The sequence below is a fragment of the Buteo buteo genome, chromosome 5 (genome assembly GCF_964188355.1).
Source record: "Buteo buteo chromosome 5, bButBut1.hap1.1, whole genome shotgun sequence".
NCBI classification, from domain to species: Eukaryota; Metazoa; Chordata; class Aves; order Accipitriformes; family Accipitridae; genus Buteo; species Buteo buteo.
This window is the reverse complement of record NC_134175.1, coordinates 31,485,312-31,729,104: the sequence shown is the minus strand read 5'-3', so window position 1 is coordinate 31,729,104 and position 243,793 is coordinate 31,485,312. Positions and strand designations below refer to the sequence as shown.

Genomic DNA, 243,793 nt, shown 5'->3' with positions numbered 1-243,793 from the left:
TCTACCTGAATTTATTCTCATCAGGCACCCAGAAACAACCTGAAAAATGGCTAAACCAATAAAGGCTAATAGTTATAAAAGGAGAAGCCCAAAGATGGGGGGAGTCCTCCATGCTCACACCCACAGGGGGAGAAGTGCTTTATAACATAATTTCCTCCACCAGGACCCATTTCTCAGAGCACAGATGGAGCTGCACTCGCAATTCATTGTTCTGGACAATAAACCGAAGGCACAAAGACAAGTCAGGCGTTTAGTTTCAGTGAAAGCTATTTAACACTGACTATGCATATATAGGCATCAATTTTATTTCTTGCTCCTAACTATTTCTTTAAAAGCTCACCAACCATTACTCTTCTTTTCGGTGTTTAACCGGCCTGTTCTGAGAGACCTCGGCCCTTCCCCTCCGGGCGCGGCGCTGCCCTTCGCAGGCAGCAGCGGTGACGGCGACCGCCCTGAGGCAGCCGCGCCCGCCGCCACAGCCGCGCGGCGCTGCCTGACAGGACGTGGCGCCGCCCCCGCCTCCAGCAAAGCCCTGGGCCGCTCCCGCCGCCTCGGTGCACGGCCCGGGCGGGGCGCAGCTGCCCCGGCTCCTCAGCTGTGCCTGGTTGCACACCGTCTCTCCCTGTCCCGGCGGGGTGAGGCTCCGCTCCCACCAGGTCTCCGGCCCTGCGGGGCTGCCCCGCCGCCGTGTGGGGTGGGGGTCGTGTCTCAGCGGAGAGGGGCTTCGAAATGGCGGTCGCCATTTGCCTCGCAGCCCGCTGGCGCTCGGAGCCGGGCAGGGGCCGTCACCTCTCTGAGGGAGTCGGTGCCGGCAGGGCTCGTCGCTAGCGCCGGGAACTTGTCTTTTCCCCGAGACCCAGAGAAGTCTGCTCTCAGCCCCGGGGATTGCAGCGGGGAGGGGAGGGATGGCGACCTCTGCCCCGCTGACAGGCCGTGGCGCCCGCTGCGCTGGGGCTGGGGGTCGTGGGCTGCCTGGGGTCCGCTTGTGCAGCTGAGGCTGTGCGGGTACCCAGCCTCTGCAGGTGGTCACCAGCTGCACCGATTTTTCCAAAATCTATAGGTAAGCAATACTCAAACAGAAAGAAATCTCCATGATTAAATGATTAAAAATGGCAGAAGATACTACAAGGCAAGAAGTAAGTAGGCGTGACACAGGATTCAGGCACATCGGGACAAAGCCGTGAATAACTGAAGAAAAGTCTCTGTAAGTTCCCTGAATACCAAGATAGACCTGGCTCTAGTATATAGTACTTTAAGTGACCTACTAGTAACTAGTGAACCATAATATACATTGCCAATACTATAATATTTGATAAATTCCTTTAAGCAAATATATGTGTCCTTTTCTCCTTCCCTGGTACATACAGGTATGAAATTATCAACAAAAGAAAGGAAGAGGTACCATCACCCATAGACAATACTGCACAGAAATCAAGAGACTAGTTTGAAACGTCTTTCTAGTTATTTCTCTGAAGCAGTGCATTTAGTTCTGTGTAAATACAAAACATTTTTTAATTTTCATATTTAAAAGTTAGGTTTTTTCACTTCTTTCTCCCCTTTAAATCTCCACTCTGGAATTCCGATTTCACTGCACTGTGAGAACCAAGGATCAGTGTTTTGTTTTGAGGTATTTTGAAATTATTAAGTGGGAAACTATGTTCTTGTACAGAAATATGTGTTAGTATGGAGATATATAATAGTACTGATTTGGTGTCAGCAAATCAGATGTAGTTACTGAGGATTTTCTGGTAAAAGCAGTGAATTGGTTATATCTTAACCTACTGTGGAGGCTTGTGGAACGTGTTCTGAAAATACGTGGAATCCCTTTCTTAGATGCTTTTTGTACCCCCAAATTGAAGTCCAGCTCTGTTCTTAATGTGCAATTTCAAACTGTAATGCATGTATTTTTCAGATATTCTTTAATCCTCTAGTGTTTATCTGAGTTGCTGTAAATTACTGACATTGTAGCACATAAAGTAAAAATAGAAGAGTTCACCCAAGTTTTATTTCAAACATAAAAATGTGACTTGAACCAAGCAGAGCTATTTTTCTCCTGGGCTGATTTTCATATGGTAGTCTGGCTGGAAGGCAAAGTTGATACAGATCTCTAAAAGCTGTTTCAGACCCTTTTAAAATGGAAGGTCAGTTTAAGTGCAAATGGATTGTTTGGGAAACAGGGAAAATATGAACTTCTGCACTGGTACTTGCTGCTCCATGGTGTTCCATGGGTAGGAAGCTGTAGAACAGTATCTGCAGCAATACATTTGTGCAGGTTGGAGAGTGAGGGCCACTGTGTGGTTCCTTCCTCAGAATGTTGTGCTGCCCTGTTGATGTATGTGCAGAGTAAGTGATTTATCCAGTACTATCTAAAATCCCTGATTGGAAGAAATATTGTACCTGTATTATCGACTTTCTAACTGCAGGGAAGAGAGATTTAGTGAGCAGTGCAGTGGCTGTTTGGTTGCTTTAAGAGCTGCCAGGACCAGTTTTGCAGTGTTTTTGCCAAATGCATTCAGAATAAAAAGTTCATTGGACAAAGACAATGATTCTTGCTGTCCTAATGCCTGGAGAGGCTCATTAACAAGGGGCTCCTGAGCGCGGGCTTGTCTGAGGAAGAGAAACATTTTGTGTCGCAAAAAAAGAGAAGTTACTGTCTTTACCAGCCTTCTGCCACTGAGGAATTGGAGGAGAAGGTAATAATGAACAAAGTGCTGATGCACTGTACAGTGCTGTGAGGGTAATCAAAGAACATTCATGTTTAGGGAAGGGTTTTGAAGTACTGAAAATTATGGTATTGATTTGCTTTTGTTCTGCTTAAAAAAAATGGTTGGTGGGTTTTTTGGGTGGTTTTTTTTTTTTTCCCCTCCCCTAGCCCTAGTTTTAAGCTGTCATCTGAACACACTTAGTGTGATACGTTGCGTGTCTGTAGTTTCATGCATTAGTTCTTACAAACTTCCCTTCCCTAGAGGTGAGTTGTAGTGATCTAACCCAAGGAAATATAAGGGAGGAGAAAGTAAGGTGAGAGGATAGCCCATGGATCAGCAACAGAAAAGGAGAAGGGGAGAAAAAGCCTCGTACAAACCCTGAGCATAACTGGCCAGGTGAGCACTATACTTTTTACCAATCTATTCTACAACTGAACTTCAGTAATGTAGAGCCAGAGAAGAGAAAGGCACCTTTGGCTTGGTTGTTTCAGGGAAGTTAAAAATGCTCTGCACCTGCAGGAACAATCACCATGTCGGTCAGTAGGAATTCTTCTTTTGTTCTTGTTACTGTTTAATTTGTTTTCACGAGATTGAACGGATCTGTACTGCAGTAGAATAAGCAAGCTGTGGTATTTCCGGCCATCATCCAGGACACAAGTTCAGAGTGGGCATTTTTAGTAGAGACTCCTGCGTTACAGACTGAATTATGGACCCACGTTCCTCATAGTGCTAACAGGAGGAATCAAATATGTGGACTCATTTGCTGTGATGGATTATCACTGTGCTGTTTGATAAAACCGTGTAGCTCCTAAAATGGGGAGGGGAGATAGGAAGAAGGTAAGGGAGCTGTAGCAGGAGAACCTAAAGGACAGAAGAGTGCACAATGAACGTGGTGGTCACCCAAGGAGTTACGGTGTGCAGCTGAGGAAAGCACCTGTTCTGCTCTTTGTGGAAAGTGGGGGGACTGCTCTGGAGGTAGAAATGGAGAAGGAGCAACTATCTAAAGCATGAAATCAGTCTCCTGCTACTTCTGTCCTAGCTTGTCCTGCCTTTTCATGCATCTTTCACATCTTAGCTCTCGTTTTGGGAGTTGGACAAGTGATATAAATAGTGGGGAAAGGGTGGTTTGTCTGGAGTGATGAGATGTGACTGATTTGTGTGGTACTTCAGCAAAAGGAAACCCCACAATGAACCTGATGCAGCATTAACAAAGCAAGGCATTGGGATTGATGTGCCACACCAGAAACCTGAAAAATAACTTGATAAACTGCCATTGTTTAATTGTGCAAAATTTCTGCAAGGAATTTTCCCCACTCTGGGGAAGAGAAGTTCTTTGAATAATGCATTGTGTAAGGCCATACATGCTCTCCTTGTGTCAATGCTGGAAAGCTGGATGGCTGTGGCTAGAATGCCACTACTCTGGGATAAATGTCTGACAGTGTAAGGCTGAGCTTTCCCATCTGAATGCTGCACAGCAGGCAAGAAGCTCTGCTCAACACAGCTGAGAATTGGCCTGTGGTAATGGCACGTGATGAGGGGGGAGGAAGTATGAGATTTTTCATTCTTTGCTGCTGCTTTGTAAGGAACAAGGCATGTCAGTAGCCTCTTGCTGGCTGGTCCTCTTTTTCTCCGCCCCTCATCCAGTTGTTCCTTCCTCAGGCGCTGACTGTACCCTGCTGTGTAGAGAGGGAGTACTGATATTTTATATGGAAAAAGGAGATGTTTGCAGAACTACACATTTGAAAACACTGGACTGAGTTAATTTTACAATGTTTCTTATGAAATAGAAGAAAATTCAGGAAAATGAATGCATCTCCTGACGTAGCATGATATGAATTAATAAAAAGAGTAGCTTTTAGTAGTAGAGCACGTATGAGATACAAATATCTCAGAATAAGGGAAGAGTTAAAGCTAATACATGTCCTTTTGCATCTTTCACTGTTCCTCTGCCCTTGTACCCACTACTTTCTTGGTCAGAATATGAAGAGAAAGTATAAGACTAGGGCAAATGTTTCTTTGTTTGCCTGCCTATCCTGATGGCAGGATTATGGTTGATGACAATTAAAGTAGATGGAGTCAATTTTCTTTTCTTTCTTCCTGTGCTGATGGTAGCATATTGAATGTGGAGAGGTGCATTTGGTACACTGGTGAATATGTTCAGCCCACCTGAGATAATGGCATAATTACTGATATGACTGTATTCAGGCAGCTGTTTGTCTAACATTCTACATGGACACTATACTTTTTGGCTTTGCGTGGGCCTTTCTCACCTTACACACAGTTTCCATGATTCACAAGAAAATGCCATCTCCTTCAGTCTCCTGGTCATACCACTACTGCAGCAGAAACAACAGGGAATCATTTACCCCTCCAATTCACAGAGCAATGCTTGCACTAAGCCCCAGAGATTTCTGTGGCAAGCAGCCTGAAACACTTGAAAGGGATGTAGTTTCCAAGGCATCAGTGTTCATGGCTGAAAGCTTCAACAATATATTAAGCTGGGCATTTTGGTGAAAAAAAGATCTGCTTGTATTTAATCTGCGTTGAATTACTATTCCCACATTGTGTGCAATGACTGAAAATTATTTATTCAATAGCAAGGTCGACTCTGTAAAGCAGATAGCACCTCTGTTAATAAATATATACTTTCTGCCTTGTATTTAGGTGGGTTTTATTCATAGAAGACAGGAGCTAATTGTCCATCTTCCTTTGTGTCTAAATGCAAGAGCCAGCCACTTGACTTTTGGCTTCCTGAGATTCAAACCTAGAGGAGTTCAGGGCGGGGTATAAGAAAGAAAGCTGAATTCCAAGTGGGAGGAGGTACTTCAGTGGAGTAGGCAAGTTAAGGCCCTCAGTCCCAGTTTCACAGGGACACCATGCAGACAAAGAGAGTTTCCGATATGACCTTTTCCTTTGTGATGCCCCCCTCTGGGCTCCACATGCTGGTCCTACTTTCTTATTGTTCTGAATGTCAGTTTAAATGTCCAACTTACATGTGGATATTCACATTTGAATACTTAAGATGAGTCCTGTGTCTCCCACCCCTAGAATTAAGAACCTAGGATTTAGAGGGAGCAGTGTGAAGTGTCTGAATAGATAATGTCATTTTCTGAATGCTGTCCTAGTCATTGGTGTCTGCTGCGTGGCATTGCAAGTAATAATAATAATTCTGCAGAACAGAATACAGAGCAACTAGAAAATTTTCTCTTGAGAAATTGATGTCAATTTTTCCTTTCATCCTGGCGAGGTTTCCTATGTTGATTGGTGCTTTCTAATTGCTATCAGCAGTATCAAAAGATGCAAAGTTATGCAAAAGAAGTTCCAGCCTTTGCCCAGAAATCTATAGATTTCATTCCTGCTGTGCTGTGCCATATTCAAAGTTAATTGGATGACCCAATTTTAAACCTGAAATACTGTATGAATTTAGAGACTGTATCAGTGCGATTGTAAGTTGCTTGAAGAGCACATCTGTGGTCTTGGGTACAAAATTTTGCCTGGAGGCAAAATACAGTGTTGGAAGCACCTTAGCAGTTAATGACTGAAAAGAGAGGTGGCCAGTGGAATAGGAATGTATACAACAACCATATGATAGAACCAGATATTTCTATTTTGGTCAAATTCTACTTTGTAAGAGACTGGTATGGAGGCAGTTTAAGGGACGGTGTTCATCATTCCCTTGCATTGCAATAAAGCATCATCCTGCTTCTTTCTATGTGCCGTTTAGCGTTTGAAATAGATCAATTGAGCAAGAGTTCAGGAAACTTTTAAGTTCCCTTTACAAACTAAATCAGGCTGTAAGTTTTAAATTTCTGTTTCATTCATCATGTGCTTTTGAGACCTCCTCATGTTCTTGTTAATAATTCAGCCTTTACCTATTCTAGGTTTATTGCTGAGAGAGACAGTACCTTTTGCTGAGTCCAGCATATGGCCAACAGGAGCTATGTCAGGTAAGGAATGCAACCTTTAATTTTTCACCTTATTCTCTTTTGTTGTTAATCGGCTTTGGAATAGAACTGTAGTGCATGCAGCTGGGTTCATGTATGTCAACAACTGTTAGCTCTGGTAGCCTGTTACTTTGAAACAGTTGGAGAAGTGCCAAAGATCTCAAGTGTCTCCAAGGCTGTCAAGCTTTTGCTTTTTATGTTTGTTGTTGCAGCAGCTGAGAACACAGCAAGTCTTGAAGCAAACTGGATTAGGTAAGAAAGAATTTTTAAACATCATCTTCTATGGCACCCTGGAGAAAAAAAAACAAATGTATTTTTCTGACTTCCTTCCCATAAAATAGATAAATCCTTGTCTCATTCTGCTAACATGTCATAATTATCTTACTGATGGTCAGCTAGTAGCTGCTCTGCTTGCAGCTGTATTTCTTAACCTTTTCTTTTTTTCTTTCTCGAGTAATGAAATTAAAGCTATCAAGCTAGGCAAAACAGCTGACTCCTGATTTCATCATAATACCAAGAACATTGTGAAAGAAAGTTACTCACTGAGAACATGTAATTAAAAATGATGGTTACCAGCTGTTGTTGCTTCTCAACGTGGCCTTCATACATTTGTAGCAGCACAGCTGTATTTGACTCAGGTTGCACTAAGAGTGTTAATTCCATTCACAAACATTCCCTAAGGGTAGAACTGCCCTTGGAATTGTGGGCTTGTTCAACCACTTCTCTTTCTACTGCCGTTCAGAAACTACTTGCTAGAGAGGCTTTTGAACTGAGTGGTGCATGGCATGGTGAAATACAGATCTCTGTGACTGGTAAAATTCTTAGTTATATTTATTAGGGAGCTCTTCAGCCTCATCTCTGAAAGAAAATACAGTGCTTAGTTTCTACAGGCCTTATCTATTAGCTTTCTTCAAAAGAGTGATTGTTATAAATTGTACCTAAAAAGCTGCTAGTCTTGAGTTACAAGTTTGTAGTTTTCATGGTTTTGATGATGGGCAGTGCATACGGTATTGGAAGAGGAATAAGCTTTTACAGCCTTGATACTATAAGAAAGACTGGATTGTGAAGAGTGCAGCCTGTACTGCTTTCATTTTAAGTCATGTCTGAAGAATTGACTCATGGAATACTTTTTGGGTTCTTTGCCAAAAAAATAAAATGGTAGCTCACTCTCTCATCAGGATTTATGGCCCCATCAGTGTCAACCTATTGTGGAATGAAACCCAGGGATTTCATTATCAAAAATTTTAAAAAGAAAAATCAATTCACTGAGAATATTAATGCTGTAGGTAACACAGTTTCCAACTAAGGATTTACATATCTAAGTGTTAGCTCTTTAAAAAAAAAAATTCTCACATGAGGTTCTTATGTATGTGTATAGTAACAAGAGTAGCTTTTTCTAAGTCATTGTGGTAATGGAGCTAATGACAAGACAGTTGGCACTGTCGTGCTAAGGTGATCTTCGCTCTTGCAAGACAAAATATAGTTAGATTAGCACATTCTTGCAGAGATCCGCAGTTATCCATGTGTATAAAAGATTTGACTCCTGTTAGCCAGCAGATGCTTGTGTCCTTGACAAAGCTGTTTTTGCAAGATAGATATATCTATAGAATGCACAGTGATCTGTACTATATGCCGCAGTTTCCTCTCCAGAATGCTTTGTGACTTGCAAATATATAAACCTTTTCGGGACTAGGTGGAGGGTCTTGGAGTGATACAATGATACCTGCTCTGGTAAGGCTGCCCTAAGGCCCAAGTGTATCAGATTGCCACAGTAAACCCTCTACTCTGTCCCTGACACAGTTCCAGCTCTACCATGGAGGCTGTACTGAACTTGTAGGTATGCAATTATGCCTTATCTTTGCTGCCTTCCCAGCCTTTCCTCTTTCTTACATTTGGACCCAGGTGTGCAAGTCTCAAATAGAACTTGCTAACTGCAGTCCTGCATCTCCTTGTTCCAGGTGTATGGCTTTCAGGAGAGAGAAGTTTTTTGCAGAACAATTTTGGAGGACTGTGTCACTGATAAGCAGCATACTGTAAATGCTTTGGTAAAGGCTTTATAATATCCTGCAGTGGGGGAGGTATCCTGCAGAGGGGGAGGGCACTTGTTTTACCATGGGCTGCTTGAGGCCAGCTGTAAGGCTGACACTAAATATAGATTTGAGAATCATATGGAAATGGTGTGTTGTATGCAAAAATAGATTGGGCTCTTATTTAGGTATAAGAAGGTAGAGGCATCTCTGGCATTTTTTTGTGGATAATGAAGAAGATAGGAATATTTAGGGAAAAGTTTCTTCCTGGCATTGAAATCTGAAACAACAGAAAGTGCTGCTTAAAACTGTTTGAAAGAGTGCTGTCTCTGCTCTTTTTAATTTCCTGGGTAGGCATAGAACTAGAAGAGTGATGCTGATCCTGAGGGGGATCTTGTCTTTATATTTGACTACTACTTGGAAAAAGAAAAATCCCATTCATTGTTTCATAAATATTTCCCTGCACAGGCAGAATTTTACTAAAGTCTGCCAGGTGGAGAGTTTCCTGATTCAGTGTTCTCTGCTACTTCTATCCTCAGCTTAGGCATTAAGCAGATGTCAGGAAAAGAGAGAAATGGTTTATGACAGTACAGCTATAAGAATAATTTCTTCTACTATTCTTTGGTGACCAATACTGTTGCCAGTTCTTGTCTCTTCCATGGTCTCCCTACTTCTACTCTTGTCTGTTACGCAGCCTAACATGAACTGAAAGGTAGAAGGGAACTGTAGTTAATTTGAGCCTGAAAGACAGGCGGGGCTACAGGTTTCAGAAACACTTATTTCTTCAGGATCTCTCCTTTTTTTTTCCTCTTTTTTTTTTCTCCTGAGTAAATGTATCCAGAATTATCTAATTGGCAGTAAATTTTAAGGCAAAGTAAGAATTACTATAAACACAGAAAAAATGGAAATGGAGGAATAGCTTGGTGTGGTGCAATGATTTCCAGAGAAAGCATTGCCCCATGGGGTTAAGAGGGCCTGGGCGTCAGTCCACTGAACACACCAAGACTCTGGCTGGCAGAAAGTGGCTTGCTTTCAAATGCTCAGCAGCTCACCCCAGATTTTGTGGGATCTGTCATCTTATCAAGGCATTTGTTCTAAAAAACATTTTTTAACAGTTGTTCTCCAGTATAGTTGCCCCTTTATTTAGAAAAAGAAGAAAATATTGGGAAGTTCCCTGTGCCCGTTATTGCGTACTTTTTAATACATTAACTTTGAGATGAGCCAGCAAAACCTGGAGGTATAGGGACAGCAGAAGCTGTTCTCCTTCAGGTTCCTATCTATAAATATGTCAGCTAGGCAGTCTAGATACCACCTATGTAACCAATATCCAGTTACTTCACCTCTGCCATGGGACAATCCTGTCGTGTTTGTAGCATGTCCAAACAATCTGTCATTGAGCTATTTGTTACATGGTTGCATTTGCTCTAAAGAATTGGTATAAAACCTGTTCTCAAAGGAAAAGAAAAAAATTAAAAGCCCCATTTCTGGTATTGAAAGTATGTAATATTGTTGTTGCTACCAGTTTTCCTGGATGTATGGGGAATAAACTCTGACTAAGTGCGTTAAGCAGAAGGAGTAGTAAAAAGTGTAGAGTAGGATGGCAGTTTTCATGTCTCCTTGTACATTTTTCACGCTGTATTTTAAACTTACTGGAGGGCTGAATGATAGATGTGATTAATTCCATCTCACTTGTAAGAAGAGGGCATGTTTGGTGCACATCTTGTTGTATTCACTTGTTCTCTCATCATTCTGTCAATAGTTACATGGATGATCTTTATATTTTGTGTGTAGTCTGTGAAGTGGATATAAAGACCTGTCAGACTACCTTTTCTAATACATTTTCTTCTGAGGAAAAAAACCTAATATAAATGTCACCTGCAGTATGAGCAACTGTAGCAGATGGAGCATTGAATTAACGGCTCTGAGAGGCAAGCCAGCAAAGATTATGAGATGAGATAAATATGGTACATGATTCAAAAAATTTCCTGTGATTAAAAATGAGTTCAAGAAAGAAGATCAGATCTTCAAAAAGTTGCAGAATATTTAGAAGTCACCTATCTTTTGACTTTCTGGAAAAGTGTTAAAAAATCATTTGCAATTATGTTTATAGGGAAAATCCCCCATTAATTTAATTAAAAGGATATTTTTCAGCAGGGGGTCTTACATTCTTTTGTAACAAGTATTTTGAGTATGCTGAAAGGAAGGGAGTTTGCTTATAAAATGTATCTGGTATAATGCCTCGTGTTTTGTGGCAAGATCACTATCTCAGTGAAAAACAATTATAAAACTAAACTGATTGCTGTATTGAAAATTGTATATATTGTCATCAAATATAGAGGAAGGACTGGTTTTAGTCAAAAAAATGACTTGAGTTTAACAATTGATAATAAATAGGAAGGTGACGTTAATGCAGCTCCCTTGCTGGTGTTCCTTTCATAGGTCCAGGGAATAGAAGCAATTTATATGCTGGCAGAAGGTTTGGAGGGTCTGCAGATATCAGCTAACAATAAACTAAAGGTGTATGTCAGTGACTCGTGTAAGTAGGCTTAAGTTGCTTCTCACTAGTGGTAGTTTGGCCTCTTACCAGTTTCAAGAGTGAAGGACTGTCATGACTAACTGTAATAATGTATATGCTGTAATACAGAGAAACTAGCTGGTTTAATAGCTGGATAAAAGGTGGTGGCATGGTGATTTGTGATGGCATAAGGTTGCTTGGCTAAGAGCTTCACAGAGTTCAGCAGCACTGCTGAGAAAACATGCTTGGTTTCACACTCCCTCATAGCAGTGAACTGGCTGCTGTGAAATGAACACCTTCTTTTGACCAATCTGTGAAAAGGCATTTGGAGCAGAAAATTCATCCACTCTCTGAGCTGGAAGGTGAGCATTCTTCGTGACAGGCTGAAAGACTGGGGATGCAACATGTACAAGGAACAGCTAAGAATGCAATTTAGAGTACTTGTTAAATCAGATAACGTCCTTTCAGCTGTAAACAGTTGTGAAGAGTCCACACCCTGCTCCCCACTTCATAAATTAGGGTGATCTTTCCACATGTAAAAGTTTGTGTGTCCAGGGGCACATCTTCTGCAAACTGATTTGCTCCACGAGAATCAAAATGGGAAAAATGGCATTTTAGCCTTCAGAACTGCACTGTGGACAAGGAGGCTGTGATGATGCTGGTTCCTCAAGGTATGGTTCCTGGTACAGCTGTCTTAAGGTTTCCTCATATTTGCTTCCACATGCTGCAGTCATTCTTCCTGATTCCTGGCAAGGTGTTCCTGAAGTGGGAAGTCATGGAGTGGCTGTAGCTGCCAAATACTAGTAGGTTCCAGTTTTCAGAGAGTTCTCTGGAGATAGTTAATCTGAGTGTCTCTTTTGGCAGTATAAGCTTGCTCTGACATCTGATGAACACGTACTTACTGCTGATAACACATGCATGTACAAACTCAGGTGTTGCACGAACTTGGGTATTGCAGCAGAGTTTCTGTTCATTTGCATTTTACCATGAGCTGACTGAAAGCAAATAAAGGGAATATTAACCCCTTGGGAAGGAAGGACTACAAACAGCTCCTCAGGGAGCAATGACAGAAGCTCTGATAACAAGCACATGAGGCAGGAAACTGGTAGTATAATCTTAAACCAAAGTGAAACTGGAAACCCCCTGGGATCGAGAGCTAGCAATCAGCACTGCACAGTAAAGCAACACAAGGGCCGCAAATGAGGTGTTTGAAAGTCAGGAAGCTGGCAGTAGAGTGGGACCTGCTGAAGCAGCTGGAGAGGGACCCAGCAATCAGCACCAGAGTGCTGCAAGGGCTCAAATGATTTTTTTACTTGGTGGGGCTCTGAAGGAGGTGTTTGCCTTAATTACTGTAGTCCCTTGGAGGCACAGAGGGAAAGGATTGGCTGCACACAAGTGTTTCTAGATCTGTAAAAAGTCATGCTACACTTTTCTTCTGAAGCAGATTTATTGCTGTCTTCCCCACCCCCATCTCCCATGATAGCAAGCTCTTACAGAAATATACCATTCCTGGGGCTTTCACCTTTCTTTTTCTTCTCACCATCCAGTTGGTTACTGTCTCCATGCTCGTGATCTTTCATGAGAGGGACCATGTTCATTGGTGTGTTGTCCTGTGTCCACCCCCCCCCACTACCCACGTTCTTACTGTACATTTGAAGTGGGTTGGAGAGCAAGTTTTGTCTTTTCTTCTAAGTACTCAGCTTTTTTGTCATGCTTTCCTGTGTGTTCTGAATGCAGGCAGTTACAGATACATACTCTGCTTGTCCTAATCCAAATAATTAAGTAAGAGTCAGAAAATTAATGGAAAAACTACATACAGTTGTGCTTCTGTCTGTATCAGTAAAAAGTGCATGGGGTGATGCCACAGAGTTACACCAATATCTTCATAAAAAGAAGTTGCAAGAATTGCTGCTGCTGGGACTATTTCTTGTAAGGAATGTCATGAACATTGTGCTACCTCTATGAGAAATTTATTGTAGTCTTTTTTTAATAGTTGTAAGATGACCTATGTTGTAGCTTTATGTCTGTATTTAATCTGACTTTTCTGAGTCTTAACAATGGTACATCTGGAGAGATGCAGAAAAGATAGTAGTAGTGTGAAGTTTGAAGGATGAAAACTTCTGTGAACTTTGGACGGTGCAAATATATAAACCTTATTTGTTTACCTGAAATATGGAGTCATCTGTCTAAGTAAATTTTAAGTATCTCCTGTACTGTGTTGTACAGGAAAGGGAGCTTATTAGGAGTGTTTCAGGAGGCATCTTACTCTAACATTCAAAATTAAATGAAGGAAATATCTTTGCCAGTTCTTTACTGAATAAAAGTGAAAAGGCTATATATTCCTTCTTACTAATGTCTTGATGACAAATGGGTATGAATATTCCATCAGCCAGAAGAATACTTTGTTACCATTCAAATTTAGTCTTATGCTTTCATGAACTCCAGAGACTTACAAATTAGAATCATTTTATAATCTGTGGCAAAGACTAATTTTGTTAAATAATATATACTAAATTGCCAGACTTTTGCAAGAGCTGTTTATTTAATAGAAGGAAGAAAATAATTAAATTTGAAAATAGGTTTTAGGAGAGAGGATTTTTTAAAAGCAGGTCCTGAAATAGGGTTCTGCTTTACAGTGTGAGCTTTTGTGTAATTAAGTATTGGTTGTCTTAATAGTTACTCAGGTAATTAAGAACAGTATGTCCTTATGGCCTTAAATACTTGCTTACTCTGTGTAAAGGAAGAAAAGAAAAAGAAAAAAGAAGACAAAAGCCTTGCCCTACAGACAAAGAAGAGTTTGTTTACCTTAAAATATTTGCCTTACAAGTTCCACACATTGCTCCTTTTGATTTCAATGAACATTCTCTGTGTAAACAGTATCTAATGTAAGATACGGACATTAAAGTTTAGGCTAACTATGAACCCTAACAGTTATCACCAGGCAATACTGTAGCATCTGTATCTTCATCTGTCTTACTTTAAGCAGGTGAAAATAGTGACAAATGTATCTGGCTCATCTGTTAATAGGGCTGTTGGATCTCACTGGGTTTGCTTCTTGATATGCACTCAAGGATCTGTAGATCTGTAGGTCTTGTTACTCATTGGTTTGCAAAATGTGTAAGTGTTTGCATGTTCTGAGGGAGGCTAGCCTGAAAAAAGGCTTGGGTAAATTGCCAGTAGGCACTCTGCAGCGAGGGCTAGGCTGCCCTGCAAGGGCAGGTGGGCCGGGAGCCATGAGTGCCAGCGAGGCAGCAGGGGCAGTGGCCTCACTGAGCATGGGGCATCCTGGCAGGACCCAAGTCAGGTGAGGGGGTCAAGCCCAGGGATGGCAGCCAGGGTCGGCCGACAGTCCACTGACTGCCAGATGTGTCTGTAGCAACAAGGAAGACTCAAGGTCTGGCCAGGAGATCAAGTCCATGGGTTAGGGTTTAGGTGTGGATGAATGGGGTACATGCTCAGGCAGAGTCATGGCTGTAGGGTAGATAGCTCGGGCAGGGACCAAGGGTGATGGCCTCAGGTTAAATGCAGCTCCCAAGAGAAGCAGATGGCCTGACATTGCAAACTTTTGCAAAATTATGTAATACATTGTGCTGCTTATGTCTCTTTGCATGTGCTGGGCATTATTTTGTGCTGGTTGTTGCAGTTGATAAGCAGTTTTCATGCTGATCCTGCTTGAGGCAGAGCTCACATGCAGGTCTGTTTTCTCCTAATATTTTGGATTCCTGAACACCTTTGTTATGTCAGAGTACAGCCTGCTCAAGATAAGAGTCATTCTGGCTTGGATGACTTCAGTTGCTGACACAATCTAATTGCCTTGTCAAGGATTAATTCTGGATTTTGCAGTAGGGTTTTTTTCGAGTGATCATGATAAGATCTTTTGTCAGGGACTTAACTCATAAACTTGCACGATTGTCTCTTCATCTTTTGACAGTCACATTTTTTAAGTGTTTTCTTTATAAACATAGCGAAAACCAAACCTCTAAAGGATTTAATTTTACATGCAGTAACATATTCCTTCTGGTTTTGTGACATTGCACTGTACTTCCTTTCTACATCTGAATTAGTAAATGCATCAACTGCTCGCTCCAGAATCTGACTGTCATCTGAAAGTTTTTCTTCCTTTTTCACTGGCATCCAGTAGCTAAAGGTCCAGAATGAACTGTGGTTTACAACTCCTCCTTATGTTTCCCCCTCCTTTTTTTTCCCTGGAGCCCAGGAGGCCAGTGAATCATTTCTGAAATCACTATAAGTCTGAGGTCCTTGAAGGAGAAAGTTATTGTTCAGAGAACAAGTCCAGCAGAACATGGCTTTCTCTAACCTGTCCCTGTCAGATGGGTATTTTTTATTTTGTCCTAGAAGCTAAGATGCGTGAATCTGCAGTTTCAAAATCACCAGTCTTTGTAGTTTGTGGCTTTTTTCTGGCTGACCTTTCTCAGTAGGAATAAGAGGAAAGCAGCGTTCATAGTCTGTAATGTTATTTCCTAGCGTTTGCAGTAGTACCTCTGCTTTCAGACTCATGAGAGCAGTGTTTCCCCTGTGTCCTGGACTGAACTAGACAAGGGATCTGTAGTCTTACCTTGGAAATGCTTTGTTACAGCATCCCGCAAAAATAGGATTGCATGTTAAAGCAGTATCTAACTCCAGCAACATTCATTATTATCACATACAGCCTCTATTAAAAGACTCAGTTAAATGAGATGCATGCGTTGATCCCAATTATATGTCTGCTTAAAGTATGGTTATTCATTAACAACATAACAAATATATCAAAATCTAAATGTTAATATATAGAGAGGCTTTGTCTCTGAGGTTTGACCATTTTCCAGCTAATGTTATGCTTCACAATGGACTAACAGATTGTGAAAAGTTGAGCCAAATGTGAATAATCACTGAAGTGTGTTATGGGGCAGGTGAGACTCTTCACATAAGGCCTGAAGCCATCAGCCTCTCCAGAAGGTGGCAAGCAATAGTTTGATGGAGGAACAGATTACTCCCTTCTTAGGTTAATGACTAGTAGTTTGTGTTTTAGGGGAGTGGACAAAGGTGAATTGTCCCAGAGATGGGGATGGATTATAAAGCAAAAATGGTTGCCAAAGTAGGATCCCCTTCTGTGAAGGGGATATGAGCTGAAAAAGACCTGTGAGTTTATTAGATAAGATGACCCTTCAAGGCCAATCTGAGTCTAGATGGATGTAGACTTGTTTCTTTTAATTTCCATTCTCTTGTGACTATAAACCTTGGTAAACTGCATTGTCTATTGTGGATGTAGTAAATAAATCCTTTTATTAGCCGCTTACATTGACCTGGTTTGGGTGAGATATGATATCAACACAGCCAGCTAACTTCAAGGAATTTGTGCCCATAGGCTTTTGCAATCCATAGATGGTACTGAACTACTCTCAGGCAGCCAGCAGCCCAAAACATTTCTTAGAGGCTGTGAAGGATAGTGGAGTTGCACAGGCCAACACACAAGCCAGTAACTCGGTGCCTAAGAAGAAGAGATATTTCCATTGCTGAAGAGGAAATCTCTCTGGAATGCTAGTGAGAAGCCCAAGGATTGCAGAGGAGTATAAGGGTAGAGGACATTATTGCAAATTTTACAAATTGGGAAATTAGCGATAGAGAAAAGTGAGATAATATTTCTAGTGTACACGCAAAATTCTTCTGTCCTGATACCTTAGCCCATTCCTATACTATGCTTTCAAGATCAGGTTTTTTTCCAGCTCCTGTTAGTTGTTTCCCATATGGTGGTTGCCTTCACTAATGCAAAGGTTAAGCAGACTGTTAAGTCAGCATGCCTCTGAGATAACATCCCATTTTTAGAATTAGTTCAGTTTTCATTAGTGAATTAACTGGACAGATAAATATTTATGACTATCTCAGATGTCTGATTACAACAGGAAATAAATAATTCATTATAGAAAATTGCCTTTGTCCAATTGATACCACAAGGATATAAATCAGATATGGCAATTACCAAAAAAGCAGCACGATATATTGTTTTTGCTGGAACACCCTCAATAAGCATCTTTTAGGTGCAACCATTGCTGTTCTAAGCTGGGTAACAAACCTTCCATTGTGTGAATAGCAGTGGTGCCAGAAAGTCTATTTACAGAAATGTGCATATATTGTAAGTATAATGACGGTTGGGACAATTTAGGCAATCTATATACAGTATATGATTTCTGTTTGATATTGGGAAGTTTCTGTGTGTAAATCTGTCAGACTGCAAGCATCATTTTGAATGGGGGTGTATTTGCCTTCTCTGTTGTAATTCTACTTCTGTAGGCTGGTTGAAATAAACTTTGTATCAGCCAAAAGCTAACAAAGAGGAAAAATTAAATTTTGTTGGGTGAATGGTGTTAAATAAAGGATTGAATACTCTGTGTGACAAGCCAGTTACCAAGTTTTAAACTTAAACTTGAAGGCTAGACTTCAGTGGGAGGTTTTGGTCACATAGTGGGTTTGAAGAGGAACCGCCTAACAAGGAAGGCCAGAAGATCAAAGGAAAGGGATTCTTACCAGCCATTTTAAAGGAAAATCAGCCTCTCTTTCCACAAAAAGGGTGCTTGCTGCAGAGATCCGGGGGGATGACTTAGAAAAGAAGTGCAACTGTGTTCCAGAGTAAATGGCACAAGCTTGAAAGAAGAGATTGAGGACTTCTGGCTATAGCAAGTTAGAAGCTGAAAGAGTTTGAAATGTCAGGAAGCTGAGACAGTGAAGTCTTAAAACAACATGTTTATTGTTTTAACTGTTTATTTATGCTCCTTGTAATAGCTTGTCGTGGTTTAACCCCAGCCAGCAACTAAGCACCACGCAGCCGCTCACTCACTCCCCCCCCACCCAGTGGGATGGGGGAGAAAATCAGGAAAAGAAGTAAAACTCCTGGGTTGAGATAAGAACGGTTTAATAGAACAGAAAAGAAGAAACTAATAATGATAATGATAACACTAATAAAATGACAGCAGTAGTAATAAAAGGATTGAAACGTACAAATGATGCGCAGGGCAATTGCTCACCACCCGCCGACCGACACCCAGCCAGTCCCCGAGCGGCGAAAATCCCTGCCCCCCCTTCCCAGTTCCTAAACTAGATGGGACATCCCATGGTATGGAATACACCGTTGGCCAGTTTGGGTCAGGTGCCCTGGCTGGGCATGAGAAGCTGAAAAATCCTTGACTATAGTCTAAACACTACTGAGCAACAACTGAAAACATCAGTGTTATCAGCATTCTTCACATACTGAACTCAAAACATAGCACTGTACCAGCTACTAGGAAGACAGTTAATTCTATCCCAGCTGAAACCAGGACATAGCTAAATTAAGGGGGTTTCAGAAACCTTGTTAAGGCTCTGCATATATCTATTTCACTCACACATTTTTAAAAATACCCTTGTTGTGGAACTCTGAGAGAGGGTTTAAAGGCAGTGGAGAACAAGCTGCCAGCATACTTCTGTGGCTAGCTGAGCTGGTCCACAAAGTCACGTGTCTGAAAAGAGAAGCCAGAAGCATGTGCTCTGAGCCTCAAGGGACACTTATAAACATAGCAATCAATGGAGTTGCCTCTGCACTGTTACCTGGGGACAGCTGATGAGACTTCTGTGAGGGCTATTGCAACAGAATATTGCTGTAATGTTTGGAGAGGTGTAGCTTGGGATGCCTATGTAGGAGACACCTTTCAATACAAGGTATTACTATTGAAAGGTACTTGTTTGTTCAATTTGTAAACAGAGAATCTGAAGCATGGATAAAATACAATTTCTGTGGCACAGCAAGTGAGTTACAGTCAAGAGTATCTCTTGAGTTCTCCTAACTCCTGGGATTGTATTTGAAATGTAAAGTCTCTTTATAATGCTATCTAGTAAAAGGAGCATCCTAAAATAAGACAGTAAAATCCTTACACCACATCACTCATACCTTATAAAGATACCTTTCTTGAATGGATGATATCAGTTGCTGTTTTGCTCATCATGCTTTTATTCTACTTCAGGCTTTGCTCTTTCAGTTGGTACTCTCTGCTTAAACAGAGAGGTAGGAACTGGCGTTATTTGTAGAGGGTATCCTCACTGAAGAAAAATGGCCCATTGCTATATGACGTGATAGAACATTATGTAGGTTAAAGCATTGTTAAAAATTTGATGCAAACATATTGCTGTAGATCCTGCTTCATATTGTGTGTACAATCTAATTTACTTACTTTTATGGTGAAAGCCTTAACTGATTTCTCAGTTCAGTGCTGCTTGTGGTGACGTACAAGTATATTATCTAGTCTCTCTCTTTTTTTTGTTTGTTGAATGGTGTCACAAAATGTTTTCCTCTTTCAAGTTCTGAAAGCCTGCAGACCTGTTCTATAAAATGAAAAATATGTAAAAGAAAACTGAATAGCTGCTAATGAACTGCTAAAGGCTGGTTATTCCAGGTCATAGGTACTGTACTAGTGCATGGTACAGCATCCTTACCTGCCATGTTTTCTCTTTGTAAATTAAGTTCAGGCATTCTCTTAACTTTCTTCAGGAGCATCTGCAGCAGCCCAAGAAGTTAATCTGGGAAAAGGGGCCAGTTTGTTACTTTATTCTGTGTTTAAATTCTATTCTGAAAGTTCATGGACATTTTTTTGATTGTTGTTATTAGATTGTTCTCTCTTCAAGATCACAGCTCTTGGAGCTGTTAATCTCCCTCAAATCCCCTCAATCAGTAGGGGGATTCTCAGTGTGAAATACCTGGCAGGAGCAAGCTCTGAGAATTTTTGCTTGGGTCTTTATTGGCATCTGTAGTTTCTCCCGGGGTGCTTGTACCTTTTCCTTTATTAGGATAGCTGAGTACTTTGGTAATGTGTTTTTGTATTAGTGGACATTAGGCCTCTACTAAGTTGTGTAGACTTTCAGGCATCTTCCCTTGTGCAATAAAGACAAATCAGATCTTTCTTATTGACGACCATGTATCAGAATGTATAGTAAAGTGTACCAAGGTCTAAATTACTCTTTGAAGTTACAAAGCCAGACTTTTTACCAGATCAGTATCTGAGAGAATCAGGGTACTGCAGCAATGTTGTTTGTTATGCAGGTCACAATATACAAATGCATAAGTCATGAAGGTACGAAAAGGTCCCTCAGTTATTATATTATACTGTGGAAAGCTATTTTCACTCTTTTTTTTTTTTTTTTTTTCTTTCTTAAACTGGCTTCCCATCAGAGTTTGCTAACACATTAAACTTTCTGCTTGCCTTAAATATTAACAAATAGTAAGGTCTATTTTGGGGTTCAGGTCAGCAAAAAACAGAGTTGTTTTCGTTCCTTTCTGTAGATTAAAGCATTATTAAATAACATATACAGGCATAACAGCTCTGAGCAGCTTCTATGTGTATCACTATCTGTCCTTTTCTTCTACCTATCTGTACCCCAAAATCCCTAACTGATTTTCAAGTTCAATAATTAACTGTGAGCAGCAGGGGACATTGGCATTGTTCTGCCACTTTTTGTCAGTCTTTTCAGCTGGGAAGATGTCAAGCCAATTGCTTGTGGATTTGCCTTGGTCTTTGTTACTGAACTCAACTTAGATGGCTATAGGCCCAGACAGCATAACCCGAATAATACATTTATAATTTATTAAACTTAATTCTTTAAAGGTTCTTTTGATAACTGCTTCATGAAGATAGCTGCTGAAGGAAGTTTAAAATTAATGGATTCTATCTCATATGCCTATTATTATTTTTGAAGCCTGTTAGAGAAGAGAAATTATGCAAATTGGTGTCACGCTAGGCTACTGCACGCATGCTGGTAATGCATAACAACTAGCTCACTGATGAAAATATTTCATCTTAAGCAAGAGTCATTGTCAGCACTAAGAGATGTTCTTTGTATCATGGTTAACAGATTATTATTATTTTTCTTATGGATAAAGAAGAGTTCTTATTAAAAATCCTCAGTAGAATAAAACTGCTGTAAAAGTAATACTGGAGAACTATAGTGATGAATTATAATTGATTACATTATACAATTAAGGTATATTGTGAAACAATAGGAAGATCCCTTAAAAAAATTAAGCAGTTGTTGCTCACTCTCTGTGAATGACTAAGTGGCTTTAATTCTTCAGCTCCTGCATGTAAAAGACTTGATAAATAGATGAGGCTCAGGATCAATTAGTGTCACAATAATCTTTAGTATTAATGAAGCGAAGCTGCTAGGATTGAACGAGTTTATCTCTATCCTTCATGACAGCATCTTAAGCTAACATGCACTGCATTGTCTGTCTAGTACTGGGCATGGGAACCAGTACGCAGAACACACAGTTCTGTGCAGTGCTGGCTGATACAAGTGCTCCCTGTAAGGAAGCTGTCTTAGTCCTGAAGAATTCTGATATTCTTAGTGGGACAAAAATCCAATATAGGATAAGCTGGTTTCAGAAAATAGGTCGCTAATGTAAGTTTGCAGTTATTTTCTTCCCAGTTTTATCCTACATCTGTCTTAGATTTTCTTTTTCTTCATCTGTACACAAAGTGTATCAAGCTTTTCTGATTAGACTGCAGTGAAGAGCCTGGGTTTGGTCTAAAGGTCATCAGTCTGTTATAGCCCTTCATCCTTCCATTTTAACACTAACACACGCATTTTGTTTGCCCTGTTAAATTGCTGCCAAAGGAGGCAGAGAAAACCTTCTCAGGTATTGATTTTTCACACATGGGGACTGTAGCTCGTTGTCACTTGATTTGCCACCTGCAGTTTATAACTGAATGGGCTCATGGGATTATAAACTTCATTTTAGCATTGAGTTCCCAGCCTGAGGTGAAATTGATGTGTTAGCTGTTAGTCATTTGTAACTGCTTTAATGTATTTTGATAGTTGGAATTCTATTTAGATGGCTAGTATAAATAGCATTTTTGCAACAGAAATGCCACTGATCAGAACCTCCTGTCTGAGTTGCTGATCTTAACTAGTTTTCAGATATTTGGATCTGGTCTCAGATAATCATTTCTGCTTAATATTTTGGGGGTCTTTCTGGTTTTCATTCTTACATTTATAATGTAATAATTACGAACTATATTATGGTAACTGACTAGGTGCATAATTTTATTCAACATTTGGTCCTCTGAATTGTAGATATACAATGGATTAATTAGTGGTCAAACAAATACAATGTATTATAGTTCCTCGTGAATGATCAGGGGCTTTATTTTCAGTGATACTCAAAGCTTCACTAAAAGTTTCTGTTGATTTCTATGTTAGTAGCAAGGTACCCTTTACCTCACAGGATAAGACAGCTCTGCAAAAATACTTGGTTTACCATATGCAGGAAGTGATTTTTTGCAATAATTTGAATCTCAGCAAGGCATTCAGTCTTTCATCACTGAATACAATTTTCTCTGTTGGTCCCACCTTCCCTTATAGGTTTTCTTAAATACGCAGTACCTCCCAGAAACCTTGGAAGTGTCCTTTTTCCATTAAAAATACATTTTGCTAATTTTGTGAAAACAAAAGTAAAATGTATTTCTTGCATGTTAGTGAGAAGTGCAGGTTTGCTTTACTAGTAATCTTTGAGAATTATGCAATCTTTATATGCCTTGGCTTGACCATTTTTTTGCTTAACATCCCGTATCCATACTGATCTAAGGATATTTATGTTATACCTTAGTGAAAAAGTTTTTTTGAAGTTCTGCGAGAAAATCCTTTCTTACAGAAGATTGCATCCATATTTGACAGAGAAGTAGAAATCCCCCAAATAAATACGTTTCTACAGTTTTTATAAAAATCTGTGTCAGGCTAGAGGAATGAATCGTAAGCAGTGTCCCCTCTGAGGGGGATACAGGTTGAATTTTGTCCTTGATACATTCTGCTTGGGTTGTTCCACTCATATGCTAACAATTCCAGCTTAGCTACAGCAGATGTTGTCTTTGGGGTGTATCAGAGGAAAGAAAGAATGATTATTATGATGGTAAGAAATTAAAAAGATGCAGATTTATCAAATTCATTAGTTTCACTGTTCATGAAACAAGTTGCTTTGTGGCTTTCTTAGTTTTGTGAATTACTGTTTACGAATCTTTTCACTCTAGCTACATTTCAGCTTTTGCGCACATTCAGTTAGAGAAGTTCAGCTATGGTAGACCAGAATAAAGCATGTTGTATCTATGAAATCCTATGAAAATGAGTGGGATTGAATGATTCTAACAGAAAGAAATGTGATTACTAATATAATACCATTGACATCAATGAAGATTAGATAGAAGAATCAAAGCAGCAAGTGTCATGACCCAGACTGGACAGACCAGGGAGTCATGTTTAATTCAAAATTCCCTTGGGCTGAATTAAGGTGAAACGACACCAAACGATCAGTTAAAGATTTTATTCATAACAGGAGCAAACGGAACTGGGGAGGCATGGTAGTAGGTGGCACGATTTCTCACAATAGGACTTGGCATAAGACTACTTCTGTAAACTGTGTAACAATATACATCAATTCAGGGAATAAGGAGATCCCTCCCGTTGAGTCACGAGGTTAAGAGCAGACCCCCTTGCTTTCCAGACTCCTCCTCAGAGAAGGGTCTAGGGGCGGCTGGATCTACTCTTAGTCTCAGACTTGGTCAATGGTTTATATCTTGAAACTACCTCAGTAAACCAGGTAACCTGGGGTAACCATATACATCGATTCTGGGAATAAGGAGATCCCTCCCGTTGAGTCACGAGGTTCAGAGCAGACCCCCTTGCTTTCTAGACTCCTTAGAGAAGGGCCCAGAGGCGGCTGGATCTACTCTTAGTCTCAGACTTGGTCAATGGTTTATATCTTGAAACAGATGAGGTGTAGGGATTGTGGAAAAGGAAAGAGGCAAGACAGAGAGAGAGAAGGGGAGAGAGAAAGATTTCACCAGTCCTGGGTCCAGCGTTGGTTCAGTCAGGCGAGGAGTCCAGTCAGCCGACGGGTCGGTCCAGTTACACTGGGCTTGCGCACCCGCGGCTTCACTTTGTTTCCTTTTATCATCCTTGCCCCTCCTTTGGGCAGGCACCCGAACTCATCAGGTTAATGAGCAGTTTGTGAACCTTTGGGTTTGTGGAGTAACTTCTCCTTCCCTGCAGACACTGCCATTGTTTGATCTTTGTATCAGAACAGCTTATCAGAACAGGGAGCTTCACACCCTCCAGCAAGCCCTCCCCCTCCTGTTGCTGATGTCTGAGCTGATGGGCTTTTCACATTGGTTTCTTGCTGTGCAGGGTTTGTCTTTAAGCAGAACTTGCCCCACCACAATGTTTGAGACATTAACTCTTTCAGTCTCTCACAGCAAGAAATTTTCTAAAGTAGTAGTGATCATTTTTATTAAAAAAGATGGAGTGGCTTGAGTTCACCACATCTTTAAGACCTTCCTACTCTAGGAAACCCCAGTGGTTGCTTGTTCGGTTTTTGGGTGTGGAGTAGATTGAGGCAGTGTTTAATTTAACTTAAAGTGCATGGTCCCATTCTGTGCATGCTAAGCAGATCTCTTTAAGGCTAATATTACACTGTTTGCAGGTCCCATTCAACTAGAAAATGGCTTGACGTGAAGCAAACTGATTTGACTGTTGTAGACAGCAGATGATATGAAGCCATGGGTCTGTGGTAGGAGAGAAGCAACTTCAGAATGAGCTCTTAGGAAGCAGAAGAAACCTGATTTTTGAGGGAGATGCAGTTATGAAGGATCCAGGATGCCAGCAGCATTACCTGGACCCCATGGAAGATGGAATTTTATCAAGAGTGTTGTGGCACTTCTTTGGGAGTCACAGAATGAGGTGCTAAATAGTTCTGGAGTAAAATAACTTCTTTGTGACCCAGCAACAGTCAGCAGTGCCTCCTGATCTGACACAGGCCTTCAGGAAAGACTGAAAATGCATACAAAGTAAGAAAAGCATTAGATTTACAGGGGAGCTGGTCAGGGGCCAAGCTGTACTTTACCTTTGTCTGCATGCATCCTAGATCTGTTTGTGTATGAAACTGGCTGATCGCAAGGATATATTTGCCACCCAGAGTAGTCTTCTGTTTGGCTTATATGAACAATACAAAAATGACCAATCATTGTTGAACAAAGGTTAATGTACTCATAAATGTAAAGGTGCAATAAGAGTTTACTTATGAAAATTTATAATGCAACAGATTATGATGCAATGAATGTAAATGAAAATGTGCAACTGGATTGTCTGGACTAGGCACATACATCTTTCCTACCATGCATTTTCTAGGACATTAATGGGGAGTTTTCTGGTTTAGACTCAAAACATTTGATCTAAGAATTTGAATTAAGATTATAATCTTAAAAATGCTTGTGATTCAGAACCAGTTTAGGAGTGGTGGTGTGAAATTTTCACCATTTGATTAAAGTGTTCAAAAATCAAGTTGTTTTTTCTCTTTATTTCTAGAGGAGGTGACATTTAGATTTCTGTGCCATGATGTCAGTAGCTGTTTTGTGGGCAGTTTATTATGGTTGGTCCTAGGAATGGGGTTGTGTTTCATGCTGCGATGAACTGGAAGCATAGACAAGACAAGAGAGCAAACATTCCCAATGCTTTCCTCAGAACTAGCGTCCGATTACAATCCATTGCCACTGGTTATCACTCTATTCTGACCCTGTGTCTGATATTACAAGTCTAAAAGCTTAGATTATCTAGTCCATCCATATAAAGGAAGCAGAAGGAAAGAAATTAACAAAGATATTCCTGAATTTAAAGGACTTTATGGAGAGAGAGTGTATGTAAGAGCAATTGGTAAAAAGTTTAAAAAGTTGAAGTTGGAGTACGTGGAAAGGGAGAAGGTGTTTCCCAGTTACATTGTCTCCATCTCCATTTTGAACACCCACAGAGTCAGTTTCATTATTTGTGTATTCAACAGAAACTTGTTCTGTGAACTGAATTTAGCAGGAGTGTTTTCAGAGCTCTACCTTTCATCTATAAACAATAGCAGTTCTGTTCCTGATTGTCCTATTTTTCCCTTACGTTGGCCTAGTGAAAGGACATGATGGGTTAAAGTATGGTTCTTTTTGTTTGTAAGTTTTATAGCATCAATAACAGCTTTTCAACATACTTTTATTCTTCTCCTTCATCTCCTTCCATCACTGACCTTTATCCCAGAAAGAACTATGCACATCACATTCTGCAGTTTCTCTTTCTGAGACCAATTGAGAACAGTTATAGGATGGTGTGTTGATAGATTCTTTGTATGCTTCATTTCAAGATATTGACATCCTCTTTGTTTTAACCTAGCCAGTGAGAAACAGCAGGAGGAGACTAGCAGAGGAAGATGTCCTGACTATTGATTTTCTTATCCCTTTCGGTGGTTCATTAATTCCTCTAACAATTGCTTCTTAGGTAGCTGTCTGGGTGTGACCATTACTAGCCAGCAGAATAGGGGCTTTCATGGCTGGGTGAAGCCATAGCTGATAATGTCAACTTTACCTTCCAAATTCTTCTATCTATGAGTTCTTCATTTAGTATGGAAGCAATATTGAGCTTCCTACAAATAGGGAAATACCTTCATTTTGAATATGACATTCTTATTCTTCCACAATATGTGTAGGTGCCAGAAGAGTGTAAGCGCTGTTTCACAAGAGAGACAAGAGGGGTTAAACGAAGAGAACATTGCAAAAATTAGGCTTGTGCATGAATTGTTCATATGGAAACAGTATGTTCAATTTTGTTTCGCTGGTATTGCCATTATGTGCCTACCAGCTACAATTGTCTAGTACTGTATAACATGACTGTTAGAAAGCACCTGGCTGGAGTGAGGCTCTTACTAATTTCAAAACCTCTGTGAATGTCCCGTTTTACTGTGAGCTAGAAAAGGGTGCATTTTGGAAGGCAGTAGGCAGGCAAATCACTGTTGTGTAGGAGTAGGGCAGTACTGCAAATAGAACAGTAATTGTAAAGCTATTTCTGGCACTGTTTTTCTTTCTTACAAGTCTCTCTTGTCCCTATAATTTCTGAGAAAGATAGCTGTGATAATAAATTTATAAGAAAAAGTTGCTGATTTTATTCCGGAAATAATTATATCATAAAACCCCCTGCATGTAGTTAATCTCTGTAGGGTTTGGGTTTTTTGTTTTGTTTTCACAACATAGGTGAAGATCACAGTAGAACTTATAATACACCACATAATATTCCAGATGGCTAGTTTGAGGCTTTTTAGAGCCATGGAATACAATTGGAAGGCTGTAGTTCACAGAGGGAAAAATGATTTGTGCACTGTCTGTAACCCATATTTGTTTTACGTTATCTTTTATATCAAACAATACATGTAGTCTCTTTGTCTTAGGGATACTGTTAAGGGGTGATAATGTGCAATCATTGGTTCTAATGTTGATCTTACAGAGAAATATTTTCTTTAAATGTAGATAAATGTTATTTGCCTGACTGCCATCTAAGTTAGTCTGTCATGCCTGTTCTGACTGTTAAAGGTTTTCAAAATAGAAAAATCCAGGTTTTATGAAGAAACCCGTGAAATTTACTTTATTGATGGAGAATATCTATTTTCCTGGATAAATGAAAGAAACCCTGTCAATGGCTGAAGCCTGTTAGTAATTTTTTGTCTTACCCTATTGTTTGTCTTGGTTGGTCAACTTTTGCAAGATTTATTTTAAGTTAGTATATTATCTCTGCTTTAAAAAAATAAAATCATGCTATTTGCCCCTATTTTAGCCTGAGTGCTTTGACTAGACTCCATCAAGTTGTCCTTACTCTTGCTTTGCATTCTGTCTCTTCCCAAGTATGCAAAACAGGGCTTGGTAGAGTGCTACAGGCTTGTTGATAGCATGTAGTCATTCCTCAAATAGCATAAGCGTGTGCAGTCCCAAATAGCTTTGTGTCAGATGTTCCCCATCCAGTAGAGTTAATTGCCAAAGTGTAATTTTTCAGCATCTGGTGTGGACTATTTTGCTTGCCTGCATGGAACAGATTTAACCACTGAGAAGGTTTCTCCAGCTGGTGGCAGAAATCGTGAAATACTTGTAATCAGTAGGTCTGTAATAGGTTGAGGCTCCCTCTGGGGAGAGCATTGCTAAGTTTTTCACAGCTAGAAGCCGCGCTCTGTACATCATTTCAAAGCCCAGGGAGGTGTGAGGCCTGATGTGGGGGGAGTGAAAGGAGAAATTTCTTCCTTAAGAAATTTCAGCTTCAGCATTTTATTTAGTGTTCAGGTCTTCTGAATATGGGGTTGTTGTAAAAGTGGTTGCATTCATATGTAACTTTTCACTGTAGAAATAAAAAGTAAATGGCAGTCCATGTTAAAACAAGGGCATTTTATTTTCTGAAGCTCAGCAAATCAGGAAATAGAAAAAGAAAAGCACAAATTCACTTTAAAACTTCAGCTTTTTCCTTTAATGTTTACATTTTGTGTTTGGTTTTTTTTTTTAAAACCAAATTTTACTATAATGAAGATAATAGCAGATACTGTTCTTTTGCTTTTTTGTACTGTAGAACATTCACATCTATCATAGGAATGTCGTAAGGATTACTATGTTGTGTGCAATGGGCACTTTTACTGATGGCAGATGTAGAACCTCATTTAGATGTGTATTGCTTGAGTTCAAGAAGAGGCTGTTTTAGTTTAAGCAGAAGAGGTTTATGGTACGTATTTGGCAAATCTCATTCCATGTAATGCATAAACATGCTACCTGTAAATGCTGCCTTTTTATCAGAGTGCATAGAAGTGCTCATTCACTAAAATTTTTCTTCAGTCCTCCACCAGCACTCCATCTGTAACAATTTTGTGTTAAATTTTATGTTGTCAACGTTGTCTTCTGGTATAAAGAAATATTAGTGTATTCCAAAAATTTGGGAGATAACCATTTTAAAGATTTCTTAATAATCAGAACAAAAGCAGGTAATGACACTAGATTATTTTGTTTTCAGGAAAAACATTTATCCTCAACAGCTGCTTGGAGAGAGGCGCCATAATAAACATTACATCTGTACAAAGAGTGCCATGCATCATTTTGCGGACAATCTGTGTGATAGGGTAGTTTTTACAGTGACAGTGAAATAAGTATCAGTCTTTTTTTTTTTTTTTTTTCCTTGTAAGGTTGCATCACAGCTGTTTGCAGCCTATTCTTCTCTGTTTCTTTGCACATGAACATCTGTAGCATTTCTCCTAAAGCTTTAAAATCATGCATGTTCAGTATGTTTTTTTTTTAACCTGAGATGCAACTGTTCCAATTTATGTTTGTATTCACCACCCCCACAGCCTGCAAGCAAACCTTGCTCTTAAGGTTGGCTTATCAGGAGCTACATGTCTGTGGCTGCTGTCTTCAGTGCATGTAGTACAGTCTGTTCACTGATTTCAGAGAAGTCTTTCACCTGACCTGCTTCTCTGTTGAGGTGCTAACTGTATGTGCTCAGAATACTGTTCTTTATTTGCAGCATGCTATATTGGATCCAAGTAGTGAGAAACTGTCCTAATAAATTACGTTATTGACCCACAACAGATAAATGACATTGACTCTAGCTTTTTTTTTTTTAACCTTCCCTTCTTTTTCCTTCTTTTCTTTGCCTTTTTTTGGTCAACAGACCAAAGCAATTCGGTATATTATTTGGCACTATCTTTGGTGCAAATATAGTTTTAACCAAGGAAGGAAATAGAAGTTTTCTCTAGATGTGCCTGCCATTGTTTAAAAAAAACATTATACTTCTTCTAACCTGATGTCAGTAACAGCCGTGTTTTGTGCCTGCTATATGGTAAATTACTTCAACAACATGTAAACATTTTGTCTTAGAGTCTAAAGGAATTTAAAAATTTCTTCTGGAAAGGAACAAAGCATGCAAATTAGTTTATACACATACTTCCATTTTGAATATTGCTATACAGACCTGTGCTGCCTGTGAATTGCATACAGGTTATTTTCTTCTCTATCATGAACAGAAAGCACAATTATTTCTTTAATTACATTGAAGAGCTGCTGCTTCATTCCTTATTAATTTATCAGTTTCCCCAGCCAGGCTCACATTTCTTTCTGACTAAATTTCTCATGCCAGATAGTTGTCACTGCTGCTGGAAAAGGTGAAGAGGTAAATAAGACAACAGGTTTTTAAAATTATTTCAAGTAGTTTTGGAGATATCAGACATGCTTAGAAAGAAATGGCTCAAATCTTAAAATTCAAGTGTATGTTTGAGATGCTAGTTGATCCATCTCCAAAAATCAAGAGCTTTTGCAGTCAGCAATGGTGGTGTCTTCAATTGCTTTTGTCAAGATCACTTTCTTATTTTCTCCTTCGGTTTGCTCATGGATCTCAAGACTTTACATCTCCTAATTAAGTGTACAGACAGCTGAAGGGGTCTACCTACTGACAGCTACTAAATGGGCAAATAATATTCTTTCTTAGAGAAACCATAAACCAGTCAGCTTCCCTAATGAGGAATTACATAAGAAGGTTAAGTTAGTCTCATCTTAAACTTCATCTTTCCTTTCTCTAATTCCAGTTCAGGGGCAAGATCTACGTTCTTACTACTTGAAATGAAATCCTAAAATGGTATTGTTGTTTTCCTAATCACCAGAACTTGCCATCTATGTAATTTTAAGGGTGGGAAGGAGCCTTTTCCATAGGCTGCAGTGATCCATGCATCACTCAGGAATGTTTGGGGCAACGACTCCCCTGACCAGGAGATCTCCTGAAGGTGGAGGTGCAGTCAGCCTGTGTACCTGACCATAACACACTCTGACTGAAATACAGAGATAGACAAGTGCAATTGTTGAGAAACATCTCCAGTGATGCATGTCACCCCAGTGGTGTGCCTGTTGCCTATTATCAAGTTTGTTTGTATTTTATTATACCAGCCAGCCCAGTCTTAACTTTTATTAAACCATGAAAAATTTAACTTTTATTAAACTAGTAATACATAGCCCTGTTGTAGATGTATCAGATATGATGAGGTGTTATACCTACTGAATGCCTGTCTGGCAATTATCCAGGGAGCATCAGACAAAAATGTGTTAAAAGCATGACATGGTGTTTTAATCCACAAGAAATAGGGCGTCATTTCATGAGCAGTGTTAAACAAATTGTGTAAAATGTCCATTAAAAGAGTGTGCAGTAGAGGGAGGATCAGATTTTGTGATAACTTGTTAAAATGTGTTCAGAATGATGCAGCTTATGGGGCAATGTTTGAAGCAATTAATACATACAGCAAAGTAAGTAAAGAGAAGTAGTCTCCAGAGTTTTCTTTCCATTCCTTCATTTAGTGATCTTATCTTTCTGTCTGGTTTTCATTTGTGATTCTATCTGTATTTCTTCTCAAATTAGGACAATATTTGGTTTCTTTATCAGAAGGTGCCTTTTTTAGTACAGAGTTACTTAGGGCTTCCCGCTGTATGTGTGTCTGCTTTGTTTTCCAGGAAGCCATTGTATGGATTGTTTCAGTATAATTCCACTATGATTGGACTAGAATCATTAGCTGATCCCTCAGATACCTGGGAAATTATAGAGACTATTGGGAAAGGCACTTACGGTAAAGTCTATAAGGTTGCCAATAAGAAAGATGGGAGTCTGGCAGCAGTAAAGATTCTGGATCCTATCAGTGTAAGTAAAAAATATTAAACTGTAACTTCATTGTTAATTTGAAAGAATTCTCGGAGTTGACATATAAATCAAATGTGTAAGATATTGAAAGCATCCTGAAGGGAACAATTTTGCAGAATGCATTGACAGAAGGAGTTTGGTACCAGCACCTGAAAGCTGCAACTTACAATTTCATCATCTTGTATTTTATTTGAAGACAGCATTTGCGTAGTTTCTTTTTTAGGTCTATGTAATTCTTCTGGTACAAATTTAGATACCTGTGCTCGGAGCATGCAAATGATAAGGCGGCACAGAGGCATTCCTCTTAGGGGCCTGCTATAGCAGGGAAAATACAAGATGGTGTTAATCTTAATGTTCTTATTTTATTCTGTGTACTCCCCAAAAGAATTACTTTTCCCATCACAGAAGTACTGTGAACTTTAGGGTATTTTATAGTTATGTTTTATAAGTGGATAATACTGCAAGGCAATAGTTAAGATAAAAACAGAAGAAGAGCACAGCCCAAATTCTCAGAGGTAGTTCTGTGCCAGCTGCAGTTTTAGTGGGTACTGAATGCCTAGCTCCCCTTGAGAACCAAGGCCCTAGTTTTCAATGGAAGATTTAATTGGCAGCTGCTCAGGTTGGATCAAGCTGGAGTGTGGTCATGACAGCTGGGCTAAAATATTTGCTAAAAAAAGTTAACGTTTCTGTCATCTACCACTACTGAAATTCATCTTGGTTTTTTCTTGTATAAATCTGAAGAAGGTAATAAATTACATCCTTTTTAGCAAAATGCAAAAAAAGGAAAATGCATGTAAGAGCTTAAATTTTCTAATAGTCAGTCTATGCAGAAACAAAAATTCAGTGCTTAAATACTGTTCTGAGTTGTGGCCTGTGTGCTGATATGAAACAGTATTTTGTAAGTGTCACAGAATTCTTTCATTTAATTACATTTGCTTATTTCATGAGTTTTGTTTTGTCTCTCTTTAATTGTTTCTGGTATATGTCTTTTCCTCATAAGAATGTGTTTGTTTTTACTGATGTCACCTTTGAGGTTTTGTTAAATTGTTCTCTGGTCCCATCTGATGACCACAGAAAAAAGAATGAATCAAAGGTTCATGTATTTACATTTAGCTTACACATTAAAAATATGTGTATTTAAAAACAAGTTAGAAAATAATACACTTTTAAATTTCTTATTTAGAGAACTAAGCAAGGTTAAGTATAATTTTTACTTTTCTGGTTAACTGTGTTATGCACTGAAAGAATCCTTGAAGAACAACTGCTTGCTTTACACAGACTTCACATTTCTGTATGTAAAAAAAGCAAAAGTAGCATGATTTGGTGTGGCTTAAAGTTACAGTATTGAGAGTACTTTCAGCTACATTAAATTAAAACCATTTAAAAGTACAAACTAATTAAAAAAATGGTTTTTTTTAATCCATGAGAGTTTGCTCTTGCTTTGTACAGGCTTACTGTGTTTATATGTTCTATATGTTTGTGTTTTTTATTTAGGATGTAGATGAAGAAATTGAAGCAGAATATAATATTTTGCAGTTTCTTCCCAATCATCCTAATGTTGTTAGATTTTATGGGATGTTTTACAAAGCAGATCAATATGTGGGAGGACAGCTCTGGCTAGTACTTGAGGTAAAAACGTTTTGATAACATTACATCTTAACTAGCAAATGTTGTTGGGTTTCTGTTTTTTATTGCTAGAAGAGTCACAGGCTTTCATGATTCTCTGATTGGGGCCGTTAATCAAAGGACTGGTGAGAGATGATGTGTGGTAGCCTACTGTTGAAAATCACATCCAAACTTAAAAGTTTAATAGATAATGTCCTTGCATTTTATTTTTGTTCAAGTTGCTACATTCTGCCTCCAAAACAAGCAAGTTCTTTTGATAAGAATGGTTTGCCTAAAAACAGCCTGATTTTTTTCATATTGGGGGAAACGTTAGACAAGACATTTCTCTGAACTTTGGAGAGCTCAAGCACTTGAGAGGAATGCAAAAGATGATGTAGTCACAACATGGAGGACAGTTAAACATGCTGCCTACTGCAAAAATGAACAGGGAAAATGTAATGGGAAAGTCTGTTTTATGGTAATTTAAAACTAGAGGCTGGTTGTTGTTGAAAACCTAGCAACAGAAATGCCTTGTTAACTCTTCATGTTCAGTAGCAATTAGTAGTCTTGCAATGACAAAAGTATTTTGGTGATCTCGTTGACAGTTAAGTGACTGCCAAAGATTGTTGCAAGATGAGAATTTTTTCTACGTGTTTTCTAGGCTTAATTGATAGAGAGCTTTGCACAGACTGATGAGCAGTAACAGACCATTCAAACATTCCTCTCTTATAACTAGACAGGTAAAAGTTAGCGTTCACTTTTTAATTACTGATCATTTTAGAAATTCCACTCCCAGTTCTTGAATGGTGACTGGAATCAGAGTAGGGAATCTTTATTTCCACTTTAAGCTGTGAAATCTCAACAATACATCTAACTTATATGTACTGCAGAATTATGTAGCTTGAATGAAAACTTTTGGATGTGTTTCATCTTAAATTTCAGTAACTATTAAAAAAGAAGCTTTAGAATTTTTGTTTTGGTGTTGTTTTTTACTGTATGCCTGCTGGCTTTGTGTTGAGTTTGGGCTTGGTTTCCCATGTGTTTTCTTTTTTAATACAAGTGTAGTGTATCCAACAGATGCATGAGATGTGGTATTACATATAACATATTCTATGTAATAAAATTGAATGTAGAATTTTGAGAGAGTTAGGTGTTTGTACAGACCTTATAAATTAAGTATGTTCATTTCAGGTGTGTTTTGGTGGACATTATCCAAAGTTTTAAAGAAATTTGACATTTTAAAAATTGTGTTTTCCTTATACGGATAAATTTAACAGACAAGGCAAACTATTTCTTGCCTTGGAATTTATGTGCAAATCTATGTATGCATAGCAGTTACTTTTTATATTATAAATTAATGAGACTTTTTCAGTAAAAGGGAATACACAAAGTACTCAGACTTTGATCCCTGAGTCTTTGATGAAATATATTCATTGGATGTGTGACTTCCAAAATACGTAATAAAAAGGTGGATTTTTTTTCTTTTTTCCTTTAGGCACAATTTTGCTGTGTTTACTCACTACAAGCAGGACCTTTGATAAATGTCTAGGATGAGGAAGGGTAGCAAAAGTGGACACCTTAAATATTTTTATGGTGATGCAGTTCTCGGATAGGTATAGCACAGGCAACTGTAAAGCAAGCTTCCCTACTTTTCCATCTAAATGTGCATCAGTCCACTTTTTGAAGTACTACCCTTAGGTATAAAGCGGTAATGAAGTTTACAAGTTCATTTTGTCCCAGATCTTTGCTGACTGTCAAGAACAGTGTCACTGACAGCTGCAGTAATGTTTGTGGGATATATTTATTTTCAGAGTCAGTCATTCATTTAACATATGCTACCAAACAGCTGTCAGTCTGTACCATTTTTCAGTCACAACCAGCTTGGGTTTTTTTTGAAGTGAGGGCATGCTTGTTGATTTTTTATTTGCAGGCTAGAGATAAGTTTACTACAGCCTGTCTCAATAGAACATTTAGTGCAATAGAGGCAAGAAACAAAAATCTTTGACTTAATGGCTTGTCAGCAAATGGTTAAGCATGGAATGAAAAACATGCACTTTCTCTCATGAGATGATGTTCTCTTGTAAATACATTTGATGATTGATATTGAGCTGAATGCTTCCACCTAATTTATTTAAAAAAATAAATAAATTCCCTACTAACTATTTTTAAAGTAAAGTCAAATTCCTGCAGAACCCATCAATATTTTCAGGGATGAATTTTTGCTTCAGGAACTTATTTACGTAAAGGATGTCTTTTTTTTATCATGTGATCTGGTCCTTTCCATGAACTAAAACTTTTAGTCTAGTGAAATTTTTTGATGCAAGGGGAAGTTATTAATAAATTGAAGGATAATATCGACATATCACAGAAATTAGTGATTGAACTGATACACAATTCATAAAAGCTATTTGAAAGATGCAAAACTTGAGGGTTTGTAGAACTTCTGTTTCCATACCATTCTCCTGATTTATGCTGTAACATTTTAAACTTAATACTGATAACATAAAATGAATTTGTGTTAAAATGTATGTGATTTCTGTATGGCAGAAATGTTGCTGGCTACAAAAACAGGTCTAGAGGAGGAAATTCAATGAAAGAAAGGCAGTCAATTCTCCCATCTTTTTTTTTTTGTCGAACAATTGTGAATATTAAAGTAAGTAAGAAAAGGACAGAGGAAGAAGAGAAAGGAAGGAGGCAAATAGCTGCTTAGAAGGGCATGGACAGTAAACTAATGGTGTGAGTGAAAATGTATTTACAAGGATTCTAATTTTACTTGTTTCTCCTACTCTTTTGATGTATGGCAGCCCATTAGTGGGAAATGCTTGCAAGAAGCTGCTTTTCTGGATCAGAATGTTTCATCTCAGTTGTTGGCAGCACATGCCATCAAATCTGAGTATAGAGATATGACTTCTGTCTACTTTATATTGCCTGCCAGCAGGAGCATTGATGGAGTGAAGGTTTAAAACGACTGTAATTTGTTGCCTCCCAGTTATCAAGAACATCAGTCTTTTCTGTCTGGCCTTTTCTTTGCACAAAAGCAGTTTTTTGAAAAGACAATGCACGTATTATTGTGAAAATACTCAAATAATGAAAATTGGACTTATCCTCTTCTAACAACAAAATATAGTCCCATTCGTAATATTTTGATTTTTAGTTACATTTTATAAATTACACTTTATAATCTTTGGTTTTCACTTCCCTCCCCCCACCCAGGCTGCTGTGATTTATTATTAACATTGCTAATAAAATATGTTCTAAGGTGGGGTGACAACATAAATAATTGCAAGGTAAAAATCTCGTTGTTCCCAGACTTGTGTTGTAGTGCAGTTTTGCATGGTAGGTGTTTACAGCCTGAACAAGTATATTGAGTAACTGAGGACTTGCCTTGCTCCCCCCCCCCCCCCCCCCCCCCCGCAACTCCTCCCTTCACAGCTGTGCAATGGAGGTTCTGTCACAGAGCTTGTCAAAGGCCTGCTGAAGTGTGGCCAACGGTTGGATGAAGCTATAATCTCATACATCTTATATGGTGCTCTCTTGGTAAGCATGTTCATTGGGCTTGTAATGACAGCAGAGGGTGCAATTTACTCATCTCATACATACATTTTCCATTTATAAAGTATGGTAATGTTGACAATATTATGCGGGCTATTATAGCAGCAGGGGTTGTATCAAGCATGTAATCTGGTGGACAGATGTTTCTATAGAGTATGTACAGATTGTCTTCATTACATTCCCTAATAGTAGGGTAATTGTTTTTAAATAAGGGAGTAAACTTATTTTTGTTACTGCTGGTATATAGGGCCTTCAGCATTTACACAATAACCGGATCATTCATCGTGATGTGAAAGGGAACAACATTCTCCTGACAACAGAAGGTGGAGTCAAGCTCGTTGACTTTGGTAATGACCACTTCCCATTTGTTTTCCTGATACATGCAGTTTAGCCAAAGGCATCTGTTTACTTTCCCCTGGGAAGGCAGAATGCCGTAGTGAGAGACTTTTTCAGAAGGATACTCAGAATTATTTTAAGAAGGAAAATAGAGAAGGGACCTGGTACAGCAAGAAAAAAAAACTCTAACCAAAAATCAGTAATAGACTTTTAACTTGTAAGCTTAAACATAATAATTTAATAATTAAAAGTAGTTCTGAAGGTACCATTTTATTTACAAAGCTCTTTTGCATTTCATAAGGAATGTCAGTTTCAGGGCAGTTGTCCTCCTAATTTAAATTTAGATATTCTGTCTTTTGCATATGAAAAGGAAACATTCTTCTCTCTGAAGTGGCTTTTGCTAGCCTTAAGCATATTTTTTTCCCTCTGAGCAGAAGTTAAAATGGTCCCTTGGGTCCAAAACCCAACATCCACTTAATTTGTGATTATTGCTGTTAGATTTGAGCATTGCAATTCTGGAAACATTGTAAGAAAAGGGGGGGAGAGAGACAGACAGGTAGATAGGTAGATAGACAGGGACTTGGCAATAGAATTTAACTCAGTTCAGCAATTTTTTTTCCCTTTAAACAGTCACTTAGAAAAGTAAAGAAATGCTGTAGTCCCTCAGATATGTATGCAATGGAATGGACAATTTTATTAAAGGTAACAGAAACAGATTATTAGTAATATGATTTATTAATTAAACCATATAAAGTGATCATCATTGAGAATAGCGTTGTATGACTAACAGATGTTTGTTTAGCAGTGCATGAAGGTAAAGAAGAATGTTCACAAAATGAGACTAGTGTAAAACGGCGTGCCAAAAACTTCTGCAAATAGTAATATTTTTTAAAAAATCCAAAAATATTAAATTTATGCAGTGGAAAGAAAATTTAATACTATGTTGCCATGGTATTATAAATTTAACATTAAAAAATCTATTGGCAATGCTAAAGTAAGTTGGGAAACAGGAGACTCTGTCCCTATCTTCTAGGGACAAAAATTCATTATGTTGAATGTTAAAGGCAAAAATTAAAAAAGTGCTGGGAGAAATATACAGCCTGAAGCAAAACTTGGAGCGAGTCCCTGACCTAGTACAAGGTAGGAAGTTCCCTTCTCATTTGGGGGAATTTTGGCAGTATGATCTTTGTTTATAACGACCACATTCTGGGAAAAGTTGGCTTTTCTTCCCAAAGCAAAACAAAGGCCTTAGCTGCAGTGGAAGCTTAGCTTGGAGCTCTAGCTTCCAAAGGTGGATCAGCGTGCTGCAACTCCAAGTGGCACGTTCAAGGAAACTGAGAGTCCCAACCTTTGTGGTGTCCCATGGATCTCTCTGATTCCACATTTAGGCTTTAGGATATTTTCCTACTTTTTAAGTTACAATAGGAATTCTAGAAAATCACAACAAATATGACTACCTCAGAAAAAGACATGAGTTAAATCTCGAGTGTTTCCTAACACTTAATTCTGAGGAAATGCCAAGAAATGCCCACATATGTGCTTTAGTCAGGGCTTCCTGACTAAAGAAGCATCAGGCACCAAGCTTTCATTAAGTTGCTATTTTTCCCCTCTAGTCCACTGCCATAGTCACAGAAGGGACTCTGGGAGTGAATTAGGACTGAGTCACAGGTGATACTGTTTGTAGAACTGTTTGTCTCATTTGTTGCAGGAAGTGGAAGATATATAGTGAAAAATGCAGGGAGTTCAGGAAGAGAAGGGACCAGCAGTTCAATTGAATGGCATCAAATTGGTGACTATTCTTACTTCTGCCAGTGTTTCTCTGTGACATTGGCAGGTCGCTTGCATCAGACTTTTTAGAACTGGCCACTCTGTTCCTCATTTTCCCAACAGTTTGAAACATCTTGTCTTCCTTTGCAGAAGAGCTAAGTGTTCTCGAACTGCAGCTGAGATCTATTACAGCTCTACTTGAGGCATGTGGAGTGCCTGAAATCTGAAAGATCTGAGATTAAGTACCCCAAAACAGTGGATGCTTTGGATATTTTTAGGTTAATCACTGGAACTAATAATCCTCTCCCATTCTGCAGGAATGTTAAGGAGATTTATTGTTTGATGAGGAGGGAAGGAAACATGTCAAAAGAAAAAGAAAATAATAATATTAAATTTAGCATAGGATTGGATATACTAAATAAGTAACTAGAACTTAAATCAATGGGGATAAAAAAAAAATTAATTTACTGCCTATTCAGTGAACGCGATCCATTCTGTCCACAGAATGAGACAGAATCTTGAAGAAAAAAAAAGTTACTTCATATTCAAGGCTGCACGTATAGATATTAGGTCACAGAGAGGATTACACAGATATCCTTAATTGAGGCTTTTTTTTTTTTTTTTTGCCTTTATTGCATGACTTTACAGCTTGCTTTTTCAATGTAACACACGTTTCTTCTCTCAAGTGCTCTCGACAGCATGATATATTTGAATAAATGTTGGTAACAGTGTAAGTCGACCCAAAATGTCTGCAACTTATCATTCATTTATGCTCATGCTCTCTCACTCTCTCCCCCTGTCTCCCTCTCTCAGCTCTTTGGTATTCTACACTGTTTTAGAGTGTCCATAGATAGCAGTTACAAATTAAGCTAGCTGAAGAGAGATCAGAGTTAAATGCACAGAGGCTTGCTGTAGGTCCTAGCCATTAACTGTTTCACAGCAGTACTCGGGAAATCACTGAAGACTTGCAGTCACACTGGAAAATGAAAAATAAACACAGGCTTGAATGTTGGAGCCAGCAATCAAATTATTTAAATTATGAATTATGAGTCCCAATTTCTTATTTATTGGCATCAGGCAACATGTGTTATATCTGTTTCTGCCCATTTTTGTCTCTGGGTAATGCCATAGGAGCAGACCACTGTGGGTTTTGGTTTTAAACAATTTTAAGGTGGAATATGTTTTTAAGTCAATATTGGTTTTGTGTCAACTTATTGGAATGCTCCTGAACTCTACAATTTGATTATATGTTGACTGGAGCACAGAAGAAGATTTGCTGCGGAAGTTCATTCTGATTTGTTAACGTTGTTTGATTTCACTTTAGTTCGTTCTTCCTTTTTTCAGTTGTGCTTCAGTAGTCCAGTCGCAGTCAGCAAAGCACTGAAGCACAGGCTTTGTTTTAAGCATGTGCTTAACTCCCTGAGTACAAGCTGCAGTGTGAGCTTGATCTTCCGTGCTTTTCTCAATAGGGAAAGACTTAAGTAAGTGCATAAATGTTTTGTTGAACAGGAGCCTCTGCAAATACTCTAGGGAACAAGTTTCCTGCCAGTGGTGTTCAGGGAGTAAATTTCTGAAACAGAAGTTTTAAAGTCAAATTGTAATTTGGGTAGTTACTGTTTATACTCATGAAAATAGCAGAAAGAAGACTGTGATATTTAGGTGCCAATTGAATGTTTGAGTTTGAATGAAAGTGCTTCAAACTGAGAGTCATTCACAAAATACCTCTCAGCAATCCTGAACTAAAACAGCAAGCTGAAATTAATCAAAGAATTCAGTACAAATGCTGCACCTACTTTGGCCAGGCATTCTGCAGCTGTACTCCCAGGCTTGGGGTTTGTTTTCCAGGTACTTGAAATAAACGGGCTGAAATGACAGAATGAATTTGAAGCCAAGTTTTTTCGATCTCTTCTATTGCAGGTGTTTCAGCCCAGCTCACCAGCACTCGGCTGCGTAGAAACACCTCAGTGGGAACACCCTTTTGGATGGCACCTGAGGTAGGCAAATGTTCCTATCTGGGTTGTCTCCATTCATTACAATGCACACTTTGTTGCCACTTCCACATAAAAGGAGAAAAGGGTATGTTTTCTTCCCTCCCCCATGGCTGTGTTTCTACTTTACATCTAGGCCCCTGTAAAGTAAAATGAATGTACTATTAGAATATACAAAATGGATTTCTGATAATCTTCATTCTTTTCTTCTCTGTAATGTTTCCGTAAAAGTACAGATAATCTGCAAATAACTGAGGGCCTCCTTGAAAATTTCATGACTTTCCAATGAAATACTGTATTTTTTTTGTGTTCTTGTCTGTGCTCTAAATACAAACTGGGAGGAGAAGGAGGAATTCCCACAGTCCTGTCTTGCTATAGGACTCTGCAAAAACCTGACTCAGCAGTGTGTTCTTTAACCTTAATCATTGAATGGGAACCTACACACTTATAGACACATGGACTAGCATAGATGAGAAAAATAATCTACAGGCAGCCTAGCCAAGTATCTTAGACCATATTTTTACATACTACTCCCCAGACATAACCCTTTTCCTCCTATTTCATGAAGCTCTAGAAAGTTTTAACACACTGGTGAACAAAAGTCCCTTATGTACTTTCCCTAAATTTGGGGTGAAAGATGTTAATCTTCGCCGTCCCCACTTTGAGAAACAAAAACTACTTTTGTAAGGTATAGATTATGAAATTAAAAAAATAGGGAATGAAAAGGGAGTGGTCTGTTTATTTGTAAGCTGTTAAACCTTCATAACAGTAGTAGCCTCATTTCTGTTGAAGGCCATTAGACTTATTTGAATTTGGGGGAATTTGGGATGGAATTTGCATCCGTTACAAATGCACACAGGTCTCTTTCTGTGTGTCAAACAGTTAAAAGTATTGTGCAAACATTTGTTTTAGAACATTTTATACTTTTTTTACATCTGTTTCTGTTGCTAAGGAAGGCTGATTGTAGCTGAACAGAGAAAGAAGCTGCAGTAACAGATCCAAAATTGATCTTGCACAGTCTCATAAAGAATGGTTGATATTTTACCATCTCCATAACAACCAGTTTACGTCACAAAGGAGACACAAGATACCTTAGAGACCACTGTGCAATCATTATTTATGGAATCACCTTGGTTGGAGACATTATGAAACCTTTATAAAATACTCCTCTAGACAGTAATGGACATATTAAGAAATACTTTATTGAACTCAGATTATTAGAAGTTCTTTTTATGGTACTGTTTTGCTTGAATAATTGCCATCAAAGGCAGTAATTGTACCAAATTTATTTTCCCATCCTGCTTGAAAATATTCATTCTCAAGGTAAAAAGCCAAAGAGATATGCAGAGATTTTGATCTGAAAATTTTTTACCTGAAAATACAACACACATGTAACCAAGGTATGTTATATGCATAGCACATCAAAACAGGAATAGAAGTAGCTTTGAATGCTTCCTGTTTTGAAAAGATTTGTCAAAATAATCAACCCAGTACCATAAGCATAGTAACTCATATCACATTTGCATGCCTGCTTGAGCCATTCCAGTCAGGCTTCATAGATGTACCAATCTGCAAAATAGCTGTAAGGTGCTCAGATATCTGTTATGCTGTTGTTGAAATGGCTTTTAAATGACAAGTTGCATAATGCTCGTGCTCAAGTCACTACAGTTGCTTTCTTCATAGTTCATATGAATGACATATTTCAACCAACGTGCCTTACTTCTGAGGAGATCTTTCTGGTATTTTTAAAATGTGCAGCCAAATTTTTGTGTGAAAGATGAAATATTAGGACTGCAATAAGCTGAAAAACTCTGCTTGGGTAACAGCTTATTAGGAACAGTGTCTTCTAGATGAGACTGGTGAGATCAGTAAAAACTAGAAAAGCAGTTGCAAAAATCTTGCTGCCTGTAGGTTTTGACATAGGACAGAATCTATGTCAAACCCCAAAATACCGTAAAATAACTGGACAGGAATGAAATGTTGCTAATCAGGGAAATAGAAAGCATGAAGATTAGGAATTTTTTTTTTTTAATTGGACTTTTACTATCTGTGTGTGAAACATAGGAGCCTCAGTCAATGCATAAGGCAATCATGGGACCTCATCTTATCTAAGGGTGAGAAAAGTGGATTTAATCTGAAGGGGGAGTGGAGAGAGTAGATGAAAAAGCCTGCCTTGGAGAAAGAGACTGCAGGAGTGTTTCAGAGAAGCAAACCTTGTGAAATGAAGCTGATGGGGAATATTTTCCAGGATAAGCCCCAGGAAAATAAAACCTGGAGAAGAACGATGCAATATCATTCAAGCTGACGGATAGGAATAACTGGATATAAGCAGGAGACAAATGTGCTGGAAACTAGAATCACTAGATCAGCCTGGATCAGGAGCAGTCTGTATAATGAGGAAAACAATCGTATTTTAAGATGAGGTTTGCAAAATGTATCAAAAGGATTGTATGGCATGGTCCTTGCAATAACAAAAGTTCATAGGAAAATAGCAGTGACTGAGTGTGGTGTAAGGTGTTCTGTTCAGCTCAGTGTTGTTACTGGCTGCATGAAAAACAGCAGCTTAACAGTTCTGAGAGACTTGAACATCTTAGAGGGCTCTTTTTTTCTCATGACTGTAAGGCTTGTTTAGCAGCAGCAGGACAAATCAAAAAGATTTGTCCTTGAGCATTTGTTTTGAGCAGAGCATGTGATTAACAAAAATTTTGCTGAAAAATGAAAATACAGGGAAAAACTAGGCTGTGTGGAAGCAACAGAGGAACTTGGCAAGGATGAGTCAGTTTGAGAGCAGCTTTAAAGTAGACTCACTGAAAATCCATCATTGCTGTTTAACCTAATTAGTATTGTCTCACACTTACAAACATGGACATGCAGAAACTCGAACACTGAATACAGGTATGCCAAAAAAAGATAAATAAGGCAGGATAGTTTAAGTATGGTGGATGTTTAAAGCTGCCTGTAGCCAAACACTTAAGTTACCTAAAATCTGCTTCTGTTATGCTGAAATAAATTGTGTTGAGTGCTAGCAGGAGGAATCCGACTTGAAACTTTTGAATGGAACGCCTTTACATCTCAAGTTCTAAACCTTAACGTGTCTTGTTTTCCAGTGCAGAACTGAACAAAATCTAGTTCAAATAGAATTGCAGTTTTCCTTTTTCCCAAATATAATTATAATATCATGATATAACTGGAAACTTGACTCTTGAAACTAGCTCAGTTAGAATCTGTATGTGTTTTCTTTGGCCCAAACCTAGTTTTAAGAACAGAAATAGAAAAAGATACTTCAAGTCAGAAAGAACTGGAGAGATGGTGAAGGTAATTTAAAACTGCAGGGAGTATGCTGTTATATTTTACTGATAACTGCTAAAAAATGACAATGATGCATGTATACTTATGTTTTAAAAGGAACATAATTAAAACATAGTTGATCCTTTGAAGAATGATGTATTGAAGTATGACATGTGACAGTAGGAAAGGCTGAGACATTGGTAAAGGTATCATATGAGTTAACCAGAGGTAAAATCTGTTTTGCTATTGATTTTAGAGGAATTTCAGATGTCATACTATTATTTAAAGCTGTGTCAACTCTGTATTTTGGGTGTTTGTTATTGTCCTGCCAAGATGAAGTAATGATTGGTAAGACTGCCCCAGAGACAACAGATTGTTTTCCTTCCCCCTGCTGAATCAAGGGATTCCTTCCCCCTGCTGAATGCTGGGATGAAATGAGCATTAGAATAAGTTTCTGATATGTTAGAACAATAGGTGACTAGTTTAAATTGTCTTTCTTTTTCCAGTGTTCATTTGTATTTTTTTAAACTTTAAATCTGGTCATATGTGTGTGCAATAAGGCAAATCCTGAGACAATTAATAATATTTGCATTTTTTCAGTACGAAGCTGTGTCTCTGCATAATCTAAAGAAAAATCAACCAAACTGGTAAAAAAGTACCCCCAAAAGTCATTTGCATTAATGTAATTGAAAAATATATAAAGGGAAAAATCTAATTTTGCAAAGACTCACAGCAGCTTTTCCACTGAAGTAATTATTCATTACAGTAAGGGCTGTATTCAAGCCTTAGAATTTGGTCAAAAAAACTTCTTCCGTTTGGTAATTAGGGCTGATTTCTCTTATTTACCTCTCTATTGTAGGAGACATGAAAATTTACAAAAAAATCCATTTAATAGTAAATACATTTCATATGTAGTTAAATACTGAGTTGGAAAAACAGCATAGAAAAGATAACCCCATCACTAACCTGGGCTTATGTTTTTAATTAAATCTAAACAAGTACAATGATACATTCCCCTGAAACTATTGAAGATATTCTCATTTTGTCACACTTCAACCTAGTTTATTTGCCAGCCCTTTGCTTACATCATGGGACTCAAGGTCAGTATCCTGTTAATAGCTCTAGGTCTCTTCACTTTAATTCCTTATTAGCTAAAATTAGCTCTTCTGATACATATATTTTCACTAAACTTTTAAATGCCAGCTAAGCATGAAATTTTGTAAATGCTGATTTATAATGAACTGTAGGAATCCACTGCTTAGTATAAATAGAATATAGATTTCAAGAATGTATATATACTCATTTTTCTGCCTGAAAGCCATTTAAAAACAGTTGTACAGTGAAACAGTATGCATATTTTGTGATAAAGAAACATAAGGAACTATGTACCTTCTCTAATAAGAAAATTTTGAAAATATTTCCTTATAACATCTTCCACGAAGGTGTAATAACTGTTCTTCTACAGCTAATGATAAGATAGATTGCTGAATTAGCTCTTACTAGGTTTGCTGTTTTTTGGTTTTTTTTTTTTAACCTCATGAATTACAGATAAGGTTGAAAACATAATTTACAAAAAATAACTGATTGTTCTTAGGAAGAAACTTCACAGTTGGGAATAGAGAAAACTTATGCTGCTTTTACAGAATTTATGTTTATCTGGCATCATGATTAATTAATAGTGAAATACTTGAGAACCCCACATATTTAGTAGGTAAAAACAATAAATGAGATAAATGGTAAATATAAAGAATGGTAGCACTAAATAATTCATAACAGATTTTTGTTACATTGTGATTTGAACAATTGCTTGTTTCTAACATTAGTATATTTATGATAGTACATTAAGCCTAGGGTGTAAAGGAATTCCCTAATGGGCATACATTTTGAAATGACGTTGCTGCTTTCGGGAGGTTAAAGCAGTGGGACACCATGGTGTGTTAGAAATTATTTTTAGGGAATATTAACTGTCCTCTTGAAATGCAGCACTGGGTTTGAGTGCAGTCCTGTGGTACGTGTGGTAAAGAGGTATGGGCATGTGAGAAAGGAACTCCTACAGTGTGATTGTGGGAAGGCGGGGGGGAAGAGCGGGAGCCATTGCTCTAAATAGATGGAGCAAGACTGTATGGAGAACTGGCAGACATAGAAGTGAAATGACTTGCTTAAGGACTTGGAGCAGGTCAGTGGCAGAATGTGGGTTGGAATTAGGTCTCTAAATGTCCGCATATGACTAAAACGCCCATGACACTGAGGTGCCATCTTCTGAGAGTTGACTGGCATGATTTAATAAACAAGTTATCTTTTTGGGAACACAGATCTTTGGGAATTGAATAAAGAAATAAAAGAAATGGTGGTTTCTGCCCTGTTTGGTTTTTTTTCTCCCCACTTTTTCTGTGGCTCTCAAACCCAAGCTTTAACAAGCTGCAGTAGTAAGGAGTTATGCTGAAGTTGCTTAAAGTCCAGAAGGAAAGCAGTGGAATTCAGAAAGCTGAGGTTTCTTTAAAGGAGATGGCACACAAAAGAGGCAGAGGGCACATCAGGACTTCACCAGTGAGCTGTTCCCTGCAGAGCGGGGTCTGGCAAAATGCATCACCTCCTCCTTTTGCCTCCAGGAGAGCTGACCTCCTCATGGGCTAGGGTGACAGGAAGGGGTTGAAAAGGATGTGGCAACTGGAGGGAACCTCAAGGAACCTTGCCAGTAGCTTTGATAATATGGCCATAATCTTGTCAAGGGATGTGGAGGGGTTGCAGATGCTTCTGTTCTGTTCTAACATAAACGGCAGCTATGGAGGGGTTGTAAAACTTTCATGTTTAAAGATTTAAAAAACAAAACAAAAAAACAAAGACCAAAAAACAAAACAAAACCCAAAGATGTAAAAAAAACCAACCCCAAACCCAAAGATTTAAAAAACAAAACAAAAAAACAAAGACAAAAATACAAAACAAAACCCAAAGATTTAAAAAACAAAACAAAAACCAAAGTAGAGGTAATTGTTTCATTACCTCGCTGCCCTGCACTGAGATTCCTACATGAAGTGTTTACTTAGAAGGCTGGAGTTGACTCTGAGATTTCAGTTTCTGTATGAAACACCATTTACAAATCTGTGTGAGGTGTGTAGTGTTGTATATCCTTACTGATGAGGAGCAGATCTGTGGGCCAGAAACAAAATGTGTCTGTGACATTAGTAGTGCTTAAGCCACGATGGTCTCATGGTAGAAAGCAAAACAGATTTGTGTGCTCGAAAGCTTATCTGTTTTTCCTCACTGTATCATTTCTTCTATTAAAAGGTATTATGTTTCCCTACAAATGTAGCCTGCTGTCAGAGCAGTCTAATGGTCTCAGGAATATTTCACTTGGGTGAGTTAAAAATAAAAACTGATTACTCACAGCTGTTAAAACACAACTGAATACTTGACATATAATTAATTTTCAATGAATCAATATTAATTGTGATAATTATAAGAATTATTTTAAATATTCATTACTTCTTATTTTGATAACATTTCTAACAATATAATCATTTTCTGATACACCATGAAAAAATGTGTGTGATGGTAATAAATAAGGAACTGAAATCCGTATTAAAAAATGGGGGAATGTGGAACCAATTTCAGTCACAAATTTGCTATTTTTTTTAATTATATGAACGTGCTTGAGGGGAGAGAGGGAGGGAGGAAGGGAGGGAAGGAGGAAGCGAGGGAGAGATAGAGATGGATAGATATCACTTTGGTCTGGATATATCAGTATCCCCAGTGCTGCTAAATGCTATCGTGAAAGATGACTTTTTATTTCCCCCCCAATGCATAGGAATTGCAAGAATATTTAATATTATATTTATTGTGTAGATAAATTAAGTCAGGTTACATAGTGTCAGGTGGAGCACAGAATTTCATTTGACTTGCATAGCTAGCAATTTTGTTATCCTTGCAGCAAGGGTAACAATTTTGTGCCGCATTTGTTTTACATACGCAGTGTTTTTCAGCATTGTGCTCGCACACTTCATAAGCTGCTTAGTTAGCTACGTCAGCTGAGTACAGCACCACCTTTTTTCAGGAGCATCAACCTTTTTAAATCCAGACTCTTTTCAGCGGGTGGGTCACCAGTACTAATTGTGTAACAATCATCTCCAGGTAGCACATCTATACTGCTATTATTGGTATTGTGTATGCTTGCAGCTATACTTTGTGTATGCACTGTATATACTGAGGCAAAATGAAAGTAAGTTCACTTCTGATAATTCTGGGTAACCTTAAAATGGTTTAATGTATTTTGCTTCAGCTAAACATATGTATATCTTCCTCTCTGTCCACAAGTCAGTGTGACCGCTGTACAAATAACAGGTGTAGTTATCCGTATTACCTGTTTTCCTTCTTTTAAATCCACCTGTGATCTACTTACGGGCTTGCTGAAGTTCAAGGAAATCTTTGCATTGATTTTGGAACAAGTAGAATTATTTCCTTGAATATAGTCTTCTTGTCAGGGTGTGAATCATCTTGTGTATCTCTGTGGAGTTTTGTGTTTCTGTAGAAGTGATAAATCACACAGAATGCCTAATCACTGGCTTCTCTAAATTCCCTCCAGTTAGTGTGACTGATTTTTTTATGTGCCGTCTTTGCCAGACCAGTGAATTCCCCCCCACACCTCACCCTGTCCCAGTGTGACCCTCAGCACAGTTAGTGTTGACAACTACCATCACATTGTCTGTTTCTCTGTGCGGTGTTAGGTGCTTTTCATCCTATGGCGGTATGGCTGGGCATGAAATCATGATGAAATTACAACTAATACAAAAGGTGACAGCCTGTCTCCTTAGCAACTTGGGCCACAGCGTGCATGTAACCAGCCCATGCCGAAGTGAAAGTCTTGGTGCTTATTCCCATGGTGTTTACCGGCAAATCTCAAGATTAACTACATCACCCCCTGAAGCTTTGGCATGAACATAGAGTTTGCAGCAAAGCAAACTACCTCTTCTTTTTTGCTTGTACAAGCAGGGGAGGATTTTGCTGGATATAAAATAGGTACAGATGTGATGATGTCTTTGCACAAGGCAGAGAAAGGAGGTGGTATTTTCTTCAGTTTCAGATAATTTCTTCTGGGGTCTCTGTCTTCATGCCCCACTGGGAAGAGCAGGCATCAGCAGTGCTGAGAGGTGCTCTCAGCTCCAGAACTCCGGCCAAAAGGGACAGATGTTTCAAAAAAATAAGTATCTCTGAGTTCCCGATAGAGACAGGAACATAATAAAAGACAGGTCAATGGCATTTTTCCTTTTTGCTCTGTAGGGAGTTGCAATAGTTTTCAAGGCAAAACAGGACTGGAGCATTCCCAACAACTTAGCTTGTAAACTACGAGTGAGAGAACTCTTTTTTCTTCAGATTTCAAGTTAGAGTGTTGTCTGCTAGCCAACATATAAAGCAAGCTGCTGATGTGTACCCTTCATCCAGCAAAAAGCTGTAAAATTTGATTCTTGCTTCAAAAATAAAAATTAGTGGTATTTGTGTTTCTCGAAGTAGTGCATAAGTGTCGTGGTTTAACCCCAGCCAGCAACTAAGCACCACGCAGCCGCTCACTCACTCCCCCCCTTCCAGTGGGATGGGGGAGAAAATCGGGAAAAGAAGTAAAACTCCTGGGTTGAGATAAGAACGGTTTAGTAGAACAGAAAAGAAGAAACTAATAATGATAATGGTAACACTAATAAAATGACAACAGTAGTAATACAAGGATTGGAATGTACAAATGGTGCGCAGGGCAATTGCTCACCACCCGCCGACCAACACCCAGCCAGTCCCCGAGCGGCGATTCCCCTCCCCCCCCTTTCCAGTTCCTAAACTAGATGGGACGTCCCATGATATGGAATACACCGTTGGCCAGTTTGGGACAGGTGCCCTGGTTGTTTCCTGTGCCAACTTCTTGTGCCCTGGCTGGGCATGAGAAGCTGAAAAATCCTTGACTATAGTCTAAACACTACTGAGCAACAACTGAAAACATCAGTGTTATCAACATTCTTCGCATACCGAACTCAAAACATAGCACTGTACCAGCTACTAGGAAGACAGTTAACTCTATCCCAGCTGAAACCAGGACAGTAAGTTTGCAAAATTCTAATAATAAATCCCACAGAAATTGAAAACTTGTTTCAAACCAAAGTGATCATTAAATTCATATACATGCTGCGTACTCAGTGTCAGAAGAGCAGTTCATTTTGTATGTTTTCTGTGAGGCTGATCTCACTGTAGTCAGGCTAACTGTCTAAAACATACTGGGTTGCATGGTCCATTGGCTGAATTTTTGTAAACAAAGAGAATGCAGGTTAAGGGGAATATTTTTCTGAAAGAATCACTGCAGGCTCTGATATTAGAATGGAGGAGAATCTGACAGTGTTTAATTCCCCTTGGTTAGAGTGCCAGTATTTTGCCAGTATCATTTTACTGCCATGTACCATATTTACTGGAGGTATAGCTGTTACTTGTGGAGCAGAAGACATACAAAGATGTGTTATACATTCCTTTCTCTTTGTTTGGCAAGTAATACATTGTGAAGCTCAGAAAAGCTCAAAGACCTTTTTTTTTTTCTAAAACAGCAGTTGCAGTGTACTTTTTTTTTTCCCCATCCATTATGAGTGCAAAGCCCTCTGATGCTCATATTATTTTAGTGTAGCTTGTTAAACTTTGTAAGACTGAGATACATAGCAATTGTGATGTGCTTACAGAGGAAGAAGTAGTGGTGTGTTTGAACGTGGGAGACCAGCTATGTTTGTAGCACTGCTGATGAAGTCCAGTGTGCTCTTGAGCAGATCCTTCTTTTCCTTCCCTTGAAAATGAAAATATATTCCTCTGCATCATAATGTTTGAGAACAAATAGACAGGTATTTGCAAAAGACTCAGCACGCTGATGAGAACCAGGCAACTTCAGAGATAGTCACTTCCAGGAGATGGGCTCTAGCAGCTTTTTAACCAAGCAGATAAATATTTTTCATATGTTAAAAAAGGAAGAACACAGTGCGTTTAATTAGTCACATATGGATAAGCTACTTGCAACTTCCGAGTCATGGCTTTGAAAGCTGACTTGCATGTTTTTTTGGTTTTTTTTTTTTTTTTGGGGGGGGGGGGGAAGTGTCCTTGAGTATAGAGATGATTTGGGGAACTGTTTAAAGAAACAAAAATAATCAAGAAATGCAAGCTTTCCTTTCAATCTCTGAGCAAAACTGCAGTGAAGGAAACTCCAGCCAACACCAAGTATGGCCTCTTTCAAATCTATTATTTAAGTAACTCTGATTGATCTCCACACTGACTTTCTTACAGGTTTTTACATCAAATTTGATTTCTTTCCTTGTGTTTAAGTCATGGTATAAGGAAATGAAATTATCATATATTATCAATTATCTGAAATAAGGGTGGTGGTTTAAAGCGCTCTGCTTGAGCTTGAGTTGCATAGAATGTATCTACTGCACAGTAAAACTTACCTTTTTCAAGAGATAGAGGGATCTCTGGGATGAGATCAAGACTGTAATGAACTCTTTGAAGAACTAAGAAATATTTCAGAGCTTTCACTTAAGACATTCTGTTGAAGAGAAGGGAGATGGGAAAATGATCTTCATGTGACAACTTTTAAAAACACCACATTAGCTAACAAAACTCTGTCTCTTCAAGTTTGAAGAAAGAAATCCTCCCTCTTTTGCAGTGCTTACGTTCATTTTTTCCCATTCTGTTTATTTGGTAGTTGATGTGTACGGGAATGTGTATGTATGGTTGTCTCAGATGGTTTGCAGACATTTTGCTGACCACTTTATCATGTCTTACAGACCACCAGTGTTCCTCAGACAATAGTTGAGAAACACTGGTCTAATACTCTTTCAGAAGATTCTTTGACATTACAGCAATAAAGGGGAAATACCACTGTCAGTAGGATGTGAAAAGAAATTTCTTTGGCATACTAACCTGGAAAAACTGAGGAGGAAGAGAGCGTTCTCAACACTTGTCAAAACAATGATAATGATAGGAAAGGTCTTAATTTTTCTGGACTGATTTGCTCTAGAAAAAGAACCAAACTGTTAGTACATAGTAAAGGAATTAACTAATGTCCAACTTTACTGCCCCCCAAAAACTCAAATATACATTTCAGTATTATTTTAACCAGTATGTTCAACACCCCTGGTTTCTGATAAAATAAATGATGAGTGCTGTATGATGGGGTCATGAGTCCAAGAGTAAAAGATGGACAGGTCCTGCGGGCCTGTTGGATAGCATCTCTACCTGAGACAGGAGTGCCTCTTTTAGGTGCAGCTTATGGAGAAAGTAACCAAGAGGTTAAGCTGGAATCAGCAGCTTCTTCAGGAAAGGTTTTCTTACAGCAGGCTGTGAGTGGCTCTCTGCTAGCAGCTACCTCAGGTCCTGACTTGCATGTTGGCGTCTCTGCAAAGCATTGTCCTAAATTGAAGCCCTAATGTAAGAACTCAGAAGTAGTACAGAAGTAAAAAAACCAAAAAACCAAAAAACTCCTAGAACATAGACACAGCCATCCTAGGACATGCTGTCAGAAGTTCTGTTTATTTTAAGTACAAATTAGTAACAATACTTAAAACAACGAGAAAAATCATGGAAGCTGATACTAGCAATATGCGGGGATCTGATAAATTTTAAAGTAGTTGGTCTAATTGTTGAGATTTGGGAAGACAAGCTTGAGTCAGGATTCCAAATCATGACAGAATAAAAGGCAGTGAAGCCTTTGTCTCATCCCTTTGCAAAGATAAGGGCTAAATTTAAACTTTAGTTTGAATCTCACATTTAAATGCAGAATTGTTTCCAGCTTATGTGAATACTTACATTATGATTAGAATGCAAACAGTGGGTTAGCTGGAAGTGTGCATCAAGTTTGTGATGTAAAACAGTTCTGATGTCCAAGGAGAGATTCCTATTAACTTCAGTTTTTCTTAGGCGAGGTACATGGTGTGTTAATTAAGATTTTTTTTAAATTACTCAAATCTAGTAGAGACAAAGTAAAAAAAAAAAAAAAAAATTGGCAGAAATGACTGATGGAATATTCTTATCTAAAAAACAGCTGTGCAAATCAGTCTATCCTCATGAATAGTCAGAGAAGTTAATAAAAACATCAATAGGTTTCTCTGCTATTGTAGTACGTTTCTGTAAGAAGTGTTTTCAAGAACAGAATTTAGTAGAGTGATGTTCTTTGGATAGATATTTGAAGCATCCCATAGAGCTTTAAAAAAAGAGGGAGATTGTTTTTAAAGAAAATAAACCTAAGAGAAGTTCTAATTTACTATTATATTTTTGTGGGTTTTTTCCTAATTGGGATATACAGACAAACATACAGATTTAAAAGCTACATAAGATTTTAGACATGACTCAAAGTACTTTCATGTCATACTAGGATGATGTGAATTGTACATTAGGTTAAAGCATTGTTTTCTCTGCTTTTTTCTGATAGGTCATTGCTTGTGAACAACAGTATGACTACTCGTATGATGCTCGTTGTGACGTATGGTCCTTGGGAATAACAGCTATTGAACTGGGGGATGGAGACCCTCCTTTATTTGACATGCATCCAGTGAAAACCCTTTTTAAAATTCCAAGGTATGGCACTAGATGGCTGTCTTCACTCACTAGTTTGTTCAAAAGCAATCTATTCAAAGGAGAAAGAAATATTTGGTAAATATTTGTGCTTCAAATCCTAAGAATCTCTCATAGGAAAAGACATCAAAAAGCTGTAATGTTAAAGACCTTTTTTTTCAGCCTGAATTCTACAATAATTTATATTTAGAACACCTTGAAATGATAAAGACTTACATATTTATTTCATTCTTATCTTAGAATATAAAATCGTATAATATCAAGGTACCTCCCTACAAAAGTACTTTTCTTAGCTACTATTGATAAAAACATTTGTTTTGAAAGAGGAAGAAGCCACCATTTGTAACTGTTGAATAACATTTTAAAATGTTATTCCCCTAGAGTCTTAGGCTTGTTTTGCTGTGGAGAAAACCACGCAATTTTGACAATGCTATGAAGCAGTCTGGTAGTTTCAGCAAACTGTAGTCATAATTTATTTTTTCATTTACCCAAGGATGTTAAAATGTGGAGATTTGGATTGTCATACATGGATATGAAAAAGGGATAGAAATTCCCTCTATCTATAGTCATGTAAATTAGCTGTATTATTTCATGCTGTCTGTTTTTGGTTTTGTTTTGTTTTCATGTCATTGAGTCTTCCTGAATAAGTTGAGATTGACAGTGTAAAATGGAGTTTAACAACAGAACAGTTGTAATAATAGAAGAAATATAGAAAGAATTTGTCCATCATTGATTAAACTGGCATATACTTCTCTTTTCCACATTTTGCTCATAAAGAATCGCCACTGACTGATAACAGTTTAAAACCTTCAGCAATGCAAGTGTTTGACCTTTTGTTATCTGCACAGTTATCGTAAGCTTTTAAAATGTCTTCTGATTGCAATTTGCATTTCTGATTAAGTCTAATTATATGCAGATGCAGTTGTGCTGAGTTCTATGTCATATACTTATCTCCTTCTACCCAGCTCAGACATGAACTGCCACCCCTCTTTCCAAAATTATTCATACTGAAGCAGTGGTTCATCTTGTTGCCTTTGCACAAGTATAAAACAGGTCCTGGCAATTAAGGCAGCAAGGGAGACTTCAGGTTACTAAAGCAATATCTATACATTTTATCAACGCTCCAAACAGTTTAAAAGGACAGAAGCCATACCAAAAGTAACAGCAAGCAATAGGAAAATACATAGAATAGGACATGTAGAGGCTTTGATTTCTATCTGTAGTTTACCTCTTTCCCTATTTGCTGTTTCATCTCTGTATGACTTAGCAAAACAAAGGTGAAGTACCTGTCTGATGAATTAAATAACGGGTACATTTACTAAATAAAATGGTAGCAATTTTTAAGTCAAGAGATTTCCCTCTGCTTTGCATTTTATGAGCTATAACCCTGCTGCTGTTAACTGTGCGTTTATATTAGATAAAGCAGACTACGATGAGTGTTGGATGGCATAAGGGCCTGGGGTATAGGAGATAGACCTTCTCTTCTGGTACTTGTTTGAAGTCAATTCAGAGGGATACTAAATACGACGAAAAGGTGCATTCCTCTCTTATAGTAGTTTGACAGTTCAGAGGTAATCTTTAGAAGTGCAGTTCCTGATATCTGTGCTGCAATTCACACATTTTTAACAGCATTTTCAACATGAGCATTGAGGCTCTTCTCAGGTTGAAAGTGGTTCTTCCAAGCACTGGCTGTTGAGTGCTCAAGCAATGGCATACAGAAACATCACAGCTCACCTTCTGAGACTGTTCAATCCAAAATCCTCTGAGTTCAGGGATCTGGCATCTTTATACTTTCTGCTTTCATGATAATATCTGTGTCTGAAGTTATAAATGCTAATGTTAAGCCATTTGGTCATTTTTAAGTAGTTAGTATCCTTGAGTATCATCTCTGAATTTATCCAAAACAAATTTTCACCTACTATACTACTAGTAACATCTAGTAGCAAAGAAGCCTACAGGGTAGCTGTATTTTATTGGAAGAGCTCTCTCCTTTTATGTGCCACTTGCTAGCTTTATTTGGTAACCCTTAGCTGCCCTGTGAGAAGAGGAAAGGCACAGTCAATCCCTATTTCCTCTCTCCACATGACTTGGTGTCATTGTAAGATCCAATCAAAAGAAAAGGAACCCTGCTGGTTTTTTTGGTTTATTTTTTTTCTTTTTTCTTTTCTTTTTCATTACTGCTTCTCATTTTCTTGCCCAAGACTTTCTCTGCATCCATCGTGCATTTGAGCCAAAGCTCTCAGCCCTAGTTTTTGGCTCAGTGAGACTACAGTTAGACTCTGGACTCAACAAGTTTTTTAACTGAGACTAGCACTTGTCACTTCTTCAGAGACATTTGTGTGGTGCACAGGGATCTTCATGTCTTAAAATTGCTCTGCTGATACCTGCAATCAAGCAGCTTAGGTTAGGTTGGAGTGAATGAGAGGCAGCTTATTCATGCAGCTCGAATTCTTGTCTCAGCTGAGGGATGGTAACCACTAGCGCCTGCTGCCTCCTGCTTTCTGTAGGAGGCTGCCTGCCTGAGCTGTCCCTACAGCGGGCTCTGCTCCACCCATTGTTTAAATCAAGATGTCATTCTGCACATCTGGTGAGATGGAGGAAGGGCTCAGTCAGCTGACTGCCCTCAGTTCACGAATGGTGACAGCAGTGATCTCAAGTGAAGTCTCGAGCTTAGGGCCCCTGAGGGATATAGTGAGGAAGAACTTACTCGGCTAGGTTTTGCTTTCACCTGGGAAATGGCCACTAGCAGGAGGTTAGCAGTTTCCAAAATTCTCTCACAACTGTGATTTGCCATTCAAACCACATTAATAGGGAAGTACAATGGAGCTGAATACTAAGGTACACACTTCTAATTCTGGGATTCTGGAGGTAGTTTCAACATCTGGGTTGGGAAGCAATATAATCTTATATAACTCCAGCCTTGTGTATGTACCCATACTCTAATTTCTGACAGAGACATACATAATTTAATTTGTTGATAACAGCTCCTCTTTCAGCTGTGGTTTCTTGTGGTTTGATGTGAAACTGGCAAATCAGGTTTCAGATACTGTTAATTGTACTGAATGCACTAATACCAAATGACACCAAAGTGTGTTGCACAGTTATGGTGTGACTGTGGTACCCTACAGTCAAGCTCCTTTTTATCTAGAAGTGTAAAAAGCTACTGCAAATAATGAGCAATAAGTGTAGTGGGCTATTGATTTACTGCATATATCTGCTTTCTGTATGTGTTCTCCCAGGATATTTTTTGTTGATTGGGCTGATTTGACTTTAGTTTGGAGAAGAAGAGGTAAAATTGGTATTCACAATAAATGACACTTGGACATCACTCAGGCAGAGAGTTATCAGGAATTATTTCCTTGTTCCATTACATTCTTGACTACACTTAATCCATATATTTCTATTTATACTGCCTTCTGTGTGCTAGGGTTGTCTGTTTTGTGTGCTGCTGATTTCTTTACATTAGCAGAAAACTTTGCGGTAGTTTTCAAGTTTTGTTACCAAGCACTGAATAATCTGTTCTCATTAATGTAGTTTAAAATGTTAGTAATAGAAAAATTGCCAAAGCTAGGTACAGAAAACTCTGTGTGTGTTTCCACAGAATTCTTCCGTTCTCAAGTAGGGAATAAAGTAGTTAAGTTTCCATGTCAGTTTAGTCATTGGCTTTTTTCTAGAGACAGCCAGTAATTGTGCCATTAGCCTTGGGATTGAGTTTCAACTTAGTGAGCTGTGGAGCTAGGCCTTAGTCTTAAATTAATATAATTGAAATCAGTGAGTCTTTATTTTGACTTTATAGGGTTTGAATCAACCACTTAATGAATGATTTTGTACTAACAGTCACAACAGTTACATACCCCCAAGATCTTTGGAGATGTCTTCTTGTGTAGAACTCAAGTCAAGGATTAGGCTTTTACTGTTTTCATGTGCTAATTTAAGCAGGAAAATGGGAAAAGCCAAACATCCTACACTACTTGTGTTCTCTAAACAAGAAGCAAATCAGGTATTAAATTCAGACAGTACTAGTTACAAAGCCTAAATGTTCTTCCAGTAGGTGAGAAATTACGCTTCTCTATACTTTCTATACAGCAGTTATAACCATGGAAGGGAAGGTCAGAGTGACACTGCTTTAGAAAATTAAGTATTCAGCAAAGCATATTCAAAATTTCAGTCCCCAGGAAACTCTCTGGGGGAATGAAGACTTTATTCCCAAACTTAAGACTTTTCTTAAACTTACCACCTCCAGCTAACACAGGTCAACGCTTGAATTATGTAACTTGAACCAGGGATGGACTGAGCTCCAGGTTGAATGGCTTGCAGATCTGCGAAGGAGCATGTCTGTGGATACATGATAGGAACCCAAGATGTTTGGATCATATGACATTGCTGGAAGAGGAGGCTCCTTATGCCCATTTAAATCCAGATATATCTTCATAATTTTTCTTTGAAATATTTTACATTCCGCTCTTTGGACGACATTAGTGGAAAACAACATATCTCACAATGAAACATTCCAGTTGCTATGAACATTCTCTCTATCCCATCCTAGGTATATATCTCATTGGAAGACTGTTGAAATTAGGATCTTCCCAGTCATACTTCTCTGCACAGGCTAGTATTTATATAGAAGTGACAGAACTTGTAGTGATAGCCCTGTGAACTCTCAAATAAGACTGGAGGCTGGTCTGTAAGACAGAAGTTGATAATATGGAAAGTTCTGATGGCACCAAGATGTTTGATTTTTGCATTCTCCATTAGTGCTCTGAGGTTCCTAGCTCTGTATTTTTTGTAATTGTTTTTATTTTCTAGTTTTCACATCTCTGTCCTTTCAGCATTGCTGGAAAAAGATTCACATACTTTGATCAGAATCCTGTCTGCTGAAAGTGTTTTGTTTGAAGACAGTTCTTAACAGGACATTGTAGTTAACAAGGCCCCACTCATGTCTCTGTCTCTCTCTTTGTCTCCTCCATTTCCTCAACACGAGCAGTAACTGTCTTGTCTGATTACTGTGCCTTTCTAATTAAATAACATGTCTCAATCCTTTCTTATTTGCAGTTCTTTTCCCCCCATCTTGTTCAGGATAAGGATTTTATTACGAAGATTCTAGTGAAAGACCCATAAATGCTTCTGTTAGATAAGTAGCATCAGTTGAAAGACTGCAGACAGATGTGTTGCTCCCTGTCATCCATTTTTAGTGTGTTTTAAACTGTATCTACAAACTGCCTGCAGTGTGAAGTGGGTGACATACATGCACTGGTGATCTGACATTGTTGATCTTTGTCCTGAATCAGACACACTTACACTGTTTCTCAGATCTACAATTCTGTCTTGCAGCTACCAGAAGTCTCTGTTTGAATAGAACAGTAAAAAGGTTTCCTTTCATTGAGTCGAGCAACATAAAACGTGATTAGAGATTGAATTTATCTCAACAAAATAGCTGATTTCCAGAGGGGAGGTGAACCGTCAGAATTCACCGAGTGTCTCAAGTCAGGCATGAAAAATACGTGATCCCACTGTGCTGCACTCCCCTGAAAACCTGACCAGTGTTTCATAGCAGGAGATGCTGGATGCTGAGCACTTGAAAACACTGTGTTTTTTGAAGTGTGTAAGTATTAACTTGGTACTTTTGATAATATGGCCTGAGCTGTGGGCCAGATGCTTAAGCATCTTCCGGTGGTTAACCACTTCTTTTTAAGTCAGATATTTCATTAGACACTAGCCTTCTGGACCTTATATCTGTATGGTATTATGTGGATTTGGAAGAGAAAGGGATACAAGTTCATAGACTAATGCAAATTTTAAAAACCTCTTTCATTCATGAACATTTTATTATATGAATGTGTAGTGTCTTGGAAACAGTTGTGATACCACATGCATGAGACTTATTCTTAAAACTGCTAATGAGAAGGAAGCATTATCTTAGAGCAAATGTTAATGATCCATTTTGCAATGATGCACACATTCTCCCTCATCAAAATGAATTCTTGGATCTAACTCATAAATCTCCTGAAAAGGGACCTCCAGTGCCTAGAGATAGAGATAAATCATACTGCGAAGACACTGAACCATGAAATGATTCTGTTAACATGTCATCTGTCTAGAATATATTTTCAAATCTCCAACAGAAGGGTCTAAATTATGAAGGGAAGGTGGCCTAGCAAAGTTGGTAATTTGGGAGTTGATCCTTTTAACCTCATCCATCTGCTGCTGCTACTTAGGTGTGTCTGTTTTGGCAAAATATTACAAAGTAAAAGATTCTCAAATACCATTACACCTAAGCTTTTTAAAGTAAAATAGGTCCATAAATTCTTCAAATGATGTTATCTTGTGAGAAATGTTACATCATATCAGTACTATCTCTTAAGGTAGCAGTGATTTGAAATTTTGAAAAGAAAAGTAGTGGCTATGAAAAGTAGTGTGGCAAAGAGGAGATAAAGATTATATACACTGTAGTCTGGAAAGGGTGGGTATATATACTGGTGTAAAGTGAGGATTTCAGATCATGTTGCAAAGATCCTGTTTGAGGATCTGCCTCTTTACATCCCTGTTTACAGGGAGGTGGTAAATCAAGAGCAATTTTCTAGGTTACACTGTCAGCTGTCAATAACAGACACTGAACCAAATTCTCTTGTGTCTGTATCAGTCAAGTGTTGCTCTTCTAAAAGCAGTAGAAGGCACCTGTTTTAAAACTGATTGGTGATAAGAAATGGTTATTTAATTTTCTAACCTATGAAAACTGAGAATTAAATGAAATTTCATTAAAAATCATTATGCTTCATTAATTCACGTAAAATAGCCAGGAGTGGGATGGAGTTGATCTTGTAAGTATTCACTGAATGGTGTAGTTCTTCACCTGCATTGTACTGTGTTGAGACCTAAAGCTCCTGGGAGTGCTTATTAGTTTGAATTTAGTGATGTTTGACTGCTTCAGGAGCTGACCTGGCTCTAGCAGAACCAAACCTGGTGTCTCCACCTCCTACACCATCACAACTTCAGCTCCCTGGTAGTTTGAAGGTAGGCAGTATAATTATCTTTGTACTTTCTGTGCAAACATACACTTCATCTTTAATGTTGGTAATGATCTCTGAAGAAGTTCTTTAAGAGTGCTCAGTTACTGTCATTTTTAGGGTACGATCATGTCAAGAGAAAAAATAGACCTCTTTCAGTTCTATAGATAGCGTGACTGCGGGCCAGTCGTATGAGGTAGAGGAGCCAAAATATTTGCACCTTCACTGGCTTTATTGTATACAGTGTGGAGCACCTGGTGTACTACAGGTAGTTTCATCAATCTGAACAGGTAAGAATGGTTGTGGGGACATTATTTTTTGGAGGTAACATTTAAATATTAACATTTGCTAATGTAGCCTTTCATATTGCAGCTGGCTTTACCAACTTTTTTGTAATTTTGCCATCTGCATTGGTACTGACATGATACTGATATATCAGGTAGTGTACACTTTTACTGCTTGTCGTGGTTTAACCCCAGCCAGCAACTAAGCACCACGCAGCCGCTCACTCACTCCCCCCCCACCCAGTGGGATGGGGGAGAAAATCAGGAAAAGAAGTAAAACTCCTGGGTTGAGATAAGAACGGTTTAGTAGAACAGAAAAGAAGAAACTAATAATGATAATGGTAACACTAATAAAATGACAACAGTAGTAATACAAGGATTGGAATGTACAAATGGTGCGCAGGGCAATTGCTCACCACCCGCCGACCAATATCCAGCCAGTCCCCGAGCGGTGATTCCCTGCCCCCCCCCCCCTTCCCAGTTCCTAAACTAGATGGGACGTCCCATGATATGGAATACACCGTTGGCCAGTTTGGGTCAGGTGCCCTGGCTGGGCATGAGAAGCTGAAAAATCCTTGACTATAGTCTAAACACTACTGAGCAACAACTGAAAACATCAGTGTAATCAACATTCTTCTCATACTGAACTCAAAACATAGCACTGTACCAGCTACTAGGAAGACAGTTAACTCTATCCCAGCTGAAACCAGGACACTGCTGTTGCTTGGAACAGTAAAGAAATAGAAGTATGCGTTGTAGGACAGTAAAGCCTAGAGTTGATTGGTTTTGTGGGGAAAAAAAAAGCCAAAAGAATTAATGGAATTGTACTTACTTAAAATGAAGTGTTAAAGTAATTAAAGGAACATGCTTGATAAAGTCTTATGATGAATAATTTGACAGTAGGTATACAAGTTTCAGAGCACAGTATTGTTTATTTCTTAATAGGAATGTGAAATGCAGTTACAGCAATGTGACTAAACTACTTCAGAAGACCAGGTTCTGCCTATGGTTATAGGTGGGGCATCATGATATCCATAAAAGCTATGTATACTTGTCTAAGGAATAATTTGACTCTTACACATTATTTTATTGTCTGATACATTGGACTTTCATTAGTGATCATATTTTTATAGAAAATCCCAAGTACTAAAAATGTAAGGTGACACGTTACATCTAAGAGTACTGTGGAAATATCTAATGAGCAGAAGTGCAAGGTCCTCGGGATCCTCCTTGCTTGGTATATGAATAGCAAAGCAATTAAAGGATAGAGTCTTATCTGTAGGTGGAAAAGAATACAGATCAGTGAGTGAGGATTGGGAAGACCACTACTAGTTCTTCAGCAGGTTACACACTTATTATATAGTCTTGAACAAGTCAAATATGATTAGATGTTCAAAATTATTTAGGTCCCTAAGCATTTTGTTAGGTAGCTGGGGAATTTCTGAGAAGCAATTCTGTGTTTCGTTTCTGTTAAAATTCTTTTAATCTCTATTCTGTGTTTGATTTTTCCAAAGAGTTCAGAATCACTGAATGTGATTTCACAGAAAGTGAACCACTGATGTGCTTTTGAAAATGTCAGTAAGTGTGTGTGCTTGGTTGTGTCTTCTTCCACAGAATCACAGAATGGCTGAGGTTGGAAGGGACCTCTGGAGGTCACATCTTGTCCAACCCTCCTGCTCGACCTGTGTCACCTGTAGCAGGCTGCCCAGGACCATGTCCATACAGCTTTTGAGTATCTCCAAGGAAGGAGACTCCACAACCTCTCTGGGCAACCTGTGCCAGTCCTCATTCATCCTCACAGTGAAAAACTGTTCCCAGATGTTCAGGCGGACCCTCCTGTATTTCAGTGTTTGCCCATTGCTTCTTGCCCTGTCACTGGGCACCACTGAAAAGAACCTGGCTTAGCCTTCATTACACTCTCCCTTCGTATATTTATATATATTGATAATATCTGTCCCTTCATATATTTATATATATTGATAATATCTGTCCTGAGCTTTCTATTCTCTATGCTAAACAATCCCACCTGTCTCAGCCTTTCCTCATGTGAGAGATGCTCCAGTCGCTTAATCCATCTTAGTGATCCTTTGCTGGACTGTCTCCAATAGCTTTGTATCTCTCTGGTACTGGGGAGTCCAGAACTGGACACAGTACTCCAGGTGTGCCCTCACCAGTGCTGAGTAGAGGGGAAGGATCACCTTCCTCAACCTGCTGGCAACACCCCTCCTAATGCAGCCCAGGATACCATTAGCCTTCTTATACCGCAAGGGCGCATTGCTGACTCATGTTCAACTTGGTGTCCACTAGGTCCTTTTGTGTAAAGTTGCTTTCCAGCTGGTCAGCCCCCAGCATACAGTGGTGCAGGACTTTGCACTTCCCTTTGCTGAACTTCATGAGGTTCCTGTTGGCCCATTCTCCAGCCTGGCGAGGTTCCATCCCTCTGGATGGCTGCAAAACCCTCTGGTGTATCAGCCACTCCTCCCAGGTTGGAACATGAGCAAACTTGGTGAGGGTGCACTCTGCTACATCTTCCAGATCATTAATGAAGATGTTCAATGGGACTGGACCATTTTGACCCCTGGGATACACCACTGGTGATGGATGAATGTCCTGGCATTTTGTTTGCAGAATCTGTCAAAGCATGTATTAATTTGATGGGGAAAGAGTTTTGTGCTACAAGGATAAGATATTTTAATGTTGTCACTATCACATTGTCTCACAGTTTGCAACAGTGCCAAGACATGCTGGGGCAGGGGCTCTGCCCTTATAAAGATGTAAAAGTCAAATGCATCCTAGGGTTTGAATATCAGACTTAAACAGATTTGTGCCAGGGTTGAACTGAGTAATGAGTGACTGGTAGTAGTATTACTTTCATTATGTCACCTTTGTCTAAAAGGCAGAAGCTGTTTGTGTCTAAGACCATACCAAATATGTATGGATAACTAGTCTTTTAAGTCTGGCAGTAGATCTAAAAATTGAAGTGTATGCAGTTAGCAGCCATACTGTAGCAAAATAGGGTCTGTTCCCTATTACCTTATGACATTTTAATATATTTGAGAAAGTAGTAAAATATTGTAAATATTTTTATATACTACATAAGACAGTAGAGAATCAGTCCTAAAATTAAATCATCTTGGTGCAATTTCCCTCCTCTCTTTCTTTAGCTATTCAGTTACATGATAACTTATATACAACTACATAACTGTTTCTCATTGATTTTTGTCTTTCTATTCCTTTTTGTAAATTGTGCACAGATAGAATTTGATTTTGCAGATGCATTCTTTGTTCAGATGTATTCATAGCCTAATTTCAGCAAGTAATTCATGCTCTGTGACTTGTTGTTGAATAGTCTGTTGTAAGCATTTACTATTTCAGCTGCTGGGGAAGACTTTGCCTGCGTAGTATATTGCTGGTTTTTGATTTGTGAAGAGTCTCTCCTCCAACTGCCTTTCTCGTGAATACATGCAATTACAAATAGAAGGATATTGTTTTATATGTATATTCTTCGGTGCTTAATTTAAAACAGTTTCAGCAAACATTCCTGCCAGTATATTTGTTGCTAGAACATTCATGAGAATTACACATAGAAGAGCTAAAATGTGTGCAGCTGAACTGAATTCATTGGGAAACTCAAATGAATAATCATGAAAATAAACATGCTCAGCTTTCAGCCATTTTCTGAGCAAACAAAAAAGAACCACCTCTGATATTCTGATTTATTCTCTGTGCTGCACTCTAACACTCTCTGAACTCTAGGTAGAAGCTGAGATGCCTGACAGTTGTTTTTAGTGACTCCATATGCAGTTCATTTCATGCATTAAATGCACATGAACTGTTTTAGTCAACCAGTTTCTAAAGTAAATTATTACTTTTCAAAATCCATTACATAAGTAATAACAGACTGCTAAGATACAGAAAGTGCCATTTTGTTTTGCTCTAGTGGAAAATTTCATGCTGACAAGGTTAAGCCCTGCAGTCTGAGAGCAGTCAAGTGGTGAAAGGCACATCCAGCAGGAGGAGAGGTGGTAGATGGACATCTACTAACTGTTGTCTCCTTTAGAAGTGAGGATCTAAAATGTGGCTTAGTTAGATTTAGGGGATAGAGCTGAGCTACAAAGTCTTGCTTTTACCATTGTAGACTAAAAATACATTTTTTTAGTGTGTTTTCAAAACTGTTCCCTGTTTCTTGACAGAACTACAGTAGTGAACAGCATTGTCTGTAGTTGTCCTGAGGCAGTAATACTGTGATGGTAGCAGAGTAATCCTTACATATAGTAGTTACTGATTTTTAAGGAGATTCATGCTACAGTGCACCGTAAACTGGAGGTTGCAATGGATAAGATATAGCATGGCTGAATTTTTTTAGTGCAGCAAAATACTTGTGCTCTGCATTTAAAATGAGTTTGAAGACGGTGGGAAAATCAGTCAGTTATAAATAGTTAACAGCTAATTTTCCACTGTTCAGCCAAGAGGACAGCTTCCTTCCAGGTAGATAATTCACATGTAATATTGCTTTGCAGTAAGACATTTAGTGTTCAGATATTTTTATATGATTGATTAATATACTTTGTTATGGAAATAGATTCTGAGGATAAAAATAATTGAGATAATCTAGGAGTCAAATTGTTCAGTAAAGAAATAGGTAGCTACATTTTCAACGTATAAATCTACATCATTACCAGAGGTTGCTGAGAGGCTGCTGATGCCTTATTAGATAAGGTTTAGATAGATTACCTGCAGCACTAAACAATTTACTGAGAACAGAAAATGGACTTCCAATACAGTCTAGAAATGAAACATCACAATTATTTGAGGTACTCTGTAACCTTGGAAACAATTGGGAGCAGTGACATCAGCAACAATTATGTGCAATTTTTGTCTTTAGTTTATCACCAAGGTAACCAGAGCAGGTTTCCCTGCTTGAAATTTTAAGAATGTCTTGGTTCGATATTAAGTGAGCACGCATGAAGCAGACTATTTAGGATCTGTTAAAATTGCATTCTGCTTCCCTTTTAAAATGGTCCTTCAGGATTTATATTGTGTAAACTCATGAATTTGGTTGGGTTTTTTTCCTGTTCTTTTTCTTTTTCCTTTCTTTGAAACAGCTGCAGGCAAATGAAGCCTTAGTTACTGTGTTAAATTCTCTGAATACTGGAAAGAAGGAGAAATGAATTCCTTTTGCTGGCCCCAAATACCAAGTATTACAACTGCACATAGAGGCAGCAAATTGCACTATGTTGTTTTGGGGGATGGGACTCACCCACAGTTTGAGGACACATGATGTTACCATATCTGACTTCGTTGAAGGAAGCTTTGCATTAAAGTCTAGGTTCACAAGAGGCTTGCTGTCAGTGCTGCCTGAGGAGTCCAGTGGATGAGTGGTTCCCTTAGGCTTCCTGGCTATGAACCATCTTTAGTCAGCCTACCTCACCTTGTGGTTGTGCCAGTCAAGAATGGCCTAGCACGACACCCATCTTTATGCCTAATCCAGAGAGGGCGTTTTTTCCTGCATGGGTCTCGGGGAAGGTAACGTTTGAATTAAAGCCTTGTTGCATGGTGGAAAAACCTGTAGTCCCCTTCATAATTGCTCTGTGATGGGGAAGTTATGTGGAGTTGGAGCCATAAGGCTGACAAGGAGGTTGTTCAGACCACACATTCTCTCATCTATGTGTGACTCAATTTTAGAGATACTTTACTATGAAATAGTGATAATGCTTATCCATCATTCATGAGGTAAAAGGGGGGGGCTGCAAAAAAGTTGCTTTTTTGTTTAAGTCTGGAACACTATCTCAGGTTAAAGCCACATCAGTTGGCAACCTAGAAATGCATGTATAAATTTGTGTTCCTAAAACTTGCATATTTTACCTGTGTCAAACACTTCCTTTTTTTTGCATACATCTTACCCATAGGTTGCCGCACAGGCAAAATACACACTTAAGTTCTGAGAGTTATTGCGCATTCCGCTTATGATTTTGCAGGGCAGTTGGTGTGCAGGCAACTTGCCATACTTATACCTTATAGATACAAGTTAGAACTTGATGTTTGAAGGAAAATAATAAAATTATGTTCTTGTTTGGAGTGCAGTCCTGAAGAAGTGAAACTGCATTTCAAGCCATTAGCCCTGTGGGTTTCCAAAACATACGTTATAGCCTATGGTTAATGTTGGAGTTCAGTAGCCCACATCACTTATAATGAATTGAGCCAAGTAAATTAAATTAGATTTTTGCATGAAAAAAAGATAATCCCTTCACATAGTTTGGTATTGCAGAGAGAATAAGGCACCTCATACATTTCACAGTACCAGAGACTTTCATGGGATGTAATTGAAAAACAGATGCCTTTCTCAGAAATAGAATATTGATGTTCATATTTGTTAAGAAATTAGTTCACTGACTGATAGAAGCAGAAAAAGAAAGACGAACTTTTTAGATACTAGTCACATTCTAGCAAGATTGTAATTATCCTTGGGATTGTAATGAATGTGCGTTGATTATTTTATTTTTGTAATAAAAAGTCACCAAATGCCTATGTGCTTTGCCCTCTGAAGTAGTTTCCAGAAATATGCAATAACAAGTAATTACACTATTTGCAAACATATTTGGTGAAAAGGAGCTGTGCTTTGAAAAGTATTGATTTGCTTGTTACAGTTATCATTTTGATTAATGTTAAAATTCTATGCAGTATATTTAGCCATTACTCATGATTAGTGCAGTAATAATGCACTACGCATATCTATCTATTTACTGTTAACAATTAGTGTCATATTTCTTTTCTATCACAGGTGTAATCATAAGTTAGAACTCATAAAAATTTTAAAGAAATATTTATTGGAGTAGACATTGGTTATAAATCTTTATAACTGCAGTATTCAGGGAGTTAACAATTATTTCAGTGGGTTTATTTTATGATAATGAAAGGCCATTTAGATTACATTTGTATTGCATCTTCTCTCAAGGTTCCTCCAGGAGGTGGAAGTTTTTGCTACTGTTGTGAGGCCAGGAAAAACTCCCAGGCAAGACAACAAATACTGCATTCTGTGCAGAGAGACCACATTTTGCATATGAACAAACTGAAATGTAGTCAGATTAAATGACTGTGCGATACTAGGTTCACAAAGGTTGCAGTAGCGTTGTTTCAAGAAATAGCAGGCAGGGAATGAAGAAGAAGAGAAGAAGAGGAGGAATAAAGTGGTAAATAATGATGAAGGCATGCTGAATTGGTCTGTAAGTCGGTTCTGTGATAGCATCAGTATTTATATGGAGCTAAATGTGATCTTGGGCATGTAGGGAAACAAAGCAAAGGCCATGTTCAAGGGATGTGTTTCAAAGTGCTGACTTTGATGATAACTTAAGAATCCTTCTTGAAAATAGACTGAAAATGAATTCACAGTGTGAAGGCCTGAGTGGATAAAGCCCTGAGAAACCTGACCTGAACTCATAGCTGACCTTGCTTTGAACAGGAGGTTGGAGTAGAGACCTCCTGAGGTCCTTTCCAGCCTGCATTAGACTGTGCTGTGGTAAAAAGGTTCACTTCATCCATGCAGGTTTATAAAGGGGAATTCAAATAGTAAACAGGATAATTCACTTCCCCAGTCTGAATGAGACAATCGCTGGACTAATTTGTCCGGTGTTGTTAGTAACCCTTCAAAAATAGCATTGAAGGCATATAAAAGGTATAAAACTAGGTTAGAAGACTGAAAAAGAAGCTGGTAAAACTGATCAAAACCAAGTGAATTTTCCAGGAGAGGTGTAATTATTTTTAAAGAGCATTATGTTTGTTTTATTGAAAAAGAGTGTCAATATTTTTATAGTATTTCCAAAAGGAAGTTAGAGGCAACTTGAGCTTAGCCCTGATTATCTCTAGGGGTATAAGGTATTTAAGAATGGCATTTTAATCTACTTGGCAAGTGAATTATGAGATCCAGTGACTGAAAGTTGTATTTACAACAAAAAAGTTAAAAGATACATCTATGGGAACAGGGGAAGCAACTCTTGTGCTTTTGGAAAGGGAGCACTTAAGTTTTTTGCTGTGCAAACCTTGCTTCAGTAGCCTGGGGGGGCAGGGAAAAGGAACATTCCTCCTCTTGAGAGAGTTGGTATCTGTGCTTTGGCATCCAGCACCACAGTCTCTGAGAATGTTAGGAAAAAAATTATAGTAACAGCTTTCATCTTTCTACCTGGGTGACTAAAGTGATTTGACTTTATGCAGTTCAGTTTGGTTAAATTAGCTAAATTGTAACTTCTAGGTTTCTTCATTCACAGGATAGATCATTTCAGATTCCCTCTTATCAGACTGTTCACATATTAGAACAAGTGCTGGGTAAAGATGTTCTGAATTACAATAAGATAGCTGTATTGGGGCAAGTTGATGATCCATGATCTGTTGCCAGCATGCAAACGCGTCAGACTTTTACAGGCAGCATCTGCTTGAACTGTCTGGGGAAACAAAAAGAACAGAAAACATCTTACATTGGAACAAAAACAGAGATCTCACTTGATGGAAGCCTAATTTTCTTCTACGTTTAGCCATTCTACAAGTTATTTAAAATCTAGTGCTCATGTCCTGTCAACACGTATATAATCACCTCTTAGTTCCTCATAATTAATTACTGAGAGGAAATTCAGGAAAGAAGGAAGAATTGTGTTCCATATTATACCCTGTATTTTTTTTGGTGTAAATATATTTTACTTCTCAGCTAGTTTATTTTAAAGGTTTGGGTGGGGGGTTGTTTGTTTGTTAATTTCATTGTTTCTTTCATTGAATATTCACATCTTGCAGAACCTATTACGACTTTTTAAAGACTCCACAGATGCAGACAGTGCCCACCCAACTCAAACATACAGTAAACGCTCTTTGTGAGAGCTCCCTTTGAGGAAGGTTTAACTTCTTGGTCTATTCAGTTGGCAGGATCTCAGTAGACCTGTGTCAGAACTCTGCACTCCAGAAAAAGCAGGGAAGACATGACTGTATAGTTTTATTGTTGTTAGGTGCCAGAAAATTTCAGTCTTTCCGAAATGACACAAATGCTTTTTTTCCCAGATTTGTTGAGGAAATAGAGTGCTTGCTTGTTGATACCACCTGACGTTATTTGGAACATAAATAGCTAATATTTTTGAATGTTTTAAAGGTAAAACAGTGCTATGATTCAGATTCTCATTCAGTGTCTTAATACTTACTATGGAAAAAGACAGCTAAAAGACATTTGTGTATCCTCAACACTTACTGCCATTGCATTCTATACATTGTTTATGCCATGGTTCTGATTGATGCCCACAAAAGATGAAATCCTTTCCCAGTGGCAAAAATCTAATAATTTTCAGGGCATTCAAATTTCACCTGAAGTTTTGCTTTTTGCTTCAACAACTTGCTTTTCTCATAGCTGCCTCTTTAGTCTAATGTATTCCTTCTACATTACTCCACCAGCAGCAACTTTACAGTTTTTGCCCACTCCTGGATACGCAGACTATCACATGGTAGTGTGCCTTCTGTGGTAAACACAATCTGTCTTCAAAACATAGGGTTTTTTTAGAAGTCTGTATTGCATTTCAGTTTCCTAGATTATATCCTTGGTTATTGTCTTGTTTCACCTCCCCATGCCAAATGTCAATGCTGTCTTACCCACACAGAATGATTTATGTCAGCTGTTTTCTTTCTTCCATGTTTCATTACTCTCCTACTTCAAATATTTTAATTATCTCTCTGCTAACCTTCTTACTTTCTCACTTCTGTCCTCTTTGGTCTTCTCTAAGTGAATGGTGCTTATGAGATTGGGTTTGGGGTTTTTTTTTGAGAGAATACACTATTTTTGCCTTTGGGGATTTTCGTTTGCTTGTCTTCATCTTCTTTTTGCCTCTCATTTTTACTTTTTGCCTCTTGTTTTTACTTTTCCTCTTCTAACTTTTTTATTCCTTTGATATTTTTCCCAATCTTGGCAATGTCTTGTCTTTCCTTTTGCCAAGATGTTGCCTCCTACATCCAGAACACTCCCTTGTCCTATGTCTGTCATTTACCATTGCTCCTTTCAACTCTTCCTTTTCTCTGGATGTGTTAACTTATCCAGGAGATGCTTCTTTGCAAAGCTTACCCTAGAATATTCAACATGAGGTGTTGGTTAAATCTTGCATTCAAAAAAAACCAAAACACAAAAAATCAAAAACCCTCTTGATGTTAACATGTTCCATGATGTTTTAATATTTCAGCTTTGTAGGGGTTGTCTCTCATTGCATCACTAATTGGTCTGTTACACATTACGTGCACTGTTAGTGTTTCTTGACTTAAATTTAACTACCTTCATCCTTTCCTAGATTCCCTAGCTTATGTGAATCAATATTTTTCCCAGGGTGTTTTCCACAGTCTGCCCAATTGTTTCAAGAGACGCATGAGTTTTAAGTTAGCATCATACAAGCTTATTGGGATATGGTCTTATTGATATTATTGTCATTTAGTTCTGCATAAGAGAGGGTTTATTTGAATTGCTGTCATGGGAATTTTTTTATAATTAATAAATTCTTCATGTTTATCGTACTATGTTTATTAGTCTTCACTCCGTCATACAATTTTTTTTAAAAGCAGCCAAAAATTCAAGTGTTTTAGAATAAAGCTTATTGGATGGAATAGGAGAGGGAACAAATAAATTCCATTCTACATACAGTCGTCATGCTCAGAAGGCATATTACCTTAAATGATAATTCCTTTTTTAAAAAATGGTAGCCTTACACGTCTTGTACATTTCTTTACGCTTCAGCATTTATTCAGTCTATTACTTCAGAATTTTTATAATGATCCTTCTAATGGTCCATTGGAAATATACCACCATTATCTAATGTATTCCCTCTATAAGTATTCATTTCTGAACCAGACTGGTAGGGCTATCAGAATAGTGTCAGTTCTTGCAATGCTATGAACCAGACTAAACTGAAAACAGTAAGTAAGCTTTGAGTCATAAAGTACAAATAAGGAGTAATCCTTGTTTCCTCTTGAAAATGCAGAGTTTAAGTGCTTGCTTTTGTCAAGCGTAATGATTGAATTCCATGTTCAGTACCAGCCATATCAAGCATATGGTGATATACTTCTTTTGTGGGGTTACTGTTAGGTTTATTTGTATTTCTGTAGAGCCTCAGCTAAGAATAGGCTCCTCTCTGTGAAATGGAAGGATAAGAAGGTGTCATCCTCTTTGAAAGTAAGACCTAAGTTAGTCAGACAAAGAAATGAAGGTGAAGAAGAAGCGCAAGTGGCAAAACCAATTCTGTGGTTCTGTGAAGCAATTCCCCCTTTTCATGGGAGTAACATAATGAAAACATTTTATGCTTCTTGGAAAGAAGGGCCCCAAAAAGCATGTCTCAGCCAGCTGGAAAATCACAGGTACCCTGTGTTACCTTGTGTGTCCAGGACAATATGAAGTCTGTTGGCAGACTGACTGTGGTATGACAGGGCTTTTGCTGCTGTGTGTATCCTGGGCAGAGGCAGGTCTCAGCAGGAGCACAGAACTGTGGGACCAGGTTCTGTGTCAGACTCCAAATTGTCTAGTTCGTCCCTTGGCAATCTTCCTCCACTTCTTAAAAGAAACAGTTTGTGGCATCCCCCTAAGTCTTCCTCTTGTTGAGCCAACTTTTAGCTTTCCAAGAGTGGATCTGCTCCACTGGGCAGTGCCTTCAGGCAGGTGGCCTACTCAGTCCTTTTAAACTGGCTGATGCATAGTGGGAGATTGAAACACGTACAATTCAGGACCTGCCTTTAGAAATTTATCTTTGGGATTTTCACTTTCAGATTTTACAGATATTTTACTTTCCCATACAAATCTACAAATTTGTGGTGTAATTGCAGTATTTTAATATTCCAGCTACAGAAGTGTAGTGTCTAGACAATGCCATGTATTTCAGTCAGGCACAGAAGTATTACTGTCCCATTTTTATTTCTTTGGCAACTGACAGTCTCCTACTTTGCAAATTCACAGAGCAATGGTTTTAATAGAAAAGCAAAATATTACATTGCAGTAAAGATGTGAACTGGTTATAAATAAAATTCTCTACTATTACTTTCTCTGTTTCAGTTGCTGTTAATTTGCTAGTGCCTCTTCAGCTCTCTGAAACTTTTGTGAATAAATGAGATGACAAAGCATAATTACAATTCAATTATGCTAAATATTTGTTTTGAAGCTTGACCACTGGAATGCAAAGCTGTACATTTTCACCTCCATCCAAAAATATTTCTGAAATGAAATACTTGTTTCTGTCTCAGTGAAGCCAGAAACTGAAACTGGAAACTGAAGAGTAAATGACAGAAACAAATGATGCCTTGTCAAGTCCTGAAAAAGGCTAATGAAACCTTGCAGCTGCCAAATCTGACTGAAACCAGTAGCCTGTGAATTGCGATGTTCAAGGGAAAAAGTCAAAGATAATCCAGATGTTCCCAGGCAGAATACTTTGCAATACTTTTTCATCCATTTTCTTTCTGTCTGTATGAACTAAGAAATTAGATGATTGAGATTTGTTTTAATACATTTTCTGAAGGTTATTATTTGACCTTCAAAATAATTTAATGTGCTTAGCACGTTATTTCTGTCCATACTCATTACTTTAAAGGTGACTTTTAATTTATCAGATATATACCGTCTTGAAACACAGGATTGTTCATTTGAAGGAGGTTTCTTTAGAAGGTTTCTTTTGACAGCTTCTTTTTATTCTTCCTGAAGTGCTTTTCTTTTGGCAATGCATAAAGTGAATCTTGAATATCAAAAGGAGATTTGTGCATAATTCTGGAACTGACTACCTTTTACCATTTATTTTTGCTCATTATTATACTGGCTGATGAAATATTCTAAGCTGGAGACTTGTGAATAAATCTTGATTTAAGTGCGTTTTAAAGAGGTAGTTCATATTTTGTTCATTTGTGGATTTGTATTTGTTTTGTAGCTGAGCCCATATCCCATTGTTAATCTACTAAGTCACCTACCTAGTGGCAGCAAAATAAATAAATAGTCACATTTATGGCAGCAAAAGGGTGCAAATGTGTATTATGTGTTACAAGATATATAGCCATCATTCTCTTCTGAGAAAGAGTGAAAACATACCCAATTTGTATTTTACTAGATCAGGATCCTATATTACAAAAAAAAAAGATTTAAAAGTGGATTGGTACCCTCAACTCTTTCAAGAGATTAGGATCCTTAGGTTAGTCCCTTAGATGTATTCATCTGTTTAACTTTCAACTCAATATAAATTTATCGTATGCTGTTGGATTCAGTCTAGACTTCTGTAACTGTGTACAGCCTATGGAAAATAAAGAGCATCCCTTCCAGTAAAGAGAGAAATATCAGATAATTCTGTCTCTGTAATTAAAAGGTAGTAAAATACTTAAGCAAGAAGAGTATTTTTGTTTCAGCAGTGAGGTGGTAATGTATTGTGTTCTGCTTCCTCTTAACCGATTCTTTTCCGTCGGTAGGTTTTGATCTTGGTTTAAAGCAGCATATGCTTGTTAGAATTAAGGCACTTACACATTATTTGAATAGATATATACCTTTGATATTGTAGAAGATAAGAAATTGAAGTTGTATGTTAACAGGTTTGAACTAGACATTTACACAAGGAAAACAGACCTTCCAGAGAAAAGGAAGGGGGAGTGGAAAAGGAAAAACTATTTAGAAGTGAAACAGTTGTTAGCGAGAAGGTGTTTGGAGAGTGATTTGGCAGGAGCATAGTCCCCCTTCCCCCTTCCCATCAAATCTTTTCCTAGGATGTACTGTACCCTTTGTTCTTACAGAATAATGGTACTTTTGCTGGTGCCCCCTAACTCTATTAGAGTACTATGATCTGGCATTAGTTTGTTCTCTTGCCTGAGAAAGGTTTATGTAACTGTGCTGAGCCCTAAGAAGCTAAAGATGATGTGAGAAGCTACCACCTTTTCTAGCTGTCTCATATGCTGTGATTCGGTACATACGGTCTCAACATACGGTTCATGCCTTGTAGGCTGGATAGGCATGGGAATGCCTTGCTTATAGATCTGGTTAAGAAGATTTAAGGGAGATTGGTGCCCAGTATGGTCAAGACTTGCACAATTCTAGGTGTTCTAAGGAAAGGATGTTCAATTGCCTTTGGAACACCCTAGATCAACTCAGTGGGCAGGCAATTGCTTTAGACCTGGAACCATTTTGCCCAGATCCTGTGCTTCTGACATTGCTTCCAGTTTTATTGTAGATACTGTATTCTTTCTGATCTTCTTGTCTCTTGAGGCAATGTGCTGCTGTGGTTCCCAACCAAGGAGGCTTCATGCAGCAGCATTCAGATTGATGACAGCTTTCCACTGACCTAAAAAGCAACTTCAAAGGCCTGCCTGCATATGCACGGAGGATTTTGTGCTGATTCTCCACTCCTGCAGGCACCTAAATTCTACAGTTTCTATCTTAAACTTACAGAGCTGAATACAGTACCCTGCTTCCTGCTGAGTGGACTTTGGTGGAATATATTACTGGAAGTCGGTCAAACTTGAGCAGTCTTTAGTAGGAGACAGATGCATGGGAGAGTGTTTAGGATCTGAATTTTTGATTCAGATAAGTGGAACCCTCTTGCTGATTTGAATGGGCCACAAACAGTGCATTAGGAAATCCTCTGATCCCTGTTGAGAATTGCCTGGTTATGTTTGGAGGATTAACCAAGGTGGGGATGCTCTGGAGTGGTAGGACTTTAAACTTGTAAGAGAATTTATCAGGTATTAATTAATGTCAATTATTCACATATTTTAATAGAAACCATTTGTTTTACATAACCTTTTGTAGGGAAATCTCATTATTATGCATGGTTGACTTGTGCTTTTTCTATGGCTGTTTCTCTTAGGTTTTTGAAATATGCATGAATGGTTTAATTTCATGTAAAAACTGCCTATGTATAAACCTAGGCAACTGTCAACAGAACTATTGTCTCTTAAGTCTGCTAGAAAAATAATTCACACCATGCGTGTGTGGGGCTGTGATTGCCAGAGCCTGTTCATGGTGACAGGTGTTGGATATTCATCTGCTAATTTCTCATTAGAAACAATGTGGTAGGCTGATGATACAGTTTGGTCATTGGAGGCCCTGTCTTGATTTCTGTTTATAAAACATATGGCTATGTTTACTGAAATAGTTCAAAAAATAATACATGCATTTTCAATTTTGTAAAATTTGTCATAGAATTATTTTAAGATGAAAATATTTATTTTCTCATTGCCGACAAATATCTATTATCTGTGATCTGTAATTAGGCTCACAGCTTAACGTAAAGGACAAGTGGTGCTCACTGAGCTGCATCATTGGCCTTATTGTGGTAAAATGACCGATTTTGTTTTACCAGCTGTGACTTTGGAGGCAGGCTGAATGACAGGGAACACATAAAGCTCAACAGATTAAAATATTTCCGGCACATAACTTTGTCTATATCATTCAGAATTCAGCAGCAGTTCTTGCTTGATAAGCTTGCTAATGTCTTCATGTTCTAAGGAACATTGTGCTCCTGGATGGGGTGTCTTGTACAGGCTCAGTCCTGCAGTCCTCACTGAAGCAAAACTCCCAGTGAAAAACAGTATTAGTATGACCATGGAAAGCACTGAATACAAGGGTAGAACAACTCCTCACAAGAGCAGTGTATCTGCCTAAGGAAATAGAGCATGTAGTTCTGTGACTAATTATGAATTATAGAAAGAACTAAAGGAAAAAAGACACAAAGTTGGGAAATAAATTGTTGATTACTCATCTTGCATCAAAAGAGGACATTTTCAAAAGACAAGCCCAATTATACCCGCTTTTTGCAATAATATTCATATCTACTTCTCACCATTTCCATCACTTTATAGTAGAAAATAAGACTGTATTGTCCTTCAGCTTCTTACATATGTGGCAAGGGTGACTGAAAGGTTGCATGCAGAGCATTCTAATTTTATATGAAAAGAGTAGAGTAAGTTATGTCAGCAAGTTAACAAGAGGTAGCTTTTTAGTTTTTCTAGGAATGTGTTCTGAGTACTGCAGAAACAGCTAGATGTTGGTGAAATGCAGTGATACAAGTATACAAAAGCCATAGGACTCCATGTGTTGGATTTAATATAGTCTGGAATCGCAAATGGCCCTAGTTTGATCTTTGAGCTGAAGTGGTGAGGCAAGTGTTGCTTCTTCGTGGTTTAGCATCTGATAATGTATGAGTTGCTTTACCTTTTCTCTTTAATGCGATATGAATTGCAGATATCTTAATGGATTATTAATTTCAAACTGTAAAAGACTTAGTGTGCTCACAAAAAAGCCTGAAGTGAGTTACCCTTGCATATCCGGCTGTTTTTGTTACCCTAGAACTTGAATTTGAGTTCTTACTGCAGAAATCCACCTCTGGAGTGCTATGGAAGCAATGGTGTTTTCTGCTGTCACCATGAAACAGTTTAGTGGTGTCTTAGGCAAAGTGAAGGTAGGAAGCTGACCCTCTTATGCCTCTTTCTGGAAATCCTTTATGGATATGATGCCAGAAAAGGGTGAGCTGATTTTGTACTTAGTAGTTAAGTAACACCTTTCATCAAGGGGAACCAAGGTACTTTACAGATGCTAATGAATTAAGGTTCTGGTCATGTTTATCAGCTCAATTTTATAGATGGGGTACCTGAAGCATCAATTTAGTGACGTAAGTGCAGAGGACCACTAGTTCTTTTTACTACAAAGGTACTAAGAATAACATAGTATCTTCTGTTAACAAATACAAAATTATCAAGCTCAAGAAAACATCTGTAGAGTTATAGATTCCTTGGTTGTGTTGATTGGTACATGGCGTGCTCAGCCACCTCCAAGAGAGTAGCTATCAGTGAGAGCTTAGCAGCTTAGTAATTTGTTGGACAAAACACGTTCTGTATGGTTAAAAATATGACTTTCTCCATTAATCATTAACCCACAAATGACTAAATATATTTCCCGAATGACATCTGCTCTGCTGGTCTTTTCTTCCATGGTGAAATTGCACCAGTTTCCATCATAACATCGGTGACTAATGTAAGTATCTCTGTGTCTTTTTTTCAAGAAGTTCCTTGTGAGATCATTAATAGAACCTCCAAATCACAATGATTTTTGTAAGCATCATTGTTACCGCAATGGAAAGACTTAAAGAACAACATGAACGGAAAAGACAAAACTATGTATTTCATGAATAGTAACTGAGCTTTGAAAAAGCAAATTACCTTGCAGTGAAATTCAAAATTTCACAGCAAATATTCAGTAGACAGCGCTGGTATAATTCTAAAAATAAATACACTGTACTTCACAGTACAATAAAAGGTGGTCTTATCAGAATCCAAATTGTCAGATAGAGTACCATTCCTGCAAAATAAAGACTAAAAACATATACTAACTTCAGCTGGCTGTCCCTTAAAGCTGTTTGCAGAGTTCATGCATGTGGGATGTGTGGACTGCTAACCATTTTCATTATAGAGAAAGAGGTTTTAAAGTTCACCTTTCTTTGATACAGGTTTTTTTTCTGGGAGTACATTTAGAAAAACTTTTCAACATTTTTTATATGCTTGTAAAAAATCAGATTCTGTATGTGCATGAACATATGAGCCTGGTAAATGGAAGACAACCCTGAAACATTATTGTCATTGAAAGTAACCAATCATATTTTTTTCCTAATGATAAATTTGATAAGTGATGCACATCTTGGACATTCTGAATTTCCTCACTTCATGAAGAAAATTGTGTTCCCTGAGGCTTCTGTAACAAAAGAGAAAAGTAATAACATATTAATCTCAGAAAACATGTCAGCCTGCAGTGAAATTAGATGACTGCATTTGTTTCGAATAGATACAGATGAACAAAAATGGCCCATCTATTACAAAACCACATTGTAATATTTTTTTTTAAACCATTTGGTTTGGATTTTTGAGGGTAACTGTTAAATGCAACTACTCTTTGAATGAATATGCATGAAAAACTCAAGACTACTAAGGAGATCAGCACTAATTTATGTTGTTTATGCTGTTTGCCTTTTTGTTTTGTGAGATGTTTCCAAGCAGTGACATGCTGTGGAATGTGGCCCCAGTATAAACGAGGTGATTCATGATACAATCCAGAATATTAGTGAGTGTTTCTGTTGTAGAATAAGTCTTATTGTAATCTTTTTTTTTCTGCCAGTTCAGTAATATGTGACCCTTTGCACTGAGCCCTCAAATGCAGCAAAAGGCAAATCATTAAGGTTTCACAAAACACAAGTTTAATCTTAAATGTTAAATAGACTTCAGTACTTATCAAATCTTAAGTTGCAGAAGAAACCTCTGGAAGATAACAGTATAATATGTATAATGATTCGTGAACACTTCCTGCTATAGGTTGGTCCACTTAAATTTGAGCCACTTAAAATTTGGTCCACTTAATATGACCTATAGGCCTTGCCCTGTATGTTTATGTAATTTAACTGTAACAGTAACAATCAGAAAGGAAAGTAATTATAGGCCAGCTAACATGGAACCTATCAGAGTTTAAAAGATTGATCTTATGGAAGGCTGTCTTACTATGCAATATAAAAATACTGTCTGCTAAATGTCACTTTAAAAATAAAATCTATTTTTAAAGTGTCATCCAAACTGAATACAAATTGAAATCTGGACTAAGATCCTACAGATTGTTGACAGTTTGGTGGTTCTTTTTTGATCAGAGTCAGTGATCTGGGATAAAGGGCTAAAATGGTGAGATGGCTGGGTTAATATTCCAGTTTCAGTTGATCCTTCCTGAGTCAGGCTGAATTGAAAGCAAAATATTGGGAAGCACACAGTGAGCTATACTGACTACCAACTTCAAAGGTATTGACATAAAAGGAGAAGGACATGAAAAGAGGAGAACTGTCAGTGAATAACCAGCAGCAAGAAAAACCCAACAGACATCTGAAGGGGACACAGACAATTCGAGCATTGCTTTCTCAATCATCATTTTCTCCCTAGTGGAACCAGTATCATCTCTGTTGACTCTCTGTGAGATAATTCCAGCAAACATTAATATTTTAAACCCCCAAACTTTGTATTTTTTCAGAAATCCTCCTCCTACTTTGCTACATCCTGAAAAATGGTGCAGAGGATTCAACCATTTCATTTCACAGTGAGTTTTATTTTCTTTTAAAAACAGCTTATTCAGCAAGGCCTACGTGTGTCAATCTGAAAACAGAATCTGTCTATGGAGTTGTTGCTTTTGCAGGTTTTTAACTTCAGTTTTCTTTTCATAGACTCTAGACTATGCTTCACTTTTTGAAAGCTATACAGCAGTTTGATCTTCTCATGTAATTTGCTTCACAGCCTCTCTGAACTCCTTAGTTGATTTGCTTCTTGACTTTGATGGACCTGGGACAGGTTTATATATATACCTGATTTCCTTGATGGTTTTGCAGTGAAATTTTGTGTCAAGAAGAAAAAAGTGTTAGTGAAAATGACTGCTGGTCAATATAAAATAAGAATTTGAAAGACAAGAAAGAAAAGAGTTGCCTTTTACCACTTTGCTAATACTAGGTAGGTTGTATACCCAATATATGTAATTGAGCACCAGTTATGCTCTTCCAGTGGAGGTAGTAGAAGTACATTCCTCCAGAGCAGATTGACCCTAGTTCTGTTTCTCCATAATGCATGTCCTTGTTTGCACAGTAGTGCACATTGTGATATATAGTGGAATCAGTGTGTAATTACAAAAGACGCTCGGTGGTGGATGAATTCCATTCTATTATAGAGAAACATTTTTACAGTATTTATGCTCTGTAGCCTATATTCTGGGGGACTCTAGCACTTCTGGGTTATATTCCACTTGTGCTTTAGAGAGTCAGTGCAGCTGGTAAATAAGATTACATTCCTTTCTCGGAAACATTGTGCATTAACCTTCAACATAGTTATACAGGTTTTTCTTACTTGGTATCTTCCTTTTTAGAAGTCCCTGCTGAGCTTGAGAACAATACAAAAACCTAAACATTTCTTAATGTTTGTTCAGTCCTTTAGTTCAGCATGCACTGTTCCTAAAAGAAATCAAATGTTAGTACTTTATGGCTATACTTGTTTTTAATCTTGTCCTTTGGGTTTTTGATATCTTCAAGGTGTATATTTTCAACCACGTTGATTTTTAATTACTTTTGCTTAATTACTTTCTCTCACCAGCAACATCTGCAGGTTCTCAAATCTTGCTTTTCATTTTTACAGTAATATGCACAATGAAGTAAGGAAGTATGCTCATATGCAGTCTCTTAACATGGAGAAATGCAACAATTGTAATAAATATGCTGGGTTTATAGCTACCTTTAAGAGAACACTGAAATGGAATTCTCTGTGACATTGCTTCATTCTTGGGCATGTATTGGTGAGATTGTTATGATGCAGAGGTTACAAGATGTTTTTATGGAGGCTTGGATTTACATTAGTGGATTTTCTAAAAAAAATTAAATAATGAAATATTGGATCATACAACTGCAAACCTTTTAGCTATTACTGATAATTGGCTCATTTATATGCATTAGTTATGCATTTGTTGATGCCCACCTTGTGACAGCTTAGTTATGATAAATTAAAAGCAGTGATTGTATAAACTCCGTACTGCCTTTTATCCATATGTTAGGACCTTGCCTAATGTTTCTGTCACCCTTGTGATGAGTGGCTAGCTTTCGAATAATTTCATTATCTATCTCCTTCCTGATGGCCAACGTAATTTGCATAACAAGCTTATCTGGTTCAAGTTGTGGGCCAGACCTGTGTACTGACAAAAACCAAGCATGCAGCTTTGGCTAAGCATACTTTTGACTTCAGTTCTGTTTACACAATAATTTTATTTATGCTAAGATTGCCAAACCTGGTCATTGTAGCTTTTTTCACCCCACATTCTGGTCCCTTGAAATGCCACTGTCTCAAGAGGCATTTTTGTTGTAAGTGTTCTCTCATGTATTATAGTGACTTACAATATGCCTGAGCTGCAAGTTTCAATGTACTTTTGTAGGTAACTCTTTAAACTGTTAAAATAGTAATAAAGTATTTTTCAGAAATGAAGTCTGTATTTTTAACTATGATTGTGCTGCCCCAAGAAATAAGATTTTGCAGGAGCATTTTAAAGTTAGATACATATTTACAAAATCTGAATGGAGAAAGGGTCAAGATAGTTCTTAGCTTGGTGAATTTATGTTTCTATTCCCAGCATTGTTGACCTTGACTTGACATGAAGACTGTATTGTGTTGTCCTCATAAGGATTTTTACAATGAGATAGCTAATCTAAGTTAGATACTTTGTTTAAAAAAAATACAGACAAGACACAATTTCAGCCAAGTCATCTCTGGCAGCAGCCTAATTTTGTATTTGGTATCTACTGAGATACGCACAGCACATACATACTTGTAGATGGTCAGTAAAATTCTATGTATGCCTGTTTATCTGTACTACTGTAATTGTCCATGAAGAACTTGGCTGCTCTGCTCATAATGTGAGAAAATTAATTATCTGTTTATTTTATCTACATATTAATATGGTTTACCATTCCTATAAGGCCATGTAAACAACCACATCAGTTGCTGGAGGATTGGCTCCTAAAAGTAATATACTTTTACCTATGTTTATTTCTATGCTGAAATAAAATAGAAGTCATGCCCATGAATGTTTATGAAGGTTTTGGGTTTTTTTTGATAGCTACAGCATAGATGACATTGATCTCTTAAGATAACAATTTGTGTCCACCACTATTTTAGACACAGGGCTTCAGAATTCATTCATAAAATAATACAGGGTATATTTTAAAATTAATAAAAGAAATACCTATTCACTGAAATTATCTCACATACTGCAAATCATTTTTTTGGCAGTTTAAGCCTTGACTGATCTCCAGGGGTAGATAGAAGAGTTAATATGTTCTTGGAGCAGAAGGATACAATAACCTTTATTTACATTACATCACAAAATGGTAATTTTAATTAAAATGAGCAATGGTATCTCCAGGGACAGACATTCTCCTTTTAAATTTATTTAACCAATGATTAGCTATTATGGTTCTTTGAATTAATTAGTCATTCTTGAGCTGGAGGGAATTAAAGAATTAAGAAATTCAGGAAGTACTGAAGTCAAAATGTGAAGTTACAGGATTTATGGTTGCATTTATCACTAGAAAGTAACTTTTATTTTAGCAATGACATTGCAAATACAATACAAATATAATTTTTAGTCTTGATAAACTCAATTTTTTTGTACTCAATTTAAACACAGCCATGCAAGCTGAATTTCATAGTGATGAGTCTACATTCAGAGTTATTCAATTAATAGATCATTGAGATATATAGGTTTTAAGTGTTCCATTCAGATTTAACTTCTCTGAATGCAGATAAATTTTTTTCAAAATTTAAGCAATTGTTTAGTGACATTCTGTTCATGTTACATAAAGAATATTTTACTGTTTCTGTCACTGAGATCATGATATGTGTTTGACATAATGCATTAATTTCATAGTGTCTAAGAAGACAAAGAGGTTTGCAAATGTCAGAAAGATACAGATTGTGATGTGTAAGGTTATCACCAAATCCGTAAGTTCTCGCATTTTATTCATTGATGTAGACTCTGAGAATCTGTCTACAGATGAACTTGAAATACTAAATTGTGGTACCTGACAAAAGATCTCCACCACTTTTGAGTATTGCATGAGATGTTTTTATACAGATGAATGGGCATATATAATGGATACAATGATCTTCAGCTTTCTAATGAGAAGTTGTAGTAAAAACCTGCAATTTTAGGTAGAGGTGAGAAACTTCCATGCAGGTTTGAAGTTCTGACCCTGTAAAGAATCGTGCTAGATTTTACAAATGTCACAGTATCAAGGTCTTTCATTCAGTGAAGTATACTGTTGAGTTCCTTGCCATTAGTGATAAGCACTCATTCTTCCTGTGGTTCCCATGGTTTGTGGGTTTATTGGCTTGCTATTCTCAATTGTAAACACTAACAGTAGTAAGTATAGTGCAGTGAGAAAGATATGTATCCATGGTGGAGTGGCAAGTCTATTTGGGAAACATTAGCGGTTCTAGGATGCTGCATAGAAGATTATAGTATCAGAGAGAGCACATGAAATAATTGTCTGATGAGACAAAGTTTCCTTGCTCCCTTCTTCAAGCTCCTATTGTCATTAAATGCCAGTATTTCTGTTTCTCAAGTAGTCTCTGCCTATTGCTTTTTCACTGGGATGTTTTTTAAGCTTAATTCAAAGCATAGATGCTTCTGGAGCTCTAACGTTATTACCATTTTTTGGAAGGAAAGCCTTTTGTAATATCCAATGTTTGCCATCTATCTCTCTGCTTTACTTGAAAGGAAATGTAAAGGCAGGATGTTACCACCTGTTGTTACTGCATGGTTTTCACTCCCATAATATTTGGTGAAAGTGAAGGCTGAGCATGGCAGAAGACTGAGGACAGTAAGACAGAAGTGGTAGGCATGAACACTAAGATGCAGGGTGGGAAGGAAGGAAGATGGCAGGAGCGAAGAGAAGTGAAATATGTCTGTGCTGATCTTGTAGTAGTTTGTTTTTAGGGGCGGACTTACTCCTTCCAGTTAAATTATTCTAGTTCTCGAAGAAAGGATGTGTTCTAGATGATCCAGGTTTGTTTGGAATGCATTTTTGATGGTATGAAAGGCAGAAGTATGGAAATAGGAAAGCAGTAAAAATTGGAGTTGCAAAAAATATAAAACAAATAATAATCCACCATTTCTGCCTGATAATAGTACCTTTGCACTGGACTGATGAAGCAACAGTAGAATAGTAATGCTTTATTCCTGTCAGTAGATTTTTAAGTCATCTGTACTTGTAGAATAGAGACAAGAGTTCAGTTCCTTCTTTTCCAACCGAAGAAACTGAGACAAAGGGAATCTTTCTCAAAGTCACTCAATAATCAAGAGCAGAGCTGGGAATGAAGCAGTCCAGCATACTTTTAGATTAGGGGAAGCTCCAGGAAGCGCAGACATGGCTACTGTCCTTCTGTGGGCCATGAGGTACAGGTCAGGTCTGGCACACAGTAATGGGAAGAATGTTGCTAGTGCCTGTGGACTCCCAACTAGTAGAACTAACCTGATCTCAGCTGCCCATATATTTGTGAATTACTTCAGATGAAGACATCATAGCGTGGCTGCATTTGGGGTTTCACAGCAGGGGGCATGGAGCAGTCAGCTTAATGGTGTGTGAGTGAGTAACTTCCCAGCTGCTCTGTGATTATGGCATAGTGGATCTACAATTGCCTTTTTAGTGGCTGTCCTTATTTACTGGAAGATAGGAAAGAATGCACTAAACAGCAAGGGAGAGAAAAATATCTCTGTCCTTAGCTGCCTTTCCAGCTATGACATAAGATGTGAAAGAAATAGTCAGTAGCAGACTATGCTTTCCTTATCTCTTACCTTCTGCCTCAAATCAGGATCTGCTGTAGTGTCAAAGGGAGATGGATACCTAAAGGGAGAACGTTTGGTACAAATGCAAAACATACTGTTTCTAATAAAAAGCTTCAGCTGTAAAAGGTTCTGAAGGCTATTTGTGTTCCTGGGTCTTCAAAGACAGGCCAAAGAAATAGAGCAGATCCATTCCTGATAAAAGGCTAGGAACCCCTCAATTTTGTCATACAATAAATAAATGTATTTGGTGTTTTTCAGATGCTCCCTAGAATTGTTCTGACTGAATTTCTGTTGTCTCTGGTAAAATTCTAAGGGTTTCAACATGAGCAAAGTCTGATCCATTCTAAGAGCTGCAAGAAGTGCCACTCCATAGCATTTGCATTGTTTGTTCTCTAAAACATGTATATGAGCCAGAATAAATTGTTGTGTCTACTTAGCCCAAAGGAGGCTGGGAAACCTGCTGTAATTTTTGAAGCTGTAGAGGAGGTAAAGCTATTTACTACACTTAATTTTACAATTTCAGTGTGAGTGAACCTTTGTTAGGTTTCAGATGTGTGCTCTAAATTACACTGTATGGTGCTTGATGTTAAAAATTAAACTTAAAGAAGATTTATTAAGAAAACAGGTGCTGGTGACATTTCAGTGTTAGAGTATTTCTCTCATTGTTAGGGAAGATTAGTAATTTACAGCATTTGCTACCAAAAGGCAGATCAATAAAGATATAAATGTGTTCTGACTATCGGAATTTATATTATGCATGTGATGATTGAGTACTTTGTCATAAATTCAGTCTTTCATCCTGATATCTGATTGTAGCAGAAGGAACAGTAAAATCCTTGTTATTTATCGTGGGATGCTGGTTCAAGACAGGAGCGTATTTAACCTATATACATACCCTTAGTGCTTCAGCATTTGCTTTTTCCAAAGGGGAAATTATATATAGTTCTGAAGATAAGAATATTTGTATCCTATATGTCCTGTTGAATTAGGACTGAAAACGGAAATGCTGTTGGCAAAGCTGTCACAGTTTTTTAGTTAATTTTTGCAAACAGGTGACCTGCAGCAGTGGGGGATGGGCAGGCCTGGGAATGGGAAGCAGGGAGGCTTCAGGGAAGCAGGCACATCCCTGCATCATTATTGCAAACGTAAGTCATGAAATGTCTTTTCTTCTCCACCTTTCTGCTGCATGTGACTGACCAGTGTCTGCCACAGCTACGTGTGGTACAGAGGTAGGAGGAACAGAGTGACAGATAGGAACAGAGCATTTTAACCACTTAAAAACAATCTCAGAGATTGTTATTTTTCATTCGTTGACTGGAAGGTTTCTGACCAAATGTACCTGGCCTAGATTCATGCTCTTGATTTCATTAATCTTCCACCGTGAAACAATCTGCTGATGGAAGTAGCCAGGAAAGTATGCAGAAGAAAAAATAAAAATCTCAGAATCTAGAGACCTCCTTATCTCTGCTTGGTGAGAGGATCAAGAGAATATCACCTTACTCTTTCTCCTCTCCGTCTGGGAAATCTCTGTTCTAGATTCCCCAGCAGAGCCGTCTCCACCTTTAGGGGCAAGCTGGTAACTGTTTTTTCTGAGATTGGAGGAGAGTATCTCAGCACCTCAGGATGACCTGAAGTCCTGTGCAAGACCCTGGAAAGCTCTTCTGTCCCAATAGGAGAGTCCTGGAAATATTCCTCACTGCTAGGCAGCAGGTACTGTCTGAGTAGTAAAGTATTTGGGGGGCAGGGGGAGTGGTGTAGAGTTGTGTGAGGAGCAGGTGATGGGGAGAGCAGCCTGGTGGGGCAGGCAGTGGCAGAGAGATAGGGACTAGAGGAGTGGCAATGAGGACTTTATCTAACCATTTGTTGAACAGATTGGAGACTTTTTATGTCTCTTGCCCAGAGGCTGAGGTGTGGATTCCCCAGCTCAAATACAGAGTCTGATATACAGTCATAATTTCTTCCAGATAATAACCTATGCATCTTCTGTGCATGTAGATGATAAACAGTGACTAGATGTCTAGTTGGATATTTGGTTTATGAGACAGAATAAGTTCCAGCAATCCACTGCCAGCAGATGAGAAATCATCAGAAAATGTGGCATACACAAAATGTAATAATTGAAGAAAACAAAATACTGGCGATAAATCATAATGTAACTAAGCTATAAGGGTTGGAGCTGCTTGGTTTCTTTATTTTTAAAGAAAGTACTTGTGGCCAAATAGGTCATAATAGATCTGATGAAACAGAACTTCTGAAAGAAAGAACTGCTGCTGCTCTGCTTAGGTTTGTCTGCAGTAGTGAATGATGTTAGTAATTGTTTTCTATTTCTGAACACACAGGAGACTTAGACCACCATTGCAGTTCTTATGAAACCTATTTCTTTCCATTTATTCATTAGTAAATATTAGCTCATGAATGCTGATAAATATCTCTCCTTTTCAGTCATCTGATTTGCTCCTTGCAAAATGGCAGTTTACATTGTTGAGATGTAGCAATTCCAACAATGTTATCGTCCAAGTGCAAGCAGCCAGTGCATTTTTAGAGGCTGTCTCAGACGGGCTTGTGTATATGGGAGCCTGCTCTTATCCCCTGCTAATAAATGCTTCATCTTTGCCTGTAATTGTGGCAGAATGGAAATGGTGCTTAGGAGCCTGGCTGTGAGATTGCAGCAAATGGCTGCAACCTATGTTTAATGTAGTGACACTAATGAATTCTGAGAATTAATTTTCAGCTAAGAAAGCATGATAGAACATACTAGAATTTCAAATTAGGTAATGGATTGACTTTCATCAAGGCAAGCATGTACAGCTTTTGTTTCCTTTTCAATCTCTACTTACTTAACCTTCCCATTATTTTAGATCCAAAAAGTAGCAGACCAAATATGATCATATTTTCATCATACCTTATATGAAACCCATCTTCTAGTAGATTTGCTAGTCAATTTGCTCAATGAAAGGCAGTCTCACTACGTTGGGTTTTTTGTTTTGTTTTTTGTTGGGTTTTTTGTTTTGTTTTTGTTGGTTGGTTTTTTTCCTTTGGGTTTTTTTTCCTTTGGGTTTTTTTTTCCTTTGTTTTTTTTTTTTTTTCCTTTGGGGTTTGTTTGGTGGTTTTGTTTGTTTGTTTTAATCATTTCCATGGGCCAAACAAATTGGCTTAATTTGCAGGTGCAGCACATTTGTTAGTTTTATATGTAATTGCAGCATGGTTGATGTTTGGCAGTGCCTAAGCTAACTGTCCAAATTGGTCTTAGAGGAATGCTCAAATGAACACCTGAAGATATTTTAGTTTTCTCCATTCCTCAGAAGCAAATGTTTCAGTGATATGACTTCTTAATATTGTTTTTTACTTGCACAACGCACACACTGATTCTGTTGGCTGCATTGAATAAGAATATTTGCTGATAAGTGTCATGATAAAAGCTGGTTTGTTACTGTACTCTTCCTCTTTCAAATGTTAATATTGCTGGATTTTTGTGTATTAATTCTTCATTTCTTTTTTCTGGCCTTTACATGGAATACATCTCCTTACTGAATGTACTGGCAACTTTGGCCTCAGGCACCCATATGATTAACTTTTTCACACATTATAGTTCTATTTCAGGGTGCAGGTCAGTAGAAAACACTGTGATAATGCTCACCTTCATGCTGGCTTTAGCATTGTAAGAGCTGATATTCTATATTAAATTATTTTTTTCTGAGGAGCAGTATGGCGTCAATACTGCTTCCAGTGTAGGAGATGATGCCTTACTGAACACCTGCAGTGACACTGGCAGTCTGATGCATCATTTTTCACTAGCCCATAGTTAGTGGCCCAAAAATTGTTACTTTACAGGTAACGTAACTAACAGCAGCAGCATGCATTCAGCGTGGCACCAAAAGCGACACAGTTGAAATGACAGTGTGTAGAAGCAGAATATGTAAATATACTTCAGAATACTAATAGGTCTTGTCTACATACAGAGGAATTAGTACAAAGGCATATGCACCAAGAGGAGAAAAATAAGGACTATCTTTTCATTTTCATATGACGGCTCTCCATCCTGCACTCCATTGCAGCAGGCCTGGTGATACACCAACTTGGCACTGAATATCTGAGTACGCACTGAGCCCACAGTACCTACTGTGACTAAGCTGCGAGCTGGTTACTGGCACTTGAAACATAATAACGAGTAATTTCTGCAAGTGACTGTGTCGACACTTCTGCTGTTTCAGAGCAAAAGGAGAGTGTATATGCCATACACACTTCAATTCCCTATGGCCTGCCTGGTCTTTCTGCTGCTGTGTTCCTAATGTGCTAGGAACTTGCGGTTTAACTTGATGAATTAAACCAGCTTCAGTGGAGATGTACATTTTCCTGTCAGTCTCTTCCCTGAACTGGAGTAGAAGTACTCCATACATGAATTTAAGCAGCTGTCCCTCACCCTTGCATGGCTGTTAGTTACTAGCTCTCTGCTGTGTTGTGGTATCTCACTAACCATCTGAAAGGGCTCTGTTCTTCCAATATAGGCACAAACTTTTGGCACAGTAGTAGGTGTGCTCTGTCTGAGCTTGGAACAGACTGATCACAGAATCATGTGGATGTGTCTTGTGCCATTAGCTAGGTCATCTTACAAATTCATGAAGTTTTACTTGTGCTTCAAGTGAAATCCTAAGTGACCACAGATTGCAATAACATCCTACTACCAGAGAATGAAGGCTGCATATAGAAGAAACAATATATAAGCTTTGATAGTTGCAAAGCAGAAGAATAGCATGCATGCAAAGTGAATAGTCAGCAGGGGATTGGCCGGAGTATGCAAGAGAAGCAAAGGTAGTCCTAAAGTGGTCTTCAAGACTGCCTCCCTGGCAGAACTTATGCTCATTAAAACACCTGCCAGACCTAAACAGCTAGCATTTCAGGCACATAATAAAGAAGCTAAGAACTTTTTTCCCTAAAATGTTTTCCTTCTGTCTCTTCTTGTCGGGCTTCCTTAATGAATGCGGTATCCTGGACATTTGGATATTTCACCTATGGGCCCTATATGGAAAAATTTCTCTTGCAACTTCTGGATCTTGTCAATAGAGTGTCTTTGGAGGTGCATTGCTCCAGAGCTCAGACTAGAATTCATATTAATAACTACATACCATCAGGTAAAAGATTTGTATGTTCTTCACATTTTAGTAAACACAAGATATTCTGTCTGGAACTACCAGATTTCTTGAAGAGAATCCATTTAAACTCTAACATTATTATCTGAAAAGCAACTGCCATGACATTGGGGCCTGTTGCGATAGGACAAGGGTTAACGGTTTTAAACTAGAAGAGGGTAGATTCAGACTAGATATAAGGGAGAAATTTTTTACACTGAGGGTGGTGAAACACTAGAACAGGTTGCCCAGAGAGGTGGTAGGTGCCCCATCCCTGGAAACACTCAAGGTCAGGTTGGACAGGGCTCTGAGCAACCTGATCTAGTTGAAGGTGTCCCTGCTCACAGCAGAGGGATTGGACTAGATGACCTTTAGAGGTCCCTACCAACCCAAACTATTCAATGATTCTATGATTCTGTGACACGGCTTCACTTGGATTCAGTTATATTACTGAAAAATTCCTGATGTAATCAAATTTAACAAGAAAATTTATATATTAACAATATAGCATAAACACTATAAATTTGTAATTATTGTTAGAATGATAAAAATCAAATGAGTTGCATGAGCTTTTCTGACTGAAATCTCCACTTCAGATACTCGCCATCAATCTGTGATTTTGTATACTACACAGTTTTTTGTTGGTTTGGTTTTTTTTCCTCTGCCTTCCCGATTAATGTTATCTTTCTTTTCAATGCTTTTTTCCTTTCTCTCTGGAAACATATAAATTTAACCAGGATTGGCATAGACCATATTGACCGTGTGGGTGTATTGACTTCTAAAAACCATGGATCACAAAATGAAAGGGGGGGGGGAGATGACACACGAGACACAGTTGTCAGAACCTGTTGAAGGCTAATGATGGATCTCTTCTTGGGGAGAAGGACAGTTATTTATAGCCCTGTGCTCAGAGGGATGGAAATAAAGCTGGTTCTGATACTTTAGTCTTTCTATCAGGAGGCTACAGTTCTAGCCTACAGCAAAATTCACCAAAATAGTTATAAAACTGGTAGCACATTTTACAGACTGTCTTTTCTGGACCAGATGTACCAAGAAGAGGTTGGGAAAATGGTTTTCAGGAATCTAAAGTATAAAAGTTATGTTTAAAGATATGTCAGGATCATTTTAAGACCAGACTTTAGGCTTCAGTAAAGTATTTGAGGTGAGACTAAACTTTAATTATTTTGCTAATGTGTTTGGTAGTATTTGAAATCAATTAATGTGTATGTTGGTTTTTTTAAGATGTAGTTTAAATTTTGCAAATTGATACTGATATAATATAGATTATTCTAAAAGGTATTAAAGTTTCATTGAACTTTTGGCTAAAAAGATAATCTTTATTTGTGATATTTGGCCCTGCTAAGGAAGTACTTTAGATGTATTGCTTAATATCAGCAAATATGAGATGTAAATGTAAAGTATGTACTACGAATGCATCTCATCACATAAACTCATCTTGGGCTGTAATTCATTGCAATGGTGGGTGCTAGAAGGGAGATATATACTGAATTGCAGCATTTCTTTTTCACATTCTCAAATAATGTCAATATTATTATTTGAGCAAGATAAAAAGATTACATTAATATAAAGAATTAGAGGGTACTTTACAGCAGTCTAATCCTGTTAGATCATTCTTCTCTTTGGACTATTATTTCAGCTTTATTGTACAGAAAAGAATTAAACTTTAACGATGCCTTCCTCAATTTTAAATTGTGATTATATAAATTAGCATGATACTTTATTTTATGCTAATTTAATAGGATTTATCTCTTTACTCATTACTAGATCACCTGTTCCTATCACAAACAGAACTTTGATACTCTGGCTAGCATTTAATTCTGACTCATTCATTTCTCTTCCAGTCTGAATTATGTAGGTCTGCAGAATTTTCTGTGATTCTTATGCTAGCACTTATTATTGCAATATAGAAGATCTACCTAAAACATTCATTTTAAAAACAAAACAAAGCTCTATATCAAATTGTTCTGACTAGTGTTCTATCATAGGTTTCACTTGTGGTTTTTAATAGGCTATATACTACAGTTCCTAGTCAAACTCTCATTGGAGAATAGGTAGAAAATTAAAGTGAATGAAGTATTGTCTATTCAGTTTAGGTTATGTTTAGTGTATATTAACTGTACAGCACATACAAGATACGATGCCATTTTTTCATAGTAAGCTAGTTACAGTTAAAAAGAGAGAATAAATAAGCTCAAATTCATAGCCTTTGTACTAGTATACTTGTAGGGTGAATTCACTTAGTTAAGTATTTTATGCCAGATTTATTCCAATGTAGAGAAGGAATCTTGTTGCATACTGAGGAACTCAAATTTGTGGAAAAAGAAACTACTGTATAATAATAGCCACACAGTAAGCCAACTCAAATCATGCTGTAATGAAATAACATCATTGTCTGAGACCAGTATTTCTCTGTCACAGGTGTCTTATAAAGGATTTTGAAAAGCGTCCTTCAGTCACTCACCTGTTGGAGCATCCATTTATTAAACAAGTACATGGTAAAGATATGTCTCTGCAAAACCAGCTGGCTGAGCTCATCCAAGAACAACAGCAGCTAGGTTCCATAGCCAAAACAAGGTACAGTACAATATACATGCTGCAATCCTCCTTCCCCACACTAATCCTGGAAGCACAAGTTGAAACTTTGAATGCACAGACATTTATTGTTCCAAATGATCATATTAATGCATTGACTAGCAGTATTATTAGCAGTAAGTGCTGTATGCCATGTGAATGCGAGAGACATGTTTTCCCATTCACACTTTTTAAAGCTAATTTGATCAGCCGTAATGCAACCTTCTCCTTAGCCTTCTTTCTCCCACTTAGCTCTTTCTATATGTTCACTTCTGGATCAGTCACAGAGATGCTAATAACTCCAGAATGTTCTGGTTTGTTGAAATACATATTGGCATGATGAAAAATTATATCATATTTTAGTAGCAGATCTGTAAAAATACAACTGTGAATAATGAAGTAACTACTAGAAAAGGTTAAGAACAGAACACTTTAAAGTTTGCTGTTTGATTAGATACTATTAGTAACAAGGCTATTCAGTACTTAATTGTTTTGTCTGTAGTTTAATAGTAACTGCTATTTTTCATTCAGCCTAGTAATTCTAAAATGTGCTTAAAAAGCAATAAATGTTTATCAGCAGCAGTGGGATTTTTTTTACTTTTGAGGCTGATTGTAAATATGTCTTAGTTGTTGTCCAGAGGGTGGCAGAATTTCACTGTTTCAAAAGAGAATTAAATGCAAATGAACACACCTTCCCAAGCTCAGCAATCATCCTGTAATAAGAAATTTGTCTAGAGTGAGATAAGCTGTGGCCCATTATTATAAACAAACACCTACTAATGTTGATGAAGAAAATTAAATGTCATAAGTCATAAACATGTATATACTTATATGCCATAAGACTCTGTAGCTTAAATGCTAAAAGCCCAAACAAAAATGTACAAGTTAAAATAAAGGAATAGCTATATGAACAGTTTCAAGGTGAAGTTGACTTCTGTGGGTTTGTTGGTTTTGTTTTTTTTTTCTTTTCTGGAAAAACATACCAGGAAGTGCTTACTGTGGGTGAGGGAGCTATGCCAGTGTTACACTAGAAATTTCTGCTTATCTAGCCTCCTAAGCAGACCTTTGTCGTGTAATACCTCACAGATCAGATTGCCTACAGCTGTGGGTTGGCTGGCCCAAAAGGTCTCAGAGTTTTCGCAGCTGTTGACCAAATAGAAGATAAAGACAGAGTAAAATGATCCTTGTGCTAAGAGGAGCTCTGAAATGGATGCCTCATGGTATTCCAATACATTCTTCTGGGATCTATCTCATAATGTAGAGTGAGAAGGAAACAAGACCAAGACAGCATTTCTTTCCTCAAGCCTTTCCATTTATTGACTGGGAGTGCTGTGACACTTCTGTACCTTATGCATGACTGGAATGTAGGAAGGATTTTGCTTCTCAGCACCCCCAGTATGAATCAGTGCTCACCTAAGGGAGTTTAACTCTTTGTCCTTCCTGTCACCACCTAACCCATCTTAAATATTTCGTTTGCCAAGGGTGATTATTTGCAACTTGTGTGCAGTAGTACCTGCAGATTGCAGTGGTATAGGTATAGGCAATGGGTTTAGTACCAGTCTAAGTTCTATTACTGTCCCTGCTGCCCCCAGATTTACTTGGCCAACTAATCCGGGGTTCCCTGTCCCAGGTTATCTGACCCATCTTTCCCATCAATCTCCATTCACTGTTCCTTCTGTTTGTCCTTAAGACTTTGTTCTATTGTTAGTCACCTTCTTGTGTCTTCTTCCTCTACCACTCCAATAGCTTCTGTTTCTAATCTCCACCTTCTTCAGCAAGTCCTAGTACAGGTGGTTCTATTTTTCCAGCCATTTCTCTGTTCTTGGTGTTTCTCCTCACCTGATAATGTAGCTTGCAGCCCTCTTGTTCTTTCTTATAACTGAATTCACCTTTCCCAGGTCTGTTATAGTTTCTCTTCTACTCTTAAAGCTCTACTGTCAGCAGACTCTTTCTACCCATCTTGTTCTTTCCTGGACTCTTGGTTTGCTTTTAGCCATGCCCCTGAATTAGGTGGCTGCTGCTTCTGCTAGTGAATGATGAGAGGGGAGACATGATTAGGCTGCTGGAGAAATAGTCATCTTTACCTTCACTTTGAAGCCTATGGGCCTTGCTATTGGCTTCACTTTGAAGCCAATGAGCCTAACTGCTATTAAAGAATGTCTTTCTGATTGTTGTGGCATTATACTGTGGTATCCTTACTTGTTCTTTGAAGATGAAATTTAGTGATCATTTACCATTGAAATCTACAACATTGTTCAGAACGATGAAGTGCTGATTTTCCAAAGATTTGAAACTTGATCAAATTGGTACAAACTTTAATGAGATTGCAAAAGCATATCCCTGCAAAATATCAAGTCTGTGGGCCAGACAGTTAATACTGGACTACAAACATAGGATTATTACAAGAGAACCAACCACCAGGACCATCTAATTATAATTTTCCCCAGAGGATAGACATAGTCTCATAGTAGTAAAGAGCTTGGCTCTGTAACAGGGAGATAGTACCCCCTAGGAAAATTGGTACCAATTAAAAGTCTTTAAAAACTCTGTAATGTGTTTATAAAATAATTTTCAATACAGAATCTGACATGCAGAAGGACACTTGACCAGATGGTACTGTAAAAAAATTTACTGGCATTCATTTGTGGTGATCTTTAGAAGTCATCTGAATGTATAGTCACCACTTCAAAGTAAATAGGCCAATTAAAACCACCACTGAGTAAAACCTTTCTATTATACCATTGGATATATGTGCATGCTTTTTCTGTTTATTGATGTGCCCACGACAGGTACAATGAAATGTGCGTTAATTCCCTGGTGTTCAGAGATAAAGAAAAGTAGATGCCCTTTTTTAAGAGTACAGCAACACTACAGATCAATCATTTAAAAGATAAGTAAAAGAAGATGTTCTCAGAGCACAGGCTGAAAATTTCCAGGAACTGGAAAATCATCAGGATGCTGGTGTTAACAGCACTTCTACTGTGAGGGAACCCAGGGAGTCACTGGTGATGACAACTGATGAGGAGGTATCTGGGTTTTGTCTCATTTGAAAGTCTTCCAGCATCAGTGCTTTGCATTTGCATCTTTTGATTCTTTATTGACTCAGCACCTATGTTTTTTTTAATAGGATTCTCTTTCCAATTGAGCCATTCCAGTTTTGCTTATTTTGGGACATCACTTAAGGTCATTGTGCCTGAGAGCAAGCCTTCAGACTAGAAAGTCAGTACTACTGATTTAGAGGGTATGATGGAGAGATGTGGAGCTGATCTAACAGTTCACTGCTACTGAAAAGGAGAGAACAGGCTTCTTTCTCTCATTTTCCCATAGCTCCCAGGAACAAGCTCATGGTGATGTTTTTATTGCAGCTCCAGTGATTATCAAAACCTCCTGAGCTAGAACTTCTAAAGTAAGAGGGAAAAAAACTAAGCCAGCAGAAACACACAGATAATTTTCTACTCTGTTAGTGATTGCAGAGGGGTGCCTCAACTGATGTAGCTGAAGTAAAGGAAGAATACTTGCATGACTGAGAATAACGGGGAGAGGGGTAGAAAGAAGAAAGCTGTACCCTTTTGGCAGGATCATCTGGGTTGACCTCTGGAGCCACAGACTGAAACATCTCCTTAATTCAGTTTCTTTCATTCTTCATTTATAAACTTTTTTGTGTGCAGTATAGCTAGACTTAACTTCAGCACAGTTCTTCATACCTCTGAACTGAAGGGGCACTTCATTGTCCTTGCTGAGCTCAAAGGAGCCTACTAAGGCACACATTTGTTGCTATCATCAGTTTGTTGCTGACAAACATATTGTCACTTTGTCATGAGATAACTTACTAGAGAGCTTTATACTCTATTATTTCCTTTAGGTTAGATATGAATAAGAAAAGGGTTATGCTAGCAAGAGATGACTTTTAAAATGAAAAATGGCATTAGCAATTGCTCCTGCTTTTTTTACTGAAAAAGATGGTTTTTGAAACTTTTTCACCAGCTTTATTTTTCCCTAAATTATTTTCATCAGTGAGATGCAGGTATCTCCTATCCTTATGCAAATAGGTGTTTTCAGTTTCAGAAAACCCAGCCAGGTTACCTCTCTTTCCACACTTCTAATGAGGAGGAAGATTCTTTTTTCATCTGTTGGCATCTTTCATCTGTTGAAATCCTTGAGTTTTGCCATGGTCTTGAGTGAAGTTGAAATTTCAGCATCAGCACTCCACTCCTGCATTGCCTGTTTCTTATAGTATCATGGGGAAAAACTTTGTGAGAAAGTCCAGTGTCATGGCTGCATAAGGATAAGCTCTGGGTATTATCTTTATCTCTTCTCCGTATCCCTTTTGTAAGCTATCAGTTAACTAGGTGTATGTTTTGTCTGGTTTCTAACAGTACCAGGGCATAAATGCTAATTAACAACAATATACTTTTCATTAGCAGCTTTGCCATAGAAGCAGTTATATGAAGTTTAATTTTAAGAAGTGTATTTGGTGTTAAATAGTCCACTAGTTCTATTTTTGTAAAAGTTCTTTTATCCTTAAAAAATAGAGGTTAGTACATCAGAACATTGCTTCACATATATTTGTTCCAGCAATGCTGAATTTTGCTTTCCCGTCTGTTCTAAAGTCAAATACATCATTACTTTTTAACACATGGATACTGATTTGTAGTTCATCTCAGGAGTCAGAGCAGTCTTATTCCCATCAATATATAGCTGCCTTTAGGCAGGAAGCATTTCTTAAAATCAGAAAAGATGCTGTCACAGGCTCTCACTCAGTTTTTTTTGTTTTCTTCTTTTTTTTTGCTTTACCAATCCTGTACTCACACAAGGACAGTGAAATGCTTTCAGGTTATTCAGATAGTGTCCTCGTGCATAATAACATTGTGAGAGCAAGAAATGTAATTAATTCCTAAAGACTTGTACCTCATGTAGCATTAAACTGAACTGGAAAAAAGTAGGAATTTAAGTTACAATAAGGTGTGGACAACAGAACATACAAACATTGGTCAGGAATGATAAGCAGAGTTATAAAAACATTCTTGGTACAGTAATAATAACTGAGTGTTGATAAAGAGTTTGTGGCTAATTCTGTATTCTCTAAGAAAGGTACACAAGTCGAGTTGGTAGTAATCTTGCTGTATTTCAGGGATAAGTTCTTCAAGGTAGAGATTCATGCAATTATATGTCAGTAAAATACCAAGAATGTTTAGGCACCCTCTGAATTATAATACAAAAACATGGTAGAGGTTTGTGTTTTATTCCTCATTCTCTCTCTGAATTACTGTGTAACCTCTGTTACATACCTAACATCAATATTTCTCTGTCCCTCCACTTACAAAATGGCTATTAATAGCTTTACTTAATACATGATACCTACAAAAAACAGATAGCAATTTCTCTGAGGCAAGAACTTTGTCTTTTGCTTGTTCTATAAAGCTCTACTATACCTTTGGTCACTGTAAACCTGTCAATGAAGATCACCTTTTGATCTCTTGAACTCATTCATGTGGTCGGTTGCTTTTTTGATTCGTAGTACAAGAGATTCCAACATAATACCTGAAGCTCTAGCCATTTTTTCTTTCATTCTTTCTGCCCTAGAGTCTGGGAAGACTCTAAGCAAAGGTATGTTACAGATTATGGATATTGTTAATTCTCACTTAACAGTAAGCATTTGCTCTGTTTGTGTAGATCATATTTTTGTTAAACAGTGTTTGAATGTGTTTGATAATCTGTTAAGGGAGAGTATAAGAGAGAGCTGCTCACTTTCCAAATACACCTTTTGATCTCTTGAACTCATTTGTGTGGTCAGTTGCTTTTTTGATTCGTAGTACAAGAGATTCCAACATCCAGGCTGATTGCCAGCCTGCTGAAAGAAGTCGTCAGAAGGGATTTAGTCTGTTTCCTAATATTCCTAAATGTTAAATGACTCTTTGTGCTGTCTACATTGGCAAAACATACTGCAAAAAGTGGGCGTGTTCTCTGGAGTTTATAAACTTATAAACATCAAATATTATCCCCATTTTTTTGTCCTTGTCAGGACTTAATCTATACCTGGCAAAGTTGGCAGCTGGTTCAGTGTTGAAAAAGTTGAAAAACATGTCAAAACTTCCAAAGTCCTTTAAGCTAGGCAGTATCTCAAGTTCCATAAAGAATGTTTAAAAATACCATGGAGCTTGTTATGGAGACATTTAAAAGGGAGACTCAAATTTGGAACCCCAATATTCTGTCTATTGTGCCAGCCCTTCCTTGCATAAATTTTAATGATAAAATCTTGCATCTTTTAGGAAGACTTTCTCAAAAAAGTAAACTTTCCATTTTATTTCATAAAAAACAAATTATAAAATGTTTTAGTGGCTTGTGAGTAGTAATGGAAAACTGAAGGATTTTTAATGTTTAACTGAAGGTTTGAAAAGTACTGGCCATCAGCAAAAGTGAATAAAATAAACATGTTCTGAGTTTTTTTCCCCTTTGAATGTACAACAATTAAGAAATTATCTACTTATGAACAATCTTAAAATAACAGGTTGCTCTATCCAGTATAGCATGCAGGAGAAAATCTAAAAAAGTCAAATCACAACAGCACGTGAGATGGAGAAATTCAGATGTAGTATGAGATCTATTAACTGCCTTTTGACTGTGGTGGAGGAGCAGGACATCAAGGAGGAGAATACGTGATTAAAAACTTAGAATTGGAAACAGGGAAGAAGAGTCTTCACAGAATGCATTCTAAAAATGTTGCCTTTGGTAATATTCTTATAAACCATCTTTCAAAACTTTAGATACTGTTGGATCCTTGTGTGGCATTTGGCTGTTCTTTAGGGGGAGTTCATGTGGGGCAGCTATATGAAATGCAGTAGATAAGTCTATAATAATTTTAAGGTAACAAAAATATTTAATAATCACCAGTTGCCATCTATCTTAATTTTGTTAGCTCTATCTATCAAATATCACAGTAGCTGAAGTTGAGCAAAACCATGGTCTTCTATATTTCCTCAAGTGCTTAATAACTCCTGGCCTGAAAATTCTATAATTGATTTGATGTTTGAGAGTTAATGTTGATCAAGTATCAAATGGTTTTGGTTATATGGTTCAAAGTGGCGGTTTCCCAGCTATCAGCAGCTTTGAAGAGCCCAACTCCAGATGTGGCTCATTCTTCTCTTGGATGTTTTCCTATAGACCAGGTAACTTATGTTCCTGTAATGGGGAGCAGACAGTTATGAAACCTTGCATTTTGAAGGATTAAACTGTACATCAGGAAAAATCAAACTTGAAGCAGCTGGGGGGGGGGGGGGGGAAGGAAAAAAAAAAGGGCGAAAGGAAATCTAAGCATCTAACAGTTTGAGAAGGCCAGGTATGTTCAGGCTACCTTGTCAGATATTAGGATGAGACTACAGTGGCTTGGCAGCTTCCCCCTTCTTATTAGCCAGCTGGATTACAGCAGCAGTCCATCCAAGGAAGTAATTCTTACAACCAGATATCTAGCTTCTCTGCCAGCTCACATTTAGTTTTGAAAGCAATTAACTGCAAGGAACTTGATTGCATCCAGCCAGTAATTTCCTTTGGACTCAGAGATAATAGCAGAAACAGAAACAGAAATAGTCCTCTCATGCTACACGCAATGTAATTTAATGCAATTCTTCTAGCCTTCATCTAAATGAATATTAGGCAAGTGAGTTTAAAACTTTCTTCTTCTTTTTCTTTTTTTTTTTTTTTTTTTAAATTGCAAAGCTGCTGGAGCCCCCAAAAGTGATCCTTGGTCTGATTATAGCGTATGTGTTTACTGGAGGTTGCACAGACTTTCGTTGTAGCTGCAGCGTTTATATTGTAATTAAGGCTGTGTCAGTGTTTCTATTATGTCCTTGCTTCAACAAATTACTCCAGGCTGAAACTTGATGTACATGACCAAAATTCACTCTTTGCAATGCACAGGAAGTAGACTGTGTTTCTCTGTGTGGCAGTAGCACACTCTCCACTCTTTTTTGTTTCTCATTGTGTTGAGTATTTTTCTTGTAAATCTCAGTTTAGGTGCAATTCATTTTAAAATTGGCGATGATGTAAAGAAGAACAAGTACAGAAACAGTTTTTCCTATGTGAGTCCTAGAAAAAAAACAGTAAACATAAATGCTTAACTGCACCAAGAGGCCAAAGGAAAGGCATTCAAAAAAGAATTTTAGGGGTGGAGGGGCAAGAAGCCGGAGAGGAAGCTTCCCAATGAACATAAAAATTCTTGGTCTATGCTGCTTTCTTCCTCAGGTTGGACCTGCCAGCAAGATGACTTTCCAATCTCAAAGTCTATGTGGTCTCTCTAGTTTTTCCTTCCCCATCATCAGCTTGATAGCAGGGTTTTATGAGCATATAGCTATTTAGACTGCACTTCGGTTACTATGGCTGGTGTCTAGTACAAAAAGAGGTTGTTTTCTTTCAAGCTATCTCTTCCCCACAAGTAGAACAAATGACTGCTTCCCACGCTCTTCATGAAATTGTTCTCCCAAGAGAGAAATGCTTCTCGCCTTTTGCTTCTCCTTCAAAATCCAAGAAAGCTCTGTCCCTTCCAGCTATTCATGCCCGATAAAAAGGCAAAGGGAAGGTGCTTGGGCGGACAGAATCTTTTTCAATAGACATTGCTCATCACTGGAGTTCTGGAATAAATCTAATACTCCTCTTCAGGTTTGATAAGGTTAGGTACCTTGAGTGACTGGCCCTTTACGCCACTTTTTTTGTCAGTGAAGAGACTAGATCCTCCAGGGGATAATTCAGAACATCGCTGGAACCCTAAAGCAAATAACCCAACACCTTTTATTTTCCTTTTGCTTAGAAATTGTACATTTTACATGTCATCAGAAAGGAAGGCTAATTTAAAAGAATGGCTGATAATTCTACTTTTTATGCAAAAAATATAACAATTATTTCCTCAATTAAGAGTGTTTCCTTCTGCTTTTTAAGATTTTTTTATATATATATTTTAAAAACAGATTGTATTTCTGATATAAAATTGTGGAAATAATTAAAGGTTACTGTCTGTATTCTTCCTTCCCACTCTGTCAGTATATTTGCAGGACATAGGGTCAGTAGAAAACTGATGAGGCCAGCAGGAGATTTGAAGCTAATGTGATGTTATGCTCCTAATATCCCCTTCCTAATCATGTACTTAGGAAAATGAGTTAAGCACAAGAAAATATGCACAAAGGTACATATGTTTTACTTATATTTGACTAAGACCAGTTTTCTTATTTATTTACATAGTGTTAAAATAAACCCCTTTCCAAGAAGAAAAATGATTCATTTATCATTTCAGGAGAACAAACAGTGGGAGTTTAATACACAACCAGATAACAGATTAGTTTACAAAGCCATTCTGCAATTAGAGATGCTTAGGTTTGAATGTGCCCTCTTCCCCCTCCTCCCTGCACCTCTGGTAGATACATCCGTACTTGCAGCTTGTTGCAACTTAATATTGTGGCTATGATGGTTTGCTCCAGGAAAAAAAAAGCCTCACAGGTGAGTTATGTGCTATAATGTCTAGCCATCTCTTTGTTAGTTACATCTCCATGAAGAAAAGCAACTGTTAAAACAGTAGTACATTAGGCCACTTACATGCATTCCTACTCTTTCGAGGAGCTGGCTTGTCAGCAAAGTGTAATGTTCTTGAATACAGTGACTGCTTAAAAAAAATAGCCAAAAAGAACCCACAACCCGCCACCTAATCAAAGATCTGAGAATGGAAAATTTAATTGAATGGAACTATGAACAAATTCACGCAAATCACCATGCTGCCCACTGGAAATAATACCCATTGTAACAATTTTTCTTTCATAGTTTCATATTTGTATACTACTACTTTCATTTCTTCATATGTACAATATCAAGCAAACTACCATCTCTGGGAATGTAGGATGTAAAATGTAAATGGGACTGTCAGCAAAACCTGCTCTGTTCCCGCAATTTTATTTCCTAGCTGACAAAACAGTTTGCACAGTTTTATTTAGTTACAATTCAAGTAAACCATTACAGAATAGTTTACCAGAACTCATTGAGTAAATAAGGAAAATGAATAAAAATAGATATAAAAAATTAGGATCTTTAAATGTGATTCACAATTACTGTACTCATAGCTAACATTCTTTTCCTCCTTCCTCTTTGTTAGAAGCTTTCCATGCAATAATTCTTCTGATGATATAATAGCTCTGGGATATGAAAACATTCTCTTTACTGAATGAAAGCTGACTAGCTTCAAATGTAGAAGTGTACATAAAGGGGAAAAAAGCAAAACCCTCAATGCTCGTTTTTGAAACAGGAGTCCATGAGTATATGAAGATATGATTAAAGAAAAAAAGGCCTGCTACATCTTCATATTAACTTTCAATGTTATAGGTAAACTGTTTCCTGCCAAGTCACAGTACCATTCTGTTAGTGCTTGATATAATATTTAGCATTGTTTTGGGATGTGTGATCATGTGATTCCTACTTTCTATGTGGCAACCAATGCAGAAACAATCTGTCAAGGACTGTCATTGAGGATCAATGCTAAATGTTACTCAGCAGGATGCAGACTGTATCTCGGTGGGTGTCCTCCTACTATGCTTTGATTATGTTTGTTGTAAAGAAAAGCCTAGTTGTGCTTACAGCATTCATATTTCACCCCCACTGTGGAAGACATATTACAGCCTCTTGATTTGTCCGTGTTTCAACAGGATGTGTTGTTTAAAAACATATACACAGCATTTTCAAAGATTCCTTCAGTATAATCTGATTATAAAGGGGTTATGTGACAGTTTGTCTCTGGTGCTTATTGTGTGGCTTAAATCTCTGAGGACAAGCTGACTGAACATCCATACAATTTAGAGTCTGATGGCAGCTGTGGTTCAAAAATGTTGTTTTGGGCCAGATCTAGGGTCATCTGAGGAGGTACTTTGGCATACACCAAGGTAACAGAAGGATTTTATACTACTTATTGCTTCTTATAACTTCGTTAGATGACAATATGGTAGGCTGGGTATGTGGGGGGAAGATTTAATTAAACAGAGTAGTGGTTCATTAACTTAGAGCAAGAACGGAAGGGAAAAGAGGGAGAATTTTTTTTATACTTTACTGTGTGAGTGGGGAGTAGTAAGTCTACAGATAAATCCTTATCTCTGAGCATTGATAAATAGGTAGGGTTATATATTGTGAAAGAGAAACAGATATTACACTGGATAGCAAGCTGACATGTTTTTATAAAAGGATATTTCAAGCAAAAATATATATTTCAGGGAGCATGTCTGTGTTTTCCATATGACAAAAACACTCACCCATGACTTCCCATTGCCTCTTAATGTTTGTTGTCTTTGATATGGTTTTATAACACTGGTGCTCTACTAACAAACTTCCAGGCGTGAACGAATACATACTAGAAGACCTTACCATGTAGATGAAGCTGACAAGTACTCTCTAGATGATGATCTGGTAAATCTAGAAGTTCTAGATGAGGTACTGTACTGTCTTGTATAGCAGTTTCTGACAATTGTGCCTCACATTTTGCCTGTTTCTGCTTTTTGGGCTTCTTTTAACAGAATGAGAAGAGTTCCTTCCTGCAAGCTTTTTTCTCACCAAGGCTAAAGAATTGTCACGTGACTGATCTGCTATCATCACTTCGTTAATATTCTATATAGTGACATAAAAGCAGTAGCAATGAATTGTATTATGTGGAAGAATTTAATTATGAGTGATGCTAGTTTAAGTTATTTTGTGAGTTTCCTAAAATGTGAAGTTTAGTCATGAAGATCTAGATTTAAGTGTTTTTTTTCTCAAATTGATGAATTTATAGAGAGTAGTATGGTATCTACAGCTTCTGGATAAAAAGTGATAAAACAATATCAGTTGCATATTTCACTATATCACCTATATGCAGATTATCTGTAAATTTTTGTTTTGATGATCCTTAAATTGCATGCCAGCAAGAAAAAGACATAATACTAAATTGTGCTAGTGTCCTGTTTAAAACAGTCTCTTACTACCACTTAAAATTTAATCCTTGAAAAATTATTATCCTTGTCTTACGGTCAAATAAAAAATTAAATAGAAATGTACTATGAAGTGCAGCAATAATGTGCCTGGCCATTTTCTCTTCAGAAGGTTTGCTTCTCAGGCTGGTATAACAAAATATGTACTAATCTGGAAATAGGAGTTACCATTTAATTTAGTTTTATGGCATTAGCAAGAATTTTGAAAATATTTGTTTGGTTTTGTGGTGTTGGCATTTGAAAAATAATTAGTAGCACTTACAGTAAGTATTTCTTAATCTGTGTTCTCAGTATATTTACAAAAATCTTCCTAACTGGGAAAATACTGTTTAACTATGAAACTTTTTTTAATTTTCTCAGGATACAATTATCCATCAGCTGCAGAAACGCTATGCTGACTTACAAATTTATACTTATGTTGGAGACATTTTAATAGCCTTAAACCCCTTCCAGAATCTCAGCATTTATTCTCCCCAGGTAAGAGAGATTCCAAGCTGTGGACAGTACTCACTTTACATCTTATATTAACACCACTGGCTAAAATACTAAAGTGATGTTGGAAGCTAGGAGCACAGACTAAACGCCAGCCTTTTCTTCTTCCAGAAAAGTCTTTTTTTTTTTTCTTTCTTTCTTCTTTTTTTTTTTTTAAATTTGGTCTCATTTGATTTCACTCCTTTCTGCTTGGTGGCACAAATTCCACAGGAGGGGTGAAGATTACCCCAGCTACAGCTGTGCCTCTTGTCTGGCATTTAGGGCTTTCTTCTGGGAAACAGAAGATGGTTATATGAACTTCCTCATGCTGAGGCTGTTGCTTCCTGAAGAATTGCTCTGACTATTGGGTTACTACATGTCCTGTGCCATCAGCTGCTGCTTTAAAAGAAACAAGTAAATCAAATGCTGTAAAGATAGAGGCAGCTTAATTCCCTACAGATGTGAAGAGAGGTGGAGCCATAAATCTTAGTCTTCATGGGTGCCTAAATCAGGGTTGCAGGTAGAGGGGCCAGATTTCAGATTCACTGTTGTCTTTGAAGTTTCTTTTGTATAGGTTGGGTATTTCCTTGGTTGAATGCTTGTGTTTGAAATGCTGTTCCTTGTGATACAGTTGTCTTCACTGTCTTGTGCAGGGAAACGTTGGAGTGCATTTAAGCGTTGTCATTTGTATTCTGGAAATTGGGCAGCACCAAGAATTACCACTCTTCTTCCAGGTGATTCAGTGGAAATTCTGTGGTAAAACAGGCAACTACCTTCTGTTGAACAGGCAGAAGATAATCACTATCACCTTTTCAGTTCTTAATTATGTAGCTAAGTTGCGTAATTTAACTATCGTGTGTTCTTTTTTAAATTTAGTTCTCCAAGCTTTACCATGGTGTGAAGCGTTCATCAAATCCCCCCCACATATTTGCCTCTGCGGATGCTGCCTACCAAAGTATGGTTACATTCAGCAAAGATCAGGTAAGAATCTGTTCATTTTGTTTTATATTTCATATTAATTGTACTGCCACTATGCTACGTGGCTATGGCTAATGTTCTGTTACGTTGTACTTTGGGAAATTTTTTCTTTAAGCCGTTTATTCCTACATCAGGAAAACCATCAGGTTTGGGAATTCTGAAGAGGACACAGTGGCATAAAAGAGACTAAAAGGTCAAATAATGTGATAGGTTTACCTGACCAATCTAGTTTCTTGGACACCCATGAAGTCCTGGCAGTTGACACAAGCTGCAGAGTGTTGCCGCACACTCTGATTCTAGCCTGTCTTGCACTAGGTATTGTAATGATTTACACCTGTGTAAAATAGGAGAGTCTCAATGCCACAGCAGATTAACAAGAGTTTGAACCAGTTTTCTGTTGCATAAAGACACTATCAAGCAATGGATAATCAATTACTTTAACTACAAGTCACAAAAAATAGGAACATTAACTAATTTTTTTAGTAAAATTTATTAAGGATAGGTCTAATATAAATGTAATACGGACACAAATCCAATTATATAGCAATGATTTTAATGAGAATGAAATACTGTGCTGTAGAAGCTAGATTTCTTTTTATTATATGCTTAAGATTCTAACTTTGTACTCTTTCAAATTTGATATGCTGTATATACAATAAATATTGAGGGCTAATAATTATTTTTATTTATAAAAACCTCCTGATTTTACCCTGCACATCACACAATAATTCATAGAAAATGCTTTTTTAAAATCACAAAAGCAGAATAAAATAATAAAAAACCTGCAATCAGAAAATACCAAGCAAAGATGACAAATAAAAGGGACATTGATAGTGAAGAAAAAAGGAGTTCTACTGAGTATGTGGAAGTACACTGGCCTGAGAGATGGCTAGTACTTCTTTAATGACTTAAATGCTCTTTGATGGAGGCATTAACTTATTCTGCAGGAGTACTTGTTTTCTTTATGTAAGAACTTGTTGTCTGGGGAAAAAAATTAGTTTTGACATCAGCCCGTCATGCTAACTTTGTACCTATTTAATATTGTATGTTTCATACCCGTTTAAGAATTAATTTGCATTTAGATCTAAATCAGGTTCCTGTTTTCTGTTTGCAAAGAATTACAGGAACATGTTTATCTCCATTACCTGGCCAATGTTACGTTGGTTCTTCAGGTAAAGGTGCATTAGAGAAGCACTGTAGCCAGACCAAATATGTATTGATTCTGTTTGTTTTATGCATTGAGCTTTGCCTTGTATCTTCCTGTGAAACCTGAAAATTGACTCCACGTCTAACATTACTCCTGAAACTAAAGTCAAGTTCTGGCCAATTCTGCAAGAGTTTTATGAAGAACTCATGGTCTTTAACTGTATAAACTGTTGTATATGACTTGTCTAGTCACACAAAGGTGATTAAATTAGGTATCATAACCCTGTAAATCTATAATTGGGTTATCTGTTTCCAAGAAGAACAAAAATACCCAACAAGAAGCAAATAAATGAACTGCAAATATCATATTGCACACATTATTGAGTCAATCCCTGCACCTGCTGTCAAACACCGCAAGACACCACCAAAGTGCTGCTACATCTTTCAAACCTTTTCACAAAGCTCAGTTCTATATGAAGTGTCATTGCATCAAGTATTTTAGGATCTTGTATCTTCTCCTAGCCAAAAATCTTGTATGTTCACAGTGTGGTGCAAATAATTTTCAGGTGTTTGCAGAAAAACACACAAATCTATGCAACTGCTCAGTGTTAACATTTTAATTATATGTCAGTTAATATTGTACCTTAAATAGACTAATATTTGTACTGGTGATCCATAGAACTCATGAAAAAATGGGAAAATAATAAATGCTGTTAGGATTCTTATTTGCTATGACCTGAAGTGTTCATGCTTCAGTGTTCGGGTGTGAACTGGCCTTCAAGGTGTACTGGCCTTCTACTTACATCTTGTCCATGAAGTGTAACAGCAGAAAGGAGGATACCAAGTGATTTAGACCATTCTAGCTAATTCCTGAGTCTGGAAGCCATTAGGAGAACCTATCAAATACCATGTGCTAAGGACTGCTGACTCAAGAAAATGGATATGTTCTCCCAGAATTATCCAATGAACACATGCATATTTTTCTGAAATGTTTAGGTGTTAGTTTGCTGTTCAAGCTTGAATACCAGCATCACCTACAGAATAACCTCTCTACACAGCAGCAATAATTTAAGGTTATTTTTAAAGCCAGGAGCAGACTTTTGGTCAGTATATTAAATACATCTGTATGCTGTGTTTCATGTTCCTATGAAGACAATGCAGTGAGCTCAGATGCACTGTTGAATTATGTCACATCAATGGAGCTGTGGCAATTTTCTAAATTTTAAGCATTTGAAACAAGCTGCATATGTGCATAGTGTGTGTTAGCCTGTAGACGTGGTCACTCATTTATGTGTTTTAGCCCTTAGTAATTCAATCACTGCTTCACACATGCACATTGCTATCAGGCATTGCGAGACACATTTTAGTAATCTAGGGAATAAATTATTATACTGAGCCTTTGCTCATCTTTCCTTTCAGAAGGGAGTTTAGGGAGTTGACCCTTGCAGTATTTTGTAGACTTGGTACTTAATATTAAATAATGGATAGAAGCAGTAATAGCTGAAATTGACCATGTGGTGAGCTGTGCACTTAACTATTTTGTTTTGTGTGTTCAGTGCATTATCATCAGTGGAGAAAGTGGTGCTGGAAAGACAGAAAGTGCCCATCTGATCGTCCAACATTTGACTTTCTTGGGAAAGGTATTTCTTAGACAACCATGTAAAACTATGAACAAATCCTCCAAGATCCACCCTCAATTTCCACTTTATTTAGTCTTTATTACTTAAAGTTGTTCTTGTGAATTGTCCCACTTGAGTTAGGGACAGAGTAATCATGCATGTGAGAGTATTGAATTAAGATAGTGCAGTATGACCCACACTAAGCCATTCAATATTTTTTTAAAGAGAAGGTGCCAGATCCTGAGTGTTCAGCACCTGTAGTTACCTACAGTGTTTATCACATATACCGTTGTTCATTTATACAATAAAGAATGACAGATCTTGCTATGGCTCTAATCTTAGAAGCTCTTACACATTAAATGTTAAGAGTAATGCTGTTAGTGCAAAACGATGGCAAAATCAAGTGTATAAGGTTAACCTTAGATAGATGTGTTTAGTTTTTTATGGTTTTGGTACTCTAGCTAATTATATGACACCACAGAGGCAGAACAATTGCAGAGAAAGAAGAATCTGGGTTTTCCTACCTGTGGGAGACTTCCTCATCAATTTGTTGGTCCTGTTATTGTATAAGTAGAAAGGTTAACACAGTATCTAAGTCCATACAAGCGTGAGAAAGGGATGCTATGCTTCTGAAGCAAGAATTTGATTGTGGGTAAGCTTTATATTCTTTTAATGATCCTTCTGATCTGTATCTGTTTTGTCAAGGCCAATAATCGTGCTTTGCGTGAGAAAATTCTTCAGGTGAATCCTCTGGTTGAAGCATTTGGGAATGCCTGCACTGCCATCAATGACAACTCAAGTCGCTTTGGGAAATATCTGGAAATGATGTTTACGCCCACAGGAGCTGTAATGGGGGCAAAGATTTCTGAATATCTACTTGAAAAATCAAGGGTCATAAAACAGGCTGTGTAGGTATATTAATTGTCTGTCCTTTCACATTTATATAATGTCTGGATTCTGTTTAGTTCTCTGAAATTCTTTATTTTAAATGCTTTTGTGTCTCCTGCTAAAGCAGTGATCCTTTGTACAGTGCTATGATGACAAGAATAATCAATTAGGTTCTTCTGGAGTGGAAGCCAAAGCTGCTCCATTCTTTGGAGAAATACTGTGGTTGGCTGGGTTTTCTGTGTTTCACAGTTGCTGATCCTACACCATTAAAACAAGTGGGAGATTTGCCATCTACTTCAGTGAGCTCATGATAAGAACTTCTACTTTTACATTGTACAAGATGCCACAAGAATAAACATGTGTGCTTTAAAAGGACACTTTTTTCTTCCAGGGGAGAGAAAAATTTCCATATATTTTATTATATTTACGCTGGCCTTTATCATCAGAAGAAACTTTCTGAATATAGACTTCCTGATAAAAAGCCTCCTAGGTAACTATCACTCACTTGTTTTAACTGCTTGTTGTAATTAGCTATTGATCAGCTCTTGCTTTCAGTATGATGCCTTAAAATCTCTCTTAATCCTACTCCATCCCTTAAGGATCTTTTTTAATCCTCCCAAGCAAAGAAGAGGATGGACAATAAAGCATTACATTATTTGTATCTGTTTGAAAACTTGAACTATTTCAAGAGGAGGGAGGAGGAAGAATCAACCTTATTATTATGTAGCTATTCTGTCATGCTTGCAAATCAGGAAAAACACCTTATAATTTCTTACTGTAATGCTTCAGTAAGAACCCAGAATATGCTTTGGAGTTGTGTTTTTTAATTGGTATTTGTAATTTGGGTGCCTCTGATATGTATCGGGTGAGGGGATGTGTGTGAAATGTCGGTAACACTATAATAGATAATTTAAAAGTGTCCTGATTTTGGCTGGGATAGAGTTCATTTTCTTTCTAGTAGCTGGTATAGTGTTATGTCTTGGGTTCAGTATGAGAAGAATGTCAATAACACACTGATGTTTTCAGTTGTTGCTAAGTAGTGTTTATACCAAGTTAAGGGGTTTTCAGCTTCTCATGCCCAGCCAACAAGAAGGCTGGAGGGGCACAAGAAGATGGGAGGGGACGCAGCCAGGACAGCTGAGCCAAACTGGCCAAAGAGGTATTCCATACCATGTGACATCATGCTCAGTATACAAACTGGGGGGAGTTGGCCTGGGGGGACTGCTGCTCAGGAACGAACCGGGCATTGGTAAGCAAGTGGTGAGCAATTGCATTGTGCATTACTTGTTTTGTATATTCCAATCCTTTTATTATTATTGTCATTTTATTATTGTTATTATATCGTTATTAGTTTCTTCCTTTCTGTTCTATTACACTGTTCTTATCTCAACCCACAAGTTTTACCTTTTCCCTTCCAATTCTTTCCCCAGTCCCACTGTGGGGCAGGTGGTGAGTGAGCGGCTGGGTGGTGCTTAGTTGCTGGCTGGGGTTAAACCACGACACAAAGAATAAGTAAAAGTTAGTGCAACAGAAGCAAAAACTTCTTTTGGATTAGCATCAAAGTATATAATTGGAAGATACTGAAATAAATGTTCTTTCCAGTTACCAAGGTACTTGCATTGAAGTCACTGGAGGTTGTACTGGCATATCTGCTAGTGTTGTCCTTTCTTTCTGCCACTCTGTTTAGATACATTGATAATGAAACTGGAAGAGTAATGCATGATATTATTACTAAAGATTCCTATGGAAGACAATTTGAAGCGATTCAGCATTGCTTTAGAATTATAGGATTCACTGACGAGGTAAGAGATCCAGTTGCTAACCCATTATTGACCTTCTTTATAAAAACCACTTCCAGTGCTGCCTGTGCACAGGCTGCCATTTGGTTTTGTGGATACACACCTGTGCCACAGAATCTCTCTTATGACAGAAGTGAACTGTGAAAACATAACCACACACTCTGAAGCCAAGACCAGCCTAAGGTCTTAGCTGGTACTCAGGCAAGTCCATTCCCAATTCTCTATCACACTGTTTTCTGTGTCAACAGCAGCTTACCTGAATTTGTAGAACTTGGTCTCAGAGCAAGCTACAAGCTTTGATAGCCATTCCAGTGTCCACCTTTTTCTTTCATAGCCTAAATATGATCTATATATGTAATTGGATTCCTTAAAAGTGCTTCTTGTCGTCTTTTACAGGAAGTGTACTCAGTGTACAGAATTCTGACTGGAATCTTAAATACTGGAAATATTGAGTTTGCTGCCATTTCTTCACAACACCAAACAGATAAAAGTGAGGTTCCCAACCCAGAAGCCTTAGATAATGGTAAACACATTTTCACATTGTCAGTTCTGTAAATGCAATATGATTGTATTTGTGAGAATCTCTAACTCATGGTAAAAGTTGGGCAATGCTGGTGATTTCCACTGCATAATCACAGTCATGTATCTTTTTCCCACTGTCTTTCAGCTGCTGCACTACTGAGTATTGGGTCAGAAGAACTTCAAGAGGCCCTAACCTCCCACTGTGTTGTAACACGAGGGGAGACTATTATCCGAACAAACACCGTGGACAAAGCAGCTGATGTGCGAGATGCCATGTCTAAAGCACTTTATGGCCGACTCTTCAGCTGGATTGTAAATCGTATTAATACGCTGCTTCAGCCAGATAAAAATATATGGCAAGTTACACATCACTGAATCATGTGTATTTACTGTGCATAGGTCTTTGATGGGTTCATCCATTTGTATATTTTTGATTTTGCAGAAAGGGTGCTGTGTTTATTTTGGCTAAGACTTCAAAATGGCTTTCATGCTGTGATACTGAATTCTGTTTCCAGGACATTAACCCCAACATTTTCGAAGAGCTGAGTGGAATTTAGCTGCTGATCCCAACAGAAATTGGGTAGTTAAAGTGCCACACAATTCTTTAAAAAGATGCTTCCTATGTAGTGAACATTAAAATCATACCAAAGGCTGGTAAATAATTGGAGTACACGGAAAAATATTCATAGTCCTTACAGTCCTGCTTTTGTAAACTGATCTCAGATCTCAGATTATTATTACAGATCTCAGATTATAATACAGATCTCAGGTTATTACTGTGCTGCTACTTGAGATGTAAGTGATGATTTTTTGGTTTTCGTAATTACAGAAAAGTTCACATTGTGCATCCTTATGATTTCATTGCCAGGTACTGATCTGGCTGCTTTGGTCTTTTCAAGCAGCTGTAGAGATTTTTAGAAACAAGAGAACCCCTTAGGTGGTGTGAAAATGCCTCTGATCTGAGATCTCTACTTGGCACTTCACTATATCATATAGACATGTCCTCATCCATACTTGCAGTTCTAGTGGTGACTGTGGTATACTTGAGCTAGCACGTGGGCTCTTAACAGTCCTGCTTGTAGCAGCAGCAGACTTGGTAATTACCCTTCTGACTGACTACAGCAAAAACGTACTATTAAAGCTTGACACCTTTTGTCTACCTGGAGGAGCAGACAATAGATTTTATTTGGAATCTGCCTACTGAAACCACTTGTTTTAATATGGCTGCTAAGGGTCTGTTACTATGTAGCTATAATTCTCCTGCCTTCTTCACAGAAATCTGCAAGAAGCAAGTGGAAAACAAAAGTGTTAATGGTGCTGAACAATGCACAAGTTGTCTTAGGTTCAAACACACTTCTTTTCCTCTCTTTTTGCAGCAGAATGAATCAATTATGCAATCTTGGTTACCGTGTTTATTTTTATTTTAACTTGGTGTTGCCCGTGATTAATTTTGTTTGTGTTTTCACATGCAGTAATGCTGAAAATGGGATGAATGTTGGGATACTAGACATATTCGGATTTGAGAACTTCGCAAGAAATTCGTTTGAACAGCTGTGCATAAATATTGCTAATGAACAGATACAGTTTTATTTCAATCAACATATCTTTGCACTTGAGCAGGTAATTCAACTCTGATGAGGTCTAGTTGAATCAGCCATCCTGAACCATAGATCATATTCAGGAGTACATTGTAAACTATAAAATGGGTATGTGATTTAAATGCAAGATAATGACATCTTTCAGTTGAAGTTTTGTAAATAATGTTATTGGGGCCTATAGAGTATTGCTGTGCATCATAAATGTCCTAATGACGGTGTTGCTTTTACTGGTTCAATATTAAAACTGTGCTGGTGACTTTGTAGATGGAATATCAGAGTGAAGGAATTGATGCTACTACAGTGGAGTATGAGGATAACCGTCCACTTCTAGATATGTTCCTCCAGAAACCCATGGGTCTCCTGTCTCTGTTAGATGAAGAAAGTCGATTTCCTCAGGCGACAGACCTTACTTTAGTTGGTATGTGCAAACAAAAATTCTGGGAAATAACAAATATATTTTGAGAGGGCAGAATGACATCTTTACTCAAGTTTTACTAGCCTAGTCATCCTGCTGAGCCTGTGCCATTTCAATTGACATCATTGCACTTCATCATTTTTCTTTGCTTATGTATTTTCTGTTCTTTTTATATTGCAAAAGTTATCTTATATATCAGGTGTCAAGGGGTTATTGTATTTCCAGTGTTACAAGGAAATAACCTGTGTCTTGTCCCTGTATGTGGGGTACAATAAGCAGCCTTTATCCCCATTTACTGAAGGGAAGGCTGAGACATAGTAGAATCTTGTGCCTAAGACCACCCTGTGAGCAGCATTAGTGTTGAGAGTAAAATTTAGATCTCCCAGGCTCCTAGGCCCATGTTTATCCAATTAGAAAATACTGCTTCACTCCAGATTATCTCATCATAAATAGAAAGTGTGTGTTATTTCTGGTGTGCCATCTGGCTGAATATTTCCTTTCCTTCATGCATATTTTATGTATATCTTAACAAATCTTGGTGCCAACTTTAAAAAGTGCAGCACATGCCATATTTAAAACTGTTGTCTTGCTTTTATTTACTAGAGCTACATTCTTCCCTGCAACAGGAAACAGAGAGTTCCAGTTCCTTCAATGGAATGTGCAGCAGAGAGTCAAACTGTTAGTCAGAGAAAAATAACAGCTGCCTGTTAAATTGCATGATACATGTATGAGATTTTTCACTTCTGCTAGGCTGAGATGAAACTTGAATTTAGGTCGCAGATAGAATGAATGCTATGGTTTCATTCCAGTCCTCATTTGTGTACTAAAGCTGTATGCCTCCACATGGATCCTGTAAATCAGTTAATACTGAATATTGAACTTACACTTTCACAGAGGCACTTTCCTTAGTCTATTGCCGATCAGTCTTACTGCTGATCTTTACACAGTACAGCAGGATCCCTCAAGGAGACAGCAAAGTTGGGATATTTAGCCATCTCCAGATGTGCCAGACAGTCATTAATTCCACCACCCTCCACCCCCGCCCCACCAAAATTCCAAACTTAGTTCTTTTTGCTTTAAATAGAAGCTTGATTAAATGTTAATAGAAGGAAAAACCTAACACAAAATATTAACGAATTCTAATGTTAGAAAAAACATTTTGATAATATTTTCTGACCTACACAACATGACAGAGAATTTTATTAATTGATTCTGGCCTCAGGTCTCCAGTTGCTTATTCAGATAAAGAAATATAATAGCAAGCTTTACAGTATCAGCACTAATTTAATTACAAAATATTAAAGAGCATGCAAAATATCACAGGGCATAAAAGACATTTTTCTTAGAAAGTGGTGTTTCTTTTTCTGTCCGCTCTTTAGAGGTAGTCACGAGAAAAAGAAAGCCTCTTTAGAAGAGGTTTTAGATAGAAGTCTTATTTTCTGTGGAAGTCCAAAGGTAAATGAGAGATGGTCCCAGCCTGAAGACATTAACGTATACTTAAAACATGATGCACAAAGTGAAATGAATGGGGAAAGGAAGATAGGGAGAATACAAATAATAGGTATTTAAGCAAGCGAGATACATGCACAGCTTTGAATGTGCATAGTTGAAGTAAACCCACTCCAAATCCTATATATGCATATAAGCAAATTCATAGCAAAATATGAGAAGTCGTCACACCTTCTCATTGGCCCCTCTTATTTGATAGTTTTCCATGCACAAAATTATCCAAAGAGTGGGATTTGAAAGACAGTCTTACTGGGCTGGTTTAGAATGGGCTGTTCAATTCAGAAGTGACAGCTTTGAAGAAAGCACAGAGAAGCTGTTACACAGCTATTTCTGAGCAATCTGATGATATATGTGTTTATAGTAGTTCTGGCTTCTTGAGCAGCAAACTGTCCCTAATTAGGATGAAGATTTTACTTGTCACTCTGAGTCACTTATATCAACGTCTCTTCTCAATGTCTAGATAAATTTGAAGATAACTTACGATGCAAATACTTTTGGAGACCAAAAGGAGCGGAACTGTCATTTGGTATTCAGCACTATGCTGGAAAGGTAAGGTCATGTGATTTTTATGTAGTTCAAATAACAGTGGTATGGTCATTATTTGTTTTATCCAAAGTTTCTGCTTTGATTTTTTTTTTTTTCATTTTAAGAGACAAAATGATAAAGTTTATGGAAACCTAGAATCTACGATAAAATTTTCATGTGTAGTAGTCCATTTTAGAACCTACCCTTAGGGCTCTTTCACAGATTCTGTAGACAGTAACCACCTTTTATTCTGAAAGAAATCTGGCACCAGAAGCACCATTATTACAGTCATTTCAAACGAGCAACTTTCTGGAGCCAGAACAAGCTATGTGATTGTAAACCATCGTGTGAATGCCACAGTAGTTCTGTGTGTGTGTATATAAGTATGCAGATAAAATACAATGTAAAACAGCATCTGTAATAGAACTTAAAATCCTATAGAGAGTATTGGAAAGACTAGAGCTAGCTAGCACAGATGTTTTCTTGTACTCTGCAGCACCTAACTTCTTTTGTTCTCAGCAGTTCACATGTTATTTTATATGGGGAATAACAGTCCAGTTGTTTTACATAACATGAGCTTTGCTTATGATTTCAGGTCCAAAACCTTGTTTATAAATAAAATCAAAATGAAATAGCCATGTTTTATATAATTATCAATTAAGTCTCATCTCTGGCTCATTATAAGACTCCAGAATTTTAACATATGTTTTAGTAAACTTTGTGCAGCTTTCTGGCTTTTTAAGAATAACTGTAAAATTTCACACAGGTTTAGTAAATTCTTTGTACCCAAATGGCCAAGTCATAAAAGCACTACTGGCCAGTTCTCTATTGCAGGAGAGCATTCAGCTTCTGTGTAAACTAATGGACTCTAGTGGAATTAGGCTATAGAGGAATATTGCTAGTGATAATAAAACAGCAGATCTAAAAAATCACTGCAGTTTAAAAAAAAAAAAGAAAAAAAGTTAAGCATAATTAACTGATTCTTACATGAATACAAATAGCCAGGCATTAATTTCTAATAAAAACAATTAAAATAATTGAAATAGATGAATGTTTTGTTTTCTTACTATCATTTTTAAAGCAGTGAGAAGCCTATTTTAATGTACCTAGATGTGCAACTTACCCCTGTTCCTCCACAGGTCTAGTTCTAGATCACAGGTTTGGTGCGGACAACACAGAGATGATGAGCACCTGAGAACCATTTCTTATTTCACACTTAAACTGTCAACTTAAGCTTTAATTGAGGTACTCTGTTATACTGCATTATGCATACCATAGTTTCATGTGACAAAGAATAATACAACATGATTTAAGCCATTTAACCCAATTTGATGTGCAATGACATGCTGTGAATATAGGTGCTGTTTATATCCAGTTCACGTTCTGAAGACACTGCTGTAACTGTACAATTTTAAGTCCTTTGCAGATAACTCATTGGCTTGTCAGAGCCAACTGGTCTACTTGGTCATCTTGACTGTTTACATTTTAAGGAATAGAGTAGTTTTTGGGTAACCCTGTTTGGCAACTTTTCTGATTCTGTTTCCCATGCTAGGTGTTATATGATGCCTGTGCATTCCTTGAGAAGAACAGAGACACTCTTCCTGCTGACGTAGTGGTGCTGTTGCGAACTTCAGAGAACAAACTTCTTCAGCAGCTGTTCTCTAGCCCGTTAACAAAAACAGGTATTCTCTGCACAGCTTTGCTCACATTGCAACCTCTTCAGCTACCCGCTCCTCTAAAACTTAAATTGATTCTGGACAATTTTTTTTTTTTTTAATTCTTTTTCAGCTCTGCTGTTTAAAGTTTCCTAAGAGAGAGAGAACATTCCTAAAATGTTATGATCGTATTTTTTTTTTAAATGTGTGGACATGAATTCTTTTAAAAAACCCAGGCAGAAAGATTGATCCCTCACTCCAGAGAAAGGAAGATTATCTAACATGTAGGGCAAGAACTCATTCTCAGAGCAGGATGAGAATATGGGAGTTTCTTGGTTCTTAGTCCTTTACTAACATCAGTTCTCAATTGATAGATTATTGTGTACCATGTCTTACAGTTCATAAATCATGCCATGTAGATCAAGTTGTTTTGGTGGTAGTATCCATCTATTTAGATGGATTTGTGCAATACATAAAGTTTCTTACAAATTATAAAAACCACATACTAATCTGCTAGAATTAATTCAGTTGATTTAAAGCTTGTTGACACTAACTTACACAAAGTGCACACATCTGTAGCTAAATAAAACAGCAAGATGAAGTTTGATTTCTCCATGAATAGATGCCAGAATACCAGTAACCTATGCAAATGATAGTTCTGCAGTATACATGCAAACAAGCCAACAATGTACACAACTCTCAATACTTCCTACATTTTAAAAGTATCTTTTTCATAATGGGTAAGAAAAAGATGTAATACTAAGGAATAGTCTAAATACGGTGGATTGTATTAGATTGCAAAATTCTTGGGATCTGATATGACACATGCAAATGAGGTTGTTGTGGTTTTAGGTAGAAACGTGTACATGCACTAAGTAGTGCTGTGTAGGCTTATTGTACATGGGCTGTATATGCAATTCTGTGCCTGTGCAACAGCTCTGTCTGGGATTTCTGGACCCTCAGTAGCCCAGTTATAGTCTCTGGTGATGCCTTTAACCTCTTTTGAGATTTCTATGTAGAAAAAGAACATCTGGAGAAAAACATATATTGGAGCCTTCTGTGCACATGTAAAACTGATAGCAAAATATCTGTTTTTCCTACATAGGATAGATTCCTGTTACAATGTCTCTGTTCTTTTTCTGTAATTGGAAGGTTCTAGATTACCCCCCTTCAAATTATGCTTTTAGAGGTCCCTGAGAGGTGAGGATCCAATGAGGAATCTGCCTCTCCTTTCAGCTATGACAAGCTTAGATGGAGGGGGCTATAGTTTAAGAATGAAGTAGTATTGGTTTGTGCCCAAGTAGGGAACAAAGAATCTTTGTGTCTACTTCTGACTTTTGAGGCTGTATCAAACTGGTAAAAGGGATTCTTTTACTCATGCTGGATGGATCAAGCAAAGCAAAAAAGAAAGCTCACATGTGGTCAAATGTGCCTCCACACCCCATACTAGCCATTTTGTACCTTGGAGCTATTGTCAGAATGTAACAGACTAAGTGCTTTGTCCTGGTTATCAGTCCCAATTATTGTAAATATTATACTTTTGATTTTATTGCTATTTTTAAATCAGAATGCTGATGCTTTCATGCAAATTCATCTTCCTCTGGCTTTTTAGAGATATTTTCAGTGGCAGCAGCACTGAACTTGGGTATTTTGCCCAAGATGCATAAAAGGTTCAGTAAGAAGATACTTCTTGTTGCAGTAATGTATAGTTACCAAATTGGTGTATTTCCATTTTTTTTGTTTTGCCTCTTACATTGCTTCTTTGTTTCCTGTTTACATGAATTGCCCGCTTTCTGCCTCCCAATATAGAACATATACCTTTCCATGAAGAGCACACAGCAAGTTGAGTGTTGTCTTTATTTCTGTCAAGTTGGTACAGGACATCCTGTTAAAAAAATTATTGTGCATATGCTCCTGTGCATGGTGTTACAAGAATAGCTTAAAACCCTTATGTCATTTTTATTTTTTAAAAGTCTTTGTGATTTTGCTCTATTTTTTCCAGCTGTCTAATATAATTGGCACTCACATCCTGTCTTGGGGCCTCTGTGTTCTAAAATCAGATTGTTGCCAGGTTTAGTTTTGGCAGCTTGCAAGATAAATGAAAGGTTTGGCTGAGAACAGAAGGTATTGCTGGCAATGCTGCTTCATCTCTGCTCAGTGAAGAAAGATAATGCTGTTCTCTTAACTTTCTACAAAGAGGCTTTTGTAAACAAAAGAACAGTGACTGAGTAAATGTCCCATCATACTCTGTCCTTGCCTCTTAGCCCTCTTCCCTCCACTCAACATGTGCTTCATTCCTAAAGCAAACCAGGAAAAATACAGATTAAGATTCATAAGCCTGATACAATTTTCTCCAGTTTTTTGTAGATTACTGACTGGTGTGAAAGTTAATAATTTACATGGAAGCTATATTGCATCTTTCCAGGTAACCCTGACTTGAAATGAGCCTTCTGCCAGTATCTCTGGTGTTTTGTTTGAAGATGAGTGACAGCACATTCTCACATCTGCTTGCAACTAGCTCTGGAATTTGCAGCGTAGGTGGTTTTTGCCAAGCGGCGATCTCCAATATGTGTAGTAGTCACTAGGTGGTGCTATCCCAGAAGCAAGAGGGAATTTGGGACTGGTAACATGGGTCTGACAATTACTGAAAATGTGGTTCTTAAATACCAGTAAGAACAAAAAGATGCCTTTCCCACCCCGAGAAGATCCTCTGTTTGAAGTATATTTATATAACTGTCATGTCTTCCGCTGTCAAAAACTAAGCAGCAGCAAGAAAATAAATATTAAAAAGACTAAGTTCTTTTACTAATTTAAGATCATGTTAATCCCTGTAATTTATCAAATATACTTATCCCCTCTTAACAAATGCTTCTATTTCACAGTAGCAGACTGTGTAGTTTAAAGGGCCAGGAATTAACAGCAGGACATTAAATATACATTTGTAACAGTAATTTATAGTTAAGAGAGTGCACAATTACTGATACGAGACACCAGAACTTAAACATTCTGGCACTAATTTTGTAGTGTATATGCATGTTTTGTCATCTTTCAGTGGAAAGTTAGGCACCTTCGGCATGTTTTGGAATCTGTTCGCACTTTTTAGGGACCTTTAACTTCAAAACTGAATGAACATAGTCTGATTTAACCTACCAGTTCTCCCAAATGCTTCCGTATTTGTCACTTTTTTCTACAGACACAGCTTCTTGTGCTGAGAATTCTGTATATTCTGAAATTAAAGTAGAATTTACTCCAAATACAAGAGAGAAGTTGAGCATTTTAAAAATAAAACAACAAAAAACGTTGCCACTACTCCAGTTGAATGTACATGTTCCCATTCAGATATAATGCATTCCTGTTTGTCTCTAGTTTTAGTTTATTACTGTTGCAGCTAAAGCATCAGAAAGAAAAGGAATCATGATCTAGAATATTAGTCCCCTTCTAAGAAAAGAGGGCTTTAACTGGAAAAATTAAGGAGAGCCTTAGTACATTCACTAGTGGTATCACTGAGGAGTCAGACCATTTGACTCACCGTCCTGATATTTAAGAATTTTTGCAGCATCACCTTTAAGTGGCGGTACCATTGGACTGCTTGGGCAAAGCACCACTGGGCCTTTTTAAGACTACAGTTCCCTCTTCGACTTTTCCTCTTTCTTACCTTACATCCCCCAGCTGACTAGATCATGCTGGAGGGATAGAGAAGTGTGCCAGAGGGGCTTCATCTTCTCAGAAAAGCTGCAGCACAACATGATTCTCTACTCTTGAAACACAATCTCTGCAGACTTTTTGCCCTTCTGTGACTTACAGACCTTTAGAGCTATTGTCAGGGTTGCTCTGCTCTGCCTTAGGTCCTTGCTGGAGAGAGGGGGAAGAGTTGGCACCTGGAGGGAGGGAAGGAGAAATCCTCCAGACTTCCCACCACCAGAGTAGAGATGCTGGAAAATGTCCCTGTCCTAGCTCTCAGGATCTGTAGTGGCTGGGCTTGACTGAGTAGAATAAATACAGAGCTGAGTACCATTACCACTACAGCAACGTCATGTCGAATAATGTTGGTAGCATTTGGTATTGCTCACATATTCAGAGTGATATAGTATCAACATGTCATCCATTGCTAATAAACACTCCTTGTTCATGGTGCCCAGATATTTGAGCATAATCTGTCACAGAGAACTGGGATGAAAGTTTTCATTACCTTCACTGAAGACTTAGGATAGTGATGTTTTAACAAGGGAATTTTTTTGTCCAAAATAGGAAGAAAATAGATTTTTTTCAAAACCAAATTAATTATAATTAGCCTGCCTAAAGGTCATTTCCTCTCGTCAGTATTGATTTTTAGTCTGTGTTCTTTGTGCCTTTGAGTCTCCAGCTCTGCTTACAGCCCTCAGACAAAAAGTAATTATAAACAATGTATGTCTCATATTAAAAAAAACAAAACAAAACAAAAAACCCAAAAAAACTAATGGACCATGTGTTAAGACAGAATGTGAAAAAAATGTTTCAGGCTTTCTTTATGCACACTAAAGAACACAAGAACTAGAGCCTTTTGCAAAATCCCTTTAAAGAACTGCTTTTTGCTACTCCTTGGTGACAAGAGTACTATCTCAATATTTATTTGTCCATAACTTTGATAGCAGCTGATTCCTCATGAAGAGTCAGAAACTGAGGGAAACAAATGGATTTTCTTGCATTTCAGTCCCATGAACAGATACTACTGGGCATGGAGTGAAATCTTGGCCAGTTGAAATCGTAGATGCTTTGCCATTGTTTCAGTGGAAACATGATTTGACTTGTCATGTTTGTGACTGTGCACTTCTGTTGAGCACAAGCCCTTCCTCTAGTGATACTTAGTGGCAGGCCTCTTGGCTTGGTGTGTGTCATTCTTATGCCCTGAAATATAGTGTGTTTCCATTTGGGCTTAGCGGATTTTTTCTCTTAATTCCACACATCACAATAGAGCAAAAGACTCAAATACATCTTAATTTTACTAATTTATTCTACAATAAAATCTTTTTATAATGGTACTTCTGTGTTAGTATTTTCACCTCTAAGAGATAACTGTAGGCACTCTAAGTCAAATGAATCAGAAACAAAGCCACTGTAATTATAATCTAGCTACTTAAAGATGAATCGGAATTTATATTTTGTAAGAATTTGGGTCAAGTTAATGGAAGCTATATATTATCAGTCGGGCCACAGAGGCTTTCCTACTTCTAACTGGTCCATATGTTAAAAGCATATAAAAGTTAATCAGTTTTGCTTTGGTGCCAGTGTGTTGTGTGCAAAGAGAGGCTTTAAACCACAGCTGTGCAATGTAACAATTGTGAACTTCACTGGGTTGCAGATGTGGGACATGAGTAAACTAAATTAATTGTAGCTTAACTGAGTTTAGAGGTAGAGTGTTGGATTATGTTTTATTTAGTTTTTTAGTTGAGCATTTTACAGTTCAGTGTTTCTTTCTCTTCATATCCTAAGGTTTTGTGTCATAGGACAAATGCAGTACGCTGATGCTTATAAGACTTGCTGGCAGTAGGATGCAAAACATGCCCTAAAAATCAACTCATCTAGAAACAGAACCATCTATCAGATCAAAGTTAAGGTCTCAGTCCTGCTAAAGCTTTATATAAGACATAACAATTATTTACTGTGGAGATTAACTCCCTATAAATATAGAGTGTCAGTGAATCTCTGGAATTGCACATGGCAATAAGCACAAAAGCTGAGGAGGGTCAAGATAGATTTATCCTCTTTATGTTTGGTACAGGGTGTTGCCCAAGCACAAGTCCACTGTTTTTAATATGAGACTTCACAGATTACATTGTACTGAAAATGGGCAAAGGGCATAGATATTTTTTTTTTTTGCCTCCAAGTGCTTGCAAACTGAACCCTAAAAAAAGTAAAAGTGGGCAAGTTTAAGAACAGGTCTTGATGAGCTTACTGATTTGATTCATAATAGGCCGTTCTCTGTAGAACAAATCCTGAGAATAATTTTTCTTTACCTTTCTCTCAGAAGAGAGGAGGTATCTTTTCAATTTTCATGTTTCTGGCCTAACTTCTCAATTTTATAATGAACATTATCTCACACTAGTGAACAGTAATTAATCTTAACAATTCATTGTATACTAATTAAATTAAAAATGTGTTGATGTTGAGGAATCAAAAGATGTATTAGAAGATGATACTGTTTTTAATATTAACTAGCAGACTGTGGGATCTCACTGTGGAGCATATACAGAATTTAAAGAGAAATATTCAGAGAACATTATACAGTAGTTGTTTTAATGAGTAGTTTACTAGGCAGTTTCTACAGGCACCATGTGCTGTAAGGTCAAACTGTGTCAAAGATGCTTGGTACGTTATTGGAAGCATTCAGTAGCTCTCAAGATCAAATCCTAGAAGAGCAATTATTTTTAAATTTGCTAGTGAGTTTGTAGAGGAGATAAATTTGTTGAATATTCAGATAACCTTGCTGGTTTGAATATCCATAATGGTTTTTGGTGTGTCCTTTACAAAGAATGTGTTTATATTTCCCACTCTTTCAAAATAATTTAAATAAGGCTTAATGTATCAGTGGAAGACAAACCTATGAGTCTGTGCTGGATTTTGTATATTTGTTTCAGAGTATTTTGTACTCCAAGTGTGCTGTCTTACTATGATTTATACTTTTATCCATTTTCTTTATTCCTTTACCCTACAACAAACTGTGAAGGTCAGTACTTTACTAAACCAGCATTATCTTTTCTCTTATTATTTGACTACTTCTTATGTATTCCAACCTGATTTGGCCTGTTTTAGGAGAGCTTATAACTGAACTGCCTGGACAGCAGGTCACAGTGTGTGTCAAAGACAGAAAATGTATTTGTGGGTGTTTGTATGAATGTGTATTTGTTTCATTAAGTGTGGAGATACAATATAAATGAGAATAATGTTTTGAATTGCCACAAAAATAACTGATTTTATGCTATCTGTGATAATATGTGGAAGTGCTGAGAGCCAGAGGAGCAAACATTCAGTTGAGAAGCTTTTGAGACTTGATTAAATTAGTAGTCAACATCATTAATGCCTAGATTTAAAAAATAGGGAGGCCCGGGACTCTGATAAAGTTCTGTCACCATGTTTCATCCTAAATTAAGACTTTTAAAAGACAGCTTTTCTCTTGAAGTATCAAAACCTGGTTTTGATGCCATTTTTATCCTGTCTAGCTTAGGGTCTTAACTACTGGAAGACTGGTAGTCATAGTGAGGTCAGAGAAAATGTTCCTCCATTTTATTCCATGTGCCTTCAGTGACATCTTTATACCTGAATTTTTACCACTGAATTCATTGGGAATCTTCGCTGGCTTTAGTGGGATTTTGATCAGACTGTGTATGTGTGGAGCAGCTTCAGCAGCAGGTCCTAAGCAATGGAATATATACTGTAAAATGTTTTATACACTGTATGGAGAGATAGAAACAGTGGAATAGAAACAGTGGGCTGGAAATCACAGTTCTTTACTTCTCCTGGATTTCCTGTTTATTCACTGTTCTTGTAGAAAATTATTTTTGCCTCAGGTTAAACTGAGTACTGTGAAGCTTAGTGTTTGAGGACGGTCCTTAGATCGTCAGAGACAAGATGCTGAGGTGTGACCTACCAGAATGCTTGCTGTTGGTTCATGTTGGTGGGGGAGAATAGATAAAATACTGAGATAACTACTATGTTCTTCATAATCAAACTTCTACTTTTCTAGATAAAGCACATATGATTGGGGGGGAGGTATGTTACATAACATGCAAGAGAAAGTTTGTCAATTACATAAAACAATGAGGGGAGACCAGATATGAATCAGCATGTGTGGTAACCATATTTTCAACCTGATTATGTTTTTAGAAGTATTCTTTCACATACCTCTGGAAGAAGAAGTAAACTTGTTATGTGTCCTGAGTTGAGGTAATTAGAATAAGGGGGGTTTGGCTAATGCTGAAAATTAATGGAGATTTCCACAACAATGAAGTCTTCACGAAAAATACACCTCTGTAGTTTTCTTGTAATCTCAGTTACAGGTGTGGTACAGGAACCAGGGCAATCTACTGGGGCAACAGAAAACCTCGTGTTGATGGTGAGGTGCTTTGTCGATGACACAGACTGCAGTGTTCTGTTACTGTCTGCTGTTCCCCAGAGATTTCAAGGTTTGTTGTCCTGAGTTGATTACACACAACAGCATCAAATCATACGCTACCAAAGACGTGAACGGAAGTTGCTGAGGACCATATCTGAAAGAAATGGCCAATGTCTTCTGGCAATGTATAAATCATAAAAAGCTGAGCCACTTTGTTCTGTAACGCAGCAGCTGGGAGACTGACCAGATCAGGCTGTGGCCAGCCTGCCAGTCAGTCTCTGGCCAGTTAGTCAGGTCTCCAGCTAGGCAGGCTACAAACCTGACTAAAGAAAATGCTGGGCATCAAGCAGCAGAAAACTCCAGCATTGTTTACACTATAACTTCTCATTGCTTTTTCCAAACAATTTTTCCTTTTTTTCATTTTTGTCTAGATTCAGCTTCAGTTAGCTCTCAGCTGTACTTAGTGTACCACTCCTATCATTAGACCTGTGTTTGGACAGAGGTGCCCAACCTATGCCCACCGGCTGTGGCCAGATAAAAGAGTTTGTCCAGCAGGCAATTCACTCCCCCTTCTGCCACCCTCTTTTCCAGAGCCATGTGACCCTCCATTGTCCTGTTCTTGGGAACCTGTCTATCATATGATCAGGCTATGGCATATGTGCTTTGCCTGTTGTCTGTAAGTTTGGGACTATGATGTTCTGAGAATCACATAAGGTTTGCTTATATATCCTATGATCACATGTATGCCTCTAATATTTTCAGGAAATGTCTGCATTTCAGTGAACACACTCCCAATCAAGTAGATGGCTACATATGTCTGATTCAATTTAGCTGGAAAATTGGGCATGTTGCTTAAAGTAGCCATTAATATTCAAGGTTGTGTTTTAAAAATACCTTGGGCAGTACCACTAACTAATTATGTACCATAATCTGTTCTTCTTTACTAGGTAAGGGTAAAAGTTAAGACCTTTCTTACTGAGGTCATACATTTACATACCTTGGAATATAGTAGGCAGTTTGACCTTCGTTTCATCTCAGCTGCTGTCAGTGTCTGTCTTCCCTTGCATTCTAAAAAGTCCACTAACCTACTGTGTTAAAACGATATTTAAACATAGCTGTGATGATTGCAAGCAAAGTTTCATTTGTTGCTGTAGACATCACACTATGTGTTTGCCAGTGCGTGCTTTACTAACGTGGGAAGTGGCCACTGAAGTGCCTGCGATGTATGCGGTAGAAAGCATAGCAGCACTGAATTTACACTCAGGTTCTCCAATCCCAGTCTAGCAGTGTAAAGCCTCTAAGTATATATAAATATGATCTGTGTCTGCTTCATGCTAGTAAGACTAAAGAAGCCTTTAGTCTAATTGTGAATCAGGATTAGCATTTGTCAGTTCACTATGGCATGGATTTTCCATTTCAAATAATCTGGGCCAAAAAGTGCATCTTTTTTGCTTCTGAAGCAATTACTCATAATTAGGTTATTCCCAGGTGGGCAACACTATTACTAAGTTTTCATGGTTAGCAGATTCTGTTTTATAGCATGAATCTGATTTTGGAAATACTATTTCTCAGTTTTTATTTACTTACTCTGAATAGGAAGTAAAGTGATTCTCTTTTCAGAATAAGCAGCAGTGGAAGTGTGTCTGTATTGATAGCTGTATTCTACAGACTATTTTTATAAATATATTCTTGTGTAAAATGTGTGGTATATGAGAAAATTGGATTCTTAGCTTTTTATTGCACAAGATCAGCTTAAATTACTTCAGTGACTCAAAAGAATAGAGTTTTGATAGTCAGTGACCAGATTAGAATTAGTACCCAATAAAAAAGTACATGTATTCATTTATAGTCGAGTTAAGAAAAGCTTAGTCTTACAGTAGCAGAAGATGAAAATGCATTATGGAGATAAGCAGTCAACTTCCTTAGGCTAGATAAAATATACTGAAAGGAAAGACAGAGAAGAATCTGTGTATGTCAAAGACATTGTCTGACTCTGTACCTCTTCTGGAGTGCAAGTGCTTAGCTGTGATTAGAAGTAGTGTCAATGAAATATGAATGCATTGTAGCATTTCTGACCATATTATACTGTATCTACATGGTGTTTCAAGTAACCCCTCTTTATCTGAACCAGAAGCATGAAAGAAATTAATAAAATATATGAGGATAAGGAAGGAGCTTGTACTGTGCCCTCTCTATAATAGTAATATCCCTGGTACAGCTTGTACAGTAAGGTGACTTTGTCATTAGGCTCTTTCTCTGTAAGTCATTTGCACTTCACAAACTAAACGTTATATCAAAGCTTAATGGAATTCTTACCTGGCATGCTCTTACTTTGGGAGGAGTGATCTATTGCAGAGATAACCAAAATGAGGTTATAAATACAGTGCTAATACCACTAGTATTTGCTTGATGCTACTTACAGAACCCATCACCTAAAAATAATGAAGCACTGACAAACCCTAAGTAACATCAGAACATCCAGCCAGAGAGTGTACTTCTCCTAATTAGTATGGAAAGTCAACGGCTGGACAAATCATTAATTCGGCCAGATCACACAGTGAGTAAGTGCCAGGGATGCAAGTGGGAAGCCAGGAATGCTGACTAGCTCTTTCTGAGATCTAGAGAGCACTTCCAAAGTCCAACCTGAAAAAAAGAAAACCCATTCCTTCTTTCTGTGCTGTGTAAATACTTTCAAAACCTCTCCTGCTTGGCTTTGCATAATAGAAGAGATACAGTACTTTGACAGTATGGTCTTTCTCACCTAGCTGAAATGAGGTATCAGTGAAGAATATGTTTGCAGAGATGTGAGATCTCCTATACAGCTTCAAGACAAAAGGAGTTTTGCTGGGCATTGGCACAGTGAACTTAGCCAGTGAGTGCATAGATTTTTGTGCTGCTACTTCTCTTTCTGTTGGAAGCTCTCAGAGCATTTCACAAACTTTAATGACTGAAACTTCTCAAAGCATTAATGATATTCCTAACGTTATTGAACAGAGGGAAAAAACACTGGGGCTGACTGACTACCCCACTGACACAAATGAATCCCAAAGACCTTAGCCTCTGATCCAGCAGACACATAGGTAGGTAGGAGCCTTAATTTTTCAGATGAGCAGTGCCATTGAACTCAAAAGGAAATGCATGTGAATAAAATCAAACATGTACATGTTTAAAAGATTAATCCTAATTTTAACCATTAAATTCTCTCCCCTCCCTCATGAATGTCTTTTCCAAAAAAACCTAAGAAAATTTGGAGAGGGTTTTAAATCGCTTAATTGGTCCATTTTATGGAGTTGGATTAAATATAGGTAGTATTTTATTTAAGACTACATGGATGTAATTTGTATTTTCTCTAAAGTGTTGACCATATAATAGGTGTGAAACTAGACTTCTGAAAGGCACAGTGCAATCTTTTAACCTTTAACCGGTTTAACCTTTCAGGGAATCCATGGCAGTTTCAACTGGCTATGTTATTATCTAAAAATGTTTGTTCTTCAAATATTGATGTTCTTCACAAAGTAGAATAACATTTAATTATTTTTGGTGTGTAAAATAATAAATGACCTTGTACATGAAAATTGAATGCAAGGACAGGTACCAAATGTTTACTGACTATAAACACCATGCTAACTCTGGGTAAAACATTTCTTACTATGTAGACTAATTTTCAAATGACATTTGTTCTGTTCATTAGTTTTAATGGCTTAGAGATGTTAAAGATAGGTAGTTATTTTCCTGAACATGAACTAATTGAGATGACTAATTCACGAACTTTTATTGAAACATCATTTTGTGTTTGATCTGGAAAAGAAAACCCTAATAACACTTTTTCTATGGATTTCATCTGATGCTACTATTCAGTAGTTATTAATTACATAGGAGTTCACTTAACACATGAAATAAGCACTGATAAGAATCCATTCCTAGAAGGAAGTAACTAATGAACAAAATCACAATATGTAAAGCTTTTCTTTTTTTAAGTAGGAACTGACCAGTTTGGGGTTTTGGGTGGTTTGTGAAGTCATTAAAGATTTTTTATTAATAAAGAGGTTTATTTATTTGCTTGGGTTGCCAGATCAGAAATGTTAAGTTTAGTTTTAGTTTTGCATGAGGTGCTAAGGGAGAGCTCAGGGATATTAATTATGAACCCTAGAAACCTAATGCCAGCAGTGAGTGTGGTGAACCTTCAGCAGCTATCCGAAATTTTATTTGATTGTTAGAGTTTTGTAACTTGTTATAAAATGCAACAAAATTTTAGTCATTTTAAACAATCTTATTCAAATTTGTTTCTTTTCCCAACTCCCCTCTTCTAACCCATGTTGCGTTATCGGTTCTCCAGTGCAAGGCTCTCAAGCTTTAGACTTGCTAATCTGAAGCCTAGCCAAAAACAACCTTTCCAGGTTGTCTACTTTAGCAAAAAAAAAGGCACAAAACAGTAGTTTCTAACATACAAAAATATCAAAATTACAGCTAAGAGAAAAATAAATTCACTAACTAGTTGCTCATTAAAGTCTTCATTTTAACCTTAGAGAGAAACATGTATGTACCGTGTGTGTATAGATATACAAGATTTTCAAAACAGAGTTGCAGTTCTCATTGACCTACACAGTATCGCCTAAAGCAGTTTCCAAAAAATGTGGACATACCTTGTGTTCTGCACTGTGATTTTAGACTGTCAGGTAACATACGCTGTTAGAGCTGGAAATGACGTGCCAGTTATGCAGCATAGTGTCAATCCCAATGCCAGCAGCTTAAAAGAGGAATACTTTTTAAAATTAATACAGAATGTTTGAACTGCCCCAGAGAACATCATTGCTGTGTTTGAGTGCCGGTCCACAGATTGTTTTCAGGGGATTGGTATTTTTCTTGTTCAGAGGAAAGTAAGAACAAAGTTCCTTTGAGTCTTATGTGGACATTGGGTTTGCTCTGCTCCCTTATGGAATAATTACCAGCGATTAAGTGTTCTTGGTTTTCGTTTTTCCCATCCTGTCTCCTTACCAGTTATGTAATATATAGTTTAGCAAACTCTGAAGACTGTTTAGAGTTACCAGCTTTCTGTAAAGCAAACAGCTAAACACTGGAGTTGATGCAAACAAGGCACTTAGCATCTGAAAGAAGTGTTAACACTTTATTTACATTTAAATTAAAATGGACACTTATTTATGTGTTCTGGTTCTGAAAGGTGTGTGGTACATCTGCAGAGGCCTATTGTTTATTCATGCTGTAAATCCTTTGAAATGTGTTAAAATGCTTCCCACTCATTATAAAAATCCTGCCACCCATGGATTAGGGCTTTGATGTCACCAATCCTGCTTCAAAGGGTTCTTTCAATGCTATTAATCACAGTTTAGCCTCTGAAGATATAGCCAGAGAAAACATTTGGACATCTTGTGCTAGACTTGCTAAAACTTTGAAATATACAGAGTGTCTTGCATATGCACAGTCCTGTATCACTTCCTCTCTCTTCTCTGAGCCTTTATTTTGAAAAGCTATTTTGTGATGACTTTGGCTTTCTACAAGTACAGAGGAAAAAGTTTAAGACACGTCATACTGTACATTTAAAAAGAGGCACTCGTCTTTCAGTTGACACCACAATATGTTTTTGCCTGAGGAATTGAGTCAGTCTTTAAAAACCCCAAGGGACAATAAGATTGAGGATTAAGCAGGCCTATATGTCAAAAGGTCAAAAAAAGATACCGTCTTATCATTTTCTCATCTCTTTCATTAGTTTGTGAGCTTAAGATGCTGTCTAAACACTTCAGGATCCACATGATTTCATAGAAACAAGATTGTTTCTGCTGTCTTTTTCTCTTTTAAATCTCTCAATGAGTCACAGAGAAATTGATTACTAGTGATTGAGTTGTATGCCTTTGTGCTCTCGTTGTTTTCATCAGCTCAGTAGCTAAGGTCAGTGACATACCACCTTATCACTGACTTTTTCCTCCCTTTTAAATCAACACTGCACTCTGTCATGCCTGTGCTGAATGCTCTGCAGGCACAATTGGTAATGAGCACGGTGTGGAAAAAGTGTGGTGGTGTCTGCTATTTTTAGTACTATTGTACAAACTGATTTTCCACCATACAAATTTTTTTCCCTACTAAGCTTCTTGAACAGTTTTTGCAGTATGTATTTCTTTCTTTTTGAACAGGTAACTTGGCACAAGCAAGAGCCAGAGTGACAGCAGCATCTAGGTCTTTGCCTCCACAGCTTAGTGCTGGGCGTATCAAGGTTAGTAGTGTTCCCTTTGAAGACAAGCAATTGTTCATAAAATATTACAGCAAGACCATGGACACAATGCTTAGCTGATGTAGGTATATAGTAAGGTTCTTACCAAATGAGAGTCTGTCTTAATATTGGAAAACATGCACCTCAGCTGGGAGCACTGTTTCCAATTTTGGTGAGGACCCTATTGTAGAATCCAGTGAAGAGTCAATTTACTACTGGTTAGTCTTTAAACTTGTGGAGTGAAACCTCAGTTGCACTGATATTGATAGCAATATTTCTCTTTATTTCAATGGGGTCAAGGTTTTAATCTGCCAATTGTGGCCTAGAAAGAGATTTAATTAGGTTAAATTTGAATAGTGTATTTAACAGTATGAAAGGTAAAATTAAAAAAATGATCTGTTCCTTTTTTATTCAACTTGCAAATGAAAAACCAGGGGACATTTGTGACTGATAGATGACAAGAAAACAACAACTCGGCAAAACCACTATTCTTTATAAAGAACAACTGTAGAATTTAAATGCTGCTGAATTTTGCCATAAAAAATATGTGGCATAATTGCAAAAGGATGGGATAATTTTATGGCAGTTAATAGGATGTGTTGCCAACTGAGTACACTTAATTTGTGAGGAAGACTCTTGTGCCTCAAGCTGATAGCATGTACACCCCCCCCCCCCCCCCCCGCTTCCTCAGTAGTACTGTTGGAGTTATCTTAGTTAAGGGTTTGGTGGTTTGTTTTGGGGTTTTTTTTGCCTCCAAAGCAAACAATAATAATTTTTAAAAACAAATGTGGTAACGTTCAAAAGTCTACAGAATTTTATGTTCTAGGTTTTCTATTTCTTTTCATTCTCTCTTGTTATTAGGAGTTTATGAGCAAATGTTGATAAAGTAATTCATGTCACCCAGACATCTATATTCTTCACTGTACCTGCAAATACAGGTGTGGATTTCAAAGATTTATTTTCTCTCTGGTATAAACACTTTCAGTGCTGAAGGACAGATAATGGCCTTTCCAATTTTCTTGTATTATACACATGTTGTCTTCCACATCCAGTTATATTCAGCATAAGCTTTCTAAGCATGCATCTTATTGATACAGCTGGAATGGAATAGAGCAGTTGTCTCTCAGAGCTTTAATAAATATAATCAGTTACTAAGTAGTGTTTAAGTGGTTTTTCCTCACCTTTCAAATTTTTAAAGAAGGAGCTAAAAGACATGCATAAGTGCAGCACTGTTCAGAAAATGTTAACTGAAATAGGTTTTAGCTGAAAAAAAAATCTTTCTTATAATTTCATAAAACTTCTAATTAAAACAACTTAAGGAAAAAGATTTAAATTACTATTTTACAATTTGTTAAAAAAGTCCAAACTTAATGATTTTGTTTGGAAGTTTGGAAATTTTCATTTATTGTTTAATTTATGAGCTTTTTTGCTTAATGTATTTTTTGGTTTTACAGTATTTCATACCATGCCAGCAGCAGGTGTGGTCAATATGTGAAAGTAATAATTTCCAGTGACTTTATAAGGTGACATGATGTCATAAATCATTCTTTTAATATTATTTCAAAACTATTATAAGCAATTTTTTCTAGTAATGGAACATTTTTGTCTTTTGTAGGTCAAGCTGTTTTCCATTTCAGTTGTAATTGTATAGATGTTTATTGTACGTCACTCCTACTGTCATGTAAAAATGTGACTTAACAGTTGAAATATTCTTCATTTTAATTTAAGAAGAGTAGCTAGTGATTTAAAACGGAAGATTATATTATGACATTATGTTCTGTTGCTTTCTACCAAGCCAGTTGTGATAAAGCCTATTGCCTGTTGTACATGCAATTATTGCCTTACCATAAAACTGCATGGCTTCATAGACACCCAATGTTATAAATTAACTGGAGACAAAACTTCTAAAAATTCTTAAAGAAAAAGCTCCCTAGCCTCAGGGTCTATCAGAATTTTTCTAATGGAAATTTCAAATGTCTCGTCAAAAACATTTGAAAATTGATCCTAGCCCTTACAGATTGCACAGATCTGAATTTACAACTCCATCCATAGAAAAAGGAATCTTATGATAGTGGTTTTACCCTGATTTTCTGAGAAAAAGTGTATTACATCTCCTTTGTGAGTGTTTCTGACCATCTGTCTTTCTGTATGTTCACTCCCTTCCCCGCCCCAAAAACCCAAAACAAAACAAAACCCTTTTGAACCCAGCAGGCTGTAGTAAACTATATTTGACAGAGTGGCAATCTCAAAGATCATAAGATTCCACAGGTTTGGTGAAAATAAGCAGCTGTGAAAAAGAGATGCTTACAGTATCCTACTGCCCAAAAGGTAGAGCATAAGCTCACCTTTTATTGGCCAGCAGATATTCCAGATATGACTGAGAGATCATGACTGCTGAACCTCCAACAATATCACTAAGAGTCTCTGCTTTCCTAGACAGACAAGAATCCAATTTAGAAGCTCAAATTAATGGGCATTTGGGTTTCAGTGCAGTCTTCAAACTATTTGCTTTTGCTCTTTATTTGGTGTTCTTTATGATTAAATTGCCTGTATTTAACATTAAATGTTACCAGTTATTCTGAACTTACTGTCAATATTCACAGGCGTGGCTTTTGTCTTCTACCTGACCTTCACCAGAGATTTAGATATCAATTCTCAAAAAGCAGTTGTCTTGCCGAGATTGTTTTGAAACGTTCCCATATCCTTCCCCATGGACGTGCCTGCTATTCTGATTAGGTCATTGATGTTTACTTTGTCAGGTGACCTCCTAAGGTGTTTGATGTTATCTGTGGTGATAAGGCATTTTTCCTGGGATGTATTACAGAGTTTTCTGTTAACATCCTTAAAACTGAAATCAAACTGCATTTACCCCCCCCATGTGTTAGTTTGAGATGCGTACTACTGCATATACACGACTCTGGGCTAGAACATTACAGATTACAAAAACAAACTGAAATTTTTATGGTCACGCTTATGGAAATCTGTCTCCCTTTGCACCATCTGTATTCTGAATCTTGTCTTCACAAGTTTTCTTTTGATTTCTTCTCCAACACAAAATCCATTTCCTTGATCTATTACTACTTAGTGCTTCATTTCCTTTATATTTTGCATGCAGTCTCCTAAATATCTCCTGAAGGTAAGAGGCACAGTTACCTTATTGAGAACTGTAATCTTTCAGCAATTACTTTTAGTGTTCAGAAGAGTGGTCTTAAGTCAGTGAGTGTTGGAAATGATCGTATGGAGCAAAGTCCAGGAAGTGTAGCACAGGTGCTGACAACAGCATTATCTGGTTTATACAAATGCCACCTGGTCAGAGCAGATGGTAAACTGCCACAAAGCAAGTGAATGCTAAAATGTTGTTAATGCTCCATACAAACAGGATGCTAGTTGATTTTCTTTAATTTTGTTGAGCTGTAATACAGCAACACAATCTGCTTGTGATTGGTAACCATGGTTATAGTCATTCATAAATTCTGGTTTGATTTTGATAAGAACAGCTGTACTGACAATATAACTAAAATATACAAGGAGCAATATGTTTGCTGTCCATGTATACTCTCTAAAAATAACTCTTCTGAAATGCTGAAAAAGCAGTATTTGAAGCTATGGCAGTTCAGCAAAGTAAGATTGCTGAAATTATTGGCATCAAAAAGGCAATTTAAAGTAATTAATAGTAACCACAACAGTAAAAAGGAAAAGACTTATACATTCTGAGATTACCTACTTTGTTTGCTGCTTGTTACCTGACAACATTTTTTCCATACGTGAGCAAAATGAGGCAGCTCAATTTACTTCCTGGTCATTACAAAAATGGTAACTGTTCTTATATAGAAAATAAGACCTGACAGAGTTCATTGCGGTAGTGATAAGAGGAATGCTTTATAGAAATCAGTTCATAAGGTATTGCATCTCGACAGCTGCTTCATTGGCTGAATGTTATACTATCATAACAAAAGTGTGAAATCATTCGGAACGTTTACAGCGCTCTGAAATCAGTGTGTGTCCTGCATCTGTTAGAAGCTGGCCTTCCTACCTCTGATAATGTATTCTGAAGTACTCACACCTGAAGGAATGACCATAACAAATACTGAAGCCAGCTTTCATGGGCTAGGTGGGGTGGGTCTGCAGTATTTCTGGAACAGCTCTAACATCTGAGTTTTGTCTTCCAGGTTGACACAATGGAGGTTATGCGACACCCTGAGGAAACAACTAACATGAAGCGGCAAACTATGGCTTCCTATTTTAGGGTACAGAAGTTAAATTGTAAACAAACATTTTGGTGAAGAACAATAGATATATCTAAAATATTTCTGCGATTGTGAGATCAAAGAGAATAATAAGAGAATTTTTTTATTCTGTCGTGAGGCCTTTGTAGACTCATAAATTTTCTTTTGCTCCTTTTCTTTTTGTTTCTCATACTTGTACTTTTATAATTTTGCTGAGTACATTGATAACAGAATCTAGAGTCTAGACTAATTCCATCTAAAATGCTGGAGGTCTAGAACAGGCCTCTTTATGAACAGAAGACTGATTTTGTGCAAATAAAGTAGCTGTCGTTACTAAAGCCTTCATATTTTTTCACAAGCTCAGGCATACCTACTTTTAAAGATTAAGATTTGTCATTTGTGCTAATAAGTAAAAACAATCCATCTTTTGGAAGTACTGTTAGAAATCATATGAATTGCCATTTTATCTGTAGTAATCCTGTCTGGGGTAATGTATATTCTGCTTGTGTGTTTAAATCAAACAGGTAAGGAAAAGGCATTGAGAATATTAGAACTGGAAGGTTAAGAGTCAGAAAACCCCCACACCAATCCAAGGCTGTTGGTTAGTGTTTTTTCTTGTGGTCATTGGAGAGTGGAAAAGTTTTGAGCAGCTGGTCCTCAGGCTGCACTTGTACCATGCAGAATGGAAGTTCACAGGGCTGTGCTAGCCAGTGTGGGTCAAAGCTTCATGCTGTGTAGGAATACCTGTTTTCTTTTTCGTGCAAGATAGTGTAAGGAAAGGCAGAGAGGAAGCTGATGTATACTGAGATGTTGCCCCAGTGTGGAGGGTACAAGGACACACATTCAGACTTGTAATACAAGTGTGGATTTAGAGTGGTCTTGCAAAGAACTATGCAGATGTCAGCTGTGTAGGAACGGTAAAAAAAAAAAAAAAGGCGGGGGTGGGGAGTGGGGGAGTGAGTGTGAAACTATGCCATAATATGGATGCAGCCTACAGCAAAGTGACCGCAGTCAGCTTGGAATTGTACGTGATTTTGAGATTGAGTATATTTGCAACAAATACTTATCGTACAGTGGATTAATGAGGTGAGGATGGAGCAAAAGTATCAGTATTCAGAGGAATCATTAGAAAAGCAGATAATGTGATCTGATCACACTTTTTCATTTTACTGTAAAATGCAATGGAATAAATTGTTTTCCTTGTCCAGAGTAGACAGGAAAAGAAGTAATGGGCCTATGTTTCAGCAGGAAGCTTTTGGTTAGATATTAAGAACATTATGAATAGTCATGATAATGTAGCACTTCAATAGATTGTCCAGGCAGACTGTGCAGTCTATATCCTCAGTGATTCCGAAAAATGGATTAAACAGAGATGTTCCTGAAATAGTAGAGATACATCTAGTGTTCTCCTTGGGCAGAGGACTGAACTGATGACCTTTTGCAACCCTTTCCCCATGATTTTCTGTGATTGTTTCACAGTAAAGCTTGTTCTTCTGTTGGGGATATTTGATTTGTCAAATGTGCCTACAGTAGAATTATAGTTAGGACATTTTTCAGTTAATTTTTTTTTTAATATGGGCCTTCTTCAACAACAGAAATGTGGTATAAGGAGAGACAAAGAGAAAGGTGTAAGAAGTAAGAAATAAGAACTAGAATAATTTAATTTTTTTTTACAATTGAAAACTTTTGATAGGTTCTGGGTTTTAGCCAAAAGCTTCAAAATTATTAAAACGTCAATGCAGGCTAACATTACAGATTAAAATATAATCAAGCATTACATACTGTTTACAAATACATATCTCCTGCTTAAGTAGTTGGATTGCAGTTTTGTGTGCATCTTTTTTATTTTCCTCATTAGTATTCCCTCATGGATCTTTTATCCAAAATGGTTGTTGGACAGCCTCACTTTATCCGCTGCATTAAACCTAACGATGATCGAGAAGCACTGACATTTTCTTATGAGAGAGTTCTACTGCAGCTACGATACACTGGAATTCTGGAAACTGTCAAAATACGTCAAAAAGGGTATTCTCATCGCATCCTCTTTGAAGAGTTTGTGAAAAGGTAAGGCTTCTATAATATGGCTGTTGTTTTAAAACTCCATTCAATAAAATATATTCTATTTTTAAGTACAGAACGTTCTACAAACATTGGTTTGTACATGGTCTGATTCTCTAATGAGAGCAGTGACTATCAGAGATAAAGACTACATGAGATATCTGAGCTCTAATGGAGAAAAGTCAATGTGAGACCAGCAGTGAGCTCTTAGTATTCAGTAGCAAGCCTGTCCCCATGGTTCACTCAGCAGAGGCAACAAGTGCAAATCATGCATCACGCTCAGGTAATACAAGGCTTTGGAATGTCAGTGACCTTCAGCCATTGTATGAAGAATGTATGCATGCTTAAGAATGAACTGATGTAAAAGCTTTAGATTTAGAAATATTCCTCATAATAGCTTTGTAGCCTCATAGTCATTTCTCTTGGAGATACCACGAATTATAACCAGATCTCTGTTCACTTGAACCCGTGTCATGGCTACTATTACTGACTTTAATACTATTCTCAATCTCAAAAAGTTATGAATTTCATTCAGGAAATGCTGTTGTCTTTATGATGGCAATATGTTTATATGATCATTATGGTTTCCTCTAGATTTAATTTTTTTTGTGTGTAGTATTTACTGTTTTCCAGTCTGTAGGACTGATAATTCAATAATGGAGCAGGAGCAGAAGCAGTACCGTTAAGCAATCAACTACTCAACAGTAGGAACAAGTAGTGAATGGCTAAATCAAGCATTTAGTGCTGTTTTCTGAACTGGAGGTTGCTCATCCAGACAATATAGAGTTAATGAATCTACTGAAAGCAAGTCATACATATGATGCTAGAGGGAAGGAGCTGATTATGTTTTTGAGAAAGAGGAGACACAAAGTTTCACAGACCTTTCTAAAACCCAGAGATTGGGTAAATTTGCGTGTGTAAATCAGTCATTTGGGTTTGGAAATCTGTGGTCCTTTTGTAGAGAGATGTTGAACCATAGCTTAATTCATTCTGAAAAATTCTGAAATTTTCTGATTTGTAATATATTAGTATGCCAAAGGAATATGTAATAGGAAAACACTAGAGATATATATCCCAGGAAGGATAACTAACATGTTTGTTTGTCCATAAAAGCAATTTAATTTTCAGACATGATCTCCCCCAATTTTTTTTTTGTTATACATGACTAATCTTAGTAAGGTCACACTATTCTAAAGCAGGTTTAAGAGAGATTAATTTTTGTGATCACTAACACATCTTTGCAACATCTTTAAAAGGCTGAAGGCAGAATTACTAACCTTAACTTCTATCCAATTTACACATAAGTGAACTAAGATTAACTCCACTGAAATTAGTGTAAATTGAGAGGAAATTAGGCCTCCTCTTATCAGTAGATTCTTTTCATTCAAAAGTACACTGAACTTGAAAAGTCATGGTAATAAAAGCAGCGCTGACTGTAGCTTTTCATTCCTGCAGATAAGGGCAAGTTGTGTTTAACATCTTGTCAGATACTCCCCAAGTTTTTAGTCCAACTTGATGTAATTCTTTCAGGAAAGAAAGTCAATGTGACAAGGGAAGTGGGGCAAGATTTAGCAATTTGCCCAACAGCATAGAAGACTTCCTGAGTTCAGAATATAAATGGGGGGCAAAAGAGGAGATGTTCTTGCTCCTTTGTTCGGTTCATGCTTCATTTTTAAACAAATTCTATTCTGTTTTGCTCTTGAAAACAAACAAACAAACAAACAATGGTTAATAAACCTATCAATGGAACAAGAAACATTTTACTTCAACTTACAGCCATGACTAGTCAAGTGTTTTTAGGAAGCAGTTGAATACATAAAAATGTTTGAGAAAACAGGTCAAATGCTAAACAGATTGGCACATCTTTGTTCATAATCAAAAAGACATTAGGCAAGTATGAACAAGAGTTTCAAAATGTCAGTAAATGTGAGGATATCAAAGATTTTCTAAGCCAGCAAGTTAATTGGTATTTTGATCCTTTTGAGCAACTGAACAACAAAATGGATGAGCCAGCACTTTTTCTCCCTTGATGTTATTAAACAAATAGGTGTGCTTCTTATCTGCCTGTTCAATAATGCTGTTTTGTAAACTCTTAGCAGGAAATATGAGGACAAAACAATCAAAGGCAGGGAACAGAACCATTCAGGGTTTATCAGGTGGGAGGTAAACAAAAGATAAAGCTCTGTCTAATGTTACTCTTTACTGTCTTCTGTTTTCATGTAGAACAGATTATTTCAGTGTTGCAAACCTGGAGGTAGTTTATTGGGTTAAAAAACAGATGGTGAGAAGAGGACTTAATTGTAACTCATTCACACGATGTTTCTTCAGCCAAGTATACAACCATCTGTTTTATGTATATAAGTATACATATTCTTAAAGTAGGAAATTGTAATCTGCAGCCCCTGTAAACACTGTACACCTCTCAAGTCTTAGGCACTTTGTCTCTGTTGGCCTTGTCTCAAACTCCATGCCATCATGTGTCTGTCTTTCATGTTTGCTGTGAAGCAGCACAGATGCTTTCTCAGGCTGGAATCCCCAGGTTTCAGACACAGGTTAGTAACCTGATCAGGCAACCAGGTGTGCCTGGCTTGTGGGGCCACATAGTGACCGTGCACTGCACGGCAGCTAAGGGAGGTGTGCTTTCTAGCAGGGACCTGCACTGAAAGTCCCACTGGATGGGACACTCCTTGCTATATCTGAGTGCCCAGGCACCTGGAGCTTCACATGACTTGATGTTGTATGCAGGTGTGTCCTCACCACATATTCCCCAGCTGTATGTACCTTTTATGTAATGTGGCATATACTGTACCATGGGTTGAAAAATAAGGGACTTGAGAGTCTGCTGGTGCTAAATGCTTGAAGTGCCTCATTAGCACATGGGAACGTGTTGAGAAGTTTTGTACAAGTTTCATTTAAGGATTGGCTTTTTAATTCTTCTCTGCCTGTTTTTCTGCATTAAAGTTCTTTGCACTGCATTAGGATGCAGGATACACTTTTCATATAAGCACTGCCTCCTCCACAGGAGCCAGATGATATTACTGAGATCATACACTCATGGCAATACCAGTGCTATTACTGTAACAGTGATCCTAGTGAGGTTTGTTCTGCTTTTTCAGTCTCACAGTGCAAATTTGCATAAGGTCACTGTTGGTACACCTGGTATACACAGTCTCCAAACTGTCAGTGTTACATTTCTCATGACCATATAAAGCCTCATTGACCTTAATGAGTCACATTCTGTGTTGAGTGGAGCTAGGAAAAAAACCTGGTCGAATATTGCAAAATCCTGTAAAACTTGTTACCTCAGTACATGCTTTCTTATAACCCCCAAAATTCAGTGGTGATAGACTTGTTTATTATTCGAAATCAGGGAAGCACTGAATTAAATTAGAAGTCAACAGGTTTGCTACAGAGAAAAGAAATGCTTGCTTTTCAAATGATATGTTTTTAATGCAAGCTTACTTTTAACACAGTGCACTCTACCAAAGTCCTTAAGTGATTTCTGGAAACAAAACTGTAACATCTCCCATATTTTTATTTTACTATTATGCATGGAAATGATTGTTATTTGTTTCAGTAGCCTTAAGATTTTGCCAGATCTTTATAATGTTTCTGTACATTTTAAATATGGTAAGCTACTTTACTTTCCACATATACTTTCTAGACTTTTGTCATTCACAGACCACTGGTAAACAGCTGCAGGATGGAGAAGATAGGAAACCTCTAGGGGTGAAAAGTCTGCTAACCCCTTTTGAACTGTATATGCAGAATGGTCCAAATTATGCCATTCTGAGAGTATTTTTGTGATCTGTGATCAGATATGTTTATCTGATGATTTACAGCATGAGTGTTAGGTATCTGTTACTGAATTTCAAGACTATCTTAGATGTTTTTCCATTTTTCATTTACATTTCTTCATTCATACTCTCAATACAGAGTCAAATGCAGTTAGTTGTATGAATTCAGATGTGAAAGTTTCTGAAAGAGGTGAGATACAACCAATACAAGTTAGGAATTTTTGAAAGTTATTTAATGGCTCTTTCATTGCTAACTAAAGAAAAACGTGGGGTTTTTTTAAATTTTCCAACTCCAGGGATGAGGAGGAACAAACGTCTTTTGGAATGTTGAGAATCTCTCTACTATTGCTGGGGGTCTGGCTAGAAAGGGATTTTGCACTCTTGCACCTCATGCTTTTCACATATCATTATCCATTCTCCACCTCAGGCCAGTATATTTTAGTACAAAGATTTATTTTAAAGAGAAAAAGGGTTAATCATTACTTTTTTGAGTTAATTGTGTAGAAATGATGCTGCCATTAAGTCTGGAATGTGAAGGGAACTTTACTAAGAGACACTGGTATAGTAGTTAATGGTGCTGTTTAAATGCTATTTATTGAACAGTTCCACAGTTCACCCTTTAAGGAGAGGAGAGAAATTGAACCATATGTTTACAATCAGTTTATCTAATCTAAAACCACCAACAGTAAAATACCTTGGCCATAACCAGCTAGTTAATGCATTGCATCATTCTGAAGTCTTCCATATCTTGGCATACTTGGATGTCTTTAACATTTAACCTTAACTCTGCATGTCCTAGCTTTGCAATTGTTGATGTGGGGATAAATTCAACTTTTAAAAAATGTTGGTTTAAGCCTAGCGACTACTAAGTACAGTTAATCCCATTTTAATGTATGTTTTGTCTGGAATACTATTCATGTCCATGAAGTTTGTAGTGCCGTGTAAGAACCATTGGTTAAGAAATATGCAATTTCAGAGTTTCATCAGCTCTGAAAAAGTAGTTCTTCTGAGGGGAAATTACTTTTCTCTTACTTAGTCTTACTGCTAGTGAGAATGTGATTAGTCAAGTACTTTTAGGAAACGTGGAGATGAATATGTGTCACGTGTAGGAGATTTTCAAGCAGGATGTATAACCTGAGAAAATAACGTATTTTTGCACAAACATGAAACAACACATGAAGGACTATAAACTTTATTTTTAAAAATAGAAATTAAAGCATTGGCTTAACATAAAAGAGCACTGAAGTATTCCAGACTACTGCATTTTTTGCTGGAATAACAAATGCAAATATGGAAATAAAAAAGTAGAGTTGTGAAATTTTCATCTCATCAGGAAACAAATGTGATTTCTCGCTCTGCTTTTCTGCAATTATCTGGTTTCTTCTCTTGGTGAAATGTTATAGAGGTCACTGTGATCTCTGTGCAGGAGATTTACATAAGTATGACAGAAGTGAAATTAGGCCAATAAATCAAAATGAACAGTTGTAGTTGCATATACCCCAAAGTTTTGTGTGCATTCCCAGACGTTTTCTCTACCATTTCACCATGTACAATATTTGCACACTGTTACCAGATACATTAAGGTGAAACGTTTTACCTTCCTCCAAAATATCCCATATGGTCCATTGCTGTACAAAGATTTTAGATTAGGTAAAATAATTGGATGACCCTATGTGGCCCATGCTGTGCTGCCATGCAGTTATCCTGAGCACCTGGAGTCAAACTACTTGCGCATCTGTAGTTACATGATTCAGTCGTGAAAGCAGGCACCAGATGGAAAACAAAGTGTTTGCTTAAAAAAATGCATGGATTTGAGCTTTGGAACACTAATCTAGAGACTTTTTACTGTGCAGAATGCAAACTCTAAAAGCAGTTCTGGAAATTGCCCGTCTCTCAGTGCTAGACCTTATTTCTGATGAGTAGAGTCATTTCTGCCTTATTTTTGATGACATAAAGGAACAGGAAGACCTGATGTTGAAAATCCGACATCCCAGTGCGTTTAACCAGTTACAGGAGTTTTCTGTGCAGTGGTTGGATCAATCGAAACATTTGGAAAAACACCATTTAGAGGAAGTTTTTATGAAATACTGGGAGGCAATATGTTTACATACAGAAACTGAAGTTATTCCCGTAGTTTGTAAAGTTACTGTCATTCTGAATAGCTTGCTTTCTTAGAAGACAGATAAATGTAGATTTATAAAAACATTTGTTGAGGTAAGAAAAATGGACATTGCTTTATTTATGGGGGTTTTTTTGAGTATCAAAAGCAACTACATTCTAGATCATGAGAGTGTGCTAATGGAGAGGGTGCTACATTTGAAAGATATTGATGTGTGTCATAAACAAAATGGTATAGTCAGGCATGTAAATTGCATAGCTCAAAAATACTTTTTAGTGAGGTATTTGTCACAAATAAGAAGTCAACTTCTCAGTAATTAGAATGTCATTGCTAAGATAGTAAGATTCAAAAATTAAGAGATCCCCCTTGACTATTTTATTGCATCAGTGCTATCTAAAAACTTGTGTGGTTTTAAAACTCCCAACTACAACATGCCTTAAAAGATGTATGAACAACCAGAAAACTAATATCACTCACTTGAATCCTTCCTTCCTTCTAAGGAAAGGAACTGCTTAAGTTACATACACGTGTAAATAACATGGCTATCTGAACTGGCTTTTGAAGCAAACAGTAATTTACTTAGTGCAACTTCCCTGATGTGTCTGTCAAGTATCTGTTGAAATTGCATGATATCACAAATTGTTTGTGATATGTATATTTTAAATCAGAGTTTTATTAGTGCAATTCATAATACCATTTGTCTTGTGAAAACTGCCATCATTACATTCAGTAATAAGGTGGAGGAAACATACTTTTTTTCTTTTAAAATGCACTGTGTCTCTCCATATGTACTAAATGGCATGACTCAGTATTTTGAAAGACTTGGCTAAAGAATTTGCAATATCATGTTATTGAGAAAGTAATTGCATTAAAAATAACTCAGTAATACATAATCTCCTATCATTATTCAGAGTGGGCAATGTCTCCGGTTGGTGAATATCTGAGTCTCTGGTCCAGGACTGATGCCAATGCTTCTGTCTTCAGACATAATTTCATTCCCCTTTGGTCTTGTTTGACTATTTTACTGGTTCTTTTTTATTTCTTATGACAACTGGAGCTAATATATAGAGATAACTACAGCTAATATTTGAAAATCATATTCTCCCAATTCTAAAAAAAAAAAAAAAAAAAAAAAAAAGTCTTGCGCTATTCCATTCTTTCTAATTGCTTCTCCATATTTTCTTCAGTATGAGGTGGGATATTTTCTTGCCTTTATGTGGCTACAGAGGAATCTGTGTTTGAGGTTCACTGGTTGGATTCTTCTCTTTATGTTTTAAAGAACATCTGATGGCTCTTCCCCATGCTAATAATTAAGAGAATGGTTTGCTCAAACTGCCAGTTCCTCTCAAACACAATGTAAATAGAGTAGCACTGGTAGAAGTATAACTTAATAAAGACCAAGACAACACATGGTGGTTCGTAAATGAGAGCTGAGGTGGCAGTTGCTACCATCTGACAATGTACTTGTGCTAAAATAACCTTAAATTTGTAAACTAACTGGCACATGTTCTCGCTGTTACTTAATTTTTTGCAAGTAGAGTTACTTAAATACTATAGAACCATTCTTCATTAATGCATAGTGGCTTTACAGGTAGGGATTGGTCCATTCATTCTTAATTCAGTTGAAACATGTTTGCATCCCTTTTTCATTAACTATTTGCACAATAATGTTATTTCACATAAGTGTTAAGGGCTGTTCTTTGCAAGGGAATGTGGACAAAAGAAAAGTCAATGTTGTTTAGTATGGGCCGGCTCCAAAGGCCACTAAAATTGATCATAATCGTTCCAATTGATTGCTTATCCCAGTGAAACAGGAAAAAGACATCATGCCTAATGACTTAATCATAACCACAGAAATCCTTGTGAGTAAAGAAAACTATTACATTCATATCAGGAGTAATTCACTTGTTCTTTCTTTAAAATAGCTGCTAGTTCTGTTTAACCATCAGCACTGATAAAATCCTTGCCAATACAATAGCAGCGACAATTGCTTTAATTATGCATATGTGGAGGTGTGAAACACAAGTGGGTACTCATGAAGTCTGAACATCTTGCTGTCTGTAAATTAAGATTGATATGAGCGTTGTTTTTACTGTAAACCAATCTTTATTCTTCACACACAATGGCAGCCTTTCAGCTTCAATAATCAGTCAGTATCACTGTATCATTGTGCTGCCTACCCTCCTAGTGCTGGCCTTTATCTTCACTGACGGAGAACCCTCAGTCTTTCTATTAGGCATACTGAAAATGGGAAGCTCCCCTGAGTTCTGTTGATGGAAGTGATCTTGTTACAAGCTCAAAAGCCTTGGACTTCTTATGTGGATTTATGCTTCCCAAAGAATGTCAAGGCCATTTATATTTCTTTGTGGAAAATGACTGATACCAGTTACTAAAATACTGAATATTCTGAAATGCCTTTTTTGGCATGTCTCATAAGAAACAGGCAGCAGGTCATGATAACTTACTTTTGGTGCTTTTGTCTTTCTTTGGTGCTAGTATTTGACTTTTCTCCCACTCGGAAATCTGTAAAGGTCCATCGAACACCTAGGGGAGCACCTGCTTATTCAACAGAAATTGCAGACTTGCAGTGAGATGTAACTGTGCCAAAGTGTGTTATGCAGCTCTGTAGATGGTGTACTTATTTTACACGTTATGCAAAAGGTTTTATTTTTGCCTTCCTTTCTATTACTCTGATTTCTAGCACTTTTCCTTATTCTCCCTGTCCTTCATTCACTTGCTCACCTGAAAAATTCAAAGCAACCTTAGGTGTTCCCTAAGTTGCACTGGTTTGTGAAAGACCTTTATGGATGATTACACTGACTGGGGATTTCTCAAATGCAGCAGATTCGTCACCACTATGGTACCACTTATTGTCCTGTGTCATGTATATGCTTAAATATCTGTTCGTGATAGCTGTGTCATGATTTATGAAGAAGACTGAGTATAAGGGAGAATTTAGCCTATGAGTTCTAGAGATGCAGCTCTGAGCTAGAGAAGAGCAGTGAAAGTACATATTGATTGTCAAGTCAATTCTTTCTTTGTCATTTGGTTTTGCAGGTATTACTGCCTTGCATTCAAGGCACACGAGACTCCCCTTGGTAGCAGAGAAAACTGTCTTGCCATTTTGGAGAAATCTAAACTAGACAACTGGATTCTTGGGAAAACCAAGGTAGAGGGTGCCAACATTTTCTCAAGGATATTATCCTTTTAGCAAAACATGTCTAACAGCGTTTTGAAAAGTACTGCATGAATGAACAAAAGAGCAAGGAATTTGCTCCAGTTAGCCTCCCAGGTTACGAATGTGCCCTCCCTAGCTAGCTGAGTTAGTGCTGCAAGAGGAGGGGTGCATTGGGTACCTCCCCAAAGCACATTCTGCACAGGGCTGCCTTTATAAGGGCAGTACATCTGCTAGTGTCCCCACTGTGGTAGTGCCTCCTTGAAGTTCCTCCTGCTCTTAACCATAGCATGACTGAAACTTCACGTGCTGGCCCATCCAGTGAGACTGGTTAGTACATTATTAATTTGTGGAGTTTCACGTGAGATCCTTCTGACTCTGTCAAGAGCCTTTGGTCATGGTTTAAAATGGAGTGGGTGACTTTTGTAAAAAGGATGCTATACAGTATCTTGAGTTGGTTTACAGTGCACAACGGAAAAACTAGGAGAATTTTCTGCTCAAGACCCAGATAAAGTGTATGTAAGCACCCACAGGATTTGCCCCCCAAAGCAGTATGCTGTTAGACAATACTAAGTTTAAAAACAAATTCAACCCAGGATTTATCTTCTCACTATCAAGAAAGGCTATATTTCAAAATTGTTGATACCTGAAAATAACCCCCTGGCCAATTTACTTTGTAAAGGGGGTAAATATGTGATTTTGCAATGGGGTGATTATAATCAGTGGAATAATGAAATTCCACAAGCACACTGAGAGCAAATATTTGATGCACAAGATTGCTATGATATCAGCAACCAGTATTTTATCAGTTTTCTCAGCAACGGTGCCCTAAAATAGTCTGACATAAGACTAATGAAAAGGTAGAATACAAGAGGTTATGTTACTGCCTGCATGTAATACTGATATTTTTTTTTTGTTCCATTTCAGGTTTTTCTAAAGTATTACCATATAGAGCAGTTAAATTTGTTCCTGCGAGAAGTTATAGGGAGAGTGGTGGTCATGCAAGCCTATATCAAGGGATGGCTTGGAGCAAGGAGATACAAGAAAGTCAAAGAGAAAAGAGAAAATAGTGCTGTTACCATACAGTCAGGTAAATGTTCACATTCCCTATTTCATTGAGTGTTTTTGCATTTCAGGCTGTTAAATTGCATGTACATTATTTATTCATTCATAATAGTTTATTATGAAATCAAAATAACCGGAGGTACTTTTCTCTCCAGCTAATTGATGCAAATATTATTGATTTACTTCTAAGGTGTCATATTAGTATTTGGTAATGTCTTTATTTAAATATTTTAGTATTTTGGATGTGATGCCTGTGCACAAAATGAAAATGTTGTTAGGTATGTCTATGCTAGCATGCAGCACTTAAATGAAATGCAGTAGCATGCCCTCCCCCACCATGCATACCAGAATTCCAGATAACATACATTGTGGGGTGGCCCAAGAGGCTGGTTATCAGTAATTCAGCAGGCTTCCTTATAAAGAATTTGGGGAGCTGAGTGAGGGGGGGAGTTCTTGTGCTGACATGATCACGCACCTTTGCCTTTTGGGTTAGGACATCAGTGAGCACATGGTGACAATTAAAATTTGGATGAGTGAAGTGGTGTTTGAAGTTGTGGGGATATCAATACTACAGTTGTGAACCCAAAGTTCAACATGTGGGTGGGTGGGGAAGAGGCATTGGTGGTGGGGGCTGGAGTGGTTATGGCAGGAGGGATGAAAGTTTCAGCACATCTCTGACTCTGTAGACTCTGTAGCACTTCCTTAAATAAATGTAATTTCCAGCACATGGGTTTGTATTTTTAGCCTGGAGAGGATATGAAGCTCGCAGGAAGTACAAGGAAATAAGGAACAGAAGAACTGATGCCGCTATACATATTCAAGCAGGTAATTAAAACATTATTTCATTTGCCAACACCTATTTTGCTGTGGGTAATTTCATGTGTCAGTGTTTATAGCCAAGAGAAATGCAACTACAGTCCAAACAAAAACTATCAAAAACATTTCTTCTGATCATTTGTTCTTCAGTATCAAATGACATCAGTGACAGGTATCAGGCACTTTGGGCTTCTTCTAAGTACTTCTCTGGAAGCAAAACATACTGATTAAAACCTATTGAGTTAATTCTTTAAGATTCTTCTGAGCACAGTCTGTATGATTCAACTATATGTAGAGCTGATATGAAGCACTGGATTGATTTGACTAACAGTATGGATGGGAGGCACTGGACATACATTTCTCTGTCTTTGTGTCAAGCCCTGATCTTGGCAGGTTGCCAGGTTTTTGTTTTGACTGCTTGCTGTGTTTGCCAGCTTTGGCCAATCTTTTGACTCTCTGCCAGACTCCTATGCAGCCATATCAATATGAATTTGAATAAACTTTAAAGAGATTATTGGAAGAACAGGCCCATAGGGCTGTGTAGGTCTCTAGTAGAGAGCAGGGTACCATATGGCACAGAAATCTAAGAACCAGTGCCTCAATGGTGTTTTCAGATGCTGCCAATATGAAGCAGCCTCCATATGATGCAGTGTAATACACCTTCCCTGTCCAACCCCAGGTTGAAAGACTAGCCGATCAAAAATGAGTTGTGGCAAATATGTTTACAGATAAACCAAGGTACCACCTTTATTCTACCAGCTTCCCGTGCTATAATTCCTTAAGCTTTGTCACCTCTCTATTCTGTATCATATAGTCTAAAAGTCTGAAGTCTATAGTCTGAAAAAGATGTGTTCTAAATATTCGTTTACTTTGTTCTCAAGGCATTTCCAGTAAATTTGTTTTTCTTTTGTCTAAGTTTTCTACTCTGAAATTAAGCATTGCAGTGACTTTCAGCAGAAAACAGAATACCAGTCTGGTTACAGAAATGAACAGAGTATCATTAGGATAAAATAATAATTTATAGCTTTGCATGCATACTGTTTTGTAGAATCATAAACTATAGCTCTAGGGTCAAATGCAGAATATTCCGTTAAATGGAGAACTGTTAAGGAGAAATTTTTTCTCCCATTACAATAAGCACTGAAGGACTGCATAAGCACCCTCTCCCCTTCTTCCTCTCCTTTGTGTTGTCATTTTCTATTGTTTTCATGATAGCACAGACAGTAGATCTTAAAGTAGCGCCTGCAGCTGTTTTCTGGAGTATTTGCTACATTTACACATGGCCATACCTGCACTTTGATTTCCTGACTTATAACAGCCTTTTGCCATAAAATGGAAAGTGAAGCAGTTGACCCATCACTGTCCCACTATTACCAGTACCTTAAGATGAGAGTTATCTCAGGTTCAGTAGGAAGCTGGTGTATAGCAGTATAACTTGGATACTGGTAGGGGACATCCTGCCTTAGAGTTTTATCCAGCTAGATTTCTTAGGCATGTAGGAGAACTAGCTCTTTAGAGAAAGCAACTGATCTATTCTGCTCTTTGCACACATGGGAGAGATTCAGAGCTGTGTTCCTTCCTGCCATCGCTTAGACGCTGCGTTGAACATGGCAGAGCAGAGGCAGTGGGAGTGTATGCATACCCTTGAATTTGGACACTTCTATTGAGCCCTCTGGACCTAATGCTGGAGGAATGTTAGCACTCTTCCCACTAACACACATCCTGTCTTCCTTTGTAACCTGGCACTTGACAGTTTCAGTGATCAGTCTGGGTGAATAAGCATGAGGACTATAGGGTTAAGAGTGACACAGTGCACCTTTGTATTAATTAGGCTGTCTGCTCCTCCTATCTTTGGCATTGCATTTGAAGGGGTATAGTAATAATAATAATCCTCAACACATTTCTGTCTGCCTTTGAAAACCTTTATCTAGGACTTCTTATTTGAAAATTATTCTTGTGCACATTTTCTCTTCTCTACATGCTAAGTATTCTGTGTTTCAAATAAAAGCTCATGCTTGCTAATGGTGGCCATTTTCCAGGTTTTAAAATACACTGACAGTCTTTCTGTTGTTTACATCACACTGTCCAAGTGCCTAGTGACATGGAGACAAAAGCAGCTCCAAATCTCTCCCTTCCCTGCACATCTTATAATGTGAATGTGTAGTTCAAGGCAGCTTTTCAGTAAAATGGAGTATGATCACCTTTGTATTTCTTTTTTTAAATGAGCCATTTCAGGCAGTGAGATAGATTGTTTGCATTTGTCATCCAGACATTAGCAAAACCATATAATTAAAATATATGTACTTCCCTCTCCTTTCCCTCCCCCCCTGCTCAAGCAGGCCTTGAAATTTAGGAAGCATTTGGCTTACATGTTTCTACAGAACAGCACATATTGAAATTTGTTTTCCTTTCATCTCTTTCCCAATAAAAGCAGCCGCTCGGCTTATCCCTTTAGCTTCCTCAGAACTTCCTTTCAGAATTCCCGATCTATTACAGCACATTCACATACCAGAAACAAGATGCCTTTTCATGCTGTCAACCTTTTTCATCTGAAATGTAAATTAATTCTTGCTGGTACGCTTTGACAGAGATCAAAGTAGGGGTATTAACCTTATTGGGCCTTCTCTTCATCAGAATCAGTTCCAAAGACTGTGAGGGTAGTGTTAGGAGGCCAGTCTTCACTGTTATCTATGGCCCTCCTCCAGGCAGTCCTCTGTCTACAAGTCAGCATTTCAAAGGCGCTGATTTCTTTTGTAAATGACCTTATCATTACTTTAAACTGTGTGAAAAATGATTTGCCTGAATAATTCTTGCAGGATTATCCTGCTCATTTTAATTGTGGGGGGACTTCATTCAGATTCCAGGATATTGTTTAAGTGGTTTTGACAGCAAGTGATCATAGCCTGATACAAAGGAGGAACACAGCTCCTGATTGGAAACCTCTTGACTTGTTCAGATTGTTCATTTCTTGCAAGTCAGTCTTTGAGGTAGGCTGCATTTGCATTTTAAAAATAAACAGATGCCTTTCAAATACATGAGCTGGTGGTCTGGAGATCTCTGTGGGCCCAGCAGTTCACTATCCATTGAAGAAACGTTGGAAGAAAAAACAAACTTAGAAAAAAAACAACCCTCACAATATACATGAGGATACAATTCCTGCATGTATTATATTACCCGAAAAAATTACATTCTTTCAGATGGGGGAAAATACCCTTGCTAGGAAACAAAATATTTGTGAATTTAAATTAGGTGGGGAAGAAAAAGCTACCCTACTTCAGCGTATCTACATCACAGGTTCTCAGAATACACAGATCTTATTAGACTCATGGCTAAAATGGTACACAAGGTACACAAGGTCTTTCCTACTTCTTCCAGTCACACTTTCCCAAACTGTGAAGTTTCGAAAATGCTAATTTTTAGCTTAGAGGCAAATTGTAAAGAATGATTTTGTGTAAAGTGTTTGAGTTAACAATACTTTGCACTTCCGAGTATTTCTTTGTAATTGGGATTTGTATTGTTTTGATTTATATCTACATAAAAGGAAAAATATTTTGTTAAAATAAAGAATTTTTTAAAATTATGTTGTCAGATTCACAGCTGGTTTAAATCGGTGTACATCCACTGAATCATCTGACTGAAATGTTGCTGCACTGATTTACCTCACATGCAAGTCTCATTTAATGTTTCTTTGTATTAGAATAATGGACTAATTAGAATTTAAAACAATAGATAATACAATTGAAAAAGTATGTTTTTTAGTTATGATAGCATGTATTTCCATGCAGTGGGACTGTTGTCCTGAAAGACTTAAGGGAGGATTTTAATCTGGTTATTTCATTTGTGAACTAACATTGCCAATGCCAAATGAGTGGTGCATGCGATTCACTTAGATCCAAGGTGACATCACTGAATTCATTTTAATTAGGCCCACTTTAGCCATCTGGGATATACTGTGCAGCTCTGGTCAGGACTGAGTTTAACTATGCTTCCAGAGGTGAAAGGCAAATGACTAATCCATTGAGCCACCATCTCCTCCTCCAACACGTGCTCACACACTCACCATATGTCACATTGTATTGGAAAATTCTTTACCAAGAACCCAAGATTTGGGGTCTTTTTTTTTTTTTTTTTTTTTTTTTTATGAAAAGTGATGGATGTTCAGAAGGAAACCAGATGAAGCATCACTTTGTAAAATGCTTTCTTTCTGTAACTTCTGCCCATGCAGTGTTGCTCACTATTTACATATCTCTAACATGTGCTTCTGGCAAAATTTACTCCATTATAATAAAAAAAAAGAGGGCCTGAGAACAGCTGTAATTTACTATTTTACATTTATAATAAATGTAAGCTTTTAATAAAAGTGTTACCTTTGGGATTTTCAACAGCAAAGATTTAATGTTTGCTTCAATAGAAGACAAGGAAGTATTTCTTGAAAACCCTATGTTCACCTATTTATATCACTGTGTACATGTGTGTGTCCATGTATTCGGCTAATACTGTTGTATAGATCTAAGAATTACATGAGTAAAATGTTCCAAAAACTTCTAAGCATGTTATAAATCTATCTAAAAATATATTTTTTTTTAATTTTCCTGAAAATAACAACCACTAAGTAGCAGATGCAGTTTTACTTTTTTATATCACTAATTTTCTTCCTTTTAACTACGTTGTCAGTGTGAGAACCATTGAAGAGATGTACGTGTTTCTCTTAATGGCAGCTGAACTTACTCGTTGTATTACCTTGATTTCACATTCAGGGTAAACCAGACTGGTTTGTACAGGCTGCACAGCTTTGATTAACTTTACTCTTCCATCTCTTTGTGTTCTGTACTAGCTTAGGGCATCCAGTAATTCTTCACTTTTAGTATCTATCTCTCGTTACCATTAAAAGACTCCTGCCCTTGCAGGGAACATGTTAAGAAGAGTGAAAAGGCCTTATGATTTTGAAGTATGATGTCCTACATTCTATCCCCATCTCTGAGCTAAGCTCTGTCGATGTGAGTACATCTGCATTTCCTTTTGTTTTCTCTCGTGTTTTTGAGGAGTGAAAAGGAGACCATTCTTACTGGATTTCATGCCCTTGCTAAAATCAGGAAGGGACAACAATGTAAGTTGTCCAACAATACGTTGGAAAATCTATTCCATTCCCTTGCTGATATTGACAAAGAGTTTCGCAGTCATCTTCACTTTCTTTTCTTTGACCAAATCTCAAGATCAGAGGCTGTAATGCATGGTAATTAAAGACCCTATGTCCAAGTGGTGATGTGCATCAGTGACACCAGTCTTGATGGCAGCCTTGGTGAGTCTTCCTAATAGTCACTGCTTGTTACTGATAGTTACTGCTTGTACGTGAGAACTTGTGACTTGCTTTCTCGTAATCCTTCTGCCAGAGAACTTAAGGGGTTTTTTTCTGCCATTAAACAGGCATCACCCAATACCTATCCAGAGTGAGAGGTGAAAGAGGGGAGGTATTCATGGGACCCAGCAAAGGATGTGACTCTCTATCCCTTTTACTGTTCATTAGAGTTAATTTGGCAGGGAGTGAAGAATCAGATTCATGGGCTCCAAATCCTCTCAGATGTTGTTAGTTAAGCTGCTGAATGCTCTTTTAACTAGGCAAATTAAGAAAGTGATATGCTGTTCATAGCAAATCAACTTCTGATTACAAACTACCATGATATCTTCTCTTCAGCAAGCATGAGCTTTAATTTCCAAGTTGCTGTTATGTGCTATTTTAGGTGATATTATAGATTAAAAATGTGTCTGTGTAGAAGATGTCTGCTTAACATGATTTTTTATGACTGAGAATGAATCCTTCTGCTGTTTAAAATACGACTTCATCTCCTTTCTTCATACTTCTTGTATATAGACCTGTGATTGTTTAGTTTTGATCTTTCTACACTGTGCTTCACAGTTTGTTCTGTAACTATATATTCCCTATGGGAATCAGAGGGAAAATGCCTGGACTTTGCCTATCTGGAATTGTGCAACATTGTGTGTAATGTATATGCCTTGGTACTTAGACCTTAAACCAAAGGTTTTTAACTGCAAGACACCAAATTTCAGACTCGCTGAGGTAAATATATTCTTGGTTTGCTAGGTGCTGGAGCTGACAGAAAATGCACCTTGTGTGAGAATTGATCAGTACAAGAAGTAAAAATTCATGTCCTAAATTGTGGCACATAAAACATTTAACACTGAGTTACTAATAGTGCTAAAATTAAGTTCAGTTCCTATTTTGCTTTTCAGATCCTGTCATCTTTGGCTATGTAAAGATCAGGGTTAAAGATACTGTTGCTGGAAAGTTTCGAATATAGACTGGATAAGGTGAAAATGAGGTGACAGCTGGTAATCATTCTTCTTCAATGATGCAGTGATTGTTCATGGAGCAGTAGCAACATGAGTCTGCTAATTTCACACTCTTTGAGCCAAGTGCTTAGTGTCAAAACCAGCACCAGTCAGTAATGCAAATTGCTGTGATGGAGCAGCTTCCCAGCTTCTCAGACTCCCCCAGTAGAATTCTCTGCATATGCATTTCTTTTGAAACATTATAGATCCAGTTAATAAATGTTGAAAAGATGCAGTCCTACTAACACTCGATGAAGCTTTTGAGAGAGAGAGAAGTTTGTTTATCCTGCTGCTTCACTTATCCCATGAGTCAAAGGGAAAGTAGGAAAAATACAGCCGTTTACCTGTCAGATTCAAGATATTCTAGAAGAATGTTAGAAACCAGCTTGCGGAAAGGTTAAGTTGAAGAGGAACTGATTTTGAAAATATGTATGAAAACAAAAGACAGGTTAAAAACTATGTTTTTTAAATCAGATATAGTAGGTTTTATGTAGTGAATGAGGAAAAGACCGAAATGGTTATACTGACATTAATAAGAGTCTCTGGGAAAAAGAATTTTAAAAAATAAAATCACAGTAGCTATCAGGGTTGATTTTATAGACACACACACATGCAAACAACTAATAAAAGTTGAGAAATTACTAAGGATAAAACTGAAGTTTATCTTATTAGTTTGGTTGTTTCAGTGCTTCTTTATTTTTATAGTAGCCCATCAACTGACTGATACTCAGCATGTTTCAGCTGCAGAGAGGTGGCTGCTGGCCAGCTGTCTCTGCTGCCAATATCAGAGTAGGCTCCTTGTCTGGTCAGTAGGGGATAGTTAAGGATTGGAAGCCTGATCACATGGGGCAAGTGAATGCTTGCCTCATCTCTGCCAGACAGACTGACTTTTCCAGTCTGATTATTAAGGGTGGAAAGTTCCTCAGCCTCACGATACCTGAGCTCTGTATTCCGTACAACACCTCAGCAGGCCCAACTTCTGTCATGCCTTCTGTAAAGTGAATGGTTATTTTTTTTAGTAACCTCTCATTAAAAGGCAATTTTTGCAGCTTCTTACCCTGGAAACCTCAGTAACACTGAAACACTTAGATTGTTATGGAGCATTGCATACCACAGCTTGGACTGTTCAGGTGGTTTTCATTTTCTTATACTGCACAATTAAGTGCAACACCACATACTTTTGTGGAGGTAGGTGGCTGAAAAAAAGACCATTAACACTATACAGGAATTAAAATAGAAAAGAAGGGTTTAGTTACAGCCCTTTCCTAAGGGAAAGAGCAGATGCAATCAAGGTAGCTCTATTTTGTTTCCTCCACCATCTTTTCATTATGCAAAAAAACCCCACCCATGAATGGGGAGCTAAATTTATAAAAGTAGTTAAATGTAAGAAAAGTGAAATCAATTATCTCATAATTTGGTAATAAATGAGGGACTGTAAATTCCACAGGGTCTTTATTCTCTGTTGTGTAGGTAATGTCCACTTCTAGCGTTTTCATAAAATCAGAGGTGTGAGATACAGGGAAAACTTGCTAATCTTCTGATCAACTTCTTTGTTCTCAATTTATTCTATATTTATTCTGCCTCCTGATTTCCTTTTGTAATCTACAATGTTATCTTGACCCTGATTCTACATGAGGTTACCCTAGACCCCATTTCTATGCCTATCCTGCATCTCACTGTCATATTTAACCCTGGACTCTAGGAATCCCAATGAGGGGTCTCTTCTCCTCCTTTGGGTGATTAGTCCCCAGACTGACTCTGCTTTTACACGTGTTTAGTGTGCTTAGAAGCTTTCCTGGACGGGGAAGGTTTTTTCCTCAAAATCATAGTATTTCCTGATCTTAGCTCCAATTTTCTTTCACATATCATCTCACTGTTTAAGTTGCAGTCCTACTAGATAATAAACAACTCCTTTCCCTCACAACCCTCAGCCTTCTTATTCAGCAACTGCTTGTTGTACCCTTCAGCTATGGCATTGATACTGTACTTCATTTCTTCGTTATTCAGCCCTCCCCTTTTATCAAGGTATTTCTACTTAAATAATGCTTGAAATAAACCCTACAAAAAATAAAATTTTACAATTTCTGGGTTTAAGTGTACATTGCAATACATTTAGTCTTTTGACCTAAGTGCAGTATGTATTGCTATTTGTGGTTTGTGCTGGAGCTTTATTACTAACTGCTCACAGGTGTCCAGAATTCAAGCAAATTCATGTCAGATAAAACTACAGAAGTAATTAAGTAATTTAGGTATCCAAATTCAGAGACAGTTGATGGAAATAAAAGGATGTAGATCTCTTCAAAATGTTATTCATTGCTATTTTCTTTGCCATTTCATTTCAGTGCATGTTTGTTACTTCATTTAGTATTTCTAGTGATTGTTTTGTTCTGCTCTTTTTTTTATGAATGGTTTAAATTCCAATCTCTGTAGTTTGGGGTTTTTTTCCTGATTATTTGTATGAGAGGTATTTTAAATGTTTTATTATGGTTACAGTTAATTGAAAAATAGGAAAAGACATTATTAATTCTTCTAGTTTTAATTGAATATATCTGTCACTGGCTCCTCACCCCCCTACCCCACAATAAAAGCAGGTAAAACTTCTGATTCTGTAAAATTCTGATTAGCTCAAACCATGGGAGCTGTGATTAAAGAAGGTGTTTTGGGAGTGATTTTCTACTATGTATTTTGATACATTCTAAGCTGGATTCCTATTTAAATTAGACATGTTCTCATTTTGAGGCCTCTTTTCCTCACCTGGGCTGTGCCAAGTGGTCACTATAACAGTAAGAGTGTAAGGCCCTGTATGATTTCCAGTTGTTAACATTGCAAACATTGGAGCCACCCCTGTGAGGTGCTAAGTGTTCTTTCTGTCCACTGGTTCAGTAAAAGTTGAGGGCATTCACACAGTAAAAGTCTGTATTTCAGGCTCTGCAGAATTTTTCTCTGATTCCTAACCATGTTTTTTAGCTTTCAGGGGATATATTGTTCGTAAAAACTACACAAGATTGAAAAGCAGCACTGGCTGCGTAGCAGATCCTCAGCTTATGAGCAGCTGCTCTACTTCTGATTTTGGCTGTGAAGAGCACTGGTGAGTTGAATCCTTTGCTGTCTATTATCTAACAGAAGTCATTTTCCACACAATGAGATCTGAAAGGAGCAGGCGTGTCATCATGATTCAGCCAGCTCTTAGGGAATCTGCAATTTTCTGAGGATGAGCACCTGTAGGTTAGCTAGTCCCCCCACCAGTTCAGTCATCTCAATGTTCTCCCAGTTAGCAGAGTTAGATTTATTGCAGCACTGGTTGTCCTGGGTTGCTGTCCTGTTTCTGTGCACTTTTCAGAAGTACCCAGAATACCATAGATTGCAGACAGGATTGCAAATGCTCAGCATTTCAGAATTGACTGTAGTACGTGTTATTAAATTCTCAAGAGTAGAAATTTACCCTTCTGTGTCTGTAAAGCTCCATGCAGACCAGCAATGAGGTAGGGAAAAGAGCTGTAAAAAGCAGATGGACAAGTCACTGACAGAAAGCCTAGGAATACTGTCAACCATAATAGTGGTGTCCTCCTCTTTGTACAGGAAGGGTATTTTAACCTTCCTTACCAATGGAGTCACTCCAGACAAATGTCTCCGACACTTCCTTGGGTATGAGAGGCAAGAGGGATCTGTTACATCTTTAGCTGTTGCCAAAATCTGTCTCTCCCACAGCGTTCTAGGAGAGGTGGCTGCATTTGCTGGATTAATCCCTTTGGTTAGCAAATTTCAGTGACTTAAGAGTTATGAGATCTCTCCTGCTGTGGCGTGGGCACAAGGACATCTCAGTGCTTCTTCCAGTCCTTATTTCTGTTATTTTATATGCTTCCTATATAGCATATAAATACTGGTTCTTTTACACCTCTTAAGAGTTCTCTGAGGAAATAAATGACTGTAACTAGATTCTGTTATTCCATTAAGAAGGTTTTGGGGTTGTTTTTTTAAAATAACCATTAACTTCTCCAAAACAGTATTTCTTTCTCTGTGTATGCTCACAACATTGAGTTATGTTAACTTCCATGCTAAGTTTGGTTGATTTAGACTGAATAATGTCTGCTACATGCTCTGGTGCATTATTATAGGATTTTGTTCAGGTGTAACCACCTGCATTCTTGTGGGTTAGTAGTGCTGCAGGATCTCTCCCTTGCAGTATTCTGTTTTCAGCAAGGAAAAGGTTCAGGCCATTGGACAAGGACTAAATAAATAAATAAATGTTTTTGGTAATGATTTTCAGGGAAAAGAATGAGCCCACTGCAATTTACCATCATAGCTGTGTCTTTGGGTTGCCTCACTGCTCATTGGAGCAATGAGTTCCTAAATTTATAATTCCCTTCACATGCATGCAGCTCCTTCTGTCTATTAAATACTTACAGGGTATGTGTCTTGGGATCTCTTTAGAACTATTCATGATCGCATGGTCATTTGTTCTCCAGTCTGCACTGATGGTTAAAAGCAAGAGCTAATAAGCTGTCTACTATCAGTTTTCTTTGGCATCCCAAACTGTAATTATTTACAATGTAAATAGACTTTTTTTTTTCTTTTTAGCAATCTAGAGCTTTCACCTGGACTTGTTTGGAGGCACACAGCCTCTTTAAACTTTTTCCTTCATCTGTTTTATGTATAGTTAGCCAGGAATGGTTTTCTTCCCTTTTTGCGTTAGACTGTTTCTGGAATTCCTTGTTGCTCTCCAGACAAATGTATTTTTCTGGATTAGGTACATCTTGCTTAATTGTACATTGCATGAGGCTCACAATATTTTACAGTTCAGTAACTGTTGAGGTGAATTTGGGCTCTATGAAGCACAAATACACAGACCTTTAAAGATATTCAGCCACTGAACTTACATTGAAATCAATGTCTAAATGCCTTTAGATATCTGGCCTGAAGGTGCCCATGTAAAATACATTGGCCATTCAGGTCTTGCACCCAGTCCTTATTGCTATGCACAATCAGACAGATAAGTAAATTCATACCTTCTTTTGCCTGGAGTTGCTGAACTGCCATTATTGCTGGCAGTTCTCAAGTTTAACCCCAACAATTATTGCAGATTATTTGCCTAATCCTATAAATTTCTCAGCAATGGCCTCAGGTTCCAGTGATTTCAGTCGTGAAAATGTTCAGCATTTCACAGGTGATGTTGAGAATCTTAGGACTAAATCCAGTAACTTACTTCCCATAAATCAAGTCCCACTTCTACATGTAGCTGTTACTGGGCTGTTGTGTTTTAAGCATATGGCTGTTTGGTCATACAGGAAACTTGTAGGAAACAGGAAGGCTGCTGAATAATAGTACAGATGTTTAACACAGTAGCTGGTAATCTGTCCCTAGAGGAGGCAGCCTCACTGTGGCTTCACATACCGTGGAACTGAAGTATAGAATAGTAAAATATTCTTTTCTCTTCGTTTCCTTTCATTTCTTTTATTTTTGTTTCTTTTTTTTTTCCTAACTGGTAGTTATGGAAAATTAAAAATTAGTTTAAAGGTACTCAGGATCAGAAAGCAAAATCATATACAGTTCTGCTCTGTTGTATGCACAGGAATATAACTATACATTTAAATGTATGACAACTTGCTGCTTTTTCAAAGATCTGTTAAAAAAAGAAGTTACAGTATTATAAAAAGCACTCAGTTTTACTAAGTATTGAATTTCAAAGTGTTCAGAAGGAATGGGCACTTTAAAAAAAAATTGAATTCCTTCAAGGAAATGGAATCTCTACACCTAGTTCACACTCTTCATTCAGCAAATGCAGGCCATAAGCAAACTCAAGCTAATAAATGACATAGGATGCTAATTAAATGTACACATTAGTTCATTTAACATTGCATGTTAAATGTTTCCTGCATTTGAAAACCAGTATTAACTGTGTTCAAATGCAGAAATCTTTCCTGTATGAAGCTGATGTCACACGTACCTAAAGACACATTGAGAATTGGCAAATACCTCTCATAGGAATAGAAATAGGTGGAAGAAAATAATGTAAATGTTAGCAGGGATGTGGTTTTGTCGCACTGAAAAAATGTTTTTCCATTCAGTTCCACAGAGCTGTGGACTTGCCTGTGAGTCCTTCTACCAAAAAAGGGTCATGGGATTAATTGTACACCTGGGAGACTGATACTAAGTCTGAATTCCCCTCCCAAAACCCAGTCTGTGTATGCGACACTTGCCAAACCTTTTCTTGACATCATAAGCCACTGAGAGGAGGCCTGTGGCCATGCAGGCCTGCGTGGCATGAAGGAACTGAATCACAATCAAACCCTTTCCCAAAGTAGCTCAATCAAAACTTAAAAAGGACAGAGTTATTCTAAAAAGCCAGACATGGTCAAGACTAAATTCAGATGAGGAAACTGAAAACCTTTCAGAGCCCTTTTTACAACCCTGCTGAATAGCAGATTTATCCTTCTGCAGAAAGCCGAATAGGCAGCAGAGAAGGGAGGAGTGCGACATGGTCTCCCCTCACATGAGGCCAGTGCAGATATCAGCCTTGCCTCATGTCTGCCTCCACTTTAGATCTGGTCATTGCATGAAATCAAAGGTGCTGAATTTTGCAATGGCATAGCTACAATTTCAAGTTAGTATTGGGGATCTCTTGAGCTAATTAGGAATCATCTGTGGAGAAGGGAGAAGTAATTTTCTAAAACATCCTGTGATTTTTAACTTGTTAGACTGACAGTTCTCTAGTGAATATATTTTTCATAAAAGTTCTTGTTCTTAGCAGGATAAGCTACAGTTCAGTGACTAAGGACCTTAATCTATGCTACGTTGTTCATGTTCTTGTTCAGACAGAGCTGTCATCCTCAAATATCTTTAAATCCCTTTAGAATCTCATCAAAGCATCTGTAACCTGCATGTTCCACCATCTTCTTATCCATTCCCACCTAAATGCAAATTGTGTTAAATAATACTGATCTGATACTTACCCTGGAAGATACTTCCTCTATTGTTCTTTTTTTCCTCTAGCTCACTGAACTATAGCTCACTGACTGCTAAATATCATAATATAGGTTAGCTATATGTACATGATCAGTGGCCTTATACTATGTAGTAGCAGAAAGCATTGTTTCCACATAGTGACTTTGTTACACATAGTTATATCTGTAACTATAACTCCATGTCAGTGAGTATCCCTTGCTCCTTTGTTTTCTTACGGAGCTCTGTGTGTTAAGGATGCATGTTAGAAGATACCTGACATCAACAGCAGTTTACGCTCTTGAGTTGAATTCATTGCGATTTTTCTCCTTACATCTTTCCCCTTTTAGCTAGTTGGTATCATGTTCACGCTTTGGTCAGCATAGATTCTCAGAAAGTATTCATTTTAGTAAAACTCTTGACATTCACAGGAGACGTAGGTAATCAAGATTGGATCATAAAGCCTGAACAAAAGTACACAGGCGTACCAGTTTAAGTGTTTGGAAAGTTGTAGAAAAAGAATAATTACCAGTGTTTCTCTGTTCTACCAAAAGTATGCATCTGAAAGTCAAGTTCCAGAAATGGGTCTATTTCTACTCATTAATGGCTTGACTGATGAAGCAGAATCTGATTACTAAATTTGTATCAGTACTGAGTGAGTGATGGTTACAGGGGTTTAAGAGGGCAGAATTAGAATTAGGAACAGAGGTACATGGACTGTAATGAACCACAAAATGAATGGCAGTCAGTAATGGCACCCTGCTCCAAAGTTTACATTGGATAGTAGTAATGAGGATACACGCTACCTCACATGTGCATCGTAATATTTTCTCATCACTCTCAAGACCTCAGTTATGTAGTATATTAGACACTGCACTTCAAGAAAATGAGCAAGTCCCTCAGCAACAAAAATGATCACATGCCTATAAGCCATGATAAGAGGACATCTCTAAAAGAGATGGAAAACTGAGAGTACATGTGATATTGTTTCTCCAGTCACAAAAGGCTGATGTGAAGAGGAAAGGAACAAACTGTTCTCCATTGGGAATCAGGCAAGAAATAATGGGCTTGCATTGCAGTGCAGGAGTTAGGTTAGATATCAAGAAAAACTCACTGATGGTATACTGAGTTAAGCCCTGTGTAGGTTACCTTGGGAAGTTTTGACATCTCCATCGCTGTAGATTTCAAAAATCAGCTTAGACAAACTTCTGACAAAAAAAAATGGCTAGGTGTAGCTGGTTTTTCTCTGAAAATGGGGATGGCTTAGGTGATTTGCCAAGGTTCTTTTTATGATCTCTAAATACAGAGTGACTTCTTGAAATGTAACATCTCTGCGCCAGTGGGTTTGGTGTTGCAAGTCAGCTACTTTTATAGCATCTTAGTGCCAGCAGTCATTGCTGCATCAGTGTAGGGAGCAAGTATAAAAATTGTTCCAGAAGAATTCTCCTTGGGTTGGCTTTACTTGAACAGTGTTGTTGCTGTGCCTCAAAAATGAACAATGTTCATTTCTGAATGTTCTGCAACAACTGGAGGCCCACTGAAATAGCATGTAATGTGGATTCACCTACATGGTGGATTACCACAAAATATCCTGTGTATCACTGAAGGTGGAGAATAAACATGATTTTCAGTCACATGAGCACAGATCAGTTCAGAAACTGGCTTAATGTGAAGTAAACTGTTCCATATAAAAACTCTTCTCTCTTCTGCTATGCTTTCTTTGACTTGATCTGCAGCTTGACTCTCACTAAAGTGAGGTTCACTCAGTCAATAACAAAACCTTCTCTGGATTCTTTTGATTAAAAGGAGAGAAAAAAAATAATCACTATGTTAGTGTGCTTCTACTCCTCATGGATAGCTGCTTGAAAGGGTCATATCTCCACATTTTAAACCTTTTTTTTTTCAGGACCTTCAGATCAATGCCATCAGGTCCTGGTGATTTACTGCTTACACCTTTCTTACATTGCTCCATAATTTCCTCCTTGGATAATTTCAGTTTCTGTCAAGACCACACTGCGATTTCTTGTATAAATGATCTTTTGAATACAAATTTTCATTTCTTTCCACAGTAAAAGCTGGTATAAAGACATTCTGCTCTCCTTTAATTGCTTCACTTTCCTATCTGTAATCATATTAAACATTAAGTTTATTGCTTGTGATGGAGATAGGAGGTCTGCAATTCCTGTGGCATGCAGTGGAACCCATTGGGTCTGATTCTGCTGTCATGTGAGCTTCTAATTACAGTTCATAAGTTCAGATAGTTACTCATGATTTATAAGGTGTAAATGGAAATTTGGGCACAATTTTTCAGTGTCATCTTCTTTTTTTTCCCTCCTTTCCATCTCTTTGGGATTTTTCATCTACCCATGCTGGAAGAATTAAATTTATTCTGTTCAGGAATACATTCTTTCTGCAAAATGAGCTGTATCCTTTCTAGTAAAATATCTAGGAGTGTTTCTAACATTTTCAAAAGCGTTTAAATGATGAAAGTCCAAATTCCATGACTTAACTCATCATTGCCAGAATAACTCCAAAACTAGCTATTTTCCTCTGGCATAAATTAGTCTGTGCTACTAGTTTTATGCTGCTATGGTTTGACTGCTTTCAGTGCTAAGGATAGTGTGGCTATACACTACACAGATGTGTAGACAGACCCTAAGAATCGATGTTTCTCTTTTTGTCAATGTTTCTTGCTAATTGAGTGATTTATAGACAGTCCATATGTGAAGACTGAGGTGTATTATAGCTCAGTAGCTGAACATTCAGCAGCAAATTGTTGTATTGCCTGATTGAAACCAGGCAGATGAACCTGGATCTCTTACATCCTTCCCAGGTAAGTGGGCTGACTGGATCTCATCTCTCTGACCCAAATACTGCTTTCCTGCAAATGTGGAAAACAAAAATTTTTTGAAACCTTAGGAAAAGCAGTTTCTTCAAAGATACCTGAAAATACCCTGCACCTCAAAATCAGCCTCAGATGTCACATTTGAAAATGTTAGCTATCATCACTGATTGGCTCATATAACTAACTACTAACCTAACTTCTGCTGAGCTGCCTTCCTGTTGTTATTGCATTTTTCATATTGCATACTAGCCAAATTTTCAGAATAGCTCAGAGGCTGATTTCAAGGTGCTCAGCATCTACAGTTGATGCCATGTTTTCAGAAGTGTTCCTTGCCAGTTTGACATGGTGGTGGGTTGACCAGGTGCCCACCAAGCTGCTCTGTCACTCCCCCTTCTCAACACGACAGGAGGAGAAAAATACAACAAAAAGCTTCTGAGTAAAAGCTAGTAATCATGAAGTACATACTTATATCAGCAACAGTACATTCTGTGGAAGGATGGGGTATCTTGTGCCAAGTACAACCCAACTTAGGATTGTTCTAGTCATAAACACAGCATCACTGGGATCCTCATAGAGAGTCGGGGTCTAAGGGCTTCAGAATTCCAGAGGCTGATTTTTGCTAGTTTAAGCTGTACAGAACGCAAGTTCCTGAACTTTACCTTCATGCTTTAAATATTTGGACAATGTTCTAGCCCTGGCAAAGTTACAGTGCTGGCAAAACCTTACTAAATTCTAGACTGTTTTTTTTTAATAGAAGGTAGAGATTAGTTCAAGCTGCAGGTTTAGATCCAGATCCAAACCACCCCAAAATCTGAATATTTAAATTTCGGTGATGATTCAGTCCATTTTAGCATTGTAGGCCATTTGCAACATAATGATCCAACAGCAGATTTTTATTTTGACAACCACCACAGTGATATTGGAGGATTATTCATAATTTTTATTTCATATTGGGTTTATTTTCTGCAGTATTGGGGGTTGGGGGAATGAATCATGTCAACAAATGCTTGAATAATTTTGGGGGAAAGTGGCGAGTTACCTAACTGATCCTATTAAATGGTTATATAAATAATATATATACAAGATAAATAGTAATAAAGAACTTTACAGATAAAATGTTACATGCACAAATGCAATGTCACATACAATCCTAGACGTACTTTGTACTTTCCTGTACAAAAAAGCGTGCCAGTACAAAATGAGAATGCATTTTTAAAATGGATCCCTCCATTTCCTCCAAGGAAAAACCAGTTTAAATTCAAATTACAGTTTAGGCAGAATGTTTTCTTTCTCTTTCTTAGTGTTAAAGAATAAAGGGGAATTTAAATTCCCCAAACCTGACAAGCAAATCCAAACTTCATTCACGAAATCACAGCATTACAGGAAAGTTGAATGTTTACCATGTTCATGAATTCTTCATTTTGTTTCCACACCCTGAGGTAGCTTATTGACAACCGTGATGCCATCATTGTTGTGACTACTTTGAAACAATTCAAGTCAATGCTCTTGAGCTGGGGTAACACATTCAGACAAACTTAATTAATCTAAGAGCCTAAACCCTTTTGCAAATAAGGCTTGAAATACATCAGTAGCCTCAGTGGATGTCACAGAATAAATGTATTATCTAATACATATGCATGGTGATATACAGTTATCAAATTCTATACATAATAGTCTAAAATATTTCAAGTCCTTCAGTAGTGTTATTTTAATCTGAAGTATTTTTAAAGGGTACGTTTTAAAGTTGCATTTTGAAAGGTAAAATGCACACGTGGCCAGACATATTTTTAAAATTCCAATATTGTTCTATTGTTACATGAGTAACTTATAACTAGTGTAGTTGATTGAAATGTAAGTATTGACAGCAAATTAAATTTGAGGTAACATATGTTGTATTTTTTAATCAGTAAAGCAATTTTTGTTCTTTATATTCCCCCTTCCCACTGTAACTGAAAGGGCTGAAATGTATTCAGTTGTAATAACTGTGTAAAACTGAAAGAGCTACTTAGTACCTTGTAAAGCTTTTCCCCATTTATGAAAAAAGCTATGATATATATGTCTAAACCAAAATCTGTGACTGAAACTTAGATTTCAGATGTTTTCATCTATAAGTAGAAATACAACTGCCATTAATTGTATTTTCAGAAAGGTTGTGAGGGGGTTGGAGAGTAATGAAGCAATGGCTGAGGCGTGTTTTGATAATCAGAAAATCTTGCTTTTAATCCCAGTTTTAGGACCATTGGCATATCAAGTAATATCTATGAACCTCAGTTTTTTATCCAACACATGAAATTGGTAGCATTTTTTTTTTGGTTTTGCATAGCTAAAGATTCTGGAGCAAGTTCTATCTGGGTGGACTTTACTATTGAAGAGATCCATTGACTTCAAAGGCCTGCCAACAAGGATCAGGGCCTGCAGAAGGTTTTTATGATACTTTAATTAGCATTAATGAGAGCAGGAGTTGGCCTTTAATATTTTTATGGTGACATAATGTGATGGTAAAATAATAACAGATATAGACAAAGAATCTAAGAACTCTTTACTCCTTGTTCTGTCCTCAACACAAATGGCTTTAGGAGAACACAAAGCTGTGTGTTTCACTTCTTCCTCATCTGTCAAATTTTGAGTGCCTATGTTTGAATTCTGTGAAAACAGCTTTTCACAGCCCTGGAAAAAAAGTTTCATGTAAAATCTTCTCAAATTAATTTTAATACATGACTTCAATTTCATAGAATTCTCATAAACTCATTTTACACACATGCACGTATCCACAAATTTTTAATGACACATTCATTGCTCATAGCCTGCTACTGTGTTTAATAACATGCACTTCCTTATAAGAGGAAATGGAACTGGTCTGTGTTTTCTCTGAATTGATTGTATGTGCATATTTAGAAATTGGGGGAGGGGGAAAAGGGAAAACCAACAAAAAAATGTGTATGCCAGTAAACCTTTTATAAGAATGAAGAAATTACAATATTTAAACTACATATTTATTTTTCTTTGTTTATAGGCAGCAAACCAGTAACCAGTCTTCTCCTGTGGTGCCTGATTTTCTTGACAAACAAACAAAAAAGGTACTACTAAGTTTATATTCTAAAATAACATCTCATTATAACTTCAAATTCCTGAGTCCACAGTTCTGCAATGTGTTCATGGCTGCTTGGCATAGCCATCTGAACATGAAACCGTTAGTGATGTTTTGAAGTCTTTGAGACAAAAGCCTGCTTGCTAAGAACTTTAGTTCTGTAGAAAGACAGGGAGGTACAGTGAATAAGAGAATCAAAAGGCTGGAAATTTGCTGCTGAGAATAAATGCTAGCTGCTCCCTGAGGTGATTTGTCTGTGCACTTCACTTTCTACAGATGTTAGAGACTCTTTTTTAGTAAGGACCTGAGGTTCTTTGGTAGCACTTTGATATCCTGCTTGAATTCAATATGTGAAATGGAGGAGTCGCTCTGTGACTTGGAGCACAGCATAGTCTTTGAAGTCTGATCCAATTTTTGCTGCTTACCATTTGATGTTGAAAGGATGAAATGGAGAAAATGTACAGTTTTTGCCAGTAACTCTGCTGAGCATATGTAAGATTAAAAAAACAAAATCCCTTGGATGATGTACTTAGAAATGTTAAGCAGATTAATACCTTCCTATAGCTTTTTTCTAAAGATACAAATTAACTATGAGAGGAAATCAGCATACAGTGCATGCTATGATTTAACTGCATGAGGAAAGGGGATAAATAAGTTAAATGGAAAAAGTAAACAAATGTTTGTGACATGGGTGCTAAGTCAGTGTTGCTGAAAGCCACAAGAATCTTGCGTAACTTAAATCTAGCATTAGACATTTCACAGAGTCATAGAAAATAAGAAGTTGCTCTCTGTGAGATCACAACTATAAGTTATCATGGCAGAGTGGAATCAATACAATTTCTTATTTGCCAAAACCAGCATTCTTTATTCCAGAAGGATTTGGATGAGATTTCTGCTTCTCCATTTATTCGAAAACAGTCGTTCGAAATGTATGATTCACAATCGATTAGCCAATCCCAGTCATTTACAGACCATCAGTTGTCAAGTTCCTTGAGATCCCATAAAAAAGGAGGTAAGAAATATAGTAAAGTAACAGAGATCTTTTGTTTACTATTTATAAGCTACATGTTGTCAGCGTGTAACTTGCTTTATATATTGATGAGGTCTTTTAACAATCCCTTGGAAAGCAAGAAACACAAAGGAACTAACTTTCTTCTACACATTTTCAACCTGGAAATATAAGAACAGCCTTTAAATACCTGAATTACAGAGGCAGAAGTATAAAGATTTTTAAAATAGAGTTTCTACTAATAATGTGGTTAATAATCTTGAAATATCCTTTTAATGAAATCAAATTGACTTTCAAGAGTTTCAGCTTTCCTTTGCCTTCCAGCCTCAAAAGTAGAAGACAGTAATGAAATCTCTCATGTTTGGCAGAATGAAAGACAACTTGTTTGTTCACACACACAAAGATTGTCAGCAACACAGGAAAGTCTGCAATAATTCTACAATCTATGCAATGTGTTTTTGTATTTTATTTGCTGATACATTATTTTTGCCGTGGTCAGTAAGAGTTTAAAATCTTGAGGTAAAACTTTATGACGTTTGTTGAGTTTTAACTGGTTTATCTTTGAATATTCCAGGAAATCATTACCTATCAGGATACTTTTTTATTGTAGTCATTGTGTCCTTGCAAATCCGTGAATACAAACTTTAATACCGGTTCATAGAATACCTTCCACAGTTTAAGATTAGTAGGTTGATAATGCGGTATCTGTAACTAGTGCCGAAATATAAATGATAATACATTAATTTCCAGGTTATTACTGAAAATTTGTTGTTTGTAATTTAGTGCCATACATTAACATTTCTGTTTATATATTTAATGGGACACCTTTGATCTTGTAAGTCTACAAATATTTATCTGAATACTTGAGCCCTAATACTGCAAATTATGTGTTTAAACTTTACAGAGGTCAGTTAAATAATTTACAGTGAAAAGGTAAGAAGATAGGTATTTATATGGAGATCCTTCTGTTACAGGAAATAATGCAAATTCCGTGGTTTTAGTCTTCTATAAAGGCATAATGTGCTTTCCATGCTAAAAAACAGAATAGTATGTAAACACAGCAGGTTGAGAAATCCATTATTCTCTCTTCATGCATTTCTGTCCATATGGGTTTTGAATCCATAGTGTGGGACTGCAGGGGATGTGTGCATTTCTATCTTAAATTATTACATGTTAAACAATAAACCTGTCAAACAGAAATATCTTCATTGCAGCAAATCCTCGTGAGCAAAGCAGTCAGGGCCCGAACCTGTCATCCTTACTCTCACTGGATATTGTATGTTACCCTGCAACTAGTCTCCTTGAAATCAAAGACATTGTGTCTGAGGTAAAACAATTAGAGAGAGTAAAACTGGCAGAATTACACCCTTAGCAAGCATGTGATTCAGAGTCATTACCCAGTAATTTAGAGAGACTTCAAAAATGTGAAGTGATACAAGAATAGAATTTGGAGAAGAGATAAATGCAACATTAATTTCAACTATTTCAGAAACATGTATGTGTAAATGCATAAGCATGCAAATACAGAGAAGTAAGGAATCTCCTAGTTAAGCATGAAGATATTCAGATAGATGATCATATAAATCACACTTCAATGAGTAACTATTAAGGAAGTAAACCTGCTGAAGAATAATAACTTCCTTGGGTACTTTTAAAAGCAAGGCTTGCATTCAGAAATTCCGATGCTTTCACACACTGCTGAATCTGTATTCAGTCTTATTGTGTGAAGTATACTTTTTAAGGAGAGAATATTGTTAGTCCTATTGTGAAAACCAAGTGAAATAGCAAATATCTTTTTGGAATAAGAACACATGTATAAAATACATTTGTTTTATAATGTAGGGCTATACTACATAAGCTGTTATTCACAGAAAAAAAGCTGTCCACTAGGTGGTCCAGAGTGTGAAGACTGTTATTTTTCATAGTGAAATATTACTCTGCAATGTTATAGATTGATTTTGAATTCTCTTTAAGTTACATTACAGGCAGAACTAGTCTGTCAGCCTGATGGTAGTGCTGTGGACCTGGAACACAGAGGCCAACAGGGAAGGGAATGTGACAGGTTTCTGCACTGGTCTATGACCCAGTTATGAAGTAGTGTTGATGTTTGCTGAAGGAGGGAGCCTGTATCCAGGCTTAAGCACAAAGGGAAGAACAGGCTGCTTATTTGTCTTGAGGCCTTGGTAGATGAGGCTGTAGTGTAGTCAAGGGGGGACAGAACACAAAAGGGAAAAAATGGTTGATACAAGTTTACATCTTTTTGTATTAATCAAGCAGACTAATCACTCGCATCTTGTTATCCAGCTGTCTAATAGCACAGGCTGCCCATTCTCAGTAGTAGATTGGCAAAGGAAAAATAGACCAGGAAATTTCCACAAAGATCCTGCGAAGACTGTACTCTGTAATTAATGCAGAAATAAAAGCCTCTTTTTCACTTCAAAAGCCTTTACACTGGGTCATGGGAAGACTGAGTAGTATGGCCAAACTGCATGCAGCGCAAGTTAAGCGTGTGCATGCACTATGGTTGCATAGAGTTGCAAGGGCTGGCTTTACACTGCCCAGGTGTTCCCCTGGGCTCTGCCATAGTGGTGGGGCAAGACGATTAGCAAAGCCAAAGATTCCCTCCAGGGTCTCACTGTGACACACTGCCTAGGTGGAGAGGACAGTCCAGTCAATAGTAACAATTAAGCCAGAAGTTAATTATTCTAGTCACAATAAAGTAGTACTGAAAGAATCGAAATAATATAATCTCCAGAGGCCAAGCAGTAGTATTATTCCCTTAGACAAGATAGATAGTGAGAATGTTTGAAATTATTAATGAGAAGTGAGTGCTTCATAGGGAATTGACCAATGTAACTTTGCCTCAAAAGTAAATATGACAGATTTTTTGAGATGCAAGGAAATATGTTTGTAGAAGAAAAGCTAGTAGTATCTCTGCATTGACCAGAAAATGACATAATTCTTAATGCTAACACAGGCATTTTGAACAAGTGAGAAAGTATGTGAAGAGTCTCTGGCCATGGACATTTTCTTGTGGGAGAACAGTATGTGTCTTCTGATGATGTTCGATTTATGCCTTGCACCTCACACTATTGTCTGCAATGCTGAAACTTTGTGAGAGGTAGAGAAATTTGCCGGGGTTCTGAGACATCTGGAACTGTGCAATCTGCAGTATCTGTAGCCACAATCTGAGGCTGAGGTAGTGAAACTTGCACTATAGTTGTAATAGTCAATAGACCATTTCCAATATAGCCTTTGATTTTAGATTCCTTAATCTTTTATATTCTCAAAACTAGTGGAAATTAGGGCCTAACACATTTCAAGCTGGTCTCCCACTAGCCAGTGACCCATTTTGAATGTTCTCCTTGCAATATGTATTTTTATTTTTATGTTGCTCATTTTTCTCTCCTTTCTGGTAAACCAATCATAAAAATGTAATTTGGTGAATGTAGCTGTGTTGTATTTGGAGAAACATGTGAAGGTAATCACTGTTTTTTGCACTGATGGAGGGCAAGTAGATAGTGAAATGTGTTAAGTTATTATTTGATGGGGAGGAAGGCTGCTGCTCACCTCAGACAGTACTGTGGACAAGTTTTAGTAAGGGGCATGGTGGGCATGGGAGACATTATTCCCAAAAAGTTCCTTTGTGGTTGTCATCATACAGATGATACTTACAGGTTCATCACCCTAAACAGGAAATTTTAAATAATGAAGACTTCTTTAATTGTTAGGGCTTAACTTCAGTTTTAAAGAAGTGATCCAATTTTAATTCTATCAGGAGCATAATTGTGTTAAAACACCCAAGCCACAGAGAATATACTTAGGTGGTTGGTCTTTACTTCAGAGTAGAGTTTTCTTCAAGTCAGACTTTGTTATTGAAAATACCCTAAGCTACCTCAGTCTCAGCCCTAGATCACAGTCTTGATTTGATATCCTGCACTTGCAAGTGAAAGGTGCTTAAATATAGGGAACCATCTTACTCTACACAGTAGTTTAACATCGTAGCATAATTTTAACTCTGATCTCATTTAACTCCTGTTTGTACATTGTTTTAAAATAGATAACAGCTATGCCAAAGCGATAATCATTAGTAATTTGGAAATGGGGGCACTTTTTATCCTTTGGTTCCAAAAAGTCAACATCTCAGCATGACTAATAGGTATTATGGTAAAGAACAGGCAGCATCTCACACAAGATCTGGATGCTTTGTAACCAAAGATGTCGCTTCACTTTCTGCAAGTGAGAGAGAGAGATCAATCCAAGGCATTCAACTGTTTGTCTCGTGTAACTCAGCTTCGTGTTTGATTCCCTTATAGCAAACCTTCCTTTCTAAATGAAAAACAAAACCACTGCTACATAATGTAGTGTGAAATGCTACAAGTTGTCATTGGCAGATGGGATGATACTGACACATGGATGCCATTAATTTCAGAATCCTATCATTCAGAACTTGTAAGTGAAAGAATTTGTAATCTATTTAGAATTATTTTTGGTTGTTTAATCAGGAGTTTTGTTTCAGTTTTAAGCCCCCCACTTACACTAATTTTACATTGAAGGAACGTAAATCATGAAAAACTTGACTGTAGTCAGTACAATCGTAACAGTGAGCAGAATTGGGTCCTTTGATTATAAACATTTGACATGAAAAATTCCCTACATATCTGGGGTTTAGGGTTTTGGGGGGCAGAAGATTTGGGTTGTTGGGGGGGGGGGCGTTGAGTGGGTCAGGTTTGAGTTGGTCATTCTTTTGCAAATAAAATGCAAATAATATAGCATGATCATGGGACAGTCTGAATATCACAGGAAACACTGAAAAGGCCAAGGTAGTGTTACATAGTATGACCTGATTGTACTGAGCATGCTGTAGCTATGTGCAAGGCCTATGAGATCTCTGCAGTATTCTCCTACTACATATCACGCTATAACAGAGGAATTACTATTAGCCGTGTTGCAGTTGAAGCCTCGGGCAGAGGAGCTGCTGATGTGGTATGTTGTATAATGAATTTCCATTGAAAGGATCCTGCTACAGTAGTGTTGTGTGGCTCTTGAGCCAAAATCTGACTGGGCATGAGCAGGAGAAAAAGTAGCTTCTTTTTCTTTTTTCCTTGAAAGTGTATCACCAGATAACTGACCTCTTCACACCTGGGATTAATGCTGGGCTTTGGGCTTAGTAAACAGAAATCGCGTTTCCAAATCATTCATTTTACCTTACAAATGTATAAGTAGAAATCATAGGAAGGAGAAGATATTTTTTAGGACGTTTCTTGAGAAAATAAGCTGAAAATAAAGCTGCGTCTCAAAGCAATCATTATTGTTTCTATCTTTATAAGAAAGGATAATCACCTTTCCAGGGTTGAGAGGCGGCATATTTATGCAGATGGATTTTGTTGGTGCAAGTAAGCCTATTACTGTGCATTGCAGTGCACGTGGTGGGACCCTGCAGGAGGCCCCAGGAGGGACCATCACCTCCCATCCAATGGAAAGCCTGAGTTTCCACTTTGTGGATTTGTGCTGGGCAGGAGCCTGTTAGCTTCACTAGCCATTAGGATGAGAAACACAGTACCTCAGTTTCAGTATTTCAGTTCTTCACCATATAGTTCCAGTGTGGATTCAGAAAATCTGACTGCAAATGTAAGTGAAGTCAGTTGAACTTCTCTCAGCCTTATGTAAAGTTTTCACCTGAGGCTTGTACTGATGACGTTTGTATTCTGAACTGGTTCACCCATAGATGCTTTCTGTTAAACCTTTCACTACTCTGTGATGGCATGATTTCCAGACTGCATTTGCCAAAGTAACAGACAAACAAATCTGGAAAGAAATTGGGCTGTTCTTAAGTTTTTCTTTACTGCTCAGCTTCTTAATTGTTTTTTCCCCTCCAATAGACAAAGACACAAACAGTGACAAGTGATAAATACAAGCTTTGATTTGTTAAACACGTTAGCTCTATGTTTAGCCCTAGGCAGTGAATTTCATTATAGGCTGGTTTACTTCTGGATTGGTTATTGTGATTGTTACCAATGCAAAAAGATTTGACCTGCAGCCATGACTGATTAGTATCAAAAGTGAGAGATAAAATAAGATGCAAGTAAACTGCACAGATAAACTGCAGTAAAGTTCTCCAGAGACAGCGCTTGTTCTCAGTACTTGTTCCATATAAAACAAGTTGAAATTCAGCTCATAATGGCTGCATTGCAATAAAAAGAGATTGCAGATCTCTCTCCTTGAAATATTGAAAAATAATAGTAAGAAATATGAGGAATTTAATAAAGTTGAATCATATATACACAATAACACTGTGCCAAAACCCCCAAATTTTAATAGGGGTTCAGTTTCTTCTCTTAACACATGAAGTCTACTACTGTCTTTCTGATCCAAGCTGCAGCTCACCTGCTCTTTCTGTCTTCGTTTTCTATCCATGACATTTTCTATCCAGACAGGCTTGTCTGAGCATTGCTTTTGCCATTTTTTTTTTTGTAATTTTTAATCATGTGGTACTTCACCGTTCTGTTGTTATTGCTTGAAATTTCTCTAAGTATTCTCTAGAAGCCTTATTTTTATTATTTTGCCACAGTTACTAGTGCTCTGAACTAGCAGCATATCTCAGATGACTGATCTACTCAGGCAAATAGTGTGGTTCCTAATTTATTACTCTTCTGTTTCTAAAAAATTGCACCATTTTATCTAAGTAAACTTCGTTAGAATAAGTACAATAGGTACAGAGGTTTGAGGGTGCACACAAAGTTCTGTCCTAAGAGAATAACTATAATAATATTTTTCACAAATTGTATTTTGTGTTTTGCAAAGGAAGAGACAATTCAGGGCTTTTTAACTTTTCCCCACTATCAGAAAACTTTAGATAGTGTCTTTATTTCAGGTTATTTTGCAAGAAAAAGCCTAAGACAGTTAATAATTGTCTTTCATAGAGCTATAATTTCATCTGCTAGCTGTATGCTACCAAATAATTTCTGGTTCTTTGCTGATATTTAAAAATGTGAATTCACTCTGCTGAATTCCCCACAGCTAAGCAGTAATAGCTGGAATTCAGATCTTTCTTTCTAGAAGACACTGTATGTTTTTCTGGATTGTTTACGTTTTTACAGTTCTTCATAGAGACTATGAAGAGAAAACACGGTGGTAAAAGCAGTAACATAATTAATGTGATGGTGACAGAATGGTACATGAGGTGTGGGATAGCTCAGAAAGTACCGTAACAAATTCATTTCTGAAAAAAATTTAGATTTCAAAATCTTATATACTTTGCATTTGCTTGGATTTTTTTCTGTATTCTGGTTTGGGTAATTATTCTAGTGGGTTGTGATTAACTGCCTAAAATCATATACAGTTTAATAGAAACCCAAACCATGCTATATAATTTGCATGGTTGATCAATGTAAATGAAAACCAGCAGTGTCTCAGGACAAAATATTTGCAACCACATATGTGAAGATCTAACTCCTACAAGTTACTTATAGATACAGTTTGATAAATAGGTATTCCATTCAGTAAATCATGAACTGGCTGTGAAGTATTTGGGTGGAAAAAAATTACCTTATATCAGTTATTCATTCACTCTGCTCGTGACAATGATTGTATTCCTTGGCTCTCCATCCTTACTTCTCTCTATTCACTAGAAGTATTTTATATTTCAGTTCTCTCACAGTTAACCTCAGTTGATTATAATGGTTAAGCTGAATACAGCAACAGCAAATACTAGCTTGTAGCAGTAATTACGAGCTTGCAGAGCTCATTTCTGTCCCCAGGCAAGGATAATCTTTCTTGAGGATCTTCCTTGCATATGGAGAGAATTAATGGGAGCTGGTTGTGCTTATGTGTTGGCTGACGTTGGCAGTACACCAGAAAAATAACGCCACCAGAAAAATAATGCCACACTACCACCTTCCCTGCTTATAACACCTTTCCCCCAAGGGAAGATAAGAATACCAAAATCACAGGAAGTATTGTTAGTGCTGCCAATGGAAGGAAGAGAAGCTGCTTTCCTATGTGTGCTCAGGCAGGTAACAACCGTATTTGAGCCATAACACAACGTATATGAAAGAACAGTTTTATGAATTCTGATATTTCTTTTCCTAAAAATATCTTAGTACCCGTTCTTTGCCTTTAAGGTTTGTACTGCTTTGTGCAAATCAGTGTTTTATGTAGAAGCATAAGCAATGAACAACTTGAGAAGGCAGGAAACACAACTATGTAATTACTAAGTATCGCCTCTTGCTTGCCCTGTTGGTCTGCCCTAGCAGCTAGGCTAAGTGAATGCAGAGATAGCTAATAAGCTGAACAGCATCAAGAATACCCATGGAAGACTCAGTCATCCTTAACATGTCCTTCCTCATCTGACTCTCTTACATTTTGTTAGGAATCAAATATAGTGAATATGTGTGATTGCCTGGTATTTGGGTTGGAGAGCTATACCAGCTCTTTACCTTCAGCTGCAGCAGGTTGTTTTCTCTGTAGGCTAGGAAGTACACCTTTGGTTCTTTATCTGTTGCTTTGTGAGTGTAGTGCTATTCTTGGGACTCCCTCTCACCAGTGTGCTTATGTTTGCCTCATGCACACATGCACAAAAGTCACATTCAGAGTAAGGAAAAAAATACTACATTGTTCCAGCCTCTTTTTGTAGTACTGGGATTTGCAAACACCAAAAATGCCCTCCAGCAAAGTGCTGCAATTGTTTTTTCTACATTCTTTTAATGCTGTTCTTTACTGCATATTCTTAGTTACGATAAAAAGCATGACTATCAAATGAATAACAGTAAGCATGTGGGTTTTAAAAGGCTTATTTGCAAAAAAAAAAAGAAAAGTTTGCTGCAGCTCTACAAAAAAACTGTGAGCTGATTTGAGTAGCAGCATATATGGGTGTAGTCTTAAAAATTCAGAACAACCAGCTGCTATAGTTAAAAATCGGTAAAGGGGATATTTGTGTAACAAAAATCTTTGAGCTGTTGATTCATTTTAAGAGACAGGTGAATATATATGAAGTTCAGATCTGCATCTTCTCTCCCCTAATGTTCCAAAAGGGCACAGGTATAAGATTCCAGTTTGGGCTCACCCCTCATATTTTGCTCATCAGACTTAAGTGATATAAATTTCTTTCATCTGTTGTTGTCCATGTGCTTCCAATTAATTTTTCATTCATAAGAAACTGATAAATTGGAAGTAGTACTGCTCTTAATCTCCTCATAAGGGTCTGCCGCTTGCAATGGTATTCAGAACAGCTGTTACGTTGAGTCTATAGTATATATCAGTTTTCTGTCTGCTGTATCAAGGCTCATGCCTTTTGATCATTGATTTAGGGCCCAAGAAGGGTGAATTCCTCAGCTCCATATCCAAATGAACTTAACTGCTTTAGAAAAATGAAATTTTACATGAGTAGATTAGATTTTTTTATTTGCAAACTGTAGTCTTATTTTAAAACATTCCCTGGGAAGAACATAGTCATCACAGAGAGCCACAGGCAGAGATGTCTCAGGGCATTGCAAATGAAGCAGGATTTTCATTATCCCATTTCATCATCATAAGCAACTTGCAGCCTCAAACTTTTTAATTCAAAGATTGCCTACATGGTAGTACCACACAGCACAAACTAATTATTGACACACATTGAAGAAAATCACTGTTAATTCACAAAACTCCCTCTTCTCTTCCCACACACAAAATAAACATGCACAGTCACAAAAGCAGTAAGTATCAGTCACTTTGCAGCTTGAATTCTGTAACTTGCTTGTAGAATTGTAGTGGTTTGTGGTGTGACTTGCAAGGATGGGCAATTGACTTCTTCGGCTTACTTTGAACAGCTTGTTTCCAAAAGAAAGAAAAAAGAGGCATGTGGGAAGAAAGGAAAAGAAGAACCAACGTAACCTTTTCTTGGAGAGGGAGTATATCAGTAGGGCAGAAGACACTGTCCATGACAGATGAAACTATGCAGAACTTCATATACAGGGAAAAAAGGTGAAAGACATGGACAGGTGACACTGAGTAAAAAACAAGCCAAAAGAGGAGTGGAGAAGGAATATACCATCAAAGAAAAAAACCCATGCAGAGAAGCAGGAAAGAGAAAGGAGAAAGAAGAGGATGAGATAAAAAAAGTGATGAAAAAAAAATAGAGTTTAGTTTCAATTATGACAGAACACTTGGTAGCCTTAGCATTGGAATGTACTACTGCTTTCTGTAGCATTGCTTTTCTTGTGTCTAGTTGCTGAAGTTTTTCAGGGAAAAGTTTAATTCTAGCTTTAGACCACTTGAAAGGAGTACAACACTTTATTGCTGTAGGAGAGGTATGCTTCATGCTTTGTTTTGAAAGGCAGAATCTTTTTGAAGGGTAAGTAATACTGAATGATTTCCTTTGCAGTAGTGCCCATATCAATGCATCATTAGTTTGCAACATTTTACGTCATTATTTGCAACATAGTTTTTCATTATGCCTAGGAAGTGTGTGTCTCTGAAAGGGTGGAGCATTAATTAGTCCAAAATCTTTGAAGATAAAGAACAGACCAGACAAAATAAGGGAAATTTTCCCTTGTGTAATAGAACCTTTTCTTCAGTGACCCTTTTCTATTTCTTATTGATGAATTTTAGAGGCTATCCAAAACAAACAAACAAAAAGAGAGCAAAGTATGCCCATACATAATGTCACATCAAGAGAAGAGAGAAGGTAAAACACAAGACTCCAAATAGCACTGTCAGTAAAGCAATTCACTCAGCTTTAGAACAACATTCCAGAAGTTAGCTGACACAGGAGAAATGAGATTACCCCCACTGGACTTCTGGCATTTACAGTCTTACATTCTGTATTTCACTGTCCCATCCAGAGCAGCCATACAACTATAATGCCCTGTACATTTTGGAAGTTACATTTCTAAAAACGTTGGTAATCCCAACAGGATCCAAGTAAATCATTCTAACTGCTAATGCATGCTGGGTTAAATTCTACCATGATTTTCTTTGTGGATTATGTGAGGGTCATTGAGAGCAGAGTTTGATTTTAAGTGAGTCAAGCTTAGCTTTCAGGCAGTTTTTGTCTTTGCAGAAAATGATTGAAGAATTTTTCAGTTTTATTTCCTAATGTTAAATTTTATTCCTCTGTTTGCCTCTATCTCATTATTCAATGTTGGATCTAAGCAAGAGCTTAACATTTTTTAATTTAGGGGTGTTTAGGGTCAGGCCTGAATTTATTAACCTATGGTTTTCTGCATCTTATCTACCTTTCCAAATGTAGTGGAATTTTGGCAAGAGTTCTAAGTCAAGTTCCCACTCTTCTAGAGCTTCTCATGGTGGCTAGTTATCTCTTCTTGAAGTCCTATGACTATGCAGGGTCATCTGAAGCAGAACAAGATGTGCCTTGCTTTCTGGAAGTGATTCTTTAAAACAAACGGCTTTCAGCTGAATTGATAGTTGCTTCTGAGAACCAGGGTGGGATTTATTCTTTGAGTTGGCAGACAATTTAACATCAATGTTTAAGGTCAGCCTTTATCAGCAGGTTATCAAGTTTTTTTATCCCTTGTTGCTGAAAGAGGAAGTGTGTCCCGGATTGGTGTCTGGTTAGAGCCTGTAGCTAATGAAGAAATAACACAAGAAGACATTGGAAGAAACCATATTTTTTGTTCTTGCTTATGCTCTGTTAAAAAATAAGTGGCAGATTACATGCGTATTCACTCAATATTGTCAAACAAATTCTTCAAATAAGAATTCTCAGCAATAAAAACATCATTGGCTGCCTTTGGATTCGCAGTTCCATTTACTGTAGTCAGAAAATGCCAAACTCAGAACAGCAAACATGCTTAAAGGAGTGATGAGAAGGATAAAACTGAGCCAAAGAAAGCTTGGAGGAGTTCTCTAGCATGGAAATACTGAATTTTTACTGAAAGGTAAAGACACGTAAATTTGGGTTGACTGGAGGAACATTACGACCAGCAAAGTGATAAGCAAACATTACAGGATGCGTTTTCAGTAGAACTTTGGGTCAGCTTATTAAGAGTTTCCAAAAGTCATTTTTGGGTGGAAAAATAGAACTACAGTTTCCAATGCAGTCAGTAACTCCCTAAATGACCATCATTTCCTGGTAAGTGTTTCAAATTTTGCCTTGGAAACCTGGCTACTCAGTTTGATGCTCCAGAGGTAGCTGAGTTTTGAAAATTATCACTGCTACATATGATCTGTAGGAGACCTGAGTCTCACTGTAAAAGAGCTTGTGTCCACCATTTCCTTTGCAAGCTAACTGGAAGGTTGCAGGCACTGAGTTGGTGCAGGGCCAATGCTTCTTGTAACCTCTGAAAAGGTGTAGCAGGGGAAAATGTCCCTGACTGCAGCCTTTTATCCTAGTGGCTTTTGTTCAGGTTTGTGCTGCCCTGCCTTAAAATGATTCCTATCCTGGGACAAGTAGGAACAAAGACCCAGAGCTGGCTCTGCATGCAGCAAACAGGCCTTCTGTGCTAGGGGTGTTCTCTGAAGAGGCCTCAGGGCAACTGTAAGTTGGGCCTGTTATGCTCAACTTCATCATGCATCCTCATGCTATACCATAAATAAGCATGGCTGGTCTGTAAATCTAGCCCATTGTATCTGGATTACATTTGTTAAACTAATGCTTGGGTTTTTCTCTGGCTTTATTCATACCAACATCAGAACATTGAGTAAGAACAACAAATCAGAAACAAAAAAAACACAAACACTTAAAAATATTGCTCCCACAGATTGGAGCCCCAAGTGTGTTTTATATAAACAATTTGAATTGTGGCTGGATTTTTGACCAGATTCTTTCCCCTGAAGGACCTTTTGAAACAAAAACAAACTGAGCAAAACAAGTTTTGGTGGGATGGGCCTATGCCTATTTTCATGTAAGCTGATGACAAAGCTCAGAGCAGGAAGGCAGCAGTGTGCTGGAATCTGGTGTACATTGTGTTCTGCATGTTCCCAGCTGACTTGCCAGAAGTGATCTAGAACTGAAACAAGGCCCCCTTTTTACTAGGACACAGGAGAAGAAGTCATCACTAATCTAAAACAGTTCAGCTGTTTGAAAACAATAGACTTTGTTAATATGATATCCTGATTGTGCCTTATTCTCATGTCAATGTGCGGCCTGTGTTGCTGGGTCAGGAGGGTGAGAGCTTTTGAGAACTGTCCTTCCTCTTATATGGCCCATGAAAGTAGTCTTGTATTCTATCACTATACCCTCTATCTTCTTCAGTGCACTATATTAACGCCATGGAGGAGATGAGGAAGTGGTTGGCTTCAGCACTTGTCTACTGGGAGAACTGACCAGCCACAAGAGTCTGGAATAAGTTATAGCCCACACAGCTGTTCAGCATGACTCCACCATCACACAAAGCCTACAGAGTTCAACTGGCACTTGCAAAGGTGCTTACGAAGCTGTTTCCAGTGGGGTAGTCCAAGATTATTTTCATGTGAATGTGCCATGTGTCATGGGATTGCAGGGAAGGAAGGAGGAGGTTTCCACATCCTAGTGATGAAAAAAATGGAAGATGAGGCAAAGTTTTGCTTGTAATAGCTGCTTGAATTTATTTTAATGGGGTCACTTTCAAGGAATACTCTGATGCAGTTTCTGCAGGTGCTATATCATTAACAAAGTAAGTCTCCTACCTGGAACAGAGGTGAAAGTGAAGTTGAGTCCCACTGTGGAGTGTTGCGCTTAAGTTTCAGGAAGAGAGACTGGGTAAACATGATACAGATTATTAATGGTATTGCTTGTCAGGCTTTTTATTTAGCCTCAAATTTGAAAGCTACTCCTTTATTTCTAAACCTTCACATTTGCATCCCTTTGATATGAAATACTTGTGAACTAACTAGAGAACAGAGCTATGAGTTCAGTAGCCAAGAGATCCTTGATTTATTAACAGAATTTCAGAGGCTTCTATGCAACATCTCCTTCTGCATATAACAAATGCAGCAGAGACAGAGGTTGATGATGAAGGGCCCAATACTTAAGTGTGTAGCAGTGGTTATCCACAGATCTTGTTTAAAGTCCATAACAATCATTGCCTAAATAAGATCATTCAATGTGAAAAAAGATAGAAATGTGGATTCTAAGTGACTGCTTAGAATTAGAATTTTATAGTACAACTCGAAAAGTAAATTGGGTTGAACAGTATAGGCAACTGCATGGCCGTGAGCAGACTTTCCTGTTTGATGTTTCACATAATACAAAGATAATATATAATACCTGTGTTGTGAAACAGTAATGAGCAATAATTGTGATGTAAGTACATAAAGCATTTAAACTGCAATAACTAAGTGCTGCATTGTCCCCTACAGTGTCATTAAGACACTTAAAGGGGAAATTTGAATTACTTCTGAGACATTCTGCCATTGAGTTATTCTAAACACAACTGTGGATATTCAATTGCTGTTTAGATAAGTAATACCCTACTGATGATGCCTTTGCAAATAACTATGAGAAAACATTTTAATTTAGTTGCATAGGAATTTCAGAATAGTATTTGTGGTGCTTATCAGATTCCTGGAAGTGTAAGGACACTGATGTGTCTTCTTTTTGGTGTATGTGTATGACTACAGCCTGCAGATTTCTGTGAAACAAATGTTGTATTTTTAGTGTAGTCTTATGCAGGAGGGCATCTGAAAAAAAGCCTGGTTTAAATCAGCAGAGTTAGCCGTCTCCTCATTGGAGAAACTACCATGCACAGAACTGGCCGGTTAGCTGTATCTGCAGTTAGAAGACTTTGAAAATGTAACTGTACTGCAGATGTATGCCAGCAAACCTCCTTGCTGGAGAGGCATCTCATCACAGTAAAGCAGTTCTTAAAGCAGTTTGCCAGATGGAATGAATTGTTCTGGTCAAAAAAAAATAGCAGTATTTCTAGCTGAGGACTTTTATCAGCCTGGATGATGGTAAGAAATAAATGCATTGATAGCTGTTGCTGGTGTAGACTAGGCCTTAAACTAAACCTTTGTTCAGAGCAAGGGCCAAATTTCTGCTTCTTTTACTTATGAAACTTTCATTGCCTTCTCAGGAAGAAAGCTCTGGACCTTCTGCTTGGTGTGCACCCAGGGAAGTCATGGTCTATACACAACCATTGTACCATAGAGTTAAAGAGCTCAGGCTCAGGTTTTCATTTGGTATGAACCCTGCCAGACATGGCCTCACGTGATTAAATTAATCTTTTCTCTTAGGTGATATTTGAATAAACACCAGTATTTAGTCCTGTAGGTTCCTAAGATAACCAAAATAAAAGCAAAGTGCTAGAAATACATCAGGCTATCAGGCTGCTAGCCTGTACTCAGAGCTTAGTCGAGAAGGTGGAGAAGGTCCCACAAAATCAGTTGATCTTAGATGAGATCAGAAAAGGAAAAAATAAGAGGGACTAAATGCACCCAGCAGTGCCCAGCTTCCCTGAAAATGCCTTTTTCTTATACTGAAAAGCAATTTTTTCTTTTTGTTTGTTTGCTTGGGGTTTTTTTGTTACCAGAACATTAGTTTTCATGTAGTATTTCTCAACAGGTAAAGATTTTCTGGGGCTGAAAGGTAGGGAATGGATACCCCATGCAGGCGCCACGCACATGCTCTGGGGCATGCAATGTGGTTGCAGCTGCACGGTGTCCTCCCTCCATCTCTCAGTCGGAGCATGGCAGGAGTCAGCCCTGTTTTTCACAGCCATATTTTCTTAATTTCTTCTGAAAACTCTCAGGCATATACTTCAGCAGTATAATGTAGGCAGAGAGATTTAACAGGCCTAGCTACAAATATGTTATTATATGTTGTAGGAAGATCAAATGTAAAATGATTGGATAAGCTTTTGTTTTCAGACTAACACATTCATGAACCATGTTCATTCAACGCTAAATCCAAATGCTTCCCATGTCACTGGAGATTACTTACAGTGTGAACAGAGAGGTCAGTCCCATGTATCCTCTTTGCCTGTTGTTTGTATTGATGAGTCCCATAAGTTTCTCCTCTCTCCTTAAGCGCAATATTCATATAAATTGAAATACATGCCCATGCAAATCTATTAGTGAGCAGCGTGCTATAGTGTTGGAAAAATAAGAGATGAATTAAGATAACAGTATCTTCTATAAACTTGAAAACAAATCATTATATGTAGGGGTCGGCGTTCGGAAGATCTCGCGTTGTCACGGAAAGTTAGAGGGTTAGTCGCAGCCTTGTGATGTACCTGTAACCCCACCTCCCCTTGTTAGTATAAAAGGAATTAACTGCGCAATAAAAGGCGGAAGTTGGAGCTCACACTGTGTGTGTTATCTGTCTCTTTCCCTGGTCCGGGCCGACCAGTGATCTAAGCGTGGCACCTTGATATGTAGCGAATGCTACAATTATATTTTTAATGTCTGAGATTAAAGGTAAATTTTTCAAAAAATTGTAGTGTTCTTCTAAGGCATTGCATCTGGAATTAGCTCAACCTGTGAAAACATTTGTCTCCTTCCAGAAATTAACTTAGTTGATCCCTTTTAAGTACATGTTCTGTAATGGTCTTTGGCCACTTTTAATGTCACTTTTAGGTACAGCTGAATCTAAAGAACTGCAGTTTACTTGGTCATTATATAATTCATCTAGATTGATCAGTTTAATATCTGATTTTTCAAGATTTCCTCACAATTCTGGAATTTTAGCAATGCAGATATTTTCCTATTGCCCAAGGCAATAATAGATGTGGTGTGCAAACACTGCTTTAAAGAGGGTGTCTGTCTGCTGATTTACATATTTTAAAAGTATTAAGATCAAAAGTAATGAGAATTTAATCCATATGGCATGTAGAAGATAAATAGGAATATTAATACTGTATCAAATACTAATTAAAGGAAACACCAGTCCTATTTTTAAAATCTTGCATGCAGATGAAAAAGAAGTCATTGCAAAGTTAAGATCCGATTCTTAAAGAAATTAAGAATTAACAGTTTTCAACCACAGATTCTAACAGTGAGACTGAGTTCATATGCTAGGCCAAATTCTGGTTCCATAGTACTTTGCAGTATCCGTTTCTGCCGAAGTATCTCAGATGACTCTGAAACTGAAAACTACCACCAGCTCTACTACCAGCTTTTAAGATGGAAATTCCCTTTCGTTAGCCAAGAAGCTGAAATACAGATGGTTTCCAAGTTGCTTAAGCATACGTGCCTGCAAAAGTGCTAGGCCCTAAAATAGATCAATTCATGGGAACCCTGTTAGATTTTGGTCAACTCTTGTACACATATTGCAACAGTGGGTAAAGAAAATGTTGTCATCTGCTTCATAGAAAACTTTAGGCAAGAGTGGCCAAGATGAGTCATAAGTTTGTCATGTCTTCAGGCTAGACTAGATTTCTGTATTTCACTGTTATGGAATTTATAGGTGAAAGTACCTTGGGATGTGTGCTCCCAGCAGGGTAGCTGGGTCTGGATGCACAGGAGCTAGAAGCTTTAGTGCAGTGTCAACCTACACTCCATGCAGACAAATTAGCCCTAGCAAGACATATGAGATACATTTAGTGCATCATGGTCTCCAAGACTGTAGACCTTCGGTTCTCCATTAAGTCTTTGTTATAAATATTAAAGGGTAGGGGGTATGCTTTTAGAAGAGGAGAAGCGAGCTTGCAGTGAAGAGTTACCTTTGAAATATGAGAAAAATAAACAGAGAGAGCTTAAAACAAGTTTTGCTAGTACTGCAGAGCCTTGCAAGTGTGAGAATGAACTGCATTATTTGCTGTAGCAGACTGAAAAAGACCTGAGAATAACAGAAATAATGATTTTTCTTAATTTGTGTCTGTCTGCAACACAGCTGAGCCTGCCAGAGTGGAGAGGAAAATCTAAAATGTTATATCTTGCTCAGTCTTGTGCACTACTCAAACTCTTACTCTTTCCTGTAAGTCTGTGGTTCCTATGTGTTTCTATAGTAACTACAGCAGGTAGCCATCACTATACAGCAAATCTTGCTCTCCACAGGTTGAGAAAACAGGCTTTGATCAGTGGACCATCTTCCAGCTTAAAGTGGTAGTGATTCTACTGTAGAAGGCAGTAAAACACTCTGAGGATTGAATAAACCTCCATTGTTGCTGCTGTCTTCCCTTCTGCCAGATCAGAGTGGTGAGGACAAAGTTGTTGTGTCAGTGGATCAACAAATCACAATTCTTCTGCAACCTTCTATCCGCTTTTAAAGTGCTACTCCATTCTGGAGCAAATGGTGCAGCAACACATCAAACAGGTACCAGTTGTTCCACAGATACATGGAGCAAAGTAATCCAGGAGCTGCCCTCTCAATGCAAGAGGAAATTTGATGTAAGAGGAAAAATGCAGTCACTAGAGAAAGAATGTGAAGGAGAGTGCTATAAAACATTCCCAGCTGCATGTATGTAAAGCCAATTTAGCCAATCAGCCAGATGATGAGTGGGGATATAAACCCATCTGCTCCTTGTCCTCTTCCAGGAAGTATTAGGTAGATGCAGTAATTGCACACTGTGCCCCTTCTTTACAGTTGGTCTAAGGATGATTTCACATAAGTACCAGCCCCAGTCCATCTAGAAGAAGCTGAGCTTTTTCCTGGGTGAATGGATGCTTTTTTTCCCCCCAATCATTATTTCAAATATCTGGCAAGAGCGTGTTGGCTCTGTGCTTTCTGTGGGGAACGGCCGCCCTGGGAAGGAAGGATGTGGTTAAGCTCACCAAAGTTGTTTTGTGAACTGCTGAGTGGCTGCAGGGCCTTGTATTCCAGGCATGTTTGTTTCTGTTCCCTTTCCTGCAGAATAGCCCAGGTAGTGTTTTTAATAGTTCTGTGTATTTTGTAAAAGATCTTTTAAATATTAAATAGAGTTTCATTTTGCAGCTGGAAAATTAAAACATAGAAGTATTTCATCAGATCCTTCATCCAGTCTTGAAGCAATTTTGAAATGTTAACTGAAAAATTCTATCTGCCTTGGAGCATTTTTTACATCAAACATTCCATGATAATATTTTCCTCAAACTCTTTAAGTATTTCCAAATATTAAACAAGAAGAGAGATGACGTTTCCAAGTATTGGTGATGGTCTAATGCAGCTAGTGTCAAGTTCACATATTTTTTTAAAACAAAAAAATAATGTAAACATTACAGTGGAAGGAGAGTGGCAGGCATCACTCTTATCACCAGTACAGGCTGACACACTGCTGATGCTGATTCATGTTCTGATAGAGGTGTCATAGATGCCAAATAAACAGTGAGAGTGTCTGTTGGTAACCATTTTGACCTACAAAGACAAGAACCAAAAAGAGGCAAATAACTAAAACAGTGAGTAGTTTTGGAGATAAATATACAGGAATTATCATTTCTTCCCTCCCCATACCATTCCCTCCTCAGCCCCATCTTGGTTTAGCTTTTGAAATGGTTTCTAGTAGCTTTCATTGCCATTTTCAGAGATGGGGAAGAGCAAGTGGTGGTGAGTGGAAGAGGGATAATCATCTTTTACCTTCAATACAGGATGATTTCCCAAGGAGGGAAGACTTTTCGTTCCTGTAGCGCAGTGTGTATAGTACCTGTGTGGATATGTTTAGGATGTACTGTTGGCTCTGTACCTATCACGTAATAAAACTCAGCTTGAATCAGCATTGAGTTTAGCTTAGTGCCTTCTAGAAATGTACTGGGCAGAAGTTTATTCTGGAAGTTTATTGTGGTTCTAGGCCTAAATACTTTCTTTGCATCCTTCCTTTTCTTTTGTAGTTTTTGTCTGGATAACCCTTGTCCCTGTCCTCCAGCTGGAGAAGCAAAGTCAAGTGCTTCTTAATCTCTGCCTATGGCCTTAAAAGATCTCTGCTGCTTTTAGTGGGGGAATCAGAGATCTAAAGCCCTCATCTCCATCATATCCACCTCTGAGTTTATGACAGCTTTATAACTGTCTTCCAGGAGAAAAATAAAAAAGCATTGTGGTGGACTTCTACTTGGAGCTGAACCCAAATGAGTAGAGCTGGATTGAGAAGACGCTCATCCTAGAGCACACGCTACTTTCCTACAATCATGCCAGTCTTTCCTTAGGGTTATGGTTTCCAATCTGGTTGCAGGATAAGGTCAGTCTCCCAATAGTTCCAACTATGTCTGAAGAGGCATTTCTGTAGTAGAAATTCCTTCTGAAAGCCTGGGTTGTGACACCTCATGTTTAGAGGGCTGCATGCTAGGCTCCCGTATTTGCTGTAGATCAGAGTCATTGGGACAGCACTATTGGGCTGAGTCAGCTGGGCAGCTAAGGTAGCAAAGCAGAATCTCAGAGTCAACTCAGATAATACTCAAGAACAAAAACTCATTCAAAGCAGTGCTTGATACAACCATCTCGTCCGTACTCAGCCAGATCTTTTGCATTCATTTTATTGGCCGTTTTTGCCAATAGATGCTATCATTTTATTGGCCGTTTTTGCACCTTTCCTGAAGCCAGGATGCTCAGTACAGGCACATCTGAATTTTTCTGCCTTTGAGAAAATGAATTTCCAGAAGTCTGTGACAATTAGCTGGTAGCCATGTGTGCAATACGAGTATTACTGACCATTTGTAGAAATCAATGTGTGCAAGCCATAGTGTGAGAGTCTTTTCACAAATCTCTGAGCATAAAAGAGTTTTTTGAATGTTAAAATCTTGAAGGGCTCCTGACGTTCAGGCGCTGTCCTGCTACATGCAGAGGATGTTGTAGCTGGTGTCTGGTACTGAGAGATGTCTTTCCCAGATGTCACATGCTGCCATTTCCAGACTAGCAGCTCAGAGAAGCATCCTGCAGTTTCTTCAGACTCCTCATCTTGTGCCTGGGCACTGCAAGATGTCACTGCATATGTTTAGGTTTATTGATTTGTGGGGGATGAAATGCTTAAGAATGCCAGTTCCCCAAAAATTTCTCTTAATGCAAGCTTTGATGTAAAAAGTAAAGAACAAAGGTATCTTTCAAGAATGCAGGAAATAATAATCCTGTGCTTTATTTAGTCACAGCTAAGGGAGAATAAAACTAAAAATTTTGGTTTGATTTCAGCATGTTGCCTTAGTTCCCTTGACCTATCAAATTGGGGACAAAGGCTTTTCTGCCTTTATTCCCATTTCACAGCAGGATTTCTACTAAATGAACTTTTTTAGTGAGTTGAGTAATCTCATTTTGTATCTGCTACACTTTTTTTTTATCTTTCTCTGATAGCAGTCGTGAACATACCTTTTGAATCCCCCTCCCTGTTGTTGAACTTCAGTTGAGCTGAAGAATCTAGACATCATCTCACAGGTCATTTTTCGGTGGAGGTGCCACTCACTACAGTGTTACTCCCTCCAATGTTCACAGGTCATTCCTGTTACTACCAACACATCTGTGTAAAACACATTTTTAATCTGAGTTATATATCAGCAAGCTCAGTTGCATGATCTAGTCAAAACAGAAAGAGGAGAATCAGCAGCAGAGGACATAGTCTGCTGAATTTGGCTGAATGCATAAAGATAGTCCTAGTGGGCTGTAGAGATACCCACTTACAAAATGCAAAGGTGCCTCTTCCTAACAGACAGGCTGGTGAGGGCATGGTATTTCACACAAATTTAAAAAAATACGAACAAAAATTCAAATACATAACTTTTTAGTAACATACAATTTCAAAACTATTCATATACAAAGAAATTAGATCAACGAATACAGCTAATTACTGGCTCCTGAAACAGACTAGAGATGGTGACAAATAGCAAAATTAAAAAATAGCTTAAATGACCTATAAAATGGCCATTGAGCTGCACTATAATGACCAGGCAAATAGCAGTATATGTCATCTTTGGACCATCTGAAGTTTGGAACGTCCCATCAATAAGGAGTGTAAGAATAAGGATTGTGAGAAAAATTTCCCTTTCGTGTATGAACAGAGGTATTGCAGTACAATGTTACATCCATACGGGTCAGTGATGAAGACTACAAGTGTGTACCTTAGCTCTAGGGAGCCTGGCTTTCCAGAGCTGTGAGGAGTCAACAGAACTGTGGCCACTTCAGTATCTCCAGTAATTTGTTAACCTAGGCAGTTGCCTGTGCCTTGAGTTGATCCTGTGAGCAATGCAACCACCTAAAATGTGCCAAAATTCCAATAATTATTATTATATCACAATTTAATTCAGAGCATTTATATATGAGACACTTTCATTGCTGGATAGACGTTTGACCACTTGTGTTGAGCACACTTACAAAATCAGTGCTGTTAAGAGCATAAAAACTGTTGCTAGATTTTGCAGGCCTTTTCCTCTCCCACTCCCTCATCCAGAGATTGGTGGACTGCATAGGACCAGGAATTATGAGTGGAAATAATGTATCTCAAAAAAACTAAGGGCTGTAGAGGCATCACCTAAAACTGCTGTAGAGCGTAATTGCCCTGGGGCCCTGAGCATGCCTTACCAGCACCAACATGCAGCTTTCTATATAGAAAACTTTCAAAGCGACACTAGGTATTCTGCTGTGCTACCATGATTCAGAAAGCTGAGCACATGCCCTCTTTACCGTGGAGCACCCTACAGGGAAAGCATTCCCTGAGCAGACTTGACCAGGGAGAAGAGATGAGGATGGGCCTGTGGATCAGCAATTATAAATACCCAGAAAAGGATCAAAAAACGTTACCTGTGCTGCTCCAATCCAGGGGTAAAATGGCAACTGCAGAGAAGCTGCTTCGTAGCCATGTCTCCTGTCTGTGTACAGAGGACAGATTTTATTCCTTCCTTTAGCCCTCACAGGCAAATCCCAGTTACTTGGAATTTGTTCAGGAGGAGAGTGAATTTTACCCTGAAGGAATTAGGAAGCATTATAGATTCAACATATGGGACCGTATGTCATTGTATTGTTTCCAAATGTTTCTTTTCAAGCTTTTTTCCCTCCATTGTGGACAGCTTATTTCACCACACATTGTCTAGAGAAGAAGGGAGTTTCATACTCCCATTTTTTTCATTAAGCCACTATTAAAGCTATATCAATTTCGTAATACTGTTTGTCAACTTTATTTCATCCTTTGTTTCAAACATGCACACCATAAGTGTGGTTTGAGGCAAGTGCTTTGAATGTGTTGTTCAGGCACTGTCGAAGTCAATGGCAGAAATACAGAATACAAGCAGAGATGGTCCTAAACCATCCCTAACCCAAAATACTGCACTTAGTTATAAGGCTGTTCACAATCAAACCAAGCATTTTGCTTGAGCCTTAACAGAGGGAAACCAGCACTGATATATGAATGTGGGTCTAATTAAACTAAAATTGGAAATGGGTAGATTTGACCCTTTCCTTGCTATGCAGATCAATATCCTCATGTAATGTAAATTGAGCTGCTCTGTATCTCCCTCTTTTTCTGTGATTTTCTACTCCAGCCCTGGAGAAGAGCTCTGGTGTCCAGTGACATCTGTTCTAAATCATGTTTTGGAAAAAATGTAAATACAGAAAACTTGAGGTCAGGCCCAGACAAAGCACTGGGCTAGCTCCCAAGGCCTCTCTGCATCTGGGATTGTTTGATGTCAGGAAGGCCCTCCACAATCAGAGCCATCAGTAATGGTGGCAAAAAGAGACCCTTCAGATCAGGCTCTCCATGGATTTGTTAAAAGCCATTATAACTATCAAAGTCTTTTGCTGAGCTCCCTGTCTATAAAAATGTGTGGCTGGCTGGGTGCTGGCCTCCTCTGAAAAGGAGGGTGTGCTGGGCTGGAGAGTACAGAGGTTTCACCATGTCCACATGAGTGGAGATGGGTCTTCTGTGACCTTTAGAGAAGTGTTGGGGTAGATGGCTCCAGCCTCAGCCACTCTCACACTCATCATGTTTTTCAGAATTAGTTTTTACTTGTGTCTAATTTTGACAGTGTCAGACTGTCTGTCTGCACAGGCCTGCATAGTTCCTGGACCTTTAATTTGTCAGAATTGTCAGATTTAACTCAATCAAAGTTTCACTGAGCGATGATACCTTCATGTCGGGCTAGTTGAAGGCAATACTACAGAAGCAAATGCTAAAGGCCTCATTTGTAAAGGAGTTGAAGTGCCTGAAGAGTCTACTGAAATGTGCACAGCTGGCATCAGGAGACCTTAGATTCACAGGTACATTAGAAAATTGCCCTAGACACAAGATATCTAACTCCTTGGTCTCTGTAAGCTCAATAGAGCTGATTTTTGTTTTTGTACTCTAGGGCCTAAGATCTTTTGGCACTGTTCTGGGCATTATTGTTTCCCTAAGACCAATAACCGTGAAAATAGAGCTTTGTTGGAAAAGCAACTGGGAAGCAGAGACATCTTAACTAGAAACCAGTTTTAAAATGTGGAGTTGGCATACATTTTACATTTTTATCAAGTGTGTATTTACCAATTAGTCAGCAGCCTGAGCCAGTGGATTTAATGAACTTCATGTGATTTATGCATAGCTTTTATTAATTGTGCCAATAGGGATAAACACTGGATACAAATAGATGCAGATGTCTCACTTCTTTCTCCTTTAAATAATACTATTTCTTGTCATTAAACTACTCTATTTTTAACTACTCTATATGTTGGAAAGTGATAATTTCTTACCTTCCATACTACTGTCCTTCCAAATGTAAGGCTCAAAACTTTCACCGACCCATATTTTCAATGGCCTTGGCTATGCTTAAGGCAGATACAGAAGTTCAGAGAAGAAAACATTTTCTCCTTCTCCCCTTTCTCCCATCAGTGGAATGTACGTTAAATAGTAAGTAGGCCACAGAAGCAGAGAGCATGTGAATGACTTGAGATCCTGGTAATTTGAGCAGTCAGAGGAAAAGGGGCCCAGCACCTGGCTTTCAATCTCTGTTTCAATGAATATTTAACTACTTTAGGCAAAGTGGGACACTTTCAACAAACGAGGCCGAGAGAAACCTACCTAAGAATATTTTCTAGCCCAGCAGTTAGGTTACTCTCCTGAGAAGCGTGATATGTGGGTTCAAGTCCCTGTACCAAAACAGTTTAAGGAGGTGTTTGAAGCTACATCTTTCACAACCTAAGAACATGGCCTAATCACTGAGTTTTTGGATATCAGGGGTGGCAGCACTACCTCCTCTGGTTTGGGAAAGGAGTCCCCTTGTGACAAAATCAAAATGTTTTGTTTTTGAGATGCCAGAATGAATTGTTTCAACATCTCTGAAGTTTTTTCATGTTATTTCAGCTGAAACTGTTAGCTAATATGACCTGAATTCACAAAAAAAGTTTCTGTTGCCCTAAAATTCCAGTATTAGTGAAGAAATAAATGAATAAAAAAGAAGCCCAACTAACTTCTAACTCAGGTGCAGTTACAGTTGTCTGGTCACAGCACTTCCTGAAGAGGCCCCATTAGTGGCTTTATAGTTTTTATTGGGATGCTTCTCTTCCACACAGGTGGAAATCCCTCCCCTTTACAAATAAAGAGAGCTGTGATCTGGAGTACCCAGAACTGAAAGCAGATTTAAACTATCCTGGCATGGCATGCTAATGGCCAAGAAATAGGAATACCTCTCAGAAATCTTTAAGCATTTTCACCCATTAAACGCCATTTGGAGCTTATACAACTAAATACTAGGCTATTTTTAAAGATAAAACCCCTTATACACATTGGCAAGTCTAGCGAGATCGTTTTATTGACTTTGTGCACTACTTTAATAGTTTCTCATGTTCAAATGCCAGTAATCTAAAGAAACTTTTTGATACCATCAAAAAAAAAAGCATAGGCACTTCTTGTGATGTCATTGACTTTTTTTTTTCCCATTGAGTATGGACAATAAACACGTTTTTCTGATGGATACTAAGTTAAATTGCTGTAGTTCTGGTTTTAATAGGTGTTAGAAATATAGCTGGATGCCATCTTAGTTACACTTGGCTGCAGCAGAGCACTTCTTATCCACAGGTTTGCCGTAAGTTCTTTAAAAGGATAAGAAAAGCGTGGTTGCAGGCAGGATTACTGGTTTTGTCCCTTTGGTTCTACACAAAGTACAAGCTTTGCCTCCTCTCCAGTGATGTGATACATGATAGGATATGAAACATTTACTTCTGGCTATTTTCATCATCCACAAATAAAACTCGAAAAGGTAATCAGGTGTGCTCTCTCAGCTCCTTGGTCCCCTTGAACCCTCTCCTACCATGGTGTTTCGTTACAAGGATGAACTCTGATGGGCTCAGCCTCCTTTCTGTGGGCCCAGGTTCACAGGTAGAGTTTGGGGACTCATGTATGTCTTGAATAGTGGCACAAGCTACTGCTGTTTCTTGTGTAAGAGGAGTGGTACATCATGTAGCTCTTCATGATATGATTGACTGTCTCTTCCTCTGTGTGCGTTGAGCTCCAGTGAAATAAGTAATGATGGTGTTTAGAATGTCATCATTAGACATCTTCATTTAATGCTTCAGCAGAGATGACTGGGAAATTCATCCCTCACAAGGCCGATGTTGCAAATTCTCTGTACGTTCAAACTGTTATCCTAGTCCTGGCTGTCTGCAGCCATGAGGGAAAGAGAAAGAAGGACAAGTGTCATGAGGGCATTAGCCCTTCGCTGGCACTGTCAGGTGGTACAGGCACCTTCCTCATCACAGGCCACACAGCAGCTGTGTAGCCTGCCTGCTCACATTCTACCCTGCAAGGCTTTATTCTGAAACAGTAACTCTTTCTCTAAAAAGTAAATACACAAAACACATAAAGCTAAGACTTCATAGGCCAAAACAGCTACCTAAGGTGTTTTGTATCTCTGCATAAACTTTCCAGATGAATTCCTAATAGCAGAGACACGCACAGAAAGCAAAGTACGGTAAGTGTAATTAACCTCTACTATGTATTTTAGAAATAAAAATAAGGATTTATGGTTCTCTGTAAATAATGATGCCTTTTTTGTACCATGGATTGTTCTGAACAAAATGTTGTCAACATAATGATGAAAGAACAGTAATTTGTTTTGAACAAATACGCGTTATTGGTTGACAGTAATAAAAAGGGATAAATCATTAAATAATAACATGTATTTTAAAGAATATTGGTCCCGTCCTACAAAGCCTCACATGATCCATCATTATGCAGTGGCATAACGCATTGACTTCATGTAGATTGCTGGCATGAGTGAGTGTTTGCAGTAGAAACTGAAAATCTTGGTTTGCTATATGTGGTGTTGTAGACAGTTTTCTTCTAGAAAATTGCATCTTCAGAGAAGAAAAAATATCTTTGGCACCTCATATTTTTGTGGCTGCTTTTTGAAGTTACAAATAATGCAAAATCACCTGATCAAAAATGAAATGTGTGATGAGAGGGAGATAATTTCCTGCCACTCTACCTTCTAAAAGCAAACAATGAACTGTAACTTATGGTCATGTTTCTTTGCTTTTTGCTATTTTATAATTGAAATATTTTTTTCAAAGACCATTTTATGGGCCTCCAAAGTGATTTATGTGTTTTGTACATTATTTGAAAACATAAATTTTGCTGATTATCTTCAGTTTGCCTCTGTCCACCCATGAGTCTCATATTCATTTAATTTAGACAATGCTGAGCAGCTACATGTGGAATTGACACTTTCCATGAAAGCAAAAGTTATTCTTGTGCTTATTTTATTGAAGAACCTAACATAAGAATTTTTCAACAAAGATTAGCTTAAGTGCTCCTACATGTTACTGTGTGTTTGTAGAAAGTGTATGGCTCTCAATTATCTCTGAATTAAAACTGCTTCATGAGTTAATTCAAGTATTGTGTAGATAGAGTGAGTGCTGGACTTTTAAAATTTGTTGTATCATCTTCTACATATGAAGAGAAATATATATTTCTCTCAGCCCACAGCCTTTTACTTCATAGGGCCTTTTAATAATTGAAATAATTAAGACAGTCCTTTCTAAAGGGAGGAGTTTAAAATTCTATTATATATTTCCTTTTTAATCATATTTCTCTAAACGATATTAATAACAACATGGTTTTCTGAGACTTTCCTTTTTTTCCCTTGTATTCATATGCTTAGTGTTGGGGCTGGCTTCAATGTTAGCGTTTTCAGGATATGAGCCTTTCTGCTTGGGGACAGGATATTGTCATTATTATTATGGCATTACTTCAATGGGAGACTTTGATGAATCTGTTCACAGTGGTAAAACTGATTTTTAGGTTTTGTCTCCATGGGAAAGTTAGTATAGAATAAGCCGTAATATAAATTTATGATATAGCGACTCAGCGCATGCCAGGGCTTTGCAAAGCTGCTCAAGCTAGATGTGGATCAGACCCTGGGGGCAGTATAGCTGGATGAGTGCAGTGCCATGCCTAAGCTAATTAGTCCTACTGAGAAGCAAGATATGTTATGGAAAAGAGTTATGTTAATATGGCCATACTTCTCAGCTATCCAAAACAGATAAATCAGAAGTGGCATTCCATGGCAATAGGTACACTTGCAATGCACTAGTTTATTCATGTTGTAACTCTGTGTGGTCCTTTGTAGGTCATTCACCCAAGAAATTAGTGCACAATAACTAATAAAGTGTTAATTCACAACTTTGCATGCTCCGCAATACCCACAGACCCAAGTACAGAATCAGGACACAAACAGAATTTGATGTTGCTATATCACGAGCTATTCTGTAGGGATATATTATTCAATTACCAGCCAAGAATCTAGTACAGAGTTGTAAGAAAGGGGTTGAAAAAAAAAATCAAGGATTTACAGTAGTTAAGAGGTGGAAAATATGTCCGAATCGGCTCCCCCCCCCAAAATTTCTGAAATCACTTTGTCTGTATTTTCTGGAGTGACAAGAAATTCTGTGTACCTAAACTAAGATACCATGAAGGAACCTGATTTTCCAGAATGGGTGAGCTGTAACTGTTTAAAAATCAGCCCTCCTAGTGCCTCAGTTTGAACCCTGAAATCACCACTCATGTTGGTGAAGAAGGGTTTGTTAAGCTCTGAGGAATAAAATGTCATCAAAGTCACTAGAATTAGTCATGTATTTATGAGAAAAATAAAAAAAACCAACTAATTCTGTAGCATTTACCAATTTAAAATAAGTGACACTCAAGTACAAAGACTGTGTTCAGAGGGGAATATAATACAGTGAGTTGATGTACTAATGGAAGCTGTGCCCTGTCAAGAAAGGTGAGTTCAGAACAAAACAACATATTGTCACATAAGCAAGTCACTGTAATATCGGAAAGTCAACTCACTTTATTTGTATATGTGCACATATGTGTATGTATTCCTCTGCTCCCATGAGCTGAAGTCTTTGCCAAATTTTTCTTTAAATGCTTTTAGGAAGGACTGGATGAAAAGTACGCATATTCTATGTGTTTTGCACTCTCAAAGCTCTTACTGCAGCTGGTGTGGCTAGGTATCATGAAATATATAGCCTAAAATTGCTTTATTAGGATTGAAATCCCAGTGTTGAAATTCTTTGCAGACCTCCCTCAGTTTTGTTTAAACATCTTTTCTACATTTTCTGAACACACTTTGCTACTACTGGAAGGTCCCATCTACCTTTTCAGGATGAAAGTTAATGAACTACACCTCTGGAAATAATGACCCCTTATTTTTATACATGTCTAGCATTCTATCAGAAGATTCATAGTGTAAGTAGTCAAAGGTTTGCGATTTGGATTTGGAAGGGGGAAAAAAACCTAGATGCTCTTTCACAAGATACAGACATATTTAAAGCCTGAAGGTTTTTTCTATTCCTACATATTTTTCTAACTCTGTCATTGACTGAATAGTTTGTTCATGCTTCTTCAGTTTTTCTTTCAAAATATTCCCTTAGAATTCCCTGGCCTGAGTTTGATTTGTAGATCAATTCTGAACCATCACTAATTGTAGGTCTAATGTTAGAAGTCCCAGTAGTAATTAACAGCCCCTTTAAGAATGGATTGCTGTAGCACATAGGTCAGCAGCATTAGTTTCCTTTATCTAGCCAAGATACCTTCTTTACTTCCAAGATTTACAAATGTCAGACCAAATCACTGTAGCAACACTGGGAAGCAAATATCTAACTAGTGACATTTTTGCAGGATTCAGTCAAGCTTTCTTTAATACTTCCTTTAAAAGTTACTGCTGCCAACTACCTTGAATTCAGAAAAAAAAACTTCTTTCTTAATGAAGAAATCTACTGAGAGTTTTATCTTGGGCTTCTACCATTTATTCTTTGAAATATATGCTGAATCTGCTACACTCAAATTTGAGATACTAGTTGTATCAATATGGACCCATGGTTTCAAGCCTTTAGATATGCAAATTGTGTTTCTGTAACGAACAAAACCTTAGAGACCACGCTGCTGTGGTTCCACAGAGCCTTTATTGCGCCTCATCATTATGCTAAATTAATACAAATTTCCTGTGTGTCCAGAATTCAAAGTCAATCAAGTGGCTTAATCTCTGAGGGTATGGGATAAAAATGCTATTATTACAGTTTGGAAGAAGGTGAGGGATTACCTTTAAAAGGATCCAGGCTATATGCTAGGACAGCAACTCTGAAACACAGGCCCGTTATGAACCACATCTTAACTGAGTGTGAACTTACAGATTGCCTCCTGCCCTACTTCTGATTGCACAGACTAGCTCCCCACATTTGTATGATACATTTTTGGCAACTTCAGTACTTGGCTCTGTAGAGAAGCAGTATTAGAAAGGTATTTGTGATTTGTTACTGTTCCCTAATGCACTGAATGTTTTGACTTTTTATTTTTAAAAGTTAATCACAGTGTTTACTTTTTATGTTTGTTTCATCTTTTTCCCCATATGCTTTGCTTTTCTTAGCTAGAATCCACAAGATGAACCAGTGCCAAGTGTCCAGTGAGTTTTCTAGGCATATTTGCACATGATACACAGCTCTTGAGATCCACAATCTGCAGTTTAAAAACTTTTGCATTGCAAAGTCCAAATGTACTTTGGAGAATATCTCTAAAATTGATGATACCATCAGGATATTTAGGATTCATACTTAAATTGCCAAAGCTATTTAATCAATCAGATTGACTAAATCATCATCCTAATTCTTCTTTGAAGGAATAGCTGTCATAGTATCATGCAGAAGTAATAATGAATGGCTCCATTGTTGATGCTATATTTGTGAGGATTTTTTTTTATATTTTTGTTTCTGAGCAATTTTGAAAATTTCTCATACCTCCAACATGAGATGTGGTTTTACTTTGGAAGGCAGGGAAGGACAAAATAGTCACTTGAGGTTCTTTCTAATCCTATTTTCTTTAACTTCACTAAACAAATAAACTGCACCAACAGGCTGAGTCCCAACCATGACATAATGCTGATGGGACAAGCTTGCATCATGGCAAGCCTCCGGGTACACAATGCCTGTGTAGGTGTCCCAGTGTTTCTACTTCAAGACTAGTACCTCAAATGAATAATTCCAGAGAAGGGAAAATGGGGCATGTCCAGAAAACTGAAGAATGCCTGGCTTTCCTTAGTATTCCTCTTTGCATGGGATTTCTACTTCTGCCTTCCAGAAGCTCAGGCTGATCCGGTGCAGTGCTAACAAAAAGGCAAGTGTAATACAGCCGTCCTACCGTAAGAAGTTAAAGTTGACCTTGAAATGATCTTTGCATTGAAGACTCTGATATGCACCTTGTGAGGAGTTACCTCAACCTCAGGTTCAGGTGTCTCTTGGGGATTTGTTCTGCTTGAATCTAAGTGGATTTCTTTCCTGGTCATTTGAATGTTAGCAACCTCACAAAGAAAAAGCAGGGGGAGGGGGGAGGAACCGCCATAAGAAAGAGCATTTGAAGTCCAATCCAAGTCTGTTTAGCCTAATTTCCTCTCTCTGACAGTAACCAAGAGCAAAAGCCTAGGGTATAGTAAAAAAGTAGGGCAAGCAGAGATATTTGCCCAGAACACTCTCCAGCCTAGCATGGTTTGTGGCTCAGGGATTTCCCGATCCGGAAGTGATCTCTTCGTATTTAATTGCTCTCAGTAGGTTTTTCCCCTGCGAAATTCTGTATTGATTATACAGCACTGCTCAAACAGCAAGAGAGACATCACTTACCTCACATGATAATGTAAGATAGCTATTTCTTATCACCTGGTGGCTACTGGATTAAGCAGGTCTTACCAGGAAATATGCTGTGATATGTAGTAATTCCAGCATACCTGAAATGTCCTGGGTTTCACCAGTAACTGTCTCTTCTAAAAAGATCCCAAAAATTCACCAAAAAGCAGCTTCCACAACTGCCCTGGGTCATGTTTAAGGAGGGGAAGAAAAATAATCATCAGTTTTCTGCATTGTCCAGAAGTAGCTTCTGCCATTCAGGATGGTTTGGCATGATTTTTTTCCTGAAGTTAAAGTTGTAGCTGTGTAAACCTCTTGGCTTTGACTGGTTGGTTGACTAGTTGCCACACCTCTGGAACCCACTATTAGATATTACTACATGCAGGGCATATGAGGGGTTGTGTATATTCAATGTGTATAGGAAGACATGTCTTCAAGACCATACTTGTAGAAGCATGCTGTTTGCTGACAGGTTTGAATCTTACCCATGTTAGTTACTGACAGTTTAGTTCTTTGGTATGTTTTGTTTAATCTCTGCCTTTTCCCTCTACAGTTAAATCACTCACAATAGAGACTGAAAGAACTGACAAATACTGAAGGATCAGAACTGTGTTGGAAGGGAAAAAAACAACAAAAGCCAAGATTCTAACTATTTATGGATCTTGTTTCCCAACAAAGTGTATCTAAAAGCCATTGTCTCAGGGTTCAGAGACAGCTAAATGATTGATTTCACATAAAATATTTGTTGTTCTAATTACAGTATCATCTGGGTCACTGGCAACAAACAGATGCAAAAACAGCCTTTACATACCATCTTGAAAAACTTATGATTTGCTTAGTGTGCTTTATAATCTAAAGCATATGGCTTTGCGTAGAACTGCAGTATCTAAAATAAAGCCATAAGTAATGAATCACTGGGTGGAAGAAAATGCATTGCTTCTGTTATGAGTTCTTTCAGTGTGTGTATTCAAATGGTTCTGTTTAGGGTTATAAACAAAAGGCTGTGCTCACAGTTTTAGCAGTGTGTTACAGATTCTGGGATGCACATGACATCAAAGAGGCTACACTAATTTCCCTAGCAGTCTATGGCTCTTGGCACTGTGAGCACACTCCATCTGAATAAACAAAATTCTAGTTCACCACAGTCGTGTGGGGGATCTGAGGTGATCATGAAGCTTGGTTTGATTTTATTTTAAATCTTTCTGTTATAGGACTTTTTACACCTCCAGATTCTGTGTTTTCAATGAATCTGGTAACTGCATTTGGGGCTATAGACTTAGACTACAAAGCACTTGACACTGAAACTAATTAAATCTAACTTATTATTCTTACCTACCGAATCCAAGTAAGAGCTTTGAGTACACTGCAGTTGCAGGATTCGTGAAGGACTAATCACTCTTTCTAAGCATTAATACATATTTTTGAATTAGTTAATGTCCTTTCCCTTAGCAACACTTATGTGAAGCTCCAGTAAGATATTTTGTGACAGTTAGCAAGGGCTGAGGCCTTGTAACTCCTCAAAGGACATCTGATTTATTGTTCTTTCCATGCTTGCTTGTCACTAGCAGCATGAAGAGCACTAGCCCCTATAAATATTCCTGGACACTCTTCTGCAGAAGAAGGGACTGCAGGAATTTGGTGGCAAGAATGGTTCCCGTCATACTATATCTCATTATATCAACAGAATGGATGGCCTTATTGAACATTTGCAGAGCTCTGAAGCTACTGCTAGGTAAGCATGAAGTATCCTGGAGAGAATTACAATTGTTAATAGTATTAAATATGCCGACATGCCTCCAGGCTCCTGATGTTACTAGATTAATCAAATCCTCTGATGCCAGAACTTAGGTTCTACTGCTTCACCATTAATGGTTGTTTATTCCCCTTTCTTCTCTTCCTTAGTTTCCCAGTATCTTACTTGATCTTTTCATTTTTTGTCTTTTTCCTGTCCATTTCTCTTTCCTTTAGTTTTCTCTTTCCCTCTCATTAACCTCAGAAGGGAAAAGAAGATGTTAGAGACACACCTCATTACTTAAGTCACCAAGCAGATTTGCTCTTTATTCTCTCCTACCCTATGTTGTTGTCTCATGGTGTGGTTTTGCTTGTACTGAGATTAAAATCTTTCAGAGACAGTGTGTTTATTTTCTATCAGCCTCCAGCATTCTTGCAGAACTACCATAATGTCGTGGTTTAACCCCAGCCAGCAACTAAGCACCACGCAACCACTCACTCACTCTCCCCTGCCCCTCAGTGGGATGGGGGAGAAAATCGGGAAAAGAAGCAAAACCCGTGGGTTGAGATAAGAACGGTTTAGTAGAACAGAAAAGAAGAAACTAATAATGATAATGATTACACTAATAAAATGACAACAGCAATAATGAAAGGATTGGAATGTACAAATGATGCACAGGGCAATTGCTCACCACCCGCCAACCGACACCCAGCCAGTCCCCGAGCGGGGATTCCCCGACCCCACTTCCCAGTTCCTATACTGCAGGGGACGTCCCATGGTATGGAATACACCGTTGGCCAGTTGGGGTCAGCTGCCCTGACTCTGTCCTGTGCCAACTTCTTGTGCCCCTCCAGCTTTCTCGCTGGCTGGGCATGAGAAGCTGAAAAATCCTTGACTTTAGTCTAAACACTACTGAGCAACAACTGAAAACATCAGTGTGTTATCAACATTCTTCACATACTGAACTCAAAACATAGCACCATACCAGCTGCTAGGAAGACAGTTAACTCTATCCCAGCTAAAACCAGGACACATAACATAATTAAATTTATAGTATATAGCATAGACCTGATAACTTCGTTATTCCCAAATGAAGCTACAGATTATTCTACAGTACTTATTCTGTGAAGCCTATTAGACCTGTTATCCTGTCCTTGTTTCTGATGCATTTATAGTTGGTAGCATTTAACAGGCAGTGAACAAATGCCCTGTGATGTGGGCCTGGTATCTCTTAATGTGTGCTCATACTAAAGTCACGCTGATCGCAGTTTTGTACAGGGATGTGCAAGATGGTTCTGGATTAACTGGCTTGAGTGTGGCAGGCAGGCAGGTGCAGCACGTCCTCAGTGGAAGCTAACTGCCTGAGTATTCACTCTGCTTCTCAGGCAAGTTTTTCATTTTACTCCCATTTTGCACTTACAGTGTGATGCTAATTTGTGCAAATGGTGGAGAATCATGGGAACGAGAAAGGCAGGAAAATATGTTTGTATGAACAGTCTTGGCCAAACAGCATTATGTGCCCTTTGTAAATCGTTCTTTTTTAAAATAAAGCTGAAATAATTAAAATCATAAAGCCTAGTTCATTTACAGCATTTTTTACTGCATAAGTGATGTTCAGTCACTCCCATTTAACACTGATATGAGTGGGACCAGAATCACTAGCCCCTTGAGCCCTCTACTTGAATAGACTTGTATGGCACAGAAGAAAATGTAGCTGTTCCTTGAAATCAACATGCTGCACATAATTATCCACTTAGCATCCAGTCCAGGAGGAGGACGTATATTATCATTGTCTGTGAGGTCATTTCTGCATTTGCCTAAGACTTCAAGAGAAAAAGTGAATTTAACTTGCTGCCTTGAAAAATGATTCAAAACTGGAAAAGCTTGAAAACATCAAAATACATATAAATTATCAAAGGAGAACAAAGACAAGTTTTTCCACAAAAGTCTTCTCCCCAGGCTATAACAATGCTTTACATAGGCATGATCAATATATCCAGGCTTGAGAACCAAAGTCTTTTGGAATAAATTAGACTGGCAGGAAAAGAAACAAACAAAGAACAAATTAACATGATTTTAAACATTGCTTAAATTTTCATGAATGTAGACCTTGAGATGTTATGATGAGATCCCATGAGTCTGTGCTAATATTTGCTTATAATTAAGGGTTGCACTTTCATGTTTCATCTGATATTATAGATTGGAAATCAGCCACATGCTTACTATTTTTCTTGGTCATACTGATTTATGTACTTTATTTGCCTACGCTATTAATAATATATATGATTCCCTAAATGGCCCCATTACCTTTCCTTTAGCAGGCTGCCCCTTCTCGTACTCTAAATCTCCCTGTCTGACTAATTAGAGAAGGACTACTGTTCTTGTGATATTAGATTTGTGTTCACCTATAACAGAAGAGACAAGACTAACCCCTTCCAAACCTGTTTTGGGTAAATGGCGTATGAAGGAAAATGAGACTACTCATCTCCACCCTTCAATATGCGTTGTAGTGGATGGAGTCCCTTCAGCAAGGGAATAGGTGACACAGCCCACTTTGTGGCACTGACACATTGGCAAAGATCCCTTCTGTGCATTCCTTGCTAAAAGTAAGACGTCGACTGGGGTTTAGAGCCCACTCTGTGCTGCACCAACCTTAAAACAATCTGACTCACATCAGTGGATTTTACAAGTTCCAAATGCAGTTGTAGCTGCCTCATCACCATCTTCTCTGCAGAATTCTCCATATAGGAAAAATTAGCAATGTTTGGTGAGGTTATCAGCATGAAGGGGTTTTTGAAGCAAGAGTTTAATTATGAAGAGTTTATGAAGACCCTAGCTTCATTTCAGAGAGCAAAATCTGATGATTCTCAGTTCCTCTGAAGAGTGTGCCCAGTGCCTGGTCCCTAAGTTTTCAATACCAAGATAAGCAGGACAAACAGGACATCTAAGAAGAGATCTTCACTGAACATCAAGTGAAGTCATCTGCCTCATGGGAAATCATTAGAAAAATACATTTTTTGCAGGTACTGTTTTGAAAGAATTGGTCAGGGCCCAAATCCTAGATGGAAAAGTCCTTGTGTCAGTGCTAAAGAGCATTTTGAAGTTCTTCATTAAATCTTCCTGTTTGTCCATTTGTGCATTTCTGAAAGGGTCCTTTGCAACTTATGTAAAGGATGGGTTTTTAAACAGAAAAATCATCTAAATAAGATATGGCATAAGAAATGTGCTAATCATCTGCAAGCCAAGAGATGTCATAAAAAGTGTCAGTATGATGGATGTGATGGCTAACTGAAGAAAAATATTTCCATTTCAGCCATAAGAAAGTAAAGAAGAAGAGTCACATGGAAATTCCGAGGTGAAAGTATATCCCAGAAATGAAAAGATCAATACAAAATCTTCTGCAGATTGAGACTCGTAGATAAAAATCACATTAGAGAAATGAATTCATGTTAAGCTAGAAGTGATATATGTCATATCTTGAATAGTTTTTAACTTCAGCTTGAGTCAAAACATACCTTTTCTAAAAGCTTCCAATCTCAACCTGAGCTTCCCTCATACTGCTAAATATTTTTTTTCTCCTGACTGATTGTTTTCACTATGTATGTGCTGTATTTCTGGTCTGAAATTTTCTTCCACTTCTGACCATTAGACAGTTCAGACTTTTGTTTCTGAAGGTGAAAACCCCTCCTCTTTCTATAGAGGGGTTTAGACTTGCTTCAAACCACCTCTTAACTTTCTTCTGAAAAAAAATTAAATAGAACAGTGTTCTTAAATTTCTCACCATATGGCAGGTTTTCCAGATTTCAAATTGTTCTTGTTCTGCAGTTTACAGCAGGCACTTTAAAATAATTCTGCACTCAATGATAAAACTGTTTTCCTATTTCTATTGAGTAGTTTTCTGCTTTGCACCCAGTCTGCTTCATATTCAGCTGAATATCTGTGATGATTTCCAGCTCTCTCTTGGAGACACTGCTTTCCAACTATGCAATTCCCAGTTCTTAAAAATGTAACTAACTCGAATGTTTGACTTTGCATTTAGTTGAAAACACACGGCTTTTTAATCTGTTTGAGCACTGCAAGGTCCTGATCTATTGACTTGGGCTCTTACGTATCAGAGAAATAAAAAGGATAACCAATAGTGGTAATAGAGGAGTAAACAGAAAGACCATTGGTTTGTTTACTTAAAAATACTTTAAACTCCAAGAGTTTTACCCATTTGCCAGTTTCTAATTCCCTTCACTGTAAGCAACATCAATTTTGTGGTGGCTTCAGGGTAGCATCCACATGACCCTGCTCACCCATGTGTATCAGCCTCTCTGGGTTCAAGTGAGGAAAGAAGGATGCCCAGAACCTCAGCTGCTCTACACTTGCTAGATCAGCTGACACAGTGCACTTGGCAGAAGGCATTTTACCTACTCTGTGTTATTTCTGCAGTAAGCAAGTTACCAATAAAGAAATTGTAACCTAAGGAATTTCTGTGCTTAGAGCTACAAAGGAAAGGTTTTCTTCCAGACAAAAGGGGGGGCAGATCTCCTACTTTTAAAATGGTACTAAAGGACAACCTGAAAGAAGTTCATGTGCTCACTCTCTCATCTGGTCTCTAAATTTGTGGCAAACTCAGGAGACTGGATGTGCCAGAGGCACTTAGCACAAACTGGGTGCAGTGTAGACAATACCCTGTTAATGATACTGGTGGTGCTGCTATTGCTATTAAAATGACAAGTGACTTTTTTCTTATTGGTGGCTTTAAGTCTGTCATCAAAGCAAAATATTTTAGAACAGCATTTAAAATGCCTATTCAATTGCTGAGTGTTGAGCACATGTTAATACCGTTTTCTCCAGATATGGTAGTTTATGATAAATGTTACCAGATTTTGTAGTGTTCGTGTAGTATGCTACTAAACACTAAGACAAATGGGCCCGCTGAAAGGGTATTTCCTTTGGAGGACACAAACTGCAGACCACCCATAGGATATACAGAAATAGTTAAGTGTCAGCATAAAAAGCTAGAGCAAAATATTAGTGTCTCAGAATCCTAATGAATAAAAGACATTTTTAAAACAAAGACTCTACATATAGGTGTTTTGGAAAAATAACATGAAGGCCACAACAGCGTTTGGGGGAAAGGAAAAAAGAATACCCCATCATATTATCATACTGTTTGAAAATTTCTAAATATTTGTGTGCTGTGTTTTTACTTCTGGCAAGCTGCAGAGAGGTGTGTGAAATTATGCAAAACTGTGCGGACCTGAGTCTTTATTCATACCAGCCTCTTCCTAGAATAAAAAAATTATTTGTGGAGAGGTATTCAAGAACTACACTGCTGTAAAAAGGAATTCAGACGGCCTTGCGACTGAAAACATTGCTTGCAAAAATTGCAGACCCTCCTGTCGTGAGACAGAAAGCCTAAGATCAATTTGAGTAACTTTCAGAGCAAACAGGGAGAGAGTAGAATGTAGTTACGGCAGGTCTTCCACAAAACTTCCAGAGACTTCAGAGATAACAAAATCACACTTATGTCCTATCTAAATATTAGAGAAAAAAACTTTCCAAAGACACAGATATTATTTGGGCACCCAATTTCCCCAGAAGCATTTTCTGGAACAGCTTCTGCCATGTCGGGTTATATGCAATACAAGTAGCAAAGGTTGAGGCTCAGCCATCACAAGCTCTTTAGCAAAAATATAAAGGTTTACTGAACTTGAAAGAATAAAGCATTGAAGCTTTGGGTATTAAATTAGCAAGCAACATGAGCGTATTATTTAAAAGTTATTTTGTATTACTGGAGAAATGTAACATTTCTCTATAAAATTGTTTTCCATTTTTAGAGAAATTCTAAAATGAGAATGAGAAATTCTCATTCACCCAGCTCTGCAGTCAGTTCCCTGGTGGCCATTTAACCCACCATCTCTCCCAGGTGTTGTGAAGGAACATGACAGTTGGCACGAAAAAAGTGCTCCCCTCCCACACAGAGATTGCAGTCCCACACTCAGAGGAAACTACTGTCTTTCAAATCTTACTGTTGAGAGGGAGAAATACAGTGAAAGAGAGAAAATGTCCCAGAACACTCAGTTATTTGCCTGAAAAGGCCAAAATTCAACCACCTCCTCTACCTCACTCAGTAATTGCAGAAAAGTACAATAGTTGCAAACTGTAAACCTGGGTGTATAATAAACCTCCTTTGTAATATTAGCTGCTCCTTAAGGCCAGATCTTACAAATTATTTGTGAGATTAGAGCCCTACATCCACACAAGCCATATTAACTTCAGTTTTGAAGTTTTTAAAGGAACTCATGCTGCTTGATCTTTGTGCTGGTCTTTTGTATCGGCACAAGTTACCCATGCAGTATGGGATGCAAATGTGATAAGATGTATATTTTTCTTTCAGTGCCACCAAAACCTGTTTTTATTCTTACTGTCACTAAAATCATTTTTAACAGGGAGCTATCAGAAAAGTCAAAGGCATTGGGAGAATTATTTGAAAAGTAAATGACCTTTCCTTACCCCCCCTAGTGTCTTTTAGTAACCTAGTGATTCTGATTTATACTGAAAATGGTTGTCCTGGTAATCTAGAGGATGTGCCACAGAAAATGCCTGGTAAAATAGAGTACAGCACACCATAATGTCTTTTTTCCGTAATAAAAAAAAAAAAAAAAAAATGAAAAGGCTGTTAGTTCTTTTCAGAATCCACCCTTTCTGAAATATTTCATTCATCTTTAAACTCTGCTTTCCAGATGACTTTAAGCAACTATTACTTTACAGCGCATCACAAATTATATTAAGAAAACGTAATTCCAAACCAGTCCGATTACTCCGATTAAACAGAGAGCCATGTCAAGAAGGTAGCCTTTTTATTATATAAAAATGATTATAATAGACTAAGTCTCATCAGTCAAAAGGCTTTATTACTGTCTGCTGTAGAAAAACGGTTTTGCTGCTGCTGAATGATATATCCATAGCTGGTCACAATATACCTCATTTCCTGCTTAGATAACAGAAGATACTAAGATAAAGTGTGAAAGGAATAAGGAGCTGTGTGATATAGATATATGGAAGAATAAAAAATGTTATAAAAGGAAAAATTAAGTTCTGCTTAAAAACTTATGTTTGAACTAAGTTTCAAAAGAGAAAACAACGATTCCCAAGTTTCTGTGTGCTTACTTTGGATAGGACAGACTTGCTAATAAATCCAAGACCAAATAGGACAGAAGACTGTTTACAGACTAAAATATGCTAAGACGTTCACAGCACCTGGCACAGCTTAAAACTAAATTGTGTTATCTTACTGTAGGTTCAGAAAACTGTCTTGAACAGAAGCTGAGAACACCTCGTCGACGATGTCAGCAGCCCAAAATGCTGAATAGCCCCGAGGACAACATGTACTATAACCAGTTAAACGTGAGTTCAAAGTGGCAATAAAGCTGTTTTACTGGCTTTGTTTCCAGTTAATAATTCTGTTATTAATACCTGTTTCAGCCCCTCCAGCCCCACCCCCACGTTCTTCTGCTCTCGTCTTGAACATGTGCTTATGCTCTTTATCTGTTGCTTTCATGTCAGGATGTCTGCCTTCACGGTGAATAATTGATGTGGTTTATCAAAGACGAGCAAGATGCATGCTTCATCAGGCTCACTTGAGCCCTTTGATCAAAAAAATTATGCTGTGACTTCTGATATTATCAGCATCTGCTTGCATTCAACACAAAATCACTTTGAATTAAAAATTAACGACTTGCTGCTTTGCTTTGACTGTGTGTTCTTGGCCCTCTCCACAGGGAACTCTAGAATATCAAGGGAGCAAGAGGAAGCCAAGAAAACTTGGGTAAATATCTATCTTCTTAGTTCTAAGCAACTGTAAACAGAAGAAGTCCTTTGTGATATTACAGAATATGCAAAACTTTCTAGAGAGGTTTCTAAAAATAAACAACATATTTCTGTGCATTGACATTGGACATTTTCTGCAGAAGCAAATGTAAAACTTGCATGTACTGCTGTCTACAGACACTAGAACTGATTCCTACAAAATATGCTCCCCAGGTCTTTCCGAGTACTACTACTGCAAAAAAATAGCTTTCTTCATGTTTTTAAGTGCATTTAGCCATAGTGAAAGGTGCCAGATGAAGGGTGTTGAAACAAGTTCTCTGACCTAGAACACGGGCAGAAGCCCTGCCAGCTTTGCAGCATTACACTCGCAATGGGCTTCAGCCCTCCTGGGGGAGCACATTTTAAGAACTGACAGAGAGGCCACTTAGCCCAAAAGGGAATTGCTCCTTCTCCGTTGAACTGAGTCGGTTCTCATTGTCACATGAGCAGTTGTCACCTGGTGATAGGTAGAAATCACTGAAAACAATTTACAAAAGCCAGGCTGGCTACTATACAATTGCCAAAATATTTCATTGACTGATCACGTGGACCAGAGAGAACTGATGGATGCTTGGTCTTGCAAATGCATGTACTCCAAAAGTGTACAAGAACTTTCTGTATTATGTCCTCTGTTTTTAATTAATCTTTTGAATATAACTGTATGAATAGGAGGTCTTTGAGTCAAGGTTAAAGCCCAAAATTTTGCACGACTGCACAAGATTTGGTTTATTTTATCTCCCTCCCCTAGTCTAAAAAAGTCCGTATCCCTGTTCAGGGAATAAAAACACTGGCATGAAACTGCAGTGCTCATCATACACCACAGGAAAATGAAAGCTCCTTGATGTCAATAGGGCTTTCCCCCCAAATTGGTGATGTGGTCTTTGGCTCGTATTCACAGCAAAACATCAGCTGAAATGCGTTATCAAAATTGTACCCTACTTGTGGAACATATACAGACAAAAAAGTCACATCGCTCAAATGAAATGCCTATTTGATGCAAATAGTTGGTCTGTCATTCTGTACACCCAAAATGAAAGACTATATTACATTTCACTGATCCTCAGAACCATTCAGAGTATAATCATAATAAAGTAATAGCAAAGTAAAAGTATGTATAAAAGCTATATCTTTCTCATCAAATCATCCCATCTTTTTTTTTCCTTTCTTGTATTAGGACTCTTCATTTTCACATCCACGGCGAAGTTTCTATTTCTGAAGATATTGACAGAATTAATTTTTTAACTTAATAAATGTTGTTTGTTTTCTTTCAAGCCAAATCAAAGTGCTGGATGGAGAGGATGAGTATTACAAATCATTGTCAGCTGTTGAATCTATCCCTGAAGATGAGAGTTTTCTTAGTTCCCCATCTCCTCCTTCTTCAAGAGGTGTGTCTTTTGCTCAAAGCTGAACCTCACTTACTCTATTGACTAATACTGGTAAGAGTATTTTCATGATGGTAATCTCTTCCAATTAACTTTGGGCGTGTGTTTATATATTAAAAAATACCGTTTCAGCTAGTAACTTTCTTTCACTAATTTAGACCTGGTTTTGCAACTGTGAATTGTCCCATTTAGCTGTATTCTATAAGCAGTTCCAGTGAAGGGGAGCAGCACTACCTGTATGTGTTGATGTTGGTAATGGACACGTTTCTTTAGCAGCGAGGTTAGTTTATACAGTTCTAACCCCTTCTTCCCTGCTCCCCCCCAGCTGCTGTTCCCACCCTGTGCCATCCCTTCTGTTGTGCTGGCACAACTGCTGGTAGAGCTGTGTGAAAAATAAGATCAAGGAACTGAACTGGATTAAAAGAACTCTACTAAAAATTTTCATTTGGGGTCATAGTGAAAATGTTTTGCATTTCATTAGACTGGTATTAAACACTATCCTTTATAACTTTCTGTGCTGTGTATGGCTTTTAACACTATAAAAATGTACAGAGTAAGATCATCTAAAATAATGATTGTGACTCAATTTACCTTGTAAATATTTTTCTTATAAAGTATTAGTTTACCATAAGCTTATCGTGAAGAATTATTTCAAATATAAGAAGCAAAACAGTTTTAAAGCTAACATTTCACACACTGCTTCATATAGTCCTTGTGACTGAAGCCATCATTATGACTAGTTATTCTTGTTATCCATGCAAGTATTTAATTTCTTTCTTAACCTGTATTTCTGGGTTCCAGTGATTCGTACATTTCCACAGCCCTCTTGTATGTAGCAGGAAAAAAAATGTCACCTGCAAATTTTTCTACTTGCTTTTCACTTTCTTTCCAAATCCTTAACGAAACAATATGTAACTTTCTATGGAACGCTGAGATACTTTGCTGGTAACTGTTTCCGTGACAGAAGCTGACTATTTTATCTTGTTGTTTCTGAGCCACAGTTTTGATCTGTGACAATTCTTTGCTTCTTTTCCATAAAAGCTCTTGTAAAAAACTTTTGGGAATAAAACATTCATGTGTACCGCCTTACAAATTTGCTCACAATTTTTTTTTCTTTTTTTTTTTTTTTGAGAAACCATGCAGATTAAATCTGACTTTGTATTATATAGACCTAATTATGACTCTTGGTTTTATCTTCCCTCCTATGGGTTTACCCTGATCTGTGCTAACAAAACTTCTTCCTTGCAGAGGTGCAATTCACACCTGTTCCTTAAGCTGCAGAATTTCTTACCATCAGGGTTCACTGGCACCAACTTTTTGACCACAGGACAAGGGGAGATGGCATGGGAAATGAGACCCAAGTGCAGTCAGGCCATCCCTAAGCCAGAATAGGGTTTGACAGGAGAAAAGGTAATGAAATGGATAGTTCAGCAAAAGCTTTGTCTCTCCTAATAAACAGAAATTAAGTCAAGCAGGGCAGATGATGATGAGAAAAGGATTCAGTCATTCCAGGAAGAGCAATCCTTCACTCATTCTTCACCTAAAATGTGACAGAAGGTTGAAACTAAAAGCTAAAATCCTGCCAGAGATTGAAGTCCTTCGGTTCACTCCTCATTCTTCTCTGCTGTACATCTGGGTAGATGTACTTTAAAGGCACTTTAGAGCCTTTAAAATTTAGAGACTTTTTAAACAACAGAGAATTGGTGAGTAGCTGCAGGTGAATTAATGATATTCAAAAATGCAGTGCAAATACGAATGGCAACTAATATGAATGCATGTGTGCAGATTGCTTTCTTTACATTTTGTCAAAATACAACAAGAATGAGTATTTGTTATGATACTTCAAAAAAAATAACATAAAACTTTTCTTTTCCTATGCAATGTATAAATTCTCCATTAATTTGTAACATATTTGAATAGAAAATAGCATTTTAAAAGAGTCAAATTACTTACTCTATTTTTATATTAGCATAGATCACACGGAGTTCTAGCAATATCGATGTTTTCTGGTTCCATCCATCCTTTTTGAAAACTATTTGGGAAAATAAAGTTTTATTATTACTGCAATTCACATCATTATTATGCGTAGTTAGAGTTTATCAATTGTTTTAGTTAAATGGTAGTGAGCTTTCCAGTTAGGTATTATAAAAACCTGTCTAAAAAACAGCAGTTTACCTTACACTGAGTAATACATTACTCTGTGTAGTTCTATTAATTTCATAAAAAAGTAAGGGAAAGTGAAAAATAATATATAATTCAGTGAAGCACTTAAGCCAAAGCCCAAATCCCACTGAAATCAATGAAATTTCAGCACGTGATTAAGTGCTTTGCTGAATGGGGGCCCGAATTAAACAGAGCAGCTTCAGAACGTTAAATAGTAAAGCGCAAGCAAAATGCAAACACTCCCTAAGTACATTCCTTAGGTTTCTTCTTTTTTTCTTCTTCTCAATTGTTAAGTTTGTACCAATCTCAGCCATCAGAAATGGACTTCAAAGAGATATTAAGCAGTCTTTAATTGCATGGAAAGGGTAAAATACAATATATTCCTTGTTATATGTAATGCCACTATCTACATCTGCTATAAATTTTCAAATTAGTTTACTGTCACTAGTATTTTTATACTGAAGTTACTATCTAAAAGCTGCTGTTGAGTAGTGTGTTCTCATTCTTGCTACTTCTTAGCTAAAAACTGTGCACAAAGCCGCTATGTGCATTTTATTATTTCATAATTTATCCCCCTTTCCTCGTTTGTTTTTGATCAATTCACTTTACCCTCACCAGATAACCCCTGTGAGGTGGCTTTCTCTCATCCTCATTTTAGAGCACATATATGCCTTTAGATTATTATCCTCAGCTTGCTGTAGAGCCATGCAGTCGCATTAAAACTGGCCAGAGTTGACCTTCTGTTCTCACATTGATAGATGTGTGTGTTTGGGTTGAATTATTTGTGCATGAAAAGGTTAGTGGGAGATTATCAACGTGAATTGCTTAGATTTTCTTATTTGGTTTTGATAGCATTGAAGCATTGTTCTGATTTACTTCCTTTTGTGTATGTTATCCTGAAATATTAATGTATTTTGCTTAATAGTTCATAACATATCCTGTTCTTCATATTTTATAAAAGTGAAGACTTTAAATCCTGTTAGGAAGAAGAACATTTCTTAGTGTGTAATATATTAAACAGTTTTCGGCATCTGGGAGAGAAAAGGGTGAAGCTCAACAAGGGATTTTAGTAGATTACTTCTGTAGACCTTAACGGCACTAGAAACCGGTTCTTGCTGAGGACAATTTCTGCCTTTCAGTTATGGCAGCTTAAAAACTTCTCTCTGTGCCGACAAAAATCGGTCAGGGAGCTTTTGGAGATTAGCCCCTTTCATTTGGTAATTTTAAACGTACTTCTCACTTAAACATTTACATCACTTTAGTAACATAAAGGGACCTTAGAATAGGAGTAAATTGCAGCCATCTTAAATTTGCCCCCACTGTGACCTCCCTCACCCATACACTGTAAGAGTGGTGGAATGGGCTTTTGTGCACTGAAGGTCTTTTAAGTGGCCCCTATCAGGCCATCCAAGGAGTTGTTGTTACTTAGAAGCTTATAAAATATGGCTATAAATAATGTAAAGCTAAAGACTTTGCTAAATCCAATCAGACCAAAAGTTGATTTTCCTTTTGGTGGTAGCAATCAAAACCAAATTTTTCAGTAGTAGGTACAGAAAGTAACCCACACTGGACAATTACAAAGTCATCTTCCTGGAAGGAAAATTTCTTCCTAACAGTAGGCAACTACTGATTAATCTTATGTCATTTAGCATAGTTGCTAATGTAAGCATAATGCTTATATAATTATATACTTACATGATATTTTTCTGTATTTTATATAACTGTGAATGGTCATACTTCCAAGCAATTGTCTCATTGTGTTTTAATTCCACTAAGTTCCTGAATTCTGGTACACTGTGGTACTGAACGCTATACACGGTACACACATGCACACAAACACAAAGTGGATTTATTGCTTCAGTTTTAAACAAAAGGAGTGTATTTACACGTGGTCCTTTTTAACTGAGTTGGAGAGCTTCTGACTTGTGCTGTCCGAGGGTAAAAGGGAGCTACCAATTTACTTTCTTTATACTACTTTTCACATACACCCGGTGCACTTCTCGTTCAATATAAATGGTTGCACACTATAAAGATTTGTAAGGGATCTCCTAGTGTTGCTATTTTCTATATTTAGATCCCTTCAATTTTTGCTATACTTTATTTATCAATAGTCTTGACTGGATAATCTCTAACCTTCATTGTCATAACCGACATTCATTATTGTGAAGAAATATTTTTTTATTTATACCTTCTATCATCGTGAAAAACAGGTATGGTTTTAAATATAGAAGATACTGAAAATCAAAAATAAATAAGGAATTGAAGATATGTAGTGTCTTTAGGTCCATTCTTATTTGATATTGGATTCAATAAACAGTGGGAAAACAGGTAAAGTTTCATATACTTCATTATGTGGTTGTTTCTGATAGTGCAAGGCATGTATGCCTAAAGCCTGCAGTTTTAATACCCAGTGGTCTCTTTTCAGTATCCATTGGTCTTTGCTTGATTTCATGCATATGAAGACAGATGATCAAATCTCAACGTTTTAGAACTCAGGTCCATCACTGTAAGTAGAGTTTCTCCACAAGTTTCTACTTTAGTGAAAATTAGGAAATACATAATTTGGGAAAAAGTTCTATGGTTTCATGGAGAGGGAGTAAGAAGGTAGTTTTGTGGTGGAAGCAAATGGCTGGAGGCCAAGATGTCTGGGTGGTACTACTAGCTATTTTACAACAAATTTAAATTGATGTAAAATGGGATTTAAGTCCCAATTTAAAAATTTTACCTTTTTAAAAAAAGTAATGTTATAATTGAATAATTTTTTCCTCCTTTTGTAAGAATTGTAATTGTATAGGGGTATTGCTTTTTTTTTTTTTTTTTTTGTAAAATAGTTAGCAATGAGATAAATAACTAAAGTCTACCATATTCTTATTTCTCATTCCTTTTTTTTTTTTTTTTTTAATCAAAATGGAAGGAGAATTTTGAGAGACAATGAAGCTCTGGCATTTTTAATGTCTTCTGGTTAACCAGATACGTATAGTACATACAATTAAAAACAAAGCCATATGGCACAAAAGTATTATCCCATAAGAAAGAGATAAGTAGTTTTAGTGCTGATACATGCACAAGACATGGCATGTAATAAACTTATCCATCCTCCTTTTAACTCTGACAACAAAATTTAAGAAATAATGTCAGTTTTGTTGTTAACACTAGAAATACATTTCGTTAACGTGCCTTTCCTTTAAGGCTGTTCACCCTGGGAGGAGTTGTAGCAGAATGCTTAGTTAACAGAACATGTTTCTGCTTGACAGCAGAGCAGGACTCCCAGAATGACAAAAGTAGCAGAGGATACTATGAAAACCAAAGGCCGAGAAGCAGTCCTCTGGGCCAGAGCTAAAGGTTACAGAACTCAGTGAGAGGCTTTGTGTCTCCTTGGTGCTGGGTACTGGAACTGGTAAGGGAGGAGGCCAATAATTCATAATAATAGCTCACTGTGTCTTTAAACACAGGCTGATGCCCTAAATTGTTTTAATGGATTTCTCAAGAATTACTGGAAATTATTTTATTACATGTAGAAGTCCAGTAACAGTCAGAACAGTAAATATATACATTGTGTTATCAGGGAAGTGTTTATTGTAGTACTTAGGTGCTGTGATGCTGAAGGACATAGGAGCAGATAAGAGAAAAACACATCTTGGAGTAATGTTTCCAGAAACCAGATTACATATTATTGGTCAGGCCAGTAATAGATTAAATTCCTTGCTTTTGTTTGGCAGGCCTCTTTTTTTAATTAAATTGCAGAGAGAGATTCTTTTTTCAATAATTTAAATAGTATTTTTATAAAATAGTTGGCGAATGGAGATGGCAAGTAGGAAGACCAACATGTATGCATTTTTCTGCAAGAGACCCAAGTCCCAATTTCTGACCCATTACCAGTGAAAAGTAGGCTTGAAAGTCTCGTCTTGATCTCTCAGTGAAAGTAATATCACCACAACAAAGACCGGATGCCATCCGTTGGGCTGGAGTACAGTGTTGGGAGGGAGGGAGGGAGGGAGGGAGGCCTGTCAGGGCTGTTTCTGAAAATTGTTGTGCTACTGATCATGGCAAGTCTGTGATGAAGACCTGTCTAAAACTGGAATAGCAGAACTGGGGTGCTGTGCTGTGTAATGCACTGGTGGGAATGCATGAGGCCAGGACTGGGGTAGCAGGGTCTTGTGGTTCTCATGGAAGTAATCCTCAGAAGGCTGGGTGCTGGAACGTGGCATCGCTGTATGGCTGGAAATGATGATATGGAGGTGCTACATGGGGGCCCTTAGCAAAGGGAGAGGAATGCAGAGGAGGTACTTCCACAAAATTATGTGACATAGTTTATTCAGTGTTTTTTGTTCTTGCTGCTGCTCCCTGTTATAAGCAACAAATTAACACAGTTAATGCAACAGGAGAGATTATGTAAAGGCTTCTATGACAGAACGGCTCTTACTGAGATTGCAAAAGCTTTGAAAGAGAAACTTTTAGTTTTGTAATTCCTATCACCCCAGGAATGAGCACTCCTCAGTGCTATTGCAAGAAAAATAATTTAAAATAATCTGTTAGCTTGATAAAATTGTCAATAATCTAAGATCCCCAATTTCCATACACATTTCTAAGACTGCTGAATGCTGTAGATGAAACAAAAAAAGCATCTCAGTCCATCAATCCATACAGCTGAAACTTGGGACAAGACAATATATTAACTACACTATTCCTAGTTTGCCTTTATGCCTCAAGATGAAAGTAAGCTGTAAAAGAAGAAAAAGTATGAATGTAACCACTGTTGTCTATGTTCTTGTTCCGTAGGATTAGTGTGATGGAAGTTTACAACCAAATTCAAAGAGAAGTGCTGTACTTAATGCAGGCACAGAGTTATATTTATTTGATTAAATTGATCTGTTAGAAATGAAGTTTTGAAAGAAAAACTAAATGGGAGGCTTCATAAAACTGCATCTTTTGATAACTTGTATTACAATCTCCAGCATTTTTAACTCAGTGCAGATTTACAGCTGAATTCCAATTGGAAAGTGGTATTGATTGATTATGTTGCTCATTTAACATTCCAGCATGCTGCAACAATAATGCAACAGACTGTGATAAAATGGGATGTGATCTAACAGGACATGACCGATGGGATGAGAGCAAAATGCTGGGTCTGCTGGTAGTGCTGAGCAGTAGTTCAGATTGGCATCTTATGTGCTTTGATTGTTCATTTCATTTTACTGTCATCCTACTGAGTTGAACATTTTAAAAGACACAGCGTTTTTCCATCTGTAAGTCATGGAAAGACAGATGGATATGGAGAAACTCCACCTACAGTGCCTTGACTGAATGCCATTGCCCACTTAGTGGTAGAGAAATCCCTTCTGGAAAATTAGAATGTCCTTAAATATATTGTATTGTGAAAGGCTTTAATATAGGAACTTACTGATATTTGTAATTCTCTTTTTTAATGAGTACAAGTAAAACAACTGGTTCTTATCAACAGAGCTGCTATATTATAAACACTGCTTCTGTTATATTGAAGTTAATCCCCAGTCCTGTTACAGGAAACTCATCCTTATTAAAGTAACATTAAGAGCTTCTTTTTATTGATCTGCTCTTTCACTTAATGATAGGAACTTACTGATGTTTTAATAATAACCTTGCAATCTTTATCTCATTTTACTTCAATGTGTATTACAGAAAGATGCTATAGAAACTAACTTAGCATAAACATTTTGTAGATGTCTTTAAAGGTTAGGGGAAAAAAAGATTTAGTTGCACTGCATGTTAACAAAGATGGCTGAAAAACTACAAGATAAAAGAGCGCCTCGAGTATGAACATCAAAGAATTGTTAATGACAAGAAATACCATTAGGGTTAGCATCCCTTTTGTTTCAGCCCCCTCACACCTGCAGTGTGTTGCAGATTCTGTCTTTGTTGGCACATCTGAATTATTTCCATTAGCATTTATAGAAAAGTGGCTGCAAAACAACAGAAATGTACCCCTGGTTTTCTCTGTTGCTCCAAAAAGTCAGATATTAGGTTCTCTGTGGGTTTCCTTCAAGGTACAGTATCTTATTGTAAAGGAGACTATAGACCCAGGATTCCGTTGATTGCAAATGAGCTAGGTTAAAAGGAGAGGGGAGCTTTTGTTACTGCTAGAGAACTAATATAAGCAACTACAAGAAGCACACATAAGAAGCTCAGACATTAGCAATAGCAAAATCAGAGCGTGAAATTCAGATTAGCCCTCCACAGGCTGTGAGAGGGAGGGGGTATTGGAAGACTTGGCATGGCTAAAGGTGTAACCTGTTTCATTTGGCCCCTGAAAATTTTTAACAGATGGTGGGACCAGCTGTCTTTTTCAGCCATTTAATAAACTCTTCGGTGGTAACAGTTTGGGAAGTGGGGGGTTTTGAGTTTTAGGCCAGAGGAAAAAATAAAGAAATCTGTCCCAATTGTCTTTGCCAAATAGTGAAGTCTGGAAACATTATGAAAAGTTAAAGTGAAAAATCTAATTGATGATACTGTCCTGATTATCCATTTCAACAGAAGAGGGGAAAAAAGAACTGCCTGAGCCCAAGTGGACCACTGCATTAAAAAAATGCCTATTATGTTGTTATCTTTATCTGTCGTTTTAATTTCAGCGCTTGCAAGGGAGGCACATAATGAGAAATTTTAGATGAGCTGTAGAATGAGAAACTGTCTTACTTTTTGAGACATTATACTATGTCAAAGTAACAGGCAGAGTGATCTCTTATATTAAAAACAAACCCCAAAATATGTCTTGGATAAGACCAAGTTTACACGGTCTGCCCAGGTAAATACAGCCATCAGTGAACTTATCCTGACTTGCATAATACGGTGTTATAAAATGACAATAAACTGCCATTTTAGAAACATACAATGTTCAGGCTCTAATAAAAACCTTAGTGATATGTGGGGGTTTGTTTATTATAAGAGTTTATAACAAAATACACTGCAACTCTATTTCTTCAGTTAAATTAATTTTTTTTAAATTAACATTTCCAACACAACACTTAAATGGCTACTCTCAATTATATGAGATGTTTTATTTAAAAAGCATGTCTAGTGTCTTTGAACAGAACAGTTCCTTTTGCACATTTACATGCTACCCAGCTGAGCAGCCAACCCTTCCATTTGACAAGGGCTTTGTTCTGCCTACAGGCCTATTATAAGCCCTAGATTGTTTGCCCTTAATAAATTGCAACAATAAGACAGAAGCCTCTTTCAAGTTAAGAGAAATAAAACATGTTGCCTACATAGCAAAGCATATGAAGTTTAATAATGACAACAGAAACATATCTACTAAATCTCATTTGCTTTGCTCCCAGATCACTGTGGTTAAGATAGCACAGAAAGGTTAGCATCTTTCCATGCATCGAACAAAAGATTAAAGAAAACAACAGTGCGACAAAACAACTCTAGCTACAGAATTTTTTTTTCTTCACTTTATAAAATCATACTGGATGCTGTGTAAAGAGACTAGTTGGAGCTAAACCGGAAAGAAATGTGTACATGATTAAATGTAGAGCAGAAAAATGTTTTTAACTGAAACAAAACATGATTTCATATTAGTGAGAGGAAGAAAAAAGAGTGGAAATTTTTCAAACTGAAGAATTTGTACTACTCTCCAGTGTGCTGGTGTGTGTCTGCTTGTGTGTGCCTTGCAGGCCCTCCACTGAATCACAAAGCCCTACCAATTTTGCCTTTATAGCAGCTAATGGACATTCTTCTGTGGCTCAAGTGTTGGTTGGGAACCTGTGATCTTAAACAAAATTGTTAAGCCCTCTTTCTGAGGCCCCATTTGTAACATTCAGCTGTCAGCTGTGTTGTGTTTGCTAGAGATTGTTAGAAACAGCTACCTTTGTTGAACTTAGATCTGCATATTTTTTCACTTGAGCTGGAAATTCCCAATGATTTTTAGAGTATATCTGCAAATTATAAAGAAAATAGGAGGTAAAGTACAAACGAGATAATAGCCTGGGCTCCCTGTGCAACAGTAAAATTCAAGAAGGTGAGCATACCTGTCGTTAAACCACTAGGTATAAGTAATTTGAAAGAGTTTTCTCTATTAGAAACTTATTAGTAACTCAATACAGTGTTTTCAGAAAGAAATTCCGGTTACTGCTTAATTCATAGTTTACATTTTTTAAATTCTTTCTTTTTTAATTTGCAGATGGAAGTTCTGAGGATATAAGTATTTCTTTGCTTTGATAATAAGAGAGGTACACTTAGTACTTGGAAATGTTGCTGACAAGCTAAAAATACAGTGATTCAAACTTTCAAAGGAAATATAGTGTTTATGACAGGTATTGATTCGACTGGGTTAAAGGCTACTTTTCCTCCTTCTGAGGTGTTTTTGAGCTGGGGATGATACTCTAAGGACTATTAGGTATTTTCTTGGGAATGTTCAGTATTTCAGATACCCTTAACTTTTCTTCTGCTCAGCCACAGCATGCAGGAAACACCACTGTCATCCTGCTCTCACAGGAAGGGGAAACTGAAGATCAAGGTGGTCATGGTTTTTCTCTCTCCTGTCTTCTTTTGTGTCAAATAGAATTACAGGCGGATTCTTCATTGTCTCTGCCACAGCACAGTGACAAGGTGCCAGCTTCACTGCTTCTTCCAACTGCTGCACAGAACCAAATGGAGAGCACATAATTTGTTATCTCTGAGAGGGCAAAGCCTTCCTGTTTTACCCTGCAGCTTCCTACAGTGCTGATCTCTATTGTATCCAATTTCTGGGTGACGCTTGGAAGAAGAATTTTAAAGGGTGGACATGAAGAGAGAAGTATCAATGATCTTTGATGAAAGGAAAAATTCATGGACTTGGGGACAACGGAGTAGAAAACTATAATGAGGGATACTTAGAAGAAAAGAGAGGAAGCTACTTGAGAGGAAAAAAAAAAAAGGACATGAACCATTAGATTTCATGGGAGAGGCAACCTTTAGTAAATTTTGAAGTTTATCCTCATCATGTACTATAATAAAGCCTTAAATAATCTTGCAGAGTGTCTTAAGATGCATGTAACACCTATGGTAGAAAACCACTTTGAGATGCTTTGGAAACTTCTCAAGAAGGCAAATGGTATAGTTACTGTGGCTCCAAGTCTTTTTAGAATACAAAACTACAAATGGACTAGTAATTGGAATTCCAAAAGCAAAGACAAATAAAATGTATCAGGTATAAAATTCCTAGCTTTTCTACAATAGGAAATTGCCATGATATTGAAATCGGTATCTTGGGATCTGGTTGCCCTTTCAAAAATCACAAGAAATCTTCACTTTTTGATGGTTCAGAGTAAAACATCTTTTTTTTTCTAGGCCTGCAGTACTGCAAGGAATCAGGTTTTTAAACCATTAAACCCATTGTCTTTTATAAATCTACTATAAGCTTTGGAATGAATCTTTCCTGTCAAAAGTTTACAGAAAATACCAGCACAAGGATAGGAAAAAAAATTTCTGGGATTATAATTTTCAAAAATAGTAATTCTTCAATATGCTAGAAATTTAGTAGTTGGAACTCCAGAAAGATAGCATACTGGATGGGGGATAAAAATCATAGGTAATGATAAATAGTATATTTAATTAGCAAATAATTCTCCAAACAAACCTCTGTATATATGCTATTAGATGGCTTGATGTAAATAGTTTTGCTGTGATTTATCCTTCATATTTATAAGCATATTATAGCAAAAATAGTTGTAATCCTTCATCTGAGGGGGTTGTTTTCTTCTGTATAAATGATGTAGTCTAAAAAAAAAAACTTATTTTCCCCTTATTTTTCTGGGGTTCATTATGTTGCAAGAGATTATTTGCTTTTTCAGACAAATTGCACAGAGGTGGATATCTCTGGATATCTCTAACATATATTTACGTTTTCACCTTCAAATTAAGCTGATCAAGAGATATCAGAAAAACATCAAGAGATCAAAATATATCACTTTGATTTTTCCAGCTCAATCCTGTAAAAACTCAAGCTTCACTCAAATATCTAAATATAGATACTATTATTTTCTCCATGCATAAAGATCTCAGATGTTTACAGCCCATTTACAATTAAATACATAATCTGTCTGCTCAGCCAGACTAAATCTGGGTACTTTCATTAAAATCACACTGGTTTTGTTTTTGACAAAATAATTAATCAGTAGCTGGAAAATAATGTTTAACAATAGCTCACATCATACACTCAGAGAGGCAGGATTACAAGCTTGTTCTCAGTATCCTATGAGTCTTCATTTAGCTCTTTGTATCTCAATGTATAGCTGTAAATAACAACAACAAAACCTGGATTGAAACTTAGGACATACAGGAAGGGTGCTGAACAAGGGTGAGTTAGAAATAGTTTTCCGCGTCCTCTGAATTGTTGTGAATAGCCAAGTATGAGAAGTACCCCAAACTTTTATTCCTCTTTAGAACTCTCCAGACTTCCATGATGTGAACATGCCAGTTACCTCATAAATAATGTTTGTAAGACTGTTAGAGGGAGCCAGCCAAACATGGATCAAGAAGGAGCTGGTAAGGGAAAAAAACAGTGTCCCAAAACTTGGCTGATCCAACAATATGGTTGTGTGTTGGTGCCTCATGTATTTACAGAGCATCAAATTCTTGATAGCCAGGAAACAGAATGATGGCCACAAAGCTATTCACTTTTTTTAAATCAAAACCTGAAATTTATATTATGTTCAATGCTACCATAGCTCAGCTGTTCTGCAACCAGCAGTAGGCACTGGAGATAGCCGCGTACCATAGATCTACATTTGCTGTGTTTGATCATACACAGTGGTAGAAGGATTCACTGGAAAAGGTTTGTAGAACACTGACTGAGGTGAGGAGAGACCTGGCATAGAGAGAGGGTCTACCTGAGGTGGAGGAAAATTAGCTCTTCTGACTGCTCCTGTGTGTGAGGTCAAGGAAATGTAGATGGTAGCATTACTGAATTCCCAAAGTTGTGTCAGTAGCAAAGCCTGCAGGTCTTTCTGCAGGGGAGGTTGTCAGCACTGGGAGTAGTTGTTTTGATGATTGGCAAGTGAAAATAGAGCTTTGGACAGAATCCTGTACTGAAGAGTTTGCTAAAGCAGAGGCAGTTTGGGCTGAAAAAGTTAGCAAGTATCTAGTTATTTCTGCTCAGTATCTTCAGTGCTGGAGTTACAGAGGCACATTTGGCTGTTCAGTACAAGCCCACCTAATAGATTTGTCTTTGTAAAGCAAAGGTGTTAGGCTCCTTTTTTTTACTTACCATATGCTGTAATCACTGTCCACCGGGAAGAGTAGAAATATATGTGTTGTGTGCATGTTGGCTTATTGCTCCACTTGCATAGGCTGCATGTTTGTCTCCTAACTGCCTCCACACAGCCTCACTGCTGCCTCATTGCTGCCTCTCTGCCTGCCCAAGGTTATCGGGGCTTTACTCCTCGGCTGTCTTTCCCACAGAAAGATCAATATCTGCTCATAATTTGAGGTTGCTGAGAGAGTGTACAAGTGTCAGAAGAGACTGACATGAAATCAGGGGGGTGGGAGGGATTTAGAAAAGAGTTTGGATTTTGTGAGGAGAAAGAGGTGGAACATCATACCGAGTTGCATGCCTCTGCTCTTCACTAGGGCTGTTCAGTCCAACTCCCTGCTCTTCAGTAGGGTTAATATGTGACATAGGACAACTATGTGGTCTCCCTGTGTTTCCTTTGGTAAGAATGGAATAATAACATACTACTTCTTTATAGAGGAGTTGTGAAGATAAATGCTTTAAAGACAATGTGCTTATATTGACTAAAGCTCCTCCCAATACACTCACTGCACAGTTTGACCTTCTTACTCAGGGCTGTCCCAAGATTTTGCTTGTTGATCCAATTCCCATATTTTCCCCCAGCTCCACAGCTGCACTCCTGTTACTCAGAAAAATATCCTGAATATGCCCCACACACCTGGGTGCTAGTCTCATTCCTTACATACCCTGTCACTGGTAAACTTGGCAAGTTTACAAAAAGAAGAAAGGTGACCTATAAAAAATAATTGCTTTATTGGCTAGTGGCAGGAGAGAACAGGGATGTGGAGACATAAAGTTTCCATCCCTTATCTAGGTTGAATATGTTGAATATGGGTTGAGTGTCAGAGGAGGCTGTATATGCCTATGTAGGAGACTTCTGAGTGAAAAGTTATTTTAGCCAAAAAAGAACATCCCACAGAGATAAGAACAGCTTCAGTCGATCACTCAGAGCAGAGTGAACTGCCCCATTCATCTTGGTATTCTTGTTACCAGTGACTCCAGCATCAGCATGTGTGAGTCCACACTCATTCTTAGCTTCTCCGGCCAGTCTCAGCACTAATGTGGTGCCTACTTGGAGGTTACCTTTTCAGCCTCTCCACCTAGACAGTTAGCCTTTTGCTTCTGACCTCTCCCAAAATGCTGGCTTGCACAGGAAAAGGAGATCAAACATATCCACCCTATAACAGACACAAATAGGAGTTCTGATCCTGGTCAGCCAAGGGACCGGAGGAAAGTCAGCAGAGATAAAGTTCTGCTGTAACGTAACAAGAAAGTCCTGGCCTCCAAGCTATTCCCTCCCAATTCCAGACATCTGACCAGTAGTGTTAGTTAGTGTTAGTTAGTTAACTAACTAAGTTAACTAACTAGTTAGTTAACTAACTAGTGTTAGTTAGTCTGTGTAGCTCTGTTTCCTCTTTACTACATCCCTCCTCTGCTGCTTTCCAGTTTTTGATGCTTTACTTTGAGCACTGCAAATAGTGTGTAAATGATAGTGGAGTAGCATATACCAAAGGGAAGAACAAAGCTGACTAGATTGTGCTATTTGTAAGTATGTATAAGAAAATACTGATCAGCTGGGGCTTGTCTAACTGGTAGAGCAAGAGTAAACAGAAGAAGTGATTAGTTTTATAGATAGTATGATCAAAATCCCTGTGAGGGCTATAAAACAGAGAGCAGCAATTGAATTGATGACCAATGAGGCATATGGTATCTAAATTAACAATGAGCATAGGCTCTCCCAGGAGGAGGTCATCAGGGTATCAGAAAGCTGAGGCAGAAAGTTCCTTTTGTCTATTCCTACATTAAATTCCTGAGATAAGGGAATGCTATACTAATATGGAAAACTAGATAAAACTGGAAATATGATGCTTTCTCTTGAGTCATTGCTGTAGAGTTTAATGGATAAGGCTACGCACATTGCTAGAACTACCTCTAACCTCACTGTATACACATCTAAAACTTGATTTAAGAGGGATTTTCATTACTCTGTTCTCTTATAAACACTGTTTTACTTCTAGACTGCAAATTGTCTTATCCTTAATTTAGAGCTAAGTAAATGAGAACAGGCAGGAGAAATTCATAAATCAACTGATAACTATATCTCATTAAGGAGAATCATTGGCACTATAGAGCAGCTTCTTTCAAAATCACTCTATGTGCCAAGTACACTTAGAATGTGTAGCAATGGAAGTGAAAAAAAGCAGCAAATCATGAGCACGGTTCAGTTTTTGTGAGCATCTATGCCACTGACTTCTGTAACAATTTTGGCAGAAAAATAATATTATTTTTTAACGCCATATTCTAGTGCATCAATAAGGTTGACAGCATTTTATATAGTCTGATGACAATGAAAAAACTGCATGACTTTGCACTTGCTTTTTCTCCAGACTTTCTTACTTTAAGATGAAAAACTGGAAAATGATTCTTTGTGGTTTAGTGTGGCCTCCTAAGCAGCAGTCAGTGGTTGTCAATCACAGATTTCTCCTGAATCCACTTACTTGGGTTTAAAAGTGGCTCATTTGATAGACCTGTATCATTTGGGCATTGAAGTCCCAGCACTGCATCATTGTAGTCTCTCTCTCATTCCCCAGCATAAGGAGTAGGTAATTAAGACTTAAGAATGCATTTCCATTTTATTACATTATCTGTCCTTCACCGTGAACCGTTCTCTCTTTCATATGTAGTATGTGATTCTCTCAGCTCAATTCTAGTAGAATATGGGGGCTTCCTGCATGTAGTAGGAAAAACAGGAATGTGAAATTGAGTGAGGGAGGGAAGCCAAAACATGTACCCATTTGAAGGTCATTTCTTTTTGCCCTCCATGTCAGAGGTTCCAGAAGTGTGAGAAAAATGACACTTCATTAGACTGGAGCAGGAGTCATGGCCATGCTGACACCCTTGTCTTTGAGGGGAATATCCTTTCTCCTCTTCTTGTCCTGGGTTCTCAAACAGCTGGTCAAGCTGTTTGCCCCTGAGCAATAGGGGCTGACTGAAGAGTGAAGGGAAATGTGATTTATTCCCAGATTAGGATTGTTTGCTTTCATTTGGCATGGCCAGCCAGCCAGCAGGAGGAGGTACATGCCTCGGCTGATGCTCCTGAGGTTTGAGCTGAGCTGGAGTTAATTTGTTTAAGTGTTCAGCGAGGAGCAGTCTGGTAATCTTATGTGCAGGACTGAAGTAAGGAGCTCCTCTTTCCAAGCCTGGAGCAGTTGTGTGTATGGCCACAGTTGTTCCCTTTGCAAAGAAGGGGAAGGAAGCTGAGACTTCTGCATAAGAGTGTGGTGAGAATGACTTCACATTTCTATAGGTCTGTGAGGATGGAAAGCATAATACAAGCATTGTATACATTTGAAATAATTTTCTTGATGGTATTTTTATTTTCAGAACTGGAAGGGGGCAAATTTGTATTTGAATAGTTCACATAATTTATGCATTTACCTATTTATATATTATTCTGCATCACTTAAGGCATCAAAGTATGAAGTGACACAGAAACATACCATGCACTGCATTCCTAAAAAGACTTTTCTGTCAGTCTACGAGAGCAGTGTTTTTAAGTCTTTATGTTCAGCTAAGGAAAGATAAGTCATTTCAAAATCGTAATTGAAGCTTTCCCCAATTTCCTTGGGATCCTGGGCCTGTGGTGGCAGCCAAGAAGACTGGCATTTTTTTAAAAATCCTCTCTTAATTTAGAAATTTGGCTTTTCTATGTCCCTCTCAAAAACTCTCCCCATGTTGGGGGGCACTTACGTGTGTCGTAGTTGATAGGCACAAGAAGCATTGACTGCCTTTCACTAGTATGTATGTATTACTGGAAAAAGCCACCTTAAAAGCATTTACATAGAGGATCTGTAAAGAGGGTCTTCAGATCATTTCCCTTAGTGTGAAGACAGTATTTCTTACCCAACACACCTTCAATGCCATAGTCATGTCCCATATCTGTGTCCCTGTTTTGACCCTCACAAGCCTACTATTGGGCTTTTTCCTCTTCTCTCTTTTTTTTTTCCCCAGCTAAAGTGGAGTTTTTGAAGACTTTGTATAGAGCGCTTGCATTTTGTAAGAAAGTTTATGGATCTTTTATACACTCTTGTTCAGTAGTCCTTGAAGAATGGGTTATTTCAAAAGTGATTCTTGAAATATTGTAAAATATTGCCGTAAGAAAATACTTCATCTTTTCTGTACCAAAATGTTCTAAAATTACAACACAAGTTCATTAAGTAACAGGTGTATTTTTACAGTGTTGGATTAATCCATTCAGCCAAATTGACAGCAATGTGGCAGCCATATGATCATCCAACATTTATGTGTAGGTTGAACAATGATCTTTCTGGCTAAACTTTGTGCTGTTTCCAGTTTTAACACAGTATAGACACAGACAGATGTTTAATTTGTCAATAAATACACTAAGTAACTAAAATTAATTACCATGAGACCCAGTTTTTAGATAATATATTTCTGTAGTTAAAAGGAGGCAAATAACAGTTTAATTACTTTTTCATTCCGTACTGAATAATTACAATGCCAGAAAAGCGTGGCTATATGTATCTGTACTCATAAAATAAAAGGTTCCCAGCCAGTCTTCCCCAAACAAATGCATTCCACCAAAAATACATAGGCTTTTTTTACCTAATGTTTCCCAAAATGAGAGGACAAGCAGGGTGCACACAGCAGATCCTTTTCAGCTGCTCACCAGAGTCTTGGCTTGCTTTCCATTCTACGGAAGTCCATTTCTAGCTATTAGAGTGGTGAGGAAAATGCAGCCGTGTATGCCAGAGGCAGAAAGGCATTTGCAGAGAGTTTGAAACGATCGTTTTGAACTGAAAGGTGTCCCAGGCATTCCAAGTGGAGCCAAGAATAACACTTTCAATATTGATATAGTTAAGAGTCTGACTCCTTTTTAAAGTATGGAAGCAAGGGGAGGAAGTATATCCAAAAATGTTCACCAGTGTTCCCTAAGGCAGGAGGAGGAGTCACAGAGGGCCAGCCAAGGAAGGAGCAGAAGATGAATACATTAAGATATTTAAACCTTTAACAACAGGCAGTAAAACTGTAGTGAGGCATAAAATTTATTCTACTTTTCTTAAAGGGCAGCTCAGCTTTCAGAAGTTTGGGAAATCCTCTATTAATCTTTGTGAAATCCATACCTAGACTGGGAAATGTTGAGGCAAGCCTTTAAATCCTAAATATGCCTTTGCATGTGCCGATCTTGTCTAGGGTTTTGTGTTTTTCCTTTATGCACAGAAAAATGCAGGAGATGCCATAGCAGCTTTTAATCTTTCTTTTATTTTCATCTACTGATGTTCAAATCAAACTCTGTTAAAACTTAGGAGATATAATTTTGTTAAACCTGTTTGTTGGTAATCTGAAGCCAATAAACAAACCATATACACTAGCATGTTAAAAACATGAACTGGTGACTCCCCTTAATATGCCAGTCATGTTGCCTACTGTAAAAATGTGAATAAGCTGAAGTAAATAATAACAGTATTAATGGCACGTAACTCGAAACTGTTGGTAGCGTATCCACACATGCTTGGAGCTATACATAGGTTATTTTACCTTCTGGTGAAACTTCTTGCTGATATGGATAGATGGTTTCTTTTAGTAAGGCTTTAAACCGGACAGTTGCTTTAGTAAGCTTTTAAACCAGACAGAATGAGGGATGGTGTGAAGACACTGCCTTTTGGAGCAAGCTTATTTAAAGCCTGTTAAGCTTTAAAACCTGCCACACTCTTACGGAGAACTTGACTAGGAGGCTTGGCTGAAAGTTAATGCAGCTGTTCACTTAAAAGCGCTCTTGTTTCTGATTCTTTGTCACAATTGCTAAAGAACAGTATTTCCTTGAAGGCAGTGCCAGGTCCCCAAGCTGGGGGCAGGCAGGTGGCCAGAGCCCATCCAGGCTCCCAGGGTCATTCATGGCTGTGCTGGAAGAGCTGAGGGACTGGGGGGTTCGTGGCAGGGGACCACAAAGGTCTTGGGAGGGACTGGGGGTGTCATGAGGGGACCTGGTTGGGGAGTTCATGGGAGGCTGTGGCAGTGTGAGCCGTCACTGGGACAGGCTCCAGGGTGGGCTCCGGGATGGGGTGCTCGGGGCCCAGGAGGCAGAGGCACAGCGGAGATCGTGGAAGGGATCACTGGCATCCAAAGCAGCTGTTACTCCCAAGTATTTTTCGTGCGCTACCTGCATTCAAACCAGGGTCCAAAGAGCCCTGCGTGGTCGGTCAGTCACTCTGGGATACCTGTATTTGAAAAATCCTGATTTTGGAGACACCTGCCTATGAAGATGGTGATGGCGACTCGTGTTTTATGTCTTTAAATCGCCAGTTACCATCCAGCCCAGCGCAGCCTGAGCCCCTCCGGCCCCGTGGCTGCGGGTCGGTTCCCGTGGCAGCGGGAGCGAGCGGTCTCCCGGCCCGCCGTAGCAGGCAGGGCCGCCCGGAGGCTGCGGGGCTGGGGGAGCCGGGCCCCCTTCGCGCCTCGGCCCCGGGGCCGGAGCTCTTCAGGCTCCGGCTCTTCTTGCCTCCAGGCCGCCGTGCTCCCCTCGGGGCCCGGCCCCGCGTTGGCCCCGGCCCCGCGTTGGCCCCGGCCCCGGCCCCGACGGCGCTGCCGCTGGCTCCCCGGCGGGCCCAAGGGGCGCCCCGGCCCCCTGCAGCCCCGCCGGTAGGGACCGTCCCCCTCGGTCGGCGGGCCGAAGCGGGGCTGCGGCAGGTCGCTGCCCGCCGGCGTCTGCTTGTCCGCGCCGCTCTCGGAGCGGCCCCTGGCCCCGGCCGCGCCGCCGGGAGCCCCCGCCCGCGCTGCTCCTCATCTCTGGTGCCTCTTCGCTTTACGCCAGGAGGTAGCGGCAGCCCATTTCTCATGGAAACGGTGCTTTGTGTAACTGAATTGACATTTGGCCTTGATACCTGTATCTCCTGATAGCTGAAACAAATTTCTAAAATAAATATTGTACTTTGATCTTCCAGCCCTGCATTTTTAATGACAGCTCTGAACATCACTTCATTAAGAATACATTTCAGGAGACTGAAATGCTCCGAGTTTGAACACTAATTATTTGTACAGAAAATTATGACTGCAGCGTTTCATTATTCAGCCCATTGGTTTCTTCCAGAAATGAGAAATTATTCTCGATTTTTAAGTAAGATGCTTTCTTGGATGCAGATTTATGGCATTTGCAGTGTGGCATCTATATAGAAACTTACCCAACTTTCCACTCTTTTGTAACGTGACAAATCACTTCGGTTCATCGAGACATCTGGGGAAATAATGTACCTTACAGGTTGGGGGGAACCTCGGGATGTTCAGCGTCTCCTGAACTACCCATCGACTCTCCTTTCGTTTACAAATACTGTTCAGATTGTTCTCCGGGCAGTTATTAGCTAAAACGACTTCACAGAAATCGAGGTCGGGATTGAATCGGGCACCCCGCAGGCGTCCGGGCTTGGCACAAGTTTGGGGACACAGACGTTTAGGGGAGGCGCAAGTGCGAGCGCCGCCGTTTCCCTTGTCGGGCGGGTTACTGCTCCCCCAGGGAGCGGAGGTGCGGGCCGGGGTCCCCCCGTCGGGGTCCCCCCCTCGGCCCCGGCTGCCCCGGCTGCAGCTCAGACGCGAGGGGAAGGCGAGCGCGCTCCTGCCCCGATGCGGCTCCAGTGGCGCGGCTGGAGCTTGGCCAGGGAGCCCGGGGCGCCCTCCCGGCTGCGCTGCCGGCCGGGGCTCGCTGCCGTTCCCCGTCTCCCGCCGTGTCCCGTGCGGACGCGGCGCAGCCCCCGCCGGACCGCGCGGCGGCCGTGCTGGGAGGGTGTTTGTGTGCGGCGGGTGGAGGTGCTGGACCCCGCGAGCCCGGCACCCTCGCAAGGCGGAGGGGGAGCCCCGCCGCCCGCAGCCTCACGCCCCGCCGGGGGCTGCCACCGGGCCGCGGGCTCCCGCGGCAGCGGCGAGCCCTGCCCCGGCGCCTCAGTGCGTGGTCGAAGGGCTGGGTGCCGGGCGCTTAGCTGCCTGTTACCGACCTGGTGAAGCGGTTACCTGGCACGGGGGAAGAGCTTGAAGTGGCTGCTGCGGAGGGGATCAGCGTTACACGGGGTCGAGCTTTTACTTCTCCCCAGGACTCAATATGGAGCCGTGGGAGAGGACTTGGCACTTTAATCCCTTCAAAGAAACCGATCTCATTCAAGCCCTACAACTCTTGAAAGTCTTTGAGCGGACAGTGATTGTTTCCACAGGAAAGCCAGATAAAGATCTCTGTTTGCTGGCGTTTAAAGAGACTTCAGTGGCCGTGTGAATACAATTGAACCCAGCGACTGCGGGGAGGATCGAGTTACCTGGGCAAACAGCTCCGGAGGACCAGAGCCAGCCGGCCTCTGCCCGAAAGGGCACAGACACACCCTCGCCTCCCCCCCCCCCCCCCCCCCCCACGCCAGAGCTGAACGTCTTCGGTTGGTACCTGGCCAAATCGGCCGGCTTACACGTTTGCCATGGCCTCGGAGCAGATGGGGAAGCGGCGAGGAGAAGAGCGCGCTCCCAGGGCCCCCGGCGGAGCGCGGCGCTGAGCGGGCCCGCGGCGGGGCGCGGCGGGGCGCGGAGGGGCGCGGAGGGGCGCGGGGCCCCGCCTGCCCCTTGCTGAGCGGTGCAGTGCGAGGGGTCCCGCCAGCTCTGCGGATCGCTGAGCGGAGCAGCAGGCGGTGGCGTTAAGCTGTGACCCAGATGTGCCTGGTGGTGGTTACCGGGGAAATAGCCTCGCACACGCTCGAGAGAAAAGCAGGTTAGATTCTTCATGCAGACGCGCACACGTATATATATATATATGTACACAGGCGGAAAGGTGAGGGAGTGGAGCCCGCGGGGCCGAGTTTGGCGTTGTGGCAGGAGGTGGGCGAGAGGGGGGAGGCGGAGACCCGGTGATAGCGTCCGTGCTCCCGAGGGGTCTCCCCGATCCGCTCTCGCCCCCGGCCCAGGCCAGGCGGGCTCAGCAGGGCCGCCGGGCGCAGTCCGCCTGCCGCGGGCACACGTCCCGCCTCCAGAAACGCTCTCAGGAGAGACTCCTGTCTTCACTTAAGGAAATTACGTCTTTTACACCCAGCTCCCGCTAGGCAAGAGGAAACTTTTCCGTTCGGTTTCTCGGCTGGCCGCTTTGTCGCTGTGCCTGCCCGCGGCAGTGCTTGCTGCCGGCGGCCCCCCCGCCGCCCCCCCTCCGAGCCCGGCTGGGCGCGCTCGCCTGGCCCCGCGCCCGGCGGGGGCTGCAGATAACCGAGGGTTAGCGCCGGCTGAGCGAAGCGAAACCAAACCCAGCTACCAGGGGGGAATATGTGCGGTTGTTTGCGGAGTCATATCGAGGGCATATCCCTCAGCCTCGGGGGAAGGGCGGGCGGAGGGAGGGAGCGGGGAGGAACCACCGACAATTACTCCGGGGAAGTTTTACGACTGGGATCGACCAGCCCCGATCAGGTGAACTCTCTGTGCTCCTGTTACTTTGAGCCATTGAACACTACTATCAGCGGAATCCGGCGGCAGATTTCTCGGGCGATAACAAAGACACATTGTCACTTTAGGGCTCTGCCACAAATCCTTAATTGCAAAAAAAAAAAAAAAAGGAGGGGGGGATCCAGTGTCTTGCACATCCAATGCGAGGGTCTCCAGGCGGTAAGGGGTCCTTTGATCAAGAAAATCCAATTATTTGTGTATATACATTTCCCACATAGTGATTACTTCATTAATTGTCCCGCCTTTATCTCCTCCCTTCCCATCCCCCCTAATAATCAGTTCTTTTATCCAGACCAACAAACACACCATAGGAGCTTTGTGGATTCAAAGGATTTGCTTTCGCTTCTGAAAGAGCCGCTATTCTTTGATGATTGGGTAGCGGCAAACTTCAAAGCCATAAATCTTCCCTCTGACTGGCTGGCGGCCCAGCAAAGTCCTTATCAAATTCTTGGAGGTGATCCTGGTGCAGTCAGACAGTCCGCGGAGATCGCGCAGCGCGGGGGGGTGGGACAGGCACAGAGGCGAAGAGATCAGAGGGAAGGAGAGAGGGGGAGAGGGAGAGGGGGAGAGAGAGAGCGACGGAAACTGGGCAGCTCCTCGTCCTCCCCTCGGCGTCCCCATGCCTCGGCCGTACCCCGGCGCCTTCCCCTCGCCCCGGGCACAGTAGCCATGGCCGCGGTGGCCGTCCTCCGGAACGACTCCCTCCAGGCTTTCCTCCAGGTCAGTACCCGCGCCCGGGGGCCGCGGCGGCTCGCGCGGCGCCGCATCCCACCGTCGCGACCCGCGTTGCGCCGGGGGCAGCCGGCGCCCGTCGCCTCCCTCCCGGGGCTTCACCCCGCGGGCGGCCCGGGAGGGGTAGGCAGGGGCTCCCGCGGGGGTGAGGAGGCCGGGGTCGGGCTCCTCGGGCCGGCAACTTCCCCCTCCCGCCAGGAGCCCGGCCGTAACTCCAGGCAGCGTCCCGGGGCGGGGGGGGTGTTGAGGCGCGGGGCGGGGGCTGCCGCCTGCCCGCAGCGGCCGCTTCCCCGGCGCCCCCGGCCCAGGAGAGGCGGTGGGGCCGGTCGCGGGGCGGGGGGGGGACACGACACGCCGGGCCCGTCTTGCCCGCTGGGCGCGCGCTGTTTTCGGAAAGTTTGCCGGCCGTGCGGGGAGCGGCGGGGCGCCTCCGGGCAGGCGGCGGGGGCAGAGGCGCGGAAAGTTTCCCCGCGGGCGGCTCGGCCGCTCCCGCGGGTCGGCGGCGGCGGGCGGCGAGTAACGCGCTCTCCTCCCTCCTTCCCTCCCTCCCTCCCTCCCGCTCCCGCGCAGGACCGCACCCCCAGCGCCTCCCCAGACTTGGCCAAGCACTCGCCCCTGGCTCTTCTGGCCGCCACCTGTAGCCGCATCGGGCAGCCGGGCGCAGCGCCCTCGGATTTCCTGCAGGTCTCCTACGACCCGACGCTGGGATCCCCCTCCAGGATCTTCCACCCGTGGAGCGGCGAGATGCCGGCGCACTCCCCGGGCGGGCTGCCGCCGCCGCACCCCAGCCTGGGGCTGACCCCGCAGAAGAACCACCTGCAGCCCTCCTTCGGCGGGTCGCACGAACTGCCCCTCACCCCCCCGGCGGACCCCTCCTACCCCTACGAGTTTTCCCCCGTCAAGATGCTGCCCTCCTCCATGGCCGCCCTGCCGTCCAGCTGCCCCCCCGCCTACGTCCCCTACGCCGCCCAGGCCGCCCTGCCACCCGGCTACTCCAACCTGCTGCCGCCCGCGCAGCCCTGCCGGCAGCTCTCGCCCAACCCGCCGCCCGAGGACATCCCCTGGTGGAGCATCCAGCAGGCCGGCGCCCCGGGCGGCTGCGGCCACCGCTTCCCCGCGGCCGCGGCGCTGCCGCGGAGCCTGGTGCTGGGCCACTCGGACTTCGCCCAGTACCAGACGCAGATCGCCGCCCTGCTGCAGACCAAGTCTCCCCTGGCGGCCACGGCCAGGAGGTGCCGCCGCTGCCGCTGCCCCAACTGCCAGTCGGCCGCGGGCAGCGCCCCCGAGGCGGAGCCGGGCAAGAAGAAGCAGCACATCTGCCACATCCCCGGCTGCGGCAAGGTGTACGGCAAGACCTCGCACCTGAAGGCGCACCTGCGCTGGCACACGGGCGAGCGGCCCTTCGTCTGCAACTGGCTCTTCTGCGGGAAGAGCTTCACCCGCTCCGACGAGCTGCAGCGGCACCTGCGGACTCACACGGGCGAGAAGCGCTTCGTCTGCCCCGAGTGCGGAAAGCGCTTCATGCGCAGCGACCACCTGGCCAAGCACGTCAAGACCCACCAGAACAAGAAGCTGAAGGCGGCGGCGGACGGCGTCAAGCGGGAGGACGGCCGCGACCTGTGACCGCCGGCCGGCGGGGCGGGACCGGCCCGGGACCGCCGGCGGCCGCCGCACCTGCGGGCCGAGCCGAGCCGCGCCTGCGGCGGGGACCCGGGCTGAGGGCGCTCCGCGGCCGGGGAGAGCGCGGCCGGCTCTCGGACTCGCGTCGGGCCCGGCGAGCGGGGAGCTCGGCTGGGGGCGGCGCCGGGAGGAGCCACGGCCCCCGCGGACCCTCGGGCCCGGGACTGGACGCTCGTAGGGCTCCGGCGCTGCCGCGCAGCCCTCGGCCCGGGACAGGCGTCCTCCCCGCCGCTGCCGCCCCGCGGCGCGGCCGAGGGGGGTAGGCCGCGGCCGTCGGGGCCGGAGCGGGGCCGCCCCGGGGGTCGGGGCCGCCCCGGGGGTCGGGGCCGCCCCGGGGGTCGGGGCCGCCCCGGGGGTCGGGGCCGCCCCGGGGGTCGGGGCCGCCCCGGGGGTCGGGGCTTGCGGGCGCCCGCGGGTGGGGCGGCAGCGTCGGTCCGGCCGTGCCGGGGCCTGGCCGTGCCGGGGCCGGGGCCTGGCCGTGCCGGGGCCCGGCCCCTGGTGCTTTCAGGGGAAAAGACTGAAGTTTTGTGTACAGGTTATTTAATAGTTCTGTTTGAATACAAGTGTCTCCCTCCTCGTCCTCGGCCCCGTGCGGGGCTTCAGCATGAGATGTTTCTGTAAAGCAACCCGCGGCTGCAGCGTGAAATAAACACGTTAACACTGGGGTCACGCAGGGAAGGTCCCGCCGCGTCGGTTTCATTTGATCGTCCCCCGGGCTCTGTCTCCCCAACCCCCGCCCCCTCCCGCAGAGCGCCGGGCCCCTCCGCGCGCGGCCGCCGCCTTCCCGCCATTTCCCGCTGAGGTGGCGGCGGCGGGCCGGGCCCGGCTCCATCGCCGCGGCCAAGGGGAGCTCAGCGCACGGTGACCCGGGAGCTGCTCATGGTAAACACCTTTAAAATCCCCGCCTTCTTCGGACTGATGTTGGCCCGTTGGTTCGGCTTTGGGTGGTTTTTTTTTTTTAAATTGTTGCCGTTATTTTGTTTCCCGCTCATGAAGCCGTGAGAGAAAGGAGAAACCCATGGTGCCAATACTGGGAGTGAACGTACAGGTGAAGTACTACAGACTGGGATATACATTCGAGCAGAGGTGGGCAGTGGTCAAGGCTAGTAATGCCCATTCTCAGAGAGATCCAGGTCACGGGGCCTGCGACAACAAGCCATTCCCAGCCTGAAGCTGTCTGTGGCACAGCACAGCCAAAACGTGCTTTCCATATGTTAACTTCCTGTAAAATTGCAGAATTTAAGGGTGAGACGCTTGTTATCCTCCCAGTGTGACAAAATGGCAGTCACTCTCCCACACAGGGGAAGATACTTGGCACAAAACTGTGTCTAAAAGTACTTGGTAGACAGCGACAGCTTTTAGGGTTCATTATGTCTCATTGGGCATCGCGTAAGTATAAGCTTAGGCATACATTCATTTTGGCAAATTTCTTTTAAAATAATGCCTGGTTTTATTGTAGCGAGTTCCCTATTTCTTTTTTTAACTGAAATTTGTGGAGAACAAGCAAATTAGGAACCTGATTAGTAATCTGCTAAATTTTGCATTTTAACATAGAGAATATGTTATTTGCTCCTTATATTTTTACCAAGTCAGCTTTATTTTCTGGTTACCTAATGAGACGGCCAAATAAAAAGTCCCATCGAAACTTCACTGGGACTAATCTGGAAACATTCAGCCTCAGACAGGTTCCTCTGGTGGCAGTTGTCAAACAAGCTTCGGCACAACCATAATAATAGATACGCTTTGCCATGGACTTCTAAATCAAGAAAAGCAGCAGCTCGGTAAATGTTTGTAATGACAGAACATGTAAAACTGATGTGTTTGTATGTGTGTCAAATACTGCAAAGAATCTATTCTCTCAGGAAATGAGATGAGACAATACCACCAGAACCCTCACATCTGAAATAATGAGAAGTTAATGGATAGTTACCATGGTACAGCTCCTCAACAATATTTTAATGCTTATGATTCTGAATTAATTTCCCACACCATATTCTTAGGGTCAACTTATTAAATTAATAACCAGGCAGTTATATTCTTTACTACTGAAGAGTCTTCTATAACCTGTCCTATTACAGAAAGCCTTGTGAGAAATACGTTTAGCTTCATTAGTTAGTGTCCTTTTGCCAAAGATTTAGGCTCTAGAAGTATGTTGCTGAAGGATATTAAGTAGAAGAAGCCTTTCGTGTTCCAGAATGCAGGAATGCGACAGCAATGCAGGAAATAACTGGTGGACCTGTTCCGGAAGCCCCTAGTCAAAAAAGTCTTTGAGGCAAAAGCACATCCCATTTACTACTGATATAGGATTTAAATGTCATCAGGAATAACATAATGTTTCTGCTTTGTAAAATGTTTTATGGCATACAGTGGGAACCTGCTTGCTTTCTTTGATACTAAGTTACATTAAGAATGTAGTGTTACAGAATTCAGGACTAGTTTAAAAGAGCGTTTGTTTCACTGCATAGTCTTTCAATTCTGTGTTCACATCAGACCTAGTTAAAGTGGACAGTAATGGCAAGTGCTTTGGTTGGTAGCAGTAGAGGGGAAACGACGGTATCCCGGAGTACAAAAGGTCCACTTAGAGGATACAATCACGGACTTGAATGTTGCCACACCGTAATGGCCTTTCACTGCTATGTAAGTGCCAAGATCAAGATGAAGCATTAACGTGAGCTGAAGCAATGTATTAGATGGTTTCTGGCACAGGTATAGCCTGACTAAGAATAGAGAACTGTTCCTATTAGAACAGCTGTAACTAGCAGAAAATAGTGCAATAATCATAGGTGTAATGATTTCTAAGCTGGACCATTATGGAAAGATTTTTCTCCAGTTGGATGACAAACTGAATTTACCCAGCATCTGTGTTGTCTGGTCTAGCCAGGCTATTTTGGGTTCTTACTCATTCCTCAAGACAGACCTTCTACTGAAATACTGAAAGTTCTACCACTCACTTAAGCGTGAGCCTGCAAGTAATTTAGGTTTTGAGCAAAAGACCATAGCCCAGGCAGTGTCAGCACCATGTCAAGGGGGTGGTGGTAACTGATTTAAAAAAAAAAAAAAGCGGCATGCTGTAGCCTATGCACCTTGCATACTATCTGTATAATGACTGCATTTAAAGCATGAAAGTGCACAGGTTAAAAATGTACAGTCAAAATTAGTTAAATACCTGTCATGAGAGAGAGAGAGATGCATTTAAGTAAAAACCCACGATATCAAATGCTAATGAAAATCTTAATCTGTGAGAATAGTAAAAAAAGGGGAGGGGGGCGAAAATTAGGGATTTATGACACAAGGTAAGTAAAAGTAACAGTTTAGAATATAAAAAATATTTAATGAAATATTATTTCTCTCTAAAGCTTTTAAATAGTTCACTGGAAAAAGGAGGGCATATCCATCATAGCTATTTCATATTCATCTCTAAATAGCTAAATCATATGATAGCTTTTCAATTGAAATCGTTAAACTTTTATAGTAATATGGCATTTAAATATACATGTGACCTTTCTGATGTATGGGTAGAGCGTTACAAAAATATATTGCTTACATCTCAAGAATTTATTTCTAGTTGGCAAATTGCACTCTATAATAAAATTAACTTAATTTTGCATTCACAAAATACATTTTACACTTTTAGCTGTTTCCAATCAACTAGAACAGCTGTTCATTTTATAAAATTAAATGATTAATATTATTTTTAATTATACATTTTGAGTACATATGCTGCTCAAGGTCAATTCATTTCTGAATTTAAAATCTTAAATGTCATTGGTATAATAGACACATCATATAAACTAATTCATCTTGTAGTTAATTCAAATTAATCTCTACCAAAACATAGGGATGTGGTTTAAAAACTTGAAATTTGGCATGTTTTCTGTTTTGAAAAATGACTTTTTTACTTGAACAAACTTTTAAGCAGAGAAAATTAAACAAACAAACAAACAAAAACAAACACAAAAACCCCAACATTGTTCTTCAGGTAGTTTTTTTTAACATGTTGTTATTCAAATTATTTTTAGTTAAGGGCCAAATAGAATAAGACTTTCACCCAGGAGAAGGTTGCAGAATTCACCTTGTGGTCCTGACTGACCAGATTCTCACTGCAATAATCCAACAAATTTATAAAGTTATGTTTCATACCTCCTCTACTATTATAGAAAAAAGTAGGATGAAGTTTTTTTAAACTATATTGGGAGACATCCGTCCTAAAGACATCACAGTGTAATTCTTCCTTCCATACTAAATTATAGATGTAATTTTTGAAAGAAATATTTAATCTTAAATTATTTGCAGATTTTGAGATATTGCATTAAATTTTAAAGTAACCACAACTTAACTGTTTCAGTTTATAAATTCTCAGCTATATGTAATACTAGTCTTGAATACTGAAGAAATAGGGAATATAAAATGCTGATGTCTCGAAAATCTTAGACAAAAGATACATTTTACTGTTCAGTGATATTCAAGGATTTTAGCAGACCACTCAATAGTTCATAAATAGGGTAAATTTATATCTCTGTGCAAGTACTTGCACAATTATCGAGACACTTTTAAATGAGCCTGGTAACATTTAATAGATCTTGGCAGCTTACCCCTGTACTGAGTGGTGAGAAACAAAAGTATAATGCTTAGCTTACTGTCAGATCTTATGGTTTGCTATAGAATCTTTTTTTCTCTTTTTTAGTTTCTCCAATTATTTTACACTTTTTATGAGATTCTTGTGAATCCTCTGGTAAAGATGGGGGGTCTGCCGCTCTGGTATGTGATGGAGTCAACTCAAAGACCTCTTAGATTTTCCTGCCAAACTTTTTAAAAATACTTACCAAACAGGCTGCCTAAGTCTTCGAGACTACTGAACTCAAAAGCAAAGCTTTCCTCCAAACGGATTGCCTAGCAGGTGTCTTCAATAACTTTGCATTTAAACAGCATCCAAGCCACCAAGCACCTGGAAGTGTTCACCAACCAGCAAGGCTCCCAATTGTCAGGTAAGTGTTAATGTGCAGCACAGAGAAGAAGGATCCAAGGCCCTGGGCTGATTGAATGAATAGTCTTGATTAGAGAAAATCAGCAGAACTGTGTGTAATTCAAAGGTTCTTCTAAATACGTTTATCCATTTTATTCCCTGTTAATATTTACTCCCAACTGATTTGAAGTCATATAGGTGTTTCATTATGGATAACGAAAAGCAAAGAAAACATGTATTTTGACCTTGTGACTGTGACAAGTCAGTGGGAGATTATGGATGGTGAGATTTGGCCTTTAACCTGGAGGCCATCGATCCTTTTTTCCTTCTCATCATCTCCTAATTTCTTTGTGGTACACATTTACTTAAGTACACACAAAATACCAGCATGTCCCTGACCCAGGTCTGGTGATTACATCACTGCTTAGCCATGTTAACCGGACCCCAACCCGAGCCCGTGTACAAATCCCGTGTGCTCACTGAGAAAGGTTACAGATATCCACTCAAGGGCGTGTAGGTACATAGTAGGGGTCCATCTCCTCTGCAGGTGGCTGTGCGGTGAATCCCATGCTGTG

The 243,793-nt window shown here is 38.5% G+C and overlaps 2 protein-coding genes across 2 annotated transcripts; both read left to right on the top strand.

Annotated features, from left to right (window-relative positions):
• The first annotated feature begins 1,069 nt into the window (after positions 1-1,069).
• Positions 1,070-214,305, top strand: MYO3B (myosin IIIB). Its single transcript, XM_075028469.1, has 37 exons — positions 1,070-1,204; positions 6,587-6,652; positions 6,862-6,901; positions 31,525-31,708; positions 33,203-33,337; positions 36,746-36,850; positions 37,113-37,212; positions 40,886-40,962; positions 53,681-53,826; positions 80,130-80,195; positions 93,038-93,193; positions 104,545-104,641; positions 105,535-105,651; positions 106,522-106,626; positions 109,326-109,409; positions 110,094-110,296; positions 110,668-110,766; positions 111,964-112,078; positions 112,472-112,598; positions 112,743-112,953; positions 114,070-114,217; positions 114,460-114,613; positions 116,580-116,668; positions 118,197-118,326; positions 132,535-132,614; positions 136,781-136,858; positions 138,696-138,901; positions 147,869-147,980; positions 148,914-149,076; positions 149,796-149,876; positions 159,183-159,303; positions 169,013-169,076; positions 169,961-170,099; positions 211,008-211,114; positions 211,489-211,535; positions 212,849-212,961; positions 213,284-214,305. Exons 2-37 carry the CDS (start codon positions 6,646-6,648, stop codon positions 213,346-213,348), a joined length of 4,071 nt encoding a protein of 1,356 aa, XP_074884570.1. The 5' UTR covers positions 1,070-1,204; positions 6,587-6,645; the 3' UTR covers positions 213,349-214,305.
• A 22,035-nt stretch (positions 214,306-236,340) lies between these two features.
• On the top strand, positions 236,341-238,198 carry SP5 (Sp5 transcription factor). The gene is made up of 2 exons (XM_075029308.1): positions 236,341-236,563; positions 237,146-238,198. The coding sequence occupies exons 1-2, from the start codon at positions 236,513-236,515 to the stop codon at positions 238,196-238,198; spliced, it is 1,104 nt and encodes a 367-aa protein (XP_074885409.1). The 5' UTR covers positions 236,341-236,512.
• Positions 238,199-243,793: the final 5,595 nt, after the last annotated feature.

Bases quoted from the DNA above. Each gene is read 5' to 3' on its own strand.
- SP5 (XM_075029308.1), top strand. From the start codon at position 236,513: ATGGCCGCGGTGGCCGTCCTCCGGAACGACTCCCTCCAGGCTTTCCTC. The intron at 236,564-237,145 runs GTCAGTACCCGC...GCTCCCGCGCAG, and splicing joins CCCTCCAGGCTTTCCTCCAG to GACCGCACCCCCAGCGCCTC.
- MYO3B (XM_075028469.1), top strand. The intron at 110,767-111,963 runs GTAACTATCACT...CACTCTGTTTAG, and splicing joins CCTGATAAAAAGCCTCCTAG to ATACATTGATAATGAAACTG. The intron at 147,981-148,913 runs GTAGAGGGTGCC...GTTCCATTTCAG, and splicing joins GGATTCTTGGGAAAACCAAG to GTTTTTCTAAAGTATTACCA.